The 288,358-nt window shown below is 40.9% G+C and overlaps 6 protein-coding genes and 1 long non-coding RNA gene across 15 annotated transcripts in view; 6 read left to right on the top strand and 1 right to left on the bottom strand.

Annotated features, from left to right (window-relative positions):
• LOC104150430 (cytosolic phospholipase A2 epsilon) overlaps window positions 1-11,862 on the top strand; it is a 35,082-nt gene extending 23,220 nt beyond the window's left edge. Inside the window, exons 10-20 of the mRNA XM_009684684.2 lie at window positions 1-3; window positions 657-792; window positions 2,123-2,259; window positions 3,128-3,350; window positions 3,921-4,035; window positions 4,566-4,703; window positions 7,905-8,012; window positions 9,055-9,249; window positions 9,818-9,984; window positions 11,160-11,346; window positions 11,654-11,862. The exon at window positions 1-3 is cut by the window's left edge and continues 35 nt beyond it. Coding sequence (XP_009682979.2) covers window positions 1-3; window positions 657-792; window positions 2,123-2,259; window positions 3,128-3,350; window positions 3,921-4,035; window positions 4,566-4,703; window positions 7,905-8,012; window positions 9,055-9,249; window positions 9,818-9,984; window positions 11,160-11,346; window positions 11,654-11,862 — 1,618 coding nt within the window. The remainder of the gene's footprint in view (window positions 4-656; window positions 793-2,122; window positions 2,260-3,127; window positions 3,351-3,920; window positions 4,036-4,565; window positions 4,704-7,904; window positions 8,013-9,054; window positions 9,250-9,817; window positions 9,985-11,159; window positions 11,347-11,653) is intronic.
• Window positions 11,863-19,939: 8,077 nt separating this feature from the next.
• On the top strand, window positions 19,940-58,689 carry LOC104150429 (cytosolic phospholipase A2 epsilon-like). The gene is made up of 21 exons (XM_068944107.1): window positions 19,940-20,038; window positions 21,347-21,436; window positions 29,579-29,651; window positions 34,040-34,176; window positions 35,191-35,322; window positions 36,847-36,887; window positions 38,016-38,058; window positions 38,835-38,892; window positions 39,334-39,500; window positions 39,616-39,702; window positions 41,747-41,784; window positions 43,760-43,907; window positions 44,769-44,905; window positions 46,008-46,230; window positions 47,623-47,737; window positions 49,016-49,153; window positions 50,850-50,957; window positions 52,137-52,328; window positions 53,154-53,320; window positions 54,843-55,029; window positions 56,133-58,689. Exons 1-21 carry the CDS (start codon window positions 19,940-19,942, stop codon window positions 56,339-56,341), a joined length of 2,589 nt encoding a protein of 862 aa, XP_068800208.1. The 3' UTR covers window positions 56,342-58,689.
• A 943-nt stretch (window positions 58,690-59,632) lies between these two features.
• On the top strand, window positions 59,633-82,490 carry LOC104150428 (cytosolic phospholipase A2 epsilon-like). Of its 2 annotated transcripts, none has more exons than XM_068945977.1 (21): window positions 59,633-59,704; window positions 61,702-61,785; window positions 64,666-64,738; window positions 66,294-66,430; window positions 66,834-66,965; window positions 69,539-69,579; window positions 70,323-70,365; window positions 71,176-71,248; window positions 71,446-71,615; window positions 71,750-71,836; window positions 72,870-72,907; window positions 73,578-73,713; window positions 74,868-75,004; window positions 75,432-75,654; window positions 76,375-76,489; window positions 76,868-77,005; window positions 78,628-78,735; window positions 79,386-79,577; window positions 80,108-80,274; window positions 80,641-80,827; window positions 81,976-82,490. In XM_068945977.1, the coding sequence occupies exons 1-21, from the start codon at window positions 59,651-59,653 to the stop codon at window positions 82,182-82,184; spliced, it is 2,544 nt and encodes an 847-aa protein (XP_068802078.1). In that variant the 5' UTR covers window positions 59,633-59,650; the 3' UTR covers window positions 82,185-82,490. The 2 variants fall into 2 exon arrangements, with proteins under 2 accessions (XP_068802078.1, XP_068802079.1); XM_068945978.1 differs by lacking the exon at window positions 59,633-59,704 and adding an exon at window positions 60,971-61,053.
• A 13,337-nt stretch (window positions 82,491-95,827) lies between these two features.
• LOC104150403 (cytosolic phospholipase A2 epsilon) lies at window positions 95,828-136,046 on the top strand. Of its 3 annotated transcripts, XM_068945973.1 has the most exons (22): window positions 95,828-95,962; window positions 96,353-96,439; window positions 103,636-103,711; window positions 112,774-112,910; window positions 113,674-113,802; window positions 114,490-114,530; window positions 115,026-115,068; window positions 115,485-115,548; window positions 116,480-116,649; window positions 116,774-116,869; window positions 117,785-117,822; window positions 118,605-118,649; window positions 119,973-120,108; window positions 121,479-121,615; window positions 122,763-122,988; window positions 124,241-124,355; window positions 124,817-124,954; window positions 126,675-126,782; window positions 127,830-128,018; window positions 128,940-129,106; window positions 130,269-130,455; window positions 134,697-136,046. In XM_068945973.1, exons 1-22 carry the CDS (start codon window positions 95,852-95,854, stop codon window positions 134,987-134,989), a joined length of 2,733 nt encoding a protein of 910 aa, XP_068802074.1. In that variant the 5' UTR covers window positions 95,828-95,851; the 3' UTR covers window positions 134,990-136,046. The 3 variants fall into 3 exon arrangements, with proteins under 3 accessions (XP_068802074.1, XP_068802075.1, XP_068802076.1); XM_068945974.1 differs by lacking the exon at window positions 118,605-118,649; XM_068945975.1 differs by lacking the exon at window positions 134,697-136,046 and having other exon boundaries at window positions 130,300-130,449.
• On the bottom strand, window positions 132,893-138,590 carry LOC138067478 (uncharacterized). Its single transcript, XR_011141480.1, has 3 exons — window positions 136,736-138,590; window positions 136,046-136,180; window positions 132,893-133,482 (listed from the first exon to the last, which is right to left on the bottom strand). It is a non-coding gene; the product is annotated as an uncharacterized lncRNA (long non-coding RNA).
• A 221-nt stretch (window positions 138,591-138,811) lies between these two features.
• On the top strand, window positions 138,812-166,885 carry EHD4 (EH domain containing 4). Its single transcript, XM_068945982.1, has 6 exons — window positions 138,812-139,122; window positions 146,989-147,165; window positions 151,502-151,599; window positions 159,208-159,620; window positions 162,205-162,369; window positions 165,668-166,885. Exons 1-6 carry the CDS (start codon window positions 138,884-138,886, stop codon window positions 166,202-166,204), a joined length of 1,629 nt encoding a protein of 542 aa, XP_068802083.1. The 5' UTR covers window positions 138,812-138,883; the 3' UTR covers window positions 166,205-166,885.
• A 10,745-nt stretch (window positions 166,886-177,630) lies between these two features.
• On the top strand, window positions 177,631-284,448 carry SPTBN5 (spectrin beta, non-erythrocytic 5). 6 transcript variants are annotated; one of them, XM_068945960.1, is made up of 71 exons: window positions 177,632-177,739; window positions 179,406-179,479; window positions 180,494-180,610; window positions 183,232-183,399; window positions 184,829-184,948; window positions 185,812-185,969; window positions 186,838-187,066; window positions 189,995-190,626; window positions 191,606-191,744; window positions 193,137-193,369; window positions 193,938-194,091; window positions 195,009-195,209; window positions 196,359-196,565; window positions 197,985-198,176; window positions 198,900-199,052; window positions 199,610-199,740; window positions 201,458-201,709; window positions 202,360-202,647; window positions 203,148-203,394; window positions 204,251-204,390; window positions 205,445-205,544; window positions 206,835-207,005; window positions 207,098-207,262; window positions 207,956-208,182; window positions 209,038-209,224; window positions 210,490-210,690; window positions 212,099-212,215; window positions 213,470-213,633; window positions 214,962-215,094; window positions 215,912-216,057; window positions 217,161-217,275; window positions 219,265-219,375; window positions 220,544-220,723; window positions 224,772-224,975; window positions 225,216-225,365; window positions 237,895-237,999; window positions 238,962-239,147; window positions 242,431-242,586; window positions 243,227-243,418; window positions 244,044-244,139; window positions 246,922-247,040; window positions 247,587-247,701; window positions 249,621-249,734; window positions 251,258-251,379; window positions 252,012-252,174; window positions 254,094-254,282; window positions 255,431-255,508; window positions 256,992-257,164; window positions 258,200-258,290; window positions 261,123-261,269; window positions 262,824-262,961; window positions 263,692-263,948; window positions 264,116-264,302; window positions 267,256-267,468; window positions 267,845-268,041; window positions 268,641-268,845; window positions 269,553-269,747; window positions 270,985-271,140; window positions 271,680-271,897; window positions 273,421-273,610; window positions 274,622-274,798; window positions 274,887-274,991; window positions 276,036-276,656; window positions 277,959-278,030; window positions 279,500-279,586; window positions 280,013-280,104; window positions 280,300-280,385; window positions 280,841-280,976; window positions 281,752-281,873; window positions 282,869-282,917; window positions 283,446-284,448. In XM_068945960.1, the coding sequence occupies exons 3-70, from the start codon at window positions 180,500-180,502 to the stop codon at window positions 282,913-282,915; spliced, it is 11,673 nt and encodes a 3,890-aa protein (XP_068802061.1). In that variant the 5' UTR covers window positions 177,632-177,739; window positions 179,406-179,479; window positions 180,494-180,499; the 3' UTR covers window positions 282,916-282,917; window positions 283,446-284,448. The 6 variants fall into 6 exon arrangements, with proteins under 6 accessions (XP_068802060.1, XP_068802061.1, XP_068802062.1 ...); XM_068945961.1 differs by lacking the exon at window positions 283,446-284,448 and having other exon boundaries at window positions 282,869-283,050; XM_068945962.1 differs by lacking the exons at window positions 282,869-282,917; window positions 283,446-284,448 and adding an exon at window positions 282,136-282,247.
• The last annotated feature ends 3,910 nt before the right edge of the window (window positions 284,449-288,358 follow it).

Genomic DNA, 288,358 nt, shown 5'->3' with positions numbered 1-288,358 from the left:
CTGGTAAGAAAACTTCTCTTTGGGTTTTATGGTTGTGAATAAACAGGCTGGCCAGCTTTATTGTCGTCTTACCTCTTTCTATATCTAAAGGAGGTAGTATTTAGTCACGGGTTTTATCTACCCAGGGGAGTGTTAGTTCTCCGTGAATAGAATCTAGATGTTCTTAACTGTGCTGGTTGAAACTTCCTGTTATCTGTGTTATGCAACAGTTTAGGTTTGATGAGGAGAATAATCTTTTCTGGCTGCAAAATCCCTGGAGCTACAAGCTTAGAAAAATATGCATTTATGCTGAACTTTCAAAAAATCCAGCACACTTTTATGCATACAACTTGGAGGCACTTAGGCAACAAATTGTAAATATTCCACTGTTAATAGTATATGTATAAAGATGGCAGTATTTGTTAGACGGTTCTTGAAAATCAGTGTAGAAATAAACAGTACTTCCACTTTTTCTGTAAGATTTTACAGTTTTTTTTAAATCACTGAGCCTCTTCTCCAACTTTTCTATGCCCTCTGCTGATGGCCTTTGTCCAGCTGTAAGGCTGGCTTTTCTTAGCCTAGTTATAGAGTTTAAGACTTATAAGTACAGGTCCAGATGTTGTAATGGAGCACATAAATATGCTTTACTTACTCTTTCACCCTGGACTATGTTTAAGGACAAAAAAATTAGATGTTCGCTTGACGTTTGATCTATGTACGGAGGAAAAAAAATTCCTACAGAAACGGAAGAAGTTTGTGGCTTCTGCTCTGAAAAAAGCCCTTCATTTAGAGCAAGACCTACAGGACCATGAGGTATGTGGAGCACCGTTCGGCTTGGATTGTGCCGCGTAAATGGAACGTGTTATGTTTGTAGCCGCTAGCATATTGTTCCTTAATCAGCACTGATGTATTTAGTGTCCCACGTTAAGCATCCACAATGTTTAGATGAGATAATGGGAGACCATGAGTAGTGTCAAAACTGCTTGCTATACCCATTTACTGAGAAAATAACCATAAGGCAGCACGTTTTTTTCTCTGCCTTATTTCTTTTTCATCTGTGAATTACAGTCCTACTCTCTTACCTGAGCGTTCAGTCACCAAGGCCCCAAATAAGGTATTTTATATTGTCAGATTTGGGGGCGGAACCTAGAACTTTGTGCCATCACACAGGAATACAGCTGAGATGATGAGCACCAAGAGAAAGTCTGCAGTAAGAAACTTTCTTATCAGTGTTATGTATCACAAAGACATTCACATTTTTCTGTCATCTGTCTGACTTGGAGCAATAGTCTTCAGAAATCATACATCATTCTGGATAACTGTAATATATCAATTTCCGTCTGAAATTTAAGATAAGCATAGATGTCAGAACATCAGAACCACAGCTCCTTCAAAAACAAATCTGAGTCTGCAGATTCTAAACTGCAGTAAAAGAAGTATTCTAGTCTTTCAAAATGTCATTATGACTTTTATGTTTATACCTTAGAATCACCTTCGTTTTTTATGATGCTGATAAGAGAAAAAAATACAGTGTTCCTTCTAAGGAGACTTTCCCGAGGGTCCAGAGATGAAAACAAGAGGGGGCAGGAGGCATAAGATAGCTCAGAATTTAGCACTGTTTAAATGCAATTCAGATTTTTTAGCACTGCAATTGCAATTTAGGTTTCCATGCAATTGCAATTTAGGTTTCCAAGCAATTATGCTTGGTGGTTCATCACTGCAATTAAGTACTCTAGGTACTTTATGGCATATATAATCTGGTCATTGCGCTTGACTTATAAGACCGAATGAGATCTTCTGGTTCTCAAAATACAGCTGTCATGAGATGATATTCCAGATAAGGAAAATGTGGTCTGATACTGAAGTGCCTTGAAACAAGAAGTTATGAGTTGTTTCAATAAGCCAGCATACAACAATTTAGAAGGTTGGCATCTTTTGATCAAAAGAGTCAAAACTAGCAAATTACCTTTTTAACTTTATTTTCTGTGCAAAATACTAGCATTCCATTTTTTCCTCCCCTACTCTGGGAAATACGGAAACATCAGACTGCCTTGTAGCACAGAAATTCTGTAGTTTACTCAGCTCTATGTGCTGATGTAAGTTAAGTTGTTGCTTACCAACTGCTTGTGTTGATTTTAAACAGGTGCCAGTCGTAGCAGTCATGACAACAGGGGGTGGCACCCGGGCACTGACATCTTTGTTAGGCAACCTGTTGGGTCTTCAGAAGTTGGATCTCTTAGATGCTATTTCATACATCACTGGTTCATCTGGCTCAACGTGGTAAGGAGACCCTGAACAAAGCTGTCATTTGTCACCTCTGTAGTTTGCTCTAAGAATAGATTTATTCTCTTCATTTTGGTAAAAGAAAGTGTACTTTTTTAGTCTCAGGCTGCTTTGTTGTTGCATTGGGATAGCTTCTGAAATTGGGATCACACTATAAAATGTTTCACTTGTTTTTATCATGTTGAAGTTTTCAATTTCTATTCCAAAATTGACTCTCTCCTAATTTTCACCTGCTAATATCTGATAGTTAACTCACAGGGTTTAGCATGTTGATTTAGTTAAATGCAGTAACTTATTCACTCATACATGATAGATTTTCTAGAATCTCTAGGATTCTTTATACAGCCACAGCGAGAGGTTCAAATAAAGACAAACAAGTTATTTTAATTTCAAGTTCTAGGAATTGTTAAAGCCCAGCATGAAAAGAAAGTTGAGGTCTCTCCCTGGCCACGTGATCAGCAGGAGAGGGGAATAGTGAAATGATACATCTGCTCCCCCAAAGCCTAAGCCAGCATATGGCCTGGGTATTGCTAATGGGGAACAGCTTATTTCCTGGTCCCTTACTTCATCTCTAGAATCATTCCCGGAAGCTGATGTGAGATTTATAGTGGCAAATAGTAGCTTTGTGTGGAAAACCTGATGGTACCTACATTGCATGGAGGGGCTTTGTACAAACTGTCAAGTTTCGCTACGGATTTGGAGGTCCTTCAAGTCCAAAAAATCTTTTCTTCTCCTTGATAAACTGAGCCCAAAAGGTGTTTTCGATGGATCTCAACTAGTCCACTTGACGTAATCCTTAAATCCAAGTCTAAGAAGTGAATGTATATGTGAGGATATGATAATATATTTCCTTTCTTTTTCCTAGGACCTTGTCGCATTTGTATCAGAGCACTGACTGGTCACACAAGGATCTGTCCAGGCTGACTAATGAAATCCGGAGGCACATGACCAAGTGCAAGCTGAGCTGCTTTTCCTTGGAAAGCTTTAAGAACTATGACAAGGAGTTAAAGCTGCGGAAGCAAGAGGGATACCAGATCTCTAGCGTTGATTTGTGGGGGCTTTTACTGGAAAAAGCATTAAATGATGGGGTACTGTGCATGTATCTTCCTTATCTGCTACTGAACACCATTGTATGGAAAATGAAGCTCTAGGGACAGATGTTGACCTGACAGTGTGCCAGCATTATCCAGGCAGATGATTTCTGCTGACTAACAGGGGATTTGACCTTATGTATCTCTCAGCATATAATCACCAGCTCCAAAGGATATTCAGTAGAGCAGAGAACCTCTATCTCCTTCTACCTGTATGAGTATTTGAGCTCCTAACAGCAGAGCTCTGCTCTTGCTTTCTTCTTCTCTTTTTGCCCTCTTAAGAAATTAAGTAATCTGTACAAAATGGGTGCACTTACTGGGAGGAAAGAGAGCCCCTTGTACTGCAAAATATCCTGCAGCTCATCAGTAACTTAATGAGCTTAGATGGATGTGTAAATGTTCAGATCCTTCTTTTGTTTAAAAAAAAGTGCCAACACAAAATGAGTGAAGAGAATCAGAAAATATAACTGGAAACAAATATTTGGTTTTCTTTAATTTTGCAAGCCCAGGTACAATGAATGGGAGGTCCTTAGTTACACTCCTCCTTTCTTTTTGGTCAATTCACAGAAAAATGACCATAAACTCTCAGATGAGCGACAGGCATTGGATCGGGGTCAGAATCCCCTACCTGTCTACATGATCCTCAATATCAAAGAAGACTACAGCCTTTCAGAGTTTAAAGGTGATCACAGAACTGAGCTGTGTTTGGGCTCAGTTGATGTATGAATGACTTGCATTATCAGATAACAAAGGCCCTGCATCCCCTTGCACTTCTGAACTCCAGCATCCGTAGAGTTCCTCTTTCTCTTCCTCTTTCAATTGCTTCTGTGCCTAGACTCTGTGAGGAACCCAGCTTCTATGGGATAGCAGAAATTTGGGGAAGGCTCTTTAGGACACCCAAGACTCTCCCAGGTCAGAGCCTTAGTTCAATATGTAGGGTAATTTAAGTCAACTCTTTTTGCTATGAACTTCATTTCTGTCTTATCTGGGGAGGCTCATTGGAAAGTTCTGTATGAAAAACTTTAGCATTACTTGAGTGAGTGACTGAAACTAGAGGAATGATAACTTATTACCCTGATGAAAACCGGTCTGTGATCACCCTGTTGATAGAGCTTGTCCTGCCATTGCTTTCTTGTCATTTCAGAGCTCTGCCTGAAAGGACGTAGGGACAGGATTGAGATTTAAGAGTTGATTTTGTGTCTCTGTTTGCAGAATGGGTGGAGTTCACCCCTTATGAGGTGGGATTCTTAAAATATGGAGCCTTCATTCATGCAGAGGATTTTGGCAGTGACTTCTTCATGGGTCGCCTGATGAAAAAGCTCCCCGAATCAAGGATCTGCTTCATGCAAGGTGATATGCTCACTTGGGAAAATTTGTATTGTCTAAAAATGTATTTGCTATAATACATTTTCTGCACACTGCAACCAGTGCCCTGCAGCATGCAGGACTGAAATATAATGTACAACATGTTGTTCCCAACTCTAGCTGAATTCCTCAGACAGCAACTGGAGATAGGCTAACAGGGTAGAAAAATGCTCAGAGAAAGTTTCAAATAATGCTATTCACTTCCGTGTTTCAGGTGACTCTCAAGTCTGAAGTTTCAGGGCTGTTTAAAAGCATTAGTTTTTCTTTTAACAGCTTGGAAACAGGGTTTCACATGGGAAATATTCGTATATTGAAACTGGAATCCTAAAGCCAAATTTGTCTATGAATAAGGCTATCCTAAAACCAAAAACAATGTTATTGCTGAGCTTATTATAAAATATAGCAATTTTGAGTAGTTTCCCAATTGTTACTAATGTTTTTGTAAGTTTAATAGTGTTCTAAATCCTTTGCAATTTTGCCAGTGTGATTAAATCAGTGAGTTTTGCCATCCTTATCTCAGTAAAGTGGGTGGCTCCCAATAGTGAATGAAAGACAGCTTTGAGGTTTTTATGCAATTCTTCTTGATTTAATTTTACGTAATGGTAGGATTCTCTACCACACCCCTTTATATCCTGGTTCTCTGGAGTTAAGCTGTCTGTAGAAGAGTCCTTAAACTCTGAGCAGTAAATGTATTACATGAAAACAAGCAAGGTACACCACTGAACACCAAGGATACCAGCAAGAGCCATGTCCAGTAAGAAAATTTTTTTGCTTTAACTGAAAAACCTATATAATCGGCAAGATGGTGTGGTATTCCTTATTTGGTATGCAGAGAAATTGTACTCCTCAATGTATGATGCAAAAGGAGTCCAGAGCCATATTAGTAAAATCATGAGAAAATACCTGGGCGTGAAGAAGAGAAGCTTGTGTTTAGCCATATAGACAGCTAATTCTCAGAGCTTTAATGGCTATGCTTGGAGATTTTGTGATGAGTTAAGAAAAGAGGTGACTTAGGAAGAATAGTGTAGACAGCTATAAAATCCTGAACTGAGCGGAGAAAGTGAACAGAGAATTTAATTTCCCTGTGTCTTATTGTAGGAGAATAAGGAGCACAGTGTGATACAATGGAAATTGGGTCTAGACCAAACAGAGTGAACTCGTAGATTCATTGTTAGTAGGTGTCACAGGAGCCACAAGTATAAATAGGCCCAAAAGAGGGAGGACAAATTCATAAAAGGTAGGACCACTGATGTCTCTGAAACGTAGCAGTGCAGATGCAAAAACTAGCAGTGGAAGTACCAAATTCCAAAGATATGTGAGATGCTAGGAGAGTACAGTAAGGAAGAAATCCCTTTATACTTACCTTTTTCTCATATTCTTCCCTTAAGCACCCTCTTAAGGTACCCTCTTAGGTAGGAAGTAGATTATGGAGCTAGGTGGGACTATGAGCTATTCTTCTGAGAACTTGTACTTCGGCTGCAGTTTTGCAACGATGATGGTGTAGTCTAGTCACACCCAAGGTGGTCTGTTAGCAAAGAACTCAGCACCCCCAGTCTGGGCTTAGTTCTATGTCCTTGATCCCAGTACCTATCCTTTAGAAAGGATAAAATGGAGAGTTAGAGTAATGTTGCCACCTAGTGATATAACATACAAATGCCCTAGGTAAAATGTACTATTAGCTATAGCATGATAGTTTAGGGATGAAAGTTAGATGTCATTTGGTGGAAGAGGTGATATCTTTTATAAGAGCAGTGACTAGAGCTGGGAGGAATAGATGAGGTTTTGGGGGTACAAGACCGTAAAATTTACAGAAGAAAGGCAGGGGTGCCTGAAAGCTTGTTTGTTTTTCTCATCTCTGTCAGCCTAGTAAAAGATATTGCCTTTCCTTATAGCTCTTACTTCAGCTAATATAGGTACCATGAGGAGGTCAGTGAGAGAGATCCGGGCAATATTGCTATGTTACCATGACTGAGTCATGGGGGTACACCAGTGTTTGGAAGATATTAAAAATAGTCCTAGGGCTAGGAGAGCAGGAGGAGTTATGGAGTGAGAAGGCACCAAGCGAAGACTGGAAAAACAAGAGCAGTTCTTTTTTCACTTCAGACCTGCACAGTAGCTTCTCAAGCTGCAGGGAACTGAGATTGTGTTGATGAAAACTGGCCAGCGGCTATCTCCAAATGAACTCTAACTGCCCAGCGGAGTGTGGAGGGAGTCCCTATCTGACTTCTTAATCATCTATTTCTAATATTTCTAAAGCAAGTCCCATTCCTATTACCATGAAGCAAAGACCCTTGTTTTCTTGTCCACAAATAAGCTAGATTTAAGAGGGAAAGGTATTTCTATTATTAAATTATGCAATGCATAATTATTGCATTGTGGAACTCAAATTATTGCATCCTTTGCAACGTATGGCTTTTGCAAAGCTTTCACTGCAAAGCTTTCAAGGTAAAACTCACCACTGCCATAGCTGGCAGAGTTCCTCTGAGTGCTGTGACAGACCTGTAGGAGAAATGCTTTTCAAGCTCCAAGAGGCCTTTTTGTCTCCCACTGTTGAGATATTTTTAGATGTTAGCACAAAAGTGGAAGAAGGACTGTGGAAATGAGAAAAGCAAGGAGAGGGAGGTGAATCTCACTCGAAATATTATGTGGTAAGGGAAAACTTACCAGGTACATTTAAGATCTCTTTTTTTTAGGGCTCTACCCTGCACGCTGTCCCAAAGCATGCTCTTGGCCACTTGGAGAAGTAGCCACTTGGCTCTTGGCTGTTCAGGAACAACCTCCAACCCTTTTGCCTGTGTAAATGGTTGTATACGTTATACTTTGAAGACCAAACCCTCACTTTATGTGAAATGGCCTAGTTTTACCCTCTGATATCAGACAACTGCTTGTAGGACAGGAATATGCAGGCTATAAAATCTTAGTTTGCTATATACTGACATAGATATATGTGGCAATGAATTATAGTAGCTAAAGGCTTGGCACAGTGGTTAAAACCATTTAGATTTTTCTCTGAAGAGAAACATGTGAAAGAACTTACTACAGTTTTTGGTGAGTTTTTTTCTGAAGTTTTCCTAGACTTCTTGCAAGAGCTAGAAGGTTTTTTTTTTTTAAGTCTAAAGAAAAAGCAAAGAGATGTTTTCTGTTAAAATGTTTCAAAAGTGGTCTCTCTTCTTTGCTGTTACAAAGGCCTGTGGAGCAATGTCTTCTCCTATAACCTGTTGGATGCCTGGCATTCGTCAGATCTCTCAGAAAGATTCTCACTGAGGTGCACCCAACCCAGAACTGTTGATGTTGGTTGGTTATATTTCTATTTCTATTTTATCTATGTTGGCTAGTTATATTTCTGTTTCTATTTTACCTATTGTCTCACGAATCTTTAAATTAATGTTATGTTCAGACACAAGTCGTGTGAAATCTTTATGAAGGCTTAAAGCTGGGGCCAATACTGCACTGCTCCTTTTCTACCCTTAGCCATCGCATTGCTAGTGATATGTAATTGGCTTTCTGCTCTCCTGTCTGAACTCAATAATATTATTTTCCATTCATCTCCACTGGATGAATTTTTGCTGGTGATGATTTGTCTCCAAAACTGTTGTAGTTTTTAAACCAGATTATCTTTGCCAGGGTCCTTTTGGTGAACCTACATGTGGTAGCAAACATCTCAGTGCTGCGTTCTGTGTCTGCAGATTACATTTTTTGAGTATTATTGTTAGAGTTGGATATATCAATTATGTGGAACTTTGTTTCTATATATATATTTTTTTCATTTGGCTGTATACCTTTATGTTCCTTGGAGGTGTTGTGTTCAAATGTGAATAACAAGTTTGACTTACGCGCTCTTCTTCACTTCCTCCAGAGAGATGTTGCAGAACAGTGAGCCCAATAAATGCCTTTGATAAAAGGTCTTAGGCCCTCATTCCTAACCTGATGAATTGTCATTTAGCACAATTCTTTTTCTCTGCTCCTTTTCCAGGTATCTAAATCTCCTGACAGCATTTTTGTCAAAGACAGTTTGAACTAATCTTGGAAGAAACAGGTTCAGATTCTCAGCCTCCACTGATCCATGCAAAGAGAATCCAACTATGACTTCTATCAAACAATAGATCACTTTTTCCAGCTTTAAAAAATTTGTTTCCACTCTCATTTCATTTTCTAGGGAATATTTACCGAATGTTGATTTTTCTTCTTGCTCCTACTTTGAGACTGATTTGATTGTATGTTGCCACGTTTTGTTAGGTTCTTCTTTCCTTTAGCTAATGTTAGATACCTTTAGTATTGCAATTACTACAAAGAACTGCATCAAGACAATAATGTGTTTGTGTCCTCTGCCAATCAGCAGTACAAGAGCCTTTCCTACCAGCAAGGAACCGTGAGTTGGAGACTTACTTAGTGACCACTGAATGTGGCATCATGAGTATTGTTCGGCAGGTCTTGACAGAGCGGGTGATGGTTTCAAAGTTCTGCAACTTCCTAAAGGGATTCCAGATGCACAATGAATACCTACAGAGCAAAAGCTTTTGTATATGGAAAGGTAAAAAAAAAAAAAAAAAAAAGCTGAATTTTAATTTTAGTTAGATGGTTTGGCATTTTCATTAGTGAAAAGAAGGTAGAAGATGGACAGGCTTTATCCTTCACTTCGGGGGGGGGGGGGGAATCAGAGTAACTGATTAAACATCATCTAGTCAACTAAGCTGGACAGAGCTGAACATCTTTAACAGAAGTGACTTTTTAGATCTCAGTCACTTTTTCACTTGGCCTTAAGTGAATTTGCAGAAGAACTCAAATTCTGGCACAGCTCTATTTTACTGAAATTAGAATATAAAAGGATACTCCAAGAAGTCCTTTTGTTCTAGAGAAGCATAACTATTGCTAGTCAAGGATGGGGGAAGAGCTGCATGAAAAGGGAAGGAGCTCACCTTTTTACCTTGGCCAAGATCTCTTTTTTTTTTTCTGAGTCAAGGTTGAGCTTCAATAGTGCAGCAGGGTCTTGGAAAAACAAAAGCAATGGGGAGACAAGTGATGTTTTATTCCTCTTTTGCTAGCCAGCTAGCAGATCTATTACTTCTTCAGTATCACTTATAAGAAATATTTCATTGTAGATACCGTGCTAGACAATTTTCCCAACCAGCTGACACAAACAGCAGAGTTCCTGTGCTTAGCAGACACAGCTGGATACATCGATATCAGCTACCCACCACTCATGAGGCCAGAGAGGAAAGTGGATGTTGTCCTACACTTAAACTATTCTTCTGGATCACAGACGTCGGTGCGAGGATTACTCTGTTTTCTTCAGTAATAACCACTGTCTCTTTAATTCCTAAGGAACCACAATAGTTTACATAGAAGAAACTTACTATAGGAGAAAAAAATTCTTAGCTGACAGTTCCAGTTTCTAGATGTCTAGATCTCATGGTGATGCTGATATACCACGGCAAATTCCCTAAAGAGAACAAAAATAGTATCAGTTTTCTAAAGTTTTTGTTTTTATTTAAAGCTATGATAGATAATTGGCTATCTCCTAGACCCATCTGCTACTGGGACCTCAATATGACTAGCTACATCCTCTCTAGTGAGTGTTTTCCTGGAACCAGTACCACCACTTATGAACTCGTTCTGTTTCTAGCTTGTGACATCTGTCTAAAGATAGACATATGCAGCTGGATTAGAAGTACCTTTGTCCACTTGTCTGTAGTAAAGGAATTTGCTATTTTTTTCAAAGTCAATGAGAAGGATATCCTTTGATGTCATATTTGCTGTTTCAAATACCCGCTAACAACTTGGCCTAGAATTCCTATTACTAGATAGGGAGGGATAAGACAGAGCTGCCTGAAGGCTAGAGATGAGTTTTTACAGCTGCCGACCAGACTCAGCAGTAAACGTCCTGTTTTCCAAAGCGAGTGACACATCTGTAAAATTAAATTAACATTTCAGTCAAGAAGACATTTGTGTCCAGATACCTACATCACTTTTCACAGCAGACTTTAGGCACCTAACACAGTCAGGGGCTTTTGAATATTTCCTGCCAAGTTAACAAGATGTTTGTACCTTTGTGACTCTGCATTTAAAAATGTACCATTCCGGATTCCTGGTCTTTCTGCTGATTTTAGGATTTTCTCCAGCAGTGGGCATGTTTCTGAGCTCTAACCAGCTGGGCCAACCCCTGCCTGCAGCTATGAACATTTTATTTATCTTGCAGATAAATGCTGAGGAGGAGGTAGGACAACAAGCAGGAGTTCGAGTTATAGGCTGGGTCTAGAATGTTATTCTGTTAATAACTAATAGTTAATTTCTTGCAAAAGAAAAGACGACCAGAAGAAAGAAACACTGATAGTGAGCACGGGTGTCTGACCTTTGTGAGGCAGCCTTTGATGGATGTGCTGAGCACTGAAGGAAGTTGGGAGACCAGCATTTCTGACTTTTTTTCTTCATGTCTAAACACAGCCTTTGGAAGAAGCCTCTAAGTACTTCTTAAAACAGGGAATCCCGTTTCCCAAAATTCACCTGAGTGAAGAAGAAAAGAAGAATCTAAAGGAGTGTTATATCTTTGAAGACAAAGAGACCCCCGAGGCCCCTATAGTGATATTTTTCCCGCTGGTGAACGACTCGTTCAGGAAGTACAAAGAGCCAGGTAAGCCGTGGGAGCAGCTGGGTCCCCCCACTGCCGCCAGATGGGAGCCTGGGGTCCGGCTTGGCCGCACGCTGGCAGCAGCGGGCACTGGGCCCTGCCGGAGGCTGTCGGGTCCAGCCAGAGGCCACGGCTCCTCTGTGCCAGCCTGGAGTGGAAATACTTGAAGCTTGCTCGAAAGACGAGTGGGAGCAAAATCTCTCAGCGCAACTGCTGGAGAGAAGCCTCCCTTTTTGCTAAAACGGACCATGACTTAAACGATCCCGGGACCACAGAAGTGTCCTGTTAATGGTCTTTATTTATTTGGCAGGAGTGGAACGCAGCCTGGCTGAGATGGCACAGGGTGACGTGGACGTTTCCAGTCTTTGTTCCCCTTACTGTATAAACAGCTTTACCTACACGGAGGAGGAATTTGACAAGCTGGTAAAACTGACCAGCTACAACATTCAGAACAACAAACATTTGATTCTTCAGGCTTTGAGTTCAGCTATAGAACAGAAAAAACAACAGACAAAATAAATGCCAAGTTTCAGAAATATATTTGTATCATTCATTTTCCATGCAAAAGAATCAAAAACCTGCTTGTGAATGAATAGTGCAGACTTGGGAAAGTACTAAGATTTTTCTTAGCTTGTGCTTCCTCTCCACCAAGTGGCAAGCCAAGATAAACCAAATAAATAAAATAATGATTAGCCTCATAGGTGCTTATTTAATTTGATTTTCACTGTTGAACCTTTTTTATGTCTGTGTGTATACATATATGTATGTGTAAATATATACAGACGAAGAGCTGCTAGGAAATATGGGGCGTACTGACAAGTATTTTAAATGCATGAATGGAGGACAGCAATGCAAATTCTTTTAAAATGTACTGCACTGGTAAAATTCACATGTAAAGCCCAGATAAATAAGCTACAGATATTTTATTTATTCTAAACTTAGCACAAACAGAAAAATACATAATACGTCTGGACAGTTTTAAAGAAACAGAGAAAAGTATATTTTATTATACTGTCAGCATGAAATTTAGTTGCAGATAACATGCAAAACTACACATAAAAGTTATAGAAAAGAGAGTATACATGGAAAGTGTATGTTTTTCTATACTTTTGAATTTACAAATTCTATTCTGATTTGGAAAACCCCCTGGAAGTGACATGTGTTGTGAGTCAAGATCAGCTCTTGTGGTGCATGTGTAAGTACCTAACTTGGGGTTATGCTTTTCAGTAAGGACCCATGGCATTTCGTGAATCCAGCTCAGCATCTACTTCTCGTTAATTTCAAGAAGTTTAGTAGTAGTTCCTGTTATTATAACGTAGGGATGCTATGAGCATAAAAACCTCAAAAAATGGAAGACATTCAGATTTTGTGGCAATAGGGCAAGCTAAGTGTTCTATATTGATATTCATAATTTACATTGATGTGTAATTATATAACTTTTTCAGTTCCTAAATGTATACAAGCAACACAGCTCTTTTCATTGAGCTCATTTTTGAGCTGAAGACTAAAATAATTATTTGCTTTATTATGGATTTTAATAATGCAAATACTCTGTAAAACTATTTCATTATAACAGAGATGTTGATCTAAAAAAGGATAAAATGTTTCAGTCAGTATCATCTGTCCTTAATTGCTTCAAATTTGAATGAAACTCAGTCACTTGTTTATGTTGAAGTAACATGTATTAGCACACACACAGCTATAACTGGTACATTATGAATTATGCCAACATAGTGAAAATAGAAAATAAATCCTTAAACAAAATCCAAAATGAAATGTGAAATTCTAAAGGGTTGAAAATTTCTCTTCTCTCTTGCTATCACCTCCTGTCTCCCTCTTTTCCTTCTAGCATTCCTCCATGACTTTAAGCTCTCATCTTCTTCAGTCTCCGACACTCACCTTCAATGACTTCACCTTCCTTAGCGATGATGTGTCCTTCCCCCAGCAGTCTTTTCCAGGCTTTCACACCTCCATGCAATTTGCAGCCCTGGTTTAAACCTCCAGTGCACTAAAAAGGCTGTTTTCTTAATTGTGTTCATCAAGCACTCCTCTCCTTGTGATCTCTGCTGCTGAATCACATAGTGCCTTTCAGCATTGCCTCTCCTCTGGTCCAGGCTCACACATAAATATGAGGAGCCATTCCAGCCCTGAACTCCCTCTCAGGCTTCCCAGCTAATTATTATGGCAAATCCATTTTGTGTGACACATGCATTTGCTACTTTTCCCATCTGCTCATCTTCCAGTTGCAGTTTCAGGCATCTTCAAGAGCTGCAAATGGAGTTCCTTTCTGTGCCTTCCAAGGCCTTTAGTGATGCCAAGTTTCAAGAGGTCTACTCCTCTTTTTCCATTCCTGCCCTTAACTAATCCCCCCCTATTTCCCTTGCTGGTTATTTTATTTTATTTTATTTTATTTATTTTTAAATTTTTTAATTCTTGCTGAGTATGCCATTATCGTGTCCTCTGCTTCGTTGTACCAGTCCGCCAGGTGCCATTCCTGCCTCAAGGCAATCTGGTCAGATCCACAAGCTAGCTTCTAGAGGTGTTTCTGGTATGGCTGAAGCTCTTGGACAAGAACTAGATCGTCCTGTCAATCCTCTGCTTGTAATCCTCAAACATCCCATGACTTTCTTCTTGCAGATGTATGTCTGCAACCTGCTCCCTAACCTGACCAGCAGCCAGCTAAGTCATACAATGAGGTCCTCAGTGTGACACTAGAAAATACCTGTTTGTCTAACATTGCTGTTGACCCTGAGCAAGGTCTGTCTTGATCCTCAATCTAGCAGTCTACCTCCTTGGGCACTGGGGGCCTTCACCCAGAGATCCCATAGGCAATGATCCCGAACCAAGGGGAGGACACGGGCCCCATCTTGCCATATGCAGTAAAGCCCCATTGCACTGTCCCAGTGCCCCCAGCTCCTGTGTGTGCTATGTGCTGTCACCCTTCAGCATGCTCTAGCTTGTATGCCACATCCTGGCAGACAAAGGCATGCTGACTCTGCAACCAGTATGCAAAAAGAGGTGACAAGACAGCCTCACTTAGCAGCCTGTCACCTCTAGGCTTTCCTTCTCGGTGGGGAGAGGGGTAGAATGGACATGTAGAGAAATTTGTTGCTTTATCTCTGAGATATTGTAGAGGTTGCTCTTGGTGACAGTTTCTCAGTGATGGCTTGTTCTTCTGAATTCCATCTAGTCAGCACTCCTGCTCCACATTTAGCAGAGGTGTTTAGTTTACGACTTAGGGGCTTGATTAGTTCATTGGCCTCAGCTTGCTTTTTATCTTTAAACTTATTAATTAATGATGCAGACCACTTACAGATTATCCCGGTCTTCAGTTCTGCTTGCAAGCTAGTGTGGAAGCTTTGTTTGGTGTTGTCTTCTGGTGTTTTTTTTTTCTTTTTGTTCTGGTTCAGCTGCTAATTGTCTATGCTCAGCCTCTGGGCTGTACTGAGGCATTGAAGGAATGTGGGTGACAGCCACAGATGTAAATTTTTAAAAGCCCTTTTGTTTTTGCAGATTGGGAGTGTCCCTTTTTACAGGAAATAGGAGTAATTTCAAGGAATAATCCCCTGAAGGCAGGAATCAAACAAGAGTAGAAGCAGTACTGTAAAAATCCAGGCCCATACTGTATTACAAATATTAGCCTCAATAGGGCGTAACATGATTTTTCTTAACTATTTTAAAAGGTAAAACTCTTGGTAGCTGTGCTGATAGGAACTATAAACATTAACTTAGTGGCCTCCTTAATTCTAATGAGTATGTTTTGCATTTTTGTCTGTGTCCGGCTTTTGTTCTTACCTATTCATTATCTGTAGGTAAGTAAAGGGATTACCATGCAATTGCATCTTTGCCCCAGTCCTTCTGATTGTCGCAAAGATACATCAAGAACTGGGCAGCTCAGTGTGGTGAGTCAGCCTATAAGGACCTAAGAAAAGCACAGTGGGAATTTTGAACCCACTTGCGAGGCATGAGGGTACTCAGAGAGTTGTGTCAAGTGAGTGCTGCTGATGAAACAGGAACCAACGGCATTGGCAGGGTACTTTAGCCACGGTGTTATTTTTTTCTGCTGTGGTTGGCAGCACCATTTTATACTATTTCAGCTCTTCTGTAGACCAAAAAGTGATCGAACAAAAAATTATTACAGTCTGAGTGAAGTGAGCTATTCATTTCTGAGACTACCGGTTGTTCCGTGTGAACAACAGGAAATGTGTCTGCCACAGAGAATGTGAGAAAATGCAGATGATGATAGAGCAGGATTCCCTTTTGAGAAACCCTATACCAAAACTCATTCCAATTTAAAGTTTAGGTGTGTATGTACAATATCCCATCATCCTATTAAAGTGATAAGCCTCAGAGGGGCCAGCAGGGCCTCGTTTCTAGCAGGATTAGTTTCCTCATGCGCTGGTCTTAGCATGCTGGTCAATAGGTAGCAATGGGTGACATATGTATGTCTTTTATGCCATTGAACATTTGTGTCTTTAAGCTCCTCCTGAATGTCATTCTCTTGCAGGGTTCCTACCAAAACACAGCACACTCTGCAAATTCATAAAGCACCTCCCAAAACCTCTCCCACCCCTCCAGCTCTTCATATCAGATATTCCTGGGGTATCTACTTATGTCTCTGATTCCTTTCTCCTTGGTTCCTTTTTTCTCTCTTTGATTGCTTATTTTAGTCCAATCACCTTTTCTCCACACAGTTGGGTGTCTCACCTGGACATTTTTGACACAACGCTAGCTACTCTAATGGATGTAGCTTTTCATGCTGATTCCAAATATGACCAAACTCATATTACTCAAACTTGAAGCTTCTGGAGGTACTATTGCAGTGTGGAAGTGACATGAGAGAAAAAGGGGAAAGATAAAGAAAATAGATGGGCTAAAAAGCAAGGGAGAGACAACTGGAAGAAAGAAAAATTTTTGTATAACCTCTGAAAGAAAGTGAAAAGGGAATTACAGCTATGTGGTATTGAGATGGACAAAGGAAGAGAATGGGTATTTTAGGAATTCAGGAAGTTAATGAGAAAGGAAATCTGGAAAGAAATGCAAAGAAAAGAATGAAGAGGAAATTAGGAACAAAAAGAGGATGGAGACAAATATTTGAAATGAGATAAAGGTGTCTCCCTCCTTTGCTTTCTTCAAAGCAGTCCTGGTAAGCTGTTCCTTTAAAAAGAAGAACAAGCAAAACCCCTAATCCAGAAAACTTGATGGTATTAAATCCTACTACCGAGATTCTGATTGTAAGTCTCTCACTTTGTGCCACACAGGTTCCTAATATACATATTCTGAGTGCTTTCCAACTCCCAGCTTTCTCCTTTTTTTACTAAGTTTCCCAGGTTAACTTTCTGATGACTGGTCCTATGCGCTGGGAAAAGAGGGTCACCTACACTGTCAAAGTAGCAGCTCTACTGCCAGCTGCTGCTTATTGCATCTTCCTGCCTTTCAGCTAATAATCTGTAAATTAGCTGTTAATGAAATGATTGCTTCCTTCCTATTTCCTTTCTTCTAAGTGAGGTAATAGAGGATCTTTAGAGGCTGATAGCTATCAGGTAAACAGCAGCATGTTTCTACATATAGTAGTGTATACTTTTAAATCTTAAGCAATTAATAGTTTCTTTACTTTTGCAATTTCTGCTGCTGCTCAGCTGGCTAACAACTAGAATTACTGCAACCAATCTTGAAACCAAACCATGTTCCAAACTCTGTATTTGTTTTAGTTTATTATCTACTTTGTAAGTGTACGATGCAGTTTATTTTTGAGAGTTAACAGAGGAAGTGACACCTCATATAGACCAGGCTCTGTGGGAGAAGGTATGGGCGAAAATGGCATGAAAATTTCTTAGGATTCCTTACAGGCTAATGTCTTTTGGTTACATACGTGCAAAAGTCTTCAAAAAAATCCTTATCAGAACCTTAATATGAATATTTGTTCTGGTTACTCTTAAATTCTGATCCATTGTGACTACGACTACTGATACCTGAGTTGGTGGCATGTAATCCGCAGTCAGTTTGGGGAAATCAGAGGAAGCACCACATCACACAGACTGCCTTTGTCATCATTAATGATGTCAGTCTCTTTACCGGGAAAGTGATGCATCTCAGTATCAGAACTGCGTACCAGTTATATGCCTAATGCGTATGCATATATGTAATGCATACAAAGTTCCGCACTTTTCTCAATATGATCATCATATCCTCACAGGAATATATTATAGTATTTTTTTTAAGTCTTTGGTGAAAGGCTGATTTTAAAGTTTATTTCCCAGAAAAGTCCTGCTTGCCTTTAACAAGGGTAAAGACAACAGACAGCATCAGTGCCCCTGTCTCCTCTCCTACTCCCATTTCCTTCTTTGCTAATGGACTGATGGACATGTGGGAAAAAGCCAGAGTGCTCACCTGACCCTGCTCTCCAAATTCATATTTTTCAGAGGTATCTAAATACCACCTCTGCACAGTGAGGTGCTCACAGTCAATCCGAGCTATGTATCTAGTTTACCAGAATAACCCCAGGCTCATTTCTCCTGGTCTATTCAAAGGCTAAGCAAGCAAGGCATTTAAGAGGGATACAGGCTATCAGCAGCTCTGGTCAAGCCCAAGAAGGTCCGAAAACAAATCAAAGACGCGTTTGAACTTATTAATTAAAACCATAAAAAGCTGCTCATGGACTTCCACTTCTCCACAGCGTAGCTGTGCAGTCAGAAGTAATATAGAGACCTCTGCCAAGTGATTAACTCTTTTCTGAGCTATGTACTATGTGTGATTAAGAAACCTAAGTTTTAGAGAGACTGCAAGCACTAAAGAAATGAAGTAGTGTGCTGTTTGCTGCCAGGGCAGCAGTAAAGGAAATAGTCATCTGTAAGGGAAATAGGTTGTTCTGCTTTATCTACCTTTAAATTACTTAAATATGAAATGTAAAGAAAGAAAATAATACCACTTGGAGACTCTGCTTTTTTTTCTACAGATTGAGACCCTCCAGCTTTGTACCCTCAGATTTTAAATTAGATAACATTACTTCAATTGTTAATGACAGCCTCAGAGTTTTCTTTTGTACGACGTTTTTTGCAGAGACAGTCATGTCGGAGCAAAATAACTTTAGCTTAGCTGAAGGCCACAAAAATCCTTTCAGATGGTTGAGTATGCGTATAGCTGGGGAATAAACTCCATAGACATGGAAATCTGTGTGCAGAATCTGTGTATGCTTCTCCGTTTTCCTTCAGGATAGGGATTCTCAACTTTCTTAAGATCTATCACCTTTAGAAGGGTTTCTGAATGAACATCATCATTTACGTTAATGTTTCTCTGGACTAATGAGCTTTAGGAAAGCTGGCCAGGTCTAATAACTGTACTGGTATTTTCAGTATCCCATGGTGGGTCTTTCAAAGTCAGGCAGGTCGTCTTTTTTGGAGAGGCTAAAAAAGAATTAGATGATTGTTCTCCAAATTCAGCTGCAAGAAGAGTTCTCAAGGATACAGCTCAGACTGTCCATGACCTGAGGCCAAAAGATGCTCTTGCATTTCAAGTGTGGGCAGAACTACTTCTCGTGCTGGAAAAGCAGATGCTATGACACAGCCTGTTGTTACCAGAGCTGCTAGTTTGTTATTCATTTGTTTTTCTGTGTTTGAAGATAGTAATTTCCACCGTGTATGCACAGAGATGTTGATGTGCTCCTTTGTTTACACTCTCTAGTTGAACAGAATCTCTGTAAAATGATGCTGAAACACTAAATACTGTATTCAGTTCATTTATTTCACTTGATATGGGCTTCCTACAATGGCTCTGTAAAATTCAATTGACTTTTTCTGGAAAAATGTACAAAAATGTTACTCTTATCTGCTCTGCATAGTCATTATATATTTCCTTGCTCCTCATTATACATTTCACTCCTTGTACTGAACAAGAAATATGAGCCAGCCCAGGAGGAGCTGGGAGCTACTGGTTCATGCAATAATCAGTTAGCTGGTGGAGGTGGCACTTTCCAGGGGGAGGTTATCTTGTGGCAGAGGTCAATGCCTCTTTGCAGGCAGTGACGTTCAGGTGTCCCTGACTGTACGGAGATTTTAACCAAAGTGGAAAGGTAAGGGCCTGCGCGTGGGTGGGTCACTGGTAATTATTTACATATAGGCACTTTTTCCATGGCTCATTTTTCCTCACGCGGGTGCATGGGACCTAGTGTGACTTGCAGCTTGATGTAGCCCATGTACAGCAGCGAGGAAAGCCCTGGTTTAAAAGGGATAGGTCCGGATAGCTGCGTCCTTCGTGTTTCTCCTCCTCCGCTCTGCAGAGCGGCGTGGATTATCGTTTGCCACAAGGAAAGTTGGCCGTGCTGCAGGATGGTGGCACTCAAATGCTGCCAGGGAGGCACAGCCTTCGGTACCCAGCTTGAGGAAGGCGTCCCATCCTGGCAGGATTGAACGGGCCCCTTCCGCTAGCACGCTTGCCCCAAACAGCTACAAGCAAAGGCTTCCCCAGAGCAGCCATCCTCCACACACAGTCCTCTTCAGCAATGGGAGGGGATTCCTCTACTTATAGCGCTGAGATGGGTGGGGCCCCAGGTCGTTTTATAAAATAACTTGTCATTGACTCCTACAGGAATCCTGCAAACATGTCTCAGCAAGTGCTGCTGCCAGTGGAGGTGCCAGAAAAAAGCCATTTTAAGAATGCAGGAAAGGCCAGGATAGCATCAAGTACCAAAGCACCACAGGTAAGAAAACAGCTTTAAAAGCTTGTTTAAAGTATGCTTAAGCTACATATGACAGAAAAAAAAACTTTACTTTGAGATCGTATGTATAAAGAAGCTACTGTACGTACTCACACTCAGATGGGACTAAACAACAACATCTCTGCCTCAAAGAATTTAAGTTGAAAAGCTCTCTTCCTTGCAATCTGTAGCAAAAGGTCTCCTGACTACACTGGAGCCAAAGATCTCAGCTTTATAGGTGCAATGAGAGCAGTCAGCCTGGCAAAGGGGACAGAACAAGAAGAGAAAGTACAAAAAATGGACAGAGAAGGGAGACAACTTGAAGGTAACAGGGGAGTGAGTTAATAGCCTGAATCTAGACCAGGACTTAAAAAAAAAAAAATGTTTTCCATACTTCACACTTCTTTAGAAAAAAAATAACTAGGTTTGTTTTTAGTAGATGTTTTTCTTTCATAATCAGATGTTGTTTTTGTCAAAAATTGAATATTTTGTGTCAATATTGATGATATTTTGATAGATGGGTCAACTTTATTTTTTTGTTTTTGGAGAAAGGCTAAGGGTAGGCTAGAGAATTTCTATATTTCCATTTTATTCTGAATTTTCCATTTTGGTTTGCATTCTCTGGGTCATTTCAAGATTTGCATGTAATTTTAGCATGGTATACGTTATTCTCTGCGTTCTTTGATTAGATGAAGGTACATTGTTTCAGGAAGTACTCTGAAAAAAGAAATAAAAGCTTTTGACATTTTTCATAGAAACTGTCCTGCAATGATGATTTCCTATGAAGCATTTCAAAACAGAGTACATTTTCCTACATTTTCAAAATACTTTTGAAATTGTGTTTCCAGAAAAAAAAATTGAAATGTTAGATTAAAATTTCTGCAATTGCAATGTGTTTCATGGAGCAGAGATTCCGGGTTTCTTTCATCCAGAATTAATGACCCCGGAGAGAGGGAGCAGGCAGACAAAACATCACATTTAAAACAGACAGCAAACCTTTATTCACAGAATATAAAGGCACTAGTTTTTTGGTTTTTTTCAGCGTCTCACAACTTATACAGTTCTTCCTTCATTGCTTTGTTGACACGGTACTGCTTATATGGATTTTGTACCAGTAATATCAGTGTGTGCAGAACCACCGGGTGGTTTGTTCATTATTACGAGAACAGTAACACAATGGGGTGTAACCACCAGCAATTCTATTTGGGGTTTCAGCAAGAGTTACTGCAAGTAGGAATTAATAACCTACCCTAGCAAAACTGTTGTTGTTTGAATGTTATCATTTATCATTTCATTCCTTTCTGTCATCAGGATCAACACTTTGAAACCTATTCTCCGGGACATACTGGACCAGAGGAAGGAAATGGAGAAAGTACTGAGCCAGACAATGGTGATTTCAAGGTATTATGAATAAGAGAATTTCAAACCAAAAAGAGCTAAGGGTTTTGTTTGCTGAAAGGGGTCATGCAATAATCAGTTAGCTGGTGGAGGTGGCACTTTCCAGGGGGAGGTTATCTTGTGGCAGAGGTCAATGCCCCTTTGCAGGCTCAGATAGCCTGGCTGCTAACCAGCAGTTTGAGTAGATAAATAATGATGGCAGCAGTTCAGGTGTTACAAGGCAAACACCCTTAAGTTTGTGTGGATAATTTTATTCCGCTCACATTTGTGATTTTCAGAATTGCTTGCTGTATTTTGGTTCTGTGTTTCACTGGAAGCGTACGGAATACCTGCGGTTTTAATCCCTCCCTTATTGTAAAGAAAAATCATCGGTAGGCTTTCTGTTCCACAGTGCTTTTTGCAATTGAATGGACTGGAAGTAGCAGTGATGTATACAGCCTCCACTCTAACAGCTTCAATTACGTAATCTCTAGCCTAGCATTTTGCGTAAAGCTGTTAAAGATCCTGGATTATTGATCCCTGATGTCCACCACTTCTGTGCTCCATTGGAATAAAACTGCAACAGGGGAATTTGGTGAAACAAGTGAAATTTGAATACACTAGCTCTATGTCTTGTGTTTGAAGATCACAATTTCTAACAAAGATTTTTGTTAGAAATTACTGATTTAGAGGGTTCTCATTCAAGTAGGTTCTTTGCTATCTGTGCAGTAAATACAGGCATGGTTTCATATCAGGATTAGAGAAATTCAAATGAAGACATAACTCATATATACAGCAATGTTGTCCCAAGAAATGTCTGATTCTGAGCCTGACAATTCTATGAAGATTTGGTTCATAATCCATGCGAATGAGTTATTTCAGCTTCATTTTTCTCAGTATAAGACTTTTATCTGGAACTTGAAATGATACTGCAAATGGGCAGGCAGGTGAGCTGGATATACCTGTAGGTAGTTCTAGTACAATGCAGGCACCAAGAAATCAAAATAAATTCTCATTTACATTCCCAATATTTTTACTTTTTCACATCTGCTTTGTGCAGTTTAGCATTTGTGTTTGCCCATTATTAGGATTTGTATTTTAAAATAAGTGATATTAAAAGATTTTGCTGTGTTTCCTCAGGAAATGCTCTGTCAGTCTGGAGTCTTTTTGCCTTGTAAATATTTAGTTTACAATCTGCAGTATCCAGACTGTGGAGACACCGAAGCTTTGGATCATGTATTAGATCAAGAATTTTGCAGATAGTAAAACAGGTTGAAAAAAATGAATCTATGGGTCTTTTGTATAATTCCTCCTGCTTAAAAGAGGTAAGGAACCTAAAGTCATGAAGACAGAAAGCAAAGAGATTTGAACTTCTGTGTTATTGATTACCTATGATAATTACATACATGACAGGCAAAGTCCTGCCTCCATTTCTTGATCCTACACAGTGATATGTTTGTTTTTCTATTATCTGCTCTGGAGAAGGACTTAGATTAAAGACATTTAGGAGTGGTGAAATCTAGAGGAGGCAGATGTGACAGAAGTGGACCAAAAGAAGCATCTTATGTGCATGGAATCGTGACCTTCTTCTAGACCACTATGTTGCAGCTCTCTCTCACAGGAAGACTATTTTTCATGTTTCAAAATTGCAGAATTTCCAAAAATTAATGAGAATTCGTTGATGATGGACTGACCTGTTGCTCTTGTGTTGAACACATGCAAGCTACAGTTTTTTCTTCTGTGATCAGAACTTAGCACTATATTCTATGTACTTGCATGATCATGACTTGGTTATTGCAGCGTATCATGTTTTGTGTGAAGGACACATGCATGCTCATATCTCCTGCTCGGTCTTTCTCTCTGAAACATAAATGTTTCATCACTGAAACATATGGAGACTTAAATATGAGGGTCTCTGCCTGCTAATGTAAATCAGCTGTTACAAACATATCATAGCATATTGTAGCAACTGAACATGCTTTTTGCCAACATGCTGATTTTCATCTGCATAACAAAATCTTTGTTCACGTCTTGACTGGCACTTTGCGCTGTGCTACAGCAGCAGGTAGAGCCAAGTCTGGCATGCCAGGCATCAACGTTTATGTTTAAACATTTGAGGATTGCAGCAGTTCTCGTACAACAGTTAATGTGGGAAAAGGGAAGGGGGAGATTTGGATGTATAGTTCTGAACTTGGCATGAGCCATGTCCTAAAGAGGGGAAGATACCTCATACCTCTGGTCAGTGGCATTTTTTCCCTGCCAGAAATGACCTCCTGGTTTTTGTAGAGTTTATGCAGCCGTGAGAACAGTTTAACTGGAGAGGGGCAGATTAAAGCCCTATGCAAAGCGGGAGCTCCAGCTTCTGCTGAGTTTTGACAACTGGAAGCAGATCCTGAGATCATGGGAAGAGTAGGGAGCTGCTATCCTGCATGGAGAGCAGCCCATCTCCTGGTAGCAGCTAATAAATAGTTCATAACCTAGGGAAGATTTTTGGTGTGTGACGCATTTGTTCTATATTAGTGTCTGACTTCGGATGAGAGTCCAGAAATGCCCGACAGCTGTCAGATGTAAACCTCTGTTTTGCAGTTGTTTAGAAATAGGTGAGATGAGTCTCAATCCTCAGGCAGTTAACCCTCAGTCTAATTTCCTTCTCTCGTATTTTTTCTGCTTGGAAAGGGCAAAACAGAATAAGAGGACTGTACCTTTCACTGGTAGACTATCCTATTCCCTGGCTAAAATTCTGCATATAGAAATAATTTTGCATGCACAATTTAATGCTCTGTGTTTTCAAATGGACCTATTTTTTCAAATCAGAAAAAAAAACCTTTTGTTAAACAGCTGGAGACACAAATAAATGAAAAAGCAGAATATTAATCAGTACTGAAAGCGAAATGCAAGAAGCCTGGGTTATCCGTCAAATAATAAACCTCTGCTGAAGTTCCAATCACTATGCACTGAGATTACCCATGTTGTGTCGATCCATATTTGCAATTCTGGTTTCTGGAAATATGCTTCAAGTAGGGAATCATGTGTACAGTCTTGTTCCTGGAAAATACCCAGAGTCCCCTGATGGCTGTAAGTATGAAGAAGAAATGATCTGAAGGGCACAGTTCTTGGGGGCCTTACATATACACCTGTCATGCTCTTGTGGGCACAGATACATTTTTCCTGCCAAAATCAGGATTATCATGGAGATATATATATATATATTTAAGGAGTGTTTCTACTAAGCAGAGGAAATGTTTGAATCCACAGATACCCAACCAAGACTTCCACTAACTCTGATGAAAAGTACTTCTGACTAAAAGAAGTTGCTGTTACTAAAGCAAGAAGTACAGCTTGTGAACATCGGATTGGCAACAGTCACCAATGCAGCTGGCGTCTCTGAGCTTCTCAGGGGCCAGGGCAGCCTGCTCCACAACCAGGAGAGGTGCTGCAATCTGAGCGTCTGCAAGAGGTGAAGGAAGGAAGCAATTAGAGCAGCTGTATTTCCAGTGTAGAGGCTGGGTTTGCTGGGAATGAGGAAGATCCCCAGAGACAGGACTGAGCAGAGCAATTGGCTGTGCTTAACCTGTGCAATGTGCCACAGTGGGTTCTCCTGCAGTGGGAGATGAGCTCAAGCACTTGCTGGGGCACAGCTTCACTGAGGGATTTTCAGTGCCTGAAGCATCCTAATTACAACTGCAAAGCGACCTGATAGAAACTTGAGGATGAACATTCATTAAGGAAACTTGGTTCACAGATAGCTCAAGATAGGTACTTCTCACACCACCGACTCTAGATACTTCGTCAGCAGCAAAGTATTTTGATTCTTTTGATTTGGTGTTTGGCTACCATCTAGTTAAATTAGCACCTGGAGATGAAGACAGGAGTGCCTCTGCGACATCCTGTAAGTGACTTCATCACAGCAGAATGCTTTTCAGGGACAGGAGTGCAGGGGAACACTAGTAAAGGTAGGAAAATCATCTTTGGATGGCTTTTGTGCCAGATGACATAGAAATGGATATAGGCAGTATTATTAGGTGACTGCAGGGAAGGTGGAGAGGAAGCTCTTTTCATGGTTTTCATGGATAACACAAAATGTTTCAGCTTGGTTGGTAGAAATGGTCGTCTTCAACTATTGAAAAGGTAATTTGACTTTCCTCATGGTTTTTTAACTTCATCTGATCTTTGAAGGATGGCCAGTGGAACTGCATGCAGTGTAGCACTGAAATAGGTAAAGGTACCAGCGCACTTCGGTACATAATTTTCTTTGCTTCTTCATCACACTTTTTCATCCAGCACTGGAAAAGGCCACCTCCACACAAAACCCGAATGAAAGCATGCCATATTTCATGTGGAAAACCAATAATGTAATACCTGCATGAAAGAAAGCTGCTTTAAGATTGTGATATAGTTTTCTTCACGCCCGTTGAAGATGAATTTCAGGATCTCTTCACTACTTTTCTGTTAGCTTATAATGACTCTGGAATAAATATCAGTGTAAAAAGGGCAATAATCAAGACTCAGCATATGTAGGCTGCCCCAAGAAGTGCAAGTGCAAATTCTCCTTTCTGGAATTGGCTGTGTTGGATGACTGCTCTCTGTCTTAGGAAAGCAGCTACCATAGTCTGCTATCTGACCGAACATCTATGGCAAAACAGGGGACTAACACTGAAAAACAAAGCATGCATCAACTTGGCATATATTTGACCACGCTATCTTGAAACTGTGAGACTGGGGCAATCTACAGTAGGCATAGTGAGTCACAAACTGGGAAGATACTGCTAGCAGTAGTTCAGGCTGGAAAAGTCTGATAGATGAAAAAGCCCAGAAGCTGAAAAAGGTATGGAAAGAACAAGTTAAAAATGTAAAGAAGAAAGATCATCCTTTAGCCTCATGGGTTCCCCTCCCATTAGGGAGAACTGTCTTTTGGGAGCTTCGTAGCCACTTGTGATGTGGCAGGACATATTATAGCTAAATTACTGTAGTATTTACACCATTGTGTCTCAAGACAGATGCATGCCACGCATACTTACATCTGGATTTGAGTATGACTTTAGAGAAGGCTGGAATAGACAGACCAACAGACAAATCCGCGTGAAATGCAGACTACCGGGAATCTCCAGAGCGCTCGCTAGTGAAATTTCACTAGTGAAATTTCTGTTTAAACTTCTTACTAAAGTAGTGATTTTATCAAAAGCAAAGCTACAATGTGACAGAGCTAAATGATTGTTGTAGTACTTCCTTGTTTTCCCCAGGGCAGAAATCTGCTTGGGGTCGTCCATCATTCAAGCTGTATTAAAAACCCCTACTGTGTGGAACATACTGACATAGCAGTAGCCCTTCTTTGTCAGTGAGATTATAGTAGGTTTTAAGTGAACAGAATAGCAGAACTTATATCCTTTGTTTTATGCATGCGTAGCTGGTATTTTCTTTGTTTGTATAACTAGACCCTGATATAGCATGTTACAATTGTCACAGTTGCTATTTAAGTACATTTCCTTTCTTGAATAAGTTACTGGAATTAATGAAAATAGCAAATCCTCCTGGGAGCAGCAGCACTAAGGAGGCATGGCTACCTGACGATTTCTGTTCCACCTGCAGTTTTCTATGTCCGCTGCCAACAGGGCTGAGCAAGGGCCAGCACGTGCTGGGGCTGGCAGGGAGCTGTGTTGTATGTTGACTGGCCACCGGGTATGGGACGGCTGATATCTGGCTGCTTCCTTTCCTTGGGTAAATGACTAGTTGTACGTGTCTCTCCCACAGTGGAAGCACAGCAACAGCTTTTGCTGATTTTTTGGTGAAACTTAGGAAGCTTTCTGTGAAACCCACATCTTTGCATTGATTTCCCCACATCAGACTTATTTGAGTATGGCCAACGCATTAGAAATGCATTATATGAGAACCGAGGGACAGGTGATCAGATGTCAGCAATTGTGCAATAATGATTAAAAAAGAAACAAGCTGTGCTTTCTTAATGTCTCTTATCTAAGAATCTCAAACTGCTTGGCAATTATGGAATCCATCATTTCTTACTCAAGCAAGAGTGCCATTGGCTTGAGAAAGCCTAACTGGAACCAATCCTTGAGCTGGTAGCACCTTGCACAATCTCTGGGTTTTCTTGAGATAAATAGTTACATTAATTGCCATGTTGCTTATGCAAATCTTACTGAACTATGAGTTTCTGCCTTCTAGGGCAGATGCTGTGCTCTAAGGTGCCCAAGCTCATTCCTAACATGTGAGTGTGGTGATCCACCTTTGCTAATTATCCAGCTGAGAGGATGGGTTAATTAACTGGGTGGAGAACTGCGTTAATACGGCTACACTGTTTCTGAAATGTGAACTAGTGTCTTTGCATGGGGTAGCACTGAGGGCATACTGCTCCACTGACTGTTGTTTGCAAATTTTGCAGCTTCTCTTGCGCTTTTTCTCCTTCCGGAACACATGGAATAGAAGGTAGATGGATTGCTGAGGGTGAATGTCATGTAGATGTACTAAAAGGAAGAAAACAAGGCATTCCTGAGGCTCATGGAGAGGCAGCAGAAACTCTTTTACAGTCTCAGCATGAAATTATTTTAACATAAAGTGTTTCAGAGGAGAGAGGAGATGATTTTAAACACACATAGAAAAAGTAATTTGTTGGAACGAAAGAGGCCTAATTGTCTTCACAGCCGAAAAGAAGGGCCTTTTTGTTCCATTCTCTTACCAAAAAAAAAAAAAAGGAATTTTGGCAACAGTACACATATTGTTTTAAGTGAGGTTCTTCCAGCTGTTCTTTATCTGCCTTGACCTCTACTTTGTCTGCTTGTTTATAGTCATTCTAGAAAGTATCTACAGTTTTATAGAAATAGAAGGATGCTCCTAAATGGGAGGAAATCAGCTGATTAAAAATAACAGTTGTCAAAAAGAATGATTTGGAGGGCTCTGCTGTAACCACTTATGCAGGTGGAAATGTTTCTGTAAGTGTGGAAATGGCTGTGTGTCACGGTCACAGGAAATGCTGATTTATTTATTGGCTTTGTTAGACTAGCTTTTTGCAGATACGACTGAGCCACAGACAGCTTTTTGGAATGAGCCAGCAGGAAATCGCCTTCCTTAGGAGAAGGAAATCACATTAACGTCTATTAATAAATAGGAAGAGATTCCCGCAGTCACAAAATATGGACAGATTTGCTTAATGGCAAGTTATGGCTGAGACATTCCGAGGGGCCAAAAGAAATTAGGCACTTTCATTTTATGGGGGTTTGTTGTTCTTTTTTGGTTTTTTCCCCAAAGAGATCCCATCTCTAACTCCTTAGTCTCCATATTATCTGTAAATAATTCTCAGTTGTTAGTTTACCACATACTCATGATTAACTAAAGTTCTATTCAGATTACTGTTCTTGTTTTTCCCACACAGTTGTAAAAGAAAAAAGGAAAAATTGCAAGAGGGCTTTTCAGTGGTTTTGAAGCGTATGATAAAAACGCTTCTCTAGGTACAGTACTGGGGGTTTGCCTTGTGAGAGTCAGCAACAACAGATATTCTCAGCAGAGCTCTGCCTACTAAGGTGATCTTAACTTTGAGTAAGACTACCTGTATTTTGACAGCTCCATCACAGCGGTCATCAGTGCGTTCACTCTGTTCAAGAGACTTATTGTAACTATGTTCTGGAGGTAATCTCAGCAGTTTCAGGGTACAGGAATTTGCAAGCAGCTAGCATTCAGTATCAATTGACAGGGATTTATCCCTTTTTTTTCTGCTATAAAGATAAATTTAGATTCTCAGAGCAAAACTCAGTAAAATGTTAAAAACAAAACAAGGCTTCTTAAATAGTAGAAGTTTATGGCAAATACGATGAAACCACATCTGACTTGGAAAGTCCTTAAGTTGCAAACTGTTGGAGGCTTGGAGAATGTTCATGGGACGTATCACTCTACGTTTCTCTGTCCCTTTCAAATCCTCTTGTTCCGTGGCCAGACGACACAGCCTACTGAGCTCTGTTCTGACCACTCTGTACTCTGTACCACTCTTCCACTGTGTTTTTAGGTTGTGTTGTTGTGGATTTTCATCTGCAAAACAATGACATGGCAGACACAATTTTACTGACTGTCTTATTGTTTTGTAGCATTTGATTAGGTTGCTCATTTGATAGTTTTTTCCGTTGAAGGTTAACTCATAGTCTATTCCATATCGTTCTTTTCCAGATAGAATCATCTCCCTGCTACTTGCTCACTGTAAGAATCATACGAATGAGAAATCTCCAGCGAGGGGATGCTTGTAAGTATATCTATTGTTCCAGCAATAGATTGTGGAAATAATTCGGAGATAACTGAATATTCTAAACACCCTTTGTTAAAAAAGTAAAGTTGATAGTATCATTAGGATATATCCAAATAACTATGTTATTATATCATTATTTCTCAAATAACTAATAATTGGAGAGTTGGGATCTACTTCATTCTGCAAGGATAAATAGTTAAATGAGAATATGTGTACAGCAAGGAGACAGCATATTGTTCAAAAGAAGTCAAGTGGTATCTCAGGATAGAGGCAACAGGTTTTTCTTTTATAATTGTATGTCAACCTCTTGCAAGCACTTAAATAATCCATGACTTACGTAAATAAATTGTTATAAACCAGGTTAGTCCCTGCTGCTGTTAAATTGAATGTTATTCCGGTGCTTGCTATGTCCTGGGTGGTTTTAAGAGTGAATATTATTTGAGGGAAAGTACTAACACAGAAGGGAGGATTTCTGCCCTGTATAGAGGGAAAGACTCTACCCCTATGCCCACCAGTAAATGCATGTTTTTTTTCCTAAAACACCTGTAAAAGGTGTGATTCATGAATTTAGATGTACTTTCAAAATTCTCTAGGAAGTTTATTTTCTTAGGAGCAGAAATGAACCTGAGGGATTCCTAAGAAAATACTGCTCAGTGTTGCTAATGCTTATAGCTGTGTATATTTGAGCAGCATGGGCTCCCACAGACTACATACTTCACCCTGAGTCAGGACCATTTACCTACAAATAAATTGCATTCTTGCCCTGGACCATTCCTGTTGAGTTTCCTCTAGCCCAAAGAATATAGTGGTGTGACTGGTGCATATAAAAGCCTGGAGGAGTACAGCAGAGCAAACCCCTTCAGCAAACAAGAGAATGAGACCAAGAAACCTATTCCAATTCAGTAGACCTGTTTTCCCCTTGCCAGCCCCTTGACATTTCAATCATTTAAGCACTGTTATGACAATGTATTGCTACTATTGGTAGGTACTGGTAGTGATAAGCTTCCCACATTTTCAGAAGTAAGAGCTAATTTTGTTGCGTAGGTTGTACCACCTTGGGAATTGTGGTTAGCAGAAGCAAACTTTTTCACCTCTTCAGTCTTGATTCTGATACAGATGAAATGAACAAGAAAGAACTTTCTAAAAGCATTACCGTCAGGCTAATGTTGTTGTTAAGTACCCTGGAATGACTGTCAAAAAGGGTGCTGATGGAGGTCTGAAATTCTTGTCCCTTTTAATGCTTGTGTAGCTTTCTGGTGACTGTGCAGGTGTTTGAGTCATATAGCAGGAAAGTGACATGAGCAGGAAAGGAAAATACCCCTGTTTTGTTAAAATAAGCAGCATGGATTTTCCCTGTGTGCTGTGATGAGGTGTGTTTGAAACAAAATGTACCTGTTAGCAGTTCATTTTGTTTGACTCTGCATGGCTACATGACCACCAGTAAAAGGGTCCAGAAACTAGCTCTAGGGAGAATGGGGAAGGGAAATGGTATAACCCCGCAGTATCTCTTGACTTTCCTATTTCATTTTGAACTGTAGCAATCTATACCATAGTCTCTTGCACTGGAAGAGCGAGAGAACAGATTAGTGCAAGAGGGTGGTATAGAGCAGCATTACCACCATGTGACACCTGCAGCTTAAAGGCAGGTCAGTTTGCCAGAGGGCCAGCACCTATCAAGGAGAGGTGTGTGAGCCTTGGTGCAAAGATACTACAGTGAGTTATTGTATACTTCAAAGAACCTTTTAGGATATAACCCATGCTTCTAATGACCAGAACTAAGCTCTCCAAAGAGGAGCAAAATTGCCTTTGATGATGGTGACATTATGTTACATTTTGCTCCTCAAGTGTCCTTGACTTGGGAACAAAGAATTTTACTCACTCTGGTAGCCAAGAAATGAATTAATGTCAGCTTTAAAAGAGGATGTTCTGCTTAGACAGCAACACTAGGTGCGGAAGCAGCATAGCGTCACCTAAAAGACCAAAGTCTAGGTTTACCATGCAACACCGTTTTCTGTCTTACTCCACGGCTGTCACATGTTTCTCTGGAAGATATATCAGTGGACTTCCCTATGTCACACCTCTGCGTGAGAGATAGATATACTAGCCATATCCCAGGCCAGACTGTAGGGTCACACTCTCTGTACCTGCACCTCCCTCCCTGTCCGTGGCTGTGGCACATGAGTAATGATGCAATAAACCAGAAATGTTTCATCAAGGACTCTTTTAAGCTAATCTGCATGTCAGATGGTAAGACAAGATCTCCAATAAATAGCTTGTAGAAAGAGCTTGTGCAAGCAGAACTGAAGCAATACTTTGAACTAAATACACAGCTGACAAGTTTACTTGCATCTACTCATATAATTAAGGTTTTGTTTGATATGCTTTATATCTCAGTGTACATTTGATGCACAAGATTGACAAATCACATCAGTGGAATAGAGTACTTTGTCAGTGAAGTAGTCACTGATCTCTAGTGATTAACCTAGGCTCATATAGTAGTCACATAGAATTACATTAAAATACTTTTAAATCATTGTCATTATTTCTAGGATCTGAAAACATTTGTGAATACTTATTTTTGCAAAACTCTTCAGAGCATCACTATGTGCATCGAATTCCACCCCTCTTTTTTTAGAAAAAGAAAAAGATTAAAATAAAAAAACACAAGCAGTCACACAGAATCCAACCAACGCAGTTCAGTGCCAGGGAAGTATTCACTAGGCTCACTACAAAAGCCTCCAACGCTTGAGGTAACGAAGTAACAAGAAAAATTGTAGAAAGGCAACAGTGATTATCACAGATATGAAACAGTTCATATATCCTGAGAGATTAAACAGGTTACAGGTTTTAAATATGAAAGAGAAATGACTATGACGGACATGGAAGCTATTTGTGCAAAAATAAATAGGAGGGAGAAGGTGAATAAGGAGTGATTTTTTTTTTTAATGATTTTTCGTGATGCGATGACAAAGGGGCACTCAATGAAATTATAAGCAGGAAATTTAAAACAAATAAGAGGAATATTTGTTAGCTGTGGAACTCATTGACACAGGGATAAATGAGTCTTAAAATATATCTGTTCAAGAAGAAATTAATCATGAGGATACGTCTAGCAAGGGCTTTTAAGCATGATATTCCATATGCAGCCTGGTTTGGGAGATCCCAAATATGGGAATGCCGGAATGAGAAAGGGTGTGTCAGGTGAAGTATTGCTATATGCTTATCTTGTTTCTCCTGCTTGGTAGCAAGGTGCAGAAGGGCTAGAACCTGGCAGTGAAGTAACTAAAAATTTATGTTTTAACATGATGAGTAAAACCTAATGGTTTTTCCCCTGTCTTGTTCTGGGAAAGAGAGAAATTCTCTCAGCTGAATCTTTCCCAAAATATTCAACACAGGACAGACACACCTCCTGGAAGCTTTCAGGCTGGATGCTGGAATTTATCAAGTTGTAGGCAACTAAAAGTGATGTCTTAGGACAGAAGGAAGGCAGCCATAAATCGAGGTCTTAACTCAACTCTGTCTATAAGTGGAAGGGAGATATCCAGTTCCTTAGCAAGGAGAGGGCACAGATGGGACACTTTGTTCCTCTTTTAGGGAAGCACAAGACAAAACGTATAAGCTATTCAGGCTTACTAGACCTACGCTTACTGGGGAGATACTTAGGATGAGCAGCTGATGTTTTGGATTTTAGCAGTCAACAGCTTCAAGTTGCTTCAAGCAACCTAATAGCAGCTTGCTGCAATACGCATCATCTGAGTGCTGCAGTGTCTCTGCATCACCTGCTAATTAGCAGGCTCTTTATGCTGTTGGTTGTTCATCTCTGCCCACTGGAATGCTAGATACCCTGGGTATGTCTCCAGGAGATTAATGCTAAATGAGCATGGCTGTCAGGAGGGAGCAGAAGGCAAAGGGATATAGTATGCAAGCAAAATGTCTGAAGTGAAAGACGTGTCCTTGGGAATCACAATTCCAACAATCACCAGTTTGTGAGAAGCTTGCCTTGCCGTCTACCTGGATCCAGCTTCCACCGCATAAAGTAGTATCCCTCTTCCTGCTCTCAGTCTGAGTGTGGTACAGTTGCAGTATGGGAGAAACAAATGGCATTGGCGTAATATCTGGTGTTTCTACCTGTGCGTTTGAATACAGAACAGGAAGGCAGCCCGTGGCAGTCTTTTTTCTTCCCCTTAGGATTTTGTTCTTCAAGGAAAGAAAAGGATCAACTCTGAACGCTGAAAGTGAGATTTTCTCTCGACTAACTCAGTCAGAAGGAAAGTACGGGGAAAAAAACTAAGACAAAAGAGTGGTGGGAAAGTAGGAGAAGAAAGTGTCGTGTAGCCTCGTTACTTTGCCACATTAACCATTGTTCCATCTCCCTTCCTATTCAGTAAGCCAGGCTGATTGCTATGTGACACTGTGGCTGCCTACTGCTACATGTGAAAAGTCCCGCACCAAAACTATAAGAAACTCCAACAATCCGGTTTGGAACGAAAGCTTCTACTACAGAATCCAGAGTCAGGTCAAGGTAAGGAGCCGAAGTCGTCTGTTTCAGCCCTCTGAAGATTTTCATTCACACATATCTTCTTCTATCTTTTGCAATTTTAAACTCAGATGATTCAGATACATTAAAACAAAACTATTTTTAGGTTACTTTCTGTTAGAAAGCTGCCTGCTTGGCTCCTGGGGCCACATTAATGCTATTAAATCAAGCTAAGCTAATGACACTTTGACCCTGAGGCCACCTGGAGTGGAAAGAGCCACATCCAGACTAGCAGGATCTTTTTCCTTCCTAAGCAGTTACTGCATGAATATATCTATAAATTTCTGGTTCTACTATTCTTTTTGTAGATTTCAGATTGTTTTCTGTAGTGTAGTCTTTGAGAACTCAGGCCGTGTGTGGTTTTGTGCCTGCATACAGACCCTCCAGCATGTATCCTGGGAAGCGTGAGAGCAGCATGCTCCTGGTGTCTCTGGGCTCCCTGGGCAGCTTTATGAGCCAGAATGAATGAAAAGCTGCTCATTGCTGTTAGGTATCTTATTGGTCCATCCCTCATGAGATGGTTTTGGAAGCAGATAATCTTTGTATTTTCAGGTGCCCCCCATATAAACTGGATTTTACAGGACAATGAAATGACAAAATGTTTTTATTGAAGATGGTTTCAGTCTGCATAGCCTAGTATGATGTATAAGGGCTCTGGTCATGGATGCTGGTCCAGTGTTACTGGTGGGCCAGAGACTGAGCTCTGTACTCAAGCTTTAAGGAAACTACAGGCTTTTACGAATCAGTGCAGGGCTGATGCAGATTTAGGGAGTTGACTAAGCTGTCATGTAGATACACCTAATGTATCACTCATGTTACAGCAATTAAGCTGAACTGTGGAAGAATCTATATTTGCATTATGAAGCACTTCTCTAAAGTGGGATGTTACTTAATTCCTCCCCTTTTCTTCTCATGCACATCCCCCAGACTCCTTCGCCCCTTAGACCCAGTAATGTCCAGACTGCAGAAACTGTGAAAACTTTATCCTTCTCTTCCTAGAATGTGCTGGAGCTGACTGTGTATGATGAGGATTTTGCTACTCGAGATGACCGTCTCTTCTCTGTGCTCTTTGATACTGCTAAACTTCCAATTGAAAGAACAGTTCTCCTGTATTTTAAGCCTGATCCAAAGGTGAGATCTGTGAGATCAGTGTCTGTGAGATCTCATGGGCTGGGCTATAGAGGACACACTTACCTGAGTTTTCAAGCCTGAACTATAAATTATAATGTACTTCTGTTTCCTGGCCTGTGTATTGCACTGCCCTGCCCTACTTTCATATCTCTGGCTATGCTCATTGAAGCTCTACTGTATGGTATCTTCCACGAAGCAGTCCATTTTGGCTACAGATACTTGAAGGCTGGAAGTCAGTATTAGTTGATTCTCCTGGCATGGTTTCCTTGTTTTATTTCCTGGGGCTGAACTCAGAGATTGTTGTTCCAGTTTGTCACTGGTCCTGCAGCTATGTGACTCTATTGTTTAGATCAGGTAGGGATTTAAAACAAGATAGATAAGAAACCAGTGAAGAGTTACACAACGCTTTCAGGATCTTGGGGTGAGCTTTCTGAATCTACCATGGATTATTTATCTCAGTAATGGGTATTTGAATTGCCATTTAAAATGTAAGCAGAAAAATGTGGCTATTCTAGTCAGGAATCTGTATTTGAAAGCCTGAGGTCCCCACAAAAAATTCTGTAAATGATTAAATAGAACATATGGTTGAAATGGTGTGACACATAGGGAAGGTATCTGACTATGACCTATCTCTAGACATCACCGAGGCTGCTGCACACTTGTTGCGGCTGAAAGATACGGGAAGATTTTTTCCTGTGTATTTCATACACATTGCCATGTGCCCCTCTGCATTCACATCAAAGGAGTGCTGGGTGGGAAAGCTGAAGTTGCCCCTCTGTGTATCCCAGAACTGTCTTTTGCAGTGCACTGTGACGATTTTTCAGCTAGTGCTAAACTTGACTGACTCACATATCAGAGTTAGTGCTGTTTTGAAGGTCTGAATGACTAATTTACTCCGCTTCCCAGTTTTCCATCTATCAAATGGGAATAAAAGTCTTGATAATCTGTGGGGGAACCTTTGAGCTCTGTGGATGTAGTCAAGGAATTGTCTTGCACAAAATTTCTTGCTATCATGGGCAGATTGCTTCTGGTACCCAAACTAGGTCACTCACAACTAGCTTATACATATCAACACTTCCTCTCAGGGTGCTGCGTAGCTGTAACTCTGAATCACTCAGTAATAGCAGTCTCAGTTTGCTTTGTTGAAGTGGTGGATGGAAAGGACCTTTAACTTCCAAGCTAATAGCAAGGACAGTAACTCATGGCAGAAAAGTGCCAAGAACAGGAAGGAGAATAAAGCTAGAATTCAGAAGAGGAAGCAAGTTGCAAATTTTCTTTCTGGAACAACTTCACACTAAGAGATAAAGGTTCAGATTATTTTGAAGATAATGTTGTAGAAGGAAGGAGGTAAGGAAGGAATCATCAGCTTATCTAGTGTGAAATACTGCTTCAGACCATCCAGTCTGAAATGTTTCTCATAGGCTGTAACATTGCAACCAGTTACTTTAATATTGCATGCCTTGTTTAAACAAGGGAGAAAGCATTGCATAGTGACTTCATTTAATTTCTGGTTCTCGTTCTCAGGCCAAGGAGGAGCTAGAGGTCGAATTCAAATTGGAAAGCCTGTAAGTGATATACATGTTCATTAAAAAACGTAAAATCATTAAATGCTAAACCACAAAAACAGCATTAGAAGCCATGCTCCGTGTGATTTCTGTAAAAAGTAGGCCAGACTTCTCATACAGCATTACTATGCTTTCTGCTGGAGTGAGATACACAGCTGATTTCTCCTGCCAGTTCAGTAGTTTAATTGCTTTCAGTGAATTATCTCCCAGCATCATCTTATCTTTTTATAACATCAGACTGTGCCTACTCAGGGGCATTTCAGAAGACTTTCTGAGTGTGTATGTGTCTGTTCTCATGAGCCTCTGTGTGTGTATCAGTCTTTCCATGTGTGTTCCAGTTTATGCACTGGAAAGACTCCTGATGCTGGTTGGCCTGGTTAGTTTTCAGTGTAGCTCTGACTCCTTTGACTATCTCTTGCAGCACTGTTTTCATCCTAGAAATTCTATTTTCTTCATGCCCAACAAAACAACAATGTGTTTGAAGCTCTGGTACAGGGATTTTTCTCCAGCATGGTCGGCCTGCTATTCACATGAGTCACCTTTTTTGGCCCTATGTTGCCATGAGGTAACTAAGGCACAGCCAAAATAAAGTGAATGACCTGAGGTTGGCCAGCAAGCCAGCAGGGAGCCAAGAACATAATTCAAATCTCTTGAGTCCCAGCCCATACCATATCCTGACTTCACCTTAATGATCCGGAAAGCCTTTTTTCCGTGTAATTCATACCCCCTACCCTCTGCCCCTTTGATTGTATCTACATACCTGCAAATACATAAAGCTGGACTTCCCAGCAGGGGTGTGCTGACATACTAGCATGTTGTTGATATGTATTTTCTGTGTTATACTGAGGGGAAGAATTTGGCTGCCTAAATGCAGGTTCCATTATAGACAATCATGGGATTGCACTGCAAAAAACTAGCCATGATACACATCACTCAGCTTTGGTATAGCGGCAAGTCCCTTCAGAGCAGTGCTCAGTCCAAACAAACGTGAGGAGGAGCTTGTTGTGTAGCTGCTGGAGTCCCTCTGGCTGCCATTCTTCTAAATGGAGTGAAAGAGGAACACCCGGGAAAAACACGTGTGGGCATTTGACCAATCTGAAAATCTGTGTTTTTCATTTCGTTTCTCAGTTCTGGTCCTCATGAAGCCATTGCTACCAATGGAGTCCTAGTGGTAATGTGTATTCTTCCTAAGAATTCTTCTACAAGTAGAGGGGCTACAGAAGCTCTAAGCTATTAGATAGCCAATAGGCCAGTTCTTTCTCCTTCTTCCCCCTTCCTGTTGAGTTTGAAAATGGGGTATTTTATTTCTCTGCTCACTGGTGGTATTCTATTATTTCCCGTATGTCCCTCTCCCCTCCTCTCTCGGGTATCAGTACTCCTTTTAAAATGCACTCCTATTTACCAAAGCATAAAGGTAGAAGGGCTATGAAATTACTTGCTGATAACACGGCCAGCCTCTTCCTCCCCTGGGAGACGAGCCTTGCCCGTTGGTAAGTGCGGTACTGAATACTACCTATCACAATTTCATCCTCTGAAAGAGAACCGAGTGCCATAAAAAAAGTTAACAGCAATGCTTCTTCACGAAGCATTTTATACTACTGGCTCTTGATCTCTCAACAAATATCTTTCATTTATATTTGTCCTGGTTTAACTCTTTTCATCTGTGGTATTATCCTGAAAATTCTCCTGATTTTTCTTTCTTGGTGTCTTTCTCATGTTGGGAGAACTGTGTGTCATTTTCACTGAAGGATGCTTTACAGCTCCTCCAGAGCTTTTCCCTTCCTTTAGTCAGTGGCTACTAGGCAAAAGCAGAGAAATGCTAGGGAATCAGATACTTTAGGGAGCTGGACACGTCCAAAAGCTGGGTGCACGGTATTAAGAGCTCTCTGTAACCAGGTCAGATTGTGATACGCTTTCTCACACATTCTTATTCTCCATCTGTTACAGTGTCGTGAACTGTGCTGTTTGGAAGTTGAAGTGACTGAAAAGAAGCAGCAAAAATCAAGTAAAGTTATTGTTTTGTTAACTTATTTACCAATAGCCACATGCTCCTTTCATATAATGAATGAGTGAAATAAATAATATCTGCAGTATTCAGTGCAATTAGCACCAGGCAAATGCAGTAGGTTTGTTATAGATTGTAATGACTACATCCTGTACACCCTTTTGTTGTATGTCAGTAACGTCTATTAGAACTATATTAAAGCTGAAATCTCAGTTGTATGCAATGGCAAGAACACAGAGTTCTCTTTCTATGAAAGTAATCTGTTTTGCTCCTTTCCTTTCACTGTTAGCACTTCCTTGACATTAGAGAGCTTGACATTAGATAAGCCTGTGGTCCAAACTCTACAGCTCTACTATCAAGATCCCACCTTTAATCAAGCCAGGGCAATTTTCCTGTTAAATTAAACTAATGTTTCTCATGTCCTTTGTTTTGCTTTTTTAGGGAAAGAGCTTTCCCTTACAGTGAAAGGTTCCTTTGAAGGGACCAGGGACATTACCCTAGGACCTGAAGGAGTTGCCAGCCCTCCAGGTCCCACCAAGTTCCACTATATCAAGTATGCAGAGCCAACACTGGATGTCATGTTGCCAAAGAAGAGGCGCTACCACCCCGTATGTTAGAACTGGCTGTAATAATGAACTCAACGAGTCACTTTCTAGAAAGTGGGAGGGGGAGAGAGGGTAAGCCCTTTTACTTTTTTGTGAAAAAAACATGTTATTTTTCCAGTGGACCTGTAAGTTCAGTACGGAGACAGGCTCCCCAGTGGTGATGCTGAATTCACTGCCCATGGGAAAGGAAATGACAGTTGCAGAGGTGAGTGTCACTGCCAGCCTTTAGAAATAAAAGGTCACTCGGGTAAAAATCACTCCTCCTTAAGCATCCATAATATTGTCCTGCGGGAGTCCCTATGGATGGGTTCTAAGAGGGCCAGAAATATTCTGAATTTTTCCTGCATCTTGAATGATGAAGAGCTCTACTTCTCTGGCTGTTTTCTCTATAGAAGACTGTTGCCATGGTGTTCCTTCGTTAGTCTCCTATATGTGCCCGTGGAGGATGCAGAGACCAGCAAGGATGTCAGGGAGTGAGACAGGTCCTTCATTACCTCTCTCCCTGTTTACCCCCAAGTTTACTGATGTCTCCATTACTTAGGGTCCAAACAGAAAGTTGCCCCTTGGACATGAGCTAGGAAAATGTCAGAAAATCTGCCCCCAATAAACCTTATGCTTCAAAGGGCTGTGGCTGAAAAAACTTTACCAAAAATATTAAATATAACATATGAATGTTGAAGAACATATGTTTTTATTTTGAGCAATACTCTCCATATGGTGTATAATTTTGAATAAAATTAACAGAAGAAAAGGATTCTTAATTTAGAAAACATATTTCTACTATGAAACACCTACAGGTTTCCAGGTTATTAGGGACAATCTCATCCAAAATTTAGATATTATGTTGTGAAGAAGAGAGAGAACATCAGATTTCAGGGCCATAAAAACATCCTCTCAGAACAGAGCCATTTTTATTGATTAATTAACTACAAAGGTTGCAATATCTAAATGTAGGGTCAGGATACACCTTGTTTTGTCAGCTGTTCCAGTGCCAGCTAGGTCCAACTTCAGCCTAATTTATTTACTCTGTGGTTGCCATTGTGATCTTGTATCAGCAGTTATCATTAATTATCAGAGAGGAAAAGCTCATTATTTATACAGCAGCTCAGCTCTCAGCAGTTCCACTGATTCTTTTTCCCTTAATACCTTTTGCTGGCCTACTTAGACTGAAACCACCTATTTATGTGTAAAAAACCTATGTTCCTATAAACCAACTTAAGGCATAGGAGGGAAATAAAAGGAAAAAACCTGCTCAGAAATCTACCACCTGTGCTGCTGCCTGCACCCCGGCCTCCCCTGCGTGCCTCCCCTGTCAGCTCCTGAGGCAGGAGCAGTCTTTCTCGTTGTGTGTTCACACAGCCCGTGTCCGGGCTCCTCTGAGCCCCCAACCTGCGGTCTGGGCAAGAGAGGTCTTCACCTTGCGCCAGGGGCTCTTGGGGACCACATGGCCACTGCTGTTAAGAGGATACCTGTGCCATGTCCTCAGCTCTCCTTTAAAAAGTCAAGACTCTGAAGGGCATCTGGGAAAGCCCGAAGCCGTTTCCTTCCCTCCTTTTGCTGGGCTTTGCAGCTCCTCCAGGTCAGCTGTGCAGCTGCCCTCCGCAGCTCCGGATTTAATTACCTTTGCTGCCCCTTGGGCTCACAGAATAAGACGAAGAGCTGTTTCTCTGTGCACAGCATGATTTTGGACTCAGCTGCATTGCCCACGTATCTGTCTCTCCTGACTTTTATGCTTGTAGACATATAGCCTCATCAGGTCATGGTTACAGCCAGTGCTGTCCATTCCCTCACCCATTTGGTTAAGGGAAGACTGGATTTTAACGTAGAATGAAATCTTGGCAGTAGCAAATGCAAACAGGCAGTCTTGTCGCTGAGAGATTGTGGTTTGGAGGTCAGTGATCTACAGCATATCCCATGGGACATAATGAATGCCAAGTGTCCAAAAAGAGTATTTCAGGATGCTGCAGAGAAACTCTTGAATAACATGGGAAATGGGGCCTGCTGTTTGAGTCCCAGGTACCTTCTGTCCCAAGATTATTTATGGTTTCTGTGGCCTGGAAGCAGGTGGGATTTGTGAGCAGGAATGTTCCACTAAGGATAAGTAAATGGTTTAGAAAATGTACATAGAGATCTCAGACACTTCATTTCCACACCTTGTTGCCATCTAAATAAAACTGTCTCCAAGAGAGGGAGAAAAGAAACCTTAAAACCAAAATAAGGAATTTACAGTTCATATTTTTGTTTTCCAGGAGAAAAGATTTGATCTGAATGTGAAAGCAGAAAGCTGGTAAGGGATCTACTCCTATTCCTGAAGACTTTGTTTTCCAATTTTGCCTTTGTCTTAGCCACATGGAAAAGAAACAAGCAGACATCCTCAGTCTGAGAGCTAGAATGTGCTTTTAATAAAATGTAAAATGCTTATGCACTATATTATATATAATTGGACTTAGCAGAATTTGATCTTAATCAATAAATGTTGATAAACATGTATTTATTTTAGCATTATCCCTTCCCCTCTGACCACAGAATACTGTTGCTGATCGATTTCAGTCTCTGAAATTCACAAAAATGACAAAGTTTTGGCTAGAAAACCGTAATGGAGAGGAGTAAACACAGAACTTGATCAGAAATTACAATGATTAAATTGTCAGCATTTCTTTTTTTCCAAACTGTCAGTGTTCAGTAGAAATAAAACTTGTATCCTCTTAGGTGCAGTGATACTGTATATTGGGTAGAAACTAGGGCAGACAATGTGGCAAATGATTCGGCATCTATACCCGTACTCATTAATGTGCTGCAGTAAATATTAAGGTGTTTTGTGTAATCCATAACAATATATAGCACACAAAACTGGGCAAACTGATTTTTTCTTTTGGAGGCTGACTGGGAAATAAAAAAGAAAAAAACTTTCATTTTTGAAATCAGAATGTGCTTTCATTTGTTTCAGAAAGGCAAGTAATGAAGGACAACAAGAAAACCAGTGTTATTCCAGGACAGAGAAACATGCTTCCCACTTATTTTTTTAATGTTCTGATAACTCTAAAAGCCGTCTGTTTATATCCTGATTTCTGATGGAAACACGCTTATACAGCTCCACCTAACTTAGTTCCCCTTGTGTATCTTCCACTTACTGCTACAGCTGTAATCCTTTGGCTGATTTTATCCAAATCTGACAAGGGGAAGAAGTCCTATAACTAGTTTAATTGACATTATGGACTCAGTAGTAGAGACAAGAGGCTTTCTGTCACTGAAAGAAAAAGAAAAAGAAAAATCCTGCTATTTTCTGATGCTTGGCCATGGCTAGCTGGGCAGCCAGGGAGTCCACAGGTAGCTCTGGCCTGGACACAAGCTGTCAAGTCTCATGAAGGCCCATGAGAGCTGCCTAGTAGGCATGGGGTGGGAAGAGGTCGAAGGGGAGTTAGTGCACAAAATAGCACAAATGCACGGGGAAATAAGCTATAATAATGGAGTTATTTAAGGAATAGCTTACTAAATTTCAGATTAATGCAAATGAAACCTTCCTCTCCGTAATATTATGTATGTTTTACAATTCTTGAGTGCAACCTGACCTGATAACTGCTAGAGTTGAGGTGTGAAACAGCTTGTGAAAGTACAAAAGGATGAGAACAGCAGGGGTGAAATCCTGCCCCGCTAGGTTCAGCGACAAAGGTCCATCCCTTCAAGGCCTGCTCGTCACTGATTTCATCCTTACGCTGATCGCAGGACAGGTTACGTGGTCAGGTCCACCTCAGAGACGGGAGGGCTTTTTTGGCTGATGTAGTTCTGCAGCGATGCTCAGCCGCTAGAGGGAGATGCATTCACGCTAGAGTTGCTCAAAATCGGACATTTCCTTCTTGCTGGAAATGCCAACATTCGAAATTTCATTTTTATTTTAGACTTAGCAAGAGAGAACATACTTTAGAATTTCCAATGAAAAGGGGAATAAATACGTGTATTTTGCAGAAAGAAACACAGATATTTTAATTTTGGAGTATTCATGTTAATATTTTGTTTCATTTCTAAATGCTATATATTATTTCTTGATCAATTAGTAATAACGGGATGTAATGCCACTGATCAGTCTTACGAGTTGAAATATGCTTTCTTACTTTTAAAAATAGTTATAATAGTCTCTCCTGTTCTCCCTCTCATATTGCATCAACCTACTTGAAGGGAAGGATGTGGTAGACTATCATTGATCTGAGTCCTAAGATTGATAGGTGTATGTTAATATGCAAAATATGTACATATGTTTACCTCAGTAATTGCTCATGCAACCAAGACCTGGACATGCGGTTTGGCTTTGACTTATGTTCAGAGGAAATGGATTTCTTGTGGAAAAGGAAGAGACATGTAGCAAATGCTCTGAAAAATGTTTTTCACCTGCAACGGGACCTGCAGCAGCATGAAGTATGTGTTCTGGGGAGCGGGTCTTGACTTTTCTAGTGTCTACATGGTCTCTTCTAGAATAATGTTGAGCAAATTGGACCAAATGTGAGTGTTGTATAAATAACAGCTAGCACATTTATCTTAACTACATTTGCTACTGCTGCCAAGTCTTGCTGTTTCGAGAAACACTAGCTGCATCTTGCATATCTGGCAAATTAAAATTTCTCAGATTTGGCATGTGTTGATCCTTTCCATCCTATTCTATAGTTGGCTTGGTTCTTAAATACTTTGTGCTTATTAAGTACATTACATAACAAGTATTTATTCTATTATTCAAATGTAATCTTTTTGTGAGAGTTTAGTATCCTAAAGCATGTCCTCTGAGTGCTTCTTAAAATGTCTTCTTTCTTCCAATTTTGAAATTCCTCAAAATAAATATCCTTCATTTTAAAGTAGCTTCATGGTACTGAAAAAGAATAACCTCAATGAAGTTAAGTTAGCAACATTGTGAATTGTGTGGATCTTTTTAATGAGGTTGGCGTACACATGTAGTAGCAGATGTGCAAAACAGAAGAAAGTGGTAAAGGAATGAGAAAAGTGGAGAAAATGCATTGTTTCTTCCACAGAAGGGCTTCATCTTGTTCTTCTGTGCCCTCATTTGCCCTAAGTACAGATGGGAAAGAACTGAGATTTGGGTTAATCTCTAATCCCATATTTATGAAAAAGAAAGCAGCAGTAGCGATCATCACACCACTTCTGAGTCTTCCCTTCTGAAAAGGGAAGGGAACTCCGAGCTCAGGAGCTGGGCCAGATGCAGTGGCATTCCAGGATGACAGGTCAAGTGTTGTCCATCTGAGTGTCCTGTCCTCATGTGTCCAACAGGTCCCTGTGGTGGCTATCATCACAACAGGCGGAGGACTGAAATCCATGACAGGACTCTACGGCAGTCTACTGGGGCTCAAGAAATTAAATCTCTTGGACTGCATAACATACATCAGTGGGCTATCTGGCACCACGTGGTAAGGACAGCTTGCACAGAAGGTTTTAGTAGCTCTGTGGAGGGGTGAAGCTGCTACAAGCAGCTGTAGTCACAGGGGTGCTAATGACCACCAAGAATGAGTCTGTTATGGGTGTCGGTAGCTACTCCAAGAATTATAGTACAATCTCTTTGCATTTTAAAACAAGTTTTAGGTTCTCTCCATTTGAAAGCGAGCTTGAAAAACTGGCTTGGCCAAAAAAAAAGATGGAAGCACTCTGAAAGCAAACAAGAGTGGGAGGTTTTCTTCAAACATCACAGAAACGAACTACTTCTCAGCTGCAGGCCAACATATCACTTTGATCCAAAGCACTGATTTTTGATTAGTGGTTCTTTACTGCCCTTTTCAACTCTGCATTTACAGCAGTTAAGTATGTCTATGACAATTATACTCATCAAAATAGATTCTGAGGGAACTGTTATTGGGGATGTAATTCTGCTCAGAGTATCATGTCTGATCCCATCTCCACAGATGTCTGTTGCTCCCAGTAACTTCTGAAGTAGGCTCTGCTTTTTAACTGGTCTTCTGCAGAAAACTGTAGGACACCGCATATTTTCCCTTGCAATCTGTTAGCTTGGAAACGGGCTGAGTTCCCTTGGACAGTGTTACCTCCTGTTCACAGGACCTAGAACTGTCCAACATGTGGTGGTCCCATTTAGGGTGTAACATGGAGGATGGCATTAAAATATAGTGTAGTGATACCATAAGGTTGACACTGAGTGATACAAAGCCAAGAGTCAGCAGCTGGTCTGAACTGATTTATGTTCTAGAAAACAAGCAAAGAAAATGCATTGTAATTTTTGGCCTTATTTATGCTTCCTAAATAAACCAATGTTTACCCTTAAGGTGCTTCTAGGTCTATTTTTAAAAAGTCAACAAAACACAAAAAAATATTCTTCAGGGCCATCTTCAGAACAGTCATAGAAAATCTGGTGTGTTCATTCTGCAGAACAGAACAGGAAAAACAAAGCAAGCATGAACAGTAACAAATACTTAAGTGTATTACCTCTGTCTCCAAGGGCAGAAAATTTAAAATCTTCTTTTGCTCCTTTTCATTTTTGTTGTCTGGATTATCGTTCTCCAGGACCATGGCAAACTTATACAGAGATGCCTATTGGTCACAGAAGGACCTAGATTGGCATATTGGTGAAGCCAAGAAACAAGCAACCAAATGCAAGATGGGCTGTTTCTCTATGGATCGTATGAAGTACTATAACAAGCAACTATGTCAGCGGAAAGAAGAGGGATACAGGACATCATTTATAGATCTTTGGGGACTCATGATTGAATACCTACTAAATGATGGGGTACGATGTATATTCATTTTCTCAGAGAATTACAGATTTCTTCCTTTCTTTTTCTTCTTTTTTTATTTTTTATAATGAGCAGAGAGGAAATTAATCCATCATAGTTCTCCATATCAATAAACTCTCTGATTTTTCTATTCTCTTCAACAGACTGCTTACAGAGAAATACATCCCATGTTAATAAATTGCATTATTTATGCAGCTATTTGGAAAGTGTAATTAGACTCTTGCTGCTATTTAAATAGAAATTGGAGGCAGTCTCAGGCAGTCTGCCTGAAATGCAGATTACACATGCAGAGGGTTCATGATGCAAAGCAGAATAATCTCAGCAGTGTGAAAACTATCTGAAGCAGGCATTAGTAAGAAACAGCTGGAACGCTTGCTGATTTGCACCCCCTAACATGTAATACGAGGTGTAGGTACACTGGAGACAAGTGCATATTCTGCTTTTGCTGACAAGGGCTGCTCAGACAGTAGCTGGTTTAAGTAGTATTAATTTTTACAAGCAGTAAGAAATTTGTTTTCATATTATCTGAAGTGGTTTCCATACCTTCAGTGCAGGGGTCCACTCCCTCTTCTCTCCAGTAAGACCTCAGTTCAAAAATGACTGATTTGGCATTCAGGAAGTGGGAAGGAACGGGTGGGTGAGGATAGAACAGACGTGTGCTTCAGTGGGGGATGAAATTGCTTATTTATTGCAATTATTTATTTTTATATAAGTATATATTATATTATATATAAGTATACTTCTGTTTATATGAACATAAATAAATATAAATAATTTATTCCCTGATATTCAGAGCTCCTAGTAGAGTATAGAGAGGAATACTACATATTAAGCAAAGGTGTAAGTTAAATAGATGTGTCTCTTTTTTCCTCAGCTCTGTGAGGTCTCCCTCACAATTTAGCCAAGTATTTTTCCCTTTGAGCAATGCTTACTATCGTTATGCAAGCATTAACCTCTCACAAATCTTCAGGGACTAGTTGCAATCAAATTTGTCAGGCAGTTTGTGAGATTTTGTTAGGTTTCTTATAAACCTCTTCAAAGAGAATGAGCTTTTCTAGAAAAGATGTTAGGTGGGTTGCAAGTATTTTGCTCTCAAGTTCCAGTGGCTTGTGCGAGGCTAGCCTGCGATCACTTGTGTGCACTGAGAAAGGAAACTCCACGCTGACATACTCAAGGGTTTCCTTCAGGCTGAGGAGAGCAAGCACTGCTTGCTACTCTCTTCATCCTAAGGAGTAGATTTCCCTCTCCTCCTTTTGGGAAGGAGTGTACAAAGTCAGGCTAGATGCCTGGGGAGAGCAACCTGTGACCTCGCAGGTGGAGCTCAGTCAGGTTCATCGTGCATTGCTTCCATGTGTTCTCTTATAACTATTTTTCTTCAAAACCAGAAAGATCCTCACAAACTTTCAGAGCAGCGAGAAGCACTGTGCGAAGGTCAGAACCCATTGCCCGTATATGTGTCAGTCTGCGTCCGGGACAACTATAGCACTCACGATTTCAAAGGTAATGATGATATTTCCGATCCTGTGGAGCTAAATTTTGCCAGTGGAAATCCAGGGGGTTTTGTTTGTTTGTTTTGTTTGGTTGGTTGGTTTTTCTGTGTGTGTGTAGTTTGCTCTTCACTGCTTGGTAGAACTTAGAGACAACAGCCCTGGTCTGTTAGCTACTTTATGGAGAAATAGCCATTGCCTCCAGGCCATGTGATTTTAATACAAGAGCTTTTTGTGATCAGCATTTCACCTTTCTGGTTATATGGAACTGAAATCCTGCCAGAAAGGCCATTTTTGAAATATTATCAGGTCCAATCAGAATAAGAAAAAGAAAGTATTGGAATTTTCCAAGAATTAAATGTTGCTTTTTGTCAATTCCGTTATATTTCAAAGATGAACAAGGACTGCATAGTTACAATAAAGCTTGGGAAAACATCCAGTGTAGTCCCTAGTGCAACTTTTGTTTTGCTCATTGTTTTGGTTATTTTTCCATGAGGAGAAGAAGCTGAAGGAGGAGAAGAGGAGGAGAAGAAATTCAAATCAGATTTTTATGGCTGAGGTGAAAGAATGAACCACTTCTGCCTGAAGGGGAAATTATGGTCCGTGACCTTTCTGTTATAGACTTTCCTCACGCTGCAGTTATATCAGGCAACTGCACTTCACTTGGAGTAACATCCTAGAAAGTAAAGGCAAAGTTCTGTCTTCCTCAGTACCACGTATAAAGCGTATAATTGACTGCTTATATCAAACTCATTTTTGGAAAAGCTGAGTACCTCTGTTGGTACATACCTAAAATATTCAAAGGAATAAAACTAAATGCGCTCTCTTCTGTTAACTGTATCCTTAACAGTGGAAGTATAGAAGTAGTGTGCGTAAGAGCAGAGAGCAGCCTAGTGCATGCCTGGAGAATCCTGTCTTGGTGCTTTCACGTGAGGTGTATAAAGGCTGGCCTCTTTCGATGCTCCCAGCGTACATCTCGTGCCACCGACAGCACTGCCACCATGCACATATTGCCCACAGACGGAGCAGGTTTGCAGAGTAACTGCTCCTGCCTCCTTGCATTTGAGGAAATGCCACTGCCATATTGTCCGAGTGCAGTTGCATGCAACCATCTTTAAATGCCTGACCCTGTAGGTGGTAGTTGATTTAAAAAAAAAAAATTTGCAAAGACAGGGTAGAAAACAGAAGGCCTATTCCATTTCAGACTGGTTTATGCTTTAGCAGCCTCCCTTTTCACCCTCAGCTGAAGCACTGAGACTGTTCTAAGTGTTCCTTTGTGGCTGTATTGCAGAATGGGTGGAGTTCACCCCGTATGAGGTGGGATTACTGAAGTACGGAGCATTTATTCGCACAGAGAATTTTGGAAGTGAGTTCTTCATGGGACGCATGCTAAAAAAGCTCCCAGAATCCCGGATCTGCTACCTTCAAGGTGATGTATTGCAACGTCCTGGAATAGAGGCAGTTTAGTGCTGTACAATGCTGTGAACCAGAGGGTGGACTTTTCTGGTCTAGTATACCGAACACTGGTGTGATATCACCTCCCAGGAGATGGGCATGTGTGGTAGTATGTCGAAAAGACTATAGTAAAAGATCCCTCGTCTTATTTCAGTTTCTTATCACTGAAGTCTTGGTATCCATAAACTGTGATAAAGCCACTTTTTAACATTCTGTCTTATAAATGGAATAGGTTAAGTGCCTTAACTCTTTCATTATAAGGAATGTTTCCCATTTCTTTGGTTATTCTTCCAGTTCTTCTCTGAATGCACTCCAATTTGTGACAATTTTGACGCTGCAGGAAACATGCAGCTGTGGATCCACTGCGATGTTTATATTTAATCCAGAGTAGAGAATGCAATCTGCTAAAGATGCAGGCAGCCCAGTGTTAAAAATGAGATGAGAGAATGTTATGTGTTTTTATTTTCTTGAGAAGTAGTAGGCGTTCAGTTTTTGCAACTCAAAGCATGCATAAACCTGTGCTAAAAGGCATGTGTTGTTTAGCACTAGTAATATGCAAGGTGTCAGCTGCGCCCACCAGCAGGAAGGCTTGGTGGTAGCACCCATCAGACAGGCTGTTAATGCCTCAAAAGATCAGAACTGAAGGGTCTCTACCCTGAATCCCTTTGACTAGTTCCTGACTTGTGCTAATGGGACTGTGGGCTTAGGGCTGTACGTAAAGACAATAACATTCCTTTACTGAGGAATTAGGCTAGAGTAGTTAGACTCACAGAAAAACCTGACAGACGAATACAGAACCATGCAAGTCCTGTTTCAGTCTTCTCTTCTTGTACTCATGCTCCTTCAAAATTCCTAGGTTTCAGTAAATATGCTGTGATATTAAATAGTCAGTAATCCCAGGAAAATGCCTCTCTAGCTGGCCCTTTTTTCCTGGTCCACTACATGGAAATTTGTTTTCTAAATATTGTGTATAGTGTATTGTATTATGTATTCCTCCGAAAATTAGGAAGTCCGATTACAACAGACTAATTAGAACCCATATTTAAATTTACAACAGCAGATGACATGACAGCATTGCAGGGGTCGTATCTTGTTAAAAAAGCTACCAGTGCCTCTGTGGGAAGTAAGGGAGGGGCAACCCTGGATGGAGAAAAGAGTGTGCAATGAAGGAGGAGCTTACTGAGTCTGCGAGTCTTTAACTGTTAAAAGTGCAAGGTTTTCACTTATGATTCCAATGGCCAAACAGCCAATGCAGCCCTCTGTAAAAGGACTCATGAAAGCTGACCAGAAGCGTGTGCAGAAAAAGAGAATCTTAAATAAGGAAGACAAGGAAGGAAAGGATGTTTTTGCGATATTGGCATTACTGTGAGGAGTTCTTATTTTGCTTCTCAAGAGAGAGTTTTTGCTCCTTTACTCCTCTTCATTCTTTTCTCTCTTTGCAGTGCAGCAGAGTCATGTAGTATATTAGGTACAGTACTGACTGCAGTGTGAATTTAAATCTTCAGTCAGAGCCAATGCCATAGAAAATCAAGAGAGATTTAACAGCTTAAAAGTTTAGAAATATATGAATCGTACCTGTTCAAAAATTAATCCAAGAGATTGAAAGAGAAGGAAAAAAAAGGCAATTTCCAGTTAAAATGTGTTCTTGTGTTCACTAATTCCCTTTTTAGGTATGTGGAGTAGTATATTTTCTGTGAACCTATTACAAATATGGGGACTGTCCCACAGTTCAGAGGACTTCTGGAAGAGATGGACCCAAGACAAAATAGGAGATGTCGGTGAGAAATTTTTAAGTTTTTCAGTGATGGCCACTTAGAGACCCCTGCATGCCTTTCTGTATCACCCTTTTGAGTAGTTTAAAGGTAACATCATATAATCCTCCTAAAGGATAGTGACTTCCTCTTCCAATACGTAGGCTTAGGGAAATGCTGCTGTAATTATTAGACTTACTAAAACTCTTTTGGTTAAAACAGGCATTAAAAAGAAGCTTTAGAGGAGTAGCACATTTCTCAGAATATGTGGCATTGCCCCTTCTGACTCAGCCGTACCAGAACCAAGAATCAGTAGCTGAGAATAAAGTTATTTTACTGCCTGTATGGAGAACACACCTGAACATCAATTGGCTAATCGATATTCCCTGAATTTTTACTTTATTACTCAGTACAGTAATTACTGCACCGGATTCATGCTGGCATGAAGATAAATGAGGCCTAGAGGCTATTTTCTGAAGCAATACAGAAACCACAGCTTTATTGCTGAATCATCAAACATGATGGTAACTGCAATTACAGGCATCCCAAAAATAAAGACAATATCTGTGCAATCTTGGAAACTGCCAAGTCTGTCTTGTTGCACCGTCAGCCGCCTGGTCTGGCAAAGCAGGTTGTGATTTCAAGAAACCACGCCTTGTGCCATTTCTGCTTTTCATCCACATATGTTCTTGTGTAGTCACCTTGAAAATTACCTAAAGTTTCTAAGTATGAAGTTATTTTGTATGTTTTCCTGGGATACTCTCGTTTCGTTAATTAAGCTCAGGTAACTGCAGGTCATTGCTTTGTAGAAGCTTTCACTGTTACAGTAGACCTTATGGTGTATTTTTGTTGCCCATCTAGCTGAACTGAAGGGTATGCTCTAGCCCCCTTTTCTCTGTGCTCCTCTCTATTTCATATTTTCCGATAAGGATATGTAAGTTTCTGACTGGAAATGTATTGAATTATTTAGTTCCCTTCAGGTGTCCCTTTTCCAAGGCTAAACACAGCTTCTGATGAACCATCTCTGGGCTAAAGCTTAAGACCATCAACAAAGCTTTCTAACAGTAGTTGCTGTTCTCCTTCAGAATTATTTTTATGTGTTTAGTGAGTTCTCCCAGAATGCACTTTGTGATCTCTTAAGTACTAGGCCAACCATAAATGAATGTGAATTAACAAATAGTTTGCCAATTTTTCTCCCCTCTCTAGATGAAGATCCAGTATTGCCTACAAGACCCCATGAGCTAAGGACTCGCACATATACTCCTCCCGGTCCCCTTTCTAATGCTCTTCGAGGTGCCTTAACTGACCGCTTCTCAGTTGCCCAGCATCACAATTTCCTGAAGGGCTATCAGCTGCATAATAACTACCTCGAGAATGAACACTTTTGTCGATGGAAAGGTAATAAGAATTAACATTTAACAGGCATGAATTTCAGGTGGTTTGGGGTGGAATTTAGGAAAGAAACCTGTAAGACTTGAAAGAAGATTGCTCACATCTCCCAAAAGAACTTGTTTTTTTTTTTTTTTCTCTGAATAGAGAGAACAGACTAAGTGCTGCCAACCATTTAAGTATGGTTTTAAATATAAGCACATGCTTATGTGCTTTAGCTGAGCTCTCTCTGGATGAGAGACTTGCTGCCAACAGAATGGAACTAAGGTAACGAAGAGCCGAGAGAACATGGGGGAAATCTTAATTTGGCAAGACTGGACCTCTAACTTCAGATGCATCAGGAACATCAGAGAAAATACGATTCTGTGAGAGAAAGCTGGAAAGGAATGGGGCTTTGTAGTTCACAGAAGAGAAGACCGAGAGGGAGACATAAATCTTTAAGCATGTTAAAAAGGATGGGAATATTTTGTTATCTATGTCAATGCTGGATAAAATAAGGAACAATGATTGAACTGAAGCAAGGGAGATTCAGGTTAAACATTAGAAAAAACTTACTGACAGTGATGAGTATAGCAAATTACTGGAACAGATTACTTGGGTTTCTCAGCACGTAAGGTTTTTAGGAATAGGTTGGGCAAATCTGTCAGAAATGCTGTGGGCTAGTGAAGTAGACTTAGATGGCCACTTGAAGTCCGTTCCATGCCTGTTTTACAATTCATCATTGTGACAATTAAATTAAATCAGATATCTGGAATAGTCAGTTCAACCTTGCAGTTTTTTTCCATCAAAATATCCACAGAACTTTTCTTATGCCAAGAAATGTTTTCCTTTCAGATACCGTGTTAGACACACGTCCCAATCAGCTGATGCAAAATCCTGATCACCTGGGCATGATAGATGCTGGATTTTTCATCAATACCAGCAGTCCACCGCTTTTAAGGCCACAGAGGGAAGTGGATGTCATCATATATTTAAGTTACACTACTGGATCACACACATCAGTGAGGAGGATCATGTTACGATATGCTCTCTGTCCTTTTGCTTGTAAAAGTCTAGCCTGTAGCACCTAGAAATACTAGTTATTTCAGTTGTTCTCTTTTTAACTGCTATTTCCTTTTTCAAATGCTACAACAGATTGATGATTCAAAGTAAGAAGAAATGTATCTACCAAGAGTGGTCTTAATCTTCATTTCAGAAGCTCTAATGTTAATAATTCATTCAAATACATCTCACTTCACTAGCATGTTATCTTGCTAGAGAACATGGATTAGAAGCCGCAGAGAAGGAATAGATTTGCATGTGACAGCTGAGAAAGATATTCTTCCTGGGTTATGTTTTTCACTGTAGTGATTAATATTGTTCCTATTTCTTCCTGTAACTCTTGGAATCTCCCTTGCTGCTTTATGAACATATTGAATTATTCAAGAGGTCATCAGCATGTTTTCTTCCAGAATGATGGAAAGATCCTCTTATACTTTATGCTGAATCAAGCAGGTTCCCGGACCCTGCGCAGGAATATGCATGACTATGAGAATTGATTTCTTATGACTTAAATTAGAATGTAAGAGATTAGTTGGATACTCGGGGCAGAACTTTCCTAGGGTTGGGAAATGAGATGCAACTGGGAAGATCAAATGACAAGCATCTTCCTGCAGAAACTCAAGTTTCAAGGAGATGAAGTTAGTTAGCTGTCTATAAAGCTCTGCAGAGAAGAAGTTTGGGTCTTTATACTTCTGAATTTGAGTTTATTTAGAAACTTAACTTTACCCATCTGGGCCAGCATGGGTGGAATTATATTTTGTGAATGAGATCAGCTGTGCTACTGTTAATAAGCCATATGATGCATAAGACACATGTAAGGAAGTTTCATTGCAGCTTCACACATTGTCTGAGATTAGATTAATTTTGTGAAGAAAGCTGCTGGGATTTTAAGTATATTAATAGAGACTCTTTCCTGTTTGATGGTATCCACTACTAGATGGTGTATAGGAGATAGCACAGTACATGGTGGGGCATGATGTTGCATTAAACATTTCAGGAAAAAGGCACAATATAGTCTAGTACTTCAGAGAGTTTTTTCTCATTAAAATATTAATCTCGATAAACACTGCACCATAATGCCTGCACAGACAGAAACATCACTGAATGCACAAACTTAAATTTGTTATCTCCTGTCTTTCTGTCTTCCAAGCATATAATAAGTTATCTTAAACATTTTCTTACTATTATTTTCTTTTCTGAATAATTCCATACAATATATTAAACACGGGGTCTTTCCTTTACTAACACTACATGATTTACTCTAAACTTACGCAAATTAATTCCATCTGAAATTAAGAATTCTCTGTCTCTGAATTTCTATTTACAGCTTAATATTCTCGTCTCTATATGTGGTAATTTTGTGTAGAGCAACTCTTGGTGACAATGAATCCCCATGGATCTGAGTAATTAAATCTTAATGCTAGATAACCATTCTTGGGCTTTAGTTAAATTCTAAGGCTGATTTCTTCTGTGATATTCCAGTCTCTGGACAAGGCCTACAAATACTACTCAGAACAGAAAATCCCATTCCCCAAAATTTCTTTGAGTGATGAAGATAAGAAAAATCTAAAGGAGTGCTACCTCTTCCAAGATTCAGATTCGCCAAGATGTCCTATTGTGATTTTTCTTCCACTTGTGAATGATACCTTCCGAGAGTACAAAGCACCTGGTAAGTTGTGAGCGGGGGCAAAGCATTAAACAAAAGACAGCATTACCAGCTTCCCTGAATCTGATGCAGCCTTATTTCTCCACTGCTGGCTCTCTTTACTGGCTGGATTCATGGGGGATCACTTTAGCTAATTAAACTTCCCTCTTCCCATCTCTGCCAACGTTGTTATGTTCATTCGTATTATTTTTGGCCCTAGGGAGGAGAGAGACAGCCCTTGCTTCGAGCTGGTATTTACCTTCATCTCTCTCCCACTGATAACATAAAATGTTGCCAGCTATTGCAAAAGTTTTTGCTAGGAAAAGTACGGCTCACTCAGATATGTTATCCCCTGTCTGTTGCCCAGGGATTTAATCCTACATTTGAAGAGACAGTGTCATGTGTGAACAGTGGGGAAGCAAGAACTTGGCTTTCAGGCTAAACTCTTGCAACGTCAAAATCAATGTGTCTCTTCTTGGTGGTTATCCTAGTTGTCATTTGGCTCACTGTGCTATGCCTGGGGGCTGTCATTCTCTTTTTGCCATGGCCAGTTGCTTGATATTCTCCCCTACTGCCAGTTGCGAGCATGCATTTACTGATCTTCTTGGGTAGCAGGCAGGTAAAGTCCAAATGCTATTTTGCCTTCCCAGAAGTAGAGAGACACCAGAAATGCAAATGCGCAGGTGCTCCAGGACTGCTATCCGGATTGCAGGAACCTTAAGATTTCACGTGTTTCTATTTGTCCCTTCTTGCTGAAATGATATTCTGTTATTAGCAACCCTCCTCTTTCAGCCAGGGTCAATAGAGGTCACCGCTGCTCAGGGTAAGCCCGCCAGTGTGTTGACAGCTGGCTGTTGGGGCACCCTCTGACTGGTATTCCTCATTGAACCACGGCGTTAGTGAACATTTCCCTCACACTTCCCTTCTGCTTCATTACTTCAGGCACATGATGTTCTTCTGATTAGGAATGGTGATATGTGACCCGAATTATTGTCTCATACCCAGAACGTTTAAATCCTGTCAATTCTTTCCTGGAGGAAAGTCTCCATCTTTGGGCTGCTGTGGATGGCTTGTCATTGACTAAGACAAACTCAATGTCACAGCAACAACTCTGTCTTTTTCTGCAGGTGTAAAGCGCTGCTGCTCAGAGATGGAGGGAGGACAACTTGATTTGACCAGTCGCTGTTCGCCCTACTGCATGTTCGCGGTCAGATATTCCGATGAGAATTACCATCGGCTGCTAAACCTCAGCGAATACAATGTCCTGAATAACTCTCAGATGATTATGCAGGCCTTGCACATAGCAATGCAACGGAGAAGACAAAATATGTGCTAATCACCCACCCAATTGCCTGTATCGTTGTGGAGGAGTTTCTCATGCTCTAGCGCATGGAAAGAACATAGCTGTCTGAACACTAGCCACTCTGCACTACAGAAATTAACTGCCCCAGGTGGCTCAGTGGGTTTTTTTCACTTCCATAAAGTGGCCTCTCTAGGCAATCAAAGACATTGCGTATGAAATCTGTGTATATGCTTTGTTCCCTAAATTAAGGTTGTCTGTAGAACATACTTTACCAAAAATCCTTATTAGATTTTTTTAAATAGCGTTGTTTTAAACCTAATTTATATTCATGTATGACATACAGGAAACATATTTTATAATACCAAAGTGCTGCAGTAATACAACACAGCTAACACACCTACAGGCCACATGAAGGGGGTACGAATTTCTGCTCCCTAAAATCTTTCTTCGTTGAACACAACGTGCATCCAAACCTGGAAAATGAAGAAAATCTGAGATACTTCTTTTCCCCCTTCTAACCTGCCTTGCTGTGCTGATCTCCCTAATGACTCTATTTTTCTTCTCCTTCCTGCTTGTAATTCCCCCGCTGCTCGGACTTTGTTCCTTTCGTCTGTGCCATCTATGCCGTTCATCTACGCCACCTGCAGTGGAGCTGGATGTATGAGCCACGGCAGTGCTTCTTCCTACCTGTGTGTGCTGATGTGGGAAGGACATATGGAAAGACGCCACTTCTGGCCTGTCTGCTTTGTTCCTTGCACTGTATGGGTGAGGGTGTAATATCGGAGAGCGGCCTGGAGGAGCTACGTGTTGGGGAGCATGGCCCAGAGAGCAAGAAGCAGAGTATTGGAGATAGAAGCTGGCACTGGATCCCTGAAACGACTCTGTTTTGGAGGTATCCTGAAGAGAAGCCAAAGAGAATGGAAGTGTTACAGGGACAAATGTCTGTGAATGCGACCAGATGTGTTAATCGCATCTATCTCATGAGCTTTTTTGGACATATATACAAGGAAATAGCAGTCTTGGAGGAAGGCAGGGGAGGATTTTTCACATGAAATTTTTGTTCCAGTGAAAGTTATAGTTTGAACACATCAAAACTTTCTCTGAATTTATGTCAGTTTTGATTGTTTTGTGTTGAAAGGTTATAAAAAAGAATCAAAATTTCATTTTGAAGTTTTCAAAATAAAACACTCTGGGTTTTTTTCCCAGGTGAATTATCTCTCATACTAAACTTCCTTTCTTACATTGAAGAAGAAATAAGAAAGAGTGCTTGAAATTAAAATATTTTACTTCCGCTGTGGATTGAAAAACCTTGTTGTTTTACCCAATGCAATTTTTAAAAACATGTTAGGACACAAGCCTATCAAGAAAAATGCTTCTTTGTTTTGTTCTAGTTGTTCAAACTGTGCACCGAGCAGAAGTGACTTTACAGTAGCCTGCAACAACTTAAACCACCGTAAAATGATAGGAACAGACCCTCCATGGGATCTAGCCAAAACACCAGTAAAACTTGTGGGCCTGTGGGATTCTTTATTCTTCCTCCTTATTTCTGGAAGATGTCTTTTCTGAACTGTTGAAAGAGCTGAGGATGAGCCGTAAAAATAATAAATCCATAACAACCACTGCATTCCAGAAGCAAGTTAAATTGAAAATACTCCTTTTTTATTAAGAGATTTTGTGTCCTAATGACAGCGGAGCAAAATTTTTGAACAAATATTTTATTCAATGAAATAGGGGTTACCAGGTCAACTAGGTATCCTAGTTTGGGGCTAAAATAAACTAGGGAAAGTGCGTGAGTAAGTTTAAACATTTCATGTTAATATTTTCCAGAAGGCTTTGTTTTGAAATGTAACCTCTTTTTAATAGATCACCTACCTCTTCACCCCGGGGCACCCAACCTGAAAATAACAGGCTTCGTTTACAGCCAAATAACATATTTGGCTTGGTGCAAAATGATACTCTGAGGATTTTCATTTTCACAAGAAACAATGACAAATTATCCTTACAAATTGTTTACAATGACTTCTTCCAACACTTTTGTCATTTAGGACATCAAACCAATCCTTAGCCTTTTCTGCAACTAATTGTGTCTAACGTTGCGAGCCTAAAGATCAGAACACAAATACTAATGTTTAGAACTCTCTGAGTTTCGAACAGTTATGCCTTTCTGGTTTTTTCTTCTATGGTAGTTTCACTAGTGATCATCTGAAATCTGGTGCTATGTGCTCTGCATATTAACCTGGACATTGCCTCCATTTGAACCTGAAATCCTTGCTGCCAAAAAGATGTTTTTGGCCATAAGCTCTTGCCACCTCCAGCTCTGTTAGTTACCTGCAAATATTTCATGTATACAGTATTGCAAAATAAAGGCTTGTTTGGAGGGTTAAAATTCTACCTTGCTCAACATATTCAAGCATTCCAGTAACATGCTTTCGGTTCACAGTGTGTTCCTTGTTCCGGTAAAAACAAAACTGCTGTTATTTAGGCAAAGAGCATAAGAGTACCAAATACTTGTGGTGAGCACAGTGATTAAAAAATGTCTCAGAGATGGATTTCACAGGGGACAAAGTGAGCTGTAGTCCCTCCCTCCTGCATTAGATCTTCCCATGAATATATATGTCCCTGTGCCACATGACAAAGTTACACATCCATTGAGACAGGGATCAAGCATGCTGTCTGATACATGCCTAATTCAATTTAGTGCACCTATTTCTGCAGAACAGCCTGCCATGAGACAACTAATCCTGCAAGAGCTGTCTCTAATGTGGATTACAAATATCATTCTTGAAGACGGAAGAACGGTTATAACTTTGCAGTACATCGTACCCCAGAGAAGCAGCCTGCGTCACAGCTCGGCTGATGCCCTCGCTGCCGGACGCTCGTCAGGCTAACGGGTCTGGGACTGCGTGGTGGACAAGCAGGCGTAAGCTTTCCCTTTGATCTGGGAGTCTGTGATCATCACCCCTGGTTTGGCCTGCTTCACACACCTGCTCAGCACAAACTCCCTCTAATTTTGAGAGAGTTTGAAAACTTTTTGAAAAAAGTTTTGAAAAAACTTTTTTTTTTTTTGAAAAAGAGAGTTTGAAAACTTTGAAACTCTAATTTTGAGAGAGTTTGAAAACTGAGTTTACTTTTGAAAAGCGGGGTGATGCAGCCCCACGATCAGCACCTCTGGACAGTTGTCAGCCAGCAGCGCTGTTAAGAGCAACTTTCTCTGAGCTCTGTCCTGGTGAACAGTCTACTTTATAGCTCAGTCCTCCAAGGAGGTATAATAACAAAGCGTTGCCTTTAACTATGACTGAAAGACACAGATGTTGCCAAAGCTCTTCTATGACTTAATGAAAAATGCATTTCATCAAGCTGTATAATTGCAGCTGGCACACAGAGGAATCATGCCATGTATGTAGACACAATTCTTCACAGTCTTGTGAAATAACGTAGCCTATAGCAAAAATTTATTTTACCAAGTTGGCCATGATGACTGCTGACATTATTTGACACGTGAATGTGCAAAGGCGAATCGAGCTGGCTAGTAACAATATTTAACAATTAAGCTCAAGAATGCTCAGGAAATGGCTAACTTTTTGCTCATAGACAATATACCAGGACAACAGGGAAGCCAAAGAATTCCCTCCCCCTCCCTGAAACCGTGTTGATCTGCTGAAGATAATGGCAGTTTTTGACCGCTCTCTTTAATCCTTTTCTAGTGAGTTGTGAGCCATGCTGGTTTCCACAGTATGGGTGCGTTGGATGCTGCCCAACGTACATGCGGGTACGTGCAGCTGTTTCGCAGCGGTGGCTGGTTTGTCAGGTTTGCAGAGGAGCTGTTCCACTGGCGCAGAGGGTAGCGTGGAGCTGGCACCGTGTTTTGCCTCCAGTTGGCAGGGTTCATTGGGTCAGGCAGAAGCGTTTAAATATAACTAGATTACGGCCAAGCGTGGAAGCGACAGAGGTGGAGCTCATGGGGGTGGAGCTCCATTCATGGGGGTGGAGCTCAGCTAAAGAAAGTCATTGCTTCAGGACTCATTTTCTAAATAAAAAAAGCAATAACGAGCCATAGGAAGGAAGAGGGAAAGAAGAAAACCATCTGAGGAGAGATTCAGCCCTGCTGGACTTAGACTGTGTAGATAGAAAACACTGTATGAGTGTCTCTGCTCTGTGTTCCTAGACCTGGAAGAGCAGGGGTATGTGGTACCGAAATCCTTGAGCTGGCTTTTGCTAGAGCCAATGTAGTCTGAGAGCGATGGTATTGTCCCTGTTTTTCCTTTAGCTGTTGTATCCTTCTTACTATCACAGATAAACCAAATGCATTTAACATACTACTGCTGCATCTTATTGCAGTGTATATGTTCCCGTAGGTTCCGGGGACTTGCTGAGTGAAAATGTAGTGTTCAAGTAAAACAGCATCTTTCTCTTACCTTTAATTGTAAACTTGCCATTGGCCAGTATTGGGCAAAGAGACCTGAACAGCATACTTCCAGCTATTGTTCAGCCAAAGGTTTTTTCCCTTCTCATTCTGCTACAGGATTCAGTTTCCTAGTGTAAAAAAATGGGAGGGGAGTATTGGGTTTAAGAAATCAGAGGTGGGGCTCTGAGTCAGTTTATAAAACAGTTGCTCACCTGCATACGAGACGTTTAAATCACTCGTGTCTCTGGAAGCTGGGAGATGTGAAATTGCTCTGCCACTGATAACACTGTACGTGCACGTAACAGCTACCACAATGGAGCAAGATGACATTTTGTCTCAGGTAAGAAGGGTGCAGAACAAAGCAAGGGTGTCTGAGATGTCAGCGATTATGCTGTATGCAGGGCAAAGATGGCACTATTTGCATGACCTGTCATTGACTATAAATGACTCTTTGCAGAGGAAGAAGGAAGTCAATGCTTCAGGAGATCATTATCTAAACAAACAAACAAAAAAAAGATAGTGAGCCATAGGAAGGAAGGGAAAACTGCTCGGAGAGTAAGATTTTGTTTAAAAGGTGTCCCTTTTGCATATTTTGAGTTGTCTTCTTTTCAGAAACATGACCTTAGAAAGAAGTACCAAATAGCACAGAGATGAGCTTCAAGGAGAAAAATTAATTACAGGGAGTGTTTACTGGAGGCAGGTTTGCTGTTCCTTTAATAGGTAGAGCTAAGAGTAGCCTTCCTCCCCATGCGTCACCCAAGGGTGGACCTCACCTGCCTGGTAGCCTCTGCTCAGGTTTGCTGGGGCAGTTCTATCGCTGGCAGTGGCACTGGCCACAACAGGGAGCATCCTTACCCACTGAGGCTCTGTGGAGAGCACCCGCCATGGGCTCTCTTTCTCTATTTCACAGTTATGAATTCATAACAAAGACTGCTTTTAAGAGATAGGATGATTTTTCTGGGGGTAACTTTAGCCCTTCTTGTTGCAGGAGCTGACCACACAAACCAGTTCGGTAGGAGATGGAGTTATGCGGCTGCATCCTGATGGAGAACAATGGACTTCTGATACCAAGGTACTGCAAAGGAGAATTTCAAAAGAAAACTCTAAAAGGGACTTTTCTGCTGAGTGGTGCCGGGGTTGGAACAGATGGGTTTAATCATCTGTTTAACAGACTAATTAGCTACCACAGCACATCCAGCTTCCTCAGTGAAACACCCTTCTGCTTATCTTTTTGATCACTTCACTTATCCAGTGTTGCTTCATGTTAAAGTCTTAGTGTTGTTTTCTATCCTTGGTACAAGGGGAAATGAAACCTGTTTTAATAAGACCAGTATCTTCTAAAAGGATGGGTTTGAATGGACTTCCTGCTAAACGTGCCTTGCTAAAGCACAAGGGCATATCTACTGTCAGTGTAGGTAATAACAGCTGCGAAACTGTGCCACTTACACCCACAAAGAGTTTGGCACAATCTTGCAGTGGATTTTCAACACCTGATTCCCTGAGTTGAGCTTACTTCTGGCCTCTACAAAGAAAGAAAGCCCAGCCACTAGTTCCCAGGAGACTTCAGGCATGTTACGTGCAATCTTTCCCCTGGGAAATCAGGGGACCGGATTTGCTTAAAAAGGCATTTTTCCACCAATAAAATAACTCCTTATGACTTTGCTTTTGCCACCAGAGAGCGTATTTAGTGTTAGACTGGGTTATAGCACTTTGCTCCATTCTTATATATCTACCACTATACTTGGTTCTGGCTCAAGAAAAACCCCAGTAATGGCTGTAAGGAATGAAAGGAGCCTGCTAAATTGTCCACGATTCCCCAGAGCATGATGGGCTCCATCTGTGCTCACATTAGTGAATCATGAATTTTGTAGGGGATGAGCTAGCAAAGCAGTAAAGGCAGCATGATGCCAGTTTAAAGGGGCCTGTCTGAACCCCACTCTGCATCTCTACAGAAAGCCTGAGTGCAAGGAGCTGGATATGATTTGTACTAATGTTATTTTTGTACTGGGTACAAAAAGTGGCACCAGACATAGGAGTCCTTTAAGGTTCTTTTAACTTTGTTATCTCTAGTTTATTGTCATTTATTAATAATTAAGTACTGCCCCTTCTGTTTTGAGATGAGTTAAGATGCTGAGTAACAAGCATTGTGCTTATGGTTTAAGAATATTCATTCTTTCTGTTGATTAGTTGAATGGAAAGCTGAAGATAAGAAAGCATATTCTAAAGTGCCACTCTCTATAATTCAAGGATAATTAAATGTTTAGAACAATGAACCAAACTCTAAAGCTTTTTAAGTCAAAACTCAACCCATGATGAAACTATCTCTTCATTAGCTATACCTATATGACATTAACTAAGACTCCCTGACTGTATCAAGGTATGTCCACGCTTGAGTACTGGCAGTGCTTTGTTCAATTTGCAGTCCCTCTCTGATGCTTTTGGATCACCACAGGTCACGAGGGTGACTCCAGAGGACACTGCTCCTTAAATTGATTTGAGCTCTTCCAGGAGAATGCCTTCTCCACAGCCAGCCGCCATCAGCACAAGCCCTTCCTCGCGTCACTTTTTTGCATTCCTGACTATGGCCACTTCTCCAGCCTCCCCTCGGGGTGATTTGTGCTTCCCATTTTGCATTGGTAACCCGTGCTTACCTGATTTTTCAACAGCTAGCAGGCAGCTTAGTAAAAGCTTTATATGGCAAAAATAAGGTCGTGGGGAATCTTATCAAGCTGAACACAGAAGGCTTACATGAAAAAAATGTGTTAAGCACCAAAATATACTCAGCACAGTATTGCTTCTTAGTTGCTTTCAGTTTCCTTCACCTCTGCTCTGTCCTCACTGAAATCTCAGAGCATTAAGGTCTTACAGAGCCCCCTCACCTTTCTGGTGGCTCTCTGATCATTTTCTGCCTATACATGCCTCATTTATATTCCCTTGGAGTTAGGTTTTAGACACAAATGCAAGTGCTTTTGATTATCTTCATCTGAGCTAGTCTTTGTATACTTAACATGATTTGACATCCTTGATTTACATATCCAGTCATCCGTTATGCAACTGAACACAAAAGTTGCTGCTAGCTCTTCCTAGGACTGGTTGCTTTGGTTACGTGAAGGTTACTTTTGCCTTATTCTTCATTAACTTGCTTGCTTACTGCCCCCAATCTGGTCAGTATATATTCCCTAGCCCCAGTTGCAAGTATTAATACACTCAAGTTAAATATTATAGGAGACCCCATGTAGACATATATTCCATTGAGTCTGTGAATAGTGATGCGTTTTCACTTTTCATAGAAGGTAAACTTGGCACATTATTAACACAGAGCACGCACTAAATTGCTTCACTTGGACAGGTTCGAACAAAGTAGAAGCCCTATTCTCCTCTCCTATGGTATCTGTGTTGCATGTGCTTCTCACTAGCACTAATGAGGTCAGCATCATCCTAGTGTCACTTCAGGGCTGACACTGGCCCTCGTGCAGTCATTTTGCAGTACAAGTGGTCAGTAGGCAGCGTCATGACCTGTCTGTGTGCCTTCAGTGGCACTAAATACCTTTGGTTATTTTAGAACCTCTGGAGTAACGTTTTCCTGCTGATTTATATTCTAACATTTCTACCTTAAAAATTCTCCAAGTGACTACCTCTGCCAAGCTGAGTCTGAATCTCACCACTTTGCCTAGCTGGATTTTAGTTGGAAAGTAAAGAAATTTGCTATAATAATACAAATCCACAAGTCATGTTATACCAGTAGAGAAGCGTTTCAGTCTAGTACTTGACTTAAATATCAGTATGAACACAAACATATTGGCCATTTTGTAATTATATAGAAAAGTTCAACTGAGTAAATTGCTTATGATTTGGATATCTCGCTCCCAACCATTTCTATCTTCTAAATATTTTGTATACTTTTAGTATTCATTCCTCTTTTTTGTATGCTTTTTCTTTTTTTTTCCTGCAGATAGAATTATCTCCGTGCTACTTGCTGACTATAAGAATCATAAGAGCGAGAAATATCCGCCAGGCAGATGTCTGTGAGTATCAGTAGCATTCTGTACAATCCCTTTGACCTGTTGGACTAGCTGGGCCTGCTCCAAGGCAAAGGGCTTTCTAGATTTCTGCTGTGGATGGAGAAAGTCCCCTCACAGGCATACTGTTTTCAGCAATGAGCATGGCTGTTGGTCCTATTCTTTATTTTAGCCACATTCTGCATGCCAGTGCAGAGGTCACTGAACAGGGTTTCAGTTGTACGTGTTCCACAAATTTCTCTGCAACCCCAAAGAGAACGGGCAAAGCAGTTACTGTAGTCTTTTGAAAGCAAGAACTATGGGAAGGTCTCCTGTGGTTTCCCCTGGAATATATTCATGTAACAGAAGACACAAACTGGTTGGAATAAGGGAGCAAACACTGACAATGAAATAACCTTATCTCAAACTATATATTCAAAGCTTTCTCATAGGTAACTAGTCCAAAGTGGTGGGGTGCCCACCCCAATTCCCCGAGAACTAACTTTCCCAGATAAAGCCCCATTAGGAATTGCTGCTTCTTGTAGGTTCATTTCTGATAGCTCACATCTGAATTATAGAAGAAGATTATAGCTTTACCTGTGCAGAAATCGAGAAGCGTTTTCCTTGTCTTGTTTTTAAATGTTCTGTCATCTGGCTACAATCAAAGCAATCGCTTTATTTCCTTAACACTTGCAGAAACAAGGAGATATGCTGTCTCAAACTACTACTTGAAGGAAAGGCTTGGAAAACTACCCTCTGTTATGTGCTCTTCATACCTAATTTTACACTCCTTCCTCTTCATTTTTCCAAGCATCTCTTGCCCTTCTTGGTTAATGTGTTAGGATACAATTCTCACAAATCCCTACAGGTAAAACGATATATTATTGCAGCTTTGACCTTGCACTTTGTTCCAAACTACAACAAAACTAACTCATGACCCAATATCCTAACACAAATATCCCATGCAATTTCCTTTCAAACCTGTGGACAAAGTCACTATGACCTCATTAGCTAGTAGTTCCTAAGTATTAGTAAACCCACAATGCAATTTGTTTTTTTTCAAGCATGTACCTGTGTCTAAATTATTCTGCTTGCCTTTCTGTAGTGCTAAAACTCCTCAACAGTAACTTATGTGTGTATTTATTTGCGCTATGCATTCCCACTTCCACAGTTCCACTTTGCTGGTTTCCCTGCAACTGTCCCTTTTGCAAGAGCTGAAACTGGCTCCCAAATCTGAAAAATACGCCACAAACAATCTGGCATTCCAAGTGATGGAACAGGTGCCACCGAATTATTTTTCTGTTCTGGGCTTAATTGATTGACTGATGATGTATAAGGAGAAAACCTTTTGTTTATAATGCATTTATTATATCTCTAATTGTATTTATTCAGAGAAGAATCAGGTCCCTCTTCTTTTTTCTCCATTCCTGTTATCTGACCTGTAACATTTATGTTGGACAAATATGACATCAGGTATCATAATATCTCTCTTTTAGAAAACAAAACTTCATGTTGTTCAGTTCATTCAGTCTTCTAGAGTAAATTCTCATTTTAGATGTGTTTGTGTTTTTCTAACACACAGTAAGCCAGACTGATTGCTACGTGAGCCTGTGGCTGCCAACTGCTTCAACTGACAAATATCAGACTAAAACCATCAAGAATTGCAAAGATCCAGTTTGGAATGAAACCTTCTACTTCAGAATCCAGGGTCAGGTCAAGGTACAGAGCAGAGACTTCCCTGTTAACTGCAATCCACGGAGCAACCACCAGGTTTCATTCTTTTGCAAAGGGGACATAAGTAATTTTCCTGAGAGGCAGAAAAAGATGGAGAAATATGTGAGAATAACACATGTCTTTGTGATGTTATTCCATGCCAGGAAAGACAAGTATATTATTCAGCCACATGTAGACGATGACCTTTGCGATGTCTCTAATCTCCTCATTCCTCCTCATAGCTAGACAGGTGCATGCAATTTACTTCTCTTCCACCTCCCTTCCTTCCTGCTCTCTTTCATTCCTTCCTCCTACTCCTTGCAAAAGCTAAATAAAAAAACTATCCACAGGATCTTCTGCTTTGAATGAAACCGGTCGCATTTCTAAAGTCTTTCCCTTCCCTTCCCAGAACGTTTTGGAGCTGGGGCTCTATGATAAGGATGTCGTTACTGGAGATGATCACCTCTTCACGGTATATTTTGATATTGCGAAACTTTCTCTGGGAGAACAAGTTTTCATGCACTTCAAGTGTGATACACAGGTGAGGTCTGACATAAGAAATGGAGTTGGTTAACAAGAACATTTTCATCTGCTTTTCTGTCTAAAATGTTATTTGCAGCATTTCTTTTTTCCTTCTCATGTATGGATTGCCCAGTTACATAAAAGGAAGTTGTTTTTCGCACTGACTTGGGAAAGCCTTTTCAATCCTGGATCTGCAGGCACAGTGAAGAGTTTTGGGTTGATATGTTTGGTCACAGAGGCTAGTAAACTTTGCAAAGTTGTCTCTTTGCTGAGCCTGCCCCCATGGAGGATCTTAGAGGAGTTTGTCCATACCAATAAAAGTCACATGACGCTTTTTGTCATACCTTGTTACTTAACCTAGTAATTAGCAAGTGATGACTCTGCAATGGGACCCAAACGTCGAACCAAACTAGAATAAAAATAGTTGCTAATTGTAGGCTGTGACATGCGTGTTCGAAGAAGGTGTCTAAATCCCGTCACTCGACTTGCCGACATGAAATATTCCTATTTAGAACGTCCAGAGAAGCTTTGAAAGTCACACTTGAAAATTTGGGGTCTATATTGTACAGTCACTTCTGAAATGATAAAAGATGACATAATGTGTAGCCGCACAGGAGGATCATCCGAGCAGAGTGCTGGGCGTTAAGGCCTTTACTCAGTGTCCAGCTGCGCTGCCATTACCAATGCTGAGGTGCGGAGAGAGGTGAATTTTTGTTACTCACCTCTGTGGAGAACCTTCATGGGCTGTTAACTTCTACCAGAGAGGCCAAAACAACAACAGCCAGGACGTTAGGACTGAAATAAAGCCCTGCCTCTGTTAGGTGTACTGGGAAGCTCATGTAAGGAGGGATGTCCTCTGCCACTAGGAAAACCCTCTACCCTGTGTGAAAAGCACAAGGAACATGGATGTGTCCTCTGGCTGAAGAGGCTGCTGACTCCATGCCTTGTCACTGATCTGAGCTGCATGCAGGTCCATCACATCAGCCTTCTTGCATGCATGTGGGTGACCTGGGACATCAGCGCATAACGTCTAGCCAGCCCCATGTTAAGCTCGGGAGCAGTACTGCATTACGCAATAAATTGCAAGTATGTATCTTGGGGATCTCTGCCCTCTGCTGGGAAAGATGAAGCCTGCAATGAAAACTGTAGGTGACTTTGCAGAAGTTTCTTGCATGTTTAGAGGCCTAGTACAGCACCTTGGCAGGGCTACCCTGGAGCAGACAGTTCAATGATGTTCGGTATCAGTCCAAAGAGAAGGAGGCTCTTGAGGAAGCCATTGGTTTCCCGCAATATGCCTGAGACAGCAATGATGCTGACCAAAAAAATGGTGTGAATGTACTCTTGGCTGCTGCTTCTAGCTATTTATCCACATCACTGGCTACTTTGTTCCTTTGCTGGCTTCCCAGCTCCTTGGCATAGCACAGTGTGGTTGTTCAGCTATTAGCTGCAATTTACCTTTCCGGAGCCTGATTCTGAACTCATGTTAGCCAGAGGGCAAGCTCCCCTCAGCCTTGTCCAGCAACACTGGTCTTCTCAGGCTGGTTTCTTTGTTTAGGGACACCAGTAAATGCCTGGATAACCATGTTCTAGCAACCAAATACCAGGATCGAACAACCGGAGCCGAAAAGATGAAAAGGCACATCCCATCTTCTTGTACTTTCAATCACTCCCTCTGCTTTTCCAGTTCCCTCCTGTTTTCTTGTGTGTCTGTCATTCACCGTTCAGTTGGTTAATTGCCTTATCTACACACACCCAGACTCCTCTCTGCAGTTCGTTATCTTTAAATGCCTTATTTGAACACTCCTTTCACTGCAAAATACCAGAGGAGCAGTGTGTAGACTTCCACTAGCCCTTTCATGGAGCAGAAACATTCTGCCTGTTATAATCTAGCGATTATTATCTAGGTGGTTATGGGTGGCATATCCAAGCCTTTCATTACTGCATTTGCACAGCTGCAGTAGTTAGAATTCATACTTTTCAGGCCTTCATAACACTGTTTTGTCCTGTATTAGGTACTTTTGGATGTCTTTAATGCAATAAGTACTTTTGCCCCTGCTAAGCACGATTAACGCGGAGTACAATTCTTCTGTCTTCTATCAAGGAACTCTGCTCTCCTTCACTACTGGCAGATAAGGCCTTAATATTAGATATACCTTTGCTTCTATGCCCCCAGCATGTTGCCAAATGAACTGGTTATCCTCTTCCACAGCTGCTTTGCATGTTACCATTTCTCTTTCTTGCACCAGAAGGATTTGGCAGTTCCTAGCAGGAGACCCTCTTTCTCTTCTCACTGGCGGACTGGTAGACTGAGACAGCATCTCAGTCTGGTCTGTCCCCTATGCACCAGGGGCTCCCAGCAGAAGCAGGCAAGCTGACTTCTTTGTGAAATCCTGCTGTTGCTGACACGCAGAATCTTTGTATCAAAAAAACAATCTTGAGGCTCAAGACACGCATGAGTAGGATGGCAGGCATCGATATTTTACATGCTCTGCCAGTCATGAATAATGCATGCACACCTACCTTATGAGAAAGAGAACTTGCATTATCAGAACTTCCAGTAGACTCATCACAAATACTTTTTTTTTTCCCCAGAGAAAAGAGGAGCTGGAGGTCGGATTTGCATTGGATAATATGTGAGTAAATGTCAAAAGTAATATAATCTGCAGCAAAGAAACCCCAACAGTTCAGAGGCGTGAAATCATCTAACATAATTGTCCAGAATACAGTGTTCCTTGATGATGTTGACAGCAAACATGGTTTTCCACGGAATCTGTGGCATGTGCTGTCTGACTAATTAGTGCATGCCAGGATGATCTTCCATGAACTTTAAGCAGACAGGCAGAATTCCCTAAAATCTCTTTTTTAATATTTTTTTTTCTCTCCTGTAATGGATATTGGTTAAGACCAAATTACTGGGCCTGGTGTTCATTTTAGCTTCCTAGTTTGCCTTTGAGACTAGCTAGGGGATTTGCCTCCCTTCATAGTATAACAGTGCACTGGAACACTGCACCAAATTTTGATCTAGAGCCCTTTCTGTCCAGTCGGCGGACACGCTGCAATTCTGAAAAAGCTGGATTCACTGAAGTCATCTACAGTCTCAACTTGGGATTTACCAGAAAAACATCACTACATGGTTTGGCCCTATAGTACTTTTATTTTGCTGAGCTCCAGGACGGGAATAGCTAGTACGATGATGATTATGCCCTGACAGGGAACCATGAGGAGGCTTGTACTGCAGCTCTCCTGGAATTTTTTGTTCAGATCCAAAACACAACTGGAAATAAGCAAGAGTAAAATCAAGAGAAGGGTGTGACTCATGAATTATACTGTAATTACATCGACTTGTTAAAAATGTAGTTTTCTTTCTGTTTCGTAGTTCAGGCCCTCCTGAAACCATCATTACTAATGGAGTACTAGTGGTGAGTGTTATGTTTTGTCATCTTTCTTGTCCTGTTGCCACACTTCTTTCACTTGACTCACAGTCATCATGCCAACATATTCTTTGAATAAGCAAGACTAGCACTGAAACAATGTGATTTCCCTCTTTATCATCTGCCTTATGATACATCCTCATGCATGTCACCTACGGAGAGGTTGTGACTGGAAGAGCTGTAGGATTCCCCATGCTAGTGTTCCTCCAATACTGCAAAGACAGCACAAGGAAGGGATTTAGGTATGAGCCCTATTGTACGAGGTACCTTACAGTGAAAGACACAGATATGGGTGTAGTTGTGAGCTGTCCCTTGGATATTGTTGCTCCAGAACTCCCTGTATTGCCAAAGAGACGGAGTTTCTCCTGTCCTGAGTGCACGCCATTTCCTGCGTTCATGCCTGCACATTTCACGCAAGGACTTTCTGACCATGGCACTTGCTCCTTTATTAGCTTTGCTTCCTCAGTATTTCTGTTTAAATTAGTCCTTTGCATCTCTGTTAGGATCCCGAGAGTGCTGTTATTTAGCCTGCCCTTACCTGCTCCGTTGTGCAAGCCCTGTTCCTCCACGCCATAGCCACCTGCCTTTGCAGTGGCTGCATCTGATTTCTCAGAGACTCTTTCCATCTCAGCAAGAATCTGAAAGCAGAGTTGCCTTGAGGGACAAGTTTTTCTCAGGAAACTAAGTGCACAGCCTATATGGCACTCATATCAGCAGTAAGAGGTTAGGGAAGGAAACACAATCTCAGACTGAAATTTTCTCTGTCAGGAAGTATTTTATTGTTCATGTCTCTTACAGTCTCGCAAAATCTGCTGCTTGGAAGTTCAGGTGGTTGAGAAGAAGAAGAAAAAGCAGAAGAAATCTGTATCAAGTGAGGTTATTTCTCTTTCAGCTGTGTTTAAATCATGAGATGCTAATATTATGAAGGCAATTGGCTAGTCTTGTCAAAAGATTAGAAAAAAAACACATCCCAAACATGAGAACAGCCTCCTAATAGATTTTGTAACTAGTTTTGTTTCAAGGCAGATAATAAAACTGTTTTGTGTCTGCTTTTTATCACTTATTTAGAAAAAGAATTCTTCTTCAAAGTGAAAGGATCTTATGAGGACACTCAAGACATCACACTGGGATCTGACCCTGTCTTTAGCTCTGCAGCTCCTGCCACTTTCCACTACGCCAAATATAAGCAGCCAACACTCGATGTTACACTACCAGGGAAGAAACCTCATTCCTCCATTGTATGTTTTAACTGGATTTAGTAAAACTTACTAGTGGCATGTAAAATAACGTGCACCATAAATAGTAACGTTAATCTGTCTCTGTGGAAAGAGAGTAACATTTCTGATGATATAAACTTGGATATATTTTTCAGCACTCCTGCTTGTATGATAGAAATGCAGGCTCCCCAGCTGTGGAACTTCATTCCCTTCCAAGTGGAAAAAAAATGATCTTGGCAGAGGTGAGTGCCTGCTGTTGTGTGGGAGAGGTTAAGAAATCTGAATGTCGAAGTTGGCATCTTCAGGAACTTGTACAATCCCTTGGAGACTCCAAGGGGCATCCAGCTCTTCCCTGTCCTTGGCAGTGCATCTCCCTGCCTTAAAGACTGGTCTCATTCCAGTACAGCCTGGTGACTCTATGCATGGGATCGGGGGGCCCGGGGACATTGCACAGATGTAGTTTAATGGGAATAGTGAGTCTGAAGAGCAGAGACCTCAGTTTCTGCCTGCGGACACTGGACATTTTCCTGACTCGTTTGGCCGTTTTGAAATGCTCTGATGATTACCAGGTACTTTCTGATGCTGGAATCATGCACATAGAAATGCCAAAATTAAAAAAAAAGGTGGCTCATTAGGTGATAAAGCCAGGTTGTATTTTGCTCTGTTTGAATGGGTGCAGAAACACGGGGAATCTTGTCACTCTGTCCTGATCTTACTTCATGCTAGATTTGGAGGCACTGCTGTTCCCCTCATCTCACACCAGTGGGGCACCTGAACTAATGTTGGAACTGAGTAGTGCCAGTCTCTGCTGGCATTGACCAAGCTTTGTAAAGCACCTTTAGATCCATGCTAAGCAAAGTACTTACAGAATCAAAGGATTACTGTTGTTGTGGGATATAAACCACAGAAAGCGAAAACCAAATGCTGCTGTGTACAATAGTAGTGTCTTTATTTTTGCTGTCTGCCTTGTGATAGCCTATGAGAGATGATATTTATAGGAAGAGTAAGTTATTAATTTTAATTACTTATCTCTGTAAACAGCAGCTATCTTAAGATGTTACATTTACTAGAAAGGACTGGGAAATATTGAATAACTTCCCTGTCAATAGCCCACAATAGAATTGTGGTCAATTCACATAGGCTGCTGGACTATTCAGAGCCCCTGATTTGCTGGGATTGCTAGGACAGCACACGACTAAATTCCCTCTAAGACTGAAGGGGAGGAATGCTTAAGCCGATTATCATACTGGCACCTCTCCCATTCTTGCTTTCCAGGATAAAGGATTCGATCTACATGCAAAGGCAGAAGACTGGTAAGAGATCTGTCCTCTCTTGGAGGCTAACGTCTTCCTTAGCCAAACTCTCTCCCTTCGCTTGTTACTGGGGAGGATGCACTTACAGCAGGACAGTAGGTTATGTGAACAAGTGATCTGGAATTCATTTGTGCTGAAAACTGAACCTATATGTGTAAAAATAACAATGTATGTAGATAATCCATATTGACACGGGAATGACACATAAAATATAAGAAATAATATTATTAGCCAGTTATTTTTGCACGACTTTATTGGCTTTATCTGCAGCACAGTTTTTAATCTTTTCTGTAATACTGTATAACAGTGCAGTTGATCATCTAGTTTTGTTGATCGTTAAGTAGGCATACTTTGTGGCCTGCTTCTAGATAAAAGCTAGAAACTTTCCACGCAGCTGTCAGTACTGGCTAAAATATGACAGAATCCAGCCAGCCGATCAGTCAGGAATTGTCTGCAGGAATGACTTTTCTCAAGTTTGCTTTTGATAACTGCTTAGAAATTTCACGGTCCCTCTTTCCATCGTTCTTCCATACAGCTTTGTGTAACTGTTTGGGAGCGTAGGAAAGACTCTTCCTGTAAATGCAATACCTTGTGGAACTGGTTGATTTATTTGTGTTGTAAATTCTGAGACTGTTGATCAATAATATAATTTTCCTGATCTCTGCTCCAGCCCAGACCGCCTTGATATTCGTTTAGGGTTTGACCTCTGTGTGGAGGAGCAAGATTTTCTACTCAAAAGGCAGAAGCGTGTTGCTGCTGCTCTGAAGAAGGTCCTCCAGCTGGAACAGGATCTGCTGGAGCATGAGGTCTGTAGGGCAAACTTCGAAACATCTGAGCGCTTAGCAGTGGGGACAACAGCAGCGAGGACACTGAGTGTGATACTGAATATTCACTATATCCACAGCTTGGGCAGCCAAGAGACACCAAGGATCAAGCCTGGGTTGCACTCACTTGCTCTTCTGTTCTTTACATCAGCCTCTACTGTTGCCTAGACCTTCTCCTCTGTTTTCTCCAAAATGTCTGTTTTTAGTCCCCACAAGCCCTACCCTGGCTAAATCCTGAAATCTACATAACCCTGTCCTGTTTGCATCTCAATGTCATGGGAATGAAGGGTTCTAAATAATCCAGTTTGTTTTAGTATCCTCTGATTTTCTCCTCCCTCTGCCCTGTCACCATCCCATCCAGCTGTATGACTTTTCTTCCAGTGACATTTTCCCTTTGTCCTACACCTTCGTATGTTTCTGCAAGTGTTGCTGTTAAGAAGAGAAAATTGGTACTCTTCCTCTATAATCTGTATCCTCCTTTTTCTCCTTTGTCCCACTTTCTCATGCTCTTTTACTTGCTGTCCATCTCTGATCCTTTCATGTGTCACTACAGTTTGACTCAGTGAAGCTCCTTACCTTTTTTTTCCCTTTGCCACTTCACTCCCCCCTGCATAATCCTGCCTATGGCTATGGCTTCTTTTCCTTCCCAATTCAAATATTTCATGGTCTTTCCTCTCTTCTGACCCTTTTCCCACAGTCTTTACCCTATCATTATCACCCTTGTTGATAATCCTTCCTCTTTTTCCTTGGACCTGTGAGATTTTGTTTTTCTTCCTGCCTTTACAACTCATGCTGTCCCTCTTACTGTTTCTTTTGTCTTGGATGAACGCATATTCTTCTGTTTTGAACCAGACTTCTGTGTTGAACACATTTGAGAGAAGAAGTGTCAGTATTTAATTAAAAATTATTGTTACTATTATTCCTGTCCTTCCTTATTAAATAGGTGGTATATTTGGTTCAGTAGACACTCGATGGAAAGAAGTCTGCGTCTGGGCATGTGAGATGCATGAGTCTGTGCCATCCTGCCCCAGGCTTAGTGTAATAGGAGGGGTCTGTCGAGAGCCTGGCATCCCACTCCAGGTCCACCTGCAGCCTGTTGTTTTACACCAGCCTCCTTCTGTTTGTGTGCTTCACAGGTCCCAGTGGTAGCGATCATGACAACAGGAGGAGGGATGAGATCTTTGACCGCGCTGTATGGCAGTCTGTTGGGCCTCAAGAAGCTCAATGTCTTAGACTGTGCTACATACTTGACTGGCTTGTCTGGTACAACGTGGTGAGTAGGACTGAGCAGCTCTTCTTGCGAGTCTTCTTCATGGCACTGATGCACTGAAGGATGTTAAAGCTTGCGTGCAATAGCCAACTTCTAACGCCTTCTTCATAGCCCTATTTTTTGATCTTCTTCTGAAGCTGACAGATTAAAGTCTTTTCAGAGGGGAAAGGTGCACAGTTTGCAACAACATGAAAATAAGCATCTTTTAAAAAATAACTTATGAAAAATTGCTCAAGTTATTCTGACAGGGAATATCAATTTTGACTTTTAAAAGGGAACATGATAGTTTCTTTGGGAACACATATTTTAAGACAGGAAGCTTTTACTGAATTTTAAATCAAAAACTTAAAATAGAAACATCCAATGTAGCTGTTGCTAATTCAGACTTCTTTTTTTTTTTCCCCTCTTCAATATATATTTCTTCTCCTAGGACCATGTCAAACTTGTACAGAGATGCTGACTGGTCACAAAAGGATCTTGATAAGCAAATCAGTGAGGCTCGAAAACATATGACAAAATGCAAAATAAATTCCCTTTCCATGGAGTATCTGCAGTATTACAAAAAGCAGCTATGTCAACGGAAAAGAGAGGGCCGCAAGACATCTTTTATAGATCTCTGGGGGCTTGTCTTGGAATCTTTGTTACATGATGGGGTACAGTATGCCATAAATCAGAGTTTACTGTGGCTTAAAATTTTCTGAAAATTATTTTCTGGAGATAATATTTTCATTTTTGTTCTGAGAAAAGTAGTTTGTTATGAGACTCTATGTGTATGCATGTGCACAGTCATTTTCAAAACATTTGGTGGCAGTATTTTAAATAGCCACCCATGGTGGAAAACGTTACTCTTGCTCGTGAGATTTTGGATTTTTTTTTTTTTTGTGAGAAGACTCCAAAATTAACATTTTGAAAAAACATGGTAGTTTTACATTGAAAATTATTGTCACAGTCTGCAAATATTCTCTTCATAAGTAGTGAAATTGCAGACAGTATCTTAAGGCCCACAATAGAGATTAACATGGTCTACAAACTTGTGAAATATATGTGAAAAGTTTACATAAACTTGCAGTGTTGCACATTAACCTAGCTTATAGCTTAAGTGTTGCTTTCTGTTCTTGATCATTTCCTTCCATTTTCGTCTTAAGGGGTCATCAAATAGTCTAGGATAAGTAGTTTACAAAGAGGTTGCAAATATTTCAGTAATAGGACTCTCATAGGAATTTTGGAAAATACAAAACATTTCAAAGAATTTAACCCAAGCACATGTTATATATCAAAAGGCAGGAATTTTACTGCCATTCAAACTTTAGATGCAGAGAAATCATTCCTGTGCCAATTTTTGTCACAATGTAATTGTATTTCTGGAATTACAGAAAGACAACCATAAACTCTCGGATCAGCAACAGGCAATTGATTGTGGTCAGAACCCATTGCCTATCTATACTGCAGTCAATGTCAAGAACAACTATAGCACTCTGGATTTCAAAGGTAATTAGGAGATTTCTGATTTTTGTCTTTATATTTAAAAGGGTCAATCTGGGGACAGTCTCTTTGGTCTAAAAAAAAGCCATCTCAATTAAGACTAGGACCTCAGCTGACGTATATTGACATCATGTCCTTGAGTTCAGGTGAAATTTTGACCTTTTGCACAGGGAAATCAAAAATATTTCAGAGACTTTTCCTGTTCACTGGTTTTCATTTGTACCACACTCATAATTCATTTCTATTGGTCAGAAATATTAGATTGAACTGTAGAAATCCTTTTCCTTTTTAACTCCTATTATTCCACGTCAACAACATCATTTTTATCTACAGCTGAGGGGCTGTAGTGAAATATTGTTCAATTCTTTACGTTGCTTTTCACAGAATGGGTGGAGTTCACCCCTTATGAGGTGGGATTGCTAAAATACGGAGCCTTTGTTCGCTCTGAGGATTTTGGCAGTGAGTTCTTCATGGGTCGGTTGATGAAGAAGCTCCCTGAATCCCGGATCTGCTTCTTGGAAGGTAAAGTATTGTTTGGAAAACATCTGAATAATTGTTTTTAATTGTGAGATATGTAAATTAAGCACTAATAAAGCACTGGTGCATGACTGGCAGGGCAGTTTCATTGGAGAGAATAAACACCTCCTCTCGGAATTAATACTTAGTGTCACAAATTCAGTTTACTGTAAAAAAGACAAATCAAAGCAGCAAAAAGTCATTTTGATTTTTAAAGCTAATTTTGAATAACAGTATATTACTGCTTCCAGCCCAACAGCAAAATCCAGGACCCTGGGAATCTGTGGTTCAGGTCATGTTACTTCAAAAGGGTGATGTCCAGAGCAGTTTCAAGCATCCCATCTCTTGTCTGTCTCACAGACAGTCTTCTGTGCGCTGCCTGTCGACAGTTTATGTGAGCATGCATGCTAACTCTCTAATGCATCAGGGTGTATTGGAGCTTGCCAGGTGCTACCCACTCTGGAGAGTCTGCTTTGGCCACACTGGCTCCAGTCTCCACGTAGTCTGGGCTAGGCTGCAGGGAAAACAGTACAGTCATATTCAAAAATATTTTTGCTATTAACTTTGGAAGAGTGTGGATTTCAAGTTACACAGCCAGAATTAAATCCTGAGGCCTAGCCTTTTGCAGAACTCTGAACTAGGACAGCAACTATATAACATTAAAACAAAAACATGTCAAAAATGCATTGCATATTGATCAAATAATGTTTTGCCAGAAAACCATAGGTAATCATTCAACAATGCCATGTTTCTTGAGAATCTAACATCCTGTAGGTAATTATGTATCCCAAAGTTTTCCAGACAGAGAGACAAGTTGATAATTTGTGACTGAGTCAAAATACAGCCTTCTGTTTGACTGGCTACTTAACCAGAGCTGGGGAAAAAGTATACTACTCTAGTGTAAGTCTACATTGAATGTGCATACGTTTGCACTTCCTGAATAAAAAATCGGTGAGAAAATGTGCCATAAGGAATAATCAGAGAAATTATTTCTCTAATTCCAAAATACATCGTCAAAAATTGTTCCCTCAGTGTTAAGAGGCTTATTCTTAGCAAGGGAACTCTACAAATACAGAGGATGGGCTTTGTAGTCTCCAGATGTGGGTTGTGTTCCTCTGAGGGTGCGCAAAAGAGAGGAAAGTTGCTTACATCTACACACAGGGACAGACAGAAATATTTACTAACCCAGTAATTTGGAATGGGGCAGAGGCAAATGCATGCACAAAACAGAAGAAACGGAAAAGGTTCGGATGAAAAATTGTAAGATCATATTGTAGTTAGCTCCTTACCAATATAATACCCCATCAAATCTCTCAGATTGCAATTTCATCCCTTTTTATGTAAACTTTGTTTGTTGTTTTTTATTTCTGGAAACTCAGGCTCATTGAATCACATGAATTCAAAAACATCTCAAATTTCATTAAAAGAAAACGTATCCCTAAGAACCACAAGACAAAAACTGGACACCAAAATAAGGTTTAAAAACCAGCAGACAAATTGAAAGGACAGAGCATCCATTTAAAACAAGCAAAAGAAAAACATAAAACTCATGCATTTTATTTCATGGTAAGTGTTTTCAGATTCATGGTATGTGAATATCTGAGCTGGAAAATTCTTTCCTTTTACAGGCATGTGGAGTAGTTTGTTTTCATTGAATGTGTTGTATATCTGGAATTTGTCCCATTCATCAGAGGATTTCTGGCACAGGTGGACCCAGGACAAAATCGACAATATAGGTGAGTTACCACACTTTTTCTTTAAAGTGCATTTATCATTAGCTAAATTTAATGTTAGATAAATCATCACATCCATCTGCTACGTGACATGTGCACGGTAGATTTGGCATTTTATTTTAAGTGTTTCCTCAGGCCACAGCACCTTTCCAGAAGGAATTAGTTTCAAAGTTCCATCCTGTAAAGCATAATTGGATAATCTATAGATCTCCAATCCTGTTACCTACATGTGCATCGAGGGCTAAACACCGATTCTGGCGGAAGAGTAAAATGTTCAGGAACAGTAGGGTTGATTTGTAAATGATTGATAAAGTAAAAAAGATTCTGACTATGTTAAGTAGGAGTTACTGTACCAGAAATAAGTACAACAGTTATCCTTTTCCGAAGCCTGCATTCAGTCTGTTCTCCAGGACTGTGTGGATGTCTGGTGCAGTTTTTTACTAACTGACTGATACTGGGTCGTGTTTTCTGTCCAGGTCTGGACTGCTTAAAGAAATTTCATTTTCACTTTCATTTTTTAAAAGTGCTCATCAAGTCTTTCCATCCTAGGCCTTTTAAACACCTAAAACACTGATTGATATTACTTATTTTTTATATTCATGGGAATTGCCTTATTCTAAGCAGGTGAAACTTAACGGTCTTTCGTTGTGCAGAGGAAGAGCCTCTTCTACCACTAAAGCCTCATGAGCTGAGGACTCGGCTGTTCACTCCTCCAGGACCCCTTGGCAGTGCTCTTCGCGGTGCCCTTACGGACCGCCTCTCCGTTGCCCAGGAGCACAACTTCCTAAAGGGCTTCCAGATGCATAAGGACTACCTTGAGAACAAGCACTATTGCAGGTGGAAAGGTAAGGGAGAAGTGAAAAAACTGGGGGAAGACCAGTGTGCCCCGGAGAGAATAAACAAACAAAACAAAACAGAAACCCAAGTTCAATCTCAAACCTGTTCTCCAAGGTTTGAGACCATCTCTGGACAATTAGATCCAGGAGTTGTGGTATGCTAGGATGTAGCATGCAGCAGAGCAGAGCTCCATGCCCACGCTACACCGGTGATATAAACCTCCTCGGGCAGGGCCGTGGGGTGCTGACAATAGTCCTGGCTTTCTCTGCGCAGAAGAGATGCTCGGTGGATAGGCACAAGAAACCTCCTTCATGAATGTTGCCACTGCTGGTCCAAACCCCGAGTGTAGTGGGACCTGGGAAGGCAGAACAGCAGTGATGTGGCAAACCACCTTCCCAGAGGGGCTCTGCGGTCATGGTGTAAGGGAGGAAAACAGGCCACCACAGCTGCAGGGTGAGAGCTGAATGACCCTGTCGTCTTAGACAGGTAACTGGTTTTGCACTGTTCCACTTTCAGCAGGAAATTTCTTTCTTTTTAGATACTGTGTTAGACACATTTTCCAACCAGCTGACAGAATCAGAAGAATATCTGTCTCTAGTAGACACAGGATTTTTCATCAATACAAGTATCATGCCACTTTTAAGACCAGAGAGAAAGGTGGATGTCATCCTGCATTTAAATTACAGTGCAGGATCACAGATACAGGTGAGAGAAATTGAAGTAGTCTGTATTTCTTCCCTAGAAGCCGTATGCCTGGAAGCTTTTAACGCTTAGGTGCTTGCTTAGGTATTACTTCTACTAAAAGTCTTAACCAGTGGCATTTTTAGCTTAAGACTGCAGTGTAGTTCTTCATTTATAGACTGTACATATATTCATTTATTTTTCTTGTATGATGAGAGTGTTTTGTGCTAAGAACCCAGGGAAAGCAAATACCTTCTGTCCGCTGCTGCAATGCTTTCCAGCAGGGGCTGCAGAGCTAGCCTGAGAAAATTTCTCATTTGTTACTGAACTGTAAGAAGTCCTGGGACCAGCTTCTTCTTTAAATCTTAGTATTGCTGTTTGTTGATCCAGGCTCTGGACCAGACCTGCGAGTACTGCTCAGATCAAGGAATCCTATTTCCCAAGGTGGAGTTGAGTGAAGAAGACAGGAAAAAGCTAAAGGAATGTTACCTCTTTGAAGGGGCTGAGACTCCAGGAGCTCCAATATTGCTATTTTTCCCACTAATTAATGATACCTTCCAAAACTACAAAGCACCAGGTAAGCAGTCAAGCACGAAAGAAAAGGATGCCAGCATGGCCAGCCTATTAAAGGAATACATTTAATTTTCCAACTCCTAAGCTTCACTGTTGGCTAATTTCAATACATCAAACCTCTCTGTTGCTTAAGATTACCTTGTTAAAATTTTTCCAGCAAAAGAGATTACACTTGTAATCCTTTATCTTTTCCCATCCAGTTATCTTATAGTTAAAGTAAGTTCTTGTATATAAAATAAGTAAAATCGGCAAGTATTTTACTGGACTGCACACTGTAATAACCTTCCCTTTTTCTTTAGTAGACCATTTTGTTTCAAAGCTGGCCTTTAGTACTGGTTTGAAACAGACAGAACCATTCCAATGTGCCTTTGAGGCATGGTAGCTTCTTTCTATTATAAATTGATCTCCTCGCTGTCAGGACTCACTTTTCCTCTCTATAAGTAGGATGTCCTTTCCGTTTGATGGCTCAGTGTTTCGCCTGCTTTAACACATTCTGGGGCTGCCACTGTCTTTTGACTTCCATTTTCTCTCTTCTAATCCTTTAATTTGCAATAACTATCTTTCTAACTTGAGTCACATATATGTGAAGTCCTCCCAGCCTGTCCTGAGCTGACACTCAGCATATATCTGCTCTGCAGTATTAGGGTGTGATTGCAGCTCATCATGGAGCTGGTGTGAACAGCTTTGACCTACCATCTTCAGCAAGTGCCAGCCTCACTACTGTACCAAGATGGCACCAAGCCTGGGCTCAACTGCTTGGGTACTTACTCAAGTCTCCAAGTCAGATCTGCTGCCATGGCCATACTATCTCAATCCCCAGATTTGTTGCTTTACAGGTGACTTTAGTGTATCTATATGTGCTACAGGAACACCTGAAAACTGCAATGCAGACCCATATAAGAGTCTAATCACTGTTCTTGTCCCCTAGTCATGTGAAGCAGTTGATACCCATGTGAGCTAGGGATTGAGTTGTTGGTTTGAAAAAGAAATATTTGTTTAAAAATAATTTTAAAAAAACCCCAAAAGACTAAAGTGGATTATGGACTCTCTCTGTAGAGGGACATCTCCTTTCTCTGCTCTATTAGAGTTTCCTTGCCTGTAACCAGAGTAATTCCCATCCCACAACCGTGATTTGTTACACATTTCTCCTAGGTCAGAAGCGCTCTGAGTCAGAGATGGAGGATGGCAAAGTTGATCTCTATGGCCGCTGTTCCCCTTATTCAACATACTCAGTCAAATATACTGAGAAGGTGTACGATCGTCTGGTTCAGCTGGGAGAATACAACATCCTGAATAATGCAGACCTCATTATGCAGGCCTTGCGCACAGCAGTGGTACAGAAAAGGCAGAAAAAGAAATAAATCACCATCCTCCTCCTCAGACAAGGGAGGATGCTGTTGTGCCCCTTAACCCACTGAGAGACTGACAGTACCTTAAGATGGTACTGATCCCTGTTCAACCCCATGAAGTAACGATCTCTGATGAACAAAGAAGAGGTTGAAGAGAACCCTTTTTTTCCCAAAGAATTTCACTGCAACAATTCGTTGCAATTCAGCCAGGATAATGGAGTACAATTCATTGTATGGTACAGAGATGGGATGGCTGTGAGGATGAAGGTGCTAGCTACCCTCAGAAGGTGTTGGAAATGTTTAAGTCTAATGTGTCCAGGGCAGACCACATTAAAAGAACATTTTATTAATATAACTTGTGTTTTGTGTTTGTGAGATGGTGGCACGGCAAGCAGCAAGCAGTGGGCCAGGGCTGTGACCTGTGGCACGGCACACTGTAGGCAAGTGTTTAGAGAAAGAGAGGCACATGTCATACGGGACCCTGAGGACACGGCTCACCGCAGAGGGGTGGCTTTGGCCAGAGGGGGAGGAGGTGCAGGCCCTGGGTACCAGGTTGACAGAGACAGCAAGACAGCGTTGATGAGGGGCTCCACTTCTTGACCATCACGCTCCTCTGTGCACCTGCCTCCCTGCTTCTTGGCTCCCTGTCCTCTTCTTTCTCCTGGCATGAGAGGTGGTAGCTCAGTGAGTACAAAACCAAGCTGAACAGCATGACACTGTACTGGCACTGATCCCCTCAGAAACAGAGCAAGGATGTGCAGGCCCCTGCATTCCTCGGCCCTACCTGCCCTTGCTATTGGCTTTGCAAAGGCTTTGCATGATCTTGGTGAGAGAAGGAAGATTTTGCATGTTGCAATAAGGCAAATAAAGAGGACAGCCTGCTCCAGAAATGTCATTTTTTCTTCTTGAGATAGATAGCAAAAAATTATTTTACCTGTGCTGCTGCTGTGAGCCTTGTGCCAGCTGTGGCTGATGAGGAGACAAGGAGGGTGCAGACCCGCAGAGAACCCTGATAGCTCTGGGAAGCTTTGCTATAGCAGGTACATCCTTGTGCATGGCAAGTTGCAGCAAGAGGGTCTGCGCCTACTGAGCTGTAATTCCTCTTGGGCTGGCTCTGCACCAAACCCAGCACCAAAACAAACATATTATGAATTGCCAGTGACTTTTCAACTAGGCTAATTTTGAATACAGAAACATACTAGGGAAAAAGTCTGTAATGTGTTTAATAGCTTTCTATTCATAAGTTAACCATTCATAATGTGTGTTTTCTCTTTTGTCCCCCTTTTGCAAAGGTGTGTTGAGTTTCTCACCGTGTGCAACAACACTGCAGCTACAATTTGTAGCCTACAATTTGTGGCCTACTAAAAACTCCTGTGGTTATATTTCAGTATTAAAATTCTTTGGATTGCAGAAGGGCTGTCAGCTTCTGGCCATATTTCAAGGCTGATCTTCAGAATTTTATCTTTACTTTCCAAATGAGTAGATAACAGCACCTCCAGCGTGTTAGGCTGAGTCATGTCACTCTGAAGCTTTAAATAGCATCATCAGAGCCTGGTAGAGGGAGCAGGCCATAGTGTTTCTCTAGGACACGACAGCCAAGGACAAGCGTTCTGTGTAACTCCTCATTTTAAAACACGGGGTAGAAGGATGGTCAGTGATGCAACAGAGAGTTTAGCTCGCATTGCACCAGGAAGAATGTCTGTGAAATACCTGCCTTGTTCCCAAATATTTTACTCAAAAAAAAAAGTAGCGAGAGAGAGCCTCAATGGGCTTGGGAAACCTGCCCCAGAATGGAAAGGGTGACTGCACAAGTCAAAGATGGTGAAAAACGGGGCCTGTGTCCTCACACAGGAAAAAGGTATTATGAATTATCACATGGGAAGATCTCTTCCCTCATCACCCCTAACTCAGAAGGTGCTACTGCCTCTCAGAGAATAAAAGAACTCCTTATTGTCAGAGATATCTTGTTTACATCAGAGAAATGAACTCATTGTTTCTGGGTCCTACTCATTTGGAACACCGCAGGAGCCAGGAACATCAGGACCTTTGTAACCCCCTGGCCTCGGGTTTATTTAAACCTCTTCTTTGTGACTATAGAGTTATGTTTCTAAAAATCATAAGTGATTTCTAGGCTGAAATTCCTTTTGGTAGGTAGGGATTCTTCCTGCATTCACTATTAGAAGAAGCAGTTTCTTGTTGTAAACAGAGCTTGTGCTCAGAATCGTGGCTATGAAGCATTTTTGCTAAAATTCAGATGCATCTAATGCATTTACAGACTAAACAATGTAGTTTGTTACTCTTGGGAAAATGTTTAATTAAGCTAAAACATGATATGAGCAAATGGAAGAATTTGCTGCTTATCCTTTGGATGTGAGGTACAGAGAGTTCCCACTGGCAGGCACTGAGATAACCTTTTCCCGTAAGGAAAGTCTCGGCCTGTAGTCAAGCTTTTATTTTGGTATTGCCAAAAAGTTACAGCATTAATAGTATGGTTTGTACTGGTGGGTTACGGACAGGTTCTAGTTCTCAGCTCTTCTTCAGTTCGCATTTATCCCTCTGGAATGAAATTCTGAGAGTTAGTCTACCTGTAGTCAGTCTGGATTGATTTCCTCATGACCAGTTCACTTTCTTTGCAAAGCCAATGTGAACCTCTGAAGAGATGGTTCTTATGGCTACAAAAAGGTTAGATACAATTTCCTTCCAGAATATCACTAGCGCTTCAAGCTTCAGCTTTTCACGTATAGGGGGGACCTGGGGTATCTCCTATGTGATTTTTGCGCTTGACCTTTCTTTGGGGATGAAGATGTTGTTCCCAAAATTTATAGTCTCTTATAAGTGACTATACTCATTTATAAAATGTCTCTTTTTAGGCTGAGATGTTGTAAAATGTTATATTTACAGTGGCCACTCATCAAAACCTCTGGTTTCTGATGTCAGCAGCTTGAATCTTCCAAAGGCATCGCTTGAGTGCTGTTGGGCAAGAGCTCTGTCAGAGGGCATTTTATTACCCTTCAGCCCTTCACAATTCGTCTTTGTGTGGCACAGGTAAGTACGTGAACCGGTCTGCCTTGTATGCGGTAACCTTGTGTAAGACTTTGGGCCTTTTAGGCAAGGCTCAGTCAAGATAAATTCCAGATTCAACAAGCCTGGAGGAGGTGTCTCACACCTCTGCAACCTGAAACCAAAACAGCAGTTACAGCAGGAAGCAGTAGTTGGCTGCAGTATGTAGGACTGGAAGGCCTTAGAAGAGGTGGGAAAGATCATGAAGTGCTGGAGGCTAAAGCCAAGCCTGGAGGGAGAGTTAGGTTGTTTGGATTCCTTTGTCTTTGCAATCCTTGTTTCCAAATACACAGTAATAAACTTTTAGCTAAAGGTTTAGGGACAGTTTTTCTGGGCATGGTTTTGCCACAGTTGCTTGCTGAATGGGCTTATCAGCTCGCATTTATCTAATCAATCCATTTCATAACACTATACAGAGCCCTTGAATTGTTTAGCTCCTACTAGCTGGTCTGCAGATTGAAGAAAATGGTAAAACAGTGAATGCAATTTTGCATTTGTACTAGATTATTCATCTTGTTTCTCCCCAGAAACTCATAAAAGCTGGAAGTACAATTAGATCACCGTTTTTTACTTGTTAGATGCCACTGCTGTTACCAGTCATGCAGCTACTTAAATGTTAATCTTGATCACCTGTGGCTGACCAAAGTTTATCTCGAAGAAAAGTGACCTCTCTTCTTTCAAAGATATCAAGAATGGTAAAGTCACCACATTTCATGGAAATATCTCTTAATGCGTGATCTTCTTCCAGCAAAAAGTGTACACCTTTTTTCACATTGCATTTAGTTTGGTTTCGAGGTCCAGACATTAGTTACTATTAAATCTCTTTCTAGCAGCTTAAAAGCCATTGCATAAATGCTGTATTTCCCTTATGATCAATTTTATAAAATATAAAAAAGTTATGTCACGGTCTTTTTTTGCCAAACCAGTAGATTAGGCTCTTCAAGTTCTCACTGTAAAAATTTTCTTTAATTGCTTGATCCAAATTTAGCCCTCTTCTTCCGCTCCCTCCAACTCTTCATTGTCCCTTTATCAAATGCAGATTCCAAAATCCTCCTCACTAATGCCATATTTATAAAGAGGTGAAAATTGCTTTGTTATTTTTATACGCTTCTATATAAATAACTTCCCTGTTTATATATACAGGAATTTAGTTGTCTTCATTTGCCATTAGAGATGTCTGCAGAGCTGTTTGTCTGGTATAAGCTGGTAAGTTACTGTTTTCCACGTTACAGTCCTCGCTTTTGTGAGGGGGAGTAAACTGTGACATACATTTGTCATTCCTTTAGTCATGACTTCACACTTCAGTGCATTAAAATTAATTGTGACTAATCAGGTCTAGTTTATCAAGCAGGTCAGACCGTTCTGTATGATTGTTCTGTTCTGTCCTCAGTATTACTCCGTACTCTCAGCCTTCCTCTATTGCAAATTTTAACTGTTGTTATGTCATGCTTCTTTTCAAATCATTCATAGAAGAGAGCAATAGAAAGTAAATGCTTAAAACTTTCTCACGAAAAACTTTTTTCAGTGATATTTCTCACTAAGGACTAATTTTAAAATCAGGTACCTAGCAAATTCTTAACCTTTTAAATATATACTTTTTTGAATCTTGGATAGAATGCCAATGCCTAACAAAGATGTACTATCTTTGTTCAGTAGCCTAATTGGAGCACAGAATGAAATCAGTTTTTCAGGTTAAAAAACTATTTTCCATAAGAATATATTGACTGACTTACAGCTCTTCCAGGATGTAGCTCAGGGAATCACCAAAGCTGCTCATCATCTTAGAGGGAACCGCTGGCTATTGCTAATCTCTGAAAGATTTCTCTTCCATGCACTTGCCTTGCATCACCAGCTTACTAGCTCATGCAGCTTCCTGAGGGAGCGCTCACTCATTTTTTGGAGATCCTTTAGAGTTTTATTGCACTCCGATCGCTCAAAGAGAGCTCCATACCTAGGTCTACAGCATCAATACATCCATAGGAACAGAACACTTCAATCGTGGTAGTCTATTGGCATCACCTGCAGTACGTAATTAAGGTAAGGAAACTAAAGAATAATTTACTTGCATAACTCAGATTTGAGTAAGTCTTTCATAAAGCTTCGTAAGTTCCTTTAAAGAAATTTAAAAAAAGTGCAATTGTATCTACCTTTACTAAGATAAACTCCTCAAAATTTCCCTGTCCATGTATATTCCAGCTATGAAGTTCTTAAGCTGCTTACCCAACCGTATGGCTAGGGATTCAGTTCTTTGCAAGTCAGGAGCCTTATTTTTGCCTTCCTGGAAAGGATGATATTTGGTATTTGGAAAGAGATCATTTTTACTCCAAATCTCCCCAGGTGTTTATATATATGTATGCAAATTTGGCTGGGTGGAGTCATCTCCTGTCCAGATAGTAAATAGAATCAGTTAATGATTGTCCTAAGTCTAACTAATTATAAGTCATCAACCTTTTTGGGGGAAAAAACACTCCCTTATGGGGTGGAGTACCGTTTTCAGAGTATAATTGCTTTGCACACTGAAACTTGCATTTCATATAAACATGCATACATCAACATACGTCATACAAAACATATGAAACTTCAATGAGAAGAATGCATGTGATTTGAAACTAACTCTTGACTCAAAATAGACATAGCTATTATCTATTTTAGGGTTGATGATGCATTTGATGTGTTTGACTACTAAACCACATTTTGAGGAAGAGCAAGAGAACCAACAATGATAATATTCTGATAGTTTATTTTCAGTTGATCAGATATTATACCCACTATTCCACTGGCAGCACAGAAACCAATCTACTATCACCCTACCCCATCCCTCTTGCTATTTTTGAAAACTGTTGCACTTTCTTCAAATCTTATGCAGAACGCCAGTATCTCAAGACTTAAAAAAAAGATCAACCACAGATGGTCAGGAATCTCCCTAGACTACGCTTTGGGACTATTTGGTAAGAATGTTCTCTGTTTAGTCCTAATACATGTCGTTTAGCGGCTGTGTGTCACAAAGCAATTTGTCATATTCGCCGATAAAACATGTAAAGTTTCTTCTTTCCAAACTTTTGTGATCCTGGGAAATATGCTCTAGGTGACCCTGCCTGAGCAGGGAGGTTGGACTAGATGATCTCCAGAGGTCCCTTCCAACCTAAACGATTCTGTGATTCTGTGATACACAGAACACTAACACTTTACTAAAGCACTCCTACTTTAGTTGCATCATTAGTAATTATTTTCTTATCTCTGCGAAGCAATAAGTCTAGACCTTTAATGGGATTTTGATTTTTTTCATATGCATTTCCTTTATACATATATATATATATATGCTTCTTATTATCACCTTGCAAATCATAGTTTTCAATACTCTTTAAGTTATGATTTATTTTGAAGGTTTTGTTTTTCCTATTTTCCCAGTGCTGTGCATTGCTTTTCTCACATCCAGCTGCTGCTTTCTTATCATCTCTGAAAGAAGTTGGACTTCCAGCCAAAATTGTGAAATTAGGATAGCTCATATCATACTATTGAGATTTCCTCAACTTCAACAGGAGCAGACAGTTAAGCCGCTAGAGACAGCCAATTCTCTTAGCTTACTCTGACCTTCCACTTAACACTGATTTATAGCATGCAGCTAGAATGTTGAGTCTGTAAAGCAGTATGGATTCCTCTGTGTCAATCACAAAGTTTTTTTATCAACAGCTGTTCTGACTTGATCATTGACTTGTACTTGCAGATATATAAGGAGCAATTTGTTTTCCTTTCACTTTGCATCTGTGCAACATGATCTGAGTGGGTTTTAGTCATTACATCACATAGGATCAAAACATTAAAACCATGTGAGAGTTATATCTAATAGTTGTTTAGCTTCCACATGCTTTGGTAACAAAAGGCTCCCCTGTATTTATTATAATGGAGATTCAGCAATGCTTGCCACTACAAATTTGTCTTTCCTTAATTTGTGTTTTCTTAACTTGACCTAAAAGTCACGCTTGTCTTTGAAGTCTACAGGTTTTAGCATCCTATCCTATGCATTTAGTATCATGTTGCAATGGTGATTTAACTTAGCCTGTAATAGGATGTACTTACATAGTTGCCTATCTTGATCTTAAGAATGTTTCTTTCCTTACGCATTTCTGAAACACTTCCTTAAGAGGTTTTGCAATTGTTTCTTTAAAGTCTTTCCATGTGGAGTTGTTAACATAGTTTAATCTTTGTGATTAGCCCTTTTGTGAGTAAGTAGCTGTGCTAGATTCCTTAATGGGTTTGTATTTCGTTCAGCGGGAGCATCTGGAATGATAGCTACATTCCTTTGCCTCCCTACCCCTAATGGTCCCACACTTGGCCTCCTAACAAACTGGGAAGCCCTTTGCAGCTCCCTGAGAAGATATATGCTTTGGCAGCATTGGAACAGACCCATGCACGTAGCCTCACTGAGAGCACATCCCATGGGGAGCCGGTGTGAGGCATGAACGACAGCTAGATCTGTGACAGCACAATAATGCAGGTCATTGGGATGTCCCTGTGATTCCTGCCTGAGCTTGGGCTTGTTAAACACTGCTTACATGAGCTAGCAGGTGCCCTGGAAAGGCTGGCATTCCCTGCTACCAGTGACAAAATGCTGTATATAGGGCAAGATACACTATTGCTGCCATGCACACCTCTTCAGATTGCACAACAGGTCGCAAGGCTTGAAGTCAATGTGGCAATGGGACGTGATAGGGCTTCTGCACATGTGGAGAGAGCTTCTGAAACAGCAGGGACTTTATCATGCGAGGAAGAGGCACCAGGAATTTCAGCACAGTGAAATTAGCTAGAGTGAATGCATCACTTAACCCCATGCTTCCTCTTCCTTCTCCACCTGCAGGTAGGGCAGGAAATGCTCAGTATTTGACACGTCTTCCCTGTCTGGGTGCTTCATCCCTCAGAATCCCTTTTTCTCATAGCTTGCATTTTCTCCCCAGGGCTTTCATGAAGGAGGCAAGCACCTGCCCCAAGTTGTAGGGCTCCAAGGGGTGGCGGCAGGAGGAGAAGGGAGCAGGGTCTTTTAGGGCAGATTCTCTCAGCTCCTCCTGTCCCAGTTGCTCAGTTAATCAGGAGTGCCTCCAGTCTCTTGCAGCCCTGCATCAGAAGTGGGCTCTGATCTAGCAAGACACTGTCCTATCCTGCGCTGAAACATTAGGAAATTCATTATAGCAAAACTTAGGTCCTTGCCATATAGAGGGCAACCTCCTGGTGTCTGCTGGAGTACCTGACTGTGTCTCTTGGCTGAAATCACTATGCATTCAAGAAGCTGCTGTGCTGGCCTTTACACAGAGGAAGTAAAATCGATCCTATCTGACAAGGTGGAAAGCTTTGAGGAACTGCCAGAGTCAGTGGCACACCTGTCATCTGCACTGGGGTCCCCTGAACTAGCCTGGGATTCTCAAATAACAGTACTGATGGGAAACCTCGGTTGTCTCTCTATAGCCAGCAAATGCACGCTCTCTTGCCCAACACTTATGCATGGACTAGATTCATGTAATATACTCTTTTTCCTGAAGCTAACTGCAATGATCACTAGAAATTTAAAGCTGACAATAATTTTCGATGGCCCCTATGTTAGACCCTATGTTTAAATTGGAGCCTTCCCCACTACTGAGTGAATATTAAGATACCAACATACTATTAATTTACCATAGTTGAAAAAGTTTAAAAGTTTAGAAACCAGTTGTTTCAGGATATGTTGCTTTAGCAGTTCCAACCCCTTTTACTATTTGATGAGAGAATACAGCGTCAGATTTTATGGCAAGAACGAGGATCACATTTAGGGCATGCCTTGTAAAGAAAAAATATCAATTTAAGAACTGTATATATTAACTCAGGAATAACAAGTATTGCACTTAATACTGCATAGGTCTTCTCCTAGTCAAATATACCAGAATAGAGGTTATTTTCTCCATCAGAATAACCAGACTTTCTATACTGCAGGAGTTTGTAGATCTGATTTACTGTTGGTATTTGTCCAGGTATCACTTGGACTGCTTATGGAATATTTGTGAGTTTGGGTTTTCTCTGGGATTGGGAAAAGTTTGTAGATGGATAACAAGAAATAGCTATACCCCATAATCACAACAGGGAGGAGCGTACAGAGCACTCCTAAAAGCTAGATAATACTCCTGGTGGCCGGAAACCCCCTTCTTTCTGCTGATCTAACTTTATTGTCCTAATTTTCACAAGCCATTTAGATTTTTCTGTTCTAGTTTATTCATGTTTGAATGTTTCTTTCTCATAAGGACCAATCTGGTTATCTTTTTAAAATAAAGGGTATATGAGTCATCAGCAGGAGGAATAAACTTCAGTTGTATGATGCTGATCAGGCAAAGTTGCATTGCAGCTGTGTATTAGTGCATGATTCTTGTGAATGATACTTGGCATTGCTTTCAAAGAGGTTGCTATGATCTCTGAATTTCTGATATGAACTTGAACATTTCTGCTTTTATTCAGATAGGCCACCATATATTATTACTTTTAGAAGCTTTATAGTGCTAAGAATTAAGATAGTTGCATTTTCCTGTATGCCTGGGGAGCAGAAGATGGCTGTTCCTAGTAGAGATAATCATCAGCTATCAGGAGTAAAAAGTGATCCTTTTAGGAAAGCTGGAAAGGTTATCTGGGAAATCTTAAGAGAAGATGCACTGAAGCAAGAAGAGCTTGTGACATTTCTAGGGCATGATATGAGGGGCATATAGGATGAGACATAAAGGAGAGTGCGTAGGCTGCAGAGAAGCTGGAAAGGGCACAGAAAGAGACTGAAGAGGGTTACCAGGAGAACAATTGAGAAAAGGCCAGAAGAAAACATGTAATCTAGTTTTGATTGTTTATTTTCTCTTAACAGTCACTGCAATAAATCTTTGAGTAATTATCTCCGATCGTATCCATGTGTTAGGGCAATAAGATTAAAATTAGCTTAGCTCAGTCACTGATTATAGTCTCAGATCTTTTTGATTGTAATCTTAGACCCAACAGACTAGACAGGAAAAAGAAAAAAAATGTCACGTATGAAATGACAGTCAGTTCACGGCAGAGCAACTTTGGCTGTTTTACATTTTCACCTTTCCAGTAGCTGACCACTTCACTGAGAGACCCCAAAATTGCCATGCGTGTGGATATCTAAGGGTGGTGTGGCATAATTTTTCTCCTTGAGCTGCACTAAATGTATCACCTGACCCCCAGGGCTCTGACCCAGAAGTACGGAGTGAGTTACCTTTGGATAGCTGAAGCACATCTCTCCTCTCTGTCTTTCTCTTAGACATTTGCACCATTTGCCCTAACAGGTCTCCGATGCTCACGAAGCAGCTGCTGAACTTCCATAGCTTGCAGCCTGGGGTACCATGGAAAACTGAACTTGATGTTCATGCCCTAATACACCTGGCCATGAACTGTCACTGCTCATCCTTCGCTTTATTAGCAGCCGAGCTGTTCCTGAAATGAGAGGCAGGGAGGGCTTCTGGGAACCACAGTAGTCCTGAGGTAAGGTGTTCGTTTCATGACCACAGGGGCCTTAGGCTATCCAAAACTGAAATATGGAAGTTTGTACTCAGGAAACTTATTGGTATTTTTATAACATTGCATTTTGCATTCTCTGCCAACCTGGATATCAAAAAAATCTTCTATTTGTTATTTGAATGAATCTGAGAGAGTTTTTTCATTTATATGCTAATAGAATTTTGCCCAAGGGTGTTTTGCAGCTTCACGTTGGGACACTGTGAATCATGTGTTAACAACACAACCAAGTTCCTCAAGGTCAGGTTCCCTCAGTATCAGTAACTGTGGAAATAAGTGATTAAAGAGGATATACTGATTACTCAGGGTGGGATTCATCTCACCTACCTTTAGCTATTCAAAAGTTAAGTGTCCAGTATGAGCTGGACATTTTGGCTTCCTCTACAGTCAAAGAAGAGAGAGAAGAATTTAATATAGATGGGCATAGTCACTACCTGGCATTGCCATGTCTCCTTTCTTCCTCTGTTAAATACAGAGGGAATATAGATGACCAGCTTAGACTAAGTCTAACTTTTTGATGACTAAATTTAGGTAACATCAAGCTTATCATCAGTGCCTGTCTTGTGAAAAGACCATGTTTGCCTCAAAAGGAATGGTCCTTCATATTGCAAATGAATTTGAACTTTGAACTAATTTAGGAAAGTGCCAGCTTTGAGTCAAAGGTACACCTGTGTGCATTTAACTTGACCTTAAAGAACAGGTATTTCATATTGTGAAGGCTTGAGTCAGGAAAGAAGAGTTAGTTGTTAGGCAGCAAGAAGCTCTTAGTCACATTCTTGAGGGACGCTGGAATTTTTCTCCCCCCTCATTTCCTTTTGTCTTAAAACCAAAGGTGCGATATGACGTGTGTAAATGAAAACCAGCTCTCGTGAAAAAGCCTCACACCCATTAACTTCCATGTATTGTAGAAACAAGACCTTCAGCTAAAAACCTTTGTGGGTACAATTATAATGAAATTGTAGCTAACCTTCTGTTTCCTCCATTGTGATACTGCACTTCTATATGCTTAAATCAAGAATACAGATAAGCTATAGCAGAATAAACAGAAAATGTGGGTGCTTTTTTTATATACAAATGCTTTTCTCTAAACTGTCTCTGGTCATCATTTTTACAGGAAAAAAAAGCAAAAAAAATTTTTTTAGAAACACATAAGCGTGCTAAGCAAAGCATTGGTCAGGGGGTCTGGAAGAGGCTTGTGACCACTGCTCTGGAAAGCTTCCATGCAGGAGATTCTGACTATCCTTTGCTTAGTGCTGTAGTTTATCTAATTCTGATTTCAGTTAAGCAGTTTCTATTCCATCAATAAGCTTTGACATGATGAAGATGAGAATGGGATTTCCTAGCCAACTTTTACCTTGCATAGTATGAGAAGGAAATGGTGATTATTTAATAAAAACAGATATAGAAAATGTAGATATAAAATTAAACATAAGAAATTAAGCTTTTGCAGTTATGGAATATTGCAGGCAAGATGATCAAACTGTCTTAACTTGTTCTCCTTGTAACACCACCTTTTTGTCTTAATTCCTTTGTGTATATAAGAAATGTATGTAACAAGCTGGAGTGCTGGAAGTGACTAGGTTTGTGTTTAGTTTCTGTCAATCAGGGTTTTTTTTTTACAACACCCACCACCAGTCAGAGTGACTGTGATTTCATACTTACGCAGGTTTCCAATAGGAAGCATCATGCTTTGTCATTCTATTAGTCTCAAGTCCTTTCATAAGCATTACTTCTAATCATTTGGGAGGATTTTCAATGCAGATGTGTGCGTGCCTAATGATGTTTGCATAATGGATTAGCAAATTTAATCACTGAGCCTCCTAGAGGTCTGCCAGACACATGCAGATCTTCACAACACAGAAGGTTCATAAAATGAGCAGGTGCAGCCCATTGAATTCTGTTACACTGCTAGAAATACCCTCCCAGTTGCTGATTTAAATAAAGTTGCGCAGGAGTCTGAAATTTTTTTGCATAACAAAATGACAGGTCTGAATTGGTGCAAAATAAAAATGAAAAATCTAGATTTCCTGAAAGATGAAACTGTTTTAGTTTGTTGAAATGTTTCACAATTTTTCAAGGTGAAATATTTGAATCTGATTTAAATATGTTAAAATGTAGAGTCTATTAAACTTAAAAACAAGAAATAAACAAGATATTTCAAATGGAAAAGTAATACATTACATTTCAGGAGAAACAAAAACGTTGCTTATCAAATTTCTTCCTCCTTTCATGTATTTTAAAGCAGAATATCATAAAAACAACACATGTACACGAATCATGACAAAACAGCATTTTTCCGTGGAAATATATTTCTTCAGGAAAATTGTTTATGTCTTCATACTTGAACATCCTCCTTCCTAGTGATCCCCGCCTTTTTTTTTCTTTTCCTTTCCTTAAGCCTTTCTAGCATTCATGTCCTCAGGAAGGATAGTATTTTCCCACATTCTCCCTAAGCATATCGTCTCCTCTTCAAACATTGTTTAGACCATCTGTAGTTGTATACCTCTCCAAGGCTGCACCTCGGCTCCGAACCATCAGATCACAGACTTCCTGGATCTCCCCACTCCCCTGTAAAGCTTGTGTCCCACTTAGCTTCTCTCTTCCATGGTGGAGGGAATGAGAAACCTCTGCTGGGTAGCAGAGAGGTAAGAGAATGGAAATGTGGAAGGAGTAAGGAAGAAGTGGGGAACAAGTACTGTGTTTAAAGACCTTTTTTTGATGGAAATACAGGTAGTCTAAAGGGTAAGTCACTTTAACATTATGACAAACTCTGTCCTCTTCATAGTGTTACCTTCATAATGGTAATCTACAGTTTACTACTTAATGTCTACCAGATCATCAAATAGATTACCACCTTTTTTACATTTCTGCAGTCCCCTGGGTGGAAATGGTTTGGTCTCTTGGCAGGCTCTGCTCAGTCACAAGAGCTGCAAATGAATGTTCCCACCTTGCAACAGACTTGTTCTTAGGACAAGTAAAGTGGGTGGTAAATTTTCCTGTTTCAGAAATCCCAGAGGGGTGGAGCTCTGACTCAGTGCAATAAAACACCTGTTCAGCAGCTTCTGACACTCTGCAAGTCTGCAAGTATGTTTCAGGAGGCACTGGGAACTGTGGAACCTCATATTCAGGTGTCCTCTGTAGCATCTGCTTCTAATGCAGCAGCAATCTCAATGGCATCAGCAGCTGCCTTCCACCAGGTAAGTGGAAAATAGAACAAACCTGGCAGGATTCTCTGAGAATTTGATTCAGATTTGTCTCCTTTATCTGTAGGACATAAATCTACAAGAAAAGAGTTGTCCTTCATTGGCTATCTGCAGAAACGGGGACCTGGAGTCAATATCTATTTATATTGCATAGAAACAGCTGTCGCTTTTCAGCCATGTTCATTTTATCTCCCAATTTGCTGATATAAGCAATGAGGGAGTGCAAATTGCCCAGGTACTCAGCACACTATCAGTATCACAGTAGTTCTTGAGGAGCACCTCCACGTTGAGAAGTTGGAATAAGATTTTTGCAATTAGGGACATAAAATACAACGGAAAAACTCATGCTCTCCTTTTCATCCTTTGTCTTCCCTACCTCAACAGGATTCAAGCAGCGAGACAAGCTCCTTGGAAAATAAAGAAAGAAAATGGATGAGCCAGTATGTCGAACAGCACAGTGTTAATGCTAAGGTACCACATTCAGCAAACTAAAAATGGGGGGGGGGGGGAACTAAAACAGTAATGGCATATCTTTTGAGAAGGGCAGAAGCTTCTTCCCAAATTTGATTATTTTCAAACATTCATGTGCTCATTTAGAAATAGGAGCAACATTTCACAGATGAAAATTCTCTTTAGGTGAAACATCTGTATTCCATTATTTTATTCCATTCCTTTGTCTATTTACACAAAGTGTATTATCTTCATGGGTTTATTACTTAGAGTAAATCCTTGGGGCAAATGTACTCTATTTACTGTTAAAAAGAGACTGATCTTGGCCTTCTTCTAATATTGTCCATCTCAATTGACTTCAATGGAGTTTTAGCTCAGCATGAATGGAGAATGTTGCCACTGTCAGCTAGTCGGACTGTGGCTGTTGGTGATCCTCTGGGTTTTAGTCACGAATGCCAGTTTCCAGAATACATGCCCATTTTCCTCACTGCATGAGTCATCACAACAAAGGGAGAACAACTCTAGTAGACTTTGCAGGGCTTGCGACAGAGCTGTATTTGTGTCTAACATGTACCAGTTGTGTCAGTGATGAATTTTCCCTCTACTCTTGGTTAGCTTGCAACTGGCTGTACTTTCTGACAAGCTACCTTAAAGTAAAATTGGATCATTATAAGCAAAAAGCTAACTTATATTTAATGATATCTTAAATGGGATGTGATTCAGGTGTCTCTAGCTCACAGGAGAACTCAATACTTAATTTCATATTTGTTATAAGTGTTTGAAAACTATAGAAAATGACAAACTACTTTGTTTCTTTATTTGCATCACAAACTTGTCAAAATGATAGAAAACATTCTTGTTAATAGTACAAGCGCCTAATAGCTCCTACAGGTGGAAATTGGAGCAGATAAATGGTGACAAATTATCAGTGGGGTATGAAATTTGATGTAAATGGAGAGGTAGCATAACCAGTGGTGATATGGCATTTAGGTGTTCAAAATTTGCTCTTTCTGTGTAAGTGTCAGAAAGGGCTCGAGCAGGAAAAGCACCTGCCAGGGAGTGTAAGGGCCCAATATTGTTTCTGTAGTCATTTACAATATCCATACAGAATTTGTTTTTTGCTTTAAAACATCTATGGCTAAAAACATCCAGGACTTCTTTACCATCAGTGCGGCTATATGTATATAAACATTGTTAGAATCCAGCATATGCTTTTGAATATATGTAAAGTGATATAAAAAAACTGTGTGGTTATAAGTGCCCGGATATGAGGATATGGGACTCTTTCCACAACTTTAATTCTTCATTCTTGTCCTAACTTTTTCCTTATCAAATCAACATCCAGAAGTTCTGCCTGGCTATCCCCAAATGTTTAACAGCCAAGACGTTCTCAGTCATCCTTTATTTGCCTCCTGGCTTTTGAACATCTGCCTTCTCTCTTGTGTAATGAAGTCTGGCAGAAAAGTGGTATTAAAGGCATAGGCTTGTGTGAGCTGGCCAATTTCTGCCTCTTACTGGCACCAGATTTCTTGGGCAGCTTTGAGCAATCCACTTGATTTTTGCTTGTCATGGCTTGTCATCTGCAACAGGAGGATAATCATTAGTAGAGAGGTGTTATAAAGGATAAAATGCTTATAGCAGCTCTTGAGTCCAAGGCCCAGAATGCATAGGCAGGTGCAAAGCTTTCCTTAATGCCACTGCTTGAATATTTGCTTCAGTCCGATTTCTAAGAGGATTTTGCATAACTATATGATAAACTAAATAGTTACTGGGTTAGTGTTACAAAAATGTGCCCAGAGGCTCCTGCATGGAATTTGACTCTAAAATAGTAATAGCTGTCTTAACTGTCTACAGTGGAAAGCCAAATATCCCTTATTACTTTATTTTCAGACAATGCCTCAACATTGTGAAACCTCCTTCAGATTTTAAAATGGATGAGAGTTTCAACTGAGCATCTCTCTAGCTGTCTCTGCGAGTCCTGAGTTGACAGTTTGCCTTTTAGCAGGTTAGACTTGAATACAGGAAAAAAGTAACATACTAAAATATCATAAATGGTTGTGAGTAAGTCTGCCTATAATTACAATAAATCTAGTAAACCTATCACTGGATGTTATTTGCTAGTGCATTGCGTTTCTCAGACTCCTACAGTATAATTTGTCGTTTACATATATGCACAAAACTGTCATTTTTCCTCAATAAATTATCAGCTTAAAAAAACTAACCATTAGCTCATCAGCTGTGAGTGTATTGAACATTTGTGTACAGTAATGCAAAGAGCAAGAAACTGGCAAGCATAATCTCAAGATTAGCAGCATTAACAGTGAGCGGTTTGCTCATCAAGGTATTTTGCTGGACAGGAAATCAGAAACCAAGGGAGCACTAGCAGAAGCTCCATCAGCTTTGACCTTACGTAAGCAGTAGAGAGCACATCTCACCCTTAACGGTTTGCTGCAAAACTAGAGAAAGTCCTGACACTAGGACCAAACTACCGGTCACCCTTCCCTCTTAAAAAAGTACCTGGACTTGAACAGGGATACGCAGGCTCACAATTTGCAGGGGTAAAAATGAGCCTTTAAAGAAGGCTACTCAGTCTGCCAGTCACACCGCCATTGTTGGGATGGGTTTAAAGGTTCAAGGTATACAGATTTATCTCACTGTTAGAGAGGACTGCAAAAACAAACCGTACTCTCCAGGGCTTTGCCCATCTGTGGAAGAAACATCATGTACTCTGGATCCTCATGTTTTGATAACATTTTCTTCTTTTAAGGTACCAGGAATTGTTCCTGACCCGATAAGGAATGCAAATGTTCTGCTGAAAAAAGCTTTTTATGATAATTATCTCTTGTGAATAGTTAATTACATTACTAACTCCCTGAATCAATGTTTCTTTTAATGTAAAACATGATGATCATCAGCGGCAACACATTTTTGCTTTTTAATTTGTTAGCTTTTTCGCTTTGCTCAAGGTGTTATTGTAAAGAAGTGACGACCCTAGAGGAAAAAGAGGATTAGTTATGTGATTTGCATTGGTGACGCCAGGGACTTGAGCTTCAGTTATAAGATGTTATTTTGCTCATGGAATTTTCTGGAGTGGCTTTCACGTCTGGCATTTGGCTGGCAGGAAAGTACTGTATGGAGCAGTTTTTTTTCTTAACTGCCCTCTCTAAAGAGGATAGGTCTCTCTTTCATTTGTCTCAGAGATTTGCTTAATACAGAGCTGGCAGTCCTCTTCAAAGGCATTGCTGCCTCAGATTATGATGAGGAGGAACTATCATTGAATAGTGCTCCTCTAATGCCCTAAAGAGAGAGGACGGAAACGCGTTCTAGAACTGTGGGGGCTTTTTGTGTATGTTTGTTTATCTTTTTTCTGAAGGACCTCGGTTTGAGGGATATGACCTTCTAAGTACTGAGAGAAAGCAAAAGCAGATCGGGTTACAGACTGGTTCTGAGTGCTATGAAAATGCTCTTTTAACTGGTAGAAATGCTAAGAACATAGAGATAAGACTAATATTTTCATTATTCCTTTAAATTTAGAGTAACCATTATTTTGGTGGGCAGGCTAACACTGGGAGGAATTTTGCTGAAAAATTATGCTCACTAAATGAACAGAGTCAGGAGGAGGGAAGCTTAGTCTCCCCTTCACTTGCTCAGCTGCTTGTTCTTTATGACCAAACATTCTTACTGAATGCACCTTCCAGGTTCATATTGCTATTTTTTTACCTCTCTTGCTAATTCCTTGAAATTTTTTTTGATCTCTCTCATGGTGTTTGTTCCATGATTATTTGCTGGGTATCCTCCAGCTGACGTATCTCATATGTTGTCACCTCATAGTACTCAGATTTCTCAGCCAGCCCTCTGAGACTTTCTGTGACGGGGGCTGCCTGCCTCGGGGTACACAGTGTGTTATACAGAGCTCATTGGCTTTTCTCTGAGTCAGCACCCCCTCTGAACTCTCCTCTTGGAGGTGAGAAGTAATTCTCCTTCATCAAATCAATTTCTAATCTCTACATTGTAGATGATCTCATACTGTGCACTATCCATTCCCTTAGTAAGCTCTTAAAATTTAAATTAATTCCTTCCCTTTACACTAAGCCATCTCCATGTGACCCTGCACATCGACGTTCAGGTTCTCAGCACAATTCCATGCAAACCATGGTGTCCGAATCCTTGCATCGTCTTTGACGCTATGTGATCCAGGTAGTATCTTATTGTTCTCAACAACAGTGTATGTTGTGTGTGTTTTTTTTTTTTTTTCTAACATAGCCCTCCCACAGGCTGTAGATCTCTTATCAGTTTGCCTTTATTTGCATGCAAAATATAATGTCCTTCTGAAGCATTCTTCCCAGAATCTCTGTTCCAGTCCACTGCAATGAAGTGTGATCATGGCACTCAGGAATGAGCGTGTGACTGATGCTTCATGTAGATGCATCCTCACAGAGTCCATGCTTGTTTCTACTTCTGTCATCTACTTCTTAAAAAGTCACGGTAGTTTATATATGAGTCCCTGACACTCTTAAAAATATACGTTCCAAAATGTTAGTTGACAGAATGATGCCGCAAGCTTTCACTAAATAAGGCTAAGAGAACATGAATACTGAATGCAATTCCTTTCACTCTGTCCTTTGTCTCCTAAAATACTTCTGCTGCAGTTTTTGTGTGGTTTTTTTTGAGATCTACTTTTGAAAAAAATCATAGAAATAAAAATACAAGCCTAATGAATTTTTAGGTTCTTTTCAAAAAAAAAAACAAAACAAAACAACAGAATCAGTTAAGCAGGCATAGAGGTATTCCCTTCTGATGAAAAGGGGTGGGCTATAATCATAGCTAACCAACAGTTTGGAGGTGGCTCAGCCGAGATCCCAATAATGCAGAGATCTTACCTCCCTAGTTTAGTACAAACAGTTTTAAATAAAATATAAATATTCCGCACCCTACCTCAGACTTTATGCAATGGCTGTTAGTTTTCTACTTTATTCTAGTGTAGACCTAGAAGCTCAGTAAAACGCAAATATATCTCTACTCCTTGTAGCCTAATCAAAATAATGTGTTTATTCAGCACTGACTGGACATCTTGTTGTTTTGGGTGTGCTTCTGTACCTCACAGCAAAAAGTACTATAATTTTGATTAACCAATTTATCAAAAATATTTTGAAATTATGATTTTTGATTATAGAGTTCATGCACAGAGCTTTATGATTATTTAAGATATTGGTTAATTTTTATCTAGTCCACCATTGAGTTACTCAGCATTTTCTCAAATTCATTCTTGCCTTTTCATCAGATAATTTCAGAGCTTGACAATTACTGTATTTTTTGCAAATTCCTTTTATTACCTTCATGTTCTTTACCTTCAGAGAGATGGAGACAGTTCAGAAGATTAAGCTAAATTTTGTCGTCATGAATTCCGTATGGTCTACTGCTTTACACACTTCAGCTGATGTACTGTCTTGTCCCACTGGTTTCCTATACTTTGACCTTTGTGGCAGTCTTTGACTTTCTGTCGCAGTAGCAGCACCTGTGAATATGTCACTTGCTCTTACTTCACGTAAGAGTTTCTCCCTGTTCTTTTAATTGAAGTTTCTCAGAAAATAGGTAGTATCATCTTCCTCCAGCACTCCTCCCATTTCACTTCAGATAGTTTTTTCAAATTTTTGGCCGTTAGCTTTCACAATGACATTTTTCCTCTTTCCTCCTCCTTTTTTTTCCCCCTTTTCTTTTGTCAAGTGAAACTACTAAGAATTTATATCAGTTTACTCAGAGGTTCTTAAAAATCACTGTAATTCAGGAACCTATTTCTCTCTCTAAAGGTCACTTTAAAAAAATAAATTTTATCATATTTATATCTTATCTTCTTATTGGAGGTACCAGTTCAGAATCTGCTGATGACATCTTCGTATGCAATTAAATGCTCTTATGTAATGATAATGGTCAGGCCTGGGGATTTGAAAAACTTTAAAATGGTATTTTCTTTTTCGTTCAGAGCATCGTTCTCTGTGACATTCACTGCAGTCTTACTGTGTTACCCCAACTATCTAATGAACTGTTTCTATTATAGCTACACATCAGCTGGGGACACTGAATTTACTACTCAATACAGTCCTTTCTAAAAATCTCTCCTTTTCTTCTGTTTCTGTTCCCAAGCTATGATGCCCTACCAGTTCTGATTTATCCTTTTCACTCAGTCTGTTGCGTACAAGTGTGGTGCAACCCTCTTTCCTTTCTGTAAACTTTTTTTGACTAATTGACTAAACTATTTTAACTATTTTTCTGAAACTGTTCCCACAATCAGGGACTTCAGATAGCCACGTGTGCTCCAAATGCATAAAACTTTGCCCATTTTCTGCATCCTGCTGCTGATACATTAATTATGGATGCAGAGTGATGGATATATTCTCTAAAGATGTAAACCCTCTACAGCACATATGTCTGGCACAACTTTTACAGACCCAGCTGGTCAGGCCTGACATCTTCTGCAGGAAATTGGAGATTTCCTTCTTTGAGATGGATTATAGTCAAAACCGTGCATTTTGTTATACTGCTCCACATATCTATCATTCAGATACCCACATCCGGTAAGGAAAACTTCTGCTCACATTAAGCAAACTGTGAGTATTTTTCAGACACTCTGTATTGCACTGGCTGCATGAGACATCTTCTAGGGAGTAAGAACTCATCCTTAGACATCCCATACCACAATCATGATGCTTATTCTACCTTTTGAAAACAAGCAAGAAAAGGTCCCTCTTATATTTTTTTCTTCCACTCATCCAAGAATTCCGTTAAAAGCAGGAACTTTTATGCAGGCCTTCTGTACAACACAGGCTGGTCAGTAATCAATGAAAATCAGAGTATCTTTGATCTGTGGATTCACTGAATTGTGTGTTGTCATGTTGGATACAAGTGGCCACTTGTATCTTGGATGATGTGAGGGAGCTGGCTAACTGAACTTTCTCAGCTATACTTACCCTCTGTCTCCACTTTCCGATTTACCTTTTCCTTCTCCACTTTCTGCTGTATGCTTAGGTGACTGTAGACTTTAGTGACTGATTAAGTAGGAGGAGAAAGTGCATTTTGTTGTTGATAATATTTCTGCTGTAATGTGCACTGGAAGAGATGCCTTCAGGAGAACCTGGGTTCCTTTCAATGTTTGATTGTCATTAAAATAAATAAATATATTCCAACCTTTAAAGCTTATGCACATTTTTGTTATTTTTCAGCATAAAGAAATGTCACCTTACTGCCTGCTCACTGTAAGAATCATAAAGATGAGAAATGCTTATCGGGCAGATTTTTGTAAGTACCAGACTTTTCTCACTGACATATAGTTCTAAAATTGTTGGACCAGGCCCTGCTTGTGCTAGCCACTGCACAAATACAAAACCTGGACATCATACCTGCTAAGAATGCACAATCTAAGCCAAGTTCTGCCAGTTTCAGAGTTCATTTTTTAAGAATTCAGCAATATGTCAATGCCAGGTAGTATGTTGATTGAAACTTAAAGGCTATCATCACTCAGCAAAGCACAGGATTATACATGAGTTATCTGACATGCTGGCTATTTCAGTGGTGTGAAAATAGCTTAACATTAGTTTCAATAACCAGCTATTCTATGTCTATAACCCTATATTCTATGTCTATAACAAATAGAGAGAATGCAGGGCTGAAATCCTTACACATCAATTATATACATAGCTTACATGCAGAGTGTTCTGAAAATGTGTGATATTGGCTAGTCCTTACTTGATGGTCTAGTTCCACAGAGTTTTTTTTCTGGAGAAGTTCCTCCTGCCTTTCCAGCATGTGTCTCATTAACTTGGCAGGTCACTAATAACCACAGTTTTGCATATTCCTCTAGCACGCTGTTCTACCTCCCCTTTCTGAGCACTTTTTTTTCCATTTTGGGAGATTGTGCTGGAGTTCACTAACACCACAACCTCCCCCACTGCCCACATCTCATATAACATTTTATCTCTCTCCACTGTCTTCCCATTTTTTAAATATTTTTTTTTAGTGATGTCTGAGCATCCACTGTAGTGAAACATTGTTTATTGTTGCTTCTTTGTACAGAGCAAGGGTCAATTTTTTACATGGTACTCCAAAATATGGTAGCTCTGGTGCAGTTACCAAGATTGTCAGATGAACTGGCTGCACATCACATGGCAAGGACTCTCTCAAATTTTCTTAGTATATTCCTTGAGGCTAGAAATTAAGAAAATGTCTATGATGGGCATAGCTTTTCCAAATAAATAAGATGAGGCTCCCCATGCTCCTAGTAAACCAGACAGCTCTGCTCCATGTTACTTTGGCATGGGAACCCATCAGCTTTTCCCTTCAGAAAACTCCTTTAGACTAGACTCCTTGCTGGGCAAGAGGCAGACAGGATCCTTGTAAACCCCTGCTCCAAAGATGCACCTTCCCATGAGGCAGCAGGTCATTGGACAGACTTTGAGAAAGGCTAGGAACATGGCAGGATGCCTTCTTGTTTTCTCTAAGGAAACTACCTAACTTTCATTGGATAATTCAAGCAAGGCAACATTTTTAGCCAAAACACTACCACTAGTTTTTATCTGCATCTTCTGATGGAACAATACTCTGCAAAGAAAATTTCTCACAGTCTCTTTGTAAAACTCACTTTGGAATTTTAAGAACATAGATGTCATTATTGTGAATTTTCCCACCAAACGAAGAGAAGTGTTTTGTTCACTGGGTCTGAAAAACTGATTGTAGAGAATAGAAGAAATATCATAGCACGGTAAAGAAGGTCAAATTAATTTCTGTACTGTTTCACAGATACAAACAGTGTATACATGTGCAAGATCTTACCTTCATTCCTTTGAAGTGCTGTTTTATTGTCTTTTAATATCATCTTTGATCTAGAATGGAGGTTGAATGACAAGATAAGACCCATGATTTGCCAGATTATGCAAGGGGATTACACAAAGTAGAACGGAGCTGTGTTCTAAGGAAGTAGTTTTACTGTTCTGACCCTGTCCTCCACCCTGGGGACACTGGGATTTCAGAGAAAATCTTGAATAATGAGCTGCAGAAGTTTTAGAGCTGTTAGTGAGAATCAACAGGGAAGCTTCTATCACCCAAATGCCCTTCATTGGAGTAGGGCTTGAGATATGTGGGCTCAAGTTTCCAGTGCTGCCAGCAGGCTTCTTGTAGAAGTTTACACAAGTCATCTGAACCCTCTGTGCCTCTGTTCCCCCAATCTGTAAAACATGGATAACAGAATATGTCAAAATAGTGATATTCCTCACTATAGCTTGCACACAGCTTGATCCTAGGTGTTTTTTAAAACATATATCTCGAGAATTGTGGGATGGGTTTTTTACAAGCCTGGAATGGAGTCCCAGTTTATCCTGAAATCTGGTGCTACACCTTTGCCTATGGACAACGCTTGCTGGTGGAGTTCAGCAATGATTGCATCTGTTTACAAACAAAGACAAAATTAACACCAGAAAACCCCCCACCTCACTCCTCTCACTCCTCCTCGATAGATCAATTAGTTCATTTTATACCTACCGTCATGCTACTGCTTTTGTGAACTCCTCTGTACTTAAGTAATGTTTAGTGCTAACACATGCTTAGTACTTCACACAGGTACTAAGTACTAAGGTTTCTAGCTCATCTTTTTTTATGCAAATACTATTTACAAACCTGATCTAATTAATTTTTACTCTGTTCCTAACTGACCTTTATGCCAATTTGTCGTACTGGGTCGGAAACAAACACAAATTTAGGATACTCTCTAATCTTATAGGGACACTAAAAAGGCACTAAGATAAGATCTTAGATCTCTTTTACTCATCCTGCTGTCTTGCAGGCAATGAGTGCCATCACCATGCTCTAATATGTGTGCACAGTTACACTGGGGAAATATGCAAGCAATTTAGGTGATATTTATGGGACTTTCACAGTCTTGTGCCTGCTTTGCAGTGGTATCTCCTCCTTATTCCCAAGACTCCGCACAATCTTGGGCAGAAGGCAGAATGATTTTTTGGGGCTATTTGGGGTGTGGGAGAAGAGAATTTCACTTGTGCCTCCTGCCTGGCAGAGGTGGGGAGGGCAGAATGAGGGCTCGGTTTGCCTGCAGGGAGAGGTGGTGAGGAAAGCCACCAGAAACATTTCACCTCAGGGAGCATGGAAAAGGCAGCTGTTTCAAATGAGAGCCAGAGGCTTTTATAAAAGCTCTTGTTCCCTGGCTCCATTCATGGCATAACTTCTCCCTAGATGATTCCATATGCATAAGAGGAATATCTGGCTAGACTAAGGCGGTAATGGTGCATTAGCCTTTTTCCTTGCTGCTAACATCTCCTCTAGTGTATCTGTTTCCCAGAAAGGAAGAGGAAGGAGCCAAGCCAAGTGAAAGGAAGAGCATGGTGGCACATGTTCTATCATACTTTAAAGCTGCTCTCCTTATACGTACGAGTGACTGTGGCCACGTGGAGTTGCACGCAGCCTAGTCCACCTTCACCGCCATTAGCATTTATTCTCTATTTCATGGCAGTACCTAAAGTCCAGTGATAGCTGAACCTCCCCCCACCCCTGTGAGCAAATATATGGTTGATGACTGCATCTGCCTCACCTAGCATGTCTAAAGTTGCAGCGCCAAGAGAGGGGAAGAACCACGTGACACCATGAGAGGAAGCAGACCTCTCTTGGGGTCTCGGGGAGCACGAGTGACACAATCCTGGAGTGATGTGACCTCCCTGCTGGCCTGCAAGGGCCTGGAGGCTGCTAGAGCTCACTGGTCACTGATTCAGGGAACTGCCCAGTGGAAATCTGTCTCCAACATGGGTCTATGATTTAATACAAGGCAAAAGAGCAAATCTCTGTTGGAACTCTACTGGATATTGCATAACCCCCAAAACCTAAATAAAGAGGTCTTTGTAACATATGATTCTCTGGAACTGTGGTGGATGACACGGATATCCGCTGATAAGACATAGCAAGAGCTGACCTTTGCTGCTGCACAGCACTTTATGGCTTAGTAACATAACACGGGTAAAGAGGGGGTGTGTCAGGTCTGGCTTTATATGCTCAACTTAACTAGTACTGAGTGTTTGCAACACCCTGGATTGCAGAGATGAATTTGAGCTATGTGTCCTAATAAGAAATTATTTGGAATGAATAGATTGACAGGTTATTTCTTCCCAGGGACAGCAGCTTCTCTGCTGGGTATTGTGCTATCAGTTTAGGAGGCTGTGGATAGTGAGATCTCCAAGACGCAGCTGTCAGAGCTGAGATAAGCCTAGGTGAAATCTTGGGAGGCTGAAATGTGACTATGACTCTACTTACTGGGTACGCTCTCCAATTACAGAAATCAGGTGCCTGTAGAATCTGGGATAGGGTGTGATGCAATTAAACATCTCTATAAAAAAATCAGAGGTAAATGTGAATCTTTCTCCAGATTTGTGCTGAAGGCTGCCATTAGCTGGCTCACCTGTAAAAGGATACCTGTTTGTTGGAGCTGGAGGGTCAAAAAATCATAATCCCTTTATCTTTCCTTTTGTTTTTGGGAAGGCTTTGGATGAAGTGAGATTTTGTATAATTATAAAGGAGGAGAGGGCTCTTCTCCTCTCCCAGCTGGAGATATTATTTTGTGGACACTGTCATCCTATCTGTTCAGAAGACACACCTCGGTTTGGGGATAATGTGCCTGGGGTCACAGTGTTTACAAATTAGAGTGGCTCTCTGAAGACAGTAGGGATTATTTTTGCTAGGGAAAATACTCAATCAAATGCACAGAAATTAGGGAGAATACATGTGCATTTCTGTTTTATATTGGTCGTTATAACTTAAAAAATGTGACAGAGCACTGAGCAATCATGCACTTCCTGGAGAACTCAGTGGGAATTTTTGTCTTCCACTTCCCACCAACTTCTCTTCTGTTCCTACCACACAGGTGTGATACTCATAGATACTCCCATTCTAGGAGTGCAAGTGATGTCAGTGGAGCGGGAGATAAAGCCTACCTGGGGCACAAAAGCTTCCTTCCCTCTGTGACTGCAGGAGATACTGCACCTGCCAAGTCTGTGCCCCAGAGAGCAAACCCAGCTGTGCTGCCTGGCTTTAATGGCTGGAAAGGGTAGAGGGCTAATTCGTGCGGGAACTCTATCCGTTCCTGGTGAAGGACATCGCTAATAACACATGGTAGATCCATGAGCCTTCGTTATTTCTACAAGCAAGCTGTGGAGACTGGTATCACTCTTACAGATGAGTGTTGCTTCTGGTTGCCTGTAAAGGACAGCGCTCAATTCAGATAGGCTCTCAAATAGATGGCAGCTGGAGGTAACTTGTTAGTACTGTTTGCCTTCTACTATGTTGGTGAGGAAAAAATGTCCTTGAAGACTATATTTGATGACTGAGTAATGGGAGTGACTCTCCTCCTCCTCTTAGGTAAGCCATAGTAAACTAGCATTCAAGGAGAACCTGTCAGTCTAGGTAGAGAGGAATCCACTAGAAGAAATGTTTGTTTTTTTTTCTTTTTGCCATATTGAACTGCAGTAACAGGAGCAGATCTTTTTTAATGGTTATTTACATTCATTGTTCTTACAAGACTTGTTTTTCTTATATGCTTTTTTTCAGTGCTGTAATTTTCTTTTTATACGTGACGGACATGAGTGATTTCAGTGTATGATGGTTTATTGTAGGAACATGTCACAGGACTAAACTCTCACAGTGCAGCAAATAGCTGGATGCAGTTCTGAACTTTTAGGTTCAGTTCTGAATGTTTCACCTGTCTTTAATTTGAAGACAGAAATGAGCAATATTCCCATCATCACACAAACGCAATTGAATCAGAAGAAGCTGAGAAACGGAGGAGGCTGCCAGTTTCAGAGGGGCTGAGAGTTATGAGATCTCAGCATCCATGCAGGGCAATGTCATTCATTAGGGAATGAAATTGCAACACTGCGTGCTGATGTAAGGGCCTGACATGGCATGAAATTGCAAATGATGCCCAGCCACACTATTGCATTACAATCTGAGCATGAGGGAAACACAAATGTAACTCTTTAATTAGCTCCCAAGTAGCAATGAATAAACTGAAAGATTTTCACAGGCTATTCTGCATGCTTTTTTGCAGGGATAAGGGGAAGCAAAAAAGCTAGTTACTCATTTCAAATGCTCCCATGTGATAAGGGTATCATCATCTTCAGCAGACATCCCGCTATCTTGGTATTTTTGATCCATCCTGCTATTTGCCTCATAGCTTAGGCTGGCTTCATGTGCACTGCCACTTCTTCTACATAATCATATAAGTTCAGTTAGAGTCACAGCATGGGGAACAGCTGGTACTGTCTGTACAATACAAGGAAAATACAGGAAATAGCAAGATTTTTATGGGATACAATAAATTCTTCTTCCCATCAGTACGCACTGTAGATGAATTATGGTACAAACACATCTGGCATAGTTTCCTTTCTTCATGGGAAGCAGACGTTCCTCGTCCTAGTGGTTTCACCTCACCTCATCTTGAAGGTCAAATTTGCACCAAATAGTTACTAACAATTGCATGTAATTTATCTTTGTCCAGCTGGCCCTGCTGTCACAGAATCACACACAGACTCACAGAATGGTTGAGGTTGGAGGGACCTCTGGAGACCCTCTACTCCAACCCTCTGCTCTGAGCAGGGTCACCTGCAGCACACTGCTCAGGGTTGTGTCCAGTCAGGTTTTGAACGTCTCCAAGGATGGAGACCCACAACCTCTCTGGGTAACCCATTCCAGTGTTTGACCCGTCCTCACAATAAAAAAGTTTCTTTTTACGTTTAAATGGAATTTTCTGTATTTCCATCTATGTCTGTTTCCTCTTTTGTCCTTTCACTGGGCACCCCTGAGAAGAGTTTGGCTTCATATGCTTTACTGTCCCTATCAACTATTTATAGACATTGATAAGATCCCCTGGAACCTTTAGCCTTGAGGCTGAACAGTCCCAGCTCTCTCAGCCTCTCCTTGTACAACAGAGGATCCAAGCCCAAGGCAATAACTTAATTTTTAAGTAAATATTTATGAAAGGAAGACTCATGGAAAAAATCATTTGAGAAAGTGGCCTCATGAAATGTTTTGTCAGAGAAAACACTCTAGCAAATGAGAAAATGCCAGAGAAAACAGTAACAAAAGAGATTCATAAATGCTGTGGCTGTTCATTCATGCTCAGCTCAGACTTTCAGCCTTGTCAGCTTTCTCAGTTTTATCATTAATCTTGCTATATATTTGAAATCTGGAATTTTAAAAAAAGACTAGAGCATCTCACTTTTCAAAAAGAAAAAGAGAAATGAAATAAAAAAATTGGGCTTTGCAGTTACAGCAAAACTCTTGGAAGGTGTTCTTCGCACACCCTACACAGCCAGAAACCCAAAAACATGGTACATTCTGTCTGTAATTCTGACTGCGTCACAGCCTGCTCAGCGACCGGAGCAGCTAAGTGGCCCATGGCCTTTTGCGAACACCTGAAATTATTAGACCATGCCTCCTCTCCTCCCACACACCATTTCTCTGCTAGCTTCAGTGGGTTAAAAGTGACTTACAACCGTTTATCAGTAAGGGACTAATCTACCATCTTGAGGAACTCACTCAAGAATTTAGGCTGTGTTTACAGAAATTAAGTGCTCAGCCCTCTCCCCATGAGGTAGGTGGCTCTACTGATTGCTAAGGGATTGGACTTCTCCCCTTCCTCTCTTTCCTGCACCAAGGCCTGTTTTACACAACAGGGTGGATCAGCCCTTCTTTTAGCCTTGGAAAAAAGTTCCTGTTCAAGGTCTGAGAGGTTCTTTGGCGTTTGCTTGGCTCACAATATATGGGGACTGATGCCTAATTGTAAATGCAGGTTCAGTCCATCCACAAGATCTAAATACTTCTTGCCACTTCTTTTCTCCTGGGAAGAAAGAGGGAGTAGGAAATGGCTTCCAGATTTCTTTCAGGCTTCAGCAAATACCAGGAAAAGGATCCAGCTACCTACTGACCTCCTGAAGGGGTAATCAGATTGCTAGTAGGTCTCTCTCTTCCTACCCCTACCCCTTCTCCCCACCTAAGGAGACAACACTCTAGGTAGGAAGGATAACTCATTTTCACTTGTGAAGGGTTAATAACCAGCTGGTTATGTTAGGCGTTTATTATCTGAATCAAACTCAAACCCTAATTCTTTTAAGATTTCTCATAAAGCTAAGTTGTAGACACAGAAAGGAGTATTCAGGAAGTCAATTTTCTAAATTGCAAACAAGCTTAGAATATGCTTTTCTCTAAATATAGGTACCATGTGTCGGTATTATACACACACAAAATCCTGACATTAATAGTTACAAAATAAAGCAAAATTAGGAAATGTCAGGATTAAGTTTGCTTCTGTCTCATCCATAAACCAATATAATGGTCCCAGTTTCCTCAGCTGGTTCCTCTACTGGGCCTAGTACCTTCTTTTCCTTCCATATGACCTCTGTGTCACCTGAAACTCATCTTTCTTCGCTTACTCCTACTGCCAGGCTGGAAGATCCGGTGCTCGTGCCCTTCAAGGTCCAACTTGATGATCCAGTGGCCCATTCTTGGCTTAAAGATTATTTACACTCCATTCCTCTCAGGATCTGAGGATCTCATTCTCTGCTATGTCAGTGGCAGTTTTCTCTCAACTCCCAGTTCTATGGTCTTTCCCTGCAAGCCAGCTCCAGGGCATTCCCCACATAGTCCTTGTCCCATGACACTTCCTTGCTTCCTCACCTGGTTCCAAATGTTGCCTTCTCTGTATTCAAATTGGACAATTCCCTGCTCCTCCTCACTTTTTGGGACTAGCAGCATAGCATAGGATGTCCCTGATTTTAGGTGAAGGACTGTTGTACTTTCAGCTGCGATGCCTGACACGGAAGCCCAGAGCTCCAAGTAACAGCCTCAGTGAGTCTCACACTAGGGTATGCAGAATGTAGGTGGTTTGGATATGAAGGTCTAGCAAATACATTATAGTATTCACAATTTTTTTGAAGGCTGATAAGGTGGCCAAATGTAAACAGATCTTTACATGGCAAATTTCTCCCCCTGCCAAACAGAGAGAAGAAACAATATTGATAAGGGGCAATATGGAACTTCTTGCTATCAGTATTACGCTGTCTACTAGCATTTTATTTAATAACATGTAAGGCTGTGCAGTTATTCAAATACTCTGCTTATTAAAATAACGTTATGATGAACAACAACTTAATTTTATCAGGCTGTGTGATTTCTACCTTCCTGTTCTGGCCTATGTATGTCAGAAAGAACTGGCCGTATCTTTTCCGTATTCAAACTATAGTGCACTTCAGTGCCTTAGTCTCCTGTGTTCTAGTTCCACTGCCAGATATTTTGTACCTATATTTCTGTAGTAAGTCAACCTGATTGCTACGTGAGCCTCTGGTTGCCAACTGCTTCGGACCAAAAGTTCCAGACCAAAGCTATCAAAAACTGCACAAATCCAGTGTGGAATGAAACTTTCTTTTTCCGGATACAGAGACAAGTCAAGGTAGGCAATTAAACCAAGACCTCTCTTCTCCATCTCATCTGTGTGCCGCTTCTTTCAGTTTAGACTGATGCTAGGATGTTAGCAGGATCTTAGGTCTTCTAAAGCCTTGCAGGGTTTACTGAAAATTCCACTAGCAAGTTGGAGTGAAACAATTCTGGCTTTTTCTGGGATCTACTTCTCTCCTAAAGGATACTTATTTGTTTATCAGTAATATCAGCCTGATATCCTTGCAGAAGATGGGTGGGACAAACGAGTGGCAATACAGAGGAACAATGAAATAAAACAGTGAAGTACCACTATGACAGCAGAACACATTTTCCACTGAGAGGTCATGAAATAATGGCATACTAAATTCTAGTATGATTAAGATCTTTATTCAGTCTGGTACTGCTAATGACACTACACCCAAATGCTTGTCAAACACAGATGCTGAAAGTGTAAGGCCCAAGAAAAACACAGAAAGGTGGCCTTGAAAGTTTTTAATATGAAGTTACCTCTATTTAAGGTTACATTATTTGAGAGAGTTACTGGCAAGCAAAAACGATGACCTGAAAGAAATCTCACCTCAGCCTTAACTGACAAGACTATATTCTGTTTCTTGTAAATGAGATTATACTCATTTTCTTTCTCTTCCTTGTGAGTTTCTCATCAGTACTTTTATATTGCCTCTATTAAAAGCATATGTTAAACTTGGAAGAGGTGCAGAACATCATGTCTCTTGGTTACTTTCTAACGAATTGTTCATTTTCCATCTCTTTTCCAGAACATCCTGGAAATAACTGTTTCTGATAACGATGTTATTCATGATGACAAGCATGCAATTGTTCTTTTCGATCTAGCTAAAATCTCCCCTGGGGAAAGAGTATTTATGACATTTCCACTAAATCCACAGGTAAGATTTAAACTTCAATCTGCAGTTTAAACAGGGGCAAAAGAAAATGGATGTCTAGATTTACTAGAGAGATCTGCTGCCTTTCATGTTTTACCACCAGGACCAGCTTCCAAGTAGCATAACAAAACTTCTTCAAATCTTGCAAATTTAACACTGGTGGAAAAAAACTCATAACCTCAACCAATTCTTGCCTGTTTCCTCAGACATAGATTCTAGCCAAATCCCTGAGCTCAGGGATTAGATGCAATTTTAGAGAAGCTTTGTATTTTCACTAATCTGACAGAAAATGACGGAGATTACCTAATGCTCACAAAGCTTGTGAGAAGAAAAACAATACAAGGAAAGGAAAACTCGGCCTATTTCCACAATATTTTTCTAAACACTAACTCTTAGCATACAGTGTTCAGCACATGGAAGCTGGCAGGGGAGAAAGTGTGACAAATAAAAGTTTACTAGGAAGCTTGTAAACACCTTTTGTTATGCTAGTCCAGTTAATATTGCCTCTTCCTTTGCGGGGAAAGAAGCTGCCTCTGTTCTTTTTTGGTAACAATAGCAAGTAAGAAAGAAAATATTGTTACATATTAAAGCAAGTGCTTTAAGACCACTTTGCAAACCTCCACACACGCAAATTGAGACTATTCTTTTTTTTTTTCCTCCCCTTTTCTTTAATTTTTCTTCCATTTCCAGGGGAAGGAGGAGCTAGAAGTTGAGTTTGCATTGGAGAGCATGTGAGTATATCAGTGCAGTGAGACATTCTGTACACCTATTATCTTACTAGCCAGATTCTGCCTTTTTCCCAAATTAATGCATGCATTAGCATATCCTTAAAAGAAATGAAAATGACATATATTTTTTCTTAAAACTGATATGCTACTTACGTAGTTCAGAGTTGGCTTTCTGGGATGGGTGAATCTCACTGCAGTAAGTCTGTTGATTTTCTGGAGAGGATTCTCCAGGCAGTTTATGGTTTGAGGGAATGTTATTACCCAATCTGGGATTTACCTGTGGTATTAAGACTGTTACAATCATCTACCTGGTGTTCTATTGCAGTTGAATCATTTCTGCTAGGTAGTTATGTGGCTTCTAGCTAAAAGGGAATGTGCTTCTGTAAATAATAAAGAGGAGCAAAAATTCATGCTTAAGAGAGAAAGATCTGTCTTGTTCAAAACAATAACCAGATTATATTTGTTATGAAATGCATATTACTTGTTCTTGTGTTCTAGCCAGGGTCCTCCTGAAACCATCATCACAAATGGAGCAATAGTGGTAAAAGATTATTTGCTTTGTTTTCTTGTGTTCTTTCCTCCATCATTCTGTACCTTAGCTGACTATGATAGTAGCGAGGGAAACATTGCAAGTCTTCATTCTTCAGTGATACTTTTTTCTCTGAGGCTTTAATTCCCTTTGAGGAGGCCAACATGACCCTAAAGGAGCTTTCAGGCTGCTATCACTTCCCCCTGCTTTGTCTGCATCCATAGAAAACTATAGTGTGCTTAGCATAGCACCATCTTTCCATGTGAGGAGGAAGTAATTCTCACTGTCACTGAGCCTGGCAGAAGCCTCCAAGACATTTAGCCCCCACATTCAAGCATTCTGCTTACAATGACACTTCCAACATCTGCCAGCGCTCATGGAGAGATGGCTGGATGAGTAATCTTCCATCTCGGTCATGTCTCTTACAGTGTCGTGAACTAGCCTGCTTGGAAGTTCAGTTGGATAGAAGGAATAAAAAGAAGCACTGTGCAGGTAAACTTATTAATTCTTTAAGTGGATGTTAGTGATTTTACCCTCTCTAACAGTGCCTGGAAATGGCATCATCCAAATATTAAGGGTCTGATTAACTGTGTCTAAGGCAACTTATACAAACTTCACGGTAGGAAATGCCACCCATTCAGCAGCAGGTTTAGATTCAGGGTTCTTACTTCACAGGGAACCTTATGCCAAACTAGAAACAGGGCACCCCGTGTCTGTACAGAAGGTATCTAAATCAGAAGTTGAGATCCTGTAAAACTCTGCTGTAGTACTGCCAAACCCTGAAGAAACTTACTTCCTTCGGTGCTGTAGTCCATGGCCTTAACTTTCCTCAGGATCCCTGACAGCTCAACTTCTGCACGTGCACAGAAACACCTCATTTTTTGCAGGTGTTAGCCACTCAGCAACTGGCTCGCGCCTGACCCTGATCATGATCCAGAGTCTAGAAGTTCCTCTGCCTACATCCCCTGAGGGGCTGGATCTGGTAGGCAATCTCAGAGCATGCATAACACCCTGCTAGGATTAGATGATTTCTTCGTAAAGATAGGGTCAATGTCTGTTGCAGAGTCAGATCTTATTTTAGGGGACTGAGAACTTCTATTGCTCATTATTTAGCTGGGATGAGAAATGATTTACAGTGCTGGCTGCATTTACTCTATCATGATACAACTGTCATAGAAATGCAGAAGTCTAAAGCTCAGTGCCATTCACATCACATTCACATCTAGCTTTTTGTTCAGCCCATTATAAAGATAGGACCACCTGCAGTGTTTGGGTCTTGGGTCATTGTTGAATGTCAGCTTTCAAACTACATAGGAAGAAGGCAAAGGGATTATCCAAATCTACCGTTCACTTTTTTCCCCTTTCTTTCTTTCCTGCAGTTAAAGGTAACTTTTTTTGTGTGCATTTTATCTCATTGTTTTAGAGAGAGAGCTAACGTTTACAGTGAGAGGATCCTTTGAAGAAACCCAGAGAGTTTCACTGGGCTGTGACTCCTGCTCCCCTCTCGCAGATCCCACTTTCTTCCACTATGCCAAATACAAACAACCCTCACTGGATGTTGCATTCACAAAGAAGAGGAGGCTTGCCAGCTTTGTACGTTACCCCAGAACATGGTAGACAACACAGACAGCCATATGACCTGACCTTTATTTGTGAGTAGGCAGCAAGAGAGGAACACTTCTGTCTTAACCAAAAAGAACTCCATGCTCATTTTCAGTGTGCTTGTATGTCATGTGGAGCAAGAAGGAGTAGAAATGTCCTGTTGTCTCTTCCTCTGAAGTCACTCCCCTCTGAGCAGGAAGTAGTCGGTGAGGTAAGTGCCTGTTGGCTATCAGGAATCCTTCCCAACCTTTTAAAACTGTTGCTGGTTTCAAAGAAACAGAAACCTAAGGCCACCTCTCTTGCTACAGAACTGCTTATTCTCCTACTTCTCTCAAATCTATGGCAATACACAACGTAATAAATCCTTTAGAGTAAAATAAAAGGGGTAATCCAGGTGGGACAGAGGAGGAAGAGAAATGTTACGATGTCACTTATGCTCCTTCTATATTCCATGTCCTTAAGCAGGCTGGAGGTGACTGGGTGCCACTGGGATAAAGGGGAGATGCTACAACCTGGCTCACTAGCACAGGCTGGAGACCGGGCAGCACTATGAGCAGTGCTTAGCGTATGACCTCTTCAGCTTCCTCCTCACCTTGGTGGCTCTCTCCCTCCCTGCTTTCTCAAGAGCAGAAAGACACTAACTTTCTGAGATTTTGGAAAATGCAGTGGCACCTACTGGTCACAAAGCCTAACATGGCAGACTGAACCCTTGATACACTTGCATGTTAATCTGGACACTTTAAGTTGTTTTGTGAGATATTTCAGTTTCTGGACTAGTGTTTAATGGTAGATCTTTTCAGTGAGATGTGTCACTGCAGTTATTTATTTGTGCATTAGCTAAGCAGTGCTAGAACATAAGCTGTCCCACTTCTAAGTTGTATAACTGAGAAAAGATGCAGGTTATCAATGAGGATACTGAAGTCTTAACTTATTAAATTGGTGCCCACCTGCAGGTACTAACGAAATGTTGAGAGAACTATTTATCTCCCAAAATCATTTTACCGAGATTCAGAGCTTTGTATATGTAATAATGACCCAAAGGAGTAACGCCTCATTCTGAGTGGGAAAAGAGGACTGTGTTAAACAAAATATCCATGTACATTATTTTGCCTTTATGATTTTTCAGCACAGAAAATTTGACTTGCGCTTTAAAGTGAAAAAATGGTAAGATATCCTCTTTTATCGTCCGTAAGTGTTTTTCCCCTTGGTTCTTTGTATTCTGATAGTTGTCAGTCAAGTTTCAATCCCTTTGTTACTGCCTATGATGTCCTGAACGCTTGCTTACCCTCATTTCAGCCTATAAAATAAAATGGACCCAGTACAATCACAGTTTATGAAACCAATCCATTAAATAAAAATCCAAAAGTTATTTTGAAATCTCAGGATAGAGTAAGCTTCTGTTCTGCATTTCACAGATTGTTCCTTTCACGGGGACTTCAAAAGAGCACTCAGGAAAAAAGTACTGATGCTGGGATATTCTCTGGGAAGAAGAACTAGGGGGATCATGGGACCCCTTTACACTGCTCCAACAATTTAGTTAATTTAAACAGCTAGAAAGAGTGAGGTAGGCTCTCTCTCCCTCTGACTTAACCATACTCCTCTTACTGTGGCAGTCCTTTTGTGTTCTTTTGATGGGTCAGACATTGTATGCAACACAGATGCTTTCAGGGACTGTGATTTTACGTAATGGGACTCCGCAATGATTTAAGAAAAGGTTTCATAAAGAACATGCCAATTTTCTACTCATATTTTGCTGTAACCAAAATTTGCACTAAGGGGGTTCTGTAGACACTCTTTGATAGCTCTACTAACCTTTGTCAAATGCAGACTTTCAATAAAGGCAGCATTTGAAAACTAATTGATTGAAAAAAAGCATAAGCATACATTTTTTTCCTCTGTATGACATCTGTTCCTAACACTTTTGCTCTTGAAATCTCCTCTGGTAGGTCGCGTTCTGTACCTGTAGAATACCACAGAAGTAGTTGCAGAAGGTATTTTTATTTTCCAGAGTTTGATGACTTAAAACTTTGCTGGAAATTAACTTTGGTTAATAAACATACTGCTTTCAATCCAATTGTGAATTCTATCAGAAAGCCTGGAACTAGAGAGGAGAGGTCCGTCATTCAGAAAGACAACTTACAAAGCACTTGTGGTTTGCATACTAAATTCAGTGAAATAAACCTGTCTGCTGGACTACTGTGGCTGTTAATGCAGTCTTTGGCCTCCAAATTAAAATCTCTGTATAAAAAGCTAGTCAGAATTATTACAGAACAGCAATGAGGTGTCCAAGGAGAAGAGGTTTGTCAGCATGGATTTCGCTAGCCATGCAGATGTGCCGTGGTGACCAGGCCAGGTCCAGCAGCAGCGCATGTTAAATAGCAGCAGTTTGAATGGCTCTTTCCTCCCGGGCAGTGAGAGTCCGCATCCCCTGGGCAGCACTGGCTGTTCTAGGCACTGCCCAGACTTTGCAAAGGAGAAGAGAAGGACAATTCAAGCAACCATTTCTGTTACCCAAGTACAGCCAAAATAACCAACAGACCAAAGCCAGAAAGCCTGGTCACTCTAGAGTGTGAATGAATTGAAATAATAAATGTACTTGTGTTCATTTTTAACCTCTTTTCAAAAAGATTAAGCTTGAATTAAACTCAAGTTAATTCGATCAAATGATTGCTTATTTTCAAACCAAGGAAACACACTGTCTTTTGAATTATGGCTAAGGCCTTAATAAAATTCAGCATATTACATTTTGTAGGAAGTACTGTTTTCTTCCCTTATAAAAGCAAGCACATTTTCTGTTGTGCTGTTTATTTTCAGCGTATAAGCAATGAAATAGATAGAATTTATCACTGCTACTTATGACATCTGTGCAAGATTTTCATAGCAGCTTCAAAACTGTAACCGTAGTGCTTATATACAGCCAGGGGAAAAAAGCATTTGAACATGGAAGTCCACAGCTTTAGTCCATGAATTGCAGGTGTCAGTGGAAGTTAGTAACTTTTGAAGGTGCCCTCAAAAGCCGTCTTTAAAACATTGCCCTCTGCAAGCTTCTGGCTTTATGTCTGAAAGGAAACAATTCTGTTACTTGTAGCTATATCCAATTTCAAGCACTTTCAATAAGAACAAAACCTCATTCTCGGTCGAAGGGAAGAGGTGCTGTAGCTCTCCAGTAACAGAAAAAACATTTCAGCTCTTCTTTTCCTGTGTTGCTTTATATAGATGCGGTGGTGAAGGCATGTCTATTTATGAAGTGGAAACAATTTAATTACTGAATTAGACTATAAACACAATATGTGATACTTCTTCCTGTGTTCCAGCCAGGAAGACCTAGACGTGCGCCTGGGGTTTGACCTGTGTGCCCAGGAGCAGGATTTCATTTGTAAGAGGAAGAAGGTGGTTGCAACTGCTCTGAAGGATGTCCTCCAGTTGGAGGAGGACTTGCAGGAGGATGAGGTATCTGAGACATAATTATTCTCTGCTATCTCCACAGTACTTTACCAACTGGGTGTCAAAACGGGGTGTTGGTGCTTAATCTTCACCTTTTCCAGGGGATCAGGAAATTGTGCAAGCTATGGACATTTTTCCCCTCTGTTCCAGGGAAGAAATGAATGCTCGTAGGGAGTACTAGTAAAAATCTGTACCTTGTTCCTACAGAATCTTGCTTTGCATTGAGAAGCAGACTGCACGGTAATGCAGAGATGGGCTGGGTGCTCTCAGGACTATAGCAAAAGCTTGTTTTTTAGGATTAACAGTAATCTCAGCCAGCTCAAACACATTGATTCCGTAGTTCTTTCTCCAATTCAAAACTAGACTTTCTTTTGTTGTGAATTTTGTGCTGACATTTAGGCTTCTATTGTGTGAGCACAACATGCTTCCAGTCTGACTGCATCATCATTTGGAGCTCGAGCGTGTCACTTACTTGACAAATGCAAATGACAACAGAGGGACCAAGGCAGGGAAAAAGTCAGGCCTCTTTTTTAATAATACCACCAAGGCTGCAGTGCGAAATTTTCCTCCTTTCCCCCTAAACTGAGCTCAGCAGTTCTTCTGCACAGCTGGATCTTTCCCACTCAAGATCTTGCTTTTAAATGTCAGCGCTAAGCCATGGGCCATTTCCTTCCCCTCAGATTTAGAAGCACCAACACTTCCGTGCAGAACAGTCTCCCTAGAGTCTCCTGACTCTTTGCCCAAGAGGTGAATACACCCCAGTGCATGGTGTCTGTCCTTAATATTAACTGAGCCAATACTTTTTCATGGATTAATCCTTCTTCTGAGGCTACCACACCCTGGGGTTCTGTATCATCTCAGAAAGCAGTAATGACAGCTCACTTGCATTCCCAGTATTGTATATACATACATGGCAGGTGGAGTGAATATGGCTCCTGTTTTCCTCCAGCAGCTGCGAAAGGTGTGAAAGGAATTAGCTTTTGGTCCTAGGGGGTCTGAATTGGTCAGTGTTCCCTTAGACCCGTTAGTCATCATACACCTAGTTCAGATGGAAGGAGGCATCATTCCCTCAAGTTTTTTTTTGCTGGTCTATGTTATTGGTTCTGCAGAATAAATGCAGCACTGAAAATGTGATGTCTGAGATGATAGATTTCACCTTCCTAATGCACAGCTGCACGGCAGAAAAAATACAAAGAATTTCTTATTCTTGCTAGGCCTCATGATTAATTCAGGACTTACTTCTCCTTGTAAACTGGTGGCACACTTCTTTATTGCTTTATCGATGCTGTAATCCTTTCTCTCTTCTAGGCATGGACATTTCTCTCCTTTCCCACACCATTTCATTAAAGGCATGTCTTTCGATTTTGATTGAACAGGTACCTGTGGTGGCAATCATGACCACGGGTGGTGGAACCAGAGCTTTGACGGCCATGTACGCTCACCTTCTAAGTGTCCAGAAACTGAATGTCTTGGACTGTGTCTCATACATCACTGGTTTATCTGGCACAACATGGTAAGGCCAAGAAAAGCAAAGTTTTCATATGAATGTTCTATAAATGATGCCAAGAAATGGCAAAAAGAGATGTAACATCTTTACAGTGGTGAGCTGTTAGCTGAAGCATAATTAAATATTTAGTGGCTATTCACTGCCAAATCAAAAGCCATCAATGTTCACAGCTTTTTTGGATAGCACTACTGAGAAAAGGCTTTGTTCTTCTGCTGCGACTTTTTCTTATTTCCTTCGATTGGTATTTGCCAGCATTTGGAATACATTTGATTCTAATTAAATATGTGGATGGCACCACAAATACGTGTGCTTTTTCGTGTAAACAGCAGCACTGAAGATGGAAGAAGTGGTGGGCACGAGAGGATCTCTATCAGCAATTTAAATGCCATGTTCTAGACAAGAGGTAGCTGCCACAGAGAGAAAAGCTCTGTGAGTTTGTAACAGAGCCCTCCCTCCAAACCAAACACACTTCATCTTATTTCAGAGCTTGCTGTAAATAGATAATTTCAGCTCATATCCAAAAGTGACTACTATTGCTGAACCTAGGTTGAGAGTCAATGAAGTCTGTGCTCTCTGCTTACAATGGAAAGTACATAAATTTGCTTTTTGAGCAGAAAAGGAAGAGACCTTGAGAAAGCTGATGACAGGATCTACTGAGACTATCTTAGAAGTTTAACTTGTCCTTAGAGCACTCCAGGAATGAAAAGGACTGCATGAGGCTCACTAGGCAGCCTCTTTCAGGCTTCCTCTGTTCTTACGGCTAGAAATTTTTTTCTGAAACATGACTTCACTTCCTTGTTGCAGTTTAATGCAATTATTTCCCTATTCTTGCTGCATGGACAAGTCACATGAATAAGGATCTTCCCTGCAACCTTCTTTTACATGTCTGAAGACAGAGATCATATTCCCCTTCAGTCTTCTCTTCTTTAAGTTGAACAACCACAGAGCTTTCAGTCACTTTTTCTAACTCTGCTCATTTCAGTTTGGTGTAGTTAGCTTACATTAAGGCATTTCATTTCCTTCAAACATCAAACCCATCCTACAATCTCAAACCAAGGCATATTACATAAACCTCGATAACGCCAAATCTCTTGGTGTCCCAATGCTCTAGCTGGGAACTTAAACTTTTCCTTTTGTTTCTTTCTTCTTTAAGGACCATGTCAAATTTGTATGAAGATCCTAACTGGTCCCAAAAAGATCTTGAGGAAACACTCAAGGATGTCCGAAAGCACGTGCTCAAAAATAAGTTCTTTACTTGTTTTGCACCGGATCGTCTAAAATACTATTTAAGAGAGTTGTGCCAGAGGAAGCAGGATGGACACCAGATATGTTTCACAGATCTGTGGGGACTCATCATTGAAACTATGTTCAATGATAAGGTACAATAGAAACACACTTCTTTTCAGATTCGCATATTTAGTGGCTATTGCGATGAGGACAGATAGTAAATGCCTAAAGCGTGTGCCTCAGCAGTATCAGTCTTTGTGTTTATTGGCTGTATTATGTAGCATTTAACACCACACTTGCTAAAAATAGGGCATGAATAAAGGGAAATAGTGGAAAACTTCTAGTATGAATGATTTGTAAAAGATTTGATGTGTAAATATTTAAATGGCAATCCTGCCATTCTTTAAAAAAGGGGGGAAAGCTGCACAGTGTGATAAAGCAATGAAAAATCTCAAACAAAAACAAAGTTATCTCTGAGTTGCTAAGTTTATTTCTTCACTGTGTAACCATTTCCGACAAACAGCAATGTTCAGACCTCGCACAAGGCTGTATTTCATTACGAATATTTTTTTATCCCACTGCACCATTTATACTTGAAGAGGAAACATTCCTCCGGTAACATGAATGCTCCCTTCTTGTAATTCCCACCACCTCAGTGCAGCACAAGGGGAGAACCCCTCGGGGTGCTTTGGCGGGAAGGTGCGACAGCCCTGTCCGCTGGACCCCGCACAGCCTGAGGGAAGTAGGGTGGCCCTACTGACGTAGGCCCAGCACTGACATCCCTCCCAGGGCCCCTCTGGTGAGGTGAGAGCGCCTGCAGCTCTCGCAGGGTCTCCCCTTCAGGGAGGTGCTGCAATCAGCATTCTGCCAAGCCTTAGCCCCCCTCCCAATCTCTCCTGCCCTTTCTACCCATGCTGAATATGCAAGATGCTCTGCAGCAAAGCAGTGAAGGTCAAGTGGTGCTGAATGTTAAGTCTGTCTGAGCCTTGGCTCCACCACAGGGTTGATTGAGGAAAAGAGGATTTCCTGGCCTATAAGGAGCAGGGGCTACTCTTACTCAATGAAGTATCTCATGCCAAGAATACTTTTCAAATGTTTCCTGACATTTTTCTGAAATAAACAATATGAATAACAATGTTTTCTTCCTACCAGTTAAATCTCAGGCTTTTTTTCAGAATATGAATTTAACTTAAGAGTACTCAAGTCACAAGGACTGTTTGTGTGCTGAAGTGCTGGGGCAGGGGACAATCAGAGAGAGGGGTCACAGCACATTTCTGCATGAAGCCTGTGGGACACATCCTAGCTGGAGCCTGGTGTGCACTTCCTTGTCGGAGTCCAGGCTTAGATGAAGTGAGCGGCTCTTTGTGTCTAACTGTCCTCAGCTACTGTCCTTCTTCAAAACAGGAAAACTCCCATAAGCTCACAGATCAGCAGCAGGCACTAAATCAGGGTCAGAATCCCCTGCCCATCTACCTCTCTCTCAATGTGAAGGACAAAATCAGCGACCAGGATTTTAGAGGTAATAATAACACTCCAGAACTGCATTTAACTTTTAATCCCAATAGGTTTCCATTTAAGATTAGGCAGATAATTCAGTGCTCAAATACTCTAAAGGACTAATGCACCTAAGAGTAGATTTTTTGAGTTAAAATTTCAAAGGCCTTAGTATTTTCAGCTGTATTCTGGTTCAAAAGCAGGATGATGGAGGATATTATCATGAAATTATCTTCTAAACATTGATGTGGAAAGTTTCAAAAATCTGAAGTTGGTAGACACATTTAGATACAAGGGAATAATTCACTTTTCATGCTCATTACTGTGAAATGTACTGTGAAATGTACAGTGAATAAATGTCTATTTGCAAAGTACCTTAGTTCAGAAACTAGTTTGCCTTAACCTAAATAATGTCATATTTTATTCAACTGATTTGCCCATCTGTTGCTATAATCATAGTCTTTCTTGTAACTTTTTTTTTTTAAGAATGGGTGGAATTCACTCCTTACGAGGTAGGATTCCTAAAATATGGAGCCTTCATCCGTGCTGAAGATTTTGGTAGTGAGTTCTTCATGGGTCGCCTGATGAAGAAAATACCAGAATCCAGAATCTGCTTCTTGGAAGGTGATTTGTTGCTCTAGGAAAATGTAATGTAATATAATATAATATAATCCATTCTCTAGCAAACTTATCTTCTGAAATGAAGCAGGTATAGTATATTTTCATCTACCATAAAAACACATGGTGAAAGATTAGAAATAATAACAGGTTGTGGTCTGCAGGATTTTTAAATTTCTCTGTGAATTTATTCAGCTGAACAGATTTATTTGATAATGAAAATATATAGTTGGGCTGACTGATGTGAGGCCTTTACAATGTTTATATATCTTTATGTTAGCAACAGAATTTGTGTAACATTGCACTTAATTTAAATTATCAGTTCCTTTTGCAAGTAAAGTCTCCAGAATATAGGCTTTTATCTAAAATACCCCGGCTGCTGCTAACCCTCATTAATCCTCCACGATACCACTTCCCTTTTGGATTACAAACAGTATCTAATATTTACCTTTTCCCCTCTTGCATAAGAACAATAAAAGCAGTAAGAATAACTTTTTTTCCCCTTTGTGAAGCAATCTCTTGCCTCCTTGTTCTTCCAACTCCCACCAATTGCATAAAGGAAGTTTCAGATTTTTGAAGTTAAGTCATGTTAAGACTATTTTGCCTGTGTCGAGATTGCTCCACAGCCAGTGGTGAGGTGTGAGGAAGCAGTCTGATGTTAGACACTCCCCTTCCCTGGATGTAATGCCAAGGGGCACCCAGGTCTCCTCTTCAGTGGTCAAACTTCTCAGGCCCTTCCTCTGCTTGGTCCCTCTCCTTGGTACTCTTCTTCCTCACTGTTGTAGAGTGACTGCAGGACACTTCTCCCCATGTCCCCTGCAGATGACCCACAGCCTCCTCAGTCAGAATGTGTTACTTACTTTAGTGACATAGTTATCTGAAAGACTTTCAGCAAATTAAGCAAGCTAATTTATGTCCCTGCCCCCAGAATACAGTGGGGATTGACTACATAGGTTGTGCTGCTCTTTCCTAGCCTGTTCTTGTCAGTCCAGGTCAGTACTGACCGTTCAGGCAATCACCAAGCTGTTCAGGTGCAGTTTCTTCTGCCCATCACTCCATTTCTTCCAAGATGGCAGATTTAATCCCAGGGTTTGGAAGGCACAGGAAGACTCTGTTACACACTCAACACCTCTAGCAGTATCGGGTAATGGTGTTCTCTCAACCTGAAATGTTGCAGGTAGGTGGCAGTTTGGACTGCCACTAAGTCCACAACACCTATTTACTACAGAAAAGAACCTGAGACTGTAACCCAGACATGCCCTAAATCCTCAAAAATCAGAAGACAAATCAAAAGACCTCTACATTTACATTTTTTATTTTGAGAATTTTTAAGCCCGCCCTGTCATTCAGAGGGAGATCAGTATATGAATCTTGACCTTTAGAATCACGAACACCAGGAACCTGGGGAAAAGGAAACACTGAAGACAGGCAAATTATATTAAGATACACTTGATAAAACGTTTTGCCACACAACAAAGAAATGGCATTGGCAGATATATCAAAAATACTGCCAGTTCTGTTCAAATATGTTAGTAAGTGAGATTCTTTATATATATTATGTATTCATATCCTGATTCAAAAAGATACTCCCTTCTATTTTCCCACTAAGATAATTCAGGGAATAAACTTTTCTGGGGAATGTAGGAGGTGATGAAGGTCATTGCAAATGGAAACGCTTCCAGATCTTTACTGTACGACTTTCTGACAAATATATCCTATGTCACAGGGATCTGGAGCAGTGTGTTTTCCTTGAATCTTATGGATGCTTGGTTCATATCTGTTCATTCAGAAGACTTCTGGCACAGATGGACTCGAGATAAAATTACCGACATAGGTGAGTTGTTATTACACTCTGATGATATTTTATTTTCTCTTTCTTCTTTCACTTTTTCCTCGCTGTGCTGCTGTTCTCTCACTGAATTTTTCAAAGTCATTTTGGAATCCCTTCTTCCAGGCTGTGTTGGAATCCACACAGAAACCGAGAAGAAATTAATGCCATGTGTTACAATATGGCAATCATTTTAGTTGTGCGAGGAACAGAATCGATGGGATCCTTCACAGAAACAAGAGAGAATGGCCCTCATATGAGCCATTTTCAGTTCACAAGGGAAAAACCAGAGAAAAATATCCTTGTACAGCGGGAGAGGGTGGAGGCCTATCCTAGTGAGCCAGTCTTCCCCATTCCTCTTGTGGAACATGCAATATGTCATGAGGCTTCAAAAAAACAATCACAAACATCACCCTTGAATCTCTGGAGTTTACAAAGCCAGAATATAAACTTTAGTACTATTGTAAATCATTCCAACCTGGTCATCAGGATGAGATTTGCAAAACACACTGCCCAGTTAAGAAAGATCTGCAGAAGGAGAAACATACAATAAATATTTACTACAGAGAAAAAAGATGGTAACAAAGAGAAATGTAGCAAAAAGAGATTTTTAAATCTTCTTTCACCTGTAGGGGGCAGTTTCTGATAACTAAAACAAGGAGCTTGCATTTGCTAGAAGGGATATGAAGTCTGTATGCGTTTTTTCTATTCGTGTGACAGAGAGATAATGAATTCACGTTACAGAAGAAGCAAAGGAAGACAGGATCAGTGCAGGATATTGCAGTGGATAAAATCATAGAAAAGCAAAGGAAGTTATAGTAGATGAGGTGGACTGATTTATAGCACAAACAAGGATTTTACTACTGGGGATTGAGAAGGAGAAAGGGTTTTTTCAAAATTAAACTGAAAAACTGAGATTTTTGGAGATCCCGGAAATAAAAGGACAAAGATGTCAAAGTTTTCTCAAATATTAAAACAAATTATGGTTGCATAGGAGAATCTCAACAAAGAAATCACATAAAATAAATTTTACTCTTTTTTTTTTTTTTGCAGATGATGAAACTGTATTTACTACAAGGCCAAATGAACTAGATACTCGAGTGGTTTCTCCCCCTGATAGCTTCTCAAACATTTTCCGAGACGTTGTCATGTTACGTCCAGCAGCTTCAGAAATCCACAACTTCCTAAAGGGCTTCCAGATGAACACCAACTACCTAGAGAGTGAATTTTCTAAATGGAAAGGTATAGTAATAACACCCTGCTTATGGTTATATTTTAAACTACTCTTTTAAAACAGAAACAAGGCTTGAGGAATTAAGCTGATTGATTGCCTGTTAGTTCTCTTCCCATCCTCTGATAATATTTGAAACTTTGTCACCGATAGCTGAAATTTGTTAAAAGGAGAGGTTCAAAAATAAATTCTTACAAATGTCATGAAGACTGGTAACTGAGAGAAGAGAAAGACCCTGATTAGTCAAAGAGCATTTGTCTGCTGATGCGCAGCCAGTCAGCTCGTATGCGGCATGGAATTGGTGCCATCGTGTGCTGTCTCTTGCCTGGCCAGTCTTCAAGAAACGTCAGAGGAAACCCACTTTTTTTTTGACCTTTTTTTAATTTGACCTTTTCACCAGTAAGTGAGGTATAACCATTGTAACAGTATTTCCTGTGTACGGGTTGGGAATTTGTGCTCAGCTGGGTGCCAGATCTTCGATATTCCATACGGGGATTTGCCTCTTTCAGCTGCATACATTAACATCTATGTGCCTGTTCTTGCAGCATGCAAGGCACCAAATATCTTTAATATTTAGCCTGTTGAGACAGTGATGTGCCTTTCTGATTTTTTTCCATATAAATAAAAGCTAAATTGACCTGATCAGAATCACATTAAAAACCCAGGGGTGAAATTAATTTTGTTCTCCTGAGCCCCAAGTTACTTCCTCTTAATTAGAGGAAAGTAAATGAAATTACAAATTAGAGAGAGGTAAAAGGAACCCAGACAAGGAACGCAGAAATGACCGAACTGCAGCTATCAGCTATATAGATAGTTCTAAGACCAAAGAAAAGTTGAATTCTTTCTCTTTGACTAATTCTCGTCTTTCTTCAACATAGTAGCACATCTTTTGTGTTGAGCACATCCCCTGAAAAAAAATGCTTCTTTTCTAGACTGTGAGCTTGACTCCCAGCCCAACCACCTGACAGGAGCAACAGACTCCCTCATTCTGATTGATACAGCATTTGCCTTTGCTACCAGTTACCCACCACTTATGAGAACAGAAAGGAAAGTGGATGTGGTTTTGCATTTCAACTACAGTTCAGGTTCACAAACAGGGGTGAGACTTGTACATTCTTATTTAACGATATCTTGGTTTTATCACTGAGTCACCAGAATGGCCGATCCTTTAGTCGCAGAAACCTCTTTCCAATATCCGGGCAGAGTAAACAAGCTAACTGTTCACCAGGGTCATGTATCGCTATTGATCAGTACAAGTGTTATCAGTAAGTTAGCATTTAGTAAACTCAGTCTGCCCATTTTTTGGAAACGCATACATGAAAAAAATGAGAATTGTCTATAATTTGTGTTTAAACTTAACATTGGAGGGCGTGTGTTTATGTGTATATGTGTTTTGGTTGATCTTAGGCAGTTAGGTGTAGAGTGAATAAAGCAATATGCATTTAAGAATTCTCTAAGACTTCTCAATCCAAAGAGGCCCCCCTACAATTTCACGCACAGGAAAGTGTACATTCAGAGCAATACAATTGTAACAGTTCAAGTGTTTGATGTAGGATGTCAGACATGCAAATAAATGCAAGCACAGTTGCATTTAGGAACTTGAAATTCCTTAGGAAGAAAAAGCCATCTAAAGGCAACATTTTTAATATCAAAATGGGGGATTTAAGTTTTCAGAGAGGCATGTGGACCCAGATCCATCCTGTTTAACTCTAGATCCTTGGGATGCCTAGGTAAGAAGTGTAGCTGTCTTGTTCTTCCTATAGTCAGCAGACTTCTCCAGAAGGTATTCAGACCTCTAGGTGGGAAAGAGAGGGAACTCAGTGTATGTTTCATAAATTCTTGTCTGTGTGCAACTATGCGCTGGAAACATGTCATCAGCCACAGAAAGTCATGTCTTGGCCAGGGAAAGGCACAAAGAGCTGTCCCGCTGTTCTGCCACTGTTACCTAGAGATGCCCAGTGCATTCAGACTACCCTCTAGGAGTACCTACTTTAGTAGTTGTGCCCACTGTAGCATCAAGGTTCTGAAGAGATTCGGGCTCCCTGCTATCTGGTCCTTCAGATCTTGGCTCCCTATCCAGTCTATGGAGAAATGCAGTTACCACACCCAAGCTGGGTACATGCCATAATCTTTCAGAACTTGGCCCTTACTCCACAAGCATTCCCAGTGAAATTGTTTTTGAGACAAACTCAATAAAATGTCTTCAGCATGTTCTGATGTTTCGTTTTGTTTTGTTCTGTTTTCCTATTATGGCAAAACAGCCTCTGAGAGAAGCCTCTAAATACTTTGCAGAACAAGGAATTCCTTTCCCTAAAAATGTGCCAGATGAACTGGAAACATCAAATCTGAAGGAATGTTATATTGTTGGGGACAAGGAAAGCCCAGAAACGCCTATTGTGGTATTTTTCCCTCTAGTAAATGACACCTTCAGGGACTACAAAGCACCTGGTAAGTTTACAACAACCCACGACTTCTTCGGAGGCAGTAGCCTTCCACTCTGTCTGTTACCGTGCAATATCTATTGTTCAGATCACCCTTACGGATTCAGTCGCACTACAGCACAAGATATGCCTAGATCTGAATTATATCAGGGACCATAAAATACAGAATGTTCTTTGACAATGGAGCAGCAGCTGGGATAAGCCTTGGATGTGTATGCCACCCTTCAGATTTTTTCAGGGTTTTCATAGGTGGATTGTAGAGTTCACAAATGAAAAACATACTCTGTCTGCGATAGCAAAAATTAGCAAGGTGATTTGCTTTCGTACTTCTCATTCCTTCCCGTTAGAGAATGCTCTTGGGAATCCAAGGATTTCATTGTTTAAAATCATTTGCAGGCTTACAGTTAGGCAGATAACCTTGAAAACAAAAGTGTGAACTAGTAAAGTGATGAAAATATAACACTGAGACATGTGGACAGCTTCTGTTCACTTCAGTGAGTCCCAGAGTTCGAAATCAAGAGAAAAGTTTAAATAGCAATATTGCCAGTCACTTCAAAACAGATGAATTCTAACAGATATTTTCTCTTAATCTTCTCCCGCAACTTCACACTACTTCTTCTGGTGCCAAAAGTCTCAATTATTTCTTCGCCAGATAAAATGCCTAACACTTGCTATGGAAATACTTTTATTTTTTTAATCACTTCAAAGCCCCACAATATACTGAAGACCACAGATCCTGGGATGCTATATAGTACCTGAAATTTAATAGCAAAACAAAGGACTTTATTGTATTAATTCCTATTTTGTAAAGCAATTATTAAAAATCATACAGTATTTTTACTTTGTAGATATTCTGGATTGAGTTCCTTGCTTACCTGAGGTGTGAAACTGGGATTTTTAACAGGTTTCTAATATGCTAGGGTATTTACACAGGTGCACGCCCCTTTAAACTCAAGCACTTAACACAGATCAGATACCTAAAAGGTTAGTTTCTCTAGTTGCCCTTTGTAGAAAGAAAGAGAGAAAGGAGAGCAGAAGAAAAAACTAGAACAGGAACCAAACATTTGATCCTATGTTTTGCTTTCTGTGGGAATTTACCTCTCTCTTTCCCTCAGTGATGTGCAGAACCCAGGGATGGTTGTCCTTAGCTTAGCTATCTAATATAAGGTATGTGTCAGATGACACGCAAATGCTATTTGTCAACATCAATTATCAGGGAACCTAAAATGGGGTTTTGTTATGTATGTAGCAAGTATATGAGAAGACCTGTGTGATATCTGCATATCACACACGCTTAGACAAGCCCATGCTGTCTGACTGGTTCAGCCGGTAGCTGCAAGCGGATATAAAGAATCAGCGAGGGAACAGGTTCTGGTGGGGACCTCAGGAACAGGAGCCCCTGCTGAGCTGACACGCAAGGGCACAGCCAAGAGAGGCTGTTAGGAGGCTGCCACCTCTCCAAAGGGGATGCCACTCACCCCAGCTGGCGGCAGGGACGCCACAGAAAGCTCTAAGGCTGGGAGCAGAGGCCTGCCCTTGGGTCAATGACAGACAGGGATCAGCGATGAGCATAACTCACAGAATTTCAGTACCATGTCCTGGCCCCAAACTAGACTGTACAGCATCTAAAGTATTAGTTCAATTACATGAATGGGAGTTTTTCTGGAGCCAGATCATCCATGAGCTTGATCAGCAATGAGAATTTTGAGCCTGAGTAGTTGATGACTAAAACTGACCTATTTAAACTGAGTTACTTCTGCACTGGTTAGACTATCTCATGTTTGGAGTAGAAAGGGGAATTGCTCTGTATGAGGCTTAGGCTGCTTCATTCAAGACTCTCTCTGCAAAGCCAGGCAGAGTACATTCACTGATTTTACAGAGACCCTTCCAGGCAACCACTTTGAGTGAGTAAACTGATTTCTGGAAACATGAAAGGATTTTTTTGTAGCAAGACAAGCACAGAAAAGATCTATGTTTGAGAAGATTCCCTGAATGCATGTGATTCTTTCAGTGAAAGAGAATGATGGGTTTCTGCAAGGTCTGCTGCCCTGTTTTAATATAGATAATGCAGGTAGTAGCGACCGAAGAGGCAGACTGTTATTTATGGTACAACAGCCAATGTAATGGTCTCATTGAAGCTGACAGAAACATTTTCTCATCTTTGCTGTTCTCACATCTGTGATAAGAGGGAATCAAGCATTATATTCCCTGTCTATATTAACCTTGGTTAACTATCATTGATAGTTTTATCTGCCATTAGCGTTCATTTCTCGGTTGGCACCACTCTCTTTTTAACTCGTACCAGCTGTTAGAAAACGTAGGGGTCTGTGAGAATGACGGGGAAGGAAACAAATCTGAGAACCCTCATGCACAGGCTAGCCTACAGCAGTGGATCTCTGGCCTAGGGTTGGATTGGAGGGATTGGAGCCCAGGAATCTGCACAACTGAACCAAATTCATTGAGCCTTTTCCCTGGATGGACAGATCTCCAAGAACCTCTTTATTCTGCATCTGTACTATAAGGCAGATATAAGTTCAGTCTGCCCGTATGCTCTGTTGCACTAGGGCAGAGTTGAGCCAAAGCTAATATGGTCAAGTAGGCTTTTGACATTCTTCGAGTGTGGGCAGAAAGAGCTCATGTTTGCTCAGAGTTCAGGAAGGGCAAGTTTGCATACTGTGTGCAGCGTACAGCATGTAAATACACCCTCAGCTCAGGCAATATTGGTTGCATGTACTGAGTTTAGCGTATAGACATATTTCTGTCAGCTCAGAAGTTCATGGTGTGTCCAAGATAGCAGCTAAATAAAGAGCACCCTTCCTGCCAGTGTCTAGAACAGATGGTCAGGTCCAAGCTGAGATCAGCTGCTGTATTGAATCACAGGTGGCTTTTGAAGGTCATAGAAAAACAAGTGAGGAGATGTGTTTTACATCTTCTACATCCATAAATTTGTTGGTATTTGTGATCACAGGATAAGCCTTGGGTACTTGTCTCCCAGTATCAACAGCTCACTGAGGAGGTCCCTGTGAATGTTGCTCTGCAAATAAACAATAAAAATAAAAGTTTTTCATTAGTTTTGGATCTAGTTTCTATTGTCAAATGAATTAAAATAAATAAGTTAACTGAATTTGTCTTCAGGTTATAAGACATGATGGATCTAATATTTCCAGAGGTGACACTTCTGGGACTATCTGCCTAATTGTTTTGCCTGGGGCTGTCATATATATGTTGATTGTCCTGGGATGATGACATGCGCATGAAAAGGTCTTTCAGTGTACCCTGCCATGTCTCAGTGTTTTAGGCAGTATTAGGCTCATTCTCACTGCTGATATTTCATAAAGCTTGTAGTCTTTTTATAGCAATAAGTAGCTCATGGAAATTACAGTTAGTGTTTGTGCCATCTGTTTCCGGGATATGTCCAGATAACGGCTCTGTGAAGTCTCTAGGTTCAAATAATAGAATCTAGTTGTTGTTGTCTGTTTTCTATACCTTTTGATAATTCCTCCCAGTAGGAACCAAGAGTTGATGTAGCAGACTGTGCTGGGGAATAGCTTGGCAGAAGAATATCTGCAGAGGTCACTGAAAAGGCAGGTTTGCTTTTGGAAATATCCTTGGTCTGAATCCCTGAAATGGGCAGATTTTCAGCAGCCTATTTCTAGAAACAGGAAAGCATAGCAGTGAGGGAAATAGGATGTAAAGTCAAAGCTGGGAGACACAGAAAGTGGCAGTGGCATCAGAGGTTCTTTGCTGGTAAAGAAAGTATGCTATCATGAGGTCCTTGTTGCTGTTCCCTGCTTTGGGAGAAGGAGAGGAAAGAAAGAGTAATTGCTCTTTACTCGCCACCTTAGCTAGAAGTGCAAGCTGCTGCGCTGGCTAGGAGATGGCAGCAAGGCAGGGGCCAGGGCTGGGAGAGCAGCAGCCTCTGGAGGGAGACCTGGCGCAGTGCCTGGCCATGCTGCCAGCTTGGCCCAGGGCTGGAGGAGCAGACACGGAGATGGATCGCAGTCTCACCTTCCTGTGTTCAGAAAAGGAACTATTCTACTTGTTCTGGCATTTTCTAGGCTGCCAGAACAACCTGTACTCCCCCTCAGCTCCACCAGCTCCTCTACCCCGCTACTACCAATCAAATACACCAGCAATAAAATGCCTGTGGAGGGAAATCTTTGGGTTGTGATCAACTGCACATGCCTGAGAAACACGCAGATCCTAATCGTGTTTCACTAATTAACCCAATCCTTGTTTGTCCCTTAGGCGTGAAACGTAGTCCCTCAGAGATGGCAGAAGGTGATGTTGATGTTGCCAATACCTGTGGCCCGTATTACATAAATAATCTGAGTTATTCGGAGGAAAATTTCGACAAATTGGTGAAACTAAGTTACTACAATGTCCAGAATAACAAAGACTTGATTCTTCAGGCCTTGCGCACAGCAGTGGAGAGGAAAAAGAAGCATAAGAAAGAGCCACCACTGCAAAAATCACCCAGTGGTGATGGCTTGTGTGAGTCCCCAGTGGAGGGGGATCCCAGCATTCTGCTGACTGCCTAGCACTAGGAAGTATAAAATAAAATATCTGAGTCCTATTCACAAAGAAAAAAGGAACTTGATTAAAGAATGAAGAAAAGCCAAAGAACGCTAAGAAGAGTACTCTGTCACCAAAAATTCAAAAGCCCATCTGTCAGTGAAGGGAATAAACACAAAAAACAAAGCTCTTCCTTAATGAATTAATGTGCTTCCCTTGTTGAAAGCCTCAGGAGTGTGGCCAGGTCAGGCTGTGCTACGCTTTTGCTCGCAGAAGTGACCTTTCAGGCCAAGGCTGAAATATGTGGACAAGGAAATGCGAGGAAGTTGATGTTGACAGTATTTGTGTTCTACCTGTTCTATAAAAAGAGAGGACTGTAAGTCCAGAAATGCAACAGAAAACCAAATCTGCTGTTTCTAAAACAGCAACAAGAAGCCAATTTGTGAACTAAGGAGTCTTCATGTGAATGTAAATAAATATTAAACTTGATGTAATAAAACACTTTTTGGTGTCTGAACTACAGCAAATAAATGTTTTTTGGAGGTAAAATGTTGCAGCAATTTATTTTAGGAGCTTCTTCCTCTACAAGCAGAATTATTAAAGACAACATGCAGACTGCCTTCATAGCTGCTGAAAAAATACTGAAGAAGAAATGATGCTTGCTCCAGACCTAGTTGTGAACTATCTCAGGATCCTGGGACAGTTTGAGTTTCAGATTTCATTTAAGGCCTATCTCTCCAAGAACTGACTCACACTAATTTCATTAAACTGGATTTAAATGTTACTGGTACATACTGAAGGCTTGAGACTTAAAATCTTTTGAGACTATTACATTTTATAAACACATAAACAACATAGGCAAAGTAGATCTAAAATTCTATTTCTAATACCACTCACCCAAACTATGATATCTTCCTCATTTTTAACTTGCTGTAGAGTACTCCAGCTAAAATTAATAGAACATTCACCTTCAACTTTCTGACACTTTGTTCATCACATCATCATGAAAACGGTTCCTTTCGTATAAGCATTCAATTGTCACGACGGAGATATAGCACGTTTAATGGCGGTTGGATAACTACCTGGAACCTCAGCTGAATTCTTCAAAATGCTGAGCACTGCCTGAGTGAATCCAAGTTCTAGGGAGAATCAGGCTTTCATGGAGTGTAAAGAGTGACATTCTTCTGTGTGGACAGAGTTTGAGAATTGGAAGAAATCTGCAAAATAAAATACTGGCATTTGTAAACCTGACCTCTATAATGTACAGGAATATACCTGAAATATATAGAACACGGGGGGGGGGGGGAATAGTTCATTTGATTGTTGGGCAAAAATGATAAGGCATCTCTTATGGATAGACAAGAGTGTATGTTTCCAATTTTCTAAGTTCAGAGCTGCTCTGTATTCAAAGCTGAATGTAGCCTGAGTGCGCTCTTTGAGAGATGAAATCTCGAGTCTCCGCTTATATGTTTTCCTAGAATTAGTTTAACTTTTATTCAATGTTCCTCTTTTTAAAAAAAAATTTTTAGAGGTCTTGTTTCTACAAGCCCATGGCACTTTGGTCTGTTTCCTAGAGGTTTCCCTGCTCATCAGTTCTACAGTACTATTTTTTGTAAAGAAATCCTGATATTGTGGGCCTAAAATGGAAGCTCGATGAATCCCATTGCCCTCAATATCAGGAGTCTCCTCCTAGGTGGTTCACAGGCGGAAATGTGGTTCACTAGGTGGAAATGTAATTCTTTTGTTTACCACTTAGGTCAATTAATGCCTACCTGTTGGAGCACACAGCAGGAGCCCATACAGCTCCTGTTTGGACTGTACACCCCAGGGTTCACCTCTCACGGAAACCAGGCAGCAGAGAAGGAGGTCAGGCTGGTGCATGCTGCATCTCATCGCCGCTACTGGATGTAGCCAAAGGGCACAGTAAGACCTGAGAATTTGGAAGCACTCCCAGGTTCCCTTATAGTTACAGTTTTATTGTCTGAAGGGCAAAAAATTATCCCACTGACGGCAGGAAGCGTCTAAGCAGGAAGTTTAAAGACAAGCAGGACTAGGTGTGTAAGTGCAAACGCTTCCTGCAGCTTTCCAGGAGCCACGGAGGGGTCACAGAGAACAATGAACATTTTACCTCATTTCAAAAACAGAACAGTGGAACTGAAGAAATAATGCAGTATCTCTGACTTCTCTATATCCAGCAAGAATATAGAGGAAAATGACAAGGATGATCAAAGGGGGGGATCAGCTTCCACACAAGGAGCAAATAGGCAAAGAATATGGAACCTAGAAAAAGGACAGCATGAATGAAAGGGGGGAAGAGAGAGCTCTACAAAATCTGGCCTTGGCATGAGCAAGATGGACAAGGAGTGATTGTACATCTCTCTTTTAACACAAGACCTCAAGGGGATCAAACAAAAATAACAAGTGTCAGGTTCAAAGTAAACAAAAGAAGGTAGCTCTTCATACAGCATGTGATTAAGTTATGGACCTCTTTGCCACTGGATGTTGCTGTTGATAAGTTTACATGGGTTCAGAAAGGATAACGTAATTACATTTAACAGCCTTGGGGGGGGAAGTCATAAAAAACAGGATGAATGTGAAACTGAACTTTAAAAAAGGGGATTTCAGAAAATGAGGAAGCCAGTCAATGAGACCCTACATGAAGTGATGTAAAATCTTTAGACTCAGCATGGAAATTGCAAAAAAAAAGTTGCAAAACACATGCACAGCCCTAAATAAAATGTGAAGCAAGGAACCAAGAAAAGGCAGAGTGGTTAAATGCTCAGAGGCAGAGCCTTATTAAAGTCTAACATCTGCTCTTTGAGGAACAGAGCAGGGAGGGAGGGCACATCTAAACCTGCTGATGTATTTAGATAAGAGCAGGAGCGTATAGAGAAAAAGGTAACACACAAGAAGGAAATTAGGAGGAGGATTGTGGAGGGTAAATAGCTAAAAATGTGAATCTGCAGGTGTGCTGGACCAGCTAAAAGCAATTACGATGAGGGTGATACCGCAAAGACGCCAATGACTTTATGTAAGTGTGGCACAGGAAAGATGTACTTCTAATACAATGTTTACACACAAATTTAGTAAAAATTCTGACAACTTTTTTAACTGTAAGCCCAAGCACCCGTGCCAGTGAGCACAGATAAAACTTTCACGTCAGCGAAATACTGATCCATTTGATTGATGTCCTAAATCTGTTAGTGAGCACGGTATTTTTTTTCCCCATTAAAATCTGTTGTAAAAATAACGGATAAAGTGATCTTCCCAGGTGGAAGAGCTGAGGTTAAAAGCGACGGCCATATCCGCTACGCAAGTCCCACAGCAAAGTGTTAATGTCCGCGCTCAGAATTTTCACTGCGTTTAGAAGAGAATAAGCTGCCTAACGCAGCAGTTAACCCCCACCGCCTTCAGTCACGCGCTTCTTCGACGTCGTCTGCGGACAGCTACAACCTTCAGGAAAACGTGAAAAAGACTTCTGGCGGATCTACGCGCCAGGCCTGATGCGCTGAAGAGCTTCTGGTTTTCAGCTCAAGGGGCTGCAGGTCTTCGCTGGGCAGCAGGAGCAGGTGCAGTTAACGTCCAGAGGCAGGTCTGGGGCTAAAAAACAAAACAAAAAAACCCCGAACCCCAACAACCCCAACCCCCGACACCGGGTATATATTGCAGGGAGACGCAAAGCGAGGGCGCCAGTCTTGCCTCCCGCCGCATGTCGCTGAGGGGACGCGGGGGGGGCGGGGGAGCCTTAGCTGAGGGCGGCGGCCTCCGCCGTTAGGCGGCGCCGCCGGCAGGACGCGGGCGTGGCCGGTGCCACCGCCCCGGCGCGGGGGGAGGGCGCCCGCGACCCGCCCCGGCGGCTGCGTGCGCTGCGAGGGGCGGCGGCGGGCAGTGCGGCGGGGCAGCGCGGCGGCGGCGGCGGCATGTTCAGCTGGCTGGGGAAGCAGGGCGGCGGGCGGGAGCGCGGCGGCAACAGCAGCGACGTGGTGCAGACGGTGACCGGCGGGCTGCGGGAGCTCTACCTGCGCAAGCTGCTGCCGCTGGAGGAGCACTACCGCTTCCATGACTTCCACTCGCCCGCCCTGGAGGAGGCCGACTTCGAGAACAAGCCCATGGTGCTGCTGGTGGGGCAGTACAGCACCGGCAAGACCACCTTCATCCGGTAGGTACAGGCCCGCCGCGCCTGGGCGGGCGACATCTTAGCGGCGAGCCGCGCCGCCGCCCGGCCCTCCGCCGACAGGAGCCTGCGCCCCTCTGCCGGTCAACATCTGCTGCTGGTTTCGCCCGGTAGCCGCCGCCTGCCGCCGCCTCGGCCGTCGGTGACGCCTCGGCCGTGCCGGCTGCGGCCGGGTGGCCGGTACCTGCCGGGCCGGGCCGGGCGGCGCCGCCTCGCCGGGCGTCAGGCCGCGGGCTCGGCTTTCCCCGCTGCCGACCCCGAGCTCCTGGGCCAAAAACGGGGGTAAAAGCCCCTCTCTGACGGCGGGGGCCGCTGGAGCCGCTGAACATCTCTCTGCACGGGTCACTTCTGGCAGCTTCCTGCCTAAGAACGTTCTCTCAATTTCATGTTTTGCTCGGAAAGTGCAACCTTTTCTACTTCCTGTTAACTTTAGCCATCTAAACTATTTCAAAGAAAAAGAGTCACTTGAAGCTAACATTACCATCACAGACCTTTTAACCTTTTCCTTCCCATTCATTCCCAAAAAGTAGCTTACGGCAACAGACTGTATGTGAAGATGGGGGAGAAATGGGATAACAGTTTGGGGTGAAAGATGCCGTAGTATCTTGAAAGTTCTTTTTCCCCATTATTGTGTTTAATTACACCGAATAAGAAGTATCGCTAGCAAGTCAACGTAACAATAACGTTGCTGTTGCAGTATTTTCCATCTTTTCTGTTTTCCTTATTACTAAGGTAGTAACTATGAGGTTAGGAGGTTGAAACGTGCCTCCGTTATTATCTTGCGTGTGCTTGCAGTGTTTGGCTCTTACATGCATCTCGGAAATCTCTAAGAAAGATTACTTAAAACTTTCCAAAGGACACTGAGAGGTCAGATGGATCAAATTTTTACCTGCTTCTTATACCTGAAGTTTGTTGCAGTCTTCCTTGAGGTTTTACAGATCTCTCGCTTTTAGTTTCAAAGGTTACTGGCAGCCTTACTGTAATATTCTTTTGTTCTTTTTATTGTGCAAAAGACCTGTCTCCCTTCTCCTGCATTGAGGAACAATATTTGCCTTTACTCACCTGAGCGCTTTTCAGATGTTTACAGAGCCAGTCATGTTTCTTTTCCTGTTTCACAGCTAGCTAATTGGAAGTGTAAAGCAGAACTTGGTTCTTTACTGGTTATTACTGAATTCCTGCAAACACTTACATACAGTGTGTTTGCTCAGAGGAGTAAGTAAAAATAGAAACAGGGCTATAATTAAGAGAAACTTAATTTCAGGATCCCTAAAGGTAGTTGCCAGAAAGTGTGTGGGGAGGGATGATGTGAGGAGGGATGATTTGGGTTTTTCCTAAAATTTCTTCAGGCATGCTGACTGATTAATTGTCTGTCTTACTGGTGTTCAAATTAAAACTGCTTTGTGAGTCTGAATGTACTTCCAGATATATGTTGTTTTTGGTTTATGGACAGAGGAAGGTGAGAGCATGGGTAATTTTGAGACAGAATGGTCCAGACTGACTTACCAGAACCTGTTCAGCCTGTCTGCTGAGTTGCTATGTCACTTGCAATTCATAGGTGGTTTTTTTTTTCCTCCCGTTCCTTTTCCTGTAGGAGTTTGCCTTAGATGAGAACACGTGTTTTTGATTCATGGATGTTCATATTTTCTGCCCTTTGTAGCTGTCCAAATTTGACTGGAGTATAAGTCAATATCCAGCCTGGAAACGCTAATGTTCCTTATAGTGCTTTAGAAGTATTTTTGGTACTGCTGCTTTGTAGGTAACCAGTTACCACTTTGAATGTGTCCGTTAAAATACTCAGCGATAGGGCTGGCTGATATTAATGTATAGTCTGGGCAAGAAAAGAGACATCATTTATTACAACTATTTCCAGCCTTCTTAGCCTAATTTCCCAAGGAAATGAGGCTTCATGGGTCACTGTTGGGGGAAGATGTCCTGAAAAACTTTGAACTCATTGACAGCTGTCAACTAAATTTGACAGAAGCAGGGTTTCAAAGGTATTTTCTTAAGAGTTTTATTCAAATATCTGACTGAGTGGAGGAAGAGACTTCTACTGTGCTATGCCCTTCTCTTCCCCCTTCTCTCCTATCTTAGGTAGATTGCAGTGTGGTTTAATCCCTTATTAGGTATCAAAGAACTCAGAAAGGAATTCACCCTTGAGACCCAATCTGTAATAAAACAGCTGTTATTGCTTCTACAGAACCACAGTCCGGCCTCTCCGTTAACACCTTGCCTGGGGAAACCAGATAAATGTTTATTACATCTGTGTTCACTATAGAATAGATTTAAAACTGTCAGTATCGGAATGAGAAAACACTCCATTCAAAATGGACAACTACGTAAGAAAGCGATATAAAAGTTACACCACATTGACATTCAAAGGGCAATTTTGAGAGAGGAAAAAAAAAAGCAAAGAAATGAGAAGTGAAATACTGCTTCTATGTGAAGGCAAGACTTATGAAAGAAGAAATGGGAGATTATTATAGTGTCCAGGTCAACCACATATAAATTTTCTCTCTGACGGGGTGAATTTTCAATGGAGAAGTGCTATGCTATATATATATATGTTTTTTTTTCTTTTGGCAACCTTTTAACAAGCAAACATTATTTAAAATCTTAATTAAACTCTTCTGTTCCCCAATTCTTCATTTCATAGTCAGCTTTTTATGGAAGACTGTCTTGAATCAGATCATACGTTTCGGTGGAGGAGGATTTTTGTTTTGTTTTTTAGTTTCTGAGGCTATGAAACACTAGTTTGCATAATTATATAACACTAGATGAATAATTCCTCTGAAGATGTGCTTTGGTGTTTGCTACCTTGGCAGATGGAATTAAAGGAGGAAGTACTAGATCTACTTTAGTGTTTACTCTTATGTTTATATGTGAACCTAAAATTTTGTTATCTGATAAATATTCATTTTGGACTTACTTTCTGTGCTCTTAAATAACACAGGATAACTTGATGAGGGAGTTACCATGAAAACTTCACGTTTTTACAGCTCTGACATGTACAGACATCCACCAGTTCCTTCCAGCAAGTCTTCATGGAAAACATTGATCTAGCAATGACCAAATGTCCCTAGGTGTTAAGATCCAAAAAACCAAACAAACGAAAGACATTTCTAGGTTTCTGACAGTGTTTCTGATCTTTCACTTGATGCTCTTATACTCTTTGCACTTGGAACAATAAAGTGGAACTGGCCACTTTCACTGTCTGAGAAAGGTGCAACGTAGCAATATTGTTTTATGTCTTTGACAATGCTAACAATTCAAGCAAATGCAGCCAGGCCCAAATAGCAATGCTCTTTTGTCTGATTGTTCTTTTTAATGGAGTGGGAGGGTGGGTGAGAGTGCTCATCTTGCCTGTAAGCTGCTTGACAACATACCTGTGGTGCTTTTGCAGTTCTCTCAATTTGTCATGGCTGCTCTAGAGGAAGGAGCAACAGAGGAGAATTATAGTGCATCAGAGATGGGAGTTAGAACATGCAAATTTGTAGTTGCTGATCTCTTTCTCTCTAACGAAGAGCTAAAGTTCTAGTCTGTTATAATAATGCGTTTAACTCATAAGTAACTGTATTTTAGAAGTGTAAGAGACTCACTTTTTTTTTTTTATTAGAACTCAAGATGAGGAAAAACAATTAAATTCCTCAGCTTGCCAGACTGTGCTTTGAGTTTCCTGAGAAGTTATTCAGAGGTTAAAATGGTAGACTTCCTTCTATTTAACTTAGCCAGAGCTGAATTTTGGAAAAGCACCATATTGTATACACAATATGTACAGCTTGCAAGAAAATTGCAGTTGGTTATGTGGCAAGAAAGGGCTGCATCTTTTGGAGGAAAAAAAATTGTTCTTAATTTCTCAGGGTTTTAAAGCTGGAACTTCTTTCTTATTGACACCACATGCAATGAGTTTTTATTTGGAGCAGAACTATCATACAAGAGAGCAAAAATCCTGTGCTAGTTTTGTTGTGGGTTTTCTGTTTTGTGGGTGTTTTTTGTTTGTTTTTGTTTGTTTTTCTTTTTTTTAAGACAGTGGTGGGACATGGGGCATAACTAGTTTTGAGTCAAACAGCCTTGTCAAAGGAGACTTTAGTGTGTGTCTCCATGCATCAGAGCCATCACTAGTGTATCCTTTCCCAGCGCTGCTGGGTCTGGCAAGCCTATGTTGCTGTGTTTAGCTGACGGGTTGAGCCTTCAGATGGTTATGAGCATCAGGAGCTTTGGGTAATTCTTGCTGTCTCTGGAACTTCTGTAAAACAGTTTCCCGTAGTTCGGATACAGGCCTTGCAAAGGGAAATAGATGGATGCTTTTCAGCAAAGGAGAAAGGTTATAGCCCAGGTGAAAACAAAGGGAGAAGAGCAAGTCCCTTGAGCCAACAGGATGTCTGTTTGATCTAGACTGTCTCTGGGACATGTGCTATTTTTAAGCATTCTTCCTGTTAGCCTTTTTGAACTCCCTCTCTGCTGAAAATTCCTGAGAAGGCCATGAGGTCACGGATGTTAAAAATCCAGGTATTTTCCTATCTTAATGTAGCCTACTGTACAAAAAGTTGCAACATTTCCATTTATGGAAGACTGGTCTCCCCTTTTGTGCAGCTAAGTGAAGCTGATGTTTTCATGTTGAGAGGAAGTGTGATAGCTTAAACAGCCAGTACTCAAGATCTAGGGTTTATTTTAGGCTGTACTGATTCTTGATGTGTGACTGGCAGACGATGTCTTAATGGAAAATGCCTGCCTTCACAGTGTGGTGCCTGCATCTGTTGAGTAGCTCCGCTAGGCACTGCGACCATTGGGTAGGACTGAATATTTGGAAGGAGCTCTTACCTATGTGGATTATTGTCGTTATAAAAGCTTGCTTTTTTTTCCCCTCCTCAAGTGTGTGAAGTTAGTTTGAAAGTAACCTCACAATTCAGTAGCGGTTACATTCAAGTCCATTATTTGTCTAGTTACTTGAATATGCAGATAATCTGAATCTGTACTGTTCTTGTTCTGAGCTGAAAATCCAGGTGCTGGAAATTCTAAAAGGTGCTTGATACTTTCAACTCTTCATAAATTCTGCAAGTGTTGCATGTGCTGGAAATTTCACAAGCAGGCTACAAGGTGTTGGTTGTGTGTTGTGTGTGTTTTTTTGTTTTTTGTTTTTTTTTTTTTTTTTAAAAAGTGATCTAAAGGAGGAAGACCATTGAGGATCCATCACCATGCCTGGCAGGTTCATAAGCTTTTGATGGATAGCAATTACACTATTATCCTGGAGGTCTGCTATCCTACATTCAGATCCCATGATGTAGTTCTATGTGACTCAGGGTCTGTGATTTTTTTTCTTAAGTACATCTGATTCAGTACAATGCTGTTTGCTGCTGCTCTGGGAGCTTCTTGTCACTTATGTCAGCACCTTATGAACTGCTTGCCTCCTGTCAGCAGGAGTCTGGCATTGATGATTCATATTAAGAAAATAACTTAGTTATGAATCCTGTAGAGATTTCTTTTCCCTTGAAAAAAGGGCAGTAAGGAAAAGCAGAAATAAGAGATTTTTAAAAAGGAGAGTATTTTATCATGGCAAGTTGAAATCTCATTTTAGAAGTTAAAAGTATAATTAAGCTTTTAAAATCAATGCTTCAGATAAAATTTAGTCTGACTTTAGTTTAAAAAAAAGTGGCTGTTGCAAATCAGTCATTACATGCTGTTTTAGAGGACTATAGTCTGTCATGATGTTCCATGTGAAGGTAGGGATAGGCTTTTCTATTTCAGGAATTGAACTCTTTGCTATAGCACTTGAAACTCCAGTGTTTCCATGCATAGAGAGTTCAACTGTTGAGCTTAGAAAGGATTTTTTTCTTCATTTAGTTCCTTCATCTTTATCAAGTAGATCATGTGTGGTGCGTTGTACACTCATACAGGTGCAGGGTTTTTTTGAGGGGATTGTTTTATATGTCTGTCCTTGTGCATCAGGTACAGGTTACTCCAGAAGCAGAACAAATGACTGCAGCATGTTCTGTCCTCAGTGTTCTTATGTTCCTCATTTCCTGCAGCTTTTAAGCAATTTTTTTTTTTTCAGTTTGGAAGCAGAAAGTTGCAAACTGTTCTCTGCTTTCAGCCCCTTAAATCATAGGTTCCCTGTAGGAAAATAGAATTGTTCCCTGCAACTTTGAGTAAAAACATTGAGCTGCTTGGAAACCAATTTAACAAGACTGGTGGAAAGAGATCTTTGAAACGGTAGCATAGACTTAGTTCCTTAAAACTAGCTTCTGTGCACTGATACTGTAACTGCTTTGAATGTTTGGGTACTGGAGAACTGAAAGACGAACAGGATTCTTTGACACATACAGATACTTTGTGGTATGTTTTTACAGCTAGAGCAGCCTGTCAGTCCTCTCAAATCAATATTGCCTCATGGAATATTAGAGGAGCAGACAACTGTTGTGAGATTAAGGACAAGGACAATCCTACTGCTCAAAGACCAGTGTCGATCTAGAACATGCTCAAAGCTATCTAGTATTGCCATTGAATGTGGGACCATTGCCCATGCCTGAAGAATTCTGATTTAAATCCAGGTTGATTATTTAAAAAGTAAAATAAAAAACAAAAACCCTAAATCATAGTTGGTCAAAACTGGTTTGAAAAACTCCAAGGTGACATGAAACCTGTGGAATTAATAATTATTGGTAAGACTTTGTTGATTTGAGAGAGGATTTTAATGCTATTGTAATGTCAAATTACAGCATACTGAAAAAGCAATTTGGCCATAGTCTTTCAAGGTGATAATTTTCAAGGTTGTGCTGTTGTGAATGAAGACAGTAGTACTGATGCTCTGTAAAAGTAAAAAGGGTGGTTTGCTCCTTATTTGAAAAGTAGCAGTTGTCATAATGTTGGCTGGAGGAATCTTGTAAGCTGGAGGCTTACTTCATAGGCTTGTATGTTCTCTTCCTTCTTCCTTTTCATCCAGGAAGGGATGCCAACAGGCTTTTCTTTGAGTACAGACTCCAGCTCCATTAAGTTTTAGCATTTAAATAGGTGCATCCTTCATTTGAGATCTTCTCATCTTGAAAGTCAAGTCTTGCTGTGTCAGACTTGGTCCACTGCGTAAGTGATGTTTGTGTCTCTTGAGTAGCTTACTCAGAAGACTTAAAAGCCTTTCTGTTGGTACAACATTGCATGACTTGATGCCTCTAGCAAATAAGTTACCTTTAGGCCTGAGGTTCTGCAGTTATAACTTTGACAACTACGATTTGATACACAGGTCAAAATAAAAGCTCCTTTCCTTACTCCTAGACAGATGTACCTGTATTGCCTCAACAACTGTGTGATCTGTGCCTGTGTTAAGATTTTATAGCTTTAACTCATCTTATGTTGTAACTGAATTCATTTAAGGGTTAGATCTGTCAGCAAACTGACAAATCTGTTAATGGACTGTGTTTCAAACCACTCCCTCTGAGTACAAGCAGCACTCACAGCTTGAGGAGACATAGAAAAGCAGCAGTGTCTTGTAATGTAAGCAGCATGGTGTTGGCTAGCTATAGCCAGCCTAGCAAAGGACCCTCACTACCACTCTGGTCATTAGTAGCAGCATACAATTGAATGATCCAGATGCTATAGTTGAGGACATACTTTCCAGGCTTTTTTTGTAGAGGGATTGACTTTCTTTATCTTATGACCTAGTTGTTGTGAAAACCTGGAATTCACTTCTGTTCCCCTCCCACCCCTGGTTGCTAACAGAAGTAGTGAAATGCAGGAAAAATGTAATTTTATGACTCTAGAACACATACATCCTTGGGAATTTTGAAGAGAATTATAGGCATTTATTTTTTTTATCATCAATTTCAGTCATTCATTTTGTTCCTTTGTGTTCTCCATCTGTAGGTATCTGCTTGAACAGGATTTTCCAGGCATGCGCATTGGTCCAGAGCCTACCACAGATTCTTTTATTGCTGTGATGTATGGAGATCCAGAAGGAAGCGTTCCTGGAAATGCCCTGGTTGTTGATCCTAAGAAGCCATTCCGCAAACTCAGCCGCTTTGGAAATGCTTTCCTGAACAGGTGAGATCTTGGTTATTTGCTGTCTTTTGGTTGTAATTTTAAATTGCTAGTTGCTATCTTCAAGCATCAATGTTTACTAAGTCTTTTCTGCTGTACCCATTTTGACCAATATGAAATAAGGGTATTCAAATACAAGTAGGAGTAGTGGCAGTTCAAGTAAGTTAATAATTACAGTACTGTGTAAGGTAACATTACCATAGAGCTACATATGTTTTTAAGGAAAAAAATGGAGAGGGAAAAAAAGACATAAGGGGTGTGTGTGTGTGTGTGTGTGTGTGTGTGTATATATATATATAAAATATTAAACTACCGGAAAAGAAAAATCATTGTTAAAAGCAGTTCACAGAAAACTACTGAAACACTGCACCAGTTGACCTGTTTGTAAGGCATTAGGCAATTGAAGCTCTAGATCAATTGAGCAGAGAGATCTGTGCCCAAGCTAAACTAGTAGATTAGTACTATTAAAAACTGCTGTCCAAAACAGAGAACTGTTCTCTGATGCTGTTTTGTTGCTTTGCGCTGTCTCCTGTACACCAGAGTTCTTGGTATAGTTCTTCAAAGTTGTGAATTGCTATGATGTGTAAAAAGGCCTACACAAATGGATAGTATTTGAATATACTTTCTGAAAAAACTGTTTATTCAAGCTATAAGTGATTAATTTTGGAGCTGGTCTCAGAGCAATCTGATAGACACAGGAGGTTAGTGTTAAGTTTTGGGTGGCTGTTTTACATTTGTGAAAAGGGGAAAGTTGTTGAGGGGCTATGGATATTGCAGCAGGTAACTTGTATAACAGGCTAAATATTTCCCGTTCAAAGTTATTAATAACTTTATTCAGATGGTGTGAGCAATCACCTTGTTTTCTTCCTGCGCTTTATAGCGATTTGATATGGAGGCCTGGTTTTGGAAGACAATGAAGATAAATTGGTTCTCTTTTAACAATGAACTTTCCTGTTTGGCTGATAAAACTAGCTCATGTGTTAAAAGTTCATCATGTACAGTCTTATCTCTTGCTGTGCATTTCACAGAAGAAAGTTTATAGCTGCTTATATTTGACTTGGCTATCAGTTTGTGAGAGAGAAAAATATATGCAATGGGAAGCTGCAGTCAAGCCATATTTTAAATAATATTTTTGGGGCCTAAGACCCTTTTCTGTGAAGGAGAACGTTAGCAGAGTTCTGTGTTCCAGAGCGCTATTCTAATTCTCTCTCTCCCTGTGTCACTATATACTAGGTTATCCATGCAGCCAGTTAATATAATTATATTTTAAATTATATTTTACACAATATTCTAATACTTGCACTTAAACAGAACATGTAATACTACTAAATGTTTGTTTGGATGAGTGGGTAATATAATTTCGTGGCTAAATCAGCTCTCTAGCTAGTTGTGCCAGATCCTGAATCTTATGCAGACAAGGTTGTTTGCTAGCTGAAAAGATGTACATTCTACATACAAGTTGGAAGTGGGGGACCTAGTATGCCCTTGGATGCTGAAGAAAGTAAATGTAGCTGAAGAATATCGCAGTAGTCCCAACAGTTGACACTGCTGAGAATAAACATGTGATCCTGCTGCATTCTAATATATTTCTGAATGGACATAAAAAGCTGTGTGCATTCTTATTAGATGCTTTGAATCATCCAAAATAGATCTTCAAAAAAAAAAAAATTAAATAAAAAGAACAGCAGATCTTTACAGGATTGTTGATTTCATTTTTGCAAATGATGCAACTCTTATTTGCAAGTTTCCTTAAAACAATTTTATAATAATATGAAAAGCACAAGACTATCAAAGTTCTTAGAATGCTAATGTGTCGTAAGCACTTAGTCATCTCATGCAACTATTTTTTGTAAAGCTATGTTTTTGTGCAGGTCTGTTCTCATCTGGGCAGGTAGTATGTAGCTTTGCTTTTTATGGTACAACACTTAACTCATGTTTATAGAGGTCATGCAAGACATGGTGGTTCAGAGCCAAGCCTCAATGTCAAAAACAGATATTTCGGACAACTTAAAACTGTAATGAACATTGTTTTTGAATGAGTTTTGGAGTAATATTTTCATTCCCTCTGTCATCTTTAAACTATAGATTTACTCTAAAAACTGTAGCCAGTTACTTTTAATCTGACCTTATCCTATTTCATATCCTTTCCCTGAACTGTCCTTCTCACTACACTGCTGACGGCTATGAAGTCAGCAATGTTGTTACATTTATGCTTGTTGCACTCTTTCTTGTACAACCTTTCCCAGCTATCTCAGTTCAACTGATGCCTAGGTCAAAATACTGCAGCATTGTTCAGCCGAAATAATCGTTCTTGTCTTCTCATAAGATATGCTGAGAAACATCTCACTGATACTAAACAAGTGCAGGGCTTTCTAAACTGAAATGAAGTTGTTTGAAGAAACGTAGATGAAAACTCAAATCTTTACAAATTCCAAATTTATGATAGCTACTTCATGTTGTATGTACTCGTGAGTGTACGTTTTTGTAATGGTTGTGGTGGTCAAAGGTACTTTCTTTGTCGCTTATCTACATCATTATGCTTCCACAAAGTGTGTTTGCTTTAACGTAGTTTCTGCTTTACGTTTTGGATAGTTTGAAGACAATTTGTTTTGTTCAACAGAGCCTCACTGCTCTTTCAAAAGCATCTTATAAGCTGGTGCAAAGTAGCTTAAGTGGAGCAGTTTGCTTCAGGATATGTAGTATGTAAATAAAAAAAATTAAAAAAAAAAAAAAGTAAGGTATTATCAGGACAAGATGGCTGCTTTTTTTTTTTTTTTTTAATATCACTTCTTTGGTTTCAGGAAGAGAGGAGCTGATGCTGTCTCTTCTGTTGCATCAAAGAAGGGATTCTTTGTGCTTTTGTTACTACAGCATCATTATTTCATAGTCACCTGAGAAAAAAGGTGAAGCTGGGTGTAAGGATTTTTATTTCTTCCTAATTTCCTTGGAACTTATCTTCTGGATCTGTGGGTTATCTGTTTATAAGTAGCTTCAGAAATCTGATGATGGATCTTACATTTCATGTCTGATACATGACTGCCTGACCATACATAACTTGGATTATTTTTGGTCTTCAGAAAGTATTTGTCTGAACTTAGCATGGTTACAATTTGTTGTCAGTGATATCCTAATTCTGTAGATATTATCCCTTCTAAAACAATTAATTATCACTTTGCAGCCACCTTACAATTTGAGCCTGCAACTTAACCATGTATTAGATTGCCTTTGAGAGAAGGATGTTTTACAGCTGAAGTTCTGCTTGTTTGTACTACTGACAGCTGTGACAATTGGGAGACCTCTTCATGCTAGTGTTCAAAAAAAAAAAAAAAAAAAAGTGTTGCTATATTCACATGTTAGATTTCAATCTAAATTTCTGAGAGTGATAGCTTTTTGTTTTGAGTATTCAGTTTGACTCATGACATGGTTTACAAGCTTTAAAGAAGGAGAGCAGGTTACATAAATACAGTATGGTATTGAGCTGCTACCTAGTAAGGTTAAACTCTTAAGCAAATCTCTTAACTCCCTTCATCATAAACTTCCTTTAAGTTTTAAATTATTGCAGAAGCATCCAAGTAGTGTAGATTTTTACATAGAAAGTGTCCTGAACTTGTGGCACCACAACTCTCAGATGCCTTATAAAGTAGTTATTTTTCATAACACCACCGTTGAATTCGTCTTCTGTCACAAAGATTGGAGGTTATTTACAGTTTGCTGTGTGTAAACTCTTGATTCTACCAATATGAAAACTTTTGCTCTGTTTGTGGGAGAAACTGGTATTTTCAGTTCCACAACTGCCACCTAAGAAGCATGGTAAGTCAGAAATAGTGACCATTCAAACAGTGCTAGAACAAGTAAGACTGTGACTGGCCAATAACTGAAATTCAAGCATATTGTCACTATAGCTTTCTCTCTGCTTCCCTTATCTTTTGGCCAAATCCAAAGAGATTCAAAAGATGAAGGACATAAGGTTTTGGTTCTTGCATGTACCAGTTTTGGTCCTAGCAAAATGTTTGTGTATGCTGGCTTTTTAATATTACAGGTTTCACCCATGTTGTCAGCTCTTCTGATATTTGGAATTTTATTGGCACTTTGATGTATAGTTTTACAAGATTCTCTCTTTTTTTTGGTGCTTTAATTTGGGGGGGGGGTGTTTTTGATTAGGTATAGTTGCCAAATGGGTTCATTAAGGACTTCAGAAACTGTATCTCTATATCTCTATATCTATATTTTAATCTCTTAAATCTGTCTGAAATCAGATACATCAAGGGAGACTTTCAAAGGACAATCTATGCATGAGCTAGAGCTGTAGTTAATATGTTTCTCTGTTCTTTTCCTGCAGGTTCATGTGTTCTCAATTACCTAACCAGGTTCTGAAGAGTATCAGTATCATTGACAGCCCAGGCATTCTCTCTGGAGAGAAACAGCGCATCAGCAGAGGTGAGCTGCAGGGGTTAAAAACAACCGAATTCACTAACTCAAATTTTGCTTTACTGAGAAAGCCATTATCCTGATCTGTTAGGCACCTACTTTAGTGGCACTGAGCAGTGCAGTTTCCCAGACTTTCTTAACGCAAGGCCCATTAAAACCATGTCTTAAAGATGGAAGTAGTTTGGACTTTATTCCAGTGAAAACTGGTGATGTTGATCTCTCTCATCCTGCTAATATGACTGCAATTAATCTTCAAATGGCTATGCTTGCATGGGCTGTTGACTAATTAGTGATTTCTGTCTTCTGAGAGCCTTATTTTCATCATTTTAATGGCTTTCAGCTAAGTAATTAGGCTCTTATTTCTTCATTATTTTCAGTAGTATGTATATCTGATAATAGCTGTAGCTCTTCAAACTGGTTATGTTTAAGAACTGAGGAATGTAGGCTATAAGTAAGGTTCTAACTGTAGGCACAGTTGCTAGTGTTTCATAGGACATTACCAAGCAATATTATAACATAGTTTTCACTCATAGGAAAGAGAGTTAAGGTAGCAGGAGAAAGAGGGACTAAGACCTGGGAGGGCCAGGAGACCGTGGTGGAATGAAGTGCCTCAGTATTAGGGATAGAGATAGGGTAAAGGATTTGGTGTCTGTGGAGAGCAGATGAGAACTGTCTTTGCTCCTAGGAACACCTTCCCTGAATATCTTTGAATATCTGATATCCCTGAGTTCTTCTTCCTTTGTGGGAAGGAAAAAAAATTTCACTGAAGTATATCATCTTCCATAATACCCAACACAATAAAAATAACAAGTTGGGGCTATTAGCCCAGACAAATTTTGATTTTGGTTTTCTTCAGACTGTAAACCAAACTTAACTTGGTTAGTGAAATGCTCTGCTGAATATTTCAGGACTCCTTTTTTTATTCAGTGTCAGAATGTGTCTGTTCTGTCCTGTTCATTGCTCATACAGACATGTGAAGCATTCATTGTGGAGAGTGTGTTATATTTTCCTACACCTGATAAATTGATCAACTAAGAGATGAGCAGCAAGAGCGCTCTACATTTGTGCAAGCAAAGGCTTCAATGCTGCCAAACCAGATGGGCAAAACAAATACTGCAAGTTGACACATGAAATTTTAAGCAGAAATGAACAAATACATAACAAATACTTATTAGTCCTTAAAAATCTTCTCATAATATGTCCATAAAATGGATAAGTCTTGGTTTAGAGTCTGATAGAATTGTGATGGTCTTAAATCTCACTTTTCTGCTTCTCTGTTTAGGTTTTCAGGTTCCTTTACCCTCCACCAAAAAAGTCTCATCTTTCTCCCTCTCTGCTTTGTCAATTAAATTAAGGGAAAATGATGATTGACAGCAATCAGGTATTTGCTGCCACTGCCATAACAGTATGGAAGAAAATATGAAATACACAGTAAAATAGAGCATCACACTAATTGGCCACAAAAAAGTGAGCGATTGTGTGGTTAAAATTTTACCATCGTGGAACTTCTTAGGCAATCCGAGACTTCATATGTGATTATGTCTCACTAGTAGTCCCAGGTTGTCTCACTGGTAGTCTTGCATTGCTTAAAGGGCTATGGTTCGTCACTGCCATCTAGAATTGGTCTTTTTAATTAACAAAACATGACTACTGCTTTACTGTTCAAAAACTTTCTTGATGGTGTGTGTCGTATTTGCTTTTATGGCCTAGTTGTCCCTGCCCTTTGATATGGTAGACTTCCACAGTGCTCAGTCACAAAACTTTTCTTATGTTTTACAGGCTTTGACTTGACTTGTGTTTGCATTTCATGACATTGTTAGGAGTTTGTTAAATAACATAACTTGACATAGTTCTTACTAAAACTGTGGGTCTGCTGTATGCTGTTTAGCTTTGACCAGTTTGGTTGTATCATAAATAAGGCTTAGGGAGTCAGCTTTAGAGTTGTATTCCCTGCGCTCCAGGTTTGCAGGGCAACTGCTGCCCAGGTTTAAGGTTTCATGTGGTTAGACACCACATGCGCTGAGTTACTACAATTGATTATAGGAATTACTGCATGTTCTTGTGATTGGCAATCCTGTGCTCACCCTTACATTTTTGAAGTCTTGCATAGTCAGATACTCTTCCTGTATATGATTTCCTGACTGTATTTCCAGTACAAATGGTTTTGTGGAGTACAAATTTGACTTATCCTGTGATGCTTCACACTGCAAGGACTTTCTAAACTGCTTCCTGAAGGATTCAGGCTGACTGCAACATATTTATGCTACCGGTCTAATTTAGCACATTTTGAACTTCAGTTGTTTAAATTCCTTTTAAAATGTATGTACAAATCTAAGCAGGTTTTTACAAGAAGGTTCCTAAAGTCCTTAAATGTGTTTACATCGAAGGAAGTTTGTAAGAAAACACCTTTGCTGGTTTGAAAGTGTGCAGATAAAAATTTGTTATCCCTTATATTCCTTGGCTGCTGCTTACTGAAGTAAGGAGATGGGTTGTGTGCTTCTCTGGAACTGCCGTTTCCTTTTGCTTAAACCCCATTACAGGCTTAAGTATAGAAGACTCTTCTTTGCTTGCTAGGAAAGTTTTAAACATACAGAGCAATTCTTTAGAAGAATTTATTTTCTAACAATTTCAAAATTTTATATTTCAACAGCTTGAGCAACTTTTACATTTCAACAACTTAACTGAAAGTTTATAAACCTTTTTCTTCTTTTCTAAGATTTCCTTTCTCTTATGAAACTGGTGCTGTTTTTTGAAGAATACATCTAAGATGGGATTTTCATAATGCTGTAGTGTATATGACATTAAATACTGTCTGATAATTATTCTTAGATGCTTTCTACTCTGCATGTTATTAGTTTTTGCTTGTATATTTTGTTCTAGCAGAGGAAGCTTGGCCACTTTCTAACACTGGTGTGCAGCAACTTTCCTTTCTGGTGATGTTTTAGTATGTTTGGAAGAGAAACAACCATTCTTAGCTTACAGGATCTTAGTATAAAAGTTGCGCACTACTCTTTTCCTCTCCCCCCCCACCCCTTACTGTGAGTGACTGCTTAGCTGTTTAACTATCAATGGACAAAGCACCTGCATAATGGTAGGATTTGACAGATACCACTATGAGTAAGGTGAACTCCTAATCAGGCCAGTAAAGCTATCAAACGTTAAATTTCAATTTTAAAATGCGGCGCCGGGGGGGGGGGGGGGGGCAGTGAAGGAATTCTCCCGAAACACAGGCTATGTGTTCCTTACCAGCGAATTTTATTTAAAATTTTGGAAAGTTGACAAGGTACTCCTGAAAAAAGGAGCTGATCCCTTTCCGAAGGATCAAAAATACAGAGTACAGCATTCAAAGCTGTTTGGCTTTTGACGCTCCTTTCCCCTTCCTTTATCAGCTGGAGCATGTGCTAGAGGCTTCCTGCCTGACTTTGTACTGACTGTAAGTAATTTCAAGAGAAGGCACAGACATGTGCCAGCGCTGTCACCCTCTCGGACAACGGGAGGCACTGTACTGCCTGCACGCAGTGAGCGTGCAAGAAGGGTCTGTAGCATGACTAGTGATGTTTACAAAGCTGATTTCAGGCGCACATATCTGAATGTTGGCCAAGATTTGAAAGAAACAATGAGTGCAAGGAGAGGAAGAAGGTGAGGCAAGGGCTGCCAGGACGTGGGGAGGAACTACTTTTAAAAAGAGAGGGGGGAAGTGCTGCCTGCTGTTTGGTTCATGATTTAGTATTGGAATGACTGTCCTCTATATGATTAAAGCAGCTACTCAGAGTATGTAGGTGACTTTCCTGTGGCAGTGTTCAAGGCAAGGCCTTAATGTTTTATTGTAAATGTCAATGAATGCCCATGGGTTAGGGAAGGAAACACAAGTTCCTCTGTCTCATGATTGTTTCCTAGGGATGTAAATGGTAACTGAAACCCAAAGGCAAGAGTTTCAAGAAGCACAGGGAAAGAATGCAAAGGAAAATGCAGAATATTGATGAGTTTGCTTTTTTTAGAACTGGCATTACTTATATACCGGTAATTTTCTCAGTTCAGTTTTGTTTGTGAAATGTAGTTGTGGATTAAATCAGGTAATACATGTAGCTACAGCACTGTGTCAGGCTTTCCCTCGTGGTGAGGTGCGGTGCCTTCCCTTTAGGACGAGGCTGCCAAGAGGAATACAGTAAGAACGTTATCCAGGAGTGCTGAATTGAGTCAGGGTTTCAGTAGCATAACTGGAAGCTTCCCCCAGGGTAGGAATGTTTGCAAAAAATGCATCTTTCTTTGTGGGACTGAGCTGCGTTTGAAAGAGCAGGCTAGTTTGGATGCCTGTCTCTGGCAAAACCATGAGAAAAACAGATCTCTTTAGGGTGAAGGTTGCTTGTGTCCAGGTCCAGAATGCGTGTTGTAGCCCAACATCAGTTTTGTGGTGCCAGGACGGCACTGGCGGCTGTGATCACTCCAGTGCTCTGTCTTCCCCGGCTTGATCTAGAAAGTGAAAACTGTTCTCTGAACTTGGAGGCAGTCTGTCGCTGTGTTCCTCTGAGAGGTGCCTCTCTTACTGCTCTGCACTGCCTCCCTCAGCTCTTGCAGCATGGGTGGAGCCTGACATGGTTTTTAACTGTTTTCTGAATTATAAAAGCTTTGGGGGATGGTGTTAAGGTTAAGGCAAGTTGGAAATAATACCCTTTAGGCCCCAAAGAGAAAGTATACTATTTGTTTACGTGTTTATTGGTAACTGGCACACCAAACTGACCTGCACTTGTACTGCATGGATTGCATAGTTGTATCTGTGAGTATGGCTGTGGCTGTCCTGCATGAGGCTGTTAGTTTGCTCTGTGCCAGAGGAAAGCTAACCATCGTTCCTGCCATCTGTCTTTGCAGTGCTGGAAACCATGCACAGTCTCTCTCCAACCCTTTCATCTCTTTCGCGTGTTGTTTCATTCTCTTCTCCTTGGCAGCCTATGCGCTGTGCCTCTTACTGAGGCCCAGTAGTCGAGCGTCTCTGGTGCCAGCAGGAGCTCGCTGCGTTCCTGCCCGTGCCCAGGATGCGCTCTAGAGCTCTGCCGCCCTGTGGGGAGGCTGCTGCTTTCCTGCGCCCCTTAGCTGGTGGTGAGGGCGACTTTTGCACTCTGACACGCGCTTGCAAGTAGCTGCTGTAACTTCTGGTCGTACAATGTAGACACAGATCCTCAGGCAGGATCTAATTGCTGACAGCAGTCTTTGTGACAAACCTTTGAAGAAGTAGCAACAGTAAAAAAGCAAAAAGTTTAGAAGCTATCAACACAGGATTTTTTGGGTCAGGTTTTCCAAACTGATCAGCGTGGAACTAGCACTGCTCAGCTTTGAAAATGCCACTCCATGTACGTACAGAGTATAAGGCAGGGTCTTAAGTGTGTTGTATTTAACAATGCTGGGTTATGTTTCCTTTAAAGAACGTTGCTTTCAGTTATGAGATACGGCTTTGTGTTCCCTGTGAATAGGGTGGACAGAGTGGAACAATAGTGAAATCGGCCATGTGAAACCCTCGGCTGAAATATGTAACCAAACATCGCTTCCCTGCAGCTGAGGGATACTCTTAGGTCTAACCACTGAACCTGTGGAGAAAATAGGTTCACTTGTAATGGCAAGTTTTCATTAAAATTAATGGATTTTTTCAGGTTCTTTAAAGCTGAGACCTTTCTTACCAATTTTTAATGAATTAGATTTTCTTAAAGTAAATGCTTTATTAATATTTAATTCATGTTTAAGAATAATTTGTTTATTAACATACACTTGTTAAATGTACATATTGGTGTTTATACTAATATATTACTATATGTAATATATTTACATATATGGTGTATATAACTCAGTAATTATGTTAAATGGAAAAAATATTTTTGTAGTTGAAAATCTATCAAATGTGTGGTGGAGTTTTGTGGGGGAGAGATTATTTTAACCAGCCCTATAAGTTGTCCTTCCACTTACCCATTTGTGGAAAAATTAATAAAATTTAACTTGTTTCATTTTGCAACTTTATGTATTTCAATTCAGACCAATTTCCTTCTACATAAATGAAGTCAGAACAAATTACTGCATTGTTTGCATTCGTAGAGTGTTGAAATTATGTTGTCCAGACGAGTGACACTTCTCCCTTTCTTTCCTGTTAAGTTTTTATACAGACAAATGAGAATTAATCATACAGCTTTTGATTAAATGTTAGTGTGAAGTCAGAAGAATCCTCTTCATATATCTTGTACAGCTCTCCTCCTTGCCCCTTCCTTTTCTCTCTTGTTCAGTTCTTGTGAAACTATTCACAAGAGAGGGTGGGGGGAAGCACAAACCTATGAAAACACCAGAACAACATTATCTGGGAAAGGACTGGATTTTGCATTCCTGGCAAAGCAGCCCTTTTAATGGGAAAGGTTATGTGTTTTTTGTGTAGCAGGCTCATATGTCTAATCTGCATCCTTTTGGATCCTAGTAAATGCTTTTTTGCATAGCCCTCTTTCAGCTTCACATAGCTGAAAGGGAGGGGGCTCTAAAGGTTTGTTTTATACTGATTATTCCTGGGAAATGACTGAAGATATCCTGGAGATCTCACTAGCAGCATCTAAGCTCTGAGCTTTCTTTGTTGTCAGCACTGAAATACATGCTGCTGGAGGGCAAAACTGTAGATGCTATTTGGGTTACTTTACAGCAGTCTTTGGGTTTTTTTGTTTTTTGTTTTTGTGGTTTTTTTTTGCTTAAAGGAAGAAGAGGGATGGGATATTGGCCTCAAGCTCACATCTTGCTGTTTCTCAAGCAAGATGAGTCATTTATATGCCAAGCCCAATGCCACATCATTAGATCTGATGACTTCCTGTGGATGTGTCACTTCAGGAGGAGTTCCTGAATACTGTTTGTTGTGTAGATTAGGCTACTACCTGGGTTTATAAAGGGTTCGGACAGATGCTACAAATAGGCTTTCTTTTAGAACGTCAGAAAGAGTTTGTTCCAGATAATCAAAAAGGTCAGTGATCAGTTCTGTTTTGTAACCTGGCACATCCTCAAAGCTACCAGGAACACACATTACTTGTAAATTGGATTTCTGAGTTTACCGTGGCAGATACATTGCAGGGCAGAGAGATATGAGTTTGGTATGTTTTTAAAATGCAGATACTTTTTGGTTGTTGATTTGAGTGGCGTGCTGCACCTTCACTGTTTTCCTAGTTAGTACAGATACGCAGTGCTACTGAGATGGGCTGGAATTAACAGTGAGGAAGAGAGCTTGTGCTGTAGAGCCTCACAAAGCTTCTTAGCTTGGGCTCTGTGCTGCAGTCACAAGTTCAGGGAAAAGGTAACAAAGGGTATGAGACAGTAACTGCCAGGGGGCAGAGGACAGTGACGTAGGAGAGGGGTGAGGAAAATGGGGAAGTGGAAAGATGAAAACAAAAGTTGGTAATAGGTGAGACCTGCCTAAGGAAATGTAGGGTACAGTTGTCCTGACCTCACTGTCTGCAGACATTCTCCCCTAGGTGCTCCATTCCTCTCCCCCCAGATAAATACTGTGATCCCCTTGTTCTGTACCTCCAACCCTACCTTCTTTGAGACTCACTGCTCTAACCAGTAGAGTTGTAATAGTGATTTTCACAGGTCTGTTCTTTCTTCCAGGTTATGACTTCTGCCAAGTCCTCCAGTGGTTCGCTGAAAGGGTTGACCGCATCATCCTGCTTTTTGATGCCCATAAGCTGGATATATCTGATGAGTTTTCAGAGGCTATTAAGTCATTTCGGGGCCAGGATGACAAGATTCGAGTGGTGCTCAATAAGGCTGACCAAGTGGACACTCAGCAGCTGATGAGGGTCTATGGTGCACTCATGTGGTCCCTGGGAAAGGTCATCAACACTCCAGAGGTGCTGCGGGTCTACATCGGCTCCTTCTGGGCCAATCCTCTCCAAAACACAGAGAATCGAAGACTCTTTGAGGCAGAGGCACAGGATCTTTTCAAGGACATCCAGAGCCTCCCGCAGAAGGCCGCTGTGCGGAAACTCAATGATCTCATAAAGAGAGCAAGGCTTGCAAAGGTAAAAAAGATAAAGACTTAAGTTAGCTGAACGAGCAATCACTTCTATCCTTTTCATTTTGTCCTTTCACATCCTTCCCAATCTTTCTTTACTTATAAACTGTGCGTTTCTCAGTAAATGGATTGGATTCTTATTTTTTAATAGGAGGAGATATCCACTCAGAAAATCTGTAGAAGCAAATAGGAAGGAAAAAAAAAAAAAGACTTGTAGTAGGATGCCTCCCTAACTTCTAGAGAAGGGATTTGATGCCTTTGTGGCCATTAAAGCTATTTTTTTGCTTGATAGAGGACTGAGGTTTTTTTAGCCTGTACAATGAGGTGAACTTACTACTGTTTGAAGTTAATCTGCTTTTTTTTAACAACAGTTGGTATGTACAGAGCTTTAAAAAAGGGGGAGGTGGAGAAAAGCAACTAAAACAGCACCCACATGACAAGAACAAAATAAATTTGAAAATGTCAGGTGAACTGCCTCTCCAGTGAAATTAGCCGAGGGCTTTCTAAGACCCTGAAAAACTAATTCTCTTCTCTCCAACCTTCCATGTGATCATTTATTCATTTAATCCATTAGAGAATACTGCCAGCCAGTTGCTGTGGAAAAATATTTGTACTAAATACATGTAATACCCTGAAATTAGAAGATTAATCGAAACGTTGTTATTCTTGGTGAAACTTGGGTATGCAGGTATTTAACAGAGGTGCTTGTGTGTTAGATGAGACTTTTTACCTCAAAATAAAAAGTAAGCTCTCAGATTCATCCCCAGTCCCAGAGGTATTTAGGCAATAGGAACTTTGTATCATTGTATCCAGAAAAATCCATCTGTTGTTGTCCTCTGCTCGCCCTCTGTCACTGTCCTCTTGTTGTCTGCTCTGGAAAAGTACTTGTGTTGTGTGCAATTTACAGGCACGAGCTAGGGTGTGTATGCAGGCTGAGTGCAAGAGCACTGACTCTGTCTACAGCTGACTATGGAAAATGTGTTTAATTTTTTTGATAGGTCTCTAGTTTTCTTAAATGAATAAGTGGATGTCACTTTAAAGCTCTTCTACTACCAAGTTTTGATATCTGTTTGTAAAGTCTTCTGACTACATTTTACAGTGATCTTCAGAATCCCTGCTTAACACTAGCTTCAGCTGCCCTTTCTTGTCATAGCCCAACGAGAATAAGCTCTGGTTACTGTCTGAAGTATTTCTTTACCTCTTTCTCTGATTCTGCAGCTACCACTAGATTAGTAGTTGAAAATACTGCCAAGCTGCTTGTTTTTAAAAACTCAAGAACAATATGAATGTTGGTGATGCAAGAATTAAAATTTGTCACTTGGAAAACGGGAAAAGAAGGAAAAATAACCTCAGAATGATGACACGTTTAGTTTTTCTTTATGGCCTGAGCTTTAGGGAAACCGGTAACAATTGCTTCTGAAAATTCAATTTAATATCATATACCTGATATTACTGTGTTAAAAGTTAAGCTCTTATTTCCATAATCTCAATCTGTTTTGTAAACATTGCTGGCAACTCTTTATCTTCATTCATAGCAATTGTTTTGGAAGCTGAAGTGCGTCAGAGGCAGATGGATTGTTTTTAGGGGTTTTTGCTTAATGTAAAATAAAAATGGGTAAAGGTGAATACAAAATATAGCGTTCATAAAGCATGCTGATATGACAGCTACAGAGGGAGAATAAACTGCTTATCTGCAGGGTAGTAGCAATGTAATCCTTCCTGTGTCATCTTTTCATCTTCTGCACTGACCTTAAAGTACTGACACTCAAAAATCATTTTTAGAGCGTTGCACAGTATTTACTTATTTGTCCTATTTCTGTACCACTCTGTTCATTAATCTCTAAAACATTTGCAGGAACCCAGAATAAACTCAAATAAACTCAAACTGTTAACTGGCTGTCAGATTTGAGGTTTAGCCTTTTCTTCGTATTTTAAACTCACGTGACTTACTCTCCCATTTTGAAGATGGAAACTATTCTTATCTATAAGAAACATGTGGCTATTTCCAGATCTTAGATCACTGAGCATGTGCATGTTAGTGCTTGGTAGCTATAAACATGCTTTCCTCTCTTTGCTGGAAGTATTATTTTAAACATAAGTTCCATAAAACTTCAGATTATTTATAAGGTCTGTTTGAAATACTTTTTGAATTAATTGTCTGTCGATATAGAGAAATATCGCTCCCCCATTAGGGTGTGTGGTGTTTTTTTAGGGCTTTATGCAGAAACCTTAAGTCTTTTTCTTCTCTGCAGAAATTAAACTTATTTGCTATTGAAACACATGCACTCTTTTTCGATATGAGGAAGTAATATTGAATGTATATGATCTGTATTTGCACTGCTAACCCCTGTTCCTGTAAACATGAAGTCTAAACTATATGGTAACTGTAAATGTCTCCCTGGCCCTTTCAGTGTAGCTTTTTAGACTGATCTACCTTGTTTGTTCCACAAACAATAGTTGATTATATGTTGTCCTTAGGCTGACTTAGGGAACACATTCTTTCTGTTTCCTTTTATGGCCTGGATGAAGAACATGAATGCTGTTAAGTTTAGATAAGCATTAGTATTGATTTCAGCCTTGCTTCTTCTTAGGTCCATGCTTATATCATCAGCTATCTGAAAAAAGAAATGCCATCTGTATTTGGAAAAGAGAACAAGAAGAAGGAGCTGATCAGCAGATTACCCGAGATCTATAACCAACTGCAAAGAGAATACCAGATCTCGGCAGGGGATTTCCCTGAGGTCAAGAAAATGCAGGTAAAACAATAGAGTACAGTTCCACTGAAATGATATTAACTTTCCAAGAGGATTACAAAAGATAGGACAAGGCCTCTTATTGTTGTAGTTCTAGAGTCTTCAGGCAAACAGCAAAAGAGTAGCAGAAATAACAATAATTTATCTGTTAGGAGGTTAGCATGACTTAGAAGTACTGCAAAATGACAGCAATTGATAATTTCCTTAGAGTGTACATCCAGTGTTACAAGACTGTGGGAACTGTCATAAGGAATCAGATCTTCTGCCTCTGTAGTCAATATTTTGTCCCCCCATGGCAGATAGTACTAGATGTTTTCAGAAGACTTTGCAAATAAAATGGAAGTGGAAGCTTATGGGTTAAGGTGGTACTTGGTTCTTGTCCTAAATGTGGGTATTTCTCTTCTAAGATGTTATCAGATTCTTAGGTAGGTGAGAATATACTTAGACAGTTGTTATTCATATTTACACTACTCTGTTCCTGCTGTTATTGATACTGTGAGTCAGAGTCATAGAGGAAAGGTGTTACCTAAAGAGTGCAACTTAGAAGCTATCACTTTTGAAAATGTTACCTTTCAGCTTTTTTCCTATCCTTTTGAGCCTGCATTCTGTGAAGAATAAAAATAGAAGTTTTCAGTTTATCTTCTTGCAAACTTGTAAATATTTCTTGTTTCTTCTTGTTTCTTTTTTGAATGTTATGTGCTTTTACTACCAAATTTCTGTGTCACTTTTTTACCTATTATTTCTGTGCTCTCTCTGTGTTTCTAATCAGCTCACCTCAAATAACAGGTATTCTGGGGAAGGACAGCTATGCTGTTAGCAGTGTTTCAGTTATCCCCAAACCTCAATTTGGCAATGAGGGTGGACTGAAAGGAAGACTTTCCAGTCCTTTGGTTTGTGTAATCTCATAGTAGTCAACCTTTGTCACAGGCATCTGGAATCAACACAGGCTGCTTAGATGGTCTTTGAATTAGAAAGTAATTCAGTATCCAAGTCAAGGAACATGAGATCAGGAGCTGGTTGTCTGGTCTGAATGTGGTCTATCCACAGGTGTAGTGGAGAATGTCTTTCAGATTGACACTTGTGTATCATTCTAACAATTTGTATGAGGTGTATTCATGCTGATGATCAAAAAGAGCAATGACTGACTTTTTTCATTAATCTACCCACAAGAATGCACAAGCTTCTCTTATGCAAAAATTGATTCCTAAATTAATTCATGAGTCAGTAAGTTATAGATGAAGCACAAGATCTTTCAGTTAGGTTTTCACAGCTGCAGGATTGAGGAAGGATTTCATGAAGCTAGGTTTTAAAAAGGGGGCTGTGTGGAAAAAGCTGACTTCTCCTTTCTTCCCTTACCACTTCTGTGGGTGTTAAGAAATGAGAGAAGGAGAGGTGATCGTTTGTCAGTGTGGATATTGAAATAAACTTTTGAATGGAACTTTATCAGACTAGTAGTGTTGTGTATCTCTAAGCCTTAGCAGCAGATGGCAGCAAATATGTAGATGAGAGATCAATCACCTCTGTGATGAGGAAGGAAATTGTGAGAAATAACAGGTTTGACCTTTGCTTTCTAAAACTTATTGCATGTCATAAGCTTATACTTGATCAGTTGCAGTAATTCAGGAGATTGTGCACAAACTTTAGCCAAATAGAGCTAGAGGTTGTTCGTTGGCTTTTTTCCCTGAGAAATCCAAAGGGCTTTGCTGAAGTGGGGAGCTGAGTGCCTGTCACTTCTGTGTGCATTAACCAAGCAATCTGCCTGTACTTCAGGTTTCTTGGGTTGACGTCGTTGTAGTTCTGATGAGTAGCAGAACAGCTCCCTAAGTGAAATGTGATTGTCAAAGCAGTTTAACACCATTTTGACAGATTTTTTTTTTTTCTTTTTACAGTTTCCACTGTAACTGTCTCTTCCCAGCTAGCATTTTTATGTAGAAATCTAGACTCTCAGAATCTTGGTTTTTGTTGCAGTCAGTATCACTTCTGTCATTAGCACTGAGGGGCCATAATTTTCCAGTTATACTCAGCAGGCCAAAAGTGGAATGTTAATTAAAATCGGCTATTGCCACAGCTAGGGAAGCTCTACTGTTTAATCTGTTTCTTTCTGATTAAGGCGAGCCATCTCTAGTGACTGAAGACTTTCAAATGAGCACCTTGTACAATAGTATGTTTCAGGAGCTGAGAGACAGCCTACAGACACAAACTTAGTCCAAATAAAGGTTTGCAGCTTTTTAGATGGATTTAGTTGTATAGACAGGAATGTCTGTGCACTGAAAAACAGGATCAGTGGTAGTATTTTAATAAGAGATATATGTTATAGGACAATCATAAGAGCTATATAAGTTACATTATCTTATAAGCTTTAAGAGCTTATAGGTTGCTTTTTGTATCAAGAGGGAATCTCTTCTGGAGGGAAGACTGATATGCTTGCTGTAATCATCTCAACAGGATGAAAACTCTTGGCAAGGATTGTTGCCCCCATACTTGCAAAGCTTGGTCAGTGCCATTGTCACATGATGGTTTTGCAGAAGTGACAACTGATTAGATAAAATTAATAATTGCCTGAAGCACTTTTCAATTTTTCATCTCCTGACATAAAACGTATTTAGGCTTTTGTTGAAATGGCACATCTTGCCTAATAAAAATCTCATTGAAGTTAGTAGGAGTTCATGTCCAAGATGAAAACTCAGCCAGGACTGTATCACCACATGGATTCTAGCAGCACATTCATAAAAATACTGCAGCCATAATCCCAGCACAGTAAGGTTTTTCTTATTTCATTTTTATTGGTAAATGCCTTTTCTTCATAACTTGACCACAAACAAGAAGTTAAATTTATAAAATCGGATCAGTCCTTCCGACACAGATTTTTTTTCACCTTAAATTCTTGCATAGTGTTAGCAGGACTGAGGCCCTACTTGCGTACTACTTTCGATAATTGGAAGAAAATTGCCAAATGGAAAATTGTTAGGTAACATTCATCAACTGCCATGTTATCATGCACTGCCATTTTGAAAATTATACTGTAAATGTAATTTAATAGAGGAGCTCGTACATTGTTGCAAGATTGTCTCAATGTATTTGATCAATATATTAGGTATATGATAGATATTTATATGCTTACTTTACTTCTCCTTCAGGAAGAGTTTTAGTTGTGGGAATTGCTTCGAAAGAGACCTTTACAGATTGTTGTCATTTGAAGGCCATACCTTAACAATCTTTTCAGTAAATCAAGTCTTTCTAACTGAACTATCATTGAAACCTTTAGGGGTTTTTTGTTTATTTATATATTTGTCATTGACAGGAGCAGCTGGAGACTTGTGACTTTACTAAATTTCACTCTTTGAAACCAAAGTTAATTGAAGCTGTGGATAACATGCTGGCCAATAAAATTGCCTCCCTGATGAGCCTAATCAGCCAGGAAGAGAGCAATATGCCCACACAGATGGTGCATGGTGGGGCATTTGATGGCACAATGGCGGGACCCTTTGGCCATGGATATGGAGAAGGTGCCAAGGAAGGAGCTGATGAAGAGGAATGGGTTGTTGCCAAAGATAAACCTGCTTATGATGAGATTTTCTATACTCTGTCACCAATCAATGGCAAAATATCTGGGATCAATGCAAAGAAGGAGATGGTGACTTCCAAACTACCTAACAGTGTCTTGGGGAAGATCTGGAAACTTGCTGACTGTGATGGTGATGGGATGTTGGATGATGAGGAGTTTGCATTGGCAAAACATCTCATCAAGATTAAACTGGCTGGATATGAACTGCCTGGCACGCTACCTCCCCATCTGGTGCCACCATCTCACAGGAAACCTCTGCAGACAGCAGAGTGAAAAATACAGGGAGAAGAATGAAGATTTGGGATACCAAATGTGTTAAAACCACCAAAGTTGGAAATTAGGCTTAGATCCTTAAATCTCATAGCACATTCCACACAAGTTACTGACATTAGAGGCATAGTAGCAGGAAAACATTCGTGTAATAGTTCCTACTGACCTTCACGGAGACATGCTTATCACAAGTGCCTTGTATAGATTTATGACCACGCGTGATGTAAGGTGAAAGTATTTTCATTGTCTTGCTTCCATGTCTTGCTGCCTTTACAGCCATAAAGCAGAAAAGACTGTGTATAAAATCACCGACCTTCGCCAAACCTAAATGCTTGGCAACCACAAGTCTCTCCAAACTGTTTATAGTAAGTGCAAGGAAACTCTAAACATAAATTCACCTGCCTATGCAAGGAGCATTTTTATGCTAAAAGCATACTCTAGGCACCTGAGTGAATGTCAGCATTTGTATAGTTTAAGAAAAGGCAGACATACAAAGAAATTTAAATTTTAGGGTGGTGGTGTGGTGGTGTGTGTTTTTTTTTTTTAGTTTGGGGGTAGAGAAAGAAGAGAGTCGGGGAAGGATCTCTTTAAGAAGTGCTCAGAATGCATGGGCGGAGTTGCTTTTAGATTTCAGCAGCTAGGGTAAAAAGTGCAAAATATTAAAATAATTCTTTCAGTCTGTCATCACTGTGTCTTGTTATAATCCGAAGAGCTGCTTTTTTTTATTTTATACAGCACTATATATTAAGTATTTTCAGTTAAAAGAACTGAATCTCCTTTCCTCCTTGAATTTGGAGTTTCCTTTGAGGTTTCAGTTTAGCTGCTCTGCAGACCTTGAATTCCTGAATTGTTCAAATGATGGCAGAATGTTTTTGTTAGCTAAAAAAGTCATATGTTTCCATTGAAATAAAGCCTCACTTTTTGTTCCAGAAAGGTGCACTGTGCAAAGTCAGCCTCTTGACATTGAATTGTCTTGGGAAACTTTCGTGAGTTAATTTCTATTTACACCTTATTATACAGATATCTCTCTATATATGTTACAAAAAAAAAAATATATATATATATACACACACACACACTATATATATATATATTAGAAAACTTTAGCTCTTTCTGTTGCCTGCATGTAGCTGACAAATACAGAAGAGATATTCCATTCCTATGGTGGCAGATCAGAAGGATGGAGCCACTAATAGGAATCTTCACATTGAGATTAATAGGTGGTAGACTGGTCCTTCTAAATATTACTCCTTTATTGAGAAGTATCCAAGAAAGGAATGGATGTTTACTAAACATTCCTTTTCTAACCACACAGTCAAAATGTTGAGCATATCAGCTGCTCACAACTGATTTTGAACAGTATACCAGAAGAAGGTAGATTTTTGGCCCTGTGAGCTTCAAAGTCTTTTGGGGAGGGCCAGTTCCTTTCTGAAATCAGACTTGGCAGTCAGTTTACATCTGTTCATATGAGCAAGAATTGACTTGTACTCCACTTGTATTATAAAATACCCTACATATCAAAGGTACTGTAACTTTGAGCACTTTTTCTGAGTCCCAGTAAGTGGTAGCAGTAGTGCCTTCTGGGACAGAGTAAATCAAAAAGTGTTTTATCATCCTTGCAGTGGAGGTGAGGAGGGAAAAATTTTGAGTATTGTCTCTAACTTAAGATTTACACTCTTATGTGTTCAGATCTGTAGGTGATCTAAGAAAAGCTTCTGCTTTTTCTTCAAATTATGTATTTGTAGGTTGTCAGTCTGGTTTCATACTTCAGATCTTTCCAGACCCCCTATCTTTCTGCATCTTGTCTATTCTGCTGTGAAATTATGAATTTTGCCAGGGGTCTGCCATGTGAGAACAAGGAAGCTTTTCTAAATAATGATAGAAGAACTCCTTGACCCTGCCAGATTTTCAGGACTCTGTATGAAGAATACCCTGACATAATTGATCACTCTTGAGGACTTGCCTGTTTTTCAGTATTCTTATTAGATTTTTCTCCTGTCACCCAAGTAAACTAACTTTATTTCTGTTAAATCTAAATTAGGAACCAAATCAGCCATAGTGCACCCCTGTGCACATTAATAGAGTTATGAAACTTGACTATAAGTCTACCTGTATGACTGTATGTATGCAGAGTAACCGATTCTTTGTGTAATGTATGCAAAATGTATTTTTAAACAAAACTATAGATATTGGGGTTTTTAAAAAAAAAAAAAAAAACTTGCACAAGTATTAACGTATGCTTGCTCGTGTGTATAGTGTCTGCAGTCAGTGACGAACTCTTACGCTAATGACCCACTTGACTAGCGTTGCAAGGAAAGCTGCTGGGAGGAAGAGCAAGCTTGTGTGTTGTGACTACTGTAGTGCAGGCAAAATTGAGAGGCTCTGGGAAGCTGCTGATCTTCCAGCTGTGTCTGCCTTTCCTTGCCCTTCAGCTGCACAGGATTCCTGGGTGGACTTGTGTTCTGAATTGCCACCCTGTGTAGCTTCCAGGGGTGATGCTCTAAACACACTGGAGCTGTGTGATCCCATGCCGGCAGAAACATCCTTCTGCAGTGAAGAGAGAGGAGCAGGGTAGTTTCTCAGTGACTTGTCTATTTTATTTTTCTATTTTATTGGTAGCAAAATGGAGAAAATTGTGCTTCTCTTTCATTTGTTTTCCAAACTCCATGACAGTGTACTAACTTGGGGTTGAGGAGAAAACTATAAATGCATCAATTTTTAAATGAAGACATTTTATCTAGAGGTGGTTGAAATATATATTTGTTTTGTTTGTTTGTTTTTCCTGCAAAACTTGAGGAGAGGAAGTGGAAGAGGAATGCACAAAGTATGTATAGGAGTAGGGGCAAATTCACTCTGTTTACCTGAAGCAATAGAAATGTTTCAGGACCAGCATGCGGAGCTAAATGCATAAATGTATTTCTAGATATGTGGTGCAGTGCAGGGCACTGGCATCTGAACAGAGGTCACATGTACTTGAATTACTTTCAGTTAAGTTTCAAGTGATCTTTAAGCCACGGTTTCTTAAGTAGCTGAACTGATCTAGTAGCTTGTTATTGCTCAGAGGAGGGAATCTCTTTCCTCATTACTTCCTCCCAGACCTGTAGTCCTGCTCCGTTCACCGTGCTAATTGTGTGGCCTGTGGGATCTGTCTGCAAGCCAGTTCAGTTAGCTAAGCCAGCCACACAGAACAGTTTGGGTAGTGCCTTGCTGTGTTAGCAAGTCAAATAAGATCATGGAGTGAGCTCAGTGTGTTAGGAATATGAGGAAGGTGGAAAGGAGCAGGATTACCTTCTCTCATAAAATTGTGCTTTAAGTAGTTATTGAGAACAGCAGTATGATGTAGCCATTGTCATTCAATGTCATTACTAATCTATGCTCAGGAAAGATCAAGGTCTTGGATTTTATGCCTGGGACTTTGGATTTGCTCCAAGAACATACGAAACTGTCGAATTCATTCTGTGAAATCAGTGCTCTGGGGTGTTGTCCACTGCCTTAAGCCAGAGTAGAGACTGCTGCTTTTGCCTCTTTCCCAACTATTCTGCAATGATTTTGTTCCCCAGCTCTGATTCTGTTCCCACAGCAATTAATTGGACTTTTATTACACATTTGAACAGAAAACGCAGGGTTCCAGTTCATAACCACACTACATGACAGCAAGAGCAGTTTAAAACTGTGCCTGAAAATGGTGAGTTTAGAAAGATTTTTTTTTTTTTTTTAAGGTCAGGATGAGGTCCCAATTGTTGGAGTTCAGGGATGCATGGACTTGTAGTCCCAGAAGCTTCTATGGGACCTGCTCTCAAAGCAGCAGTGTCTGGCCCTTGACTTTCAACAACATAATACATCTCCAGTACTTGAAATGCACCCTCTCTTTTTTTCTTCTTGCTCCCTTCCCTTCACAACATGCACTTAATTTGGTGGCTGTTGCTACTGTTGGAATTCAAGCAGAGAATTTGAAGCATATGGATGTGTATAACTTAGCACTGAGAGGATGAACATAAACTTTGTTTTCTGCTTCACATGCTCACTTTTTCTAATACTTCTGTTAAATATTTTATTTTCACTTCAGAGTCCCTCTTTCATTTTTGAGGGAGTGTCTCGCCTGTGCAGTGTATTTCAGTTTGTCCAACTAAGCAAAGTTGTAAGTTTTACTGTTGCACTTTGATTACACAATAAATTCCATGCAGATACTGTAATATATTTTAATATGCTTTGTAATCATTTTTAGGAAGTGGTGATTAAAAACTGCTGATTTAATAAACTAATATTAAACCACCTGAGATTTTCTTTTGTAAGCTTCTTTCTGAAAGGACATCTTTCAGTGACTAGAATGTTGTAATTCTGCAACTTAAGGCTTGTAGGTATAGCAACTATTTGGCAAGCTGCTTATTTTCTCACCTCAGTTTGTGTCCATAATAGGTTATGGCTATTTCCGTTCTGTGCCATGAACTTGTTGCTGAAATTACTGCCTATAACAAGACTTGACTCCAGAATCTAAACTTATATTTAAAAAAATACCTGTATACTTAGCTTTTTATAGGAAAATGTAATTCTGAAGTTTCTCAATGCAAGTCCAAGAGTGGAGGATAAATCAGACTTCCTGTGCTGACTAAAAGCTTGAAACTGGAGCTATGAGAGACACTTCTTTTATTAACTTCAGTGGAGATAATAACCTTGAAAAAACAACAGCAGATTAAATGGCAGTTTAGTAGAAAGTACTTTGTTAATATGTTTGCTCTAAAAATCCAAGGGCATCTTCTGTACCATGCTACCTGCTACTTATAAATGACTAATGAAGTCAATAGAACATTCACTTGAGTGTTATGTTTAAATGAATTCCTCCTGCCTCATCTCTTTTCCCCATATACAAACATACAGTTTATTTGAAACATCTCCAAAGATGCATCTGTGCCACCAGGATGCTCCAGAATTTAGATAATACTCCTTCAATTATCAAATGTAAGTTGCTGCAAAGTTAGAAGATTTTGTGTATAGCAGTAACTGTTAGCAAGCCATGCCATTTTGCCTTTGGATATCACTAGTTATGTCACATGAAAGAAAATATATTTCACATGCAAACAGTGTGCTGTGGGTCCCTAAGGGCTACACTACCGTCAAAGTGCAGTGACTTGTTTGAACTGTTCCTTCTGAAAGTTAAATGGTTTAGATAAGACAAGGTTTGGGTTTGGGTTGGGGGGGGAGGGTGCATGGTTTGAGGTTTTTGGGTAGTACGGTGTTCTGCATACTCCATATACAATACATTTCAGAGTGAAAAACTTAGAGCAGAAGATCTAACATATACCCTATACCACAATTTATATTTGGACAACAAAAAGTTCAGAGCATCTACACTACCTGTAAGTTTTGTGGTAACTGTAACTTCTAATATTTGGCAGTCTTAAAGTGTGAAATGTTTTCTTTATCTGCCTACCATTTAATTCCTGTAACTTTTGTTTTTAGCTCCCATGTTTGGTGTATCTTTAACAGCTTTGGAGCAGGAGCTACTTTATTCTCAGCTTTTCTGATCGAAGGCTCTGTTATGCCTCAGGTAATACCTTTGAGTGCAGGGGACCTTTCTGACAGCTTGGCCCTCGGACTAGCCTGCCTGACTTGTGTAGCAAACACTGGCAAGAAGAGTTGGCAGCCTTGCTATGCTTGAATAGCTGAACAAACGCATCTACTCTGGAGGAAGGTGCCTCCCTTCACTTGGGATTCACAGCAATGACCTCTCATTTGAATTAATGCCCAAACCCAGCTAAAACCTGTCACGTACAAAACGGAGCCAGGAAGAGAGATAGATGTGTTTTTCACAATTTTATTTGATAGTCCTATTAGACAGCTTTTCTTCTCTCTGAGTGAAAAATATCTTCTCTCATGGAAACCATGATATTCTGACATGGGTTCCTCCCCCTTTCCCCAGGTGATGCATGCTAGCACAGATTTATACCTGGTCTCAGGGTAGGCTCAAAATTACCTTCTCTCTGGTTCAGTTAATACGCAAAACTACTTAATGCTAAGCCTAACTTTTTCTCTTCCCTATTCCTTTCTCTGAGGTAGAGTTTGTTCTTTCCAAGCTGTTGCTGGCTTAGTATCCCATACTCCCCTTCACTCTGAAGCCCTGAAGTTTTCATTGTGGTGAAAGCAGCTCATTTTACGTAATGTGGAATAGTCTGCTAGAAAGAAGAGTAGAATTTGTTATATATGTTGTTATGATATGGAAGCACTGGATGGTATGTATCTCTTGCCGGATGCTGCATTTCAAGTGCACTGTAAGACTTCCACATACGATTATCACTTGTCTTAAATTTTTTAACCTAGGAACTGTTGAAATATGGTGCTGATGCTTATTGATTTTCTATTTCAGATCATTCTGTGTTCTTTAAAATGCATTCATTTCATGTTTAGTCTGAAAACAAGAAAACAGCCAACAATGTGATTGTAACCGGTAAGTTAAGGACTTTGGCAATTTTGGCCTACAATGGACAGTAACTGCAATTAGTCTTCGCTTTGTGTTATCCTATCTTGTTTTATTGTGTCTTATCCTGCTTGATAAAACTTGCAGCCTTAAAAGTGTTCACTGTACAATTCTATGCCTATTTTGCCACCTATCTTCCTTTATTGTGCGTGATTGATTTGCATTCACAATGAAACTGGGGCTTGTGGACTTGGAGGGAGCTGTGATTGTAATCCGTTATCTGCTGACTGGGGACCAAAACATGAAAGCACACTACTGCATCTGCCTTCCCAGTGGTTAGGATGCAGTCTTCTGGCACTGGAGTTGCTGGGTGCCTGGAGTGCCACTCTCCAATCTGGTTGCAAGTCTTATAAGTTTATTTCCTTGATAAACAGAGCTAAATGCCTTATCAGTGCAACATACAAAACAGCCCTCTAAAATATATTTGTAAAGGAGAAAGAACTTTTGCCTTTCCCAACACAGTGGTATTCCTTAGTACCATTGAATAAAAATGAAAAAAGTCTGAGTAATAATAAAAACACTCTAATTGGATCTAGAATTGCCAAGGCAGTGATTTGCAAGGTCCATTTTCATTATAATATTTGAAATATTAAGGCTAACCTGTCACTTGAAACCCTTTATCTATATTTATATGAAATGGAAAGAGGATGGAAGTTCACTGTCCCATGTGCTCATCCTGCAAAGGCTTTGAAGCTCTTATGTTAACAGTTAGAGGTTCAGAAACAGAAGGAAAATTTCAAGATAATATATACAGCTCCAAGGAGAAAATGTCTTTAATTCATGACTGAACAAGCAAATGTGTATTTTCTCTTTCAAAAAGATGACTGAATTTATTTATGCCCGGAAAAATAAATCCATCGGACTTTGCTTTAAGCTGTCCTCTTTTTCAAATGCAAGGGGCTCCAAATCCTTTAGATGATGTAATTCAACTGTTCTGCTTGACTTCTGCTCCTGGTTGATGTCAGGTAGCCTCTAGCCAGCTATTCAAGAAGAAAAGCAACTTCTAGTTTAGACTAGAGCCTGGGGAGGCTGAGGTTTATAATGAGCTTGCATCGCAGGATGCTGGTGCAGATCCTCATGGGCAGAGCTCAGTTGTGAGAGGGCCTGGGGCTCGTTCTTCAGGTGGCACCCCGCATTGGCTAACGGCAGCATGCACTGGGAAGGCAGGTACCGGGAGGCCGCAAGGGCAGCAGTGGGCTGTGGGGGTGGGGGGGGGGCAGGGGCAGGGGGAGCCTCTCAGGCAAACAGAAAAATATTTGGCTATTCAGGGACAACGTTCAGCTGAGAGGCCTATGAAAATAAGGAATCTGTACAGACTGACCACTAGAAGTTTCCACTCCTCTCCTAAGCTGTTTTTGACTAACTCTCTCTGCTTGATATCCCAAATGGGCAAACAACTTCATATAATAATTACTTCCTGATGCTATCTGGAGTTTTCATAATCACAGAGCAGTTCTCTTCTATGTCATGCTGAGGTCTAAGGTTTGCCATAATTCAAGATGTAGTTAGGAAGTATTCTGGGACCATGGTTCATACCACCTGTGTCTCCACTGCCTTTACATGACTAAATCTCAGCTCTAGGCTAGAGCGCCGCTGGTCCACATCCAAGCCTCTTGTGTGGTCACACCTTCAAGCATAGCCAGGGAGCAGGCAATGTTCCAGTGTTAGAAATAAGGAGGATGGGGACTGCGTTCCATTTCCACCTAAGCTGTAAGTATATATTTCTGATGATCCTTCAAAATAGATCTAATACATGAAATGAGTGCATATTGTCTTTGGAAAAAGACTGTGCAACTGTGTGGTAATAGAGGCAAGAAACTGTACCTTTTGCCAGTCCATTCAGTTTTGTGCTTTTGTGTTGTACCTATGAAGTTTGGGAAGGATGGAAGAGGGGAAGGCTATCTGAAGGCAATTTAATCATTGCCTGTGAGATCTGGAATGGCAACAGCTCTTTACTGAGAAATAAACTGGCTACTTTTTGTTCTTTCTTGGCACACCGTGGGCTACAAGACTGTGGCATTGAGGACTGCCCTCATATTCTGCAGAGCCGAAGCTCAGATGTTTGTTTTGAGACTTTTACGTGTGGAAGCAACATTGCTTGGGACACTGAGAGGGGTAGCGAGCTGAGCTGTCACACACGTTTGTGCATATATGCTTGTTTTCTTTGAGATTTGGGGACCTTTTCCTCATTGAAGCCCAGACAGGATTTTCACATACCTTCAGGAGCATGTGTACGCAAAGCATACCTAACGGAGGGCAACAGGCTCTGCCAAACCTTTTGTCTGAGCCAAGTGAATGAGCTCAGTCCTCTGTAAGAGGTGGCATAAGTCTGGCCATGTGGCTTTGAAATCTGAACTGGCTTTGTTTGGTAGCAGCTCAGAGCACGCACTTACTAGCTTGGTACAGTGAAGGGCATATTTAGTTATAGGGCTGTTGGATGTGAATGGCCTTACCCAGGGGCCTGTCAGAACATGAAGGCATCTGCACGTGTCTCTGTAGGTGATATTTGTCCCCGCAGACTTCAGCAGGCTCCCCTATCCCAGAAGAGGAGGGAAGGCAGAGCTAGTGCTCCACAAGCCTGGCTGGGCTCTGCTGCCCGTCTGCCTGCCATGGGGAGGCTGCCAGGAAGCACCCCTCCATTCAGGGGGGAGTGGAAGTGGCAAACTGCACTCCTTTGGGAACCTGGTATTCGTTTCTTTATGCCATTTGCAACAGGGGGACTTGAACATTTCTCCTCCTGTTTTAGAGAAGGCCTGGGAATTCATATACCCATCATGGGAGGAGGACAATACTTTAAAAAAAAAAAAAACAAACCCAACAACAACAAAAATTCAAACAAGTGGAAAGGAAGTTTCACATCCTTCTTTGTTTTATGTAGTGCTGCCAGGAGTGGAAGAGCAGCAGGGGTAGTGCTCAAAGGGGTTATGGGAGAGCAAGCCAGGCAGCTGGAGCGTGAGGTCTATCTGTTCCCAGTGGTCTCTGTTTCTGTCTTAAGCAAAGCAAGCCCATAGGAAGGTGAGAAAGGGTCCTAAAAAAAACTAACGTGTCTAACGTGGCTGCTACTTTGCAGAAGGGAACCCCACATCAGATTCCTTCCTTGTAAGAAATGCAAAAATACTGTTTTACTGTGGTGTTTCCAGTGCAAGGGGGAGAGAGTTCTTTGGGCTCCTTCCCAACATCAGAGGCAAGGCTCCACTTCTCTGTGAAGGCAGCAAGGGAGAGCCCATAAGCAACCTGGAAGGGTGATTTTTTTATTTTTTATTTGTTCTTTTTAAGGAGTGAGCCGGCTCATGGAATGAAGAAAGTGCCACATCCCCCGACAATGAGCACAACCCCACACTGCAGGTGCGGCCACGCTGAAACGCAGCCTGCGCGGAGCCTCTTCCTCTTCAGCTGTCCGCCCAAGTAGCTGCGTACAAACATTGTTTTACCCTTCCTCTTGCCACGTTAGGTTATAAATAACTGATGAAAAGGCCTTATTTATGAGTGTCATGTCAATGCCAACCATTTTAACTCTGAACTGTAGGTTCCACGAATGGAGATACGCATTCAGGAGATAGAGACGTTTTACACCAGATTGCCTAAGTTACCATAAAAAGCAAAGCCAGTGTTTCACACATTTATTCATTCAATAATAATTAACTTGCAACAGGGAGAAATGCCTCCATCCAGGGCCAATTCACCTACTGGTTCTCTGCCTTACATTTAATAAAAACAATGACAAGGCGTTTTCTCAACACAGTCTGCTCTGCCAACCTGTTCTCGTTGAAGCCAGTAGCCTAGTACCATACCTTCTGAAGAAGGGAGGTACAGCTGAAAGCAAGATAGAACGGAAGAGTAGAACTGTGACCAGACAATGAGCTTACAGATGAGGTGGAAAGAGCTGCTGAATTCATATCCTTTTCCTCCTGTCATCCTTCTCTCATTTAATAATGGTTATTAAGAATGACATAGTATTAGCTGGCTGGTAAAGACAAGTCCAGGACTTTGGAGGGGATATTTTGAGCAATGCCTGAAATACGCGTTCCATTTTAGTATTTAGCTGATTTAAAGACACTCAATGTGACATTTACATAGGGGGTGTATGGAGATACAGATTTCCTTGATCAAGTTTTATCTGCACTGAGTTTTTGGATTTTTGTGCATTTTTTCTAACGCATCCCCTCCCTAAGCATTTGCATGCTAACGAAACAAACCTTGCCAGAAGGGAAAGTCTGGTATTTCCTTACCACCTCGTAAGCTGGGCATCTTTGCTTGCCACTTATGATTTCAGATGCCTGCTCGTGCTCTAGCAGCGATTCCCAACAGCAGCCCTCTGTTTCCCAACAGTGAAGCCAGGCCAACGTGCTCAGTGTTTGTACAGCCTCGTCAGTGACAGCAAGGACTCTGTGCTATTTATGTTACCAGAATTATTTCCCCTTTTGCTATTAACAGGAAGTCCATCAATAGTAAATTTTCACAAACTGTCACTGCCAGCTTTCTCTCAGTATACCTTGCCAGCAGCAGGTAAATGTGCAGATACATGCACTTCCTCAAAGAGGTGACTGGCAAATTCTAATACGTACAGTTTTCACCTTCTCACTTGCTTTATCCCAGTTCAAGCATTTGATCTTTGTACCCTCTGCTGCGCTTTCTTTTTCAGACTTCTTTGTCAGGTTTAACTTCTCAGGTAACAATTTTCTTAGAAAAGTGGCCTGTGATCAGTCAGAGCCTTCAATGAAACTGAGAAAGGCTGCATACTCTTTACCAAAGCATCAGCGTAGCGGATGGGAATTTTCACTCTGTTACAGCAATTTCAGTGCTGTTTGTACGTTATTTTGAACGTCAGAATCAGATAAGGTCTATGACTACCTTTACTCATGGCATTCTAACGGGTTATTTCCTCCAGAGTCAGGTGAAAGGTTCATAGGTAGATTATAAATACTTGGTCTCTATTCCTGGTTTCAAAGGTCACCCCACAGGAAAGCAGAGAGCTGAATGTAGGAATAGGAGTGAATCTAGAATTGAAAGTCATTCTCCAGAATGACCAACTGATGAATGTGAGAAAGGAGTTCCTCCAAACCTGAGTAAGTGCTGATTTTTTTTAATGTTCTTTGATCTTTTTCTCTAATGTATCATTATGGCCATATCTGGCTTTTAGTACTGCCTTTATATCCTGCGAATTCAGATAAGCCATTACGGATCTGTCTTCATGTAAGTTTCTATGTTTCTAACTTAGTTTAATGAAGCAGGTGAACTATTGCATGAGGCAGCAACTCAGCAAATAAGCTTCTTTCTCACCTAAATGAAATCTCTTTAGTCATTGACCAGGATGACTGCAAGCCTGAGTTATGGAGCTGGCAGACATTTGTGAACCACTTTGCAAATTCAGAAATGGCATTATTATAAATTACAGAGCTCATTCTTAACCTGTATGGCTTTCCAGAGTTGAGGAGATATTCTGTAAGAAATAGGAAACATAGGTGCAGTGATTTCATGCAGAGCGTATCAGCTACAGAGAATAAATACAGAGAATAAAGAAAGAACAAGGAATAATGACACCAGCAAAGTGAATAGCTGGAATTTTCCTGTGGGAAGGGATGCCTGTTTGTTTCTAAGCCTTGATACTGAACTGCTGCCGATATGAAATGCCTGTTAGTATCTGTTTCTATATCTTTGCTGCATAGTAAGTCAACAAACTTACACATCCAACACAGTTGATACATTTGAGCTTGCTGGCAGTAATATATTTGTGATCAATATTTCAGTACCATGCCGTAAAAAAAAGATAGGTCCAAATCCTAGATTGAGCGATGACAGCCTGTCCAGTGCACTGAATAAAGCAGACGTCCCGTGGAAAAAAGAAAAAGCATAAGAAGCCTGAATTAAATTTCTGACAGGCTCCTCTGGAGCTGCCATTTTTTTTGAGGGCTTGGCTTGGAGGATTAGAGGTAGTAGCAAGCAAATCCAGTTGCTTCTCACTAGTTTTCAGTAACTTCATTATAGAATCAGTTGGTATAAAATCAGTCAGAAAATGTAGCATTAAATGTGATTCCTCACTAGGAAAGGAGAATGAAGGGGGCGGAAGATGTTGGCATCCCTGAGAATGGAAGGGGGGAATGGGTTAATATCATCGTCTCTGGCAGGGAAAGGCAATTCTTTGGATATCCGCTCTCCAGATGCACAAAGTTGTAGTGCTAAACTAGCCCAAAAGATCAGAAAATATTGTGGGGATCTATTACAGTTCCATTTCAAACTTTGTTAAATTCCTTGCTTTCGTAAGACTTTCATGTATGGTCATGATCCTTCCAAGAGGGCAGATCATGTCAGGTTTCAAGGCTATCTGGTTTGCAGAAGCCAAGCAGTGGGGATTGGAAAAAAAAAGAAAAAAAGAAAGAAGAAAAAGGAAAAGACACAGTAACAAATCATTACTTCTCCACTTCTTGCACCTTTCACCCTTGTATAATGGCACAATCTTTCACAATTATTAGAGCATGGAAAACTTTCAGGCAAGCAACTTCCTATTTGCTGTGGCTGCTGCTGCTAGTTCCCTCTGTCTGTCTTCTCACACTAGGACAGATATTATTTTTTCAGTGATTTACCTTTTACGAGTTGAAGGGCACAGAGCCCAGAGTAGCTCAGAACGGGGCCTCTGCACAGCAGAGAGAAAAGAGTTAGAAAGCAGGTCTTCCTGCTCCACACCTCCGCAGATTGTCACAGACCTTAGTTTTCCATTCTCTTCTCTCTTTGCAGTGAGTTGACACCAGCAGACCCTTCTACCACCACTACAGCAGGTTTCTTGGTTTCACAGCTGGGCTGATACCCAGGTAATTCTTAGAATTATGGCAGTAGTTAGTTCAAGGAGATGATGTTCGGTGACTAAAGATGTCTATAACTATTTCAGACTGATTTATTTAAATGATCCTCTTGCCTTCATAACAGCAGTGGACACTGCTGTTACAGACTCATATCTTAAGCCTAATGACTCCAACAGAACTGCTCAGTAGAGCTGAAATCCAGTTAAATGTATCATAAACTCCACAGGGAAGACTCTCCCCTTTATAATATCTCTGAATCTTCACGTTGGGTCCTGGAATGAGTTACAAGCCTGATTTTTTTTGCTGATACGGATGAAGCAGACAACTTTGTGACAGCCTGGAGAACAGAAATAACACTTCCTTGCTCCCTACCCAGGGCCGTGTCTTTGTGATTGCAGATCTTTATCATCGTCCTTGCAGTGACAGATAAGTAAAAACTGAGCTCATGGGAGGAACAAACCGAGCTGGTTCTGTTTCCTTTCTAAACAGCTACTTAATTTCTGTTGGACATACTGTGGTCTGAAAGCCAACAGCAGCATCTCAACTAGTCCTCAGTGAGCACAGCACATGCAAAATACATTTTCAGGAACTGCCTTAGAAGATGATTTGCAGATTCCGCTCTTTCTGAGAAGGTCACAGATCAGTTCTCAGGCATGTGCTTTCAGCATGTTGAGGCAACTTACTGGTGGCTTTCAGTTCATGGTGTGCCTGATGGGATCAAGTGACTGGGGAGAGACTGAAAGAAAGAAAGTAAAGCTGCATAGATACAAGTCTCATTTTCATCCTGAGACTAGACATGTATTTTAAAAGGGAGGACTCCAGTAAGTGAAAATAAAGTGGAATGAAAAGAAAGAACAAAGTACAAGCAAGAGGAAATTGAGGTATTACACTGGGTGTGGTATTGAATCTTGTACCTGTCGTGGCTGGATTCCCTAGATAGATTGGGTACGTTATTGTTGCCTATAGCTAACTGGGCAGATGCCTTAAGCACTGAACACCTCACTGGAGTTTCTAACTTCGTAGGTGACCATGGCTACAGAATATGAAAAAGATCACATCAAAAAGCTGCAGGAGCAGCGTATGTCCATGCAAAAGAAAACCTTCACCAACTGGATGAACAATGTCTTCTTCAGGAATAATGTAGGTAGTTCCTTCACTCTGGGGCTTTTTCCTGATTTTTTTATTTCACCCACTCTATTCTTTTCTTTGTTATTTTTACACGCTTGTCCAAAGTGTCATCATTAGATATGTATACAAACAAGAAAGGTTTTGACTGACCATAGTGTTCCAGTCTGTATCTTTTAGCTCACATCTTTCTCCGTTGCTCACGTTACCTATATTCCCTGAAACTCTGGTTCACTTTTGTAGACTATCTTGCTATAACCATGTTACTTTTGTGATATCTATTGTATCTTGTTGACCTTACCAGAGTAATATCTTTATCTGATCTTCTTATTATAAGTAAAGTATTTGCAAGGGTCTGAGTTTCCTGAAACAATGTCCAATTTTTAATTGCTTAGCCAAAATTTAAAGATTTTCTACTTTGGCTGAGATTTCTGGATGCAGATCAGTGCAGGTTGCATTGCTGCTCCATGGCTCTGAAAAAGCTGCTGTAGGTCTAGCAGTTCCAGACATGTGCAAGCAGAGATCAGTTCATTTTCAGTAGATCTGAGACGTCTGGAAACCATCAGAACTAGCATACAGTTGATTTGTGCGTGCAAGGTAGCTCCAACGTATTCCATACATCACCAGATATACTTCACATACATAAACTCGTTTCAGGCACAAAGGATGTATCACAGGAGGGAATTGCATCACTCGAACAATTCCCTTTTCTAGAGTCTGTGGTTGATATTAATGACAATGGACCACATAGGACCAGGCCTCTTGTTTCTTTTCTACCTCAACACCATGATGGATGTTTCAGTATTAGATGCATTTTTTTCAGTGTAATGATGCAACTTAGTGGTTGGTGCGCAAGTAGTTTCAAAGCACGGCAAACTCTTTAATTGATTTTTCTTAATATAAGAGAAGAACTGCAAAACATGATCTGGTTTTGTTACCTGCAGAAAGTCAGGCTTTTATGATGTAAGAACTAGTCTCTGTATAGCTACAGATAAATACATATACTTTATTGTTTATAAAACACCTTAGAGTTAAAAGTTTAAGAAATCACCCTGAACTTCCTGGACAGTACTTGCTTGTGCAACATAAGTGTAGAAAAAAAAGAATAAGACAGCTTTGCAAGCCATATATAGTAAGAAATGGTGCAGAGATTGAGAGCTTATCAGAATCTTAAAAATGTAATTTCAGCTTTTGAATGTATACTTTAACTTGACAGGTGCATACTACAGGACACTACAGTATTCTCAGTTGCGCTGTTGACTATTTGGAGTCTAGCAATAAGGATGCTATTGGATTGATTTTGTTAAGTAATCTGTGATAGGTATTTGAATTCAAAGACTGATACAACAAGGTCATTAAAAATATATCAGTGGCTGGGGCATAGAGCTGATATATGACGGTAGTCACCTTACAAATAAATTAAAATGGAACTACTCTTCATGAATAAAAGTTCCACAGAACGTAACAAATTTAGCTTTTTAATGATAAGATACCGTGGGCAGAATTGTGGGCCTATTTAATGTACAAAAGAATTAAAGTGGAATAATAAATGAAGAGAGCAACTAAGCAGGAAGTTTTTTCATGAGGCTAATAAGTGAGAGCATGTTGTCGGATATTGTTCTACACAAAGTACACAGAAGTTTCTCTGAGCTGCTTTTATGCTTTCATTGATTTCTTGATTCTCTGGAAGACCACCTAGTCAGGAATTAAAAGATAAGTCTCCGTGTTACTCATCCTTTTTCCTTGCATGTAAATATGCTCTGAATTCATAAAGCTACTACTTCACTTCAAGTTTTTTTTTTTTTTCTGGAGACAAAAAGCTTATTTACTGTGGTTTCAGAATCAAAGTAAGTTATTATTGGGTGTGTGATAAGAACTTAATGTCACTTTTTGATGGCTAGTGGCATAAAGCCAAAAGGAAATGCCTAAGGCAAGCTCTTGCTAGTTCAGAGTACACACAGTGTCATGTTTTATCACCTAAGCATTCAGTGATCGCAGTACTGGCAGCAATGAAATAGTTTTTGTAGAAGATCTTAATCTTTCACATAGTGACTGAGCTTAGTGTGAGACTAGCTAAAAATATGGAGACTTTGGATGGCATCTAATCCTTTTGTTAAGACGATGGACTAAAAAAGGAGCCTTGAACCCAGCAAACCTTTGAATATGTCTTCCGATTCCTTTGTTTTGTTTCACTTCGCTTTGGGATTATCAGTGCAATTTTTAAATGAAAGGCATTGCTCGAAAACAAAAAGTTGAAAAGATTTAATTTGAATTGAAATAAAAAATGTCAGCACTTCCAAAATGTTTAATTTTGAAAATGTTGAAAAGTTTTGATATCTTTCAAAGTATTTGCTGCTCACTTATCCTGTTTTTCTTCTTAATTGGCTCAGTTGCCTATTTGACTTCAGCCCACTGCCATAAATAATGTTAGTCTTTCCGCATATCCATTTTTAGTGAATTAAAAGTCATCAGATAATCCACTTACTCTTCACACATATGCACTGACCTACAGTAGATTCAGTAAAACCAGCGATAAGGTCTTGTTTGCTTATTACTTAAAGTAAAGGGCTCTATGGGCCAACTGTTCAGCCACATAGGCTGAACTGGCTTCAGTACTGTGTGACTGGTCTTTGCAGGTAAGGGTTGTGATAGAAGATATTTATACAGAGCTGAAGGACGGCATTTATCTCATGCAACTCCTGGAGCTGCTCTCTGGAGAATCTTTGCCCAGACCAAACAGGGGAAAGATGAGGGTGCATTTTCTGGAGAACAACAGCAAAGCCATTACATTCCTGAAATCCAAGGTGAGTAAATATTGATATCACAGATGACAACACTTTAGAAATGTCATTAACCAATTATAGTATTATGTTCATTATGATTTTCCCCTGTAATATACAGTAAGATGTTCTTTGCGTATAGGGCAAGGTTTGGGGTTTTTTTGTCTTTAGATTTGACTTTTTTTTGTTATTTGACTAACATGACTTATAAACATCTAATGTCCAGCAAAACAAGTCACACCTAAATGAAAAGACATTGCGCTTTGAGATTCTGACTTGAAATACTATTTCCGATAAGAAAACATGAGACAATGCACTCAAAATCTGCACTTTCACAATAGGAAATAATTATTTCTTCAAATTCACGTTTTCTCATGGACATTTTTGTCATGTGAAAAACATTGACCAGTTTTAATCTTCGATAGAGGAAAACTGCAGAAGAGAACAAAATGGACTGAGGAATAAGAATATGTGACTGGTAAGAGGGAGACCAGAGCTGTAGGAGAAAAAGGCATAGGAAACACATTCAGGGGCTATAGAGAAGGTTACTCTGCTGGCAAAACTTTTTGTTTTATTCATATCATTATCTCACACTTGATATTGTTTCTTATTCGTTAGAGTTTGAGAAGTAGAAGCAGAATTATCCCAAAAGTCCCAGCCTCTTTCCCTGGATGTGTGAAGGACGGCTGTGGGCTGTAAGAGGGATAAGACACACTGTCATAAACCTTCTTCGCTCCCCTGGCAAAGAGGGTCACTAATCCTTCATATTTGGGCAGCTTCTTGAAATGATCCCTGCATGACTGCAGTAGGATAAATGTTCTCTGAAGTTTGGGTAATTCGTGGAAACTTGTCTACAATTTCTGAATTAACTCAAATTAATACATACATCTTATCTCCATGGAGGTGAACATACAGACAGTGGGAGTCAATAGAGCGTTCACAGACTATCTGAAGAGGTACCACCTTGTTGGCATGAACTGCAGGCCTGCCTGCTGCTTGAGCAAAGCAGAGGAGGCCGTGGCTTGTTTCATAGGGTGCTTGTGCTGTTTGGTGAGCCAGGAGCTATGTGCTGACTAGGTGGCAGGAGGTTGGACAGACAGATGGTCTCTGAGCTTGCCCTGTAGCAGTTCCCTTGCAGGAATGGGGCACTGAATCATGGTTCTCTCCTTTCCTTAACCACCAGTTTTCAAAATCCTTGTAGGAACTTTAAGTCTATGAGACTACCATCCCTTTGCCAGGCTTTTACTGAGACTCAGCTTTGGTGCACGTGGGAGCTTGAGCGGGGTGAACACGGTAGCTGGCAGATCTATGGACAAATGAAGAAACCACATAAAACCTGTTTGCTTAAGAAAATAGCTTAAACTTTCTCATCACACACAGTTTGCTACGCAGGTGTCTCCTTCGGAGAACTGGACATGAATTGTTTCATGCTGAACAGATGTTGGTTTATTAGCAGGTGCAAGTAAAAGTGATTGGGCCTGAGAATATCGTAGATGGTGACAAAACCTTAATCCTGGGACTTATCTGGATCATTATACTCAGATTTCAGATTTCTTCTATCAAACTTGACAAGGTAAAACAGCAAGAAAGGACCAGTCTGATGATGATTCCTGCCCATTTTGATCTTCCAGATCTTGTAATGTTACCCAGTGATTTGCATGTTTCCCAGCAACTGCATACAGTGATCCAACTCTTTTGGCTTTAGTTAGCCAGAAATTTCTAAAAGGAATTGAATCTATTTTAGAGTTTCTCAAAGACGGAGAAAACAATAGCTTGGAGATATACAGGATACTCATGTTCCTTACTCCCTTCCACCAACTTTCTCCTGGCTTTGACTCTACAAAGAATTTCTTTGAGGAAAATTCTCTCTGGATTTGAACCACGTGCTGATTGCTTGCTCTTTTGCCAAAGAAAAGCTTTTCGTTTTTAAGAAAAATTAATTTTATAACCCTTATATAACGAGTAACCTAAGTACCTAAGAGGTAAGATCCTGTGAAGATACTGTGAAATTGAAGTTAGTAATTTCTAACATTAGATATTGACACATTATATTTTGTTTCTGAGTTCTAGACCACAGCTAAGGAAGCAAATGAATTGAGCTGAGCTTTATGTCTCTCTTACTTTTCACCTAGTTTCTACAAATCTTACAGAAAAGAAGAATTTAGAAATTTTTTAACACCTTCATTTCAAATTATAATTTAGGAGTTCATTCAATTAACTTTCACAGAGACCTTCTACATTCATGTTAAATCATTCGATCTTCATGGTAAATCTAGCTGATAAGTGTGTGAAAGTTGTTACGACTGTTAGTGGGGATTTGAGAGCAGCACAAAAGTAAAACAGAGAGAACTTTTTTGGGAGCATAATCTTAAACTCACTGATGCTATTTCCATATGTTGCCCACCTTGATTTTTTTCTTCCTTGACTTCTTCACAGGAAGAATTTGGAGGCAGAGCTGATTTTCTATTTGCCAATGAAGCCTTACTCATCTGGTGTCAGCATAAAACTGCCAGCTATTCCAATGTGAATGTGAAGGACTTCTCCAAAAGCTGGAGTGATGGGCTGGCCTTCAACGCACTCATTCATGCTCACAGGTAAGAGCTGATGGATCAGCTGAGGAGCAGTTGCTCATTGCTATTTCCAGCTCTAGCACAAGTTGTTCCATGGTTTGAGCTACCTATATTTGTGAAGATATTGTAAAACTGTCTCTTTGCCCTTTCTTACTGAAAACTCTGCTTTCTATGTGCATATTTCCTCTGAAGAAAGAAGGACCAAAGGCTTCCTACTTGGCAGTTCCTTTTGTTGGAAGTAAAATGGAACCTCCAAGGGAATATCACACATCTGAACAATGCTGCCAAGTTCTTATTTGCTCTTAGCTTCCCTGATTGTGTTCCAGGTGTACTTTTACAGAAATTATGGGTTATTTTGGAGGTGGTTCTTATAGTACGCGCTTCATAAGCGTTCACACTTTTTGATTCAATTGTAACAGAGTAAACAACCTCTCAGTCTCTTTTTTTCTCCCCTCTGTGGCCTTCAGTGGGGAAAATAGCCCAAGGCAGGATAGAAAAGCCACCTGTGAGAGCCGTGAACAGTTCTTTTCCCACTAACAGTTCTGCTCCATCTTCAGGCAGGATGGAGGGAGCCTGTAGCTTCTCCAGCTGGGAGTAAGCTGCCTTCTCAGAATCACCTCACTAATACACTTTGGTTTTCACCAGCCAGTGAAGATAAGAGAAACAAAGCGCAGAGATCTGCTGGGGAGTGGTGGTACTTCAGCTTCATAAAGAGGGGGATTTTCTTCCTCTAGTGTAAATAAGGTTTGATGCTCTCAGAAGAAGCTCAGAGTCAGAGAGAGTAATTTATGTTGCATTTCTTGCTCTAATAAGCAATTTATGTTTTATCATCTGAAATAACTTAAACATAAATCTCTCTTCCCCTCCACCCCCTGTTCTTCTCTTTATCCAGGCCTGATCTTATCCACTACAGTTCCCTGCGGCAGGACCAGCCTGTCAAAAACCTGAACAATGCCTTCAATGTTGCAGAGAAAGAGCTAGGAATCAGTAAACTGCTGGATGCTGAGGATGTGGCCGTACCCCACCCAGATGAGAGATCCATCATGACCTATGTGTCACTCTATTACCACTACTTCTCCAGACTGAAACAAGGCCAGACAATCCAAAAGCGACTTGCCAAAGTAAGAGCATTGCTATCTTCACAAGTTACCTCTTATTTCTATCTCTGTTTATGCTTCATACTTGCATAAAGTTACATTTGTTTTGGAGATGTTTGTTAGCGCAAGTTCAGCTTCAGGATCGTTTGACGCGAATCAAATGGCTCAGTCACTTCAGAGACTTTTTATTGTCACTTGAATCTTGAGAAGTGTCTAGACTCTCTGATCTCTAACTGGTTGCATTTCTCTCACTGGAAATGAATCCCTTTTTGACCTCACCGTTTCTCTTTGAGAGCCGATGTGCTCCAAGGCAGCTTGAGGCATGTAGATCTCATTAAACTTGGGAGGATTACAGCTAGGTAAAAGCAGAGCTAGTCAACAATTTTCTGATTTAACAGGAAAGATTATCCCTTATTCTATGAGACTACTCTGAATTTTTATTTCCTGTAAAAATCTTCATCCTCTCTTTTTAACTCCTTAATCAGGTGTAAAATGTAAACAAGGGCATGAAAAGTGGGAGAGTGTGAAAGACGGGGGAAAACTCCTAGAAAACCAAGTGAAAGAGAAAAAAAGAATTGTCGTTAATTTATTTTAAAGTTTTCGTATATATTTTGCTTCACATGATTATGATTTGTATTGAAATTACTTACCTCCTTCTAATGGAAAACTGAAGGAATTTTGAGCAGTTCTAGCCAAAATCTTGTGTAGTTCCACTGAAGACTATTTCCCTTAGAGAGAATTTCCTGTCTACCTTCCAAATAATCCATTCCGGTTTTGTCAAAAACACAGGACAACAGCCCACAGAAAATCTGCATGTCCAGGATGGGGCCTGCATGATTCTATATTCTATATTCTATAGTCTATATTCGAAGAATAAGCTGTACTGTTTTGGGGGTGGAGGGGGAATTTCTTGCTGAGTCGGAGGCATAAAAATCAAAAACAGGACTTCCCTGATGGTGGCAATGGGAAAAGCTTTTGCAAAGCAGGGGTTGCTCGGTGGAGTAATTTGGGACAAGAACAAGATGATCCTGGGTCACGTATCAGCAATAGTGATGTTCTCTAAAGAAAAGTGTTAGATGAGAGCAGGAACTGGAGTTTGGTTACACAAAGATTTGGCGTAAATGAGGAGAGCGGGCAGTAGGTTTTAACTGGAATCCACCTGAGGCTTTAAGTTTTAACCAGGAGACATTATTTCAGTTCTCTCAGAAGAAAGAGATTTTCTTTCCCATTTTGCCTGGATTTCATTCATCACTTATGATCATTAGCAGAGTTTCTTCTGAGAGTTTGAGAGTTATTCCTTATACCTGAAATAGAATATCTTAGAAATATTTTAGGAATTGATTTCAGAGCAGAGGAACACGTTTTAGAACAGCCTGCATGTATATTAAGCTTTTCTAGAGTCTCCAGACGTGTATTAGGGGAACTCTAAGGATCAGATAGGGTATATCGTTGTATGCTGGGCAAAAATGGAAAGAATATTTCTTACGCTTTTTTTATAGTTGCTGTTGTACTCCACAGATTTTTCCTCTTTGCATAGGCATATTTATTCTTTCTTGTCTCTCTCTCTCTCTCTCTCTTTCCACTTCTCTGCTTCTTTTTCTTGGTTTCTCTTCTTTGCCATTTTTACCTTGTCCCTAACATCACTTTCCTGTCCCCTTGCATTTCTTGCACCGACAAACATACAGAAGGAGAAAGAGATAGATGTTAATCTCTTCCTGTCCTTAGTGCCCTCAGATAGGCAGCTCTGAATTTGCTAATAGGATTAGAGAGTGAAGCCCGAATGCGTCAAGGAAGCACTTGTGTTGAGGTTAAGCAGGTGACCAGGATGGCAGAGAGAATCGATCCGGAGAGGTAAATCTCCCTTCCCCCAGCCACATGAAGTGGCCATGCACTTACTAGGATCTTTCAGCGAGAACTGGGTACGATGGCAGAAAATACAGAAGGGAGCCCTCATGCCATGGGCTGCTTTTCCTACACTACAAGTTGGTGCTGTTTTACTGCCCTTCCAGCCTGGTGACATTTACTCATCGCCACCTGCACTTTCTGATAGGTAAAAGCAGATCACAGCCTGCAGGGCCTGCATCTTTACTCAACGCGCCATCTCCATTACTAATCTGCCAGTCTGGAGCAGACGGGCTCTGAGAAATGCTAGAGGCAGACAACCTCGAAGTTCAGATAAATGTAGGTCAGACCACAGATGAAACAGATAAATGTCATGGACTTGGAAAATCAGTATTGAGTCACAATTAACATCCTTACCAAACCCCTTTTTGGTTATGATGCTTTCTCTTTCTCTCATAATTTATATAAACCGAAACAGCTCCAACAGAAGAGATTGAGAAGGGGTTGCTTGACCACAGTCTGCAGTGGGGTTGTGAGAGACCCAGGATGTGACTCAGGCAAAGCAGGAACTCTTCAGATGCTCTCCTGCAACTTAAGGCAGTGGAGCTAAGAGGGGTAATTGCATGTTAGCAGACAGGATGGGACTGATTCCTTTTCTTTTTATGAAAGAGGATGAAAAAAATCTTAGTTTTGTTCCACTATGAAACTTAGATTCGTAATCCTCAGTTTGGGATTCTTGCTTTCTGCTCAGCCCACATAGGAATTGCTGACAGTTTCTACATGCATGTTACCAGTACTGTCCCCTGTTTAATTCCAAAATTAACCTTTTCTTAAGTAAAAATGAAACGAAACATTAAATCACATTTATTTTACTATGTTTTATGGGAGATCATTCTAGGATTTTACCTGGCCTCAGATGCGACAGCCATCACCATATTGATATAAAAATGTGATGACTGTGGCAACCTGCTTGTTAAATACAACTTTCCTGACATATATTGCAGATCATTGGGATCCGGAATTTAGTTTATGAGGAAGTTGCATTCTGTTCACAGATTTTCTTCCATTCTGCATCTTTATGTGGCTTGTAACTCCACATTCCCATTACAGATCGTGTCCTTCCTGAAGGAGATAGATGACTTGAAGCTTCAGTATGAGCAGATGGTCTCTGACCTCCTGAAATGGATTAAACAGAAAGTGATGGAGCTGGATGATCATCATTTCCCCAACACTCTTCAAGAAATGTGGCTGCTTATGGCCAACTTCAAGACCTTTCGCACTGTGGAGAAGCCCCCCAAATACCAAGAGAAGGGTATGATTGAAGCTCATCTCTTCAACATCAGGACCAAGCAGAGAGCCAACAACCAACGGCCGTACCTACCCCCAGAAGGCAGGACGCTGCAGGATGTGGAAAAGCACTGGATTATCCTGGAAAAGGCAGAGCACAACCGGGGAAAAGCACTGCAGAAGGAGATGTTGAGGCTAGAGAGGCTGGAACAGCTAGCTCAGAGGTTCCTGAAGAAGGCAGCCCTGCGTGAGTCCTACTTGGAAGATATGAAGAAAGTGCTTGGGAAGCAGGACTTCTGGCCAGAAAGTGCAGACAGGATGGAGGCTGCGAGTAAGAAGCTAGAAGCCATTGCAGCAGATGTGTTCCCCAGGAGGGAACGCTTCACAGATTTGGCTGAAATGGCTGCAGTCATCAGCCAGGAGAACTATCATGGCAAGGACCAAATCAAGAAGAAGTGAGTGATAGTCGTGGGACTGTGTGGTGGTGGAGGTTAAAGTTAGTCCTGATATTCTGCGGAGCGGAGAAAGAAGCAGAGTGGTAGCCATTTACCTCTGCCCTCATGAGTAGAACTGGCTGGAATCTCTTCTACTCATGAACAGTTTCAGCAGATAAATGTTTCATTTTCTTTAAATTTTTTTTTTTGAATGATCCAAAACTCAGGCTGATTTCAGGTGAAAAGTAGTTTTGAGATATTTTCATGTTTATATGAAAATGTGTGCTCTGTCAAAACTCCTATCTTCGATCAAAAATGCTTAGATGGATACATTTTTTTCCAAATCAACACATTTCATTTTTCAGTCAACAGTTTGGGAGGTATAGGTCTTTCAGGCACAAAGTCTTCCAGTGTCACCACTTTGGGGCAAATCTTGAGAAAATCCTGACTTCTGTGATTGTCAATATGTCCTTACTTGGGACTGGCTAAAAAAGCCATCTGAATAATTTTTATTGTGTTATTTGAATGTTTTTCTAAGCTCAGACAAATTCAGAAGCATGTGGGAAAACTGAGAAAAACGATTATAAAAGAGTTAAACCAAATTCCTTATGAGGGTCAGGTTGTGATTCATGCTATTGTTTGGGTTTTTATTTTAAGTGGCCATTTGAAGACCCCATCTTTTTTCCAAGCCCCTCCACTGTATCAGACAACAGCAATGCGAGATGTAAGATACGAGGATCCATAGAAAACAATCTCTAGAATAAGAATTCATTGACAATTGATATGCTAGTCAAAATTCCTCCCCATCTCCACACTAATTAAACAACAGCTTTGCTATGACCGATCCTGTGACCGTGGCCTCTCCTCCTGCCCCAGTGGCAAGAGTTGTATTTGTTCATTTAGCTGCTCTAAAACAGTGAGCTCTGTGACTCCTTTCCCCTGCAGTCCAAAGCATGAAGTCTTTGTTACAAGAGGGCCCGTTCTCTCTCTTCCCACACAGGCAAGACAGCATTTCAAAACAGTGGCAGGATCTTCTGGATCAGCTGCAGAGACGACAACGCTCTCTGGGTGCAATGCAGGAAATTCTGGGCCTCCTGATGGATACTGATGCCATTACGGAGGAGCTGAAAGAGTTGCAGGTACCAAGCCCTCTCTGCCAGCACATAGCTCACACTATTATCAGCATGCATCACTAAAAAAAGCCCCCATGCTCCAGGGAGCAGTATGGTCTGGGGAGCTCACTGCCTGGTGCGAAAAGATGAGTCTATCAGCTTTAATAAAAAATCACTATTTTTACTTAGATGCCTATGTATTTCAGTTCATCATTCCAGGTACCTACATTAGAAAAAACAGGCTTCATTGTAGGTCTCTCCGTAACCAGAGCCAGATATGGTATTACTAGGAGTGCACTGTAAGTTCATATTATGTAGTAAAATAAAGGTGGTAATTATCTCACCTAAATTTAGAAATGTAAAAGCAAAAGTGGAAAGAAACAGCTTTCTGTTCCCATTGCTCTGAATTCCCTTCTGGCGGTATGTCTAGTGATTATATAGGTAGAGACTAGTTCAAACTTAAGTCCACCTTTGAGGCACCTAAACTTTTAGGAGATAAAAGTTCCAGCGTAAATGCACAGTGGTTGCTGTTAGCCAGAGTTCCAAGAGTTACCACAGTGTCAGAGCTCCAGGTCTCCTCTTTAGCATAGGAAATAACTGGTTCCATATTGATTGTGTAATGGCAGACAACATATATACACCTTGGGGCTTGCCATATCCTATTTAAAATCTGTATAACTATAGTTTGCATTGTACCTAAACTGAAGGAGTGAATAGGTTGCAAATTAAAGATAAGTGATACCTGTAAGATATGAATCTGTCTGTCCTAGTGTTTGTCAGCAAAGAACATGTAATGGTAATAATGTTGTTGGAACCCTGATAGCCTAAGGGTTTGAGAGAAGAAAGAGAGTATCCTACATTAGAGTAATTGATGCAATTAGAAAGAGGACAAACTCTCAAGCATGCAGTGTCTTTGTCAGGCCCAAATAAAATACTAAGTAGTTCTTATTATTTTACTATTTAGATAGCAAAGGCAAGTAAGTTCCTCTAAGAAAAAAAATGCAGTCAAAGCATGTCATAAAATTGGATATCATAGAATTCTGCAAATAAAGACTGTGAATCTAGCTGGCTATAACTGGGTGTATAGGAAAGGGATATTCCTTGGAATTCCAAGAATGCTGAGACTTTGAGTGCTTAATCAATAGAATAACTTAGATGCGAAAAAAAAAATACTTGTTTGAAGAGACCGTTGCTTCCAGTGTAGTAAATAGAACCTCGAGATTGTTGGCACTATCTTGTGAAACTGAAAGAAAAGTATGATTCCTCTAGTTAGGCAGGTACAGTCTTTATATAGTTGAAACCAGTCTTTTACATTTAAAAGCTGTCAAAGTCAACAGGAACCTTTTAACTGATTTCTTTGTACTGGGCCCTTAGATCACACTCTCTGCCAATGCCATTTCTTTCTCACTTTGTTTGCAGGCACTAGTGAGTTCCCAGGACTGTGGGAAGCAGCTCTTGGAAGTAGTAGATTTGCTGCAGAATCACGACCTGGTTGACTCACAAATCTCTTCCTATGATGATAAATTGACATATATCACCCAAAGGACAGCAGAAATCAGCAAGGACAGCGCAGTCAAACCAGAAGTGCTTTTCGCGAAAGTTCAGATGCTCCGTCAGCTGTATCAGAACCTTGTAGCTCTGAGCAAGACACGGTAGGGCTGTGCTTATGGCTCTTCTTCCTGATTAGCATGGTCGAGCAATCCCTTTTAAATCAGAGGACACAGAGGCCCCAGCATTTAGAATTTCTCATTTTCCCCATGTAGAAAGACATGGTACAAGCAATTTGAGTGTCTTCGTTACAGCTGATTGGAAGGTTCACTAGTTCTCGCAGTTGAAGAAAAGCTTCATTCTCAGCATTTATTATGACTTGCTGAATGTATAGTCTGGATAGCGTGTTGGTTGACTCTTCTTCTCCTAGAGGAAGTGGAAAATTTAAGTTTGGTTGCCTTGTTTTCATTTTCAGCATTTATTTTGACTTGCTGAATGTGTAGTCTGGAGAGCATGTGGCCAACCCCTCATCTCCTAGAGGAAGCAGGAAATTTAGTTTTGGTTGCCTTATTTTCTTGTACGGGTAAATTAAGCTATGACAAAGAGGAGTTACAGGCATTCAAATTCTGGATTTTCTAAATTCTGAAGCCTTTTGGAAAGGTATTCTGTACCATTGTCTCCACAGGATCCCAGTTCTAACTGTGAGTTCTACTGTTTCTTTCTCTGTTTCAGAAAATCTCAGCTGGAGGAGGCCTTGAAGCTTTTTGAATTCTTCCGTGACTGCAAGGAGGAAGAATTATGGATTTCTGAGAAATGGAAGCTAGCAAGAACAACAACATTAGGGAAAGATGTCAGCCAGATTACAGCCTCCATTCAGAAACACAAGGTATCTTTCTTACTGTACTGGTGGTCTTTTCTTAGCACTATCACAAGATTTTAGAACATCTATACTCTTTGGTTTAGTCAGTACAGCACTTACAAGAGCTGTCACACCGCTCTTTATCTCAAATGTCAGGACCAGTGTCTGGACCCCTAAAAAATGTATAGGATGGGGATTTTTCCCAGGAGGGGAATAAAAGAGCAAGGAAGTCATATATTTGATACCGGACTGGAAAATTTGGCCTGAATTGAAGATCAGTGGACTACATATTAGCTTACATTGGTGAATGGAGGGGGAAAGGTTGTAGTTTTTGTTTTTCCCACTCATCTTCCCTGGCTGAGAGAGATGGCAGACTGTGGGGAAAGAAAGAGATGGTGAAAAAAAGGCTGGTTACTGATATCAGCAGGCCGGATGGGAGCCCCATGGATGGTATCGTGCGAGATGCCTAGGAACCTGTTACAGCTTTCCCTAAGAGCTTGCTGCGGGCTAGTGTCAAAAGTTCAGCTACGCAAACTACTGCTTTTTTATGGCAAAGGATCATTCTAAACAAGCAAAGCGGCCTGTAGAGTTGAGAATTCAGTGATCAAACTGAAACAGGAGCCTCTTCTGTAATTTGAATATGCATGTGCGTGCATCTATTTGTGTATGCTACTTCCGGAAGGTGTAAGGCAGCTGGATTGGTGGACAGCAGACAAGTATCTCTCTCAGAGCAGCAGACATCATGTCAAAGGCAACAAGTAGGACAGTAACCTGGGTGAGGAGGGGAGTTGTCTCATGGCTCAGGGAAGAGTCTCAGGCACAGGTAAGGCAGAGGACTCTTAGAAAAGTCTGCGTTATAGTGGCTGACAATAAGATCCCTGCTTTGCTCTCAGCTAGTGGTGAGTGAGTGACTTGTGCTCACGCATCTCCCATCCCTCTGCTAGGCTCTCGAAGCGGAGTGCAACTCCCACAGGGCAGTTTGTGCAAACGTAGTGAGGAGGGGCTGGGAGCTGAGCCAGAAGAACCACGCACACAAGGAGGACATCCTGAGGCAGACGGACAACCTCCAGAAGCTGTGGCAGCAGCTCCAAGATGAAGTGGCTGATCGCAAAAGCCGTCTGCAGGCAGCAGCTCTCATCAAACAGGTCAGCGGGGCTTCACTGTGGCGTGCGACACTGGGGACACAAACACGGTTCAGTTCTGCCGTGTGCCCCTGCAGGCAGGGCAACAGGGGAGGAAAACTTCAGACTTCAAAAAGAGAGTGCCAGCGGTTCCAGGCTCATGCCAGCTGCAAGCTGACCAGGCCGTGGAGAGGAGCGGTTTGTGCCAAGGAGGCTACCTCGGCTGGTGTTTGTTCTCAGTTAAAAATGCTAGTGGAAGGCGCTCACGTAACACTGCTGATGCACAGTCTTTTCTGAGGGATCTCGGTAGCTCTGTGACATTTTTCTGACATTAAAAAAAACCCAGCAAAACATACATGTCATAAGGCTTGGATCCGGATCATGAATTTCCCAAAGCCTGGGAAATGCTTGAGCCTGCCATGCTGATCTGCACAGCTCTCTTGCACATGCGAACATTCGCACAGCTGCAGACAAAGAGCTCCTTTAAAATCAGCATTCACAAATTACCTATCAGTACCTCAGATATTCTTATAATTACCTCTTTCCTACTTTTTTTGCTCGGCTTCATAACATCATTATTATGTTGTTTTATTTTCTTTTTTCTTTTCCCATCACTACTACTGTGGGTTTTTGCTGTTATGCTTTTACTCTGTATCACAATATCTTGTTTTGTTGTGTTTTGGGATTTTTAACAATCACAGCTAGGCAGAGGCAATGCATGGAAAAAAGAAGAAAGTTTTTATTGTAGACTCTGAACTGATTGTTCATTGTTAGGTTAGTCTTTGCAACCTTTAGAAAATAGCTGTTGCTGAAATTGCACAACGTCTACTGTGAAATATCTTATATTGCCACTATTGAGCAGCATAAAGGTTTAGTTACTTAAGTAGTTTCAGCATAACGGTTTAGTTACTTAGGTACTTTCAAAGAGTTATACGAGGCAGTGCTTGAGTCTAATTTATGCACAGTGATTGTCTGACTTACCATGAAGTATATTAAGGATTTAGAGCTCTAGAGCCACCTTTTCATAGCTTACGCAACACCTTGAAGTAACCTCATAGCTGCAGTTCTAACGGAATGTCTACCTTGCTGAGGCTGGTCTTCAAAAGAGGAAGGAGGTTCATATGAAGCTTCCAGGATGAAACCCAGTGTTTTCTTCTCCTGTGCTCCCTTCAGTATTTTGCTGACATTGATGAAGCAAATTCATGGCTGCAAGAAAGACAGCCTCTTCTGGTCAGCAAGGACTATGGAAAAGATGAATCCAGTGCCGAAGCGCTGTTGCATCGGCACTTGCGTCTGGAGAAGGAGATTGCAGCCTACTCCTCGGAGATGAGACGCCTGCAAGAACAGGCCAACGTTGCGGCAGAGCAAGCACCAGCTGCAGTAAGTAGGCGAGGGCTTGTGTCATATTTTGTTCCTTTGTTTTGAAACTACTAGAGTTGGCTAGAAATTTCCCACAGAATATTTTTTCAACTGGAAAGTGGTGTTCTGATGTTGTCTGAACCTTTTTCAGTAAGGCATCGATTTCAACAAAATTTTCATTTGTAAAACAGATTGAAGAAAAAGCTTGTTAAGTTTGAATCAATACATTTCAGAACGGAATATTCTATGTTTTAAAATTACTTTGGCTGTGATAGTTTTCTAATTTTATATTATACCTTATAAAATGTTTCTGAATAATGCAAAATATTTTACCAGAACAGAATTTTCCATATGACCTAAAAAAGAGTCTTTTTTTTCCTCTTAATAATTCAGTAGAAAATTTGATTTAGAATTGAAGAAAATTTTACATGACAGGGAAGTTCATTGGCCACTTTTAGCCCACCTAGTTAGTGTTCTGTGATTTGAGATTCAGACTTCTTGCTATAATAGGCTGATAAACAGTGAAATCCTAGAGATAGGCTCATCTATATTATTCCTCTTTATTGGTCCTCACAAATCCCTCTCACTCTTTACTTTCACAACGATATTCATTTCAACCAGCTATAGAAAGCAGACATTTAATCAAAATAGCCTTACAAATTCTTTTGGAATCCTAATGTAGTGAACAGCAAAAATTCATCCCATGCCAAGATAACTGTTTAGGGCACATGGAATGAAGTCAGCCTCTGCAGATGCCTCCCTTTTTCACTGACTAGAAAGGGAACTTCTTACTAGAGACCAGCTCATTAGACAACAAAAGTCAGGGAAGATGCGTAACATTTCAGACCTGTCTAGGTTTGTTTCTTTCAGATTCCTGTGATATATAGTCAAACCAGCTGGAGAGCTATGAGCATCACTTTGGGACTTTCATTTGCTTCATGATTCCGATATTCATCGTTATTGGAACAAAAATTGTTTTGCTCTGTTATTATACATGAAAAAGCATGTGACTGCTGGTGTCAGTGTGCAAATAAAAGCATTTATTCCCTAGGGCACTCTGTAGGCCTTGAAACTACAAGTAATCAGATGTTGAAAATATCACAAGTAGAACGGTGAGCCTAGTGGATTCTACAATTTGTTGGCAATTTTAAAAATTAAGACAAGTTGAATTTGACCTAAAATGAATTTTTTTGGAGAATCAGAACATTTTAAACTGAGCTAAAGGAAATTTCTTTAACAGAACTGAAATGTTTTTCAGTTATTCAGTTAATTCTTTCAGAATAAAAAAGAAAATAGGTTCAAACTAATGCAGGAAATGTTTTATTTAAAAGGTCAGAATGTTGTAATCTGAACCAGAAAGTCTGAATTTCCTTTCTAAATAATTTTTGTATCCAAATTAGAAGTATTCAGACACTGATTCTGTTAAACTTTGCTTTACAGATGGTGAAGATGGAAGCTCCAAGTGACTTAACTCAGAAGACAACTAAGCTATCATTCAGTCGAACCTGGGCTACATCTGACACTTCGTTTCCTGGTACTCCCAGTCAAGATGTTCATTTTGTTCCAGAGAACATCTGGAAGACCCAAGAGGAAATAGACTCACTTTATGAAAATCTGCAGAGCATGGCTGAGGTATGATATCCCTGCCAATCTTTTGTGCCTCAACAAAAGCTGTGCCTCATCTTCTCTTTTTTAGTTCCAGTAATGTGCCTCAGTCCTGAAAGAGGTGGCTACCGTTCAGGGTGGAATTTCAAGGGCTGAGATTATCATTGAAGTTTTATGTCAAACTGCGTCAGAGCCTGTCTGTTCGCTTTGTATTGGCAAACTTTCCATTTACCTTCCAGTCTTTATATTTCTGGAAGAGTAGATTCTTTGATATAATCTTCGTTTTTCTAATGTTTGCTTGCTGCAGCTGAAGGCCTGTGCCAGACTAAAAAATATTTTGTCTTAAGTCTATGGGCTGTCATGCATGATATGAGAAAATGAAAACAATTGTAATCTGCATTCTGCATTTACTATCTTTCATTCTGACCTACTGCAATGCTGCCCAAAAGACCAGGAAAAATATCTTATAAGGGTTTTTACATGTTCCCAAGATTACTGAGGTAAATCTTCAGTAAGCAGCATGCAACACTTGTGGCCTTGCTGTTTGTCAGAGGCTGAGCACTCTCTAATGGCTTTCCCTATGCTTTTAAACCACTGTTGCTCTGGGAAGAAGTATTCTAAGACCTTCAGGTTCTCTTTCAGTAATATCAGGCAAAATGATATGGTAGTTTATTTATACACAAGGATCCTTTTTCTTCAAAAGGCAAGGTAGTTATTACAACAATACTTAAGTTTTCTTCTGCTTTGCAGGACAGAAAGAAGACTCTGGAGGACACGATTGGATATTACCGTTTCTGTAGTTCATGTGAAGAATTTCAGGCATGGATGAAAGAAAAAGAGAACATTTTCCGGACTCTTCGACCTCAAGCAGACAATGTGGAGGTCATGCAGCAGAAATACCAGGTACCCCTTTTCCCTGCTCACAGGTGACACCTTGTAAATCACACTGACTTTAGAAGAATGGAGGAAGCTGATAAGTGAACTCTTGAGAGTCTTTTTATTAATTACACTTCAAGCTATGGGGTTGTGTATAGAGCGGTTGTTCCTTTAGTATAAACAATGCCAAGTTTATTGAAGTTGATGTAATCATGCCGCTTTAGCTCCTTTTGTGGATACTTATCATGGCACAAAAGGACTCTTTTTGTGGTTTCTTTGGGAGGCTTTAAAACACAAGAAGAAAAAAATCCTGCAGTGCACTTGCATCACAGTGGAGTTAGATGTATGTGCATAGACATATTGTGCAAGCCTGGAGTAGGTCAGAAGGGTTAAGAGGGAACTACACGTGTAGATCTGTATTGTGTCAGCAGATAGGTAAGTGAACAAAGAGAGGTAAGGTGCAGAAGTCAAACTATATGACATGCAGAAATAAAAGATGAGTGAACATGACAGATTATTGAGCATTTTGTCCCCAGAGTTGGAAAAATCTCAAGTTCTGCATTCTTGTATCTTTTCTGTTTTAGAGCTTTTTAGTGGAACTGGCTGCAGGGAAGGACCAGCTGGGAGATATTGAAAAATTAGCTGGTAAATCTGCAACAAGAAATCCCAGCAAATATTCTGAGATCCAAGTTTGGCTGAAAGAGATCAATAGCAGGTAAAGGTGCTACTGGTAAAATGGAGATTGTCTCATGGGAACAACTGCAGAACTGACCTTTCATGCCTGATTTGAGCTACACTGAGAAAACATCAGTCTGATAGATTTTAACTCCCAGAATTTGCCTAAAGTTTGAAAAAACAGGTCTTTCCAAGGGGGCATTTTTGCATGTGATTGAAGTTTACTGTTTTCCACTGCAGCTCTCTTCACCAAATACAGAATGGAAAAACTTTCCCATTAGTTGCTCAGCAAGTTCTAAATCCAGCAGTTTGCCAAGAAGTAATAACAAATGTTGAGTTTTTGCATTAAAGCTCAGTGAGCTCTTTGTGCACATGCTCTACCAGAAATGTGACATAAAGGAAGGGAAAGGCAGAGATAGCCTAACTGTAGTTTCTTCAGACAGCTGAAGATCCCCTTTTCTACATGAATAGCTTGCATAATGGATCAGACTCTCCCATATTAGACACTTACACATAGCCTGATTTGATATGCATAAATCCTGGTAATGAGTTCCTAAAATAGAAGTGGAATCAACCTAAGGATGCTGTTGGACACCTGTGCGAAAAGGACGCTAGAAACAGCCGCTGTGGCTGAATGTTGCCCTGACGTACTGATCAGGAAGGCTCTTTTTGTCCTCTCTTCCCCTTTGATCTTCCAATCCTAGATGAATGGCTGGAAACAGGTGAAATACAATATTTGTTAGGTGAGATGTCAACTGTCAGGGCGCTATGCCAGCCAGTAGCTCCCTGCAGACAGGGGCCGGTACTGGTGGGAGCTCCCGGTGGGGCAGGGCTGGGCCATGAGGGAGCAGGGCAGAGCAGCCTGCTGCTCCTTCAGGGAGAGGCCGGCAGGAGCTAGGGAGATAACGGGGATGAGAGGGATATCACCATCCACAGCCCACCAGTGAGTGGGGCAGGGCCAGGGGTGGCAGCCAGTATCACACAAGAGTCCCCATCATTGTGGCAGCCTGTCTCCAAGGTCCCAAGCGGGAAGGGGGCAGCCCTCATCTGCGTAGCTCTAGGTTGGCCCTGAGTGCCCCACAGCCAGAGCTCCAGGAGTGGGGGATGCTCTCAGGGCCCTGACGTCAGGATATTTAAACTGCAGCAATTTGCAGTGTGAAAGGAAGCACAACATGAACCCGCTTGCAGAGGACAGTGATGGATTCAGAACAGTTCTGTCTGTACTGCACTGCAAGGAACTGATTTGGTTGCTTAGATGTCAGGTCTAGGATGCCCTTTGTAAATATTGAAAGGAACATCAAACCCTGCCTGACTGCACCAAGTATGTTTGATACCTGCTGAATACATAGTCCTGGTACCACTCCACCCAGCTGGACCTATAAGGCACTGCCAGATCCTGATTTTGACCAGTATTATTTATTTGCATTGCGTCCAGAGTTTATTGGTCACCTGAGCAGGGTTGCTTTGTTTGAGGTGAAATTCACTCTGAGGTTGAGGGCGAACACTAGTGTTCACCCTCTCAGCCTGCTTAAGTAATGATGAAATCTATGCAAGGCTTCATCTGAACAGAAAAAGGATGTAGCATACTTACTTCCCTTTCCTTCCTTGCTTCCTTGATTTTGGCACAGAAACAAATCTCATCCTGGGTAAAACTGTACAACAAAGGCTATGAACTGAACTTGTGTCCTTTAGGTGAAGGCAAGTTTTATGGTAGTGGCTGAGGCTAGATGCAAGTAACTGGGTTTTTTTTCTCAAAGGTGGGAGCGCATGGAATCTTTGAAGGAGGAGAAGGGCTCGGAGCTAATCGGGGTGGCGGATGTGAAGACTTTTCTTCAAGATTGTCAGAGCATAGGGGTGCTCCTGCAAGACAAGATGGTTCAACTCACAGGTCTGGAACCTGGACACTCACCTGCTGGGCTGGAGTCAGACAAGCGCAAACTGTCTGCAATTGAGAGAGAGGTCCTAGTGATGGAGAGAAAAATTGAATACTTGAGGAGTGTAGCTAAATCGTAAGTAACCTGCTTTTCTTTTCTATATTCTTTGGTAATTATCTAAGATCATGTTGTAAATGATGGCTATAACAAGAATGAGGAATTTATGAAGTCTCTGTCTAGCACTGTGAAGAACTCCCTTGCCCGCTGGAGAGCAATCTTTCCCGAGTATGTCTGGGAGATTGGCTAAGTGATTGCCTCCAGACTTCACTATTGTAAGAGAAATCTGTGAATACCACAGGATTGTGCCTCTAACTAACAATTTACCTCTGCTAATGGGAGTTATTTCAAAATTCTGAACCGGATCCTGCTTAGACCCTGAAATACAGCAATCAGAGGAAGCAAGGATAAAGGAAGAAATACAGCAAATAATTGTGCTCTGCAGTTTGAATTTGAAATTTGAATTTAAAGCGCGCTATTTGTTTAAATCTTCTGTGTATTTACAATGGGAACGAGCCACTAAACTACAAGGGTATTACCAGTCTTTTGATGGGATGCATTTTCTGCAGGTATGCTGATGTTTCTTGCTAGCGTACAGCATTTGGTGCCTTAGCTGACTTTAATGGAACTACAAATACCCAGATCCATGGCTTTTAAAGAGCGCTAGTTTGAGCTCTAAATGCCTGAGGCTGCTCCTACAATTGAATGTATTTGATTTCTTGCTGCAGGATTAAGGACACCAACCCTGCAGAGAGCAGGGCTATCACGGAGCAGGTGGAAAACATGGAGAGGCTTCTGATAAAGCTAAAGTTGGATACGAAAAAGAAGTGGGACATTCTGCAGCAGGCCCGAAATCAGCAGTCCTTCCGGCAAGATAGCCGCAGGCTCCTCCTGTGGGCAGAAGGCATCAGGGAGAAGCTGAGAAGTGAAGAAATGGGCGTGGACATGGCTTCTGCAGAGCAATTGCTGAAGGAGCATCAGGACCTGCTGAAAGAAATTAGGTCTCAGAAGCAAAGGTAGAGAGATTCTATCAGAGCGGGCAGAGCGGGGTGTTACTACAACAGTATTGTGAAGGTGAAATGTGTCTATTGTACATAAATTGTATATGAAAGTGATGCTGAGGGTTTATTTAAATGCTTATGAAATTTAGCATGAAAAGGAGGCTGCTGAACACATAACCCAGTTAGCTTCTGCACATTTGGACATTTACTACGATGAGGGAGGCTATCTGTTCCAAAAATGGCAAAGCCTGTTTATGTGGACTTTCAAACCAAACAGGGAAATCTCACCTACTACCTCAGCATGTATCCCCAGAGCAAATGACCACTTGCAGTCTGTAGTCCATGACATTGGCTGGAACAAGAGAGAAAAGTAGGGAGGGAAGCTAAAGAAGAAAACAAATCTTATGCATTCCCTCAGTATGTGGGCATTACCAAGGGAGCAAGGAACTATGATGAAAGAGAATTCAGATTCTGTCATGCAATGAAATCTTGCTTTTCTTTCTGACTCTGGGAAGATTTGTGCAACTGGAAGAGCTAGGGCGCAAGGTAATCCACGAACAACCCAGTAACAGTAGGACCGGGGAGGTCCACCAGTCCATGGAGAGGCTGGCTGAGGAAAACAAATTGCTGGAGAAGATGTGGGAGCAGCGACAGAAAAAGCTGCAGGATGGCCTGGAATTGCACAAGTTCAACAGGGAGGCAGATCGCATCAATGCAGCCCTCTCCAGCCATGAGGCCTTTCTCCGGGGAGACGACCTTGGGGTAGGTGCAGCAGCAGCTCCTTTTTTCCCTCCCCATCCAGGGAGCCACAATAATTTTCTTAATTAGATCAGCTTACTCATTCTTATAGTCATGGCATATTTGGAAATCAGTCTTTTAGGGCGTGGGTTTTATGTTCTTATCTATCTCAATGAGAACTAGGCTCATTGTCTCTCAAAAACATTTAAAAAAACAGTAAGTGTTGTGACCCATTGCTGTGTTTGTGCATGTCAGCTGGTTGTATATACAAGTGGGTCTTTAGTTTGCTGGTTAACCACAGAAAAGGTTTAGCTTGAACATGAATAGTATTTTTTCAGTGAAATGGAATCCTGAGACGAAGGATGGAATCCTGACTTTTTTTAAAAATGAAGCTTTTTCTTTTCACTGAATGTTTTTAAGAACATTAAAGCAAATGAAAGGAAAAATCAAATGCCAGCAATAGTCACAAGATCAGTGGAGGAGGAGATTGTAGTGCCTCACCTTCTTTTATGTTTTCAGCTGAAACAGTGCGAGATTTTGGGGGCAACTAAATGGAATAAATATTTAGTTAATTATGGCCCTTCATATTGCTCTTCCCTAACTGTACCAGAGTGCTGGCCTAGCTTATGGAATGCAGATTTTCTTAAAAGATGAAAAAGGAACCCTAATAATGGAGTAATCATAAGGCAGGGGAACAAAATGCAACACAAACCTAAGCACACCTGCTGCTGGTTTACAACCCTGAATTTCCTTAGACATGTGCAAAATGTGTGGTATATCTTCCGCCTGAAAAAAAAAAGTAAGATCAAAAATTTTTTCATTGCTATAGAAACAACACACAACAGGAAGAACTTGATCAACTTTTCTTTTTCAAATGCAGGACCATGTGGATGCTGTTCGAAGCCTGCTAAAGCGTCACGAGGAATTTGAACGACTGCTGATGGTGCTGAAGAGACGAGTTGAGGCACTTAATGAGAATGGGGGGAAGCTAACAGAGAGCAGACACTTTTCATCTCGCATGTGAGTTCAGACTTCTTCCCCCTTTGAGTTCAAAGGGGGAACTAGATAAAACAGGGATTCCACAGCAGATGTTCAGCTGTGGTAAAACATCAAATGTAAATGTAATTAGGTGTGAAATGAAAAACTGTCTCTCAGTCAGGATTCAGCTGATCTCCAAACTGTTGTCTTCTGGGTAAGGAGGGAAAAAGGGAATTCTCAAAAAGATATAGATTTCCTGTGCTTTCAGGAGAAGTAAGAGAAATGCAGGGAAACGCTTTAGTTTAAAAGTGGCATTTGTCAAAGCACTAGAATAATTCTCTACATACAGTTCTAAGATTTCTTTAATGTAAACTCATTACATACCCACATAATTGAATTTTTCTTTCATTTATCAACATTACTTAGAATTAATATAGTGCTTGCTGTTAAAAAGTCACAGAGCACTGCGCAAGGAAATAACTCGTCATCATCGTATTATGGACCTGATTCACATTCACATTGAAGGTCCTTCATGTTATTTTGAAAAATGAATTGTCATCTGTGGTTCCTTTATCGTGTTAGTGCCACTAGAATCTAGTAAGGGGACTTCTGTATAAACAAGGATTAGAAATATAGGGTCACATTGGACCTCTTGGGTCAAAAAGACCACGTTCTTGTAATCACAGGTGATAATGTCTTGAAAATTCCTTCGTAAATTTCTAAAACTGCTCTTAAAATCAGATTTCTTGCTGCATTAGAAGACTATTCGCAGCTCCATTACACTTATATCACAGAGAAAATTATTAGTTAAGGTGGAATATTTGGGAAGGAGGAAAACCTAGGTGTTTAGTCAAACACAGGATGGCTACAAGTCTCTAATGTAATACAGCTATACAAAAGAAAAATCAGAGAAGTAGGCAAGCGGGAATTGCTTGTCTGACAAGCCAGGGTGGTCATGGAACAGGGCCATTTACCCCGTCCCCCTCTCAACAGATGCATTGAGCTAGATTCCAGTTATATCATATTCATGGCTACAGAATGATCACAGACACCCATATGACAGCTACTGCACTGGGCTTACTGTTTTTCTTGGTAGTATTGAAGAGCGAATGGCTACTCTCCAGCAAAGATGGGAACAGTTGGTACTAAGCAATGCACAGAGAAAACAGAGGTTGTTGGATTCCCTACAGCTACAGGTAAAAGGACTGATTCTGCAGATTTGGTCAAGCATGCGTGAAGTAATTTTACCCTTTGTCTTAACATGGGATGAATCTCAAACTGCTGAGCATTCCCAATGCAGACCAATTTATTTTTGAGTGTGAGACAGAGAATTTCACTTTCCAGGGAGGAGATGATGCACTCATGATAAGTCTTACAAAGCTATACCAAAATAAAAATGGAAATATTCAGTGAAAAATATCAACTGAGTATTTTATTTACTGGATAAGTTCATTCTGCTCAGTGCTTAATGTTGTTCTAGTCCTTAATCATTTGGCACAAATTAATGCTTCACTGTAGTTTAATGCAATTGGGAAGAATATATGAAGGAAGTGGTACTCCATAACCATCAATGGATAATCTCTCATTCACATTCTGGATTTGGAATGAAAGCTTTTCTTCTGAGAGATAAGGGCAGGTTATGCTACTATAGTGTTAACTGTGCATGCTCTCTTGTGCTTAATGAAATGGTGTTGTGTCATATTGTGTTATAACGGGAACAGCAAAAGTTAGAATACGATTAACTTTTTCTTTTTTGCATCTTAGTTTCATCTTTATCTGATCATAATTATTAATATGATTATTGTTTTTATTTACTGTACATGCAAAGAAAGATTTTGCGTTCAGGATTTGGTTTTCCGAGACGCTTTATCTGTTTACGTTGTATATGCAAACGTTGCAAGTTCCCTCTGCATCCCCTAGACTGCATTCATTATACTTTTTCACTCAGAGTGTTTGTGAAGAATTGAAGAAACGTTAACTATGATTCCTATTCTGGCCTATATAAGGACCTCTACAGGAAAATAGCCATCAAAACTGTGTAATATATAATTGGGATGGACGATTACCTTATACTAATTGTATGTGATACTTATACTAACTGTACTTTCCATATAGTTTGAGATTTTTGGCACAGAATTTAGCTTTCAGTGCTGAAATGCAAAGTTATACTGGAGGGATAGGCCACGTGTAATTGAAATATTCTATCAGAAATGCAGCCATTCATTGACAATTACAGGCAGCAGATTAGTAAATACGGTAAAAAGGGACTAAGATATTACTCTGGGGACTCAAGAACTTGTCAATGGTTCAAGATCGTAACTCACGAATTAAGAGTGTTGATTATGTAGAGCAGCGTTCATATGAAAATGTGTCACATTTCCTAACGCGTAGAAAAAAGTGAGGGCTTAATCCTTACGGCAAGGACGCACTGCAAACCCCCATAAAATTAGAAGTTAAACCTGTCTAATCCTGTTTGTTTCTGTAAGGAGTTTAATCGTGATGCTGCTGAGCTTTTGATATGGATGGAAGAGAAGTACAAGATTGCATCAGATGAATCCTATCGTGATCCAACAAATGTTCTGCGCAAACTGAAGTGGCATGAGGCTGCTGAGAAGGAAATGATGGCTAATGAGGAACACTTTGCAACACTGATAAAGGTGAAGGCAGTTTTGGACCTAAGCCTTCCATCTTGTCCCAAGCTCTATAGCCATTGATCTGCTCAAAACAGTGATGTGCTGTGTCTCTCCAGAAAGGAAATCAACTGATTCAAGATGACCATTATGCAGCAGTTTCTATCCAGAAGAAGATGTCAGAGCTACAGAAGAAGTGGGAGAAATTGTATGGCAAGATGATAGAGCGAGGCGACAAGCTGAGACAAGCTGGGCAGCAAGAACAGCTCATGGAACTGCTCCAGGTCAGGAGGTGGTGGGATGCATGGGGGAGGGATGGCTTAGGAATCTGGTTTCTCTGTTGATACGGAGTGTTCCTCACAAAAAAAGAGCAGGCACAGGGGTTATCATCCAGGCAAAAGTATATTTTAAGGTGTCCTAACATCAGACAGATTGCTGGACTTTGTCTACACTCTCAAGAGAGAAAACCCAATATAAAGCTGACCAACATCATTCTAAAGCTTTGAGCAGAGTAATAGTGCCAGTACAGCACCAAGACACAAAGCTGCTGAGCTCAGGCTCAGCACTGCACCTGTGTAGCCATCCTGCCAATGCAGGAAACCAAGGAAACTCTCTGCACGGTTCAGCACTGTGCAAAGGTACCTGCTTGCTCGAAGTCAGTTTGGGGATTACAGGCACAGCACTGCATTAAGTCTATTGTCATCCAGGGAAATTGAATGAGAGGAACATTATGCTATGAAGCTGTTCCCAGATACAAGCCTTTAATGGAACTGCCGTTGTGTTTTAGCTACAGTTTTGAGCCTTTGAACATTGTTTCATATTATGCCATTTAAGATAGTTCAAAGGGATGGATTTGGAACAGTGTTTTTGAGTGGCCCAGAAAGAGGAGCACTCAGGAGTCTATCGTGAGAGGGCCTGAGTGAAAGAAAATGATGTTGTAAGGTCAGTACTATTGTGCTGTGACCTTCTCCTGGTAGGATGCTAAAAAGAAGATAGAGAAAATTGAGAAGGTTCTTCAGGAGTCAGAAACAGGCCATGATTTGCGCTCCAGCCGTGATCTTCTCAAGCAGCACAAGCAGCTGGAAAACGAGACACGTGAGCTGGCAGAGAAAATGAACTCTATTGTGTCTCACGCAAGGAAAATGGCCACCAATCACTTTGACTCCCAGAGGATTCTGGATGAAACACAGAAGTATCTGAAAAGGTGAGGTGCCATTCTCTTTTTGTCTTCATCTCCATGACAAGTTCATAAGTCAGTAGTATTTTTTGTTCTGCCTTCTAGAAAATGTCTTTCTGTTGATTAGGTTTAATCCATATTCAAGAATCATTTCTCCTCCCAGTTCTACCATAACTGTGCTTTGGTCTGCACCTACACAGCTGTCTGCTGACCCACCTCAGCCTTTATTATTGGATCTTACTTTCTGCTTGTTATGCTCCTTCTGCTCTAGTCCTTTGCTTACCCATAGGCCATCCAGCTGCTTGTTAAGTGATGCAGTGATCCAGAGTTCAATAGTGACTAGCTTCATTAAAACATCTCAGGACAAGCCTGGAACTTCAAAAGTGTAAAACATGTTTTTTTTCTGTTTGCATTTAGTGTTATCGCATAAGCCTACACCAAAAAGTGGGCTGCAATTCTCTTCCCAGCAGCGCTACTGAACTGACTGTAAACTAAGGCATTGGTAGCATGTTAACTTTATACCCCTTTATGTGTAGTCTTACCAAATGGAAGATGTTTTTGTTAACTATCCATTAGCAATATTGGTTGCAGCAGGATGCTCCGTGCAATGTCGTCAGCATTACAGCAGTGTACAGCCCTGCTCCCATTTCCTCTGCCTACTTTCCTTTTAAATGCGATACAGGTCTTATGTCAAATCCTCTTCATACTTGCCAGAAGCAGCCTTATTGAGAAGTACAGATAGCACTAGCTATTGAAATTTAATTGCAGGCAGGTGCCCAGTGTTTTCTAATCTGCACAGTGGGATCTCAGCCTAATTCCTTCGGAATTAGGGAATCAGAATAAAGCTTTGTTTTAACATATATCTTAATGGATGACCCTCAGATTTGAGTCTTTGCAAGTACCTCTTGATGAGAGGCATAAATTACTGGAAGCTGCAGTGGATCTCTATGAGTTCTATCACTATCATGACATGGAGCTGAACTGGATTAACGAACGACTGCCTATCGTCCATTCTACCAACTATGGGAAGTCTTTGGATGTGGCTCAAAGCCTGCTGCAAAAACACAAGGTAACTCCTTTAATCAGGTGTGTTGTAGCGTGATGGTGCACTATACTTCATCTCAACTTGCAAACCAGCAGCTGCAAGTTCTCCTTTGCCTCTAGGGAGGCTGCTGTAAGCAAATCCTAGTGCCAGACTCTCATTGAGGTATGATCCCAGCACTAGCTCATTTAAAATGGTTCCAGCAGACTGAGACAAGTCTGCGATGTGGTGGTGATTTTCATAGCACAGATGGAATTCCTGTAGGAACTGCAAAATTTATCATGTTTTACAGTATTCATAGTCTGAGAAAGTTTGTAGCTCTTCCCATTAAAAATGCATTAAAAAAAACTCACATGAAGTGTAAAGAATGTTTTTTTTCTTTGGTGCAGTGGTCTAGGTAGAATATTTTAGCCCTTATATGCTCATCCTATTTTAATCCTGTACTTACTGCTCTCATGATGCAGGCAAAGTCATCCTGAGCTATGTGCATGCTAGATACTGTAGGACCGCATAGAACTGCTATTCAATGTTTATTTTAGTTCCACAGTTATTTGTAAGATGTTTTGAACAAGCCACAGTCAATGTATGTATAAAGACAGGTTAACACTGATTTCTGGAGAGTCTGGCTCTTTGTAGAAGCTCCTCACAGACAGAGAGGCAACTCAGAGCTGCCCTGCACCATTGGCAACACTGACTTTTATAGCTGCTGGATTGCAGGTTCCGTGGGAAGGGGCATAGGACCAGTGGAGGTTTTATGGAGCAGGAGTTGGGAGTCTAACGACATTCATGGTAGCATGGTACTGTTAACAGCATCTCTCTTCCCACTGTCCTCCAGCTCATTTGACTTCTGGGATATTTCCTTTTCCCACCAGCAGCCCAAAATTCTTTTCTGAATCCCCCACCTCTGCCTCCCATCCCTAGTTCCCCTGCTCCATCTCCTGAACCTCCCTGGCTGCTGGGCATGGGACATGGCAGGAGCACAGGAAGGTGTAGAACAGCCCAGAGCACTGGGCCAAGGACTTTGGTGGGGAGAACTTAAGGTGAAGGAAAGGTGAGGGGAGTTGTCACCATACAGACTCTATCTGCTTCCTCAGTGGGGCTGGGACAGGCTGTCCAGGCTGCAGCTGTTGCAGAAACAGGCAGTCTTTGTGTCCACTGGTTTGGACAGCTTCTGCAGTCTGCCCACCATCAGCAGCTGCCAGTTTTGCTTATGCCTAGAAGAGCATATAGAAATTTCTTTGTTCTCACATGCCCTTCCTTTCGTTCTCATCTTCCTCCTTTCTCATTCCCAGGAATTGCAGGCAGAAGTAAATGCCCACAAACAGCAAGTCCAGCGGGTTCTGGATAAAGGGAGGACAATGCTCGTGGGTCAGCACCCCTCGGCTCAGAAAATAAGTGAGAAATGCCAGGAGCTTGTGACTGCCTGGCAGGGTCTGGAGAAGGCCTGCGAGGAAAGGATGAAGCAGCTGCAGCATTCAGTTGGCTTCCAGGAGGTACAAATTGCAGCCAAGTGCTTACATAGTAGCTTCTCCAGACAAATAAAAGGACCAAAGTTTTAAAACAAATAACAAAACATCTTTAATCTCTTGCTCTGCTGGGACTGGAATTCACTTCAGATGCTTGACACCAAACTCATGGGAACAGAGGGCTGGTCTGCACACTGAATGCAGCCCCCAGCCTGGAGCTCATGGTCTAGAGGTGTGACTTGGATGCTGTACTCATCCCTTGATGGCTGGGTTTAGGACAAACACTTCTAGACCGAGTAGTAGCTCCTTTCTCAGTAGCCCTATATAGACTCAAGCTTTAACTGTAGTAGTACAGTGGGTCCTGAAATGGCCCTTCACACTGGAGTACTATGACAAGTAAATAAGAAACGAAAGGATCTCTTGCGCCGTCCAATCCCTGCCTGTTCTAGGCAACAATACCTTGAAATGATATTCAGAAACTGATAAAGCTATCAGTTAAACTAACTGATAAGGCCATCACAGACCAAGATAGGAATTTTGGCCCTACTATTTCAACAGGATAATGGACCATAAGTTTAGCCTGTTTTTAAAATTTGCATGCAAATATTTACCTAGCTAATCCAAATTTTCTGTCATTAGTGGGTCATTATCAATGCAGTTACCCAGCTGACACACGCAGTTTTGTAGACATAAGTAGCAGCTGCACAGAGTTTCAATATACAGCTAAAGTATGTTCCCTGGAGATTTTGGTCATCTCTGGCTCTTATTTCTTCCATCTGTAAAAACAGCAGTCCACACTACAGGCTTAATGAAGCCTGATTTTTATAGGTGACTTAAACTTCTCGGAAAGGGCAAGGAGAAATATCTCACTGACGTTCTACGGTTAGCGCCTACCCTAGTGAATGACATAAAGGAAGAGTCAAGTAAGGATACTGATGTGAACAAAATAAAAATGAGGCACCTAGAAACTTATTTCCAGAGCTTTGATGCCTGGAGAAGGCCTTAATTATCCTACACGGAAGTCTTCCACCTGTGGTCTCCTTCACCTGCATATGATTTGACAGAGCAAGAGTATGCTTAAAATCCTCTTAGTAGTTTCCAGTTTGTAAACAGATTCTATAGCTTAATTTTCCATTTAGAATAGTATTTTTCAGAGAGTTAAAAGCTAACTAATCCATCCCTAGCTTCATCGCTTAGGAGGAGTGACCTCCTACAGGTCACCTACAAGTTACAAGGTCACCAGGACTCCTACAAGTTAATTTGGTTACATGGAATGGTGGTTCTTGGGATTAAATATTCTTCATCTGTTATTCTATATGGCCTCACAGTAAATCTTACAGTGTGCCCTCCAGTTAGAAATTATCAAATCAAGAAAATGACACAAATATTATGGAAGCTGAGGGAGAAACTAATTCGCCTTCTCTTTGACTGATAGTTTTTAATGAACACCTCAGACCTGGAGGCTTGGATAGCAGAAAAACGTCCACTTGTGACAAGCAAGGAGTATGGTAAGGACGAAGATGGAACGCTGAAACTCCTCCAAAAACATAAGGTATTTCAAAACGCAAAGAATTTCAAAAGCTTTTTAGTAATCCTTGAAGAATTTAATAAGGAATGTTGAGAGTTGACATCCATGAATGAGTTAAAAAATTGAGTTCCTGTGTTGCTTTGGGAAAGAATTGCCTCTATCAGATTTGGATTCATGGATCCATTGATAAATCAGTGGTTCAAGAAAGCTTGGATCTTCTCAGTCCATGTGTCGTGCTCTGGAGCAGCAGTGCATCAGAGCTCCCTAAGGATAATGTACTTATGCTATGGGGTTCAAGAAACACACTATATCAAATAAGACCACTCACTCCAGTATAGTAGGGAATGGTGTTGACTGGCTACTAAACCCATATCCTCAAGACTTTCTTGAGTGAAAACACATGTTTGTGAGGTAGGATTTTGAAATATTAAGATAGGGTGACAATGCAGAGATCTTCTTTTCGTGGTGGGGCTGCTTTTATTCCTTCAGGAAAGCTTAAAGCTCAATGAATGTGTAGCAGGACTTTTCTCTCTCCAGTGGAAGCTAGGCCTTCAGTTTGATGCTATTTACACATACTACTAAACCTTGAAGAGATTATTTTTCAGATTTGTAGATAGAAAAAAATATTTCTTCTCTCCTGCATTTAAAAATCACTCCATTCCTCTTTCTTTCTAGTTCATCTATCTGAAAATTGGTGTCAAAGGATCTGTCTGCCTTTGTGAAATTTTCTGTTTCTGTTTCATTGGTACTTGAGTGTCCAGTCATCTGCAGAATATTTCACATTGACTTATGTCCATATCTGTATGAACTCATAGAAAAGATAAATTCAGCTTACTAATATATGTAGATAAAAAGTGATTGAGGAAAAAGGAGAACAGTAATTTTCTCATCGTAATTTTCTGAAGACAAAACTGACTGTGATCTGATATCTGCTTTTCAGTCACAACAGAGGCATGCAGAAGCTGTAATTTTGTCCTAGAATTGAAGATATAGTATTAGTCCAGGAATACCATTCTCCATCTAACAATATTTTTTTATCACTTTATTTGAATTAAGGTACAATTTATCCATCCCCCCCCCCCCAAAAAAAAAAAAAAAATTGATAGAAAATTATATAACGTTGATGAAATCTAGGAAAGCTAACATGCTTCCAAAAAGTTTTTCTCCTCTTTTAATGGCTCAGTGATCACGCTTGAGGTTAGTGCAAAAGTTCAAATGGTACAGATCTTGGGCAAGTGGCTCTCATTCACTCTTCTCTATTTGTCTTCTCTCTGCCAGGCACTGGAGCATGAGATTGCTGTTTACCAGACTTTGATGAAAGAAATGAGTGAAAGTGCCCAGCCTCTTTCTCTTGTGGGCTCCATTCAGTATGTTGATGTTGATGGCCCAAAGGACCAAGTTCACTCAAGACTCCAGGAGTTGCAGGAACTAGCAGCGGCAAGGTAGGAACTAGAAAAATATATATCTCAACTGACTCTCATATACACTGGAGAGTCCCTTGGATCCTAGGTTTGATTCAAAGCCCACTGAACTCAATAAAGGATATCTCCAGTTACCTCGCTGGGATTTGGATCATATTCATTTTCTCTTCTTTTTTTTAAATTGTACTTAGAAATTGCTTGTCTCTATGTTTGAATCCCGCACACTGCTGAGCTTGTTCAGGTAGTCCCACTTCATATTAGGGATTTGAAAGCCACAAAATTTCCTCGTTTCCCTTCATCATTGTCCTGTAAAGTGATTGGAGATGCTGGATTCTGACTAGCCTTCCTGCTATTTGGAATCTGTCATCAAAAGGAAAGAAACTGTTTTTGAAAGGCTTCCTTAGCATTGTTTGTAAATGTCTTGATTCATTACACAGCAGAAGAGAGATAATGACAGTTATGCTTATCTTTATGCCTAGTGACTGTGTCAGTATAGGAAGGCTTTTATCCTTAAATGAGTCATTTACATTCTGTTTCACTTCCATTGTGTTATTATTACAGTAAGATGTTTACAATGAGACAGTTTGCTTGTACCTGAGGTTTTTAAACACTTCTAGTTTGTTGTCCGGAAGGAACTTGAACTTTTTACTTGAACGATTTAGTTTTTTGTGCCACAAAAATTTCATTTAGAAAAGGGATGGGACTCAACAAGTGGAATAACAAATAAATGAGTCTGAAAACTGGAATATTTAAGTCCACAGGAAATGCTGGGTTTTTACCTCTTGCTTTTATTTTGGTTTACAATTAAAAAGGTAAAAGCATGGAAAAAACTCTTAGGAACGAAAGGTTCAGAAAAAGGAATAAATGTTCAGTCTATAAGTATCAATACACTTGAGGGTGTTGAACAGAGAACTGTTTTTGTGTTGTTTCTTGCTTAATGCTAACCTGGGTCTCATGGTGCCTTATTGGTGCTCTGGTTTGTATCTCCTACCTGTATTCTCCTTCGAGGTCTGGATTCTCTGAGCAGGCTACATCTCTTGGGATGAACATTTGTTATTCAAATAGAGGGAAGCCTGATTCATCTTTTCTGCAACATTTGCACAGTAAACAGAGACAGTTCAGCTAGGCGCTGTACTGTGCTGAGAAACTCAGCCAGCTGAGCCTGACCTGGCCAACTGCAATTGTCCTAGAGACATCTTTTGCAATCTGGAAAGCTAAAGTGAGACCTAAAGTGAGAATGAATTTCAGTAGGGAGAGGTTTGAGGGATCAGTAGGAAGAAAATTACTCATTGCCCTCCTTTTTAATTCCCTTAGTCTCATTGCATTGTCTTGTCTCCTTTTCCCAACAGAGGGAAGAAGTTGAATGAGACTCTTACCTTGCATGAATTCCTACGGGAATGTGAAGATCTGCAGGACTGGATCACTCAACAGAAACAAATGGCCAGCTCTGAAGACTATGGAAATGACTACGAGCATGTCTTGGTGAGTTTTTTGAATAACAGATTGAAAGTCAACTGAACTGTGTGGAGCAGGACTGCAAAAAGATTATAGCTTTAGACTTAGAAAAGCAGCATAAGAAGTAAGAAACTGGGAGGTGGGAAGAGAAAAGGGGGAGGAGTGGGCAAAAAGGATTGACTGGTAATGACAGGCAGGCAGTGTTGCCTAACTCTTACATCCTGTTATGTGGGGGCTAGAAAGAGGGCTGGACTACATGAAACAACTGCAGGCTGAAATGTCTACATCTTCAGAGATTCAGAACAACATTCTATTTTTAATAATCAGATATTTAAATGTGGTGTCCACTTTGGAGTTTTTATCACTGTTAATGTAATAAAATTGTGTGTGCAATGCTAAATGCTCATGTGTGGGCATCTACAGTTATACTTCTCAAAATCTTCATTTTAATCATTTATTTCAAAATATCTTCTGTCCTAAATCTTGGAACTGGGCTACAGCATTCACTTATTGTACTGAATGCACATTTATATTCATGATGTAAGCACATATCATTACTAATTGAAATTCATTGTACACTGAAAAAATGTGCTTGTTTCCATGCCCAGTAACATGATCCTGCCTCCTATCTGCCTCACAGACCTCATGCTTTTGCTACCAATCTGTAGATCATCATGGTCGTTGGAGGTAAAATCTAATCATTGACATCCTTCTCTGCAGTTTCTTCATCTCCAAATATGGTCAGCCTATTACCTTTCTTTGAGCTCTGTTCTGACAGCTGGGCAGTATATTTGGGAAAAGCAGCACTCAAAATGACTTCTTGTTGTTGTCTTTCCTTTGAAAGCAACTTTGTGCCAAATATGACACATTCCGACGCCAGTTGGAAGGAGCTGGGAAGAGAGTCGTGGCTTGCCAGCAGCAGGCAGAAAACTTGCTAAATTGTGGTCATTCTGAGTCCAGAGAAATCCGGCAGAAGCAGAAAGAACTAAGGTAGGAGACTTGTGCTAGTCCTATAACACTTTCTCCTTTCAGTTCCCTTGCAAAGAGGAGGAAGTGAGAAGAAATTAGAAAAGGGTAAGAAGGCAGTTACTCCCAATTCTCTAATTGCAAAGTGTGCAGTTTGTTCACTGACACAGAACTGCTGCATGCTTCATTTAAAAATAGACTACTATAATACAGACTCCATCTGCTTGCTGATTTGGCTTCTTGCAAATTGCATCAGAGGCGCTTTGCAAGCAAGGGGTCAATGAACTTCCTTTGCCCTTTGAAATAAGATCACCTAACTGAAGGGCTGGGAGTTTAGTTGCACCTTTATTGCTTCAACTTCTCGAGTTTGAATCCCATGACTGCTCTGTTGCAACCATTAAGATCATCTTTGCTTCTCATATTGTCTGGCACTCGTCCAAACAGGCCCCAAAGAGAAGGATGAAGAAGTAGTAGGGTCTGGCCTAGTCCTCATCCCAGTCCTCTACAAACAATCTCTCTGCTCCTAGTGCCACATCTCAAGAAGCCAGGGACCAGCAGCAGCAGGGGAGGAGAAGGTCTGCTGCCCCTTTTGGCAAATCCCCAAATCCTGTAGTGTCAGGTGTGCTGCTGGGCAGGTGCAGCGTTTGCTGACTGTTGTGAGCCTGGCAGTGGAAATCAACAGAGGGCCTGGGCTGGTCATCTGTTTGGTGTTTGGATCAGTGTGGAAGTTTTAGGGAGGCAGCCTCATGTAGGAAAGGAGTTGTTCCCCTCTTAGAACACATGTATGTGCTTCATCCAGAAGTCCGTCTGCCCCACTATCTTCCTCCCCTCCTCCCATGTGGCTGCATCAGGTTGTAGCATGTGAATCCTGAAGGGCATGTTGGAGACGGGCATCCTTATATAGGAGGCATCTGTGTAGGTACCTGGAGCAGAGAGGAGGACATGGACAGAATAAGACAAGGGACGTGTTCTGCCCCTCAGAGAATTGTTTTAACAGAACTTAATGGCAGGACTGAAAAACACAAAATAAGTGAAGGTCTTGTTTTTAAGCTTTCTTCAGACCGTTAATCTCACTTACTCCTATTTTGCATGTTTTACATGCTTCCTTTCCCCATACTCCTTTGTAGGAACTCCTGGGAGGAGCTATTGGAAATTACCAGATTACAAGGTGAGCGACTAAGAGATGCTGAAATGATTCACAAGTGTTACCAAGACCTGGCAGATGCTCTGGCCCATATTGAGGTAAAACACATGGGAGAAACCTCATATAGTGACAACTTTCATTGCAGCTTAATTTGTGGAGTATTCTTACAATTTTCAGCATGCCTGCTGCTGGCTTTTAGGTATTCTCAGTGAGAAACTGTGTCTTACTCAAAGTTCTCAAAAAATCCTGGGTAATCCTTATGCCTAAGTGGGCAGTTCATGAGACCACTGGTGAGACTAGGTGCAGTTAGAGTTGCTTATTTGTGGGAGAAGCTGAGTGACCAGGTCTTGAACTAAATTGTCTCATAGTGTAACATATATAGTAATGTTATTTCCAGTTATCAAGTCAGATTAAAAAACTGTTTGCTGCCTCACCGTACTCCTTCCTTTTACACCATTGGTCCTCTATGCACTGAAGAAAGAACTCTCTTGAAAAAGGCATTTGTTTGGATCACAGTGACCATTAGCCTGGAAGGGTGTCAGGCAATTATGTGGACCGATGTCAGAAGTAAGGCCGAAAATGAGTCCTTTTCCTGTGTTCCGGTGCCCAGTACTGACAGTAACTTCAAACAGTCACAGAAGGACAGGAGGAGAAATCCCAGTGAAAATTTTCAGGCTTCCATTTTATCTGCGCATCCCAAAGAATTTCATGGGAAACCACATCCTTGCTGTACTGGAATGTGTGATCACCCTAATGTAGGTGTATATAGGAGGAGGTGATCCAACAGAGTGTCAGCTGTGTGCAAGCCAACAGGGCTGTGTTAGGTTACAGGCAGTAGATTTTCTGCTTTTTTGCGCTGGCAGAGGCTGCCCTATTCAACTATGTTATTCCTGTTTTCTTTCCCTGTTGTAAATGGAAAAGCAGATGTCATATATTTCACTGTACATCAGCTGGAGTTTTAAGAACCTGGTACACATTTAACTTCCATATTTCAATAGTTAATTCTGTGGCTGTGACAAGTGACACTTCAGAAATACTCCAAAAAACAGCTTTTGGTTTATCCCTGTGCTGAATTTGGCTCAGGCAGTGACAATTTTCACTTCTTGCATCTCATCCTGTTAATAAGCTTCACATCTGAGTGAGAGAGCAATTCAGTCACCATGTCCATCCTTTCATGTGTCCCCTGATGAGACGTCTAGCAGGGAATGTCATATCTAATAGGAACATGGGACTAGAAGATACCTCTTAAGTGACTAAGTCCAATACTATCGTACCATAGGCAACCATACCATGCATCTCCTTGTATAGCCTTAACAAGATGCATTGTTAGTACCCCCAAACCCGCCCAAGAGTCTGTTACAGAAACGCTCTTCTCCAGTGTTTGGAAATGTTCTTCTAATTTTCACCTAAACTGACCTGAAGCAAACTTCAAACCGTTTTATTCTGGTGACGATGCTGTCCTCCAGCTGAAATGCCTTTTCTTTTTCCTTGCTGTGCTGCCAGTGCATGTCTGAATAGCAACTCTATGCCCCTCAGAACCTTTATTGAGCTAAATAAATGTTTAAGTCTCCTCTTACATGATGATCTCTCAGTTTCTCTCATCCTTACAGTAATCCTGCTTTGTGTATGTTGCTTTTTTAACCCATCTTTTCTAAGCAAGTGTAAGTAAATTTTTGTGTAAAGATGGTTGACAAATGGTCCACATGCATGCCAAAGAGTGGCCTGAGATTACTGATTTTTAGCACTACTGTAAGAGTTCAGCAATGGTTACTGCAATAGCTATTTAAGGTAGATTCCCAACTCGAGGCCTATAAGACTTTTTCTTGTATTGCCTAACCAAGAAAAGACTTGAAATTTGGTCTCTCACAGCCCAGCAGAGTAGTTTAATCACTGATGTACTTACCAGTGTAAGGACAGATGTTCTAGGACAGGTTTTTCTGGCTTCTCTTTTGAGTAACAAGTAAGGAAAGGTAGTCCTTACTTGTGCAGTATGAAGAACACTACTCAAAATGACTAAAGTAGAATTCTGATGCGCTTTGCTTGGAAACATTAACTAACAAAGCTTGCACTGATTTCTTCCTTGCTAGGAAAAATCCAAAAGTATTCCAGATGACGTTGCTAAGGACATGAGAGGTGTGCAAGCCCAGCTCCGCAACCATGTGGCCCTGGAGCATGAGCTTATTGGGAATGAGCAGCAGGTAATGAAAGTCATTCATTGTCTTTAACGTGTAGCCAAAATCCAGGTTTCCAGTACAACCATAGTAATAATTTGCTATTATGAACTTACCTCTAAGAGCCTGGAAAAGGCCAAGGGTCTTCCTCAGAGTCTTTTGCTTTTAAGTATGTTCAGGTCTGATGGAAATGATGAAGTGGGTCATTTAAAACCTTAAAAAGAGGGAACATGTTGTCATGAGTGTTGACTTTTGAAGGGATTCACAGGAATGCTTCTGATCACTGTTTGAAATGCATCGTTATACCAAGCTTTACGATTTGTTTACCCCCTAGTTCAAAGCATTTCAGGTAATTGCAAGGAAAAATCCAGAATCTGTTCTATGTGCAGAGAGATGCAGTATTTATTGAACATAAAATGAGTAATTGACTACAGGGGATTACAGAAATAAGGGTGGAGGAGCAGCCTGGGAACTTCAGCAGCTTTAGAGCGTTAGGGATTGGACTGTGAGAAAGAAGAGAAGGGTAGGGCTTGCTATACAAATTTATGAAAAACATCAGTTCATGGGAACAGCTATTGCTTAGAAAGCTTCCTCTTATAGAAGAGATGTGCTTAGCTTCAGCTAGACCAATAGAATCGTACAGTTTTCTCTTTATCCCTTTGTTTAATAAACGTAACTTCAGAGTTAGTACAGTCTGTGTTATATTGAGATTACTAAAGGAGTTATCCCACTATCACTTATCAGTGGCCTGATATCTTGGCCTTATGGCAGATAAAAATTGATCCCATCCGGTACTTGTTACTTTTCAAAGTAAAAGAGCATGAATGAAGAGAATGTAGTCGCAATTAGTCTAAACACCAGGGAAAACAAGGTATGGGTATCTATTCTTTGCATTAGTTTTGTAGTGGGGTTCCATTTTGGTAAATGGTATGGTAGAAAGAAGAAACAAAACCTTTCTGCCTATTTGACAATTGCCGTTGTGATGAGCCCTGGCAAACACTGGATGTCACTGTTATTCCACAGAACTGAAATTGGGGAAGCCTTTGTTTAAGCATGGGAAAACTTAGGTCTGAGAATGTTGCTTGAATTGTGGTGTCGTGTACAGGTAACTTAGCCTTTGTTGTCATTTTTGTGATGTTAGCTGGATCTTTATGACTCTTTCTTTCCTACCTTCTTCTTTCCTCCCTACGTGTAGCTGCAGGAGCTGATTCACTTTGCAGATCGTGTGCTGGCCCACTGCTCTAAGAAACAGGTGACAGACCTGAAAGCAAAGCAGCAGGCAATAGTGATAAACTGGAAGGCCCTGAAGTCTAAAGTGGAACTGCGCAAGGAACTTCTGGAACAAGCGTACAAGCTTTACCAGTTTCAAGCACATGTAAGCACTTCTGCCTTCTGTCCTTTGGCACACAGGGAAAGCTGCCTTCAGTGTGTGTCAGTCATGGGTGGACTTCCGAGCTGCAAAGGCTGAAGCGAATGGCTGCAGGGGCTGTCTGTGTTGCTCACCTAGTATTTAAGTGCTTGCAGCTATTTAGAAAGGTGTTAGAGGATGAGGATCTTTTGCCTTTCAGAGTAAGGGAAGCTTGTCCAATAGCGTATGAGTTATTCGACAGCTGTCAGAGGTGGTCATCCCTTTGCAGGAATAGTAGTAGATGGACGTAATTTTCAAAAGCCCTGCTTTATTCAGGGCATACAGTAATCTTTGCTTAACTTGCTTCATGAAGTGTGTCAAACACAGCTCACTGGTCTTTGCTGTGTCATAGCAGTAACCTCTTAAACACAGTGACTTACATATATCAGCACAGTATTGCTAACTGCAAGACATGGTAATTGTCTCTGCAAAGATTTCAGTAGGCCATGGAAAACTATGTGAATGACAATAGTTTCAGTGAAGTCAGCTGAGTTATCCCACCCTAAATTAGTGGGTTATTGCTGCAAGTACTACAGTGGCAGGTACAGAATGATGAGGGTCCCCCTTGTATCAAATACCATATAAGATATGGGGTGGGGGGAGCCAATCCCTTGTAATATGAATGCTCCCTATGGTGTTCCTGTGCTTCAGGTGATCCTATGCTTCAGCTGTTCCAAGTGTAACTTTGATGTCAAATGAAGATGCTGCCAAGCTGCAGTAGTTCATTTGCTGTTTCTGTGGTTTCTGGGAAGCAGAGAATAGTCAGGGTGTGTTCACCTGGGTGAAACCTCCCATACGTTCGTCTTAAGGCTATGACCTGGGAGCGGGACTGCAATAGATTGGGCATGATGCTTTTGTGTTAGCACGAAAGGCCTCTGTGCATTAGGTCAATCCACTTCAAGTCTAAAGCTTTAAGTGTAGCGAAAGGTAAAGGATGCTCGTGGCACTGTGTTTTCTGGAGTTTTCTTTTTAGCGATTAAGACTTCATTTTATGAAAAGTTCTGGTGCAAAAATGTTGAGAAGGAAATAGAATAAATTAGAATATTAATTCAGGAAAATTAGAGCAGTTCTACGAATGTAGGTGAAAGGTCCATCTATCCAGTATCCTCTTTCTGACAGTGGTCCAAAGCAGATGTCTAGGGAAGACTGTAAGCAGAGGGCAAGCTTCTTCTCATGTGTATTCTTCTAACACATATTAGCTTCTGGTAGTCTTCAGCCTGGATGCAGCCTCATCAGGAGACAATACTTTGATGGATTTGTCCATTAAAACACAGTCACTCAGAGTTCCTTGTCGTGTTCATCTTTTTTCAAAGTTGATGTCATCAGTTTAGTTGCTGGCTTCATATAGAAGGTGTCCTGTTGGTGAGGTGCTTTTTTTTCTTTCTGTTGCTGGAACTGTACACAATGCAAACACCTCTGGTTTGAATTTTATCTAAAATCTTTAACATATCCTGTCTGAATGGCAAACCTATAACCATTGCTTACTCTGGCAAAATGTATCCTCTCATCTGCATTGCTAACCTTACAAGCAACAAACACTGTATATGATGCACAAACCCATCAGTACTTAACAGAGAAGGCTATACCATCGTTAGAGCATTTTGTTAACATTATAAAACAAAATGACAAAAGCCAGGTGACTGCACTCCCAGTGACATCTCTAGATGCATCTCTTTGTTTCTTTAGTGCCAGTTTGCTGACAAGAAGTATTTCTGATCCTGTCAGTTTTAGCCTCCTTTCTTGACAATAATTGTCAAAAAAGTGCATAAATGTTTTGGCAAATGCTGTAACCCACATCTTTCTGCCCAGATGGGACCAGGCAGGGTTATCCAGCCAACTCTAAAGGCTGTCAGAATCTCAGCAGCTCCGAGGTAGGTTAGAGTAAATTTGCTGCAGAACGTCCCCTAAATTGCTGACCACAAGGGGCAACTTTGCTCATTTTCCTCTTTCAGATGTGCCAAGAGGTCCACAAAGTTGCTTAATGTCTACTACCCAGCGTATTTTTTTCATTAGTTTTGTTCACATGCAGAGCCCATAGGGCTTTTTTCATTGTGCAGTTTTATGTGGATTAGAGAGCAGAACAAACATGAAACATCTGCAAATCTTTCCATGAAATCAGAATTTTGCACAATCACCTAGTGTATCTCCTTGCTTCCTATCAGGTATGATTCCACTCTGATGAAACAGCAGAGCTGGCCGTAACTGACAGCAGGCAGCAACAGCAGAGGGCTCCAGATGTTCCAAGAAACTCTGTGAAGGAGTCAGAATTTTGAATTAGGCTTGAAACTTTACTGCGTGGTCTGAGGCTGTTGCTCTGAAGTTTGTGCAAGGATCTACATGATCTCAGTCTGGCCCTGCTTAGGAGTTTCTTGCAGTTGGATGCCTAGTCTTTCCTTAAATGTTGCTGGCCGTGGCAGTCTAATAACCTCTTGTTGGCTTCTGGCTTGTTCCATTGCATTAAATATCCTGAGATTTATGGATTTTTTCCTTAATGGTTAGCTTAGATCTCAGGCAGTCTTAGACATTTGCACTGTGCCAAGTGCAATGTCAGTGTCTTCAGTGACATCCAGCTCTACATGAATTACAGTTCTGCAAATCAAAACGATGCCAACACATGTGCTCTAGCTGGGCCCATTTAAAAGGACCACAGTCACTAGAAAGAGTCACAGAGTAGCTGTGTTACCTGACTTTAAGAAAAAGCATCTCATTTTGAAAGGTTAACTCTGAGGAACCTCAAACTGGCCAGGTTCGATTTTGTGGTGCTTTTCTGAAAACTCTGGTTTCCAGAAGGATGGTTCACTAGCCAGCTTTAAACTGTATCAAATTTTAATAACACAGACAAAATCCATAGATAAAATGGAACAGTGGAAAACCAGTAACCATTGACCAGAGAGATTTTTTAGCTTTCTGCTGTAAAAGAGCATTTTGCTTTAGCACTGGTTGCCTGTGACAGTCTTTTAAAATACAATAGAAATCTGACAGACCATTTACTACCTCAGATCAAATAATCCAGATACAATTAAAGTATAATAAAACTTTAATTAAGGATCCCATACAATCCCCTGTAAATTCCATTGGTGTCCTATTTTTACCAAGTGACACCTGACACCATGGCAACACCTATTTATTACAGATTCAAATGAGATGCCAAAAATAAATGGGTTGGTGAAGGTGCTATAAATCAAGCACAGAAAATGACACACAAAAAATGTCAAATTATTTTTAGTTGCACAAGTTTCTTCTGTTACAAAGTGAAAACAATCATCAGGGTTTTGTTTAAGAATTTTCTTGCTAATAATTGCCTCAGCTGAATGCTTCAGACCTTTCCAGATATTCTAAATGTATATGTGTTTATTGGTTTTCACAGTTTGAAAGTATATTAGCAGTACATCCTTGTTTCTTCCAGAATTGCATTCTATGACAATCTCAGTCATAAAACTCCACTAAACAAGAGTTGAAGCTGCATACCTGATATGTTTAACCATTTTTTTCTGACCTATAGTTGCATTTTTTCCACCTCTATTAGAGTGAGCTCATTTTTCTTTCACCTGACAATTTTCACTCCTGTCTTTCCTTTTAGAGTATGTGTACAACCTGAGTTTTAAATGCACATGTATTAGTCTAAGCTAAGGCAATAGAAAGGTAGGGTGATGTATTGTTATATCCTCTGAGGAGGGATAACTCCAGAAAGCACTTGAGAAATTACGGATTAAAGGGCAATAAATAATATTATTTTGTCACTGATGTGGTATAACAGAGTTTGCTTATAGTTATGACATTACAAAAAATGTATATATGTTTTCTGTTAACACAGTACGTAGAAATTTCCATAGTCATGTTGTCCTCCCTTAATACATTCACAAAGGGGTTATCACCCCTTATGAAATATTTTCCTTTTTCTCTGCTATTCTACTACCTATTATTCACATGGAGGTGAAGAGTCAGCACTGATTTTACTGTCCAATAACCCAAGCTTGAGATCTAACCTCATCTTTCACATTTTCTTGGATTCCAGGTGTGGGACTATTTCTCCTGGGCAGCAGAAATGATAAGGGAAATGAAAGCCAAGGAGACCATTCGGGACATATCTACTAGCAGCCTGAGACTTTCCCAGCATCAACAGCTATTGGCAGAGATTGAAGCACAAGAAGAGAAGTATAACCATGTTGTACAGCTAGGACAGTCACTCTTGCAAGATGAGAAAATAAGAACAAGAGAGGTAATTGAAACACATAACAAGTATTCCTGCATTGCTGGGATGAGCCACCTCTCTTATTATCTCTCTGCCTACATAAAAGCGCTAGAACTCGTTCTGCTTTTCTTTGTTTGAAAATTTTGTCTGTAGTGCCATTTAAGCGTCTTATTCCCAGTTCTACCTAAGCCTTTCTCCTCCCACCTTACCCTACTCCTATGGGGTATGAAAGACCAACAAGAGTTTTTCTTTGGGTGTTGTGTTCAGATTCAGCAGAAGCTACAGGCATTGTTGGAAGAGAAGGAAAACGTATACAATGAATGGAAACGGAAGAAGGAGTGGCTGGAGAAAATACACCAAGAACAGATGTTCTACAAGGATTGGGATCACCTGGACAAGCTCCTGAACTCACAGGAAGTAAGTGAACTTATAAACTTGAAATAAGTAGTTAAACTCTTTAAGCAGGTGAACTCTTCCAGACTGAAAGTGCCACTACTATTCAACAGCAACTTAAAATCCTTGGGTCTGGATATAGACATGATACTCTTTCTGTTATTATTATTTGCATTATGGTATCACTTTGGAGACTATAGACGTGTACAAAGACAACCCCACCCACACCCCCGATTTATGGGGGGAAAAAGAGAAACCTCAAAGATAATTTCTTATGTATAAACCTAACCTGAGAGGTAGCAGACGAAACTGAAGAACCATGACAGAAGGGGAAGACAATGGTACAGTATTAGTCAGCATGAGAAGCAGAGATCTCAGCAGACCACTGCCTAACCATTGACAAATTGTTTTGTAGGCTTCAGAGAAATAAATTGTAAAGAAGGGTTTGAAGGAGGAAAGGAAGATTGCTTTTCAGGTGTTGCTGGAAACCTCCCCAAGGCAGAGTGGTAGTGTTGAGGAAATGCAACTAGTGGAAAATGGATGTTGACAGTGTGAGTTATTCAGGTACAGGAATTGACTTCTCAGTTATACAAGCAAGCTAATAGCAGTATAGAAAAAGACTGCAAATGAATTTAACCGTGAGGAGTAGTTGCTTCTGTTTGTTGCAGTAGAGAAAAGCGAGCTAGTGGAGTCATGAAAAGAGGGCTAACATCATTAATGCAAAGAGCCTGAAGGATGTTTCTTCTAGCATCATTTCGCAGCTCTTGAAATGTATTTTCCCACCAATAATAAATTATCTTTTCTTTTGACTGCCCTTTCCTGGATTCATGGAAACTATTTAAAATAGTTCCTGCTTGAGGTCTAACATTCGCTATCACAAATCTACAAGTGCAGAATTCAGATATCCTTTCCAGATGCTCTGTGCAAATCCATAGTTTGATAGATTGCAGTAGCTGTGCTGAGCCTTGGCACGCTGACCAAATTGATGGGTTGGAGGCTGCCGAACTGAAGGGTTGAAGCAAAACTGAAGGAGGTTAGTACCTTAGGGTCATTTCTTATTATGGAAAAATCATTCTTAATTCTTCCAGACTAGTGGCAGCATTAAAGAATGGCTCCGGGTTTGTTTTGGACTTTGTTTCCCACCAGTGCTTTTCCACTGGCACTAAACCTTTTGGAAAAGTGACCCTGAGCTGTGCTATGCAGTGATACTTAACCGCTTGGGACCCATGGGCCTTTTGCTTCTCGCTGACTGCAGGAAATGTATATCTTCAGAACTCCCAACATGTGGCACCTTTGGCAAATATGGCCTGCACCATGAGTTTGTGTTGAAACTTGAAACCAAGAGAGTTTCTTCTAGCTTCGAGTTTTTGAAGTAAAATCTTACACAGTCCTGCCAGTTAAAAATTTTAATTTGTTTCTTAATTAACATATGGCACAAGTTGCCTAGTATCTAGCTCTGTTTCCTGCTAAGCAGCGATACTTCATTGCTAAGCTCCTATATGGGTAACATCACCAGAAAAATGTAAACTCTGCAGAATTTTGACCACTGTTTTCTTCTTCTTATCATGAAATGGAGATCAGCTGACATGCAGGAACACTGAATACAGCACCTGTTTTGCTTTTACGTACCTCAGTGGTGAATACGTAGCATAGCTGCCTAAGGGCTTGTGTTTCTTCTTGCCCTCAGTCATGACTGCTGATCACAGAAGATTATATTACTCTTACATGGAAGGGGTTGCACCTGGCAATTCCAGTATGCCCCAGCACATCCTGTACAGTTAACTGTACTTCATATTACTTCTTTACTCAGCTGAATTTACCACTGCTATATGCTGCAAAGTAGACTGCCATGAAAGGGGAGGGTCTCCATCATAGACTGGTTTAAGTCTCTTGCTAGGAGCAGCTGGAGCACCTGCTGCTACCGCAAGTCTCTCCTGCCAGAGCAAAGCCTGCGAATGAAGAGAGTGACCTTGAGGAGTATGAGGGGCAGTTCTGTTTTCAGAATCTTTCTCTAGCAGTGTTTTCTCTATGAACTTCCAAGGTGTCCAGTACTGTGTTGTTTTTATTCATGTGGATGAGTATTCACAAGCTGGAACAGTAGGTTCTGGATACTTGGTTGTCTCTCCTGGCACCCTCTTGCACAGATAATATTTTATGGTCAGGAAGAATGATAAGAAAGTAAATAGAAAACCATGAAGACAAACTGGTCTCTTCTGTGCGGGGACAGAGAGCGAGGGAGCCACAATCATCATATGCTCCCGCTCCCCCTTGCCCCCTTCCAGTAATGAAGAACAACATTGTGCTTGAAAAGAACACTCTAGCTATGGAAAGAACCATTAACACTTTTGTTTTCTCATTTTTGGTTATATTTAAACCTCAGAAGATTACAACCAATTGGAGCACTGCTGCTTTTGTGAGAGGTCTGTGTATATAAAGAATTACAGTTGTGTGCTCACAGAATTAGTTTTATAAAATAGAAAAGCAGGTCGATGTGGTGTGCACCATATCAACAAAGGTGTCTGATAATGAAATCAGTGGCCAAGTATCTACCTCAGATTCATCAGAGAGATTACAAAACACTTCAGATTTCCAAGTTTGTAACGTGGAGACTGCAGCCAGCCGTACGTCTCCTTTTCCACTGACACAGTTCCTACCACCACCTGGCTATCATTATGCCTAGAAGAGACCATTAGTGATTAGTGCTCAAATTTAATCTAGGAAATGCGTGAGAAGAGGAGATACTGAATTTATTCATAGCCAAGGATACAGGCAAACAGATCCTCAATGAGCCGTGAGCTCTCAGGACAAATGTGGATACTTACTATTCCTCGATGCACCAATTAGCAGAATATCACAAAAGCTTTTCCTCCAGGAACTACTTATTTTCTGTCATCATGATGACTCACTTCTGTGATGTCCATTCTAGTCTTCCTGGTTTTAATCTACAGTTGACACTGAACTAAAATGCCGTGAAGAAAAGGCAACTGCCCAGGGACATTAGCTTGCCTCATAGCTAAAGAGCATTGGTGAAAGCACATCTCAGCTGTATTTCACAAATACCACTGCAAAATACCCCTACAAAAATCACGTTTTTGCTGTCTTTAAGTTGCTTTTACTGACTTGGGACCTGGAGATCACCTCAATGTCCCGTGCCATCCAGAACTATATAAGTCCACAAAGAGTATAAACACGGAGAGGTGCAGGTTTGGACTGTCACATGGCTGAAAAGCTGGACTGAGCAAAGACTAAATGTGTTTACATCCAAATTAAGCTTTACCTTAAAGGAACTTATAGGGCAGCATCAATGAAGAAAGCAAATAATTGCAAGAAGAGGCATATTTACTGCTATTAATTGAGGAACAGAAATGAATTACCTTCTTCTGGACTCTGCTCCTTCCTTAATGTGCAATGCATCAGCCTGGCTGTGAATAGAAACACAAAAGCTGTTCTGACTTCCCTACAGCTAAAACTCCTGTATTCTAGAATAACCCACATTGCACTTGTTCTCTCATCTCTCTGTGTGATAGTTCTTCACATAGGCTATTCCCATTCTGCAGAACTCCCACTTGAGCGAGGGAGAAATAGCAAGGAGTGCAAAGCTGTCACTTGCAGCAGGCACTTATGGGTCAGTGATTATAATCTGACAACAAACTAAGGATCCCAATTCCCTCTTTATATTTTACTTCTCTGCATTTTAAGAACAAGTAGAAGAGGAATCTGTTGCTTTTGGATGGATCTCTGTTACTACTATATGGAGTTAAAATGTGGCTGCATAGTGACGCAAACTCTGCTCCTCAGGGAAACCGGCAGGAGGGTAGGAAAGCAGTCCTTTCAAATGCATTCTGAAAAAAGTATTCAGCCCAGACCATCAACTGAAGACTTCCAAACCACTTTCCCAATGGGAATTTTGTCATTTACTGCCTTCAGAATGGACAGAGGCAAACACGCATTCAAAAAGGATTCCCGTCAGGCAGACAAATATAAGCCATCTCTCCACCCTCTGTGTTTCTTCTGACTTTTGTATTTGGGGCAATGCTCAATCATGTGCATTTCACAGTTGCACATCTGCAAAATATGCGTATAAGAAAGCAGCTTCTGTCATCCCATAATTATCAGGTCCTGTTTATCCAGAACAAACTTCATATGCCTTCGAGCAAGTCCCTCCCAGCAGCAAGGAGCAGGCGAAAGAGCAAGGAGCAACATTACATGTTTTAAACTAAGAACTGCTACTAAGAGCTGTTCTCTTATTCGCTCTCCGTGCCAGTGTGACAGGTTTGACTTCATGCCAGCATCTTATATTACATCCAAGTTACTTAAACCTTCGAAGGATTTCTGCAGAATTTAGTCTAGGATTGTTCTATGTGAAATAATATAGAGCACATGTGGACAAAATTAGGCAAATATCTATCTTTTTTATTTTTTTATTATGAATTCCATTGTGCCATTGCATGGAACTGTTGTAGGAAACTCTCCTAAGACCTTCAAACTGAGATCTTGCCACTCTGAGTGCTGACAAGCAACAGCTGAAAAAGCGAAGGAAGAAAAAATCAGTTTTGTTTTGAGCAGAAGCAGCTAACCTGTATACTCTGCTCCATTCTAACCTTTTCACAGCAACACATGCGTTGCTCAGGTTAGCTGCTTTCATTTTTTTTCACAGATGAAATATCAGCAAGTTCATGGGCTGTCTCTGGCAAGCATTTTTGGCTCCCTCCTCCTCTGTCTGCAGTCTCACTGTCAGAACGCTCAGGGAGCAGAGCCTCATGCTCTGTAATTTATCTTTCTGCCCATCCCACTCTCATATCACTTTGCAGACGTGATAGGCGGAGGTGGCAGTGGCAGTGCTAGAAGAGCTGTGCTTTTTATTTTGAATGTGGATTTTTTTTGGTATATCTTTTTTTTTTCCCTGGAGAATGTTTATTAACCTCTCAGTCCTTTGCTTCAGAGGAAGAATGGAAATTTCCAGTGCCAAAGGAAAAAGGATTAGGAGTTGGTTTTAAAAACAGGGGGAAAGACAAGCTTTTGTGGCTTTGGTTTTGCACTGTTTAGGACTAAGCTGCAGAATGTCATGCAGGGGCCATCGCTGCAAACTTTCATCTGCACCCATCTATGTCTCCACGGTCGAAGTGATGCTGTCTTCCAGCAGAATGACTCCACCTCCTCCTTTTGAATCTGCTGTGCGGGACAGGCCTTTCCAAAAGATGCCAGTATCGGCGTGGTGTCCTCCCACTGGTCAAACAGCTGCAGAGATCGCTCCAGGAAATGCCAGCTCACCATCAAGCACTTTGTCTTCTGGAGCTTACTGCACAAGGCTAGATGTCGTCCTGGCACACAGAGACAGGAGGAAAGGTTTGGGGAACACTAGTCATTGTGTCAAGCCTTCTGATGTGACATCCTGGTGTTCCAGTCCTCCCAGGGACACTCGGGGTGGTGGATATGAGGAGTCTGGCACTTGGTCAACACCTGCATCTTACAAGCAACACTCAGAAAGAGATAAAGATGCTCATCATATTTCTCCTGATAAGAATGATCCCTTGAAGCTCGCCGTGTCGTTGCCTTCTGCTGTGCTTTCCTACAAAGCTCCACTAAGCTGGACATCACGCCTAGACGTTGATCTGTCTGCAATGCCTACTGTTTCAACACTCCGCAACAGAAATCTGCGTGGACCCCCAGCACCCTGTGATTCTGTCCCACCCCAACAAGGCTATAGCCAGCGCAATGTCCAAATGCCAGACCTCCATGCTTCAATGAAGCTTTATATTTCAACTTGCAGCTTGACAGTAAAGCCTTTTCGAGCAGATTCCCATGGAAAGAATCATGCTTGTTCAAGTCGCCTCATGCCACAACTGGAAAAGGTGTCCGAAAGTCCTGCAGGTCTCCCAACAGGATCCCGGAAGCCAAAAATAGGCTTCTCTTCAGGTGGGTCTCCAGCCCTTCAAATTACAAGATTTCATGTGACTTCCTCTGCCAAGTGTCCTGGACTTCCCCAGCAGACTGTCTCCAGAGACATATGGCTGTCCCCCGCTGTGCTAACTGGAAGAGAAAATTCAGCTAGTGGGAATGAGGTCATGAGCAAGGATTTAAATCCAGAGCTGCTTGTCTTTCAGAACCACCCTTCACCTAGGACAGAGTCTGGGAAGACTCCATGTGTTGGGCTAACGCATGCTCACCACAAGGTTTCCAAAGTCACGCTGATACTTGCCACTCCTTGGACTACTATGCCTATCCAGGTGGTAAGAGAATTTAGAAGAAGCCCAAGTCCAACAATCTTTATCAAAACACATAATTCAGACGTAGCTGGTCCACCTCTTCAACCTGTGGGAACTGGCGCTGGTCTCTCTCTGTCAGTGAATCCAGTTTGCTGCTCAGAACTGCTTTCTACCCAAGAGCACTGGGCAACGTCTAGTTTGAGGCCTTCCCAGGAAGCATGCGCTGTGGAAAGTGTGTGCCCTGACGACCTTTTGACAAAGATACCGGCTCACACCACGTCTTCAACTCACAGAGCCAGTGAGAGGGCATGGTGTCCATCTATCGCTGTCAACATTGCTTCTTTTGGATCAGGAAGAAGAGTGGTGAAGATTTCCATTCCGTTCTAGGAACATTTGCAAACTGGATTTTTAAGTTGTGTTAATCAAGCCATGTGGATTCCTTCTTGTATTCTTCCTGCTGTGTTCTCCCTACCTGGAGATAACTTACAGGACAATCAGAAAGCTGCTTTTGTTCTGCTGTCACCAAGGCTGCAGTTACCACTTGATCCATCCTAAATGAAGCTGAGTGCTCTGATTTGATCCAGCAAAGCACTTAACAAGTACCTCGTTTTAAGCATTTGAGTAGACCTGTTGCCATGGCATGCTTATTGCTAAGAGCGTACTTACATGTTTTGCATAATTGGGCCATACTGCTCAACGCTTTGAAGGTTCAGACTTTGGAGCCAAGGAGTGGTTTTCCTCTTTGCTAGTCAGTCTGGGACCCAGTGAAGTTTTTCTTAGTTTTTTCTGTTTTGCTGATTTCATTTGCTTACTTGTCAGATTGTGCTGTATTTCTAAATGGTTAATTCCTGTTTTTGTAACTTCTGAAAGTAATCCTTGTTTTCAAAAGCCAAGATATTTAAAAGTGTAGAAAGAAACTACTTTTCTTCCTTAGAAAAAGAGAGAGACCGCCCTTTCCTGAGGGAAACGAAGGGAATTTAGTCTCCATAGCTTGTCGGATTTGGACATCTCAGCAACGTCCCTAGCAGTGAAACTAAGAGAAGTTAAAAAGGAATTTAGTCTGCCTTCAGACAAATGTTTCATCAGTAAATAATGATGGTTTGTAAAGGCACAGGATTCTGGTTTCGTACCTGCCCCTTACAGGATAGAGATAGGTATTGGGAATTTTGAAGAGGGAGGGGATATACGGGAGGAAGAGATTGTAGTGGTTCTGGACAAAGAAACACTGGCTGCTCTCTGTGCATTTCCCATATATATTTGCAGCCAATGGTCCATATCAGATAATTATACTCTTATGCAGAAGAGAGAGCATGCACTAGGAGGGGGGGGGGGAGAAAACTTTCAAATGTAACATAAGAATTCCTCAACAACATTGTGAGGTCGGAGGCCAACAACACAGTGGTATCAGTATGATAGAAGAGGTGTATATATTTTTGCAAACAACTTGATGTGTTTTATTCCACTTATAACAAGGTACAATACTGTAACCATACCTTTAACTGAAATGCAGCATAGTACAACATAATTGTGAACTATATATAATCATGGTATTAAGCCCATGTATTTACTCTGCTAAAACAAATTTATTTGTTTTTTAAATTGTTTTTGTGTATTGACATTTATGAGAAAAAGGTCAAATCAAACCTTGTTGTTATTGCCACCTACCTTGCCAGAGTATTTGGATTCGATTGCATGCTTTAAGCAAAGACATTTTAAATCTAGGAGTAACTGACTTTTTCTGGCCTTTGATACATGCTGAAAGATTTTTCACTGAAGTTCCAACAATCTCAGCAGCAAGCCCAGGACAGGCAGTGGGGGGCAAAATATGTGGAGCTTGTTACACTGTGAAGAATGGAAGCTGGAGAAGGGAGTGGATTCGCACAAATGCTTAAAACTGTTTTTCTTCTAGAGAAATAAAAATGACACTTCTTGGAAGATAAATTTCTTTCGGGGCTATGTTAGCTTCCAATCTGTCTGTATGAATGTGGAGTTGTGGCATCCAGAGAACATAGTTATCCTAATGAGTAAAATGTTTCATTCAGCCTTTCTGTAATAGCTAGAGCTGGCCCATACTGTCAGGTAAATATGTATATGAAACCATTTTGTTTAAAATGAATATTTGTTTTGAGATGGACTTTTTACTTAATTCTGCATTAACTTTTATGTAGGAGGCCTTATCATAATGACAGCACAGCTGAGTCTACACAGTGAGCTCAGAAATAGTGAAAAACTTCATTTGAAGTAGAGTCAAAACCACTGTTTGTTTCTGTGCTTGCATTTTTGGTAACTTGGGTATCTGTTACATGTTCCATTTTAGACCTCAAAAAAGGGCCAAGTCTGTTTAGTGGTTTTAAGTGCCTTTGCAAGTCTTCTTTTAAGAAGTGCGTTATATAGTGAGCGGTCAAGTCTTCAGTGCTTTTGTGGCTGAGAATTAAATTCCTGATGATGGGCCATGATTCATAACAGAAACAAACTTGAAAGAAAGATTATACCTGCTGTGTGCCATGGGAGACCCTGGTAGGTTACCTGAGGAGAGCTATGCAGTGCTTTGTATTTGACATTAACACATCATGTTCAAAGTAGGAGTTTGGGGATCTCTTTGAGGCCGTTCTGTATGCTAAAAAAAATGGTACAATTGGCCAAAGGCCAACATTGTAGCGTAGGAGCCAGTTTCCATTCTGCTTTCAGATTGGTCTAACAAATGCTTCCATGAAAAAAATGTTGCAGTTCTGATTCTAGCAATTGCTGTAATAAGATTTCTGTTTAAAAGCAGAACGGAAAGTTTTTATCCCATCAACTCTCCAAGTAGCCCTGTTAGTGCTACTGGGACTGCTTTCCTCCAAGTGCGTTGCCATAGCCGCTGCTGTAACATACGCGCTTTGTGCGCCAGTTTTCTTTTCCAGCATTAAAACCTGGACCCCAGGAGTATTGACTTTGCAAGGGCTTCTGCTTGGAGGGCTTTTAGAAGGCAGAAGAACTTTTTCCACTGCAGCAACAGCTCTGGGCTGGGGCGCTGAACTATGCAGCTGATTATGACTCACGGCCCCACACCCCTGCTCTTGGGCGTCTCTATTCATTTTTTCCGAGAAAGTGACCATCTTTTCCAGTAGATGTCACTTGGCTTTTTCTTCTGCCACAGATATGTGTGCAGGAAAACTAAGGGCTGACCATTTCTTCATGTATCACAGAGTTTGCAGTTTCCTTGCCAGCAGTTACTGAGGAAATGGTCCTTTAGTGGTATGTGGAAAATTATGGGAATTTTATGTTTCTCAGGTAAACATTTTTTTGGCCAGAGATGGTATGTAATGCACAATACACGACAAAGAAAGTCCAACGCCTTTAAAGCACCTTTTGTTACACAAACATAGAGACACAGTATGTGGCTATGCTGGGGTAATATGTACTGCAAATAGGAGTGAGTATATTCAGGCCGATAATATTTTATCTCAGCGTTAGCAGCAGCAGTGTTAAATATAAATGGCATAATACAGTAGTGCAGTAGACAGACCTACAGCCTGCAGGTATGGGCTTTCCAAACCAAACAGCGCTCCAAAAAATTATCAATCTTAATTTCATACCTTTAATGAGTAGGATAGATCAAAAAATTAAAGGTTGAATGACAAAATATCTGCCTTCCAGTGGCATTTGTATGTAATATTAAATAGGCTTTAATGATAATGTATTTCTTTATGCATCCTGATGATTTATGGGCCAGACTTATAAAAACCTTAGGCCTGCTGTACAGTGGCCTCCCCTTCTTCTTGACAATGATTACAGTGATGGCACTTATTCATTTCTCTTCCAATGCTCATCGTGGATGGACTGCATAGTGCAGTTTGAACATCTGGACTGGGCACGGTATTCTTCGGTGCATTTTCCTATACATGCAAAATATTCCTCTTATATCAGCTTCCAAAAAGGAATCAGGAAGTCAGGCCAGGTCTGGCTGTCCGTCCTCTTAGCCACAGCCACTGAGCGGGTCTGTGGTGTTGGCACCAGTGACAGGGTCCGTCAATCGGCTGGTGATCAAGGTGACAAGGCGAGGTAACGCGTGAGGTCTGGAGTCCGTGCAGGAGGACCGGTCAGCGTGTCAGGACAGCAGGAGAAGGGCTGGGCACAGGCCTCCCTTGACGCAGCTCCGGCAGGGCTGGGGCCGGGGCTGAACATGTGTGGAGCTACCAGGCCACGGGCAGGGGGCAGAGGGACCAGCCAGGGGGTCGGCAGGGCTGCCAAGGCCTGTTGGTGCCCTGACAGGTAGGTGTGGATCCTGCTGCACGTACAACATGTCTCGTAAACCTCTCTTTTAGAAGATGCTGTGTGGGGTTAAAAAGTCATCTAGTACCTCTGTCCAGATAATTAGCATCGTGACTGGTTTTCTAAAGCAGCAGCTGAAGAACGTCTTTTCCCTCCTATAAAAAGCACCCTGTCAGACTGCTACAGAACTGGAATGTTTTGCAAAGCAAGAGAGATCTCTCTAGATAGTGTTATTTTTCCTGTGCAGATATATGTCTCTGAGGCACAGATTTACCTATAGCTTTTACCAGGCTGCTTCTGAAAATATTGGCTTTTCTGTTTTTTCACTAATTCTGTTCTATTTTTTTCCCTGCCTCTTAATTCTTTCGTGCTATATAGCTGATCTCAGTTTTGTCTTCTGTCCCTGCTAATTGTGCTTTACCCAGATGGAGTTACTGACTGGAATTTCTCATCCTCATTGAAACACTTACAATTCCATTAGCTCACAAAATGGATTACAGAGTGCTATGTCGCAGCCTGCAAGTCCGGTCCCTTGTAGCAGCCTGAACTCCAAAAGTCTGTCCAGCCATATTTGCTCCACTGGGAACCATGTCTGCAGCTAGTTTTTGCTCATGCCCCATCAGAGCCTCTGACTGATTACTGTTTTTGTCTTGCCATTATCTCTTCATTAAATAGGAAAATAAACCTGCGGGCGATTATGTTCGTTGGAAAAGAGTAAGTTGCTGTTGGCCTGCAGAAGAGCTTATGTTTTGTTGAGAATAGGTGACTACATTGTTTATTATTTTGCATTTGACCAAACATTGACTAGTAACAGAATGCATGGGAGAAATAATCATTCAGTCAGTTTTCTTAAAATCAGGAAAGCGGTCAACAAACAGTGTGGTGCCTTATAGATGCACATGGATTAGAAAGTGTCTTGCCAGTGTTAAAAGTTAATAGCACAGAGGTCAGTTCCTTTAAAACTGCCCTTGATATTTTAGACTGGGGTCTTCCTGAATCAGAGACTGCTGAGATTGACAGTAAATAAAATTAATGCAAGCAAGCCAGAGATATGGACTGAAAAAAACCAAAACAGTGTTATGTGCTCAGTACAGGTGCAAGTTATGCCATTCTTCAGGAATAATCAGCTGCATAAATACAGCAAGGGAACAAGCTGATCTAACAGCAGTTTTTCAGAAAAAGTTCTGGAAGCTTATAGTAGATTACCAGGTGTATGTGAATCAGCGGGTTCATGGTGTTGTGTAAAAAATAAGCACCATACATAGATGCATGAGGAAGATTATGGCTTGAAAGGCACCAGAAGTAATCTCTGTGCTGCCTCACTGTTGGACAGCCTCAGCTGGAGTATTGCAGCAGGTTATAAGAGCCCTGCCTCAAAACAAATGGAAATGGAGAAAGTCCAGAGGAGAACAATGAGAATAATCAGAGGTCAAGAAGACACAGCCTAGTGGAATGATTGACTGGAGCAGGGTAGTTTAGCTGAGTGAAGACTGAAATCCCATTGTGCAAACTGTTTACAAATGTTTATGAAGCTACAGCAAACGTAAAAGAAATTATCTCCTTTCTGTGATGAAGAGGACAGCGTGCAATGTGGTGAAGTGTTAGCTATGTATTTCAGGTTAAATTTTTGAAAAATCTTGCTAATGGTAAAGGTAATGAAGCACAGGAATAAATTACCTGGTGAAGCTGCCAAGTCTGTTATTGCAAGTCTTTTAAGAAGAAGCGATAGAGACATCTGTCAGGCATGATGGTGTTATCTTGCTTTGAATTACAAGGATGTTCTAGAGGACCTCTGGAATTCACTGTCTGCTTTGTCATTTAGTGATTGTGATAAGCTGTGGCAGGGCACTTTCCTTAGCAGATCTGCTGATGGATCTCTTTCTTGCTAAAGATCATTGAGCTCTACCATTTCATTTCCAATTTGAATTGCTTTCTGTTCCCCTCCCTTTTTTTTCCTCAGGCGTCATCTCTCAAGTGTACTCTCAATTGTAGAGTTACTGTCTAGAGTTAAAAATCTCTCCTCACTTGTGTGAATCAGGTTTATGCAATAATTAATCCACTGAGAAAAATATTCAACTTTTTTTTTTTTGTAGATTTACTTGAAAAGCAGTGACCTTGGAAGCTCTGTAGATGAAGTGGAGCGACTGATCAGGAAACATGAAGCTTTTGAGAAACTGCTGGCTTCACAAGATGAGAAGGTACAAAAAAAATCCAATAAATATTCTGCCAATCCAAGAGGTGGAAGGATTTTTTTTTTTTTTAACATGGCAATAGAATAAACTGCTAACAGGTCTGATAAGCCTGATATGCTAGAACTAAAGAGAGAGTGGGGATGCTTAGTGAAATAAGAGGCAGAAAACTGGAGAAAAGTATTAAACACTCAATGCCCAATTCCTGGTGTATTGTCTTGTAGTAGACAGGAAAACCTCACAGTAAGTCAAATACTGGGACTTACCAAAAGAAACATTAAAAGTAGGCCATATTTCGTGTCACGTATGCCAGAAGTTTCTGCTTCTTTCATAGACATACTGTGTCTTTTAGAGTAAGTAAAATATAGTACATCAGAGGGGATGGTTCATCTAACTATTTTAATATTTCTTTTATATACGGATATCCGTACCAAACTGGCTAGCATTCTTGCACTTGAAGCTCAATGGCTCACCAGAATCTAAAGGAGCCCACCTGGCTGACAGCCACCATCGCAATTCACCCAAGCTAGGTCTAAACTCTCAAACCTGGGGCCGTGCCTGGGATCCCAGATGGGAGTGAGCTCCCAGCCCCATGCCAGCTCCCTACCAGAATGCTCATGCTGAGAGCTACCTCCCAACATCTGACTTCCACGAAGCAAGAAAACTGGAGCACTCATGGATGCCAGGGCTGGTTCCATGACTCCTTGTACTGGATGATCAAAGGGGTCAGGGCTCCTGTAGCTGAAACCTTAATTCAGCTAAGTAGCTGGGATGCACTATAGAGGCAAATGAAAATGCAGCCACAGATGTGGCATAGTACAGGGGGAGGGGAGGGTGGCAATGATGGCTCACATATCCCTGCCATTCTTGGTTCCTTCCAGCAAAAAAAGGTATGGAAAAGAGCCTACTTTGCTATTTCTTTTACTCCACTCGCAAGCACAAAGGTGACTGCAGATTTATTTCCTCCTCAGATGATGTCTCTTCAAGAACAGGCAAGCAAGCTAGAGAAGGCTGGTGGACTGGAAGGGCTAGAGATCCAACACAAGCTGAATGCCATCGTCGAGAAGAAGCAGCGGATCAAGGATCTATCCCAGAGCAGGAGGGAGAAGCTGCACACTGCCCTCCTCCTGGCATTTTTCTACCAGAACCTGGCAGAGGTAAGAGGGATTTAGACTGGGACAGGGGTGGAAGGTTGGGGAGCTGCCTACCTCTGTTGGATGAAGTGCTTGCCCTTGCCAGAGAGTAGGAGGATTGACAATCTACTCAGGTATCACAACTCCTGTGCTGCCACACTCACTCAAAGGGGTAAGTGCTCCAAAGCCGTTGCTGTTGGTATACCCCATCATCATGGCATTGTGCCCGTTGCAGCTGTTTCACACCCAGAACTCTGCTAAAGTAAAACTAATGAAAGAATAACTGCCAGCCACTGCCTTATGTGTCCCTTGGAGGGAAAAAAGGGTATTTCAAGTTGGGGTGGATACAAAGGGGAAAGGAATATGGGGGAGGGCACCAAGTTTTACTGGAGAGTGTTTACTGAAGACCTCTAAGCCAGTGCTATAAGTTAGCACAGCTCTTCACCTGCTGTAGGCTGATCTCTGCAGAATAGGTTAGCCTCCGTTTGTCTCTCCAATTCTGGCCTTAGTCCTGTAACTGAGTAGCTCTGAGATTGGCATAACTGTTGGAAAGACATACTAGGTCAGTCTCTCAAAGGGCAGCACAATGTGTGTGACTGAAAAACATGCTAGCATCCCGTGTGCTGGCATAAACAACATGCATGCAGGCCCAAAGGGATATTTTTAAACACTCCTACTGGTCTGGAACGCACCTCTTCTCCTGCTGCATCCCTTGAAATGTCCCCCGCAGTTGAAAGAAAAGCTGCAGGTGCTTGGTCACCTTCCATCCCATGCAAAGGACGTATGTCCTGACACCATTCAAATTAGGATTGTCACCAAAGGCAAAGGAACACCTGTGATACGGCGAACTGTTGCTGACAACCAAATTAAAAGGAAAAAAAAAAGTAATCTAAAGAAGAAACAGCTTCTAAAATTTCTTTTGTAGGATGATATATGTGAAACTCGCCTAAAAGTAATCAAACATTTAAATACCCTCTTCTTTGGCTACATTACAGAGCCTGCGCTGAGCTCTGTTTCTTAAATAGATTGTATCAAGAATTATTTACACAGCCTAATATTATCCTGTGTTATGTAGCCATACTTTTCCTATCACTGGAAAGCCACCTCACAGCCAGTCCACCTTGTAGACCAGCAGAGGGAGTGAATGACGGGATGGTGCATTGCACAGTGCCAACACTTTCGAAAGAGCAATGTGCCTCTGATGGAAAGGTCACAGGGCTGCAAACATCCTCTCTGGTGGAGAAACTGTCAGTGTCCTTCTAGGGATACTATCAACCCATTAGCTAGGAATGTTTTTGCATCTCCTTCCGTTTCTCTGTAATTGTCAAGTCAATGCTTGGGATTGGATCCTCTTCGTTCTGTTTTCCTGAATTGCGCACGTATAGCTCAGGATCTTGCCCTCTATATTAAGGAAAATTTCCCTTTTCTCGTCTAATATCCTCCTCATTCATTTAGCCAAGGGTTCGCTAGAGAGTTTTTGTTCTTAAACTAGCTGCCCTTTTTCTCTAGCCAATCTAAATTCATTGCCTACCCCTGCAGAATGTCAATGCCACCAAGGAGTTAAAAAAAAAAAATACTCTTACACTAATACCTCTCTTCCTCTTTGGTGGGTGGAATGGAATGTTTAATTTCATTTTAATGACATTCTGGGTGTGTACAAATTCTTATACAAAAATAGTTCCCAAAGGAAAGTTAAATTGCAGAGATGAGTTTGGAGTTTAGCTGTGAAAGCAGTGAGGTCATTGCTTATTCTTACTTATTAGGAAAACAAGTCCCATAGCTTAGATCCCACTCCCTTGAAAACTCTCCCTCCTGCAGTCATCTTTAGTTATTTCCATTGATGAAACAGAATTTTTGTTTCAGCAAAAAGTAGTTAAGACTGATCATTATGTGGCTCTGTTCACTTCTGTCATTAAGTCCTTGCTTATTACTGACAGTAGGAGAGAAATCACTCCTTGAGTGGCTATATACAGAGGATCCATTGATTTCTTAGTGTGACTGTACCAGTAGCTTCTCCCATTCAAATGAGAAGTCAGTTAAGTGTCCTTAAAGTGTTAATGTGTGGCTGGGTAATGGGAGAAGGCCCTAGCTTGTGAGGAGAGCGTCAGAAATGAAAACAGCAGATGACAGTTTGCTGTCCTCGGCAACCTTGACATAAGGCTCTTCTTTGAGTTTCTAACTGTACTTCGGAGGGGAATGGTTTCTGGAGACTATGTTGTTAATGAAAGCTATTTCTGTTATTGTTGATGCAGCCAGAATTTCAACAGCTGAAACAACAGTTCAATTCATTAATTAACAGGGAAAATCTTCCTGTTGTCAAGTCCTGTGTGCGTTTAGTGCAGTTCCATAACAGCAGCTGAGAGACTTTGAAACTGATAAAGTTGGCATCAATTTGCTGTTCTTATGTAGTCAAAACATTGGTGTACTTCAGTGATCTGAGGACAACAGGATCAGTTACCAGATATGTCAAGTGTTCAGTTGTCATTGCTTTGACGGATAGAAAATATTTTCTTCAGTGCTGAGGGCTGAAGTTTAGCAAACTTTAGAAAAATTATGGAGGACTAATTATCCTGTTGTTTATTTTATTCTCCCTCCATTTAAATCCCCTACATTCAAATCTTAAATTCTTTCTTAAGAGAAACATGGCCCCATGTAATGCTTACACTGTTAGTCCTCAAGGTTCACTTCTGTGTCTGAATCCAGCATTTCTGATTAGAACATTTTTCATGAAGAGAAGAAGCAAATACAGATTTGTACTGGGTTTCAGATAATCTGACTAGTGCTTGGCCCCATCGATAAGGTTTTATTTGCTTCACATTATTCATTGAGGTCTCACAGCTTCTCTGAAATTGGGGAGTGTTACTGCTGCTTTATAGAGGAGGTACAGAATTTTTAAGAATCTTAACTCGTATTACAGGTCGGTCAGTGGTAAAGATAAGAGATGATAGGAGCTGGCCCTAAATCCAAGGTCCAGCTGTTATAATCTAATCCTAAATGTGTCTACCATGTTAAGCCTGCATATCTGCTCAAGAAGATTGCATCATCTGTTTTTGGCTTGTGATAAAATGTGGGGTATGCAAGGAATTTTTCATTATTCTTGTGGTCATATAAAAATTACTTTCATTCCTACTGGCTTTTATTTCCTGTCAAGTAGAATAGTTCAGAAGAGCAATCTCAACTGTCGGTTCCTTGCTCAATCTACCTAGTCCAGGCATAGTCAGCTGCACAAAGCAATGGAATATTTTGGAATAAGGCCCCAGGACAGCATGTAGCGGTCGTGCTAACTCTGATGCCCATACGGCTGCAGGCGGAAGACTGGATCAGTGAGCGCATGCAGAAGCTAGAGGAACCTTCCATACAAGACCCCAGCAACCTGCACGACAAAATGAAGCTGCTGCAGAAACATCAAGTCTTTGAGGCAGAGATTCTAGCAAATGAAGAAATCGTCACAGCTGTCAGTAAGGTAATGCTCACATTCTGCCAATGTTTTTAGAGAATATTGCAGGTTCTAGCCAAAGGACAGGTAGATGGAACGGACAGGTAGTTTGTTTACCAGCTCTTTATCAGTTCTGCCCGTGTGACAAGAACACAATTACAATGGCATGGAAATGGAAAGCTGTTAATTTACAATAGGGAGATTTCTTAATCCCTGTATCCAGGGAACTTCCCTCTTTCCTTATTATCCCAATAGGAAGATGCCACTGACTTCTTCTTTGTCTGGGGTGACTGCTTCTACAAAAAGTGAATAGGATTTCATGCCCAATATCTGAATATTTTCCTTGAAACTGGGTTCAGTTTCAAGAGGTGAATCACATAGCTGAAGGGCACAGGCATTTGTAATACCTCTGCTGGAGCTCCCACTCCATGAATGTCATCCTGCTGGGGGAAAAATCAAGTTTACTGTTCTTTATTCCCTCCAGAAGTAAAGGCTTTCCAGCTGAGCACTGTTAGTTGGGAGATGAGGATTTACATTAGTGTTTTATTGTGCAGGTCAGATTAAAAAAGTGAGAGACTCCTGCTAGAAAAGTCATGTAACATAATAATCACATTACAAATGACTAGCGACCTTCATTTCTGATTCTATCTATCTTCTGAATGTTAAGAAAGGAGAAGCCCTTGTGTCAAAAGGCCACCCAAAATCAGCAGAGATCCGTCATCAAGCCCGCATGCTTCAGGAGCATTGGGAGATGTTGAAGAGAGCTGTTGCTGCCCGCGGAAAGATGCTGGAGGATAGCCGGGATTTCCTGGAATTTCTCCAGAAGGTAGACCAGGTGGAAGCCTGGATCAGGGAGAAGGTAAGTAGATTCCCGAATTTAACCCAAGCAGCACACTAGAGACCTATTATTTAACAAGGAACTTTTGATAAGTGTCACCCTCTGGAATATTTTCTTAGTGTCTTTTGCCTGGGAGAATCAGGAAGTGCTCTACAAACAACACTGAATAACTGATTCAACAAATTCTAAAAAATATTCTGGAGTTTTTCCATGTATCTTTTTGTTCAAAAAGTGCACATAAAGAGGTTGTGATTATTGGTGGTGGTCTCATGCGTGTCTCTATTGAAACAGAGAAACGAAAGCAAATTAGAATGAAAAAGACTTCAAGCGTTTGGCAACAGACATTCACCCTCATTCTGTATCAAATCTGAAAATTTCTCTCTCTAACCGTGAAAAAAAGTGACTTTATCCACTAAGTTTTCATGCAGCGGCTATGTTTGGTGATCGGTATTAGATTGGAAGGAAAGTTGGGACTAAAGCTCATAGTTATTAAGGTGGTGATTTACAGAGGCAGAACATCACAGAGCTGGTGGGTCATGGTGAGCTGAGGGGAATCCCTTTTGCTGCATCAGTATAAGTACTGGGGAGTGCTATGTGCTTGTACATGTAGCCTAAATGTTTACCTATTGGATGCTTCTTTCCCCAGGAAGTTATGATTAACATAGGTGATGTGGGAAATGATTATGAACACTGCCTGCAGCTCACAAAAAAGCTGAATGAGTTCCGTGGAGCAGCATCAGGGGTAAGGGGCGTTTTTCTGTGTCTGTTTCTACATTCCTTATGTCACTAGAAGCAGCAGTTAGCTTTTCAGCCCGGCAGCATATCCACGTAGCAAATACCATTCCAGTACCCCAAGGGGGTGAAAGGTCAGGGGGACTGGAAGCATTGCCATTTTGTAAGCTATTCAAATAGCTACTGTTGACTTTCATTGTGCCTTTTGCTTTGATAATGTCTAAACAGAGGTGTCAGGTGCTTCTGATGCAACCTGAAATTTCAGATTGCATGACAAGGCTGAAAAGCTGAGTGCATACACCTGAATTAAGTTCAGACTTAAGTGAGCAAACTTCCAGTTTGGGTTGTGAAGTCTGCAAACCACTGTGACTTCCACCCAAAAGTGGATTTAAAATGTTTGTTTCAGCTGAGTTTCTTTGAATCTGCAAGTTGATATAGATCTTCTGCAGACAAACCCTTCAAAAAAGTTGACCGCTCTATCCATTTCCCTCCTATATTTCTCCATTCCCCCGGTCACGAGAAACAGCCAGATTTCACATACTCCTTCATCCAAATGAAGCGTAAATCTTGTAGGGCCTTTGCTGATACAACACGTGTGGTAGGTCATGAATCATAATGTTAATAATCAGGCATTTAGTAAAATAACAACAATGGTTTACACTTTGGATAGCAGCAGTGTGACAGGGCAGCTGCACAGTTCATCTTCTTGTGCTGGATTTGAGCCTCCTTTGTGGTGACTTGCACCAGCTGCCTCTCTTGCCCCCAGTGGGATATGCTAAACTGGGCACCAAAACTTGGGAGCACTGTGGAGTGGGTCCTGCCACAGCAGGGGCCTGCTGCTGACGTGCTTCAGCTCCTGACACTGAGAGCTATAAGATCATCCATCAAGGGGATGCATATGCAGCAGCCTCTTGTCCTCTCCCTTTGTATGAACTGATGTGGATGTGGACAAACGGGTCCCAGTTTCACATAGGAAAGATTGCTGTGCTGATTTGCTAGCCTGGAAACTGTGATGAAGATCTGGAAACAGGTGTATTAGGACTTACTGAGTGAGGTTTACACTAAGGTTCTCTTCTAATACTCTCTTTACTCTCTATTCATCTCTTGTCTTGTTGCCAGTTCCAGTCATGGCAGCTACCATCTTCTCTTTCTGTTGCCTAATGGCAGAAGAAGGCAATCCTCTTCTATGCAGAATAACAGCATAGAGATGCTTGGCACCTAGGAAAATACCCTGGGCTTCCTTTTCCGGAGCCCCACGCAATTCAGTGCTAAATGCATTAGCACTGAATCAGGTCAGAGGGCCAAATTAATCAAACTTCAGCACCAAGAAATCAGTGAAGTGAAGAGACCCTTCACTGGCCCTTCAGTCACCAGCTGAACCATGAGCTAAGGGATGGAGCAAGGGCTCTGATACAGCTCATAGTAGCCCAACAGAAAGATGGTGAAAGAGACAGAAGCAACACCATATCCTGGTCAGCGTAAGTCTCCAAACAAAAGTCTTATCACTAACTAAGGTAGACCTTAGGTGGTGTGTGTGCACAGGAAACTCTTGGCCATAGATAGTGTCAGCTTCTAGGCACCGCTCCTATGCCTCTCTCACATGACTCCTGCAGACAAAGGCTAGGACTGTGATACCCTTGTAGCTGGTGCATCACAGAGTGGTACAAACAGGCTGGCCTTGGCACAGTGTGCGCCTCCAACTAGTCTAGGTTTCCCCATTAGACAAATCTGAGATCAGTGTAGGGAGCAACCATCCTGCATTGATGGCTGCCAGTATCTCTACTTGCAGTCTTTGACTCAGTGCTGCCGGTTCCCAGGGGATGAGACTGCAGGGTTTCTGTTGAAATAATATCTTTCTGTCTGCTGCTTTTTCTTGTTTACTTTACAGCTGTGTCTATTAGTAAAGCACACATGGAAACGTGCATATTGGTATGGACGAAGCATAAATAAAATACAAGTGGAGTCACCGCTTGTATTTAACAGCGTGCTGGCATCTTGCAGCTGTGCTTTGGCTACGGCAGTGATTGATGTCTCTCTGCTAAATGTGTGATTTACTGGTCTCACAAAAATAGAGAATGTTTTTGAATCCTGGAACAGTGTTCAGTGTTGGCCATCTGCTGTGCTCCAAAAGAACAACTAGTGCACTATAGTCCAAATTATATGTGCTATGTGCAAATATTTTCCTTTTTATGGTACACTGGTACTTGCAAAGCAAAATGCCTCAAAGGTTTAGCATACCTTTTAAGATACAATGATATTGCTTTAGAAGAATAAGTAATGACATATCTTACAATCAGATTTATGAGTTGTCTGGGTTTCTCAAGGCTGTATGGATTTTAATCCTGTTGTCCACAGTATAGAAGGCACTTCTGGACAGCGCCTATCTAGAAAAACAGTGTGTAGGCCCAGGAGCTACAAGTCACTGCCTTCTTGACAGAGGAATGATCTGCCACACATCCGCTGCTCCACAGCAGCCACTTACATAACCAACAGCTGCTCCTGTGTTTCCTCCGCAACTGAGCCCTTGCTGGAAGGCTTGAACTGGATAGGAAGCTCTGAGGGTCCATGTCTAGACCTAGATTATCTTTGTATCTACAGCCATTAATGTTCTTTCTTATCTCTACTCTCTTCTCATCTGTCGCTGATAACAGCATGTTAGCAGAGCAAATGTGTCTGAAGCATTTGGTAGTGAGGCATAACACTTGCTTCGTTGTTGTTATTGCTGTTTTTCGTGTCTCAGTGGAAAGCTCAGCCACAAGCACTTTGAACGCAGACCTTTTCTCACTTTACAGGAGATGACAGTGGATGATGCACACATTAAGGCTATCAATGTCCTGGCCATGAAACTGGAGAGACAGAACAAGGAAGAAACAAAGACAATATATCAGCGCCGGAAGCAGCTTAATGAGAAGTGAGTATGTCTTTAAGCTTCTGTGTAAAGCAAAAACAGGAAGGGAAGATTAGGTCTCTGAAATGGGCTGGGATAAGAGGAGGATACCTACTTTCTCCTTTAACATCATGGCTACCAAATATCAGGAAATGGAGTTGCCTTTCAAGACCCTTAGCAGTTATCTGGAATGTTTTCTAATACAGCAGGCATAGGTCATGTTTTTGCTTTGGAAGTGAATATGCCATGTTGTAGCACTTTGCAGACTACATCCACAAAGCTAAGGCACTTACGTGTGTCCACGTAGTCGTCCTGAAGTTCGTCTTACTTCTGCTAATTCAAAGCAGAGTGTTAAAAATTCCAAAGTCTAGACTGAAAATAGATGTATCCAGATGGCTGAATATTTATTTTGTCAGGCTAATGCTCTGCCTCTGTGAAGTCTTTCTGCTGTGGGGAAGTGGGGATCAGTATACAAGGTAGTTCAGAAATCCAGTCTTTTTACTTAGGTTTGAATGTCATGAAACTCATTTGTGGAAGTCCTCACCTCTAAAATATTCTTTTCAATAAAAGGTGGAACAGTTTCCATGGTAACCTGAATGCATACAGAAAGAAGTTAGAGGGAGCCCTGGAAATTCATGCCTTAATCAGGGAAATCGATGACATCACAGAGAGAATTAGTGAGAAGGTGAGTTCTCACGTTTTTGTTGATGGACATGAGAAAATGTTCTTTACCATTCACCCAGGTTCTATTTTGGCAGCAGATGGAAAAAAACAGGCAGCCTAATGGCTAGAGAGTATCCAGCAGTGACCTTTGATAGTTTTCTGTGTACTGATTTTGTAGGATGGCTAAAATATCATCAAAACACTTCATAGATTACCAACTGTAAGGCATGCAGTATTAAAAATGTAAATTTGAAATATATTTTCAGAAGTTACAGATAAGGTCTGCAACAAGAGGGGATGCTATCTTTAACTACCTAATGGGAGGTGACAGAGAAGATGGAGCCAGACCCTTCTCAGAGGTTCACAGTGAAAGGATAGTCAGTAGACACAAATTGCAAGAAGAGAAGTTTCAATTAGATATAACTGAAAAAAAAATCAAATTGAGAGTGATCAAACACTGGAAGAGGTTACCCAGAGAGACTGTGGAGTGTCCATCCTTGATAATGTTCAAATCTCGGCTGAACTGGGCCCTGAGCAACCTGATCTAAGATGGCCCTACTTTGAGCAGGGGCTGGACTAGATGACTTCCAGAGGTATCTTCCAACCTAAATTCTTTTGTGATTCTATGATTCTAACACATATTCTCTATTCAAATGGTATTTCCAATTAAATAATCGTTTTTACATTGGTGACTAAATGCTATTTCCACGGTAGTCATCCATGGCCTTCTTTCGCACTGACTAGTGGAAGGAAATAGGTACTTCTTGAGCTTAGCGTGTCCAACCTATTTCAGATGTCCTTTTGAAGGTGAGATGAGTCATGCTCCAACAGTTCCTCCTTCTTTCCATTGGTGATAAAGAGAATTAGGAAACTAATTGGGCGGTGGCATCTCTGCATTAGAGACATTTTCATGTGGTCTGGTACACCCTTCCACAGGGAAGAATCACAGGAACATGCAGTGAGCAGGCTGCAGATCTAAGAAGCTAAGAAACTGGCGTCTATTTCTTGCTGTGTTAGTGAGGCAAGGGTAGACCTCCTTGAGACAATGCTGAGCAGAGACATCCAAGTCAGTTCTGAATACCAAAAGCCGATTAGCTAAGCTACCATAACGCTTTTTATGAATTACCTACTTAGATAGAACATAGCAACTTCTAACGTTATAGTACTGTTCCAAATTCAAAGCGAGTTAATTCAATTCTGGCTTGGGTACCTCCCCCTGTTACTGAACTGTGACATATAAACATATTATACATGTGACTCTGAAAAGTTATATAAAAATCTCATTGTATTTCATTTTCTCTATCAGAAAATGAAGGTAGAAATTCCTGTCCTTGGTTATGCTATTGAGGTTAACAGAAGAAAAATGCTACATAAAAAACTAATTATTTCATGCACATAACTATGTGCTATCTATTTGAACAATAAGTCAGTAGGCAAACATACAGTGGGGCTACTTTCGCTTACAAAACCAGTGATTTGAAAGCTTTGTAATGACTTTTACTAATGTATTTCTTAACTGTCCAGGATTTTTTTCTGGTAGAATTTTAAGGGTCATTTCTTTTCCATATTTTCATGAAACACGCGCTCTTGCAAATTTCTACACAACAACAGAATTGGAAATATTTGGCTATTTTGGTCTAGGGGAAAAAAGAGAAAAGAACTGAGAAGTGGAGGGAGACATTCCTTCTATATGTTTTATATGTGAATGCCCAAAGGCACCCTAAGTAAAGGAAGATTGAGACTGTTTAGAGTTGTGAAGTCCTGTTCCATCTCTGTAAACAGTGCAGACGTAAGGTGCCCTGCTGAAGTTCAAGAAGGCAGTTGAAAAAGTGATATGGCAATCAAAAGAAGGGGAGAAGGGGACAATTTGAAAGAATTGAGATATGATCCTTTTGTTTTTTACCATCTTCACCATTCGCACCTCCCTTGTACCCCCTTCAGAGTGTATTAATACAAGCATTGGATTACGGGAAAGATGTGGAAAGCGTGGAAAACCTGATTCGAAGGCATGAAGAGATGGAGAGAGAAATCAGCGTTATTAAGTCCAAAATGGAGGTAAGAAGTGGGGCCGCACAGAGGATACTCTAACAATGTTCATTTTTGCTTCTTGGAAATATGATGCAAAAGTCAACACAACCTTTCAGTTTCATCAGCATGAACTGCACTGCAATGAGAATGCAGCAGGTAGTGTAGAGCATGCAGGTTTCTTCTCAATAAAATACTGTGATTCTTTATCCTATGCCAGTTAATCCTAATTTATTGTATGAAATGTCCGCTTCCTGACGGACCAAATCTAAGAAGAGAAGTCCTTCTTTAACATGTTAGTTGTTTTTCTGGCGCTCATCTAGGTGCCGGAGTGCACTGTCCTGTATTTTTTGGAAAGCGTGGAATCCAAATTTAACTCTCAATCTTTCCTCCATTTTCTGTACTGGCATGAATCAAAATGTTGACTTTAGCTCTATTTAGAGGTGCAAAAACTTCAGTCCTTGTGTTTTTTTGATATAGTCATCAGAACAGAAAATCAGGTTATCATTTGCTGATCAGCTCTTGTTCTTGTAAAATGGCCAGTTTGCATGATTTAATCTAAGCATTAAATATAGGTCTGAGCTCCTATACAATTGAAGATTTTTTTTAACCTTTTCAACTGAACTACAGTAGCAGAAATCTCATGGCATCTTTTCACTGTTGACCAGAGTATTAAGGTTTTTCATACGGAACACATTTTTGCAAACTTTCTCTAAACTTACTTTCCTCCACGGTAGTATGCAACAGGTGATATATTCACACCTTGTGACCTAACTCTCATATTTCTCATATGAAAAGTGGGTGATTACTATTCAGCATTCCACAGGTAGAATTAGCAAGAATATATGGGGCAGGGCTGCACAGAAACAGAAAGATGAGCAAAGGTGGTTTTTTTTTTTTGGTTTTGCTATAAATAGTGTGAAAAGTATAACATCCATACTTTTCTTATGGATTAGAACTAGACCTTCTTCTTTCTACATAATTAAAATTCTTCATTTTCATCAACTTGGAGTTACAGAAGAAAGATAACAACTATAAACCTGAGTTAGCGAGTGTCTGTTTACCAGGTCGTGTTAAAGAGAACAGCATCAACTAGAAGTCTGCATTGAAAGTTATGTTTAGGAGCTGCTTTTTTACGAAGCAGAAACAAAGGAGTTTCGAGTTTTATGCTGAAAGACAAGTCTGGTTGCTCCTGTGTGCTGCCATATCTCCATGGCTCTCGTTACCCATCTTAGTTCAGACTAATAGAGCTTGTAATTATCATATTGTTCTGTGTTTGTCCCCACTCTGCAAAACTGTCTTCTTAATTGTAAATTAACATTTGTGCATGCAAAGCAACACACGCATCTGTTTCTGCATGCAGACAATTTCTTACAAATACATATGTCTTTTCTGTGTGTTAAACAAGTCCTTTTGTATACTTGGTTGTTGTAATCTAAGTACTCGATTTGGAAGGCTGGGATCTTGAAAGGAACTACTTGTCCTTAAAGGCAAACTCAAGAAGGAATATAAACATTTGGCATAAATTCACCCTTCTATAAATCTCTTCCCAGCCATTGGAATTGGAATCTTTCCACCTTTCCACAAGGAATCCATCCATAAATGACAAACTAACTATGAAGCAACATGAGATGAAAAACAACTGGCTACAACTCCAGGGACAGGCCAAACAAAGGTAAAGACTTCTAGCGGTCTGAATATCTCTCATCATGAGCAAGGCTGCTGCCTGGGGTCGCAAATCTCTCCAAAATTCTTTGAGGATCCTTTACAAAATCTTACACGGGCAGCTAAGACATCTGCGTTTGAACAGGGATGACTTGGTACAACAAAATTTCCACAGATGTGATTCCAGGAAAAAACAGTCCAATTAATTTTTAGCTTATTCCACTAAATAATGTTACTAAAATGCTTCCAGACTATCAGATGAAATCTGTCATGAGCCCTATGTGCAAGACTTATTTTTAGATTGTTACAGAAGATTTTTTTCTAGGGTTTTTCCAAAACAGCAAAGGCTTAGACCTGAGCTGGAATAGCTGCTAGAGGCAACAACTGTGAAGGTTTTACCATTCTCGTCCTAATGAACGGATACAGAGAATAAGCTAAGCACGTTGCCTCCAACACAGCCTATCTCTCTTGTGGTTTTGATTTAAACGTGACGACTGTAGGGAGCTGTAAAGGAAAGCTAACGGGCTCAAATTCACTTATGCCATTTAGCTTCTCCAAGGACACCTTCCTCAGGAAACTGGGAGGGAAAGGAAGCTGGGTAAATTTGTGTTGGCTAATGCTAAACTGCACATTGTGTGGCAGGAAAGAGAAGCTGGCAGCCTCATATCAGTTGCAGAAGTTTAATTTTGAGGTGAAGGAGATGCTAGATTGGACCCAAAACATCAGAGGCTTAATGGAAGCGGCGGGGCTTCCTAAAAGCCCAAATGAAGCGGAAAGCATGATCGAAGAGCATCAGGGGAGAAAGGCAAGTATCATCGTTGCTCCCAATTGAACATCCTGGTGGACTTTCCCATGGGAATTACTTGCTGCAGACGCAGCAGGACCTTCCTGCATGCACCTGTCAATAATGTGGTGAGCAGACTGCTTTCAGCAGCATACTAGGAACAGAAGTCACCTGGCTATTGACAGAAATGTATCCCATGGGCTGTTTGGCAGTTCATGCCTCTGCAAAAAGTCCCAGAAAACTGCATTACTTCTTACCTGTGCTTCTGTCCAACTCTGCAGGTAAAAAAACAGTTCTGCCTCAAAACACACTTAACATTGATCTGTTTGCTCAGATTGCCGAAAAGCATGCTAGTCAATGCTAGTTTTGGGCTAGCTTTTGCCGTTTGACTCCATTTGCTTGGGAGGAAAATAAAAACAGCAACTTATTTCACATAGAACACTAAATTGCCATTGGGTAGTACTATACATTCATTGCTGAAACACTTCATGTCCCATTACAAATTACCACACATTCTTTTTGTGGCTAATTTGGCTAATATTTTTGATGGATTTTCTAAAAGGAGTGATATTGTTAATCAGCTTCAGAAAAAAGACCTATATTACCATTTTGCTTTCTACCTAGCCTCACACTCTTCATCCTACCGTATTATTTTTAATTTGCAGTTATATTACCTTTCCTAAAAGGCACGTTCACAGAATTATTAATAATATCTAGGGTGAAATTCCAGTGCTGTGTGGGTCCCATTACTATTGCAAATGGTTTGTTATTATTCTGGACCTGAATTTAATACCTAGTACCTGATATCCCCTCCTCTTTCAGTCCTCTGTTTTAAGAATGCTCTTTCATGTCACAGACTTAGTCAACAACTCTAATAATTCTTTGCTATAATAGAAATGCCACAAACCACTGTTGTACCCCAGTTCTAAAAGCAGCAAGATCTAGGTCTTTAATATCTGTTAGCAGAGGAACACAAATAGATCTAAGGAGACAGTCACACAGAGAAGAAGGAATCCAGGGAATGGGTTCCTTTGCAGTATGTTCACTAAACTAAAATTATAGGCCAGACAAGATGGATTATTTTTCATTCAGGTTAGTGGCTCAAACTAAAGTCCTTAGGAGAGACTAGAATTAAACACAAGGTGCTAATCTGAATAAAAACCAAAGTGGCTATCTTCTTACAGATGTGTTAGCTAAGATTGGCCAACCCAAATAAAGAATAAACCCTAAAAGCAGTAGTGCTAATTTTTAACATTTAGTAGTTCATGACATAGCTTTGAGATGGTTTACAAGTTAATGTACATTATTATTTCAGTGCACAGTTATTTTTATTTCCAAATGGTTTACATTCGGAATTCCACATTCAATTTGCAGGATTCACAGTTGCTTGTAATTTTTTTACCTCAGGGTTTCAATATGCAGACATAGCTCAATCTTTTCCTCAGACCAGAGGAGAAAGTTAAGTGTATTTCACTTTAACACCAAGAAATAAAGTAAAGTGGTGTCTTTAATGCAATAATCTAATATCAATTTATTTGGCAGGAGAGGAAAAATTCTAGGCACCTTTCATTTTATAAGAACCACTTACATGTGGGAAGATGGGGAATACAGTATTACGGATGTTCAAAACCGTGTTAATTTAATCTAATCATTTTCCATTCTGTTTCTAACTGAATCTCAGTTTTGATTTGTAGGAGACCAGTTGTTCCTGGAGCAATGAAGTCATTTATTGTTCACGTTTATTTTCTCAGGCAACTTTATACTCTTTCATAGCTCAAGCATAGCTCTTTCATAGATCAACATAGCTCAAAGAGGAATGATTTTTCCATACCAGTATTAGTGTTGGAAAGTTAATGTCCGTATTCTTCCCCTTAAGGCCTGTATCCTGAATAGCTGGCATTCCATAAACCTTTGACAACAGCCTTACTAATATATTTTAGGAGGAGATTGAAGCACGAGTGGAAAGATTCAACTCTCTCAGTAGCTATGGTCAGAAACTTGCCAGTTCTGGCCACTATGCAACCCCTGAGATTCACCAGTCCCTCTCCAGACTACAGCAAGCCTGGTCTGAATTGATCCAAGCATGGCAGGAGCAATATTTAAAATTATTTGAGGCCCAAGATTTACAGGTGAGTGAAAAAGCATTCAATGGAGAATGCGCATCCTACTGGTAACTTTTCTCAGTATAGACAGCAGATGTAAAAGATGAAATTGCCATCAAGTGAGGATGGTATAATGAAAGAAGTGCTAATAATACTGAGCACTTAGCACATGTTTCGCTGGTTTCCAGAAGGCATAGTGAGGGCTGAGTATGTTCAATGATGGCAAGACCTCTAGAAATTGTATCTTTACAAACTGAAGAAGCTTGTGTGGAATATGCGCTCTTATGTCTTTCAAAGGCTATAGAACTTGGCAAAATTCAAGCAAACCCTCATGCAGCTGGCAAAAGGCACATCCTTGAAATGGAAAGCCACTGCCCTACCAAATTCCAAACCCTCCCCCCCAAAACATGGAGACAGGCCTATATTTTAAGGAAATGATCTGAAGAAAAATGTATCATGGACAAAATAAAATATTTTTCCCTGGCTTTCTTCTAACATAAGAACAGTTTTCACTGAAGTTTTCCAGAAATACTTGCCTGAGACAATCATCCCATTTACAAAATTTCTGCCCAAATGTTAGAAATATGCCAAAAGTTAGAAATAACTGAAACAGAGGTCTTATAATGGGGAGTGTCACGTACCTTAAATAACAGCTGGTGCTACTAGACTCATCTAAAAAGATTCATATATATAAGAGCTTAAACCATATGGTAAGCGCTGCTGTCATGCTTCTTTCTCTATTACATTCTACTTATTTCAGGCAACATTACCATCTCTTTCATTGGCCAGTACTTTACACAGCACCAGTGTAAAAGTACGACTCATAGTTTTAAGAATTAGGGTATAGAAATCTGTCTACATTATTAGCAAACATGCTACAAGTACTTGTATTGCACCCTATGCCTGAGGTGAAAAGAAATAGTCATATCTGTAAAGGAGAAAGCTACAATATTTATAGTTACGTAGATATAGATATACGTAGGTATAGATAGCTACGTATATCTATAGCTATAGATAGCTATTGCAGTATCTAATGCTTATTGTCACCCAGTGCTATCCAAGTAATTTTTACACTAGCCCAGAAAGTTAGTTAAGTATTTTTCAGCATACTCTGCCCGAGTCAGGATTGCTTCTACGTTACCGCACGTTTATGTCTGCTTTTTCTCCCCATGCAGAAATTCTATGGCTTTGTGGAACAGACTGAGAGCTGGCTCAGCAGCAAGGAGGCTTTCCTAGCCAACGAGGACTTAGGGGTAGGTACTCCGAGAAATGACAATATTCCCAGCAGTCAGTCTGGAGGGCAGGGAGCTGTGAAGTATGATGATGTGCTCTGAACCTTCCTGCGATCCTTCACCCTCCAAAGTTACTGCTCTGCCGTGTTGACAGTTTAGGATCAGATTTCTTTCCTCGATTCTTTACACAGACAGGACAGGTTTCTCAGCCCCAAGTGTAGCGAAACATTCCAACTACTCCTGTTACAGTGGGAAACAGAGACTGCATCTCTAACTGCTCATAGCTGACCCAAGTAAGCTTACCAGCAGCATGCAAGTCAGCACTGCTGTCACTGCTAACATGTCCAGTGTAGCTTAAAATTAGCTACCTAAGGTACCAGTAACACTGCGAAAACTTGAAGCGTAGCCTGATGCACAGGCTGCACAAGCCATGCAGGATGCTGGATACACACTCTGATGGTTAGCTTACACTGCACCTTGTATAGGTAGCACACAAGCGGTCTTAAATCTCACCCCCGCTGTCTCTGCAGGAACTACAACTGCATCTCTGAGTGCAGTGTTGACATAGTTGGTACACATGGTGTGAAAAAATATCTAATGCTAGTGACTGGTGTCTGTTTCAGTAACTTTCAGCCTGGAGGTATGTATTCACAGTCCCTCCACTGAAGTACAAGAGACTTGAGAGACACACATTTTCCACGCATTTTTAGTTCAGCAATGCACAGAACATGCTCTATGAGTACTTTCTATTCCAGTGGCTCATGTAAACATCCAGCTGTTTAGATGTTTTTCCAACCCATTTGATATGAAACTTTTGAGAGGATAAGCTTCGTCATGAGCTTTACAGCTCTCTCTAGAACAGCAGGAAAACAGAATTTATGAAAGTAATATTTTGACACCTCTGATTCTGAAATTAAAAGTGCAAAGGGGTTGCTGAAAAGAGAGCTCTGAGTCATTAATTTTTGGAGAGACAAACATTACAAGAAGTCAGATTCCATGTTTCTCTTGAGATTAACTGTAATGGCAGGCTGCAGCCCTCAAGTTCAGATCTGGATCTGAGCTCTTCCAAATTCCATGGGTTGAAACTGAGGCTCTAGTTTTAATCTCTTTCTGTGATATATTTTTTCATTTAACCTGATCTCATTTTGGCATCCCATATTTGCTTCCAAAATAGCATCTGTCACAAGACTGATTTATGATTAGGAAGAGATCAGCTTTGTCTCCTGAGAAGCGTGAGATGCTGTTTGTAGCACAACAGTCAGCAGAAGAAGCTGAGCATCCAGCAGTTTGTTCAGTTCTAACTCTAAATCAATGGCCTCAGACCATGCATAGAATATTGTTTAGGCCCCAAATCTCAAGTTCAGTGCCAATAAATTTCAAAGGCCAGTAAACGTTCTTGATGGCTTACAAATGTGGGTAAATGCCAGTTAGCTTCTGGATTATGAGTGTGGTAGATGGAATAATTCCAACTAAAAGCAGCTTCCCTTTGTTGAATTCCGGCCAGGACTCAGTGTCTAGTGTGGAGAGCCTACAGCGGAAACACATGCAGTTTGAGAAAGCCCTGGAAGCTCAGATGGAGAAAATTGATGAGATGGCTTCATTTGCTCAGCAGCTAACGCAAAACAAGCACTATGACTCAAACAACATCACCAACAGATGCCAGGCCATTCTGAGGAGGTAAAGTCAACCCCTTCCCATGTCAGCCATTTCTTTTGCAATGAGCCTCTCCTCATGTGCTCTAAAGTCTTCACCTGTTTTAAGAGAACCATAAACTTGTTTGCGTTTACTTAGCACTGCGCTTCGTGCTGTGGTCCTGCCAAATTGGCTTGAGTTTAGTTGATCTTTCATTAGGAAGTTTCCAAAGTACAGTTAAGTGGATGGCAGGGTTCAGGAAAAGGCAATTTTCCTATAATTCTATATTCTGGCCTGGCTTTAGAGACAGTGCTTCAAAAAACCCACAGAGGCCTGCTGTGCCATTAAATACTTCATTGTCATTAAATATCATCAAGAAAGGTCACTTGCTACTCTACTACTTTTTCCCTGCTCTAAGGGAATTGACCGTAAAGCCCTGCTCAAGTTCTCCATTAGGGCATTTGCAGTTCTTTCTGATCAGATCTTGCCTTTTCATATGAATTATTTTGTTTCTTCTAGCATGTTCCATATTGTTCCTCTTAAACAAATGCTGATAGAAGAGGCAGTTACATTCAGTGCTATGGTAGGGCAAAAGCAATATGTAAAATTTACCACATCCTTGGAGATCCTTTATATGAAACAAAATATACAAATTTATTAATCTGATCAACTATCTCATTCTTGCATTAACTTGAATAAAGTGCTGAAGGACCATATTTGGGAGAAAGATGAGAGGGTGATGTTGCTTTGGTTTATCAGACAATGTCAGTGTCCATACAGAAACATGCTGAGCTTATGTTCCATTGCGCCTGAAAGGCACTGACGGTGTTTCTTAGAGGCAGGTATCACATATACAGAACACGTGCATACTTTAGACATAACCTTCTGCAAATAGTCCTTCCTAAAGTGTCCTGAGCATCATCTCTGGCAGTCTGAATCGTGGAAGACTGCATGTTATGAACAACTGTCTCTTAGAAATGAAGGGTTAGATCATGCGGCTTTTAGAGATGAAATCTGAAAAACCATATCCTAACTAATCCATTTTGTGGTTTTCACTTTACACGTTTGTCTTCAACTCAGGAAAGAGAAACTGCTGGAGAATGCTGCTGCTCGCAGACGTCTGCTAGAGGAATCAAGGCTTCTGCAGAAGTTGCTGAGGAATTCCTTTGAGGTACAATTACACTGGATTCATGGTGTTCTGGTTTCCTAAAACATACCGTGCTGCACAGGTCTGAACCCCTGAAGGGATTTACCGGAAGAAAAATTAAAGAATCGAGTCTGGAATGAGATGAGATCAGAAAAGATGAGGATAAGATAGAAGGGGTCTTTTTCAGCTTTCAAATCAAAGCTTCCCTCCAGTGCCTGAATGATAGATCTACTTCTGACATTCACCTCAAACCACAGCACAAAGAAGAAGAAATAAATACGTTAAAGGAGAGCGTTCCACCATTTGAAGATTAATAGGCAGAGACAAACTAATCCTTTTCTTATGAGATACTGACAGTGAGGTTAGAAATCACAGAATCACAGAATCACAGAATCGTTTAGGTTGGAAGGGACCTCTGGAGATCATCTAGTCCAACCTCCCTGTTCAAGCAGGGTCACCTAGAGCATATTGCCCAGGATCACATCCAGACGGCTTTTGAATATCTCCAGCGAAGGAGACTCCACCACCTCTCTGGGCAACCTGTTCCAATGCTCTGTCACCCTCACAGTGAAGAAGTTTTTTCTCAGGTTTAGGTGGTTCAGTTTCTGCCCGTTGCCTCTTGTCCTGTCACTTGGCACCACGGAGAAGAGACTGGCCTCATCCTCTTGACACTCCCCCTTCAGATACTTGTACACGTTGATGAGATCCCCTCTCAATCTTCTCTTCTCCAGGCTGAACAGGCCCAGCTCTTGCAGTCTTTCTTCATAGGAGAGGTGCTCCAGCCCTCTAATCATCTTGGTAGCCCTCCGCTGGACTCTCTTCAGTAGTGCCATGTCTCTCTTGTACTGGGGAGCCCAGAACTGGACACAGTACTCCAGGTGAGGCCTCCCCAGGGCTGAGGAGAGGGGCAGGATCACCTCCCTCCACCTGCTGGCAACACTCTGCCTAATGCACCCCAGGATCCCATTGGCCTTCTTGGCCACAAGGGCACACTGCTGGCTCATGTTTAACTTGTTGTCCACCAGCACTCCCAGGTCCTTCTCGGCAGAGCTACTTTCCAGCAGGTCAACCCCCAGCCTGTACTGCTGCATGGGATTATTCCTGCCTAGGTGCAGGACCTTGCACTTGCCTTTGTTGAACTTCAGGAGGTTCCTCTCCGCCCACCTCTCCAGCCTGTCCAGGTCCCTCTGAATGGCAGCACAGCCTTCTGGTGTGTTAGCCTCTCCCCCCTGGTTTAGTATCATCAGCAAACTTGCTGAGGGTGCACTCTGTCCCTTCCTCCAGGTCATTGATGAATATATTGAACAAGACTGGACCCAGGACTGACCCCTGGGGGACACCACTAGCCACAGGCCTCCAACTTGACTCTGCGCCATTCACCACAACCCTCTGAGCTCGGCCATCCAGCCAGTTCTCAATCCACCTCACCGTCCACTCGTCTAGCCCACACTTCCTGAGCTTACCTAGGAGGATGTGATGGGAGACAGTGTCAAAAGCCTTGCTGAAGTCCAGGTAGACAACATCCACTGCTCTGCCCTCATCTACCCAGCCAGTCATTCCGTCATAGAAGGCTATCAGATTGGTCAAGCATGATTTCCCTTTGGTGAATCCATGCTGACTCCTCCTGATCACCTTCTTGTCCTCCAGATGCTTAGTGATGACCTTCAGGAGGAGCTGTTCCATCACCTTTCCAGGGATGGAGGGGAGGCTGACAGGCCTGGAGTTTCCTGGCTCCTCCTTCTTGCCCTTTTTGAAGACTGGCGTGACATTGGCTTTCTTCCAGTCCTCAGGCACCTCTCCTGATTGCCATGACCTTTCGAAGATGATGGAGAGTGGCCTAGCGATAACATCCGCCAGCTCCCTCAGCACTCGTGGGTGCATCCCATCGGGGCCCATGGATTTATGGATGTCAAGTTTGGACAAAAGATCTCTAACCTGATCCTCCTCCACCAAGGGAGAGTCTTCCTTTCTCCAGCCTTCCTCTCTTGTCTCCAAGGTCTGGAATTCCTCAGGACTGGCCTTAGCAGTGAAGACTGAAACAAAGGCAGCATTCAATAACTCTGCCTTCTCTGTATCTTTTGTCACCAGGGCACCTGCCCCATTCAGCAGCGGGCCCACGTTTTCCCTAGTCTTCCTTTTGCTATTGATGTATTTGAAGAAGGCCTTCTTGTTGTCCTTGACGTCCCTTGCCAGATTTAATTCCAACTGGGCCTTAGCCTTCCTTGTCGCATCCCTGCACGCTCTGACAACGTCCCTGTATTCCTCCCAAGTGGCCTGTCCCCTTTTCCACATTCTGTGTACTTCCTTCTTCTGCTGGAGTTTTGCCAGGAGTTCCTTGCTCATCCATGCAGGTCTCCTGCCCGCTTTGTTCGACTTCTTCCTCAGAGGGATGCACCGATCTTGAGCCTGGAGGAAGTGATGCTTGAATATTAACCAGCTTTCTTGGACCCCTCTTCCTTCTAGGGCCCTACCCCATGAGATTCCCCTAAGTAGGTCCCTGAAGAGGCCAAAGTCAGCTCTCCTGAAGTCCAGCGTATGGATATGGATACAGTTGCCCTTTCTCCCCCTTAGGTACATGCATGCGTATACACACACACACACACACATTCACACTGCATAGAGACTATCTCGTGGATGCAGCCTCCTTTCCAGCTGGCAGTGCTCGTAAACAAAGGTGTAGGGATGATCTCATTATAAAAAACATGAGTTGCTCAGGGAAGCAGAATCTCAGAAGGACAACTAATTGTTATCCCCACTCACTAGTCCTATGCCTTATACATATTAGAGGAGAGCCTGGCAGATTGGAGCTGACGGAGCTCTGAATTTGTGTCTACTTCTGTTCTTTCCTCCCCAAAGGTGGCTGCTTGGATCAATGAGAAGAATAGTATTGCCCAGGATGACAGCTGGAAGGATCCAAGCAACCTGCAGACCAAACTGCAGAAGCACCAGACTTTCCAAGCAGAGATCATGGCCAATCGAAATCGCCTGGACTCCATCAGATCTGTGAGAGAAGCTGGGTTAATGGCAGGGCTTGGCAACTGGCATCAAAGATTGGAGTCAGTAGTCTGAGTCACAAAGATCTCAGACAAGCAAGAGAGATCACTGTCCCCCTTGCTGACGTTGTTCCCTTTATTTACCTCTGAGGGGGTTTGAAAGCTTACTTCTTTAATCCATCAAGAACTTTCTGTGCCTTGGATAAAAGGCATGGGATTCTTTCAGCTTATCTCTTGGGGTGCAATCTTGCTGTCTATAATTCATTGTATGTGCAATGGAAAAAGATGGTTGCTTCCAATGAATGATTCATTCCACTAATTTTAGACACTTCTCTTTGGGGTGAATCACTTTGGAGGTATACCTGTTTCTTTCCAACAACGAACCAAGGTGACTGGATGCACCGTTTCAACAAGTCAGATAAGATGTATCCTACAAAAGGTGTAAAGATGAGTTTTCAAGTGTTGCCTTTGCAGAGACATGCTAATAGGAGAAATATGAGGGAAATCTGACAAGCTTTGTCAGATACTTGGCAGAAACTGTGATCAGATGATGAGTTTGGAAGGACAGACTGTTACATATTTCTTAAACTTATTCTCAGCGCAATGCTTACTATCTGTATTTTGCAATAGGTAACTAAGCATTAGGGATAGAGCTCCTCCTCAGATTTACCTGCTTCCAGCAATGTAGAAGCCATTGTTTTTAGACACAGTGCAGACACAACAGGACAATTAAGGGTGGAGTTACAACTCTCTCCGTACTAACATGTTTTTAAAGAGTTGTTTGCACAACCTCATTATTTCTTTCTGCCTTGTCTTTGTCCTTGGGAATGTCCTTGGGAATTGATTTTTAGAAGAAAATTAACATCTGCTATACCGGTTTAGCATTCTTCTCTTGCTGAGCCTCCTCTCCCTCCTTTCATAATATAGAAATAGCTCAGCGTAGCCTTCTAAAGCAAACTTAGTCTCAGCTTAAGGATCCTCTGCCTGATGGAGGACTCTCTTGCTGTTCTTTCTCTACCACTTTTTCAGCTAGCCTGTAAAGCATCTGCAGGCTATGGATTAGAAATGTAGATAGGCTTTTTCTATGTTGTTCAGTGGTATAAAGATATGATATGGTAAAACTTCTTCTAACATGCCAGGAAGGGAGTAGAAAAGGACCAGCCAGCCGAACTCAAATAGTGATCACAGAATACAGGACATATCATAGAAACAACATAGTGCTTGCAAACTAGACTCACTGCTAGTCTTTAGGTGATGTAGCTATTGCAAAATGAAGATTCTCTTTCGCCTTTAAATGTCCTCTGACATTGGCTTTGTAACATTTCAAATAGCTTTAGAGGCCAGAAATACAGGAAAATCAGTCTCTGCCATAGTTGCAATAAGCGTTTTGCCTTTATCCATTGTCCTTTGTCTGTGCAGCCTCCTTATGTTATGTCAGGAAGTAATGGCTGCAGCTGGCCCTTTGCCTAGCAGTGCCGATAGAATTTGTTATTGAGGCAAACATGTGATATATTATCATATATTCAGCAAAGGAAGAGAGCTTTGACAATTCTCTTTGCTGTAGGAAGGGGAGAAGATGCTCCGTGAGAGGCACTATGCCCCTGAGGCCGTTCAGTCCAGATTGCAAGAAATGGAAGAGCTATGGGATGAACTGCTAGCAAGCTGCCAGGATAAACAGGCCAAGCTGCAAGATGCATACAAGGTAATACAGAGATGCCAGTGGTTGCGACATGGTGTCATTTCCAGAGATGTCAGGGCTGCCTTGATGCACAGTCTCATCTGCTAGTGTGTTATTTGATACAGTCAGTCGTGATTCCTCAAGACCATTAGAGCAAAGAAACTACTAAGCATGGACTGGTTGAATGGAGCTAGGGTGAGAAGTGGGAAGGAAAATGATTTGTAGGCTGTGTTCCCTTGCACTTTCTGCTGCTGGTTTGCAGTTAGAGTTCCAGAGAGGGATACTGAGGGGAAATATGTTCACTCACTGTATCTGTCAACTCTCTGGATCTGTCCCAGTGGCATCTTTTCTCTGACACAAATGAGAAAAGCCCACAGCTGCTTTCCATTCTTGTAGCTCTTCCCAGTCACATGACTTTCCTCCTTGTGAGCTTTACATGAGCAAGCAGACGCCCTGTAGGTATAAAACAAAGCTCTTCCTTTAAAATGGCCTCATTTCTAAAAATTGTGTCCATCAGTAGTATTTATGCAATCTAAGTAAGATTTGCTCATGATATTCTCTGCATCCATTCTTGTGTTTGCTCTGGCTGAATTCTCTTCTTCATTTGTACCACCATCTCACCTGGGGAGAGGTCACTGAGCACTGGAAAGTTTCCCTGCACTGTGTGTGTAATCCTTCTTGAAGGTGGCTGAGATTTTATATTATATTATATATCCTAAAGGTTTAATTGACCTTCCTTCCTGCTTGTCCCCAGGCCCTTCATTTCCAGCGGAGTGTAGAGGACATGGAGAAATGGCTGGAAGATGTAGAAAATGAGCTGAAAGCACCATATAGTAGCAACGATCTGGTGGTTTTGAACAGTCATCTGAAGAAACAAGAGGAACTGGAGGAAGATATTGCTGGCCATAGGGACCGGCTGCAGGAGCTTGTGACTACAGCTCAGGAATTCCAGCAGGAGAAGCATTTCCTTGCTGATGAGCTTGAAGACAGAGTAGATCAGCTGGTGCAGAGGTGTGTGAGTGCCTGGCCTGTCTCCTGCTGTTTTTATCCTATCTTTCTCAGCCTTTTTATTCCCTACATCCTCTTTTATTTCTTTTCCACATCGTTTTGAAAAGACCATTTTGTATTAATTCACTACCACTCTGTTGTCCTCATTGGGTTCCTTTTAAAATCTTCAGATACAAAAGTCTACGTGATCCACTGCAGGAGAGACGTGGGAGTTTGGAGGCAAGCAGACTTCAGTACCAGTTCTTCCGAGATGTTGATGAGGAGTTGGCCTGGGTTCGTGAGAAGCTCCCAATGGCTTCCTCCAGAGATTATGGCCAATCCCTAGCAACCGTTCAGAGTCTACAAGAAAAGCACCAGGTAATGTAATGTGAAAACCATTCTCAGTCTCTAGAGTCAAAGAGAGAACATGGCATTCACCCGGCTGGCAAACCTCATCTGCTGTGCTTTGGCTAACAGGAGTCATGGTGCCAGGAGTAACTCTTATTCTGGTCTGATATTAATGACATTTTTTATAGGATGTGTCCATGACTGGGCAACACCTGGGACTCCATGCTGCTTATCCCTGCAATGCTCTAAGTAGCACACCATATGCTTTTCTGTGGATACGTTAGCTCTTTCTGCAGCTGAGTTTCAAATCCTAGAGTCTGCAATATGAAATAGTTTTTACAAGCTGTTGCGCATGCTGACATAGCTTATTTGGCTGGCAGCAGATGTCCTAATAAAATGTTCTTTCAAGCTCGTTAACTGCATCCAAGCACACTCATTGCTCAGATGTCTCAGGATGAGCTCCCAGAGAAATACCTCTTCCTGCTCTGGAGGGAGGGAGTTAACAGGGTATTATGATCTTGAGCCGACCTTCATGCTAGCAACAGCTTTCAAGATAGCTGCTGAGTTATTTCACAAAGTTCAGATGAGCCATCAGAGATAGTAGTGCCTGGAACACTGTCACCTCAAATGCCAACAAAGCAGCAGCTGCCTTTCTAATTGTTTTTGAGTAAAAAGTGCTGTCCCTTTGTCCCACACATGAGGTGGAAAAAAAAAAATTCTGCTAAAAATTTCCAGATGCTCTTGGTATTTAGTGTTAGCAAAGGGCAGCTCATTTAAGTGGGACATCAAATGCCTCTGGGGAAAATCTGTGCAATCTGCAATAGGGTTGAGAGAGACAGAAGATTTTATAAGGTGAAAATATGTATGTACATATACATATATTAGGCATAGACATTTGGCACAATCTGATGCATGTCCAGAAATAAAAATCTGGGCTCATAAAGAATTCTGAAAGTCCTCAGGGCAAAAAGTCAAGGCTGGTATAGGTCATATACTAGGACAGGGATGAAGTTTCTGAAAAAGTAGGAGTTTTATCCTAGGTGTGCTTACAACTTAATGAAAAATGATAAAATGGTTTTAAATGCATCCCCCAGAATAGTCCTGAGCAAGACCCATGGGAATATCATGAATAGTTAGCACTTTCTTAGTATTTGATGTAATTTCTCATATTTGTAAATATTCTGAATTTAAGTAGGTGCAGCTGGTGACTTTGAGATTAGGTAGTAAGAACAAAAGGTTTGTTTCATCATCACTGAATGTATGAACGTTATTATGTATGTAATTACTCCTAAAATATGAGCTGATTGACATGGTAAGGAAGGAGTTTAGACTGAGGGAAAGAAGGAATGATTGAGCTGGATTTATCTGAGAAAGTATTTGGGATAACTGAGAGAACTGTGGATATACTGCTTTAGGCTGCAATGATCTTAGTGTTAATTGGCCAGATTTCGAAATATTTCAATAATCCGTGAAAATGGGGGAAATAGGCTCTGATACTAGTGCCGAATAAAAGACCAATTCTTCCTTGCCACTGTGCTTCTTATTCTTCTAGAAACAGGATTAAAATATAAAATTTGAATTCTAAATCTTTCAGTAGCTAGAGTCTCTACACTTTTTTTTTTTTTTTTAACTTTGGCTTAAAGGGAAACTTGTCAGAGGTAAGCTATCACTATATAGTTCAATATAGTGTTAGCTCCACCCTCTATGGTTTGTCTTAATTATCCAGATTTGTAAAATTCAGCCCTTATTTTGTTACCTCAAAAGTAGTCATGCATGAAATGTATCAACCTTAAAAAATTACTGTGTCTGGCAAAAATGTTCTCATGTGCAAATATAACAAGTATTAGCACAGCTGCTTGGTTTGGAAGCACAGTGTTTCCCCTTCCGTGCTTTTTTTTTTTTTTTTTTTTTTTAATCCTTTGGATATAAATGAAGAACTGTGAAAATAAGTTCCTAGTTTCTGAATGCTCAACTGCAAAGTTTTCTTCACATCGCTGGCTTATTATTAATGCACAGGACAAGATGTTTTATAATCTTTGCCACTGGATTCTGTTCTCCTGGGGTCAGACATGGTGTCACTTTTCAACAACATAGTGGCTGTCCTGAAATTAATAGGGGGAAGTTAAAGGCAAGATTAGAATTAGAGCGCCCCTCTTTTGTAGCCAAGTGATCTGATAGTTGAGTTGAAAGAATAGCTGCTGTCCCCAGAGGGCACCTTTTCTACATAACATAGCACTGCAACCTAACTCTGAAACTGCCTGTTTTGTAGCTCTGAAAGTGAATAGACAGAACAGTTGTAAAATGCTGGGGCTTGCTTTGTGCATGAGGTGCTCAGACTTAGTTAAATGTAGAATGAGCCATGTCGAAGACCTGGTCCTTGCTCACCCTGGCAAAGATCACCCAAGGGAGTGTGTGGAGGTATGCATATGATTTAGCAAATCTATGAGGCTTCAAACATTAGTTTCAAAGAAAGTCTTTGAGAGCTGGTTCAGGTCGTTTACTTCTTCTGCTCTTGTCCTCTGGGCTGCCTGTTAGTATGTGTTCCCACAATGTTTACAATGGTTATTATGCAAAGCTGCATCTCCTAGAATGGTGCTAGGAAAGCGTAAATACTGGTTAGCAGGTGAATTGATTGGCCTTCCTTAGAAACATTTTAATTCAAGAAGCATGGTGAAACGTGAATGGAAGTGGGTATGTTTCAGTGTTATCTACTAATAAGAGACTTGTGGTTAGAACCTCTTCCCTCTGCACTCTGAGGAGGGTACCCAGCAGGGTGCAAACTTTCTGGCTAGATGTGATTTCTGTTAATGCTCCTTCACCAAAACACCCTCCACTCTCCTTTGAGTATTCACTCAGACTTTGCACTTCTGACCCATCTTTGCATGTAGCAAACAGATTTTTAATGGAATTACAGAACTACCTGGTAGAAAAATCTCCATGGCTTTATTTTTTTTTTTTTGGTTTGTTTTTTTACTCTTTCCAGATTTTGGAGAATGAGATAAATAGTCGGGATGCTTTGACCAAAGTGGTGCTCAGTACAGGACAGAAACTGGTAAGGGGAGGCCACTCAGCCTCCCGCAAGATTATGGAGCATCTGAAGGAGCTGGAGACATCTGTAGAAAACTTGAAGGCAGAGGCTCAGGGGAGGAGACAGAGGCTCGCGCAATCCTATGAGGCTCATCAGTACCTTACTGAGGTAAGGATGATTCATGAAAAATTTTCATTTGATCTTTATTTGCTTAAAGGACCAGATACCTATATTGGTGAGTGACTGCAAATCTTGAGATAGGAGCAAAATTAATACTGTTCTGCCTTTTCATATCTGGTAAACATGGACACAGCGGAGAAATGAGTTATTTTCCGTAGGAACTGCAGTGAGGGATAAACATGTAACCATGACAACTGGGATTAGTAGTTTTTGGAATAACATCTTCTAGATTGTATTACAGATAGGCACTTAAGATGCTCTCTGTTCTCACTGGTGTTTCTCTCTGGGCATCACTGCTTTCCAGTTTTCTTTGTTGTGACTGAAATAACAGCTGTGTTCATGCTCATCACCATTTTTCATACAGCTACTGGAGGTAGAGGCCTGGCTGGCAGAGAGAGGCTTCATCCTGGAGACCTCTGATTATGGGAAGAATGAAGAATCCACCCAGGCTTTACTTCGTAAACTTGAAGCCACCAAGCTGGACATGGAGGGTTTCAGGCCCCGGATTGAGAAAGTACAGGAGACAGGCACCAGCTTAATAAACAAAGACAACCCGGAGAGGTAGGAAAGTGAAAACAGGCTTCTGTGTCAGATCTAACAGAAATGCCCAAGGAAGGCAGATATTGAAAAGTTCAGCCTTGAGTAGCTGTTTGGTGTCTCATTCAGAAATATGACTTCAGGGGACATCAATCCCTCCTTCACCGCCATCACACACTCCAACCCTCCCCCCGCCCAAAAAACAATTAAAAAAATGTGGTGATTGTTCTGTTCTCTTCATGACTGCTGTTTTTCAGCAATAGGCCGGATACTGCAGATCAGTTTCTTTGTTTACTATCTATTCCCAGGAACTGTCATCCAGTTGTCACTTAATATAAAGGTTCAGAAAGCACCATGCTTGGGAGAGGAAACTGATATTCTTGACATTTCATTGCTTTTCATTGTCAATTGCTTTTATATCTGGGAAGAATGAGATGAAAAGAGCAGCCATTCATGCAAGATGCTTTAATTTCCTGAACTAGCTCATTTTCATGTCCTGGCATAACTCATCCCATGATGATATCTAGTCTTGTCTGTATTTTGAAGGTGTTGCATATTCAACCTGTCAGAAAAGACAGTGTTCAAAAATACAAAGACATACTTCTGATTTTTGTTCTTTGCAGCTCCGCCATACTTTCGAAGCTCCAAGGGATCCTAGCAGACTATCAGTCTCTCCTACAGAAGGCTGAGACCCAGAGAAAGTTTCTGCAAGAACAATTCCAGCTGTATCAGTTTGAAAGAGAATTCCAGCTGGTGAAAGCCTGGCTTTCCAGTAAGCAGTCTGTGGCAGAGTCTGATGACTATGGGCAGGACTTGGATGATGTTGAGGTAAAAGAAAAGAAAAGAAAAGGTGGTATGTGGCAAAGCAGGAATGTCTTTACTCTATTTTTTTGTGTAGCTGGTGACAGTGAAGCATGTTACAGTGACACAAACTGAGCAGGCACTGAGACTGGCTTCTGCCTGCTTGTGCAGGGGTCTCTGAGGTAGCGTCCTTCAATGGAAAAAGCAGGTGCACCTGAAAGTTGTCTTTTTCTGGGGATAAGGTGAGGTCACCACACTTCACTGATGGCCCTAATTATTAACTTATCAGGACCTAATCATTTGGCCACAGCCTTACAACACTGTCAGTGGAAAACACTGAGATGGACCATTCACCAGGAGCTGAAGAGCTGCAGATTTCAATTTCTCTTCAGAGTACATTGTACACTTCATAGTGTCCTCTCCTCAAAACAGTGAGCCAACGTTTTCAACAGCTATTACACATGTGGACAAGCTAATGTTTTGGCAATGTCTCCATCTGTCAGGATGTAGGTGATTTTTTTCTCTGTGGCGTAAGATGTTGAGTGATCATAACAATAGATGTTTTCTTCTAACTCTAGACCATTTCAGTTTTTCAAGTGATTTGTGTTTATGTAAGTCTGTACTACATAGCTTTTGTGTTCTACAGTAGGGAAAAAGTGATTCCTTTTACCTCTTTAATAGAGGTAGGCAGGAATTCTTTTGTCTAAGTCCGCATCCCCTTCTTTATCCTGTAGGTGTTGGAGAAAAAATTTAGAGATTTTGTAAATGAGGTGAAACCTCTGGGCTATTCCAAAGTTCTTTCCCTAAATGAATTAGCATCTAAACTGGAGAAAGAGGGCCACAGCAAGACAGAAGTTATCCAGAAGAGAGCAAAGCAAATCAATGAAATGTGGGAGGAACTATGCCATGCCATCCAGACAAGGACAGAGGTAGGAAATACATGAAAAGGTGGTGGTGCATTGAATTCCCTGCGTTTTTCTGTGTCCTTCTTTCTTTCTCAAGCCGGTGCATTGCTGATGTTAAAACACAAGGTTTGTAAGAGTGATGAGTATATTCTTTTCTCTTCTTTCTTGGCCTGTTTCCCTTTGTAGCCATTTCTTAGCCTGGCATGGTTTATATTTGAAATACGTGTATCAGCCTAGAGACATTCTGTTTTCCTAAATTCACCGCAACCGCCAGTTTCCTGAAAAGCTAAGCTAATCTAATGGTTTACCACAATTAATAGGAGGAAGTTTCACTCTCCGTATCCTCTTTACCCTCCTTTTTCACTCTGTCCGCCTTCCTGCTTTACTCCTGGCTGTGCAGTCCCACCCTTGTCCCAGCTCTGGCACTGACTGGACTCTTTCTTCAACTACTTCAGCTCATTAAACCAGCAAAAAACTAACCAACCAGATTTGTTTGCTGGGTTAGTGAGCTGAAGCCAAAGAAAGAGAATGGGAGATAAGGTGAAAGAGGACACAGAGCCAAAACCCCTGACTTTTAGCAGCGGTTAGCTGTTAAATCAGCTCACCTCATCTTGTGAAACTGCAGCCACAGATCCATTTGGAAATGCATTCATTTGGAAATGAATGTCGAGTTCAGGACATACTGAACTCGATGTGAGTGTTTGCTTGAAGGAGATGGTTTAATGTTGGATGTCCTCAACCCTTTCACTTACTGTTACATACGTTTTGCATATGACGTAGCTGAAACCCACTACTGTGTGTTAGCAGCAGTTATACTTAACAATTGTTTTTAATGTGAAGCCTGAATGTAAAATGGTAGTGGAACATTTTTAATCCTCTCATCTCAGAAACCCTAATTTTCACCTATCTCACCTTATTTTCACAGTTTGAAATGTAGGCCTCTGTCCCAAGCAAGTTTTCTAGGATTCTTTCTACAGTCAAGAGAAGTATCTATAAAGGGCAGTTCATGCTCTCCATCTTGATCATTCATCTTAGGTAGGGATAAATTGCTCTAGAAAGACATTTATTTCTTTTCCTTGACACAGAGAACTTGGGAAACTAGGTTAGCGTGGATACCTCTTTTGGATGATTTAACTGGGAAGGTGTTTTGTTCTCCCACTTGTACAGTCTGTGCTGCATGAGGATATGACATTAAGGTTGTCTATTTTTGCACTGCAGACATGATATATCATATTATCAGTAAAATGTTTCTTTATTCCAGAACCTAAGAGCAGCCCAGCAAGTTCATCAGTATGATCATGACGTGGATGAAGTAAAAGGCTGGATGCAGGAGAAAGAGGCCGTGGTGGACATAGAAGATTATGGATATGACCTTCCAGGCGTACAGACACTTCTCAGCCAGCTTGAGGGAGTTGAGGTAAAGAGATCTGTCGTGAAACAGTGGCAGAAAGATGTAAATGGAAAAAAAAAGGAGAGTGATGCACGTTTTGAAATCTTTTGGGCTGCCTCACTTGCAGGCCAACAAAAGATAAATGTATTCCATCCTGAAATATCCATAGTGCCTCATAGCGAGGGGACCTTTTTCTCCTGCTTTTAGCATTGTGAAATTATTTTATTACTAATTTTTTTTGATGAGCTTCTCTCCTAAATTTTATTCAAAAATTGTTGTTATAATTGTAAAGGTGTCATCTGAAATGCAAGAAGAGACTTTAGCTCCATGCTTGTCAAAATAATCAGTGTGTTGCATCTAAAGAAGCTTCTATGGTATTTGATGACGAATGTTTACAAGCACTAGGAGGAAACTAAGAGGGAAAGACCTAATAGTGTCATAGTTCCAGCCTCTGTGCATTCAGTGAATAAAAAATATAGGCTCCATCTTTAAAATATGCTCTTGATAGTTAGTCTCTCTGTGTAAATAGAGACCTGATCTTACAGTCAGTTCTGTCTCCGCTCCAGAGAGATCTAGGAGCCATCATGAAAGAGCTGGAGCGGATTCGTGGAGAGGCTTGGCACCTCAGCCGCACTTATCCTCAAGTGAAGGAGAACATTATGGAGAGACTCACAGATGTGGATGAATGCTGGGAAAACCTGGGCCAGAAGTTCCTGGAGAGGAAAGCAAGACTGAGCCAGGCAGAACAAGTCCAGCTCTACTTCAATGACTGCAGGGAGCTGATGTATGTGTGGGCACCTTTCGTTTGGCAGTGGGCCTGATTTCTTGTCTTTCCCTCCTGAGGTTTTCTGTATTAGACCTGTGGGTGGTTTGACTCCTGTCTCAGGTGTTCTGAAGCTTGATTATGAATTTCTTTGAATAATAACAACACAGCACGTCTTCTCAACAGTACTCAACAGAATTTATCACACAGCAGAAGGGACCACGCCACTCTGCTTCAGCATAGTGTGCATGGTGGACCCACATTTTTAGACTATTTCCAGTAAAGTCTTGGAGAATTCGGTCACTCTGGATAGTTTTGGTAGTCTCACAATTACAGTCAAAAAACATCGTCTTTAGGGAGATGGGGAAATCTCTTCTAGATATCCAGGTAATTTGTGTGCTTTTATTAGAGTCAGAGCAACTACATTAAAGACTATCTTCTAGAATAGATTAGTACTTGCTCAAGTTCTACAAGTGTTTTGGGCACGTTTTTTTAATGCTGTTGCCCATATGTGCACACTCTCCTGTCCGTTTTTATTAGGTGTCAATATTTGGTAGTAACTCAGTTGGTGGGAAGTTCCATGTTTTTTTTTCCTTTTTTAATCTGAATTAGAACAAAAGGCTGAATGTCAAAAGCATCTACAAAATGTCTTTTGAAAAATTAAATTGAACTAAAACATCTCATTTTGATTAAAGCAACCGTGTCAATGTATCTATAAGCAGAGGTCTGACATAAAAGTTGAAATAACTGATGGTTATATTCTTTACTGAAAGGAGCCAACCAACATTATTAAAATACTAGATTTTTTCATTTTAATGGCATTTTCATCAAAACTGATACGTTCACCATGGAAATTTTGATTTTTGAACAGCATTTATCATAGAATATGGGAATTTTGGAATCAGTGAAGTGAATGAAAGCATTAATCCATAACAGGAGTAGAAATTGAAAGATAGCGAAATGGTTACCACTGACTGTTGGGCACTTATAATGCTAAGGACTAGATCCAGAGCTCAGGTAAATTAAGAGGCATTGGTTTATGCCAGTTGAGGCTTTTGCCCAGGAATACAAACTTTCCCTTAAAATTATCTGTCAGTAAGCTTCTTTACATGAGTACTCTGTAGGCATATGAAGTGCTTTTATGCATGGCAATAAGGTTACGTGGGCATCTGCAAGTCTGTATGTCCCAGCACCATGTGTAAAAGCACTAGGAATGTGTACAGCCTACACATCTGCAGTTACAGGAGTTCCTTTGAAGGATTTACAAGCTTCTCACTTCAGTATGAAGAGATGCTGCAGCTGCTTGACTAACAACCCATATATTGAAACGTCAGTGGGAACACTTCAGAAGGCTGTAAAAAAAAAAAAAAAAAAAAACCATAAATGTGTGGGTGAGCCTACACAAATGTATTTGTAAATGCATATCTTTCATGGTCAAATAAAGGTCTGTATACATATGTCCACACCCATGGGATGTGTGCGTTCATGGATAGCCAGAGGATTCAGATTCCTTCCATTTTTGCCCTTTTGAATTTGCTCTGTAGGGCCTGGGCCAATGAGATGCATGCACTTGTGATATCTGAGGAATTGGCAAATGATGTCTTGGGAGCTGAGCTGCTTATCAAGCGTCATGAGGAATACAAGCGTGAGATAGAGAAGCAGTGGCTAAAATATGAAGAAATGCAACAGGCAGGAGATGACCTGATGAAGAATGGACATTTCATGTCTGTGGAGGTATGCTGATGATGGGTAAAATATTTTACAAACAAGGGTGAACTAAGAAGACATACTAAATGGGCAGATGCCCTATTGTGCTATAGCAAGAGAGTTTTCAGTAAGTTTTCAGAAGAAGAAATTCAAAGGCATGACAGATTTACAGATTTATCTCTCACTTCTTGTGACTTACAAAAAAGGAAAGCACCTTTTAAAGTTCTTCCTCGCTCCTCTAAAAACTGATTTTGAAGCTAACCATGAAAGGAAGAGTAGTCAATGCACTGATTATAGCTGTGCAGGGGAGTAGGAGGTATCCCTTTTCCACAGAAAAGTTGTACCTCAGAAAGAAGTTTTTAGCATTTAACTACACAAGAACTGGGATAAAATACAGGACAATGCAGATCAAATATAGTGTGGAGTGAAGTCTATAAGTACAACAGAAAATAAGCAATTCTTCAGAAATTTTAGAAGGAGGAATTACTTAACCTTAAAACCTCTGTGATCCTCTTATCTATGTAACTGTAGACTTTGACCTTTGCAATGACCTCAAACTTATCTTGAAACTGTCAGTGGATCCAGAGATCACAGTTAAAAACATCTTCAGAACATGTGCAAGATGATTACATTAATTCCATTGCTAAGAGAATTGGCGGGTTTTCAACAGTTTAAGGATCTCCATTGTCACCATGCCATAAATGCATAAATTTGTTGAGTCTTATGGGTTCCCTTTAGTTCCACAATACAAATTGTCTGGGTATAAAATTTGACCAAGGGAAAGCATATAGCAGAATACTAGTTACACAGCATGTGGAATATGCATACAGTTATAAAGTATAGCTATGTAGAGTGGAGACTAAATGAATCCAGCTAAGCAAAATGAGGACTCAGACTTCCTTTCGAAATTATGTTGGCATCACAAAATCATCTATAGGTCATTTGGGTCTGAAGGTCAGATTACAAGGTTAGCCGGATGTCAGATGAAAGTCTGACTGTATCTTTCACCTGCTGGCATTATAAATGTTATTTTTCTAGATTGAAGAAAAATTGTTAGAGCTGTCAGAGCTGATGAAGAAGGTAAAGGAGAGTTGGGAAATGAGGAAGGAGTTGTATGAAGAGAACTGGGAGATTCAATTGCTCCGGCGAGAGCTAGAACAAGCAGAAGCATGGCTGGCTGCCAAGGAGAGCTTTCTTTCAGATCCTAGCTACGGGGTGAGTACCACCATTTGGCTGAATAGAATGGATGAGTCTGAAAATCTCGGGCTTAACTTCTGTATCTGTGGTTGATTTTTCCACTCAGGACTCAGTGTCCGAAGTGGAGAAGCTACTGAAGAAACACCAGGATTTTGAGAAGATGCTTGCAGCTCAGGAGGAGAAATTTGCTCAGCTCAACAGGAAAACTAAGGTGAGAAGTAGAGTTGTGTATGAGACAGGATGTTGTCACAGGATGACCTGGCTCCTTAGCTGTTTGGAGTTCAGTCAGTCCTTGCCAGAATGAACTCCTGTGGTCAGATGGAGGAAATGAGTGTCCAAAGCTGAGATACTGGAAACAGCAGCTGAGAAAATAAGAGCTGTGTGTAGGCCAATAGAGTCCAAGTAGCCTGCAAAAGCTCTAGGGGAGAAGTGGAAGCCTTGCTCTTCCAGGGACAGCACAGGGGCTGTGTAGCATAGCATGTGCTGCTGTGTGAGGAACAGGGTGACCCGTCACTATTGCAAACGGGATAGAGAGATATTTGATGCACTCAGAATTTCAGGAGGGAGCTGCAGTCCCCTAGGAGTACTGGAGGATACTAAGGGGCTGAAAGCAAAGACAGACTGAGGCAGAAATAGTCCTTTTTTCCTTCTGGCATCAGAGTTCTACAATGGATCATGTTCAGTAACAAAAACATTCAGTCAGCCTCCCAGATCCTCTGTCAACTCTTCTTCAAATAGTTTACGTGAAATAACCAGCATAACATAGCATTTGTATTTGGCATTAGGTGGGAAAAAAGTTTGAATCTGCCTTTTGGTCTGTGTTTTTTGCAAATTGGCAAAATGAAGGGACAGAGATCCTCCTCTCTAAAAATTTTCCATGAGAATATTCCTGGATACTCATTGTTCCTACAGTAGACTTACTTAAAGCAGGCAGTGCCACAACACAGAGGCACAGTTTCTCTGGAGCTTATTAAAGTCTCAGCCTGTAAAGATCTTAGAAAAGGCTGGCATTCGCTGTATTTGAGATTAATTCCCGCCAATGTTCATAGCTGGTAAAATAACAGTCAGGACATAGCTATTAAGTTCAGTTCTAACTAACTCTAAAAATGCTAGTGAAGGTACAGTCCTTTAAAGTTGGTGCCAAGAGAAGGTGTATTTGAAAATTATGTTTGCTTAAAATAAAATATTTTTAGGTGGGTACCTGTAAGTGCGCTCACACAGGTAATTTCACAAATGTAATATTTGTGTCCTACAGAGGGAGATGAATCTTCTGAAACAAACTGACCCAGAAGAGAATGATTCAAAGGATAAAGGCAAAATCATACGGGTTCCCTCTCTGAAAAGAAAGACATCTGACAAAAGGAGTCCATCGCCAAGAGTGATAGAGATAAAGAGCACAAAGCCACCGCCAACTGCGCCCTTACCCAGCCTGGCCTTGAGAGTTCCCCTGGAAACTATTTTCTCCCCCATCGAAAAGTCTCCAGCGGCATTTCAAGCATTCAGCGCTGGAGGAGTCCCAGAGGCGCGAGGCAGCACCAAAACAGAGATGAAAGTTGAGAGGAGGCTTAATGAGACTATCCCTCCACCTACACCAAAGCCAATGGGTCCAGGAGCTACGTCTTTGGAAAGTCAAAGTTCTCTAACCTCTCCTTTATCTCCTGCGCCCATAAACGAGCGACACAGCAGCAGTTTGTTGGAATCATATTCCTCAAGCCTTTTGTCACCCCAAGATAAAAATGCTGGAGGGTCCTCCTTCTCTGACCTGCAGACAAAAGTAGTGACGACTCCACCTGAGCCTGGCCAAAGGTCACAAGCTAAATCATCAAATTTATTGCTGTCTGGTTCCTCTCAGGAGAGATTAGAGAATGCATCTTTGGTAAGTCCTGAGGATTTCTGACTCTGTCCGCACAAATCCTGTGTCTCGTGCTACTATGTGCTAGTTAAAATAGCAGAATATAGCAAGTTCTGTAAGGAAGTCACAAAGAGCACTGTACAGTGGTCCTTTCAGCGGGTTCCCTCATGGATCCAAAGGGCAAGAAGCATTTAATTTGCCTTTGCAGAGCCAATACATTTTCTAGAAAGATAGTTGCCTTAAGCAGCTAGGCATAACTTAAAAGTGTTTTTAATTTGCTCAGCCCTGTAGACTAGGGCTTGGCAACAGTGTTGGTCTGTGTTTTTCTTTCCCAAATTAGAGGTTATTCATGGCACCAGGTGCTCAGCAGAACATTTAAAAGAGCCAGGAAATGCTGCCTCACAAAAAGAAAGACACTGCTAATTTACGCCTGACATCTTGCCTCTGTGTGAGGTGGTGGCTCTCAGCAGCCACTGAATACAGAAGCCAGGGAGAGCCAGGAGTTAGGAGCTGCTGCTGCACAGGTGGCTGCTGCCAGCTCTCTGTCCAGCTCTGTGTCCGCCTGCCTGGCACCCTCCTTGGCAAGCATGTCAATGGCCACCCTGGCAGGTGAATGCACTGTCAACGCGTGGACGGATAAAAGTTGTTCTCTTCCCCTCTTTCACTTTAAGAGAGGAATGTGTTTGTCCCATATCCAAGTGTACCAGTACAAAGCTATACATTGGTGTAACTCAGCGTTTATTGCCTGGGTGTTATAAATAACTTTGGCCATTTACATTGTAAATTGTTTTCAGTTGTATAAAAATAACATTCAAAATTAAGAAATTTTAGTTTTCTCTAGTGGTAGCTTTTATCACACGGTATCACAGTCAAGTCCTTGAATGGCTCTCGATTTCACAGCGTCTGGATGGCAGACAGACATAGTAATTAATTATATTGTGAGGGGGTCAGGTCTACCCCTTTTAAACAATATGAGAATATACCTTGTTCAGTATAATCATGTTCGTTTACACCTCATAATAGGGTGTTGCTCCAACTGAGCAAATGACTGGATTATAAAAGAAACCTTTAATTAATACACTATGGTAGAGGACATTCCATGAGAAAATTGTTCTAAGTGGACATGAATTACCTTCCTTTAGGTAGTAAATCAGAGATGTGACTGCAATCTAGAGAGGATTTCTGGCTGTGCTGTGAATATAAAGGCTTAGAGGCAGCAGAGATCAGTTCCTCTGTGTGGAATGTATCTAGAAATAGCTTCAGAAATTATAGCAGATATTTAAGGGCTCCTTTAAAGTTAAACAGTAACATGCTTGCGTGTTACAGGTTTCTGCAAGTCTCCAGAGCATGGAGGGATTCCTCGAAAAGAGAGACCAGCTCCTTCCGGGAAGGCACCAGGTAGAAACAAAAGCCCTCGCTCTGGGTTAATTCACCTTTGAATTTGAATATAGTCCGGAGTGTGACTTCCTCAAGACAAAATCTTGCTGAAGGGGCGTTCAGGACTGTAGGCATAATTCAGTTCCCACTAAAAACCATGAAGAAGTCTCCATTGACTTCAGCAGTACCTGATCTAGTCCTTAGCAGAGGAGACAATGGAATTTTTGTCTGTCAGGGGAATCGTGCAGTACAGAGTCAGTCTACATTTGATGGGTTTATTAACAGAACCTGGACTGTATGAATGTTAATTACATTCCCCTTCAAAAAGTGCCAAGATCATGTATCGGTGTGTGATAGTGTGTCAGCAGCAAAAGCCCCCAGCCCAATGCTTCCAATGCTTATAATTTCTAACTGTACTAGGAAAGAAACAAGGTTTCAGTTCATGGATAATGAGTGGAAGAAGTGGTCTGTTTAATCCAGGGCTGAAGGAAACTGAAATCTAAGTTCTCATCCTGGGAAAGCATATGGCTTCAGTTCGGTAGGATAATGGCCATAACAGGGCAGGAAATTTTCTAATATTCACCACAAGTACGTAGACGTGTGACTGCTTGCTTAGGTATGGCCTGTAAATAGGTTATCCCAGTTTGCTTGTCCCATACACTGTTTCCTCCTCTAAAACTTTTAACTTGCAAGAACTCTTAATTAATGAAATTCCGTACTGAATTTCATCATCTGGAAGCAGAAGTAGTTATTCCTCTGTTCCAGATGCGCTGAATTAAGTTTGCTGTGTTACTGCATTCCCATCTCACCAACAAAGAAAACCTATGACATATATCTTCCTTAGGATTCTCCTCTTCCTTCTCTCTGACTCACCAAATAAGTAAGTCAGCTTGATTTACTGGCATAACAAAATAGGAATATATACAAGTAATGAGTTCCTTCATCCAGAAGGATCCCATGGCGCAAGGCTAACCTTTCACTGCTACATAGTTGGGGTAGGAAATAGCAACCGCTTTTGCACACCGTTCAGGAGCGTTCCACAGGGGATGGCTCAGGAAGTGAAGAAGAATTCAGTAACCACTTCTTTAGAGTGAAACCATGTATGGACCAAGACTAGAATATGACCAGCAAGTGTGGGCCAGTGTTCCAGCAGCTGGAGAAATAAAGTGGAGCTTTCAGTGGCAAAAAATAGACACAACTTACTTTGAAAATCCATCTTCTCTCAAAGATGCTGCTGAACACAACATGGTGTACAGCCTGCTTGCTCCTTGTTGCATCATTTGTTGTCCTGGCCCACAGTGGGCCCCTTACTGAATCACCACACCATTAACTACAGCAGGTTCTGTTTTTCTAGGAGAAAACCATGAACTTCTGTGATCATAATCTGGGCAGCTCCTGCCTTCCGGTGGAAGCTGCACACAAAAGATTTCAGTGCTGTAATTAAATATGTACCTATTCATTGGATTTTATCATTGTTTCTGTTCATGTAGCCAGGCTCAAGGTCTTGGAAATCCTTCTATGTGAAACTTGATGGGCTCAAACTTGATTTCTATAATGATGATAAAGAAGCCTTTCAGGTAATTTCTTTTTTGAACCTTTCTAGTAATCTCTGTGTATTTCCCTATTTAAAACAGAAGTTAAAAAAATAAATAAATAAAAGAGTTACATTTGCTTTAGTTTAGGACTAGGGATAATTAGTGAATTTTTGAATGTTAGTTGGGTCAAATCCAACCATTGTTGCATGGATACTGACCGTAAGACTGAAAAATAAGTTTTTTCATGAGTTTTTCAAACCTATTCTTCACAAGAAGTATCTTACTCAAGAGTTTCCTTCGAGATACAATGTAATACTCCACTTTTCCTTCACCCTTCTTCTGATTCAGTGATTCTAGTTGTAATTTTAGAAGCAGTATGGGTGTGTAGTCAGCCTGCAAATTGGAATAGGATTGAATCCTTGTAGAGAGACAGAGAAAACATTCTATTATAATCTTATCCTCCTTCAGAATGTATCCACACTTCTGTCCCTCAACATTGCTGGCGCCACATGTGAGAGGCTGATAAAGTACGTGAGGAAAGAGAACAGCTTCATGTTACGGTAAGTCATATAGCGAAGCGTGCGAATAAAAAGCTTGCACAGCTAGTCTGAATGGTTCCATTTCCTTGCAGTCACCTAAGACTGTTGCTAAGAGGCATAGCTGAAATATCTTGCAGTGCTTGCACCACTCATAAACACAGGAAGACATAAGGTAAGACCAACTGAAATGCCTCTTCTTCCTGTACTTATTTACAGGCTGAGAGATGGGGCAGAGTATTTCTTTGCAGCGCCTTCTCAGATGGTGATGGAGGACTGGCTGCAATCACTACAGAGTAATATAGGTAGGTTCTCATTTGCTTCAAGGATGAACTGTGTTGTTAGGAGGTGATGGTGAGAGAAGGGGAAGAGAATGAAATATTCTGGTATTTCCTGAGCTGTCCTTTTTGCTTCTGTTGGACAGCAGTACACAAGTCACCTTGCGACGTAATGACCCGGCAGGAGGACTATTCAGGGTGACTTGGAAAGCAGCTTCTCAGTTATACTGCAGCTGGCATCAAGTTATTCCCAGAGAGTTATTCTCTTGCCCAAGGGCTGTTTCCATCCTTTTAATAGAGTTGCTTGCACTCTTAATCAACAGCTTTTCCTCCAAATCTAACCTCAATAGGCAGTGGCATACTAGAAAGGGTATCAGGACACAAAGATAACTGGTGTCCAGACAAATTTGTTATGGACCCAGAAAGAGCAGGCTGCCTCTAACTCTGCTTCAAGAGGTTTTCACTGTTATCTGACTCTGCAGGACACAGTAACAGAGCAGACTCCAGGGCAAAGGTGCAGCCTTTCGTTCCAAACACAGAGACCTCTCAGACAAGATCGTGGGACTTTCCAAACAGAGACTCTGCTGAAAGACTAACCAGCAAAAGCTCACTCCTGAGGTAAGGGCTCTGTGCTTCAAGGCTGAACAGATGTTACTGTTGTTTGTGTTCAGGTAGCAGTCACCTGCAAAGTAAGATTGCCCTAATGTGAGAAAGTCCCGCTCATCTGTTACTAATCAAGTAGAATATAGTATTCTTGAGTACGACCCAGCTTTAATCCCTATTTATCATTTATGATGTGTTACAGCCAGTTTTCAAATATGGGTCCTCACTGAAGTCAGCCATATCCTGTGTGTGGCTGATGACTTCAGATTGGGACACCCAGAGGAATACTTATATCACCTATCTCAGGCACCAAAGTCACCGAAACGGAGCATCTGAGCTGAAGGCTGGGTTATGTACATGTTCAACAGAGGAAAAACTGGCTCCAGTAGATGAGGGAGTCAGAGCAAAAGTCTAAAATCGGTGCCACAGGGTTTCCTCTGATAATTGTCTCCAGTAGGGGGTCAAAAGAAATCCAGCCTTCTATTTTAAGGAGCCAAATCAGTTGCCTGAAGTTAGACTGCTTTCCTCAAACGTCATTGAGAAACCCAACACAGGCATTGAAAATATAGCCACTGTTCCTGTCAGGAAATTTGGTCCATAGTGTAAATCAGTTTATGTTGCATTTGGGGTCCGTAGGAATCTTGCAGACCACGATGTGAAATCCTAGTCCATCTGCCAGCTGAGCAGAGATGGTGCTGAGCTAGATGCTTAACAAAGTTCTTACATAAACATAGTGCCTTAAAATCACCCAGATTATCCCTGATTTTCTGCTGATGCTCATTGTTGATAGGAGAACACCTTCCTTCAAAATCAAACCGGAGAAAGAGCCTGCAGAATTTTCCAGAGATTTTAAGGAAGACGGGACTGCAGTAACACGAGCCTCCATCACCACTCTGAGACCAGAACAAAGCGGTAATAAAAAAAATCTGCCTCTATCTCTGCTAGAAGTAGGAAGAGAAAAGTGACATTTGCCCCAATGAACACCAGACCCTTCATCACTGCATCTTAACCCAGCCCTCTGGAAATGTATTGGTACATTTTAACTTAATTACTTCCCTTAGGACTTATTTTAATTACCTATTAAACCTAGTAAAGCCTTTAAGTATAACTAAACATGGCTGCCTCTGGTATACTTTTGTGATACAATGCCTCCATCGTTCATCATATCACCTAGGATATACCAACACCAAGATATGAAATGAAATGAAAGAGCAAAGGGACCTCTGAGCCAGATAGCTCAAGTGAAGTGACTCTATGGGATGGAAGTGGAGAGCACTGAGCAGAGAGCAAAGTGCAAACTGTGAGTGAACAGCAGCCACCTGCAGGTAGCTTTGCCAGTATCAATGGATAAGATTCAAAGGAAGAGGGTTGCTCAGTCTGTGCATCACAGAAGTAGAGGTCTCTTAGGGTACATTTGTTATATAATTCCTGTAGTGTTTTGTGGCCTCCAGAATCATTCATTTTTACAATACATTAGCCTGGTATTTCAGAACTATTTAGCAATTCTTTCTGGATCAAGTTACTAGGGAAAAAAAAAAACTATACAGTTACTTATTGTTACTGGACTCTAAAATTATGCATGAACAATCAGCCTCTCAGTGTAAAAGAGGAGGAAAAACAGGATTCCAAGGAGGAAGTCTACAAACCTGACCACACCTCTGGGGAAGCTTAAAAACTATATTGATTTTACATTAACATGAACGTATTAGGAAGCTGGATTGGGTGGGAAGTATATGAGATAGTCTTTAGGGGATATGCAGGAGAAGGAAAAAATCGTGTCCTCTAGTATGTTATCTGTACTAAGTCTCATCTTGTGCTCATTAAGAGTGAAAAAAGCCAATAGCGTAAACTTCTGCAACTAAAGAGTGTCAGGTGCACACAAAGTTACCAGATTTTTCTTCCCACAGTGCATGCCAAGAGTCCCAGCATGATGCAGCAGCAGCAGTTCCGTTAAAGGCAAGTGACCCCTATCAAAACGAGTCAGTTCTCCAGCAGAACTAGTCATTTCACCATAAAAGGCAATCAGATAGTTCAAGCATGATTTCCCTTTAGTAAATCCATGATGGATGTTCCTGATTACCATCTTTCCTTCATGCACTTGGGAAGGAAGTCGAGAAGAATTTGCTGCATCTTTCCAGGGGCTGAGGTGAGGCTGATTGGCCTCATCCGTAGTTCACCAGGTCCTTTTTCTTGCCTTTCCTAAAAAAGCTGTAACATTAGCCTTTATCCAGTCATTGGGGACCTCTCCCAGCCACCATGATTCTTTGTAGATGATAAGAGCAGTGGTCTCACAGTTGCATCAGCCAGCTATTTCCACACTCTTGCTGAGTCTTTCCCTACACGGAACTAGACAGAACCCCTCTGACACACATGTACACACATATACACCTATGCACATGCACACAGATGTACGTTTGTCAGGAGAAGCTCGTCTTCCAAATTCCCCATCCCAATAGCGATGCTGTATTACTATTTCCTTTTCAGTGACTAAGACTGAGGATGCGGGTGTGAAGACAAGGACTCATACTAGTCCACTGACCACGATGAAACAAGATCTCGAGTCTTATGGAAAGCAGGAGAAATAAAAGAAAAAAAATGTCTTGAAAAAGTTCTTTACTGTGGAATAAGAGCATGGCATGAGCATATTTTCTGGAGAAGATGGTCTCTTTCCCTTTACAACACACTGTTGCCTTGGAAAAAAGATGACAAGTCAAAAGTATATACTGAGAGAAAGGTCTGATCGTATAACCATGGTGGAAGCAGTTTTTGAAAAAGAGCTGTCATCATTTCAGAGACTGAACAGTCACAATCCAGGTGGGCAGAGCTGCAGGCCTATGAAAGACTTTAGCCTTTAAATTGTTAGAGTTTAATATTCACAAATGGGAGGAATTAGATGCTGTCTGGTATATACCTCCCTCCCAGGGATCATCAGTCACGCTAAATCAAGTTACTGGGGTCTTGGATGAGACATGACTAAGAATAACTGCAACTTGATCCCGAATCTCCATGTATGCAAGATTATTGCACTTAATACTTTGTCTCATCTTACAATATTTTAATGCCCTATTTTACCTTGAGATGCTCATGTAAAGGACCTCTTGACTCAGCTGTGCAAAGCTTCAGTGTAATAGATTTGCCTACAGTGCTCTGAACGGCGCTCTGCAAAGTCACAGCAATAGATGTAACCACTAACCTCACTCACGATCTGACAAAATCCTTTGGCAGCCACCTGAATGTCAGTCCTGGGAAGAAGGTAAATAAGAGAGCAGTTATTTCCTAATAAAATGAACTCTTCAGGGCTTGCCAGATTCTTTCAAGGAAGACCTTTAACCTGTTAAAAGTGATTCACACATTAGAAATGCAGAACACCATGGGATTAAATTATTGAGGGTAAACCTCCCTTTCTGCACCTGCCACTGTACCAATGCACTTTCTGCTGTTCCAATGTAAATCATTTTCTACAATAAAAAATGGAAATGATTATCACATCTAGGTGGGCTGTAATTTTGGTGGTTAGAATGCATGGCTTTACTAAGATCAAGGCACATGTGCAGAACTAGTGTGCTAAGCTATACACGGTCACTTTTCAAAGGTAGTTTCTGCAGTATTTTCAGAGGTGTTGCGTTCACCAGTTTGCTGGGCAAATAAAGAGGAAAACATCTCTTTGTCATTTACCAGAGGGCTGAGGGGTCAAGGCGGGAAGCCTGGCGTTGTTATTATTGCAAATGTTAATAGAAGAATAAATTAATGCTTTGGGTTTATAAGCATCCACACCCACAGGTAGCCTGAGGCTTACTAGCAAATTATAGGTGCAGAGTGTACAGCACTTTATAATGTAGTGTAGGTCTCCCAGTATTTTTCCCAGTAGGACAGATATTATGGCCTGCTAGTATCACCACTGCATTGCTCAGTCCTTACACTTTTACCAATTCTAGCTTGCAAAGCAGAAGCCTCATGTGCCTTATCATCCCAAACGAGGACCCTATCCATGCGATCCCTATCCACCTGTGCACACCTCATTTCCTCCTCCCCATACGTTAAGTTTCAAGTGCCATGTCCTCACCTACCCTGCACAGTAGGCTGTGGAGGCACAAGCCATTGGGTCCCACAAGGCGTAAGCTACCATTGCTCAGTAAAACCTCTAGTAACTGCCAGCTGTACCTGTTGAAAGTGTGGCTCTTTCTTACACCAAGATGCGTGTGAGATATTTTGACGTTGCTTACCCCAGAGAAGTTTTCCCAGCAGAAACCCCGAAGAGGGTAATAGGATATGCGCATCATGATGTACATCAGCAGTGAAAGGACATCCCAGAAAGCACCCCAGATGCACCAGAAAGAAGGGGATAGCATGCTCAATCTGAGCATCAAAGATAAAAATCACTAGTCTTATTTTGATCATAAATCTTCCAGCAGTGCTGACTGCCAGGAATCAGCTAAGAACGAATTGAAGCAATGTCACGTAGTTATCTCAGGTGTGAGTACTGGTTTGCTTTCCAATCCAACCTGATTGCGTTGTGCTTTGGTACTCACTTCTCCTCTTTTCCCTCCTGCAAAGAACTCTTCTGCTTTCAGGAGCTGGTTTATATCCCCTGAATGTGGATTATATACATATTTTTTTGTTACCTATATCAGTGCCATTATTAAGACTGCTGCTCCCATAGGCCTGGGCACTTTTAAGGTTCTGCCTAGATTTGTCACTCTGCAACACACACTGTTTGATAATTTATCATCACATAAAGTTATAGTTTTATGCTACTTTTATTACTCATATCAATTAATCGGTTGTGCATGCTTGAAACAAGAAGCTAAAATCTTTGCCCAAAGAATCTTGCTGCCTGAATATATTGGCATTAACATTAAGAGGAGAACTGGCCACATGGGATCATATCTAATTCTTCCATAGCAGGCCTATAATAAGAAGCTGCATGCCACTTCTGTGAGACACGACTCTTGCCAGCTTACTCCCTCGTCTGGTACTGGACATTAAATTGTTCTGAGGCTCTAGGAAAAACCTTGTGTCCTTGAGCATGGAACAGTGTGGATATGCTATGGACTGTGTATTACATGCTTTCTCCAGGGAAACCTGGCCTAGATATATGTGATTTTTCCAATCCTAGATTCCTACAAAAAGAACAGTTTATGAGAACTGTTGCTTGGGGTGAATTAACAGTAGCTTGAAGGTGAGTAGTGCCAGGGAGAACGAGAGCCAGGAGAGGCAGGTTTGGTTCTTCTAGTGACTTTGGGCAGGAGAAATGAAAGAACTCATGGAGATGCCAAGCCAGCAAGCCCAGCCTGCCCCCATACACACACCCCTTCACACACACAACCCTTTAAAAAAACAAAAAAACTAGAACCCTATCTAATCCACTTTGATGTTTACAAATATCCTGGTTTTTTCCCTATAGCATCTCAATGCCTTAAGCCTCACTACTTCCCAAAGGAAGATGTGCAAGTGCAGCAGTGGGCTCTGCTGAGCACCCTGCTGTCCCAGTATGTGCCCAAGCCCAGCTGGGGCGCTGGAAGCCCCACACGTGGCCCTGGAGAACTCCGACTGGCACAGACCAGTCCTGGACACATTACCAGCATTACTCACTGTACAGCACAAAACCCAAACCAGTTAAAAACACTGATAGTGACTACTTAGCAAGATGGCTTATATCCTATATGTTAGATAGCTTCGGTTGTTTTGGGAAGGGGAGGTTTTGATTTGAAATGAATGTTATTCTTTCCATTTCCCTCTCCACCAAGCACGTACACCCCCCCCCCAAACACACACACACTGTCACTTAGACACAGTGTGATGCTTGCCATCATGTATAACTTTTAGTTATAACATTATATTATACACAACATAACAGCATTAATAAGATTTTCTTACTAACTAAGGCTGGCAGCCTCAGCTCACAGAGCTTACCTTTCCTTTTGTCACCACAAACTCCATTCATCTCTACACCAGGACTGTTAATAACTCTTTTCTCCGAGGTGGCCCTATCGGAGCGGTGAGTGAGCAACATGCTATACCTGGAAATTGTTAGCAGCTGTGGACAGTAAAACTCCTCCATTCTCTTTGGGAGGGGGGGAAATAACCAATTAGGGTAGGTTTAGAAGTGTAGTTCCTCCCCGTGAGCACAGGTGAGATGGTCAGTGCTCTTTCAGGGGAAAGCCATAGGCTGGAAGACAAGTATATGGGTTAGGACTGCTGGTGGTTTTGTGTTTGCCTTTCTATGCCTCAGGCCTAGCGTGCAGTAAGATTCAGCTGGGATTCTCACTTCTATGTCCCTAAAATCTTTATAGCTAAGAGGTATAATAATTTGTGAAAGTGGCAGGCATACAAGCTGGTCGTGAGCTTTTGTCCAGAGACCAAATGCTCTTGTGTCTGGAGGCTCAACCTCTCCAATGGGCTAGTAGAGAGCAAGTTTCAGCTCTCTGATTCTGAAATAGCTTTTTAAACCAGTGAGTGTGAAACAGAGGAGACCCAAAAGGAAAGACAGAGAATCTCGGTGCACCTCAAAATAACATGCTAGTGCGATGGCTCACATGAGATACAGCTGCAAGTCCTGCTGGGCAGGGTTTAGCCAGGCTTGTGAGGCTAAGGGGAAGGAGTGATCAGCTGACCCCCTTCAGTGTGGGGATGGGACCTACATAGCCCTTTTTTGCTTAAATACTTACCTACTGGTGCAAGCACTTGGATTTTAGACTCTGCTCATTAAGGTATGGTGCAATCATGGGTATAATATTTATTTATTTATTTATTTATTTATTACTTCTCTCTGTCACTGAGCCAAAGAAAAGTTACCTAGCACAAAGGTGAGAAGAAAGGGCATCTAAAGCTCTTCCCTGAGAAGTGGAAGATTTGTTTCACCTCCTTACTCATCTGACAAGGACTTCAGACTCAGTCCTTTTTTATTTGTTCTGAAGCACGTGTTCCTTGCTCTTTGTTGCAGTTTTCTACTTTGTATTAATTATTTTTCCAGTGGGAGGGAAGGAGAGTGCATAACACAAGGTTTATTTGAGTACTTACTGGATACGTGCAACATCTAAAGTTTAAATTTGTGTTCTGACTGATTCAGATCAGTCCAACAAGGTGATCTAAACGTTGTGGGGGTTTTGGCTAGGCTGGCTCTCTCTACCTCTGCTGGAGCCATTTTCTTTCACAAAAAATAGAAAACTGATGCATTTTCCTTTCATTATTGATAATGTTTAACCACTTTCCCTCAGAAAAACAATATTTAGGAGGGAAGAGTTATCTTAGGTATTCCACACTTACTTACCATCTAATGGATAACAATGAAATTCAGTCAAAGGTAGACTTCTGTACACATTTAAACAAAATCACCAAGAGGCAATATAATACTGTCTCTTGGTTGTGGCCCAGCATAGCTGTGTTCCTACGCTTTC

This window comes from Struthio camelus, chromosome 5 (genome assembly GCF_040807025.1).
Source record: "Struthio camelus isolate bStrCam1 chromosome 5, bStrCam1.hap1, whole genome shotgun sequence".
In the NCBI taxonomy this organism is placed as follows: domain Eukaryota; kingdom Metazoa; phylum Chordata; class Aves; order Struthioniformes; family Struthionidae; genus Struthio; species Struthio camelus.
Note: the sequence above shows the minus strand (reverse complement) of the source record. Positions and strands in the feature narration are given on the sequence as shown.

Bases quoted from the DNA above. Each gene is read 5' to 3' on its own strand.
- LOC104150429 (XM_068944107.1), top strand. From the start codon at position 19,940: ATGTCTCAGCAAGTGCTGCTGCCAGTGGAGGTGCCAGAAAAAAGCCAT. The intron at 38,893-39,333 runs GTAAAGTTATTG...TTGCTTTTTTAG, and splicing joins AAAGAAGCAGCAAAAATCAA to GGAAAGAGCTTTCCCTTACA. The intron at 44,906-46,007 runs GTAAGGACAGCT...ATCGTTCTCCAG, and splicing joins GGGCTATCTGGCACCACGTG to GACCATGGCAAACTTATACA.
- LOC104150428 (XM_068945977.1), top strand. From the start codon at position 59,651: ATGCATTTCATCAAGCTGTATAATTGCAGCTGGCACACAGAGGAATCA. The intron at 64,739-66,293 runs GTGAGTATCAGT...TCTAACACACAG, and splicing joins TATCCGCCAGGCAGATGTCT to TAAGCCAGACTGATTGCTAC. The intron at 78,736-79,385 runs GTGAGTTACCAC...TTCGTTGTGCAG, and splicing joins GGACAAAATCGACAATATAG to AGGAAGAGCCTCTTCTACCA.
- LOC104150403 (XM_068945973.1), top strand. From the start codon at position 95,852: ATGTTTCAGGAGGCACTGGGAACTGTGGAACCTCATATTCAGGTGTCC. The intron at 114,531-115,025 runs GTGAGTATATCA...CTTGTGTTCTAG, and splicing joins GAGTTTGCATTGGAGAGCAT to CCAGGGTCCTCCTGAAACCA. The intron at 116,870-117,784 runs GTAAGTGCCTGT...ATGATTTTTCAG, and splicing joins AGCAGGAAGTAGTCGGTGAG to CACAGAAAATTTGACTTGCG.
- EHD4 (XM_068945982.1), top strand. From the start codon at position 138,884: ATGTTCAGCTGGCTGGGGAAGCAGGGCGGCGGGCGGGAGCGCGGCGGC. The intron at 151,600-159,207 runs GTGAGCTGCAGG...TCTTTCTTCCAG, and splicing joins GAAACAGCGCATCAGCAGAG to GTTATGACTTCTGCCAAGTC. The intron at 159,621-162,204 runs GTAAAAAAGATA...GCTTCTTCTTAG, and splicing joins AGAGAGCAAGGCTTGCAAAG to GTCCATGCTTATATCATCAG.
- SPTBN5 (XM_068945957.1), top strand. From the start codon at position 180,500: ATGGCTACAGAATATGAAAAAGATCACATCAAAAAGCTGCAGGAGCAG. The intron at 239,148-242,430 runs GTAAGAGGGATT...ATACGGCTGCAG, and splicing joins TCTACCAGAACCTGGCAGAG to GCGGAAGACTGGATCAGTGA. The intron at 247,041-247,586 runs GTGAGTATGTCT...TTTCAATAAAAG, and splicing joins CGGAAGCAGCTTAATGAGAA to GTGGAACAGTTTCCATGGTA.